The sequence below is a fragment of the Periophthalmus magnuspinnatus genome, chromosome 9 (genome assembly GCF_009829125.3).
Source record: "Periophthalmus magnuspinnatus isolate fPerMag1 chromosome 9, fPerMag1.2.pri, whole genome shotgun sequence".
Classification (NCBI taxonomy): domain Eukaryota; kingdom Metazoa; phylum Chordata; class Actinopteri; order Gobiiformes; family Gobiidae; genus Periophthalmus; species Periophthalmus magnuspinnatus.
Window position 1 is genome coordinate 23,675,023 of NC_047134.1, and position 209,822 is coordinate 23,884,844.

Sequence of the window (209,822 nt, forward strand, 5' to 3'; positions counted from 1 at the left end):
GTTCCAAATGAGATACAGGCCTTGAGAGAGCATTGGCAGGGTATGTTAAAGCCACAGTACGTAACTTTTTAGCCTAAGAATAGACTAAAATAAAAGCATGTTTGTTCTGTTTTTTCATTGCACTGAAAATAAAAACATGCATCCTTATTGTGAGCAGACTCTCCACAAACCTGACTCTTACTTGGTCTGGAGGAGGGCCTCTTCCTGCTTGTTTCCATGGGAATATTGTTCCTTTGGCTAAAATATTCCACAGTATAGCATGAAATTCTCATTCTCCATGCAGATGTTTCATGTGTGGGTTTAACTTTTTGTTTCCATGGAATCATACAGGTGACTTGCCACCTCCAGAAAGTTACATACTGAACCTTTAATATGGTCTTTCCCTTTTACTTTTTATGATCAAACAGCCAGTGGTGGATGAAGTACTCAGTTTTGTTACTTAAGTAAAAGTACATATACAAAGGTAAAAAGTTACTTGAGTAAAAGTAAAAGTATCACATGAAAAAATGTACTTAAGTAAAAGTATTTAAGTACACAATAACCCCTCAAATCATATGAAAAGTACTTTTTTACTTTTCAGGCTTGTTCAAAAATGTAATGAAGTAAAAGTAAAAAGTATCCACTGTAAAATGTACTAAAGTAAAGTACAGATACCTACAAATTCTACTTAAGTACAGTACTTTACTACTTGTACTTCATTATCTTCAACTACTGCAAACAGCCAGTGTATTTTTCCCTATGAAATCACAATTAAAGTTTATTTAAAACCACAAAGCAGTCCCTAGTGGTCTGACAATCTTTGAGAGAACTGCCACTCCTTTGCAGGCCAAAACGGTCTATTTAGTTTTCAGCTTCTGTTTCAAATATGAACCTTGTGTGAGATTGGTTTTAAATGATGTGAGGATGAGGTTGTGTCCACTTAAGGAGCCAGGGCTGTTCTTGTTTCACAAAGTCACAGATCAAAGTTCAGTTTCTTATTTACATTAGCTGTTGGCTTTGGACAGAGGAGATCTTTGCTCAGTCTTATATACACACAAACTATATACACAAACTGAATTCATGACTAAACTCTATTGTTTTAAGAACCTGCTGGAAAAGGTCTAGAGTTTCTGTTGTGTCCACAAACTGTTTGGATCCAAATGTGACAAGTAAACGGTACTTTGCACATGAGAAAGTGTCTCAGTGTTTTTCTTATATCTTAAACCTGCCCTATTGTGCTTGTGTCTGCTCTATAGTTATAATCTATGACACCTGTGGATCATTATGTTATAATTTGCACATTTTAAGTTGCAATATTCATCTAAAACAACTTAATAAAAGAAACAAGTCTGCTGATGTTAGAAGACTGTGGTGCTGACGTTGCCGTAAATGTCATCACAACAAAAGCACCACATGCTGTCGGCCCCTTGTATGGATAGCTGCACATCACACTAGTGAGCAGCACATTTTTTTCATTCTTACCAAAATGACTATGCGACGCTGCTAAATCCTACGAGTATCACTGATTAAGAAAATAAAAATGGAGAACGTCACAGTGGGCGTGTGAAAAAACAGGTGTTGATCAGCAAAATGGGGTCTTGAAAATATTAGGTTAAAGATTACTCAAACACGAATCACTCCAAATACAACTCCAGAGGGCGCCCTTGAGAAAGAGAGCCCAAGAGCGCATTGGGTTCCCCTGTACAAAGAAAACAAGAAAGCAAGAAATTCGTCAAAAACTAAAACTATGTACTTCACCAGATCTCAGTTACGGCTCTTATGACCCCATCTCTACTTTTAACAGAGACCTCATCGAATAAGTCCCTCATTATAAAAATCTTGGTGTTTAACTGGATAGCATCTTTTAAAATACACATTGACAACCTCACAAAAACATAAAACATAATATAGGTTTTGTTTACAGGAATAAAGTGTTTTTCCATATAAAAATAGCAAAACATTAGTTCAGTCTACAGTCCTCATATCTCTTATAATCAAAACAAAACAGATTATTCTGTAATTTTTTGTATTTTAGGTGAGTCAGACTCAGAACATGAAACATTAACTTGCATAAATGTTTAGTATCCATCTAGTCATTCCAAAGTAAATATTTTAAGTAAAATTAACTTGCAGAGATTAGAATAGATTAGATAAATGTGTGTAGAATACATTTAATTCAATGCATTTTATCTCTAAGTACAAATACACTGAATTTTACTTCTTTTGTATTGGAATACCTGGAATACCTACTCTCAATTTAAGTTTGACCCCAATTTAGTCCTGATGTAGACTTGGTTCTAATCCTGGTTTAGTCCTGATCTAGTCCATATTATTATTATTATTATTATTATTATTATTATTATTATTATTATTATTATTATTATTATTATTATTATTATTATTATTATTATTATTATTATTATTATTATTATTATTATTATTATTATTATTATTACTATTATTATTATTATTATTACTATTATTATTATTATTATTATTAACAATAATAATCATCATCATAATTCCAGCTCCAGGGTTACTCGTCTGCCTGGGAGAGCTGCACATTTAATCAAAGTTGCCAAAAGCAATTTTTGCTGAGCTTTTAGGAAGAAAAATACATTAACTGACATGAGCAGCTGCATCAGATAACAGAAGATTAGCGTGATGAGAAAGCCAGCCTGCGGTGCTAAGGCTCGTCTGCGTTGGAAAACACAGTGGCCGGAGGTGCAGTACAAAAATGGAGGCTGGGGTCAGAGGAGCAGCGTAGCATGGCAGCCCCACAACAACAACAACATCATTTAAATCTGTGGAGCAGAAAGCCAACGCATGTGTGACCAGCTGCTGTGCGACCTTGGGCTCAAAGAATGCAATGTTCCCTGATGTTAAATGGGGTCAGTGGGCGTTGCCGGGGAAACAAAATAGGCTGTATATTTAGGGATGTCGAGATTCATTTAATAATGGTTGAATTTGATGATTTATGCCAGTGTTTTGCTGTGTTTCAGATGACATCACAACATCCTGTAAGCCAATGTTATGAGGTGAGGGGCAGCTAAGATGAAATATGGCATGTTCTAGAGCCCAGTCACTAGGAGCTCAGTGGTTAAGTTGGTAGAATGCTCCTCATTGGTTGAGCAGACAGATCCACTGACAGTCAGGTTGGTGTTTCGATTCCAGCTCCCACAGATGAATGCTGTTATTGTGTCCTTGTGCAAGACACTTAATCCACCTCACCCCCAGCATCTGTGTTCACTGGTGTATGCATGTGATATGTGTATATATGTGTGTATGCCTTGATATAAAGCACTTTGAGTGGCTTGAAGGTGGAAAACACCATTCACTATTGTTTTTACCAGTAGAAATGATCAGGTCCAACTTTTATAGATTTTCCTAAAATGTTTCATAAGAAAATAGAATATAATCAATAGGGAAAAGTAGCTCTTGCCACCTTGGAGCACTGCAAATTGCCCACAAAGCATTGCAACATCCATTTTTTACAAACTTTATTTAAACACTAAAGTTCTTTTTCATAAAATAAGTCACCATGTAATTCAGTTTGCTGTTTTAGCAAACACTACTGCAGATAACACTATTATCAGATCGATTAAATTAAAATCAGGGCAAACGTAGCAAAAAAGTCCATTACTGTACACCACAGAATCCTTGTGTATTATGCATAAGGTTGCTGGTTCAATGCCCTGGACCACAACAATATAAGTAAATTGGCACACTTCATTATGGAAACAGGGTGAAGAGCAAATAGTGGTCTGGGCAGCTGTCAGGAAGGGAGAATGGCATTCTCGGTAGTCAAATACAGAGCCCACTCTGAGTTCATGGTGGGTGCAAGTCCTTGGGAGAGACGTGTGCATGGTGGCGAGGGCCATCATCGCCGCTTGCAGCTTTAATTCAAGTTAACGTTTCATCTAGGGCTTGTCTGTGGCCTATGTACTTGTAATTTACTATTTTAATTTGAAATGTTTTATGTATTGAACTGTCCATACATAAGAAGAGCAGCGTGCACAGGTGAGTCTGAACAAAGCCCAGGAGAGACGCTGCCACCTACTGGTGAAAAAAGAAAATCTAATGAACTTACCCATGGGAGCTTTAATATATTTATGTCCCATTATGAACACATAATGGGACATAAATAAATTAATTGATTTTTTTACTTCATTCATTGATTTTTTACTTAATTCAGCTGGTCATATACTTGTGAAATTATAATTGTCAAACTTCATCAGGTGTAATGAAGAAATAGGAACAGGTATAATTTGTTTCATTCACACATGTTTAACACACAAACCCTGCATATTTAGGCTCAGTTCTTCTCTCAAACTGGAAACACTCTGTTCCACCTTGTAATGTCTTGTGGTAATACAGGAAGTGCTCCACTATGTTTTTAAACTCCACACACCTTCACTAGAATCATTTGGATGATTTCAGCCCTGGAATTGTCTATCTCTACTGAACTAAAGGTAAAATCCAGCTGGTAACTTGGGAACTTCATGACATCACAAGGTGGAACAAAGCATTTTGAGCTTTGGAGATATAGACAGACTAATAATAAAGGACTACGCAAACATGTGTGAATGAAACAAAACACAACTCCAGGTCTGTTTTTGAGGAGGTAACAGCATTATAACATGACTTAAAGCTCACAAGAGTTTATTTTGTGTAATACGGGACCTTTAAACAAGCTTAATAGCCAAAAGAACAAGGCCTAAGAATAAACAGGGCCACCAGGTATAAAATAGGGCTAAGAACTTCATCTGGGAGGCCTACCTGGTTTAAAACAGGTCTAGAACAGGATTAAACTGGACCAGGACCACAGAAAACCCTGTGTGCCCCAGAAACAGCCCATGCACCAAAGGTTGAGAATCACTGAGCCACAAGAAGTCATAGCAAAGTAAGCCCCCCTGTATCCGCATACAGGTGGCATTTTGTGGTCAATAATTATAATCTGAAGAGCAGCAGGTGGCAAACCCTCCACCAAAAAGGTTATACAGTGCAGCTTTAAAGATCCAGAGTTTTGGGTTTGGGATATTACAAGATTTGCAATGACTAAAGCGTTTTCTTGAGATCAGTTTAGTCAAAAGAGGACAGACATTATTATTTACTCTGCCAATTGTTGCCGACAAATGAAGTTGCGAGCATAAATATGACAAACATAAACATAAATGAAAAATAATTCATTATGTCAGTTTAAATTTTACATTACACTACAACATTAATAAAAGTTAATAAATTAATTAAATTTAATTAATAAAAGTCTAATTGTGCACTGTGAACAAAATATTCTGTAACAACTAGGCAGCAATACCAAACCTTATAACTATAACCCTAAATATTTTAGGTCTATAAAGGTGCACTATGTGACTTTTCTCACAATGGGTTTGCCGTTTACTTGTCCCTATGGAGATGCCATTGCTTTTGCTTGAAATGTTCCACAGTGGAGCAATCAGTCAGGCCAAGGTCAGGCCACTTCTTAATGTATTTTTTCTCAATAAAAACACCACTAAATGAATAAATGCTGTATACTGTGAACATTCCAAGCAAAGCAATGTCAACCCCCAAGCAGGAATGTTACACAGTGCTTCTTTAAAGTGTCCATTGTCTATAAGGCCTATGCACGCTCCTTAAATACAGACTTATGCCCAACTTGTATTGCAGATATGGAACATAAACTGACATACTTTTGTAAAACAGAGTTTAAACAAGACCTATGCTTCAAAAGTAGTAAAATACTCTACTTAAGTATACATTTTAGGCATCTGTACTTTACTTAAGTATATTTTAAAGTGGATACTGTTAACTTTTAATTCACTACATTTGAAAGCAGGTATCTGTACTTTCTACTCCAGTTAATTTTTTAACTGGACAGAAAAATAACAGTATTTTTTATTGTCTGAGACCTGCTGAAAAGACTGAGGGTTTATTTTCAACAAGTTCATAAAAATATAGAAATAAAAAGAGCTAGAAAATAAACGATTCAGTTGTTTCTGTCAAACAATATTCAGCACAAACCCGTATCAAAGTGAAATACTTTTAACTCTTTAAATATATTTTTAAACAGGTACTTTAAGACTTTTACTTAAGTAGATTTTTTCATATGATACTTATACATTTACTTGAGTATTTTTGTTCCATTATATGTACCAAGATTCTGTACTTGTTCCTCCACTGCTATGCTTACAGTCTAAGTTCTATGTTTATTGAGCTGTTTTAACTCCAAACTGCACAACATTCACTCGCCAATTTCACTGGGTTTAGTTTTAAGTTAATTTAAAAGTATAAAAAAACGTTTCCTGCCTGGAAGCATCGCTATCCAGACAGCAGACTTTTGCCGCAGCTGTGTCCTCGGGCAAAGGAAGACACGGCGCGCCTGTTTTATGCACCCGCTCATCCGAAAAAACTTCACGGCTTTACGCACACTGCCCAATATTATAACTCCGCCCAGCTGAGCTCACCGTGTAGTTTGTGCATACGTCCAAATTGCCTGTGTGTGTCACGTGATCGGAGAGAAGGGAGGAGAGGAAGAAAAGGAGAAAAAACGAAAGAAGACGGGTCAAAATAAGATAAGACAGAAGACTTCGCTAAGGGTGAGGCGATGCATTTGGATCATTTGAATACGTAGCATAGAGTTAGCTTGTAAATCGTGCTAACCTAACCTTGTGTCACTGGGAAGAAGATAACAGCTGTTAGCTTGTAGCTTTTGTCAACTTAAAATGCTGATGGAGGCACATTTGACCCAAGCAGCCAGATGCGTAAAACGTTTGGCACAACTTTGACGCACAAGACGCACGTTACCTGATTTGTTTTGGTTCGTTGGCTATTTAAATATGAAATGACACTCCTGGAAACTACGTGTGTCAAAAGCTCGTGATCAAAACATTTAAGAGGAAATTACGCACACGTGAACAATAGTAATTAACAGATGTTCCGATGTGACTGACATTTAGGGTTTTATTTTTCAGCAAAATCCAGGTGAAAGTCGAGGTAAAAGACTGAAAGCGAAGGCATGAAGGTGTCACGATTCATTACAGGTGAGAACACACGCCCTCAGTTCACGATGTAGTCAATATTTACTCAATAGAAAAGTACTGCTGACATTACTCATGCAAACTGCACTGGTGTTGGCACTGTACAGTATATTATAATTATCAACACACACAAAAATACGATTTTAATGTTATTATGGTCATGTACAAGTTACATGTTAAAACTATTAAAGGTCTTATATTATACAAACTTTAAGCCAAGCCAAGCCAAACATACCTGGAGTTGTGTTTTGTTTCATTCACACATGTTTGAGTAACCCTTAGTCTATTTGCATCTCCAAAGCTCAAAATGCTCCGTTCCACCTTGTGATGTCATGCATTGGTAGTTTTCAAGTTAATGGTTACCTTTTACCTTTAGTTCAGTAGATTCCAAGGCTGAAATCATCCAAATGATTCTAGTGAAGGTGCATGGAGTTTAAAAACACAGAGGAGCATTTCCTGTATTACCACATGACATCACATAGTGGAACAGCGTGTTTTCCCATTTGAGAGAAGAACTTAGCCTAAATATGCAGGGTTTTTGTGTTAAACATGTGTGAATGAAACAAAACACAACTCCAGGTATGTTTGTGATGAGGAATCAACATTATAAAATGGATCATAAAACAGTGTAATATGGGCCCTTTAATGTCAGGTTTTGTATGATTTTCCTTCTAAATTATTGCTTAAATGTGTATCTAGTTTAAAGCCACAGACTAGAAATAGAATAGAAAAGAAATGTGTGTTTTTTTTCACTTTGGTTGTTTATCGCATAGAAAAATGCATGTCCTCACTGTGTGTGAGCTTGCTTCTCCACAAACTTGACTTACTTGGAGAAGAGCCTCTTCCTGCTTGTTTCCTTGGAAATGTTGTTTTTTGGCTATAATCTTTCACAGTATGGCATAAAACTCATCTATCTCCATAGAGAATGTTTTATATTTATAGTATTTTTTTTTTTTTTACTTTTGTGTCACCTCCAGAAAGTTCCATACTGTACCTTTTCAATTATAATTTTAGTATCAATTAGTATCTGGCTATTGATACTTCTGACACTCCTGCCGCTTAAGGTGTATTGGTATTACAAAACCCAGGTTTGGAACTTGGCTGTTTACAAAGTCCTAATCTGGATCCTCATTTCTAGTCCCACACGTGACTCTGCAGTATGTAATCCTATATAACTGTTCCTCTGTGCTCAGTGACCTCATATATTTACTTCGAGGTCAAAACATTGCTGTTCTTGCACAATATGTTACTTATAAACCTTATCAAGCGGAAACTATCTAATTGGTTTAGGCCTATTTAATTTACAAACAAAGAAATGGCCTTAATTCTTTTTAATAAGATTGAGGCAAATTAGGTTTGTAATGTTCACATAACCCAATGACCTTGTTTCTTTGAATGCCACTTCTTAGGAAGAAATGTCGACCTGTGTGTGGAAAAGTTAAAGTAAAATTATTTTAGATCTGACATAAGCATAGTTAACATTCCTAAAAGCTAAAAATACAACGATGTGCCAAAGTGTAGCTGCTGTTTAAAGATAGCTGTTAGATTGTGTATTTCTTGTTTCCACAGATAAATAAAGCCATTGTGGAAAGAGGAAGAGGAGTCACTATGAAGCTGAATGAGCGCAGTGTGGCTCACTACGCCACGTGTGACTCTCCTCCAGACAAAACCGGATTCTTGTTTAAAAAAGGTGAGCGTAACACGGCCTATCACCGCCGCTGGTTTGTGCTCAAGGGGAACATGCTGTTTTACTTTGAGGAGCGGGACAGTAAAGAGCCCATCGGGGTCATTGTGCTGGAGGGCTGCACCGTGGAGCTCTGTGAGTCTGCGGAGGAATTTGCCTTCGCCATAAAATTCGACTGTGCCAAAGCTCGAATCTACAAGATGGCAGCGGAGAACCAGGTTGCCATGGAGTCGTGGGTGAAGGCGCTGTCCAGGGCCAGCTTTGACTACATGCGGCTGGTGGTGAAGGAGCTGGAGAGGCAGCTGGAAGAGGTCCAGGAGGCCCAGGGGGGCATGGCCTGTAAACCCAAGTCCATCAGAAAGAACCAGGCTCTGCGCTCCAGGTCAGGTGCCTCCTCATCATCCTCCTCTTCCTCTTCTCTCTCCTCCGCCTCCAGTGCTACGGCCTCTGCCCCAAAGGGTGCCCAGGACGAGCCCCCGTGCAGGGAGAACGGAGTGGCCTGGACCAGAGGTTCTGTCGCTGTGTCTAACGGGTCCATAGAGGGGACATCGTCCTGCGCGTCCTGGGACGGCAGTGAGGACTCTGGGATTCACATGAGCGCAGGGGCAGACGGGGTGAGAGCGCCCCCTGTGCCCCCTCGGAGGAGAGGCGCTTCACTGGAGAGCCCCTTCTCCCCCGGGACGGGCTGCTTCTCAAAGCTCCATGACTGGTACGGCAAAGAGGTGCAGGAGCTGAGGGCAGAGTGGTTAGAGAGCCAGTAACAGCACTGTGTCACTTTATGTGTGCTATTATCATTACTATCATTCCAACACAGACATTCTGCCCCTCTGAACATCAGTGAAGGGAAAGATCTGAATGTGAGACCTCTATTGTGCCAATTATTATTTTTGATTCTGTTTTTCTATGTTACAAAGAATCAGTGAACCTGTGTCTTTACCAAGTTATAATCAGACATTCTAAGGAGCAAAAGTCAAGAGCTAATATTCAGTCACTGTCACATTCCCAAGTTTTTATTTGTATTTTTAGTTGGTAATATTTCCAACACGATACAATCAGACCAATCGTGAACTCTTCAAGTGGTTTTGTATTTGTGCTGTGGAAATCCAACACAATTCAACCAGACTTCATTACTGGACCAACACTGACCACTGCAAATCTATAGTCATAGATCTCTGTGGTATCTTCGTTTGAGCTTTTGTGTTCTATTTGCATTTTTGTACTTTTATACTATTCCAACGTTACTTTAAAAGCGCACTAAGCAACTTTTCTAGCGGAGGGCCCACTATCTGCCTGTCTCCATGGAGATGTTATTACTTTGCCTGGAATGATCTGCAGTATGGCATTAAACATATCTAATCTAAACTGATCTCTCCTGGTCAGGCCAAGTTACAGGTCAGTATGTCCCAAATCAAAACACTCGTAATGAAACGGATGCACTATGGATACGTTTAATGCCATATTGCAGAATATTCCTTCATCTCCATGGAGACAATAAAAAGACAAGACAAGAAAAGTTCCATATCTGCATCTGTAACATTACGATTATGGAGGAAAAATGACCAAGTTATAACATGTTTTGACAGAACACCAATGAGAGAATGGGAGAAAAACTCAAAAGACTGCAGTTATTTAGGTAATAAAATATAGCAGTAACAGTTTTATTGAAACATATTTGGAAATACATGGGATTCTTGAATTAGTTTAACAGTTCATATTTCATTTAAAGATCAACTGATATATTGAGCCGATATTTGGCCTTTTTAAGTGCATGTATTCCAACAGTGTTTTTTGACAGATTTGTGTTTTCATTGAATTATTAACAGAAATAGAGTTTTTCCTTTTACTATGAATAAGAAACACTCATTTGTCAGTCATCCGTGCCAACAGAGATTTAATTGTGTACATGTGATTCACATTTTTATGTTTTTTCTATCTTGAGTCTTGTTTATCCAAGCTTAGGGCTATCGCCTTAAATCTCTAGCACAAGCCGATATTTTGTTTTGGCTGATTTGCAGCCTAAAAGCACACATAAAGATTTAATACACAGAGATAGCTGCGCAAAAAAAAGGAGTTTGGAGGAGTTTTCAGAAAATTTAAATTACATCATTTGGGAAAAATTATGAAAATCGGCCCAAAATATCGGCCCCAAAAATATCAGTAGAACTTGCTCTGAATTCCAATCAACCGTTATCAGCTATGAAAAACCCAAAATGGTCCATCTCTAATTTCAATCCTCTCACAAATATTAATGCTTCTGGAGTTGTAGTTTCACTCTGAGCAGAATCCTACTTTTTGAACTTTTTTTTTAAGTGCCCGAATGTATGCAGCCCTAGTTGAAAGTGTCCACCTTCCCCCTTTATATAGAGGATTCTGCCAGCTCTGAGTGGAACCAGTCTGGGTCGTGAACATAAGACCCCAATGCCTCCCCAGACACTTTGCAGCAGAGGTTGTGTAATTGCTAATGCCCGAGAATGCCCCAAAGACCCTGGGTGACTGTGGTGAAAGCACTGTGTCTCACCCTGAGGCAGTTGTGGAGGTATTTTTAGCCCCCGTTGGCCATTAGCTGTTAGCCAGACATTCTCCATTCTCACTGAAGAGCCCCCACTGCCCTGGAACTTGTAGCATTTGACACCCATTTTGTACCTCTTTTATAAAGTCATTTTGTTACATTACTTCCTGTTCATGGGAGACATTTTGAGTGCTTTTCCCCATTCAGAAACTGTAATATTTTGTTTAAATTGTTAATTGCCATGGCAACAGTTCTAATTTTTCATCATTTCTGTTCATAGCTGACATTTTGAGTACTTTTCCCCATTGAAAAGAAGATAATTGGTTTTGAATTATTAATTTCTATGGCAACAGTACTTTTTCCAAGTCATTTGTATTAACAAGTCAAAACAAAATATTATATTTTGAGAATGGCACCGTAGAACAGGATTCTGAAACTCATGAATATGTGATATTTTGAGATAATTAGTTTTGAATTGTTAATTTCAATGGCAACAGTGCTAATATCATTTTTTATCACAGTGAAACCTATTGTGGGGATATGTGATATTAACTAAATTATAATTTTTTTAATTTTTGTTATTCCTCCTGATAACAATTAGGTGATTCGTATTTGACGAATCACCTAGTACCTTTTTGTACCTTGATGAGTATTTTTAGCCCATTAGCCGTTAGCCAGATGATGCTTTGTCACAAAACACTTCAGTTCTCCATTCTCACTTAGGAGTCCCCTCCCCTGGAATTTGTAGCATTTAACACCCATTTTGCACCTTTTTTTCCCCAAGTCATACTCATGGGTAACAGCTTCCTGTTTTTAGGTGACATTTTGACAACTTTTTCTCATTCAAATTATATAACACATAATAAAATAACCCATAGATTGTTTAATGTTAAATAATAAGCTAAATTTTGAGTACTTTCCCCATTCAAAGGCTATAATATTTGGTTTTAAATCTTTAATTGCTATGGCAACAGGTTCTAATTTTCTTCATTCTGAAACCCATGAATAGCTTGATATTCATGTGTTTCAGCTTCCTGTTTACAGGTGAGATTTTGAGTACTTCTTCCCATTCAAAAGATCTAATATTTTGATTAAAATTGTTAATTGCTATAGCAACGGTTCTAATTGTTCTTCATTCAGAAACCCATGGATAGTTTAATATTCATGGCTTTCAGCTTCCCGTTTATAGGCAACATTTTGAGTATTTTTTCTCCCATTCAAATTATACAATATTTTGATTCAAACTGTTAATTGCAATGGCAACGGTTCTAATGATTCTTCATTCTGAAACCCATGGATAGATTGATGTTCATGGGTTTCAGCGCCAAATTTTGAGTACTTTTCCCCCATTCAAATAAGAAAATATTTGGCTTTAAAACTTAAATGGCTATGGCAACAGTGCAAATTTAAATTTAAATCACACTGAAATCCGTGAAAAGGGATGTGTGATATTGCCAAAAACTAGTATTGCTTTTATAAACTTCTGATAACTATTACATGGTATATATTGTTGCAGTCTGTCCAAAATGTACTTAAAAACCCCAGTCTTATGTTGACCTCTAGGTTTAATGATGGGTTCCAGATCATTTAAAAATGAACAGTTTTTGATACAAACAATTTTTCATATGTTCAAAACTACAGTTGTATTATGTCTTTGCAAATGATACTTTGCCCATGTTTAGCTTGTTACATCCATAGACTGTCTCACTATTTGGCCTTTTGGGTTACTGTTTTTATCACATTTTTGCGTTTGTCTTAATATGTTTTGACCAGATTCACATGAAGCCGATATCTTACTGTGCCTTATAATTTCCCTATGCACTTTTACTGTCTATTTTCCTCTTATGTATGATGTGTTTTTCTCCATCGTTCTACTGTTTGACAATGGCTCAGTGTCTTCAATCACATTGTTGCTCAGCACTACAATTACTGTCAATCATTTTACTTTTTGAAAAGAGAATGTAAACAACTTGGTACTGAATTCTACAAAGGTACACTATGTAACTTTTTGTTTTCTATAAGTTTATTCAATAATAGTTCAGCTAATAGGTAGCATTTGTCCATTGATCAGAACATTGACGGTTCGAATCCCACTCTCTACATAAACATCATTGTTAGAGCGGTCAGATCCACTATTCCAAAGAAGGTGGAGCAATTCCGGTTCCCACAGATGAATACTGCCGTTGTGTTCTTGGGAAGACACTTAAGCCACCTCATCCCCAGTGTCCCTGTACACTGGTGTATGAATGCGTGTGTGGTTCCTTGATGTAAAGAGCTTTTACCATCCAAGGAGATGTTGTTGTTTTGCCAATATGTGATTAAACTTGGCAATCACCATGGAGACAAAGTGACTCCACCAAACCAATTTATTTTGACAATAAAATCCCTGTAATTAAATACATGGGAGTTGTTTTAAGTTTATACCATTCTGTGATAAGATTTTTATGAGACAAGTAGGTGACAGATCCTCTACAAGAAAAGTTATACAGTGTACCTTTAATTTAACCACAATTGCAGCAAAGTTTGCTTTTTGACAATTAAGCTTTCAACAACAAACGTGAGCCAAGAGAAAATAAGGCATTCCTATTTAAGTGTTTCTAAGGTACTGTATTCTTAAGCAATCATGTGTACTAATGTTTAAAATTCTCAATAAACATCTACAATTCTCGTTTGTAATTATCCAGTGATGTGACATTCGTGAACGAGTCGGCTCTTTTGAACAATTCCTTTATATACGTTTTAATACGTTTTTTAATTATTATTATTGTAATGCAATATTTTATTTGGTGCCGAGGTCTCTCAGCTGGCCTGGGAACACCTTCGGATCCCACTGGGTGAGTTGTCTGGGATGTGGGAAGTCCAGGAGTCTCTGCTTGGACTGCTGCCCCCTTGATAAGTCTCTGATAAACGGAAAAAAAAATTAATGGATGGACGATTTATTTAACTTCTACATCATTTCAATGGATAAACTGTTTATCCATTGAAATTATGTTTATCATAAACACAGACACACTCTCAGTTTGAACAATTTTAAACAGATCTGAGCCTTGGTCTTTTCTCTCTGTGATTAGTTGTTAAATGAGTTCTCATATTGGCTGCTGTCATATAAATATTTTGAAAGGCTCTTTGCCATGAATGGATCCAAAAGAGCTCAAAGTCCCATCACAATAGTACTTTCCAAAAGTTAAATCTGTCAACTGGACAAAAAGTTATAGGATTGTCTAGTTGATGGATTTTTTTGGCTTTTATTATGGATCAGACCTGGACGACTGAGGGATTACTCAGACATTCCATCACAATAGTTATCAAAGTCACTGATTTACACGAGTGTGCTTTGGAAAAATGCCTGATTGGATTTAACAGATCCACAAAGCTGTCTAATGCAATAATTTGACATTTTGGGTGTGTCCTGAACCTTCTTCGGAACCAAAAACATACAAAAATGACAGCTAATGAAACTGTCCTAGTGCCAGACGCAGTGACGCAGACATCATTTGCACTTTCTAGCTCAAATTGGTGCAATTAAAAAAAAAACTATCCGGGGATTTTGGATGATCCTTTTAGCAGCAAAAATGTGCGGCAACTCAAAAAGGTTGATAACAGTTAGCATTCGCTTAGCACCAAGTCTAAAATGATCTTAGTGCTTCCTGCCTCGTACAAAGAATGTTATGAGCCCAATGGACCAGCAGGTGGCGCCGTGCAACCATTTTAGCGCGCTCCACGGGGTCTGACGTCATGAACGGATCCTGGCAACAGCTGCACCTGGCTGAACAGGTTCGATACGAAACAGGAAAATCATTAGTGATACTTTGCAGCTGATATCAACATTCCGTGGGGATGTGAGACTAACTTTAGCTCTGCCTGAAGCTGTTACTCATATTAGACTTTTATCTGAGCTTTGTTTTAGAACAGGTGAGCTAATTTGTGCTATTAAACAAGTCCCTCTCAAATAACATTAAAGTCAGACGCTAGCTAGCATTAGCCAACAGTTTTTCAGCTAGTTACACTCACGTTTTTGTTGGAAATTAAACTAAAGAGGATCATGAACGCTCGGATTGATCACAGAAACGTGAAAATGTGCTGCTTAAATCAATTTTGTATTTTTTTCTTGAGTTTTCAGGTTATTTTAAAACTTTTTCGGCTGTGTGTGTGTGCGCGTGCATGCGCGCATTGTATCACCATGGTAACTGGTAACAGCGTGATGTCGCTGCTAAGTATCGATATTTAAGTACGGGATTTATTTTAGAAGTTACAATAAATATGTGACAAGATATGCCAACTGTTAAGGGAAGGGATAAAAGTGTCGGCGTATTTCCTTTCCAACTGAAAAAATGACTTGGAGGCTACTTTTATTTGCGCATTTTAAATTATTATAATATGGTTTTAATAGTTTTCTGTCTCGCAATTGTTTTTAATTAAGGTTTAAATTACTCCTATGTGCATTTTCATAGATAAAGGCACAATTATTATTACTGGCCTACCGTTCGACTAAAGTTTATTTCTATCTAACATTAGTCTTGTAAAATTCACACGCACAAAAAATCACAAATTCACCCTTTAAAACTATCTACTTCCTGTGTTTCAAAATAACGGCTAATTCTCTATACCATTTTTTTTACTAACTGACTTGTTCTACGTTTTTGCGAGACTCCATTAAAACCTCAAATATAGCTCATTCCGTAATAATGCTTTTATCTTGAAACGACACACGCTTGTGGATGCGCGCTTTACGCACGGAGCTGTCCGGAGAGCGCGCGTAAACTTTTTTTAAGAGCGGAAATGAGGAGTCGCCACTTTTTCCGCGTCAAGTTCGTGGAAGACTTTTTTGTTTTTTTCATTTCCTTGTTTTTTTTTCACAGAGGGGCAAGAGGCGTGCGTTCACCATGAGAGAGAAAGCAGAGAGCTGTCCTCGCCTGCAGCTGGATCCTCTCCGCTCCTGTCCAGTTTTTGGTTGTTCCTATTTTTCGTCGTTTTGACTCAAAGTGGATGCGAAAACGCAACATTTCCGTTATGCGAAGTCCAACTTGTTGGTTAGTCGAGCTGCGGTGGGTGCCCGACCGAGATAACGGAGAACGTGAGTATGTTATGATGTGTGCAGTAGCTCGGCGTTTCATTGTGAAAGTTTAGAACCGCGTACTAACCACTCGTCTAATAATAAGAGATCCTCTATGCGCAGCGAGAGGAAAACTTGTCGTCGAAAACTTTTCTTTTCTTCGCCCTTTATCTGCTCAACAAAAGTGGCTGTGTGAAATTTAAAGGGCCCGGTCTCTCATTACAGCGAGCCAACAGTAAATGCATGCGTTTTTAAGCAGGGGGAGAGAGTTTTCAAACAAATTTCCAACATCTCGTGCAGGAAGTTTGGATAGTGCACTTCGGGAGGGCATTTTGGATAGTAGTTTGTTTGTATAATCCCTCCAGGTATGATCCATAGCAAATTGGACAAAGGTTTTAGAGTTTCCATCCAGTTTTACGTTTGCTATAATTCAACTACATGTGCTGCCTTACCTTTTTAAAATGCTGGTTTCCTCATAGGGTCATACTGTGCATCCTGTCTATATGCGTTTTGGTTAGAGACCTGATTAGAACAAGATAACTGGCTTTTTCTTGCATCGACCTATTTGTAAAAAAAGTTTGGAACAGAGCAGTCAGTCTCTCTCTCTCTCTCTCTCTCTCTCTCTCTCTCTCTCTCTCTCTCTCTCTCTCTCTCTCTCTCTCTCTCTCTCTCTCTCTCTCTCTCTCTCTCTCTCTCACATACATACACACACACACATACACACACAGCCAACCAACCAACCAACCAACCAACCATCAAAGCATAATAATGCCACCAGTTCAGGTATTTAGACTTGATATCAGTGATGCAAATTAATGAGTAATGAAGTAGAAGTAGTACTGTACTTAAGTAGAATTCTTAGATATCTGTAATTTACTTAAGTACATTTTACCATTTGGATACTTTTTACTTCACTACATTTCAGAGCAGATATCTGTACTTTCTATTCCACTACATTTTTGAACTAGACCAAAAAGTAAAAAGTACTTTTCCTGTAGTTTGAGGGGTTATTTTTACCATGTTCGTGGTAGCATCCTGACTAAAGGTTTCAAGTTGAAGCTTCGGCTTTGAGCAAACAAAAATAAATAAACAAAATTCCTACGAAAAATTAAGAAGTTCGTACGGCATATGGTATTTTTAATCAATATCACTAGGTTGTAACAGTTTTAACAAATGAACAACACATGTGTAAAATACATTTACTTTTTACTCTTAAAGTAGATTTTTAAATTGGTATTTAAATACATTTACTTAGATTTTTTCATGTGATACTTTTACCTGAGTATCCTTTTACGTCTGTATCTGTACTTTTTACTTAAGTAACAAAACTAAGTACTTCGTCCACCACTGCTTGATATTAAACGTATTTGAATAACTGTCTGCATCTGTAGGAAATCGGCCTAGGCAAATGGGTTGTCTTGTTAAGTTGTATTGGAGATGCCCTTTAAGCTTTGGACACTAATCACAGTAATTAGTACTTTTTTTACTATCTTAACAGTTTGATAACATTGTCAAAACCTTGCATTTCTTACTTTCTTTATCTTTATTTATACAGGGGAACCCTGGGCACTAAGTTTTGTTTGTTTTTCTGCTTGTATCGCATTTTTAACAAACAAGTATACAAGTCAAAAACATTAAAAACAGGAGCAGGTGTGAGTATAAAAGATTGTTGCCGGATTATTAAATTGAGATTGTGTCAGTAAAGTATCGAGTTTTGCTTTTACTTGAAGTGTATTACATTTTTGTGAAGCAAAACAGCTAAAAGCCCTCTTTCCCATGTCATTTCTGGTGCGACTAGTACTTAGCCTCATAATCATGTGATCTGGTATTAAATGTTCCTGTATTAATGATTAAAAAGCAGATGATGTATTCTGGCAGTTTTTGAAGTAGTCCCATATACATACATTTCATTCAGTGTTGGTCTCTTCTAACAGTGATGGCCAACCTACTTTTCCATAGAGTGGACAGTGATGAGTTTCAAATCCATCACCTTTAATAAAACGAATGGCAGACTGAAACAATGGAGCCAACAGTTTCGAAGCAGAGGCTGAAATTGGCATGTACACCACATAAATTTCATTTATTTTTCATTACATTCTTTAATTTATTTCAAGCTGATTAATGAACACTAGAAGTCAGACCTATATATAACTCCCATGCATTATTATTATACTGTCATGATAACACATTTTGAACTAGGATATATCGCTATAGAGAAATATCACAATAAACGATAATATTGAAACCACTTTTTGCTACTCATAAAATAAAGCAGAATAATCCTACAAACAGTAGAACAGTTTAAAGTTCTGTTTTGTTTCCTGATCAGATCGGATGCTAGTTAGAGTGTTAGTTTAATTGAAATTTACAGTTGGAATTATGTAAGTATATAGTCCTCTGCTATCTGCAAACTGGCCAGGCGCTACCTATCAGACCTCTACTAATATGCTTTGAAATGCTACTCATTCTTGTATTAGTTTAGATGTTTTAAAGTGAAAGGTGAATCCATTCCAGAGTTTCAAAATATAATTTGCAAATCTAGCACAACAGTACTAGTTTGCACAATGAGTACTTTAAAGATCCTATTTTATGCAAAGTTGACTCTTGTGATCTTTAAGTCATGTTATAATGTTGTTACCTCATCATAAACATACCTGGAGTTGTGTTTTGTTTCACACATTTTGAGTTTGAGTAAACCATATTAGTCTGTCTACGTCTCCAAAGCTCAAAATGCTCTGTTCCACCTTGTGATGTCATGATGCGGTAGTTTTCAAGTTAACAGCTACCTTTGACATTTAGTTCAGTAGAGATTGGCTATTCCAGGGCTGAAATTATCCAATTGATTCTAGTGAAGGTGTATGGAGTTTAAAAAACATAGTGGAGCACTTCCTGTATTACCACATGACATCACAAGGGGGAACACAGTGTTTTCAGTTTGAGAGAAGAAGTCAGCCTAAATATGCAGGGTTTGTGTGTTAAATGTGTGAATGAAACAAAACACAACTCCAGGTCTGTTTGTGATGAGGGAACTGCATTATAACATAGATAAGAAAATAATGTAAAATGGGCCCTTTAAACAGATAATATGAATAGTTTGAGAAAAATACTACCGTAGTTATGTAATGCGAAAATGTTCATATGTGAAGTATTGCGTGCTTCGAGTTCTGTCTGCTCACCTCTCACGACTGCTGCTTGGAGAATAGAAACTAGTGTATGCAGCAGTTGGCTGGCTGTTGTCTTCCTGTTCAAATCTAGGGCCATTTTGCTGTGTTTTGTGAAAGGGCAGTGAAGAATGCGTATTTAGGTGAGTTAAGCTTCCAATATAAATGAACAAGGTCCTATTTAGCAGCACATATCTCTAACTCCTCCAGTTACACAGCAGATGTTTACCTCGACTAAACTACATCCCAAACTGTGAATTTTAAATATTTTTGGGACCAAAAATTGACAAAATGTGTATATCTGAAGGTATAAACATTTACATAGAAGGATGTGGTTGAGCTAGGCCTAATGATTACTCAAATTCAGTTCAAGTTTGTTTATGTAGTACATTTAAAATACCTCAGCTGACCAAAGTGCTTCCCCATAGGCTGTATATATAAATGAACATAGCTAACCTGCTAGCCAGCGTGTTCCAAATAGGAAGTGAGGCGCAATAGTGAAATAAAAATACCAGGATCATATAGACCAAGTTACTGCAAACATTTTAAGACCAAATGATAAGCCTGACAGCAGCAGTTACAAAGAGAGGGGCAACAGTTTTTCAACAGAAAGCGAATTGGAGCCAGAGTCGATGGAGCTGAAAGTGCATCCATGTATGCAGTGGAGTAGAAAGTACAGATACCTGCTCTCAAATGTAGTGAAGTAAAAGTCAAGTAAAGTACAGATACCTAAAAATTCTAAGTACCCACCCACAGTAAATTGTACTTAAGTTTAGTACTTTACTACCTGTACATCGTTACCTTCCACCACTGCACTTTAGTACTTAGTTTGCATCTATAATGAGTCATACAAGTTAGTAGTTCAACCTTTTACACCTTAAATCTTATCATAAAGCCAAAGAAATAAACCAAAATTTCCCAGTTGTGCAAAAGAGAACATGCACATGATAAATATTGACTCCACAGAAATATTGTTCCAGCTTCATATACTGAACAATATAATAGTGATCCTTATGACAGGCCTACATTTTACTTCCAAAATAAAATAAAATGCATAACTAATTTGAAATTTTGGGTCCTTCGTGTCAGCATTGTAGTGTGGGAAAGTAGCCTGTTCTTGTGTAGGTTCAATACACGCTCGTACCAGGACTGGCAGCCTGCACACCCTGTTTAACTGTGATTCACTTTGAGGGCTGATAAGACCAAAGCGCTTCTCAGAATAGGGTTAAATCCAGGGGACCGCAATATTAGAAAAAAAAACAAAACAAAAAAGTGGCTACTGTCATTACGCAACTTCAGAAATTACACAGCCAGTACTTCAGTGACAACAGAACGTGTACTGGGTCTACACATGAATGACTCTAGTTTTGAATGAAACTGAACAAGATTTAAAAACATGGGGAGAATTGCTATGTGTTTTGTATATATAACTTTTATGGTCTTGGAATTGCCAGCATATGTTCATCTCCATGGGGATTGATGAGTTGAATGCCATACTGTGGAACATTCCGGGCAGAGAAGCAAGCAGGTGGCGGAACCTTCACTAGATAATTGTTTTAAAGGGCTCATTATGCTGTATAATGTTATAATGTTGTTTTCCTCATCACAAACACACCTGGAGTTGTGTTTTATTTCATGCAAGATGCAAGATTAATTTGTAGAACTGTAGGAACTCCATAAATACAAAATTCTCCATAAGATTTCCTTGCATTGTAATGATCTGGTATTTTGTGTTTAGTTCAGAGTTTTGTTGTTCTTCTAACGGTTTGTGTTGTTGTTAATGTAACTGCTTTTGTATGTGACACATGGTTGCTATGGCAACAAGTTGATGATTTTGGAGGCTCTAGTGAGTTGAGACTACTGTTGTTTTGCTCTTGTTCTGGCGTGGGTTATGGCCTACAGTAGCTTTGTGTTCAGAAAATAAACAACTAGAATAACTTTGGAGCGTTTCCTCCAGAACACTACAGTATAAAACGTGCAAACCGATAGTTTACAGGTCCTATATTACACAAAATGGGCTCTTTCTGAGCTTTTAGCCATGTTATAATGTTGTTCCATCCTCAAAAACATACCTGGAGTTGTGTTTTGTTTCATTCACACATTTGAGTAACCCTTTATTATTACTCTGTCTACATCTCCAAAGTTCAAAATGCTCTAATGTGATGTCATGAAGTGTTAGTTTTCAAGATAACCACTCCTTTTACCTTTAATTCAATAGAGATTGGCAATTCCAAGGCTGAAATCTTCCAACTGATTCTAGTGAAGGTGTATGGGTTTAAAAACACAGTGGAGCACTTCCTGTATTACCACATGACATCACAAGGTGGAACATAGAGTTTTCTGTGAGAGAGAAAAACCCTAAATATGCAGGGTTTGTGTGTTTAAACATGTGTGAATGAAACAAAACACAGCTCCAGGTGTTTTTGTGATGAGGAAACAGCATTAACCTCTGTAAAGATGTTTTGAAGGCTTTGTGAGTCTTGTTTATTTGTAGTTTAGTTTAGCACTTCGTATTTCATTCTTCTGTCAAATGTTAATGCAAGATTGTGCATTTAAAGTTCTAGATCTAAAGTGTCACTCTAATAATCACAACCACAATACTACAGACCAAGGCATTCGACAGTTTCCAAAGTGCTGCATCATCTTTGCTCTCAGACGATGTTCCTTTAGTTTGACACAGTGGAGACATGGTGGACTTTGTGGCAGCTGCGGCTCAGTTCGAGTCTTTGCTTCTGTGTCTTTGAGATGTTATCAGAGTTTTTGCTTTGCTCTGAGCTTCTCAGAAAAACACTGAGGAGACCAGGAGGAGGTGGGGGAGAGAAGGTAGAGGTAGGGGGAAAGAGGAGGAGGAGGGGAGGACGTGGAGGGAAGGAGGCCGAGACGCTGTGCAGAGGACAAGGAGGTTTGGCTCTGGGCTGCCTTGGGGGGAGCAGAGGAGGACAAAGAGGGGATGAGGAGTGGAGTGGAGGATGTGGAGTGGAGGATGTGGAGTGGAGGATGTGGAGTGGAGGATGTGGAGTGGAGGATGAGGAGTGGAGTGGAGGGGAGGATGAGGAGTGGAGGATGAGAAATGGAGTGGAGTGGAGGATGAGGAGGTTTGGCCTGAGCTGTCTAGAAGGAGGAGGAGGAGAAAGAGGAGAAACAGAGGAGAAGGAACATGAAGGAGCTGGTTTGTTTGTTTGTTAAAGACAAAACACATGGTTTAATCTGTGGGGAAAAAAAAACATTCAAAATTCTATTCTAACACATAAAGCTGCACTATGTAACTTTTCTAGTGGAGTAGACCTATCTATCTCCTTAAATAAGACAAACACTTGTAGCCAAGTTACAGGTCTGTTTCATGGAGAGGTGACCCCACTTGCAATAAGAATACATGTTGAGATTTTTTTTTTAGCAAAATAAACCTGTAAATATCTCCTGATTATTCACCATGATGAGTTTATAAACTTGCTTTTTTCATAGAGGCCAGAGTGGAGTTTTAACAATAACATAATATGCTAACCTAGATTTAGACAACACAAAATGATCTCAGAGCCGTTCTTAAAATATACATGTGCTCAGGCAAATTTAACTTTAAAAAATAGGACCAGTGCCTGCAAAAGAATGATCAAAACATGGAATTTGCAAATGAGGAAGCCAGAGACAATTATGCAAAAATGACAACAAAAGCTTAATTTTAAAATGCCGTAACGAGCCAGAGCCGTTCTTGTGCTCCTGCAGTTCAGCGTCGTCAGTTCCTCTGCTTTGTCCCTCATTAGCTCCAAACCCTCTCCGTGTGTGGAAAGAATGAATCCGGATCCAAGTCTTCCAGGAAGTCAGCTGGCTGCAGATGATTCACAAATGATCCCTCATCCCTCCCCCTCCTCCCACATGCTCGGCTCTCCTGTGTGAATGTGTGTCTGTGTGTATGTATCTGTGTGTGTGTTTATTTGAATAGGGACAGATACAACAAACATGGATTAACAAGTAATCTGGTACAAGTTTCATAGTGGTTATATCCTAGGGTAATTTGCAACACCGGTCCACAATAGGGCTTTGAACAGTTCAGAGTTCACTAAAAACCAAAGAGGTTATTATTTGAAGAAAAAGTAATAAATGTAGTGAAATTTGTCAAGAGAATTGGAAATAATATAAAAATATCATATACTTACAGCTCATATTTCATTCAGATCGCGCCTTCTAAGACCACATTCTCTCCATTCTGTGTTCCCAGACTCTCACTATATATTAACATTTGATACACACACACAGTTTTGATGTGTTTAATGCACATATTATTTAACACATTGCGTGGACTAAAATCTCTACTCACACACTCACATTATGGGGTGCTGCCTTATGGGGACAGAAATCAGGTCCCTCTGGTGTAAATACTATCATCATTTTTAGCAAACTCCTCACTGGCCTTAATCAGCTGCTCTCTCGTGGTTGGCTGGAAGGCTGCTATAAATACAGAGAGCAGCCTTCTCATTGGCTATTGGAGCTGAAGCTGTGATTTGATTGGATGAGAATCAGGAAGCCAGTCTTGCAGTGAGGTCAGTCAGGAGGAATGAGTTGTTTTTTGGAATAAAAAAATTTTGAAAATGGATTTGAGGAAGTGAAGAATTTTATCTGGCGATTTCTGATCCAACTTTTTCTGTTCCGATACAGAGAGAGTATCAACCAATACCAGAACAGGCTGAAAACAGCATTTATTTCTTTTAAACAAAAATAAAATAAAACAAAACAGATCCAAACGTGTTATGAATCTGTAGCCACAGAACAGCTTTGTATAAGTAAAAATTCAAACATTATGAAATTAACAGGGCTGACCAGTATTACATCATAAGGTTATGGCTGAAGTTAGGCAAGAATTAACTGTGGTTAAATCAGCCCTTTTGTGTTTGTGTCTCCTCTATAGTTATAATCTCCGACGCCCGTGGATCGTTATATTATAATATGCACATTTTAAATCACAATATTCATTTAAATCTATTAAATAAAAGAAATAATTTTGCTGATTCTGTGTTAGAAAACTGCGGTGCCCAATGGGAGCTGATGCCACTGTAAACGTCATCACAACAAAGCGCTGCATACTGTTGGCCATTCCTATGGATAGTTGCACCTCACCCTAGTGAGCAACCCATTTTTTTTCATGCTAAAATGACTACACTATGCTGCCAAATCCTATGGGTATCACAGATTAAGAAAATAAAACAAATACAGCTTGAGAGAGTCAATGAGAAGGGAACAACTATAACATGGTTAAAAGCTCTGAAAAGTCCATTTTGCATAACTAAGATCTTCTTTAAGGTTCAAATAAGTCTCAAGGAAATTAATGCAAGTCAATGTAATGTCTCCAAAAAGAATGTAAACTCAACATGTATGTGTGTGTGTGTGTGTGTATGTGTGTGTGTGTATAGGCTCTGTAATGTCACCATGAATCAACGCGAGCATCAAAAGTGAGTCATTCCCAAAGCACTTGTGGATTTATTAGAAAGCTGTGAGTTGTATGGACTGGAACATTTGAGTCATGACTGAAAATGCAGTGGTCTGATTCGATCTGGCTGTTTGTGAATGAGGGAGTCGTATTCAGAGCGGAGGAGGACCTGTGAATGAAGCACAAGTCTGGGCTTTTTTAGCACTTTCAGAGACCTGGAATGCTCCAGTGTGTAGAATTTTAATGTGCTGTGGTCAATGTGGTTGATGTAGGCTAGGCTAATGCTTACTGAGGCTTTACAGGGGATGTGTACAGATGCGAACTGTAGGCTCTGCCTGAAGCTCTGTAACACAAGATGGCCTGTAATTTGAGCTTTGTTTTAACACAATCTGACCGTACGGAAATGACTTAGCTGGAACTACAACAGGTGAGCTGATTTGTGCTGTTGAACAAGTCCCTCTCAAATAACATTACAGTCACGCGCTTACTAGGATTAGCCAGCAGTTTTTCAGTTAGTCGCTCTCACCTTTTGTGGAAAATGAATCGTTCATGGTCTTAAGCAGGACCATGAATGCTCAGATTGGTCACAAGCTTCTGGAAATGTGCTGTTTGAAAAAATACAAACACATGGACACGTGAACAACATGGATTCAGACAATCCTAAAACTTTTTTGGCAGTATTTACTTATGGATGCGTGGGTTGTGTCACCATGGTAACTGCTGAACATTCAGTCATAAACATACAGGCGGAACACCCAAAGCATGACGTCGCTGCAAAGTATCAATTAATTTATGTTTTCTCAATTCTCATTCTCGTGTGAACTCGGAAGCTAAGCGGAGTTGGGCCTGGTTAGTGCTTGGATGGGAGACGTCTGTGAATGTCAGGGTCCACAGTGAGGTCTATTTTGTTTATGTTTTATGTGTTTTAGAGATTGAAAGATGAGAATTAGCCACCAATATCAGCAAAACTACAACAGATGGCGCTATGGAGGCTCTGCTGTGTATGAATTGTCCCTAATAAACTTGCCTGGTTTTGCCTTTTATGATCAATACTTTTACTCAACTCAAGAAAATGTAATTCTTCCAACTAGACAAAGGTTTAGGAGTGAACACGTTGTGCCACTCATCCAAATGACTTCAGTTGATATTCACTTCTAAAAACTTTTATTCAGTTGGCAAAATAGGCTCTGTGCACAACAGTGCCCGACAACCTCACTGTTGGCATCAGCTCATGGCTTTTTAACAATATTGCAGATTTAGAATAATTTTTGTGGTTTAAATTAGTTTTCATTGATCATTGTATGCAAATAGGTCAGGTAGTTAGTTAGTTTTATATAAGTTCAGGTTCCATCCAGTTTCCTTCAGACAAATATATTTATAAACTTGAGTCCAGAGTCAGCTTTAAGACTGTTGTTTATTGCACATTTATCCCCAGTGACATCGTGAGCTGTTCTACTCTGAGCTCGTCTTCCCTCTTTATTTATAAAGGCTTTGGTCAGATCGGGGTTCTCTGGCTTGTTAAGATCTGTTGGATTTTAACTAATAATTTTGTCCAAATACTGACCCAAAGCCTCTTGTTTGGAAATGCCACTATTATGTTTACACTTTCTGGAAAAAAAAAGTGTACTCTTAGCCTCTCCACAAACCTGACTTGTATTTGGCCTGGAGGAGGGTCTCTTCTGTTTCTTTCTGTGGAAATGTTGTTTCTTTGGAACATTCTCCATAGAGACAGATACGCTTTATGCCACACTATGTCACACAGCCAAAGTCTGGATTTAACTTTCTAGTTTCATGGCAATATGCAGGTGACGAATGACCTCCGGAAAGTTACAGTGTTGCTTTAATCGTCATCTTCTCCTGTAAAAGTCCTGTGTGTATCCAAACCAAACATAAATCTAGTTGTTTTCCACTTTTGAGTTCCCTGTTTTCAGTCTCAGCTTCCCTTTCTGTGAGCCTGGCCTGCTCCCCTCCCCTCTCCTCCCTCTCTTCTCCTCTCTCTTCTCCCCTTTCCTCCTCTCCTCTCTCCTCCCCTCTCTCCTCCCCTCTCCTCTCTCTTTTCCCCTCGCCTCCCCCTCCTCCTCTCTCCTCCCCTCTCTTCTCTCTTTTCCCCTTGCCTCCCCCTCCTCTCCTCTCCTCTCCTCTCCTCTTCTCTTTCCCCTCTCCTCTCTTTCCCTTCTCTTCCCTCCTCTCCTCTCCTTCCCTCCCCTCCCGTCCTATCCTCCTCTCCCTTCTCCTCTCCTCCTCTCCTCTCATTACACCTCCTAATCCCTGTATTTTAGCGTCTCCTCTCCCCTCTCCTCTCTCCTCCTTGCTCCTCTTCGCTCCTCTTCTCCTCCTCCCCTCTCCTCCTCTCTTGCTCTCCCCTCATTACGTCTCCAAATTCCTGTATTTTAGCGTCCCCTCTCCTCTCTCCTCCTTGCTCCTCTTCTCCTCCTCCCCTCTCCTCCTCTCCCCTCATTACGTCTCCAAATTCCTGTATTTTTGCGTCCCTCCTCTCATCTCCTCTCCTTCTCTCTCCTCCTCTCTTCTCCTAGCCTCCCCTGTTCCTCTCATTACGTCTCCAGAGCTTTGTATTTTACCGCCCCCCCTCCTCTCTCCCCTCCCCTCTCCTCCCTTCTTCTCCTCTTCTCCTCTCTTCCTTTCCTCTCATTACACCTCCAGAGCCCTGTACTTTAGCGTTTCCTCGACATGTTCAGATCTGTGTGGCCGTAATAACAGACACAGGAGTGAGTCGTGTTTGAGGAAGTCAAACCAAGGTCTTCACACGTTGGGTGATTTAAACTTTTAGAATAAACAGTTTTAAGATGTGGCTCAATGTGGATAAAATATAACAAATATCTCAAAAATAAGACTAAAAATTTGCCAAGTCATCAAAAGACACTCAAAGCACTTTACAACAAGGAACCAGTCGCCCATTCACACATTTATGCACCAGTGTACACAGACACCAATGATTTTTATGTCGAGAGCGAGATTCAAGTCGCCAACCTTGAATATCTGGATTGTGTTTCCAATAGGACTGAAGGATTTGAGAAAAATAGCTAAAGAAGATGTAAAGAATCACAGGGTGAGCCGCTTTTATGTAGAATAAGACCCCATGGAGACACACGGACATTTCAGAACATGTTTGTACACATCTAAACTACAAGATTAGCCGTTTTTATGTTGAATAAAACAGGAGATTTTGTTGTTTGTGTAGGAAATTGTGGTACTCAAACAGATTTGCGGTTTGCTTACTGTGTTCAGCGATTTGATTGTGATGATTCTTGCAGCTCTAGTCTCTAATACGTGTGAAATAGCGTCAGAAAAAGTTAATTTAGAAATAACAGGAACAGGAGGGGTGATTGTGCTTTTGGGGTCAGTATTTCTCACATGTACTTTTTCTTTGCACTACTGCGTCATTTTGGTTATTTTTTGGCTTTATGAAAAGATCTAAGCTGTAAAAGGTTAAATTAATAACTTCTGTGACCCGTTACAGATGCAAACTAATGACTCATTGTGCTGTTTATTTATTGCAGTTCATGATTTTTAACAATATTGTAGATTTAGAATAGTTTTGTGGTTTAAATCTGCTCTTGGGTTTTTGTGTCAGTGGAATAAATTAGTTTCAATATTATTGTTAATCGTCTATATTTACGTTAGCGATATATTAAACTTCACATCACAGTGTTATCTTCTAGCGAGGCCATAAGGAGATGCTTCTACACATTTGTATTTTAATAGAGATGTTAGAGATTAGAGATTTTAAGTTAGAGATGTGAACACATAAGAAATATTACCTGAAGAAATATTAACCTTTTCAAAAGCTAGATATGTTTTCAGTTCAAACATTTCAATCAATTCAGTCTGTACCATAGACTGTATAAATAAGTGGACTCCGTGAGGGTGATGTCCCCCATAGCGTTTGTCTCCAGTCAAGGGAGTGAGGTTGTTGAAAGTTACGCCCCTTCGCCCATGCACCTCTGGTTTAGCGGGAGTTACAGAGAGAAGGGGCCAATGTAAAGTGAATTGGAGCCGATAGAGCTGGAAACGTAGCCCATGCTCACTTTCTATTTAGAACACAGCAGTCAGCAGGTTCAGCTTTGATCTATACAGTCTATGGTCTATACTCTTAGTGCTTTTTTAATGTGGCTGTCACTTCACAAGTTTGGTCTTCTGAAGATGGTCACAGACTAAAAAAGTGGTGATGACGTGTGAGAAAGTGAATGATGGAAATACTTACCCCACCTCACCCCCAGTACACTGTTGAATGTGTGTGTGAATGGGTGAGTGGTTTCTTGATGTAAAACGCTTTGAAGGTGGAAAGTCACTATATAAAAATGTGACAATTTACCAATCACATTTTAGCATATTTATGATTTTTATTGTTTAAAAAAGCCATACACTTTCAAAAGCCAATATTACTCTATTTTCTGATCTATGTTCTAATGTTGTTTCCTCATCACAAACAGACCTGGAGTTGTGTTTTGTTTCATTCACACATGTTTAACACACAAACCCTGCATATTTAAGCTGAGTACTTCTCTCAAACACTCTGTTCCATGTTGTGATGTCATGTGGTTATACAGGAAGTATCTGTATTGTTTTTAAACTCCATACATCCTCATTAGAATAACTGGGATAATTTCAGTTCTGTAATTGCCAATCTCTACTGAACTAAAGGTTAAATGAGATGTTAACTACCACTACATGACATTACAAGGTAGAACAGAGCATTTTGAGCTTTGGAGATGTAGACAGACTAATAAAATAAAAAAGTTTACTCAAACATGTGAATGAAACAAAACACAAGTGCAGGTATGTTTTTGATGAGACAACAACCTTATAACATGACTTAAAGCTCACAAGACTCAAGTTTGCATAATGTAGGACCTTTATTCAAACCAAAAGATCAAACTCAGAATATCACTAAAATGTCACTATTTTAACGTATTATAAACAGATTTCTGTCAACATGGCCGCCCGCTCGATGTGACTTTTACATACTAAGCCCTGGCTGTTCCCATACAACAGGAAATGAGCCAAAAGGGACAGTGCTGTATTTCTGTGTGTTTTAAGAATAGCAGCATTGTGCAGTGGTGAAGCACGCATTGTTGTGGGAATGCAGGGCCGAGATAGGAACTACTGTGACCCAAACAAACCCCCAAACAGAGGAACAGCCCGGGTCACATGAACAGAACACAGACTGCCAAACATCATCATTAAATGGGCCTTTTGCAGCAATAAGCCCTTTTATTCAGTGTTCATGAGAAAACAAGAGAAAGCAAAATGCAGGGAGAACAAAATGGCTTCAGTTTGTTTACAGTTTAAAGCCGTCCCAATGCATTTGATACATTTTGAAATATCTTTGTGTTGTCTTTTAGCTGTAGAGATGGAAGATATTTAGATTGTTTTAAAATAATATTGCAGTGGCTGTTTGCAAAGTTAGAATATCACAAAGTCTTTGTGATATTCTAACTTTGCATATCCCCAAAACAGCCACTGCAATATTATTAAAAAAAAAATCTAAATATCTTCCATCTCTACAGCTTAAACACAACACAAAGATATTTCAAAATGTATCAAATGCATTGGGACGGCTTACAAATAGCTGATAACTAAGTCATTTGAAGTGAAATGTTTCAGATAAAAGACTAAGTTGGTACGTCTCTTGACGTAAACATCATTGGTAGAGCGATTAGATCTGCGGACCCACAGGTTGGCGGTGCGATTCCACCTCTCACAGATGAATACTGTCATCGTGCCCTTGGGCAAGACACTTAACCCACATTGCCCCCAGTGTCTGTTTACACTGTCATATGAATGGTTTCTTGATGTAAAGCACTTTAAGTGTCTTGACGGTGGAAAAGCGCTATATATAAAAGTGTGAAGTGTAAAAGTTTTTTGCCATTTTGCCAGATATAAAACCAGGCTCAGATCCCTGTTATTATATTTTTATTGTTTTATCACCCATTAAAATACTCATATTTGCACACCACAACCCTAACACTTTTACAGCTTATTTAGCACAGTTCCTTCGGCTGAGCTGTGCTGTGGGCGCAAACTTCTCTGTTCTACTCTCGGGGGTCAGCTGATGCTCTCCAAAGCCAATCAGAGTGAGGCTAAGGTTCTCACGTTTCACCACTGCTTCCTCTTCACAATACGTCTTGAATTATGTAAGAAGTACGCATCTCGCTTTCAGCTGCTCTCATTATCATAGACCCGGGTCCGTGCTTCGCTCTCAGCTCGAGTCTTCCTCGTGTAATCCCCTGCTTGCATGCTGCCCATCAATCAGTCTGTAGCTTCAAGGCTCTGGTCTCTGTTCTGTAACTGCCCCAAGTTCAACTCTGTGTGAAGCCATCAAAGACACTCATGATACAGGACGAGGGGAGATGATGAGGACATGTGGCACTAGCACACAAAGCTATCTCATTAATATGTTATGTGTTGACGCACCTTTTGGGTCACACGGTGAATTTTAAATCACTCTTGTTGAAAATCGTACTGCTCCTCACTGGACTATGATGTAACGCTCTATTGTGAGGCAGAGGGCTGGGTTTCCTGTCGATGGCGAGACCCTTTAACCCCGTTACCATGGCGACGCGTGGTACCTGGGCTGCCCTCCACCACAAAATGGGCCCCCTCTGTAATCTACTTCTTTCTTGGCATTTTTCATTTTATGTCTGACTTGTCATCATCGCTCTGGTCTCTCTCCCGTCGTGCTGTTAACGTTTACATGAGCCATTCTATAGGTGGCACTATATATGTCTAAATAATTTTAAAATTGTGTTTGAAGCTATGCAAAATTAGAATATGAAGTATAATATGAAATATTCTTGTTGTTCTGCCGTGTCTGTGTCATGGGCATAGACATAGCTAACCTGCTAGCCATCGTGTTCCAAATAGAAAGTGAGCGTCGGCGCACTTCCGGTTCCATTGACTGTCACCCCTGGTATTTTTTGCTATTGTGCCCATAACTTAAGATATGATTCTTAATAAAAGACAAATCAGCTGCCTTCTTTCCCCGAGGTTGTTCCCACTAACATTAGCAACAGGTTTGATTGACAGCATTGCTAAGCCCCATCCCCGTGCCAAACCAGCGGTGTGAGTGGGAATAGGTGTTCAACAGATTGGGTCTTTGCTGTGATACTCGCGATCACAATTACAAATATGGAACTTAGCTCCAAATTCGCCCCTATAAGTGCTAGCACACTCACAGAGTCCACTTGATACTGATATACTTTTTGTTAAATTTTGCAATACATATTTTGTGCAATACTTGACGAAGACCTCTACCGTCACATAATGGCACAAAATATAACCTTCTTATTGACGATTTAACCTAGTGCTGGTCACTGTTCAGTTTTCCTGATGGAATGCCCGCCATCTGCTTGTCTCCATGGAGATATGGAATATTCCACAGTATGGCACTTATCTTGATAAATGGATTCTTACTGTTGCCTTTGCACAGACTTGAGACATTATCATAATTATGTCACACGGTGGAACATCCCAGGCAAAGACATTACATTTATGAGACAATAGGCTCTGGGCACAACAGCATAGTCGCTAGATCACTGTGTCTCAAAGCTAATGCTAACTTGTGTAAAATAACTAAATAACCAAGTGTAAAATATAAGATCAATACCCTATTAAACATTGAATTAATCAAAGACTACCTGATTGAAGAGTTCTACATTTAAAAGCAGTTTGTGCGTTATTTAGATATTTATTATACAATAGCATTAACATTGAGACAAACATGTCTCTTTCTAACAAGTATTCTCTGGTGAAGTATTCATTTTATGTCTAGTGTTTAACGTATTGTTAGTCACATCCACCCGCAGGTCCCTGTCCACTGCCTCATATTTAAATATTTTTTCATTTTAGCGTGACTCAGTATCACTACTTCCTGTTGAATTGTGAACAATATACAAATTGCTTACAAGATGTTCTGTTTCCCATATAACAGTGCAATTTCTTGTAATCACAGAAAACTCAGACATAACATTACATTTTGGCAAAGGTCACATTTCTCACTTCTTCACAATAGCTTCTTTAATACAGGGTGAGTGACACCCACATTGTTTTAAATCCTCCCAATTTGTTAGACTCTGCATTTGATTCTGCTTTGAATTTTGCTGTACGCTGCCTTTGACCCGACTGTGCAATTAAGATCTACAGAACAATTCCTGAGCCTCTGCGCCTGTTCTTCATACAACAGAACAGAAACCGACAGTATCTCTATATGAGTTTTTTTTGAACAGGGAGGCTGCTGAGAGCTGTTCTACACAGAGCCAATCAGGTGGACCCTCAACCAAAAAAGTTGCATAATGCACCTTTAAGCCTGTTACATCTTTGTTTACAGTTTTGTCTAATATCACAATAATGCCTCTGTATCTTTCCCTGACCACTCTCTCCCTCCTGTGCTTTACAAATGGGTCTGCTTCATTCAGTGATTCAGACTCTGAAAATTCAAATCTGAGTCTGTTTTTCATCCCGACTTCTGCCACATGTTGCTCCGTTTTCTGTAATTGGTTTATTTTTCCAGTATTTCTTTTTTCCCATAAGGCCTTTGGAGCGTTTGAAGTCTTTACCGGAGCCTTGATACTTTGCAGATTAACTGAGACTCGAGCCTTAGGTTGGATCCGTGTGATTTTTTGCTGATGCAGACAGGGCTATAAACAGGTCACCAGCATATGAGGCAAAACCAATTTTTTCAGTGTTAGTTTTTTTGGTTAGTTTGGTCTCTTGGCAACAAGCTTCCATGTGGAAACAACAAAATGGTCCACTCTGCTTTGAAAGATGTGTTAATATTTAATTTAATAAACTTGCCTCCATAGAGTGGGATATGGGACATTATAACTTCAAAGACTGTTTAGTCCCTATGGGGGGATATATATGTGTATGTGTGTGTGTGTGTGTGGGTGTGTGTGTGTGTGTGTATATATATATATAATCGCTCCAATTCACTTTACATTACAAAACTGTGGCCCCTCTCTCTGTAACTGCTGCTGTCAGGCTTGTCATTTTGGTCTTAAAATGTTTGTAGTGACCTGCTCTACATGATCTTAGGGTTTTTATTTGTGTCTGTAAATCAAGATATAGACATTAATAACTCAATGGCCTTCTTTCCCCAAGGTCGCTTCCACTAGCATTAGCAACCGTTTTGATAGACAGCATTGTTAAGTGCCCGCTCCCTGCTAAACCAGCAGCAATAGTCTCGCTCCGGATTGGCTCTTTGGTTGCTATGATACTCGCAGTCGGCATTCCACATATGAAGCTCTGCCCCAAATTGGCCCCTATAACTGCTATGAGCTTCATTTGACTGGATCGCTACGAGTGAAGACACACTCACTTAGTCCACTTCTTTATACAGTCTGTGGTGGTGAGCTCGGTTTACACAGTAGCCTTGAATCACAGTTACAAGTGAGAATCCAAACCCACAGATAGTATGAATCTAATATTGAAACTACACACTCATTCAAACAGCTGATACTGATGAAATTACTAACTAAATAGAACAAAGTTGGAGCTTTTGAGAATGTTGTTTTTTTCTTTCTAATATTGTCCTGGGGTTTATGCGTGCTCCACAGTGGGCATAGCACACACAGGACTTAAGTCTGGCTGGTGCACTGCACCTGTATGTCAGATGCCCTCCACCTATTTGCCCTCCCTGTGTCTCCATGGGGGTCTTATTTTTATTCCTTTTAATTCTTTATAAATCTGTTTTATTCTTCTTTGCCTGTGTATCGTTTTAGTTGTATATATGTTTTTTGTAAACTTTTTATGTGAAGCACATTTGGGCAGCTGAAGTTGTTTTAAATGTGCTATAGAAATAACATTGAGTTGAATTAAAAAGAGAAATAGTAAACTAGTACTTCTCTGAATGCTTATGGATCTTGTTCAGATTCGATCAGATGCTTGGTCAGATCAGAGATACTAAAGAGTTTTGAGAGCTTACAACACATTTTAGTCCACAAATGCTGGTATTTAAGTGGCTGGACCCAATTTCTTTCTATGTAGTTGAGCTTTTTTGTTTTGGCCTAGTCCATATATATTATCAAAGCAACTCTTGAGAAAAAAATTCATTGCGATGAATAATTAGGATGGTCTGACCACATAAGGTCAATGAGGAATAACTACACCCCACTGCAAACGGTTTAGAATGAACTAGTTCTGTTTTCCATATTTTTATAGTAGATTTAAGTTAATGTATGGCCCTGGATCTCAGCTTTGTGTAATGTTTGACCTGCAGAATTTTCCCTTAAATTTGGCTATCATCAGATCTGACACACGCTGTTCCATGTGGTGTTGTGTGAGCGCTGATACCGCCTCAGAGATATAAATAGGGCCTCCTTCCACTGCACTGATAACTGCTTGAAAACCCTGTGTATGTCCAGGCCTTTTGTTGTGACGCTCTGGACTAGTGCTGTCCATTAGGGCTGTCATGATTGCACAAATTAAAGTTCGATATAAGTAAATATAGATGATAAACGATAATATTGAAATTCATTTATGCCACTGACACAAGAACCCAAGAGCAGATTTAAACACAAAATCTGCTCTAAAGCTACAATATTGTTAATTTTAGTACACTTTGCACTTAGTTTGCATCTATAAAGAGTCATAGAAATGATTTAGTCAACCTTTTGTGGCTTAAATCTTAAAGCTAAAAACGTATCCAAAAATTTCCAGTACACACAATTAATAATGACCCCCAAAAATTAGCAGGATTCGCTAATGTTCTCGTGAATGCAGCTCTATGCTCAAATATAAAAGGGCAGTGCACATTCATAAAGATTTCTGTAGATGAATTCTGAGATGTTAAAAATTCAAAAAACCCTAAAAATCAAAGGAAATGTTAGAATACATAGATACAGTAAAAAGAATTTTTCATGTTGACCGGTTTGAATATTAAAAAAAAAATGCTTTCTCAAGTTTATTTTAAATTTACATGTAATATTTTTTAGTTTTTGTTATGAAATATCTTTTCGTATTTGCTGTAGAGTCCAGATAATGATCGCATTTAACCAAATACAACTACGATTATTTAATAAATAAACTTTCAAAATCAGCATGACCAAGATACTGCGTTCATGTGAATCTGGATAAAATCTAAACTGATCTGGCTTCAAGAAAATCAAGAAGTTTTTTCATTTTTTTTAGCATGTTGCCCACCCCAAAGTAGGGCACTTGGGTCAAAAGCAAGATATAACCCAAACCCAGTGCCCCCTCCCTCTCCAGGCCCATGTGCTGTGGTCAAGATCACAACTGATTCAAGTCATGAGGTTTTTCTAGCCGACAAGATCTCACGTGTCCCTCACACATCCTGTTTCCTCTCTTACTTGATTACAATTACTAGACTTCACCCAGGAAAAGATATGAGACAAGGTAGGGTTCTGCAGGCTTACACAGCTCTAGTGATTGCAAAATGTGCTCATGCAAAACATTTAAGTTATATGCATTCTTCTTGGTCGAGTTTCTTAGAGGAGTTTGGCTTTTGTGCAAAAAAAAAAACGCTGACTAGACACCTGGCACACTAGAGCATTGAACAAAAGCATAAGCCCCCCAGTGTGTGCTTGAGGAGCAGCGCGCAAAGCCAAGACGACATGCGAGCAGTTCAGTTATGAGTAACAAGAACAAAACAGCTTTCTGATTCCTTTTTTTAAGCAGCATTTTGAGGTATTTTGCCATTCAAAGGTAGCTTTTGTTTTTAATTGCTATGGAAACTGCCCTATTTTCCTTCATAATTCTGAAACCCATGGATGATTCCAGTAGCACTAACCAGTTTCTCCAGTTTCTACATATGAACTTACTGAAGTACAAACTCAACCTTGAATAAAAACAGAACCTGTATCTTGTTGTGCATTTTAAGTTTATTTAAATTATCATTCATTTTGCCAAGACCATAGCTATATAAAATACTATAATCCTCTGTCAGTAAATACAGGCAGTGTAGAGCAGAGTTCTAACTTTGGAGGAAGAAATTTGGCTTTTTTTTAAGTTAAATGGCACTCATAAGTGTAAGTGAAATCAATCAAGTTATTTTGCTTTTGAAAATGAAGAAATATAGCTTGATCAGTATGAGGTAAAACATATGCCAGCCCTAGTATAAGCAGCCATAAGTACATTTCTATAATTCATTTTGCTAACCTCTAGTTAAACTCTTTCAATTGCGTCTCCCTTAAAAAGAAGTAACACTTGCTATCAGAGTTAGCATAAAACTTAACTTTACCACTGTTGCATTTTATCCTTTTTGTCTGCGGGTGACCCTGTTTAGACCCTGAGTTGAAGCAAAAATAACGTCAACACCATTTCCACAATCACATCTGGAGATCTTTCGTCCCAGCCACAGCAGACTTGAAAAGCGAGAGGAGCCTGGGAACTGTGTGGACCAAGCCTCTGGAGAGATAGAGAGAGGAAGTGTGTCTTTATAGTGTGCTCTGTGTGTGTGCTGAGTCATGGCTGGGGCCTGACTGATAGAAACACAGTCTAGGGGGGCCGGGTGGGGGGGGCGGTGGGCTCACGGTGCACACTGAGCATGCTCCAAATCTACAGGAAGGGAACGGGTTGTTCTGACATCCTGAAACTTTTAGTGACGCAATATTTCGAGGTGCCAAGTTTTTCACGCCTTCCATTGAGGTTCACATCTTTGGGCCTTAATGACTGTTAATTATATCTGTGCATTCGTAACATATTTTAATGAAGGTTTTTTGAAGTAAAAGCAGTGAAGTAAAGTTTGCCTGACCACAACAAGGAACCCGCAAGTACTTGTGGTTTACTCTGATCTGCCTGCCCCCATACCATCTGCACTGAGCCTCTGTGCAGAATGGTCCTCTCTCACTCAAGACGCTGGTATGTGAAAAACTGAAAAAAAAAAATACTCCCCTGTACTTTGAATTGGCATATTGTTACTAACAGGAAGTAGTCTCCGTGACTTCTATAGATAATGCTTGTGGCGCATTCGTCCCCACTCTAGGCAAGGGACGATATTGAAATTTGGCCAAAATAATGAACAATTATTGTGATATCATCGCTAATTGCAAAGTTGCTCACGGTTTAAAAATGTTCTGGATATGAGTAATTATAATTTTAATGTTATGAATAGGCTCCATGTTTAACTGTACTGTTATAATTCTGTACTTTGTTATAAGTGACAACAACAAGACAACAGCGTTCATGTCTGTATACATTATAATGTGAAATGTATTTTTTATTAATCAATTTTATTTATTTTTTTTACTATTCACCATGAACCAGATATTCTGTGTTCTTAATATATTGAATTGCATTTAACAGTGATCTAGATGACACGTCAGAACATGGGTACTTTATATTCCCAAAAAATGCTCTCTGTGCTCTATGGGAGATTTCATTCTGGGCCCGAGCTGCAGTACCTGGAGCGGCCACTAGTTGATAACACTTTGGGACAGTGTGTGTATATATATATATATATATATATATATATATATATATATATATATGTATATATATATATAATACTATAAAAAACATCGTCAGAGTGTATCAGCCATAAAAAACACATATCGCTCGATCTCTAGTTACTGTATATACATACAAATAGGCAAAGCAAGTTTATTTGTAGAACACAATTTGTACACAGTGTAGTTCAAAATGGTTTATATATTGGCAATTTTCAATATGTTATTTATTCAACCATCTACAGTGCAAATCTTATGAAAGTGCAGAAAACAGTTCCCCACTTTAAATAGATATTGACCCTCAGTTATAAATATTATAAATTATCAGTATAATCACGATTCTATTACTTTACAGCTAAGTCTTTACTAGATTTATACTATTTTAAAATGTGATCGACCAAACTAGTTCATTTTAAACAGTTTGCGATGGAAAGTTATTCCTCACTTACCTTATGTATTCTGAGCTGAAGTATAGACGATAATACTGAAACTAATTTGCCACTGACACAATAACCCAAGAGCAGATTTACACCACAAAAACTATTCTAAATCTATAATATTGTTAAAAATCTTGAGCTACAATGAATAAACAGCAGAATGAAAGTTAAGTTATTTGCATCTCTAATGAGTCATAGAAGTAATGAATTCAACCAAAACATACACACAATACATACTGACCCTCAAAAATATAGTTCCAGCTTCATATACTGAATGAGAAGTTGATATAGTGATTATAGTGACAGGCCTAACTATGATGAGTTTATTAGCGCTTTTCTCAACTCTTAAATACAAGAGTTTTACAGCGTGGTAAAACTAACAACAACTAGCATGCCAACACACATTTCCAAATTATTTTGCCCTCCAGACCTGCTCAATATGTCAAGACAATTTTTTTCTCAAATACATGAGAAAAATCTTGTACAGGACCTTTAATGTTTGGCTTTGATATTTCCCATCATGCACTTGTTTATATTATGATTGGTCCTTTATATTGCTGTGGATGGGTTGGTGGTGTATTGAAAAGCAGAAGGCCGCAGTCGCGTCACATGGCGACACAGGGAGGCTGCAGTTATTGAGAAACTGTCTCAGAGCACTTCCTCAAACTGCAGCTCATTCAGTCTCTGCTTCATTCATTTCTAGAGGGACCTCTTCTATAGTTCACTCCTGTGTGCTGTCTGTGTGAGAGCCTTAATCCCACATGATTTCTGCAGGACTGTGTAATCTGGTTTAATCTGGTTTAACTGTTTAACCTAAGAACATGCATCTCTATTGTCATGGCTCAGTTGCACTTAAGCCTTGCTTTCTGTTGTTTCTTGTTGTTGCAGTGCTCCTCAGCAGTTGTGGTTACTGCAATGAATGGTAACACTGTTCATCCAGGCCACCGCAGCAGCACCGCAGGAGGAGGCTGGAGGGAGTTCTGTGAGCTCCATGCCATTGCTACGGCGCGCCAGCTCGCGGGACACTACCGCAGCTTTGCCCAGGAGCGCCATGATGCGTTGTCCCCGGAGAACTTCTCCAAACAATTCACCGACCTGTTCCAGCAGTATTTCTGCTGTGAGGTGGAGAAGGATGCTCAGACCAACCCCAGCTCCTGCCCCCATGCCCTCAATGTCCCCCCATCTGAGGTCCAGGACTACCGCCAGGCTGCCCCCAACAGGCCTGGAGCTACTCTCTTTACTGTTGTGTCCCAAAAAGCAGAGCTGGTGGCGGTAAGCCCTGAGCAGGAAGTGCCCCTTCGATGTTCAGCAGGGAACCCTGTCGTGTTCACACGTGTTGTTTGTAGCCGTAGTAACGAAGACCTTCCAGGCTCGGAGCGGCCTCAGGTATCGCCGCGGCTCTCGTCCGACTTGACCCCGGCTCATGCTGATATCACACATTTCTCCGTCAGTCAGATCCGAAAGACTGTTTCTCGTCTGCTCCAGAAGAGCCCTCCAGCTGCACAGCGCCACCATGTGGACAGGGCCGAACCAGTGTCGTCCTCTTCTTCTGCAGGCTCTGACACGTTGCTGCTGCCCTCCTCCTCTCGCCCCACGCCAGGGGTGACCTCTCACTTCCTGGATCGTTTCCGGTGGCTCCGCCCTGGCAGCATGCGGCGCAGGGGGGCAGAGCTGGGCAGCTGTTGTAAAGAGGACCTGCTCCGCTACCTGCAGGTGGACGACACCATCTCAGACTCTCAGCCTCAATGGCAACGCTGCCGCCTGCTGGTCAGGAGGGTCAGGGACACGCAAAGAGGCAGAGGCGTAGGGGAGAGGTACCAGCTTGAGCTCTATGATCCTCCAAAGGTAAGGGCTGGCACAAGAGTGTGTTTGAACCTGTGGAGTGTTTCTAGTCACTGCTGATCCTGTGGATCATTGAGTTTAGGGCAATTAAATATTAAAAAATGTTTTGTTTTGTTGTTGCTGTGTCATAAACACATGTATCTCATAACAGTACACATTGGCACAAAGTCATTTCCTGTTTCCAGCGGTTTCAGTCTCCGGGGGTTCCCCTCTGCACTGGCACCAGTCTGTGCCTGTTTGTGCCACTTTGATTTGCGTTAACTTCTAAAGGAGTGTGGCACATTTTGAATGGTGCATGCCACTGATGTGTTTGACCGTTAACCTTGTTTTAGGAGAGAAGAGATAACAGATCTCCGATTAACTTAAGTTTGTGCTGTGGTTTTGTCTCGTTAATCATATTTTGCCTCTCCGTGGTTTAAAAAGATGTGGCTGCATTACATTTTGCTTCTCTCTAAAGTGAATATACCTCCTACAGTTTCCTGTTTTGTTACCTCTATGGTTGAGACTGTGGCCCTGTGCTCAAACGCACCCTTAAGGATGTTTAGTACTGTTTTAACACAGAGCTGTGTTTGAGCCTGTGCTTCTTCTCACTAAACCTCTGGGTTTGGTCCAGATGTGAGCAGCTGTGGTCACATGACCTTCAGTCTCCACAGCCCAAACCTGTCATCAGGCCGAGCTCAAAGCCATGGTTACGGTCGTCATAGACTCTGTGTGGGAGCATAACATGTGAGCTCATTTATAAATGAAGCATTTTACTTTGAAATTCACTTCATCCCCCACTTCACTTCATAGATCAAGTTGCATTGAAGTTGATTAGGTAGTAATACATTATGTGTGTAAGTCTGAAAGTTTATCACACATAAATATAAAACAGTATGTATTATACAGTAGTAATGTTATACTGCTATCTTTGTGTTAATGTAGAGTAGACCATGTCTATTCCTAATTAGTTTCAATTGGTGGGATTGTCAAGTGGATTAACCAGAGTTGGGGCTGACAAAAATCCAGCGTCTTTGTAGCACACATACAGTGTTGTGGAATTGGCCACATACTGACAGAATGAAACAATTCAGATTTGTGTGTTTACATTTTCATGGTGCTTTTTAAATGGAGCAGAGTGTGTGCTGCAGGTATCTCAGGATAAAGAGCTTGTATTTGTGTGAAGTCTGATAGCTTTACTTAGAAGTGCCATTTTCCCCAGTATTCTGTGTGCATGTGTGTCTGTGTAAGTGGAATTTTGGCTAAACTCAGGGCCCGTGAGAATGACCTTAAAAGGAAGGAGGGCTGTGGACAAGCATTCACGCATTTAACACAAGAAATAACTCCTGTGTTCACACCCTAAAAATGCCATTCACACAACCTCTCACATGTACTGTGTGTTCTTCGTACCACTCTGTACTCACCATTGAGAGGAAGCCACAAAAGGGTGATACTGGTGTGAAAGGCTGAACTATTTTAAAAGGTCTACCAGTACCACCTAAAGATATAGATGGATATCTTTATTGCAGACTCGTGACCCAGAGTCAAAAATAAACATAGACTATAGACCAGTTTTGCTAAAATATCTCTTATGCATAATATTAAGACACTGTTTTGATCTGCTTTATACATAGCAGATGGAGTTTGTCATAACTGCTTGTACAGTTGTATTTTCTGGCTGCAAACTAGAACTGAACGATTTGGAAAAAATATAGAATTGCATTTTTTCTAGCAAGCATCGCAATTGTGGTTAGATTTGTTGTAATCATAGGCACCGATCCCATGGGGAGGCCAGAGCACCCACACAAATCTCTGAGCACCCTCCATAGACTCTATAAAGAAATGGATTAAGTGAGTGTGACGTCACCCATAGCATTCAGCTCCAGTCAAATGAATTCATCGAGGCTAGCGGTTATAGGGGCCAATTTGGAGCCGAGTTCCATATTTAAAATTCCAACTGCGAGTATCATGTCAACCAAAGAGCCAATCCAGAGTGAGGCTGTTGAAGGTAATGTCCCTTCCTGCAACACTGGTTTAGCAGGGAGCAGGTGCCTAGCAACGCTGTCAGTTAAACCTGTTGCTAACGCTAGTGGGAGCATCCTCAGGGAAAGCGCCTGAGTTGTCTGTTATTAATGGTCATATCTTGATGTATGGAGACAATAGCGAAACAAAAACACCAGGATCATGTGGAGCGGATTAATACGAACATTTTAAGACCGAAATGACAAGCTTTTGACCTATCTTCTTCGGTTAGCAGGTTAGCTATGTCCACGTATATATGTACAGTCTATGACACCCACGTGAATTTCCCCTGACCTTATATTGGCTTGATTTTTGCAAGTGCACGCTTACAATATAACATAATGCCTCTCGCTCCTCTCTCTCTCCTTTTTCATTACTACACAATAGACCTCTCCCCAGTTTTACGAAGGTTTTATGAGAAGTGAGTGATTATAATAGTGAACTCTGGAACACTTTTTCCTGCTCTGGTCTTTTCAGTCTCTGTTGTTTGGGTGGAGTTTCTCTGTTGCCAAAACGGTGATGCTTTCAACACATTTCCAGATGACTTATTTAAAGGTGGCCGTTACTCTGAACATAAAAATTACAAAAATGCACTGTGACCACAGGACCTTCAGGCATGGGCTCTGCAAGATCTGGTCCCCGTGTCCCAGCTGTGTCTGTATGGAGTCTATAGGAAGCATCTCTTTAGCTCCCTTTGTGGTCCCTCTGTGTCTTTATAGAGTCTATAGGAAGCTTCTCTATGGCTCTGGCTCCCTCTGTGTCTTTATGGGGTCTATAGGAAGTGTCTCTATGGCTCTGGCTCCCTCTGTGTCCCTCTCTATGAACTCTATAAGTAGCGTCTGGCTCTGGCTCTCTCTGTGTTAATCTGTGCCATTATGGAGTCTATAGGAAACATCTCTCTGGCTCCCTCTGTGTCTTTGTGGTGTCTATAGGAAGTCACTATAGACATGAAGTGGTAGTCACTTCTTCGTTAATGGTCATTTTCAAAGTATTATGTGGTATTTTATTATATGCTCTAAGGAGAACCTAGTCTTTCAGACTCGCACCTTTAACCTCTGCCCAGTCTGTACACCCGACCCCTAAGACACTCACTGAGGGATGAATGACACCGAGATAGTACCAATAATTATATTATATTATAGAAATATTTCTGACACTAGCCAAAGGCAGCACCAGACATTTTTGGTTGGAGGAGCTATGGGGGGGGGCTAAGTTCTTCAGTGGGGGGATGCACACAACATGTTGATTAGAGCCTTTAAGTTTAAATGTAGCTGGCCCCTGTAGTAATTTCTAAAACCTAATGCGTGCCCCAACAAATGATCTTTTTATAAAATGAAACACATTAAAATGACACGATCTGGTTGATTTCAATATTGCAATTGTGATGTTTAAGGCACATAATAATACGGTCCCTCAGTGTATCCAAGAGATGTTCCAATCCAGTGCAAGTAGGTACAGTCTGAGAGGAACAGGGATCTTTCAGAAAGCTAATGTGAGAACCAGCCTAAAAAGTCCAGGTGTCTCCATTAGAGGTGTTTATTTATGGGACAGCCTGGACCAAGGCAAGTCAAAGTCAGGTCAAATTTATTTATAAAGCACATTTAAAAACAACCACCGCTGCCCAAAGTGCTTTACAATATAAAGTGCAATCTGATAAAACAAAACATGCAGAAATGCTCAGCTTGTGGTAAAAGGCAGTGCAAACAAATGAGTTTTCAACAAATATTTAAAAATATTTAAAGATTGAGCTGTTCTAATACCCAGAAGAAGACTGTTCCTGTCTGGGAGCAGCTACATCAAAAGCTCAGTCCCCTTGAGTTTTTAGCTGGGACATTGGAACATCCAAAATCATCTGGTCTGCTGATCTTATGCTACTGGAACAAACATTAAAAGACTCCAAACCAATTTACACATAAAAAAAAAAAAATCCATATATTATAGGTAAATGTGCAGAACTATTTATAAATAGTTACATACAAATACAGATTAAAATAAATACAAATTAAAAATAATTATGAACTATATAAAATGTCTGTGTATGTATATTTGTGTGTATTTGCATATACCTAGATGTAAACCTATATGTATGCATATTACATATGTATATAAAGAGGTCTACTTTCCTACATTCATGCGAAATGAGTGTTGGTTTTGTCTGCAAATAGATTTTCTACCATCTTGTGTTCTGTATGTTGAGAGGGTTAGGCAAAATAAGTGTTAAACAGCCTAAACCCCTTTGGTCTGTGGAATAACTGTATATCAAGTGTATTTTTGTGTTATTCATGAATAATTTTAATATGATTAATGATTATGCTAACTGACAGAAGTTTTTGTTTTTTGTTTTTGTAGTGTCATTTAGAACACTATGTGGTTGCCATTTCAACATTTTTAGTCAAGATTGAATGTCCCATAAAAATGGGACAGAAATCTTTGGTGGAGCTCTGGGGATGCATTGGCCCAATGGGCTAGTGCCCCCTCAAGGCAGCACAGGTATCAGGGGTGGCATAACTGAAGCATTGCTCACATCAGAGTTACAGGGTGACTCTTGAGTATTTCATTGGAAGCAGCCTCATGACAGAAGTGGAGGAGACATGTGGAAGTCCTTAGGCTGCGGTCCAGGACACTTCCTCTGTTCTCAGAAACCTGTGACCTGAATTGTTTAGCCTTGATGTCACCTGAGATAAGCGCGCCATTGGGGGAGTGACTGTTTCCTGCCCTCAGAATGCAGAGAATACAGATGTTTACAGACCAAAGTGAAGATTAATTTCCTCTTCACTTATTAAGTATCTAAATATGAAGTGGTAAAGATCATACAGTATCTGACCAGTGTGTTTGGAAGCTTCTTCTTTTGGATGAATTTTAAAATTGTAAATTGTATTAAATCAGCCCTATTGTGCATGTGTGTGCTCTATAGTTATAATCTAGACACCCATGGATCATTATGTTATAATTTGCACATATTGAAATATTAATCTAAAATGACTTAATAAAAGAAACAAGTATGCTGATTTCCATGTTAGAAAACTGTGGTGCCCAAATGCTTCATGCTGTCTTTCTTATTCTGTAAAGCACTTTCAATTACTTTGTTTACCATCTGTGCTGTACAGAAAAAACTTGCCTTGCTTTGCCTAAAACATTAAAACACAAACTCTGACTTTACTATGAATCACAACACTCATAATTTCCATATAGATTATCAGATTAAAAATATCTAGATTTTTTAAATTTGATGTTTTCTGTAAATACATATCTGCTGTACTAGTGCTGCAGTGACTGGCCTCTCTGTTTTGATTCAACCAGCTGCCTGTTCCTCTCCGTTCAAACCACTGAGCCTCATAATCTGTAGTTTCACTTTAGATTATGCTGGCTCTGTTTCTCAACATTAAAGTGAGATATCTTTATGCTTTCAAGGTTTGGACTCTTGAGTGAATGAATGAAACTTGAAGTGTAAAATCTTTCCTTCGAGTGACTCATGTAATAATTTGAATGCTCGGGCAAGTTTGTGTTGCCTGCAGGGCCTGTGTTTCAAGCCAACAGGTACAAGACAAGGCTCAGAGCTTTTTAAATATTAGCCTTTTATATAGCTATTAGCAACTGGCAAGCAATGCGTAATGATATCTAGAGCCAAAAGATCTCATTAAAATGACACGTTTGGCACTTAGTGGTTAGCAAAGATTGATATTTATATGACTACGTTCTTGTATTAGCAGTTCATATTAAAGTTTTAACACCCTTTAAAGGTCCCATATTACACAAAATCTATTCTTGTGAGATTTAAGACATGTTATAATGCTGTTAGCTCCTCAAAAACACACCTGGAGTTGTGTTTTGGTTCATTCACACATGTTTGAGTAATCCTGCATTATTAGTCTGTCTGCATCTCCATATCTCAAAACTCTCTGTTCCACCTTGTGATGCCATGAAGTGGTAGCTTTCAGGTTAACAGCTACATTTGACCTTTATTTCAGTAGAAATGGGCAAGTGCAGGGTTGAAATTATCCAAATAATTCTAGGGAATGTGTATGGAGTTTAAAAACACAGTGAAGAACTTCCTGTATCACCACGTGACATCACAAGGTGGAACAGAGTGTTATCTGTTTATGATGAGGTTTGTGGTGATGGTGTAATATGGGCCTTTTAAATGCACTGAACTTAAAACTGAATCAATAATAAATAAATAAATCAACAATCCATATTTTATCCCTTTTTTGTAAACATTTATCTTAAAGCTGTACTATGTTGCTTTTCTGGTGTCAGCTCATCCACCACAGAGATTTTATTGCTTTTGCTTGGAATGTTCACAATGTGACATTGAAAAATATCTATATGCATGGAGGAAAGCAAGAAACCAGGCCAAGTGACAGGTCAGATCTATGGAGAGATGACCCCAATCACAGTGAGAATGCATATTTTTCAAGGTGTTTTTTGAGCAATAACAAACATCTCCATGGAGACAAGCACCAAAAAAGTTAGTGTACTTCTTGATATATCTTACTCTGAAATACTTTTAGAAGATATTATTTCACCTTTTGTCTTTTGAAGGTTTGAGCCTCCAGTTTGTGTTCTACAATAAAAATGCATCTCCATGGAGACAAGCACCAGAAAAGTTACACAGTGCAACTTTAATTTATCATCATCATAATAACATTGAAATACTTTAAGAAAACATTGATTGATGTTTTTCCTTTGACTGTTTGAGCCTCCAGTTTGTTTTCTACAATAAAAAAAACAACAACATCTCCACGGAGACAAGCACCAGAAAAGTTAATTAGTGCACCTTTAATATATCTAACATTCAAACTTTTTAAGAAGATATTGTTTAACCTTTGTCCTTTGACGGTTTGAGGATCCAGTTTGCGTTCTACTTTCGGATATTTGCAGATGAGAACGCAGAGGACACCGTGCACTTCTGCAGCTTTGAACGCTTTTTTTCTTTTGAAGATGCCTTTGCTTTGAATGTGACAAAAATCTAGAGGAACATCTCGAAGGAAGTGAAGTGGTTAGAGTCATGTGGTCAAGATGTTTGTCAGATCTCTCAGTGCTCTGCGTCTCATAAGCACAAAACTACAGCTGTCTCTCATCTCACTGCTCTCAAGGTTTACATGCGTTAACTTTTCTTCTTATGTTTGGAGATCTCTGTAAACAGCCTGTGGCAAAAGTTACTACCACTGATAATGCACTGGATTTATGTAGTACCTTTCCTTTCCATTATTTACTCCCTATGGTTTTACGGTAGCCACATCTGCCCTGGGTTACTCCTGGTGTACTCTGCAAATGTGGCACAAGACGTAGAGACACTTTAAAATCATGGCACTTCTACACTGACCTCTGACCTCTGCGCTCCACTACAATGACCACTGTACCCTGCCACACTGAATTCTGACCTCTACACTCTGCCACACTAACCTCTGACCTCTGACCCCTGCCACACTGACCTCGGGGCAGTGCGACTGCGGGTCCGGGTGAGGCATGGGTCTGAGGAAAGATTCCACAAAGTCTATTTTCCCCGGACACTGCAACAGTCTGAAGCGGTTTAAGGTCATTAGATTCACTCACGCCCACAACACATTCATACTAGGCTGCCCCACTGTGGCATGAGGTATTCTCAGCAGTCTCCCATCCAGGTACTAACCAGGTTCAACCCTGTTTAGGTTCTGAGCTCAGGTCTCTACCAGACAGATTACATAGTGAAACTTTAAGAGCTGAATAGATAATAACTATAACTATGAGTTATGTTTATCACTCACTAAAGCATTCCATCTTATTTTAAAGGTCCTATATTACACAAAATTAACTCTTGTGTGCTTTAGACCATGTTATGTTATTATTTCTCAAAAACATAACTGAAGTTGTTTTTTGTTTCATTCACACATGTTTGATCCATTATTATTAGTCTAAATCTCCAAAGCTCAAAATGCTTTGTTCCACCTTGTGATGTCATGAAATGGTCGTTTTCAAATTAACAGCTCCTTTTACCTTTACTTCAGTAGAGATTGGCAATTTCAGGTCTGAAATCATCCAAATAATTCTAGTGAAGGTGTATGGAGTTTGAAAACACAGTGGAGCACTTCCTATATTTCCAAAGGACATCGCAAGGTGGAGCAGAGTGTTTCCAGTTTGAGAGAAGAACTCAGCCTAAATATGCATGATTTGTGTGAATGAAAAAAACACAACTCCAGGTATGTTTGCGATGAGAAAACAACATTACAATATAGATCCGAAAATAAATCTGCTTTATCTGTTTTAAACCTACTCATTCAAATGCAGTTCTATATTGTTCATAGAGCTGTGTGTGCTTCACCTTGCAGCGGTGCCAGTAAACATGACATCGCTAAGCTGCATTCGGAAAGCCCCCAACCGAACATCCTTCTGTGATATCAGCTTCAGCGCTTTGTTGTTCTAAAACCACGATGTCCATATTATTGACAATTAGACTTTAATGTACTTTGTTAAATTAAAGCTGCCCTCTATAACTTTTCTGGTGTTTCCTTCTTGTCTGTATGTAGAGGCCTTGAATGTTTAGCAAACTCATCTTGCATGTTGTCTTGAGAAGAGCAACTTTGCCTGGCCGTGAAACCTGCTTCCCCTCATGAAGATAAGTCTAATGTATAGACTCTATACAGACGTGTACTGAGGGAGTGTGACATTATCCAAAAGAAGCTCTGCAAGACTAGCAGTTATAGCAGCTAATCTGCAGCCAGAGACCATATTTGGAAATCTGAGCACAAAACTAAGACCCAATTAGAAGCATGGCTGTTGAAGGTACATGGTCCTTCCTGCTCAGCAACTCTGTCAATCAAACCTGTTGCTAATGCAAGCGGGAAGCACCGGATTTGTCTGTTATTAATGTTGTATCTGGATTTACGGACAAAATAGTGAAATAAAAATACCAGGATCAGTAGAGCAGGTTAATATGAACATTTTAAAACCAAAATAACAAGCCTGACAGCAGCAATTACAGGGAGGGGGTGATGTTTTTTCAATAGAAAGTGAATTGGAACCAGAGCTCGAAGGCATCACTTTGCACCCATGCTCACTTCCTATTTGGAATGCAACAGCCAGCACATTAGCTATGTCCATTTATATCTACAGTATACGGTCTAATACCATACTGTGGAACTTTCCAGTCAAAGAAATAACATTCCCATGGAGACCAACAGCCTTACCAGAAAAGTTCTGTTGTGCACTTTTAAAGGGTCCATATTACACTATTTTCTGATCTCTGTTCTAATGTTGTTTCCTCTTCACAAACAGACCTGCAGGTGTGTTTTGTTTCATTCACACAAGTTTAACACAAAAGCCCTGCATATTTATTTAGTTCTTCTCTCAAACTGAAAACACTCCGCTGTGTTCCATACACCTTCACTAGAGTCATTTGGAGGATTTCATCCCAGGAAAAGATAAAATGTAGCTGTTGACTTGAAAACTACCACTTCATGACATCGCAAAGTGGAACAGAGCATTTTGAGCTTTGGAGACAGACTAATAATAAAGTTTTACTCAAAGGTATGAATGAAATAAAGGACAAGTCCAGGTATGTTTTTGAGGAGGTAACACCATTATAAAATGGTGTAAAGTTTACAAGAGTCCATTTTGTGTAATTCAAATGATGATCATGGTTAAAATTGCATTGCTTTCTGGACCTCATATCGCACAAAAGGGAGCGACCAAACATCATTCATCTATTTACTTACACTCCTAAAATAAAATTGGGCCTTTTTAGATTTGTATATTCTAGGGATGGGACAATATTAAAATTTAGACTCAAAATTATTGTGCCCAAAATAATCATGATTAACGATATTATCACAATAATTATTAAACCAAGACAGTATAATGTCCTCATATGTGGACACCAGAACTTTGTGGAGAAAAAATATTTATTGTGACCTAGACAACCCAAAATGTGTTGTCCACATATGTGGATGCCAGGTCCTAAGAGGTAATAAGTATTGAGATTAATTCATGATTGTTGTAAAACCATGCCACACTGCTAGGAAGCTGTGCAATCCACTGTGCAAAATGTTATTCAGCTAGCGCTAATCTAGTGATATCAAAGTTGACACAAACACGGATTCATACAAATTCAAACTAACACAAACTACATTCAGTAGTTTATTTCACTTGGTACATTACTTACGATGGATATTTTTGGTTCAAATTTGTCAAACAATGTAGACTGGTGCAATTGTGATTTAATTATTAAAAAATGCCACAAACAATTAATTGTGGACCTTTTTATTGTGATTAACTATATTATTGTATATCGTCCCATCCCTAGGATTTTAAACCCACTTTTCCCAACACAAACCAACCTTGTTTGTCATTTACAAATGCTGTCATCTCTTCCATTTTACAAATGTCTGTTATTTCCCACCATGTTGTGATAACCATTTCTTTGTCACTTTTCTTGCTAGCAATCAGCAAAGCACTAACAAGGCATTTATCCTTCTTCATTCAATCCTGTGGTACACATCCAAAGACGTTTTTATTCCAAAGGGAAATGTACATTTGACTATTTCCTGCAACGTTCTGTAAATGTCAGTTCAGTATTGCTTAATCAGTGGGCAGTTCCACAGAATATGGAAGTGATAGGAGGATTTTTGTCATGGTCTTCTGACATGGGGTAATAAGGTATCTAATCACTTTTCGAGCCAAACTCCCTCCTTGACTCATAGTTTTAGTCATCACTGATTACTACTTATATTTTTACTCTGTTGAAGTTAGCAAAAATATTACGTTGACAAACTATGACTAACTGTAGTAGTAGACCAGAGACTACAGGCCACTCATAATGAAACCTGCTATTAAGAACTTAAACCACACATCATTCGAAAGTATTGCAATATTAAAAGTCCTATATTACACAAAATGTATTCTTATGACCTTTAAGCCACGTTATAATGTTGTTACCTCATCAGAAACATAGCTGGAGTTGTGTTTTGTTTCATTCACACATGTTTGAGTAACCCTGCATTATTAGACTGTCTACATCTCCAAAGCTCAAAATGCTCTGTTCCACCTCGTGATGTCATGAGGTGGTAGTTGCCAAGTTAACAGATACCTTTACCTTTTGTTCAGTAGAGATTGGCAATTCCAGGGCTGGTGAAACAGAGTGTTTTCTGTTTGAGAGAAGAACTCTGCTTAAATATGCAGGGTTTCTGTTTTAAACATGTGTGAATGAAATAAAACAAAACTCCAGGTCTGTTCGTGAAACAACATTATAACAGATCAGAAAATAGAGTAATATGGGCCCTTTATTCGGTAAAACACCAGACTGGACATCTCAACCAGAAGCTTAAACACATTAAACATCTGACTATTTTCAGCCCCTCTCCACTTCCTGTGAACAAAAGCCCTGAGTTGGTCTGATGCCGTTGCCGTGGTGATGATTTGTCAATGAGGTCGTAGTTACAAAGGATCCTCACCGTTTGATCCTGGGTCATAGACATGCTTCCTGTGTACACTGTGGTGTGAAAGATCTCCCTCTGTACTGGTTTAAGACCACAAGATTAATCAGATTAAAACTATAATTTAAATGATTGGAATTAGTATATTTCAAAGATGAGATTATTTTCATGTCCTGGAACAGTAAAGGTCCTGTATTGCACAAAATGGATTCTTATGAGCTATAAGCCAGTTTGTAATGATCCCTCCTCAAAAACAACTGAAGTTGTTTTGTTTCTTTCACACAGGGGTCACCGTTTTTCAATGTGAAGTGAATTGGAGTCGATGGAGCTGGACGCGTGCCCTTGATCACTTCCTTTTACGTCAAATTAGCATCTAGTTTTGATTCTCATTTTAGTATTGAGTAGTACCCGGATCATTTCCGTTTTGTTTTGAAAATCCAACACCAATACAGAAACTTTGGTCTAATCGAAGTTTGAAAATAAATGTTGAGGGGATTTAGTAGGTCAATAAACTGAATAATTATAACACATGCCAAAATACATTTCATGGAAGATTTTAATGAATAGCATATTTTAAACAACTTCAGCTGACCAAAATACTTTACAAAAAATGTAGCTTGTCACGTGTTAAATGTCAGGTTTGTAATCGTTCTCTATCTAGAAGTCTTGGCACATTTCTTTTCTCTGGTTAAAATATTTTTTTTTTTTTTTTTAAATACAATAGAAATAGTGTATTAAAAAACATGTAAAGAAAAAAAAAGGAACTTAACTAAATTAAGTTTTTCTTTTTCTGTTTTATTACTTAACTATTGTCTGTACTTCAGTAATCCCCCTTTGCAGCTCACAGTACAAACCCCATTTTCTGTCAGTGGGCATCACACACCCTGACCCTTACCCCACCCCCATAACTGACATGATCACTGGCCTCTTTATGATCTCCAGCAGAGAGCCAGCGGTCTCCAGTACACTCTAAAGGGACAGACATCTACTCACAAGGAGAGGTAGGGCTGTGTGATTATTCAAATGTTTATCGATTTGAGATCATAGACTGACCATATATAAATGGACATAGCTAACCTACTAGCTGCCACGTTCCAAATGGGAAACGAGCATGGGCGCACTTCTGGCTCTATTGGCTCCAATTCACTTTACATTGAAAAACTGTCACCCCTCTCTCTGCTGCTGTCAGGCTTGCCAGTTTGGTCTTAAAATGTTTGTATTAACCTGCTCTACATGATCTATTTTGCTATTTTGTCAGTGAATCAAGATATGAACATTAATAACAGACAAATCAAGCGCCTTCTTTCCCGAGATCGCTCATGCTAGCTTTAGTAACGGGTTTGATTGACAGCGTTGATACGAGCCCGTTAAACCAGAGGTGCAGGCGGGAAGAGACATTACCTTCAACAACCTCACTCCAGATTGGCTCTGTGGTTGCAATGATACTCGGAATTCCAACTATGGAACTTTGCTTCAAATTGGCCCCTATAACCTCTAGCCTCAATAAGCTTCATTTGACTGGGGTCGAACGCTATGAGTGACATCACAATCACAGTCCACTTCTTTATACAGTCTACAGTTGAGATACAATTATATTATACAATTTTATTTATTTACTGCTCTGTAAAATCATGGTTTCTGAACTCTGAGTTCAGACTTTAGGAAGAAATGCACTATTTTTGGTGTTACATGGCTATACTTTTTGGTCTGTCCTGTTAACGTTCATGAAATTAATCTCCAATGCTCTGTTCTACCTTGTAATGTCATGAAGTGTTAGTTTTCAAGTTAACAGCAATGTTTACCTTTAGTTGAGTCGAGATTGGCAATTCCTGGTCTGAAGGTGTATGGAGTTTAAAAACACAGTGAAGCACTTCCTGTATTACCACATAACATCATAAGGTGGAACAGAGTGTTTTTGAGAGAAGAACGAAGCCTAAATATGCAGGGTTTGTGAAACAAAACACAACTCCAGATATGTTTGTGATGAGGAAACAACATAACATAGATCAGAAATTAGCATAATATGGGACCTTTAACAAAATCTATGGGAAACACTGTCTTGATCGATGAAATAAAATGAAAAAAGCATTTGAATGTTTGACCTTTTCGTTCAGCCTCATTTGACGACAGTAACGATGACTGTGTGGGGGATGCCCCTTCTGTCTCTTGTCTCTCTGATCACCTTTGCTCTGCTGTGTTTGTGCTCAAGTGTGAATACATAGAAATGAATAAGGATTTCTGTGAACGCTCGTCTTGTTCATATTTGGTTTGTATCTTTAATTCTCAGAAGCGTGCAAAGAGGCCAGCGCTGACATATTTACTACAGCAGTGACACGTTTCCTAGAATACTCTACATCGATGGTGGGGCTCAAAACACTGCTCTGTGAAGGCCACGAGCTCCACATCCTCCCAGATCAAACTGATAAGACTCACTGATAACGGCCCGAAACTCTCACTGTGGCTCAATTTAAGGACTTGTGAATCAAAGCAGAAGCGCAGTTTTTTTTGTAATGTTTTTGTTTTAGAATTTAGATGTGAAGATTTTACAGTTTAAGGTGAAGAAAAGAACATAAAAATGAAAATCAAGGGGTGTGTCATTAAAAGAATTAAGATGGAGATAGGAAAAAGGAAGGCAGGTTTATCGGTATAGTACAATTTGTACACAAAGTAAGTCAAAGTGCTTTACAGAATAAGAAAGACCTTAAAATCATTTAGTCCAGGTTTTGTCTTGGCTTAGTCTAGGTTTTGTCCCGGCTTAGTCCGGGTTTAGCCCTGTTTTTGTCCTGTTTTAGTCCTGGTTTAGCCCTGGTTTTGTCCTGGTTTTGTCCTGGTTTAGCCTTGGTTTAGCCCTGGTTTAGCCCTGGTTTTGTCCTGGTTCTGTCCTGGTTCGCTTATTTGCTTTGTTTCCTTGTTATTTTGGATAAAGTTGGAGGATTCCCACTCTAACTAGTGTATACTGTTATGTCCTTGGGCAAGAGACTTCACCCTCCTTGCATAGTGTCAGTGTGGTGTGTTAGTGTTGGTGGTGATCAAAGGGGCCGATGGCACAGATTGCCAGCCTCACCTTCCTCAATCTATACCTAACTAAATCTATCTCAGAATATTGACTTTACAATGCAGGGCTTTGAGAGAAAAACAAATGTAAAAAAAATTCATTTTATTTGATTTATTTCATGTTCTGGCACTCGGATTTACATCAGATAGTTCTTCTAAAACTCATTTTGCTCTGTTTAGACGATGAGTTTGATCTTAGTTATGATGATTCTAGATCTGATAAAAACTATACTATTGCTTTAAGAACTTTATTTCAATCTATATCTTGCAAACCTCTTAACAGTGACCACCTACTGAAGCTCCGGAAGTGAATTTTCCATACATTTTTCCCATAGAGTTCAAATATTAAAGGTTCAAAGGCAGCTACGTGCTAACCAGCTTTATGCTAACCAGCTTAATGTTAACTAATATCTGTAACGCGGTTGTTTAAGTCCAGAAAGGCCATTTAAAATGCAAGATTTGCAGTTTATAAAGTTCCAGAAACAGACTTTAAATAAAACTGTCGGTCTTGTGGTCATTAGTTACCATGTAGCTGATTACCCTCGAGCAAACTTTCAAAGTTTTAATACATTTAAAACATTTTTTTTTTCGGAAAGTCTATGGGAACAATTTATGGAAAATTTCATTCCGGAACCGCAGGGTGGGCGGTCACTGTTGAGCTCCATTGTTTCTTACATTATTTTTTCTCCAAACTTAGAGGACATGAATTGGCTTGAACCCGTGAGTCTATTTGTGTAGACACAGCTCCAGGAGAGTGACAGAGAACAGGTGGAGCAGACTGAAGACAAAACCAGCTGTCTCTGACTTCAGCTATGGATTCAAAACATCGTAGCCCCCTCCCCTCACCATGACTGCATTATACTGCAAAATGTACTTTTCAGAGCTTTTGTCCATGTTATAGTTGTTTCTTCTCATTGACCCTCTGAAGTTGTATTTGGAGTGATTTGTGCAAGTTTGTGTAATCTTTAATCACTTATTTTCAATACTCTATTTTGCAGATCAATCCCTGTTTTCACCTCCACTTGTACAAGTCCACTGTGATATACACATTTCATTCTTCAATTTTATTTTCTTGAGCTGTGATACTCGTAGGATTTGGCAGCGTCGCATAGTCATTTTGGTACAAATGAAAAAAATAAATTCTGCTGCTTTTTAGTGTGATGTGCAGCTATCCATATGAGGGGCTGAGAGCGTTGATGGCGTTTGCGGCGACATCAGCTCCTATTGGGCACTGCAGTTTTCTAATGCAGATGTCAGCGGACTTGTTTGTTTTATCAAGTCGTTTTAGCTGAATATTGCAATTTAAAATGTACAAAGTTTAACATAATGATCCACGGGTGTCAGAGATTATAACTATAGAGCAGACACAAATGCAATAGGGCCAATTTAAAAATGTGAAAAAAACATTTACTAGTTCATTTTACAGTTTGCAGTGGTCCAAAGTTATTCCTCACTTACCTTATTCAGACCACCCAAATTATTCATGGCGATGAGTTTATAAGTGCATTTCACAACGATCAGAGGCCAGAGCAGTGTTTTGCTGTCATGGTAATGCTAACATTAACAACTAACATGTTAACCTCAAACTTCCTGATTCTCAGACAGTAAAAAGCTTTATAATTACATGCAGATGGTACATAGTGGACTTATTTTGACCTTGAGAGCTGCTTTTACAATTGACCTGTACTGGGGCAAAACTATTGAGTATTGACAAGACTATGTAAATGGATATGGATACAGATGTAATTTCCACAAGATGAGACGAGATACGAGATTAGGTCAATGAGAACGAGATTAGATGACATTTTTTACATAATTTTGAATAAGTAAATAGTGAGATTTAGTTCCCAAAGTTGGCTTGAGAATGTGTATTTACTTAACATTTTGTTATCATTTTAGCTGTATTTTTGGAACTAAGGCTTCTCAAAAGATGCAGCTCACCTGCAGTTAACCCTTTTTTGTCCAAACCAAATGGGGAAATGAGATCTTGTCCCATCCCTATAAAGGGCTGCAGGACGGCCATGACTGATTTGATTAATCGATAACTGTGAATATTTAGATTAAAATGTGATCGTAATCTGAATTCAGTTTGTATTGTGTAAATCTCAATATAAGGGTGCTTTTCTTAATCTGGTTGTTTATGTCGTGTTAACTTCACTTTTTCTTTAAGGAAGTTTGGTTTCATAACCCTGGTTACACACAAGCGCTATGGTGATCTATTATGTGAACATAGACTGTATAAAGAAGTGGACTAAGTGAGTGTGACGTCACCCATAGCTTTCGGCTCCAGTTAAATGAAGCTCACTGAGGCTAGAGCAGTTATAGGGCAAATTTGGAGCCAAGTTCCATATTAGGAATTCTGACCGTGAGTATCATAGCAACCAAAGAGCCAAACTGGGGCGAGGCTGTTGAATGTAATGCCCCTTCCGTCCCGCACCGCTGGTTTAGCAGAGAGCGGGTACTTAGCAACGCTGTCACTCAAATCTATTGCTAATGTTAGTGATTATTAATGTTCATATCTTGAATCACGGACACAATAGCGAAATAAAAACTCCAGGATCATGTAGAGTGGGTGAATATAAACATTTTAAGACCAAAGTGACGAGCCTGACAGCAGCGGTTACAGAGAGGGGGGCAACAGTTTTCTTATTTAAGTGAATTGGAATCAATGGAGTTGGAAGCCCACCCATGCTCACTTCCTATTGAAACGTCGCAGCTAGCAGGTTAGTTATGTCCATTTTTATATACAGTCTATGGTTTCTCCTGACAATCATATGACACTTGAGGGAGAAGGGGGAGCTGATCAAATCAAAATCACAATTGGAATCATCAAAATAAGCAAACTGCAAATATAACTATCACAATTTCCTCCAGTCGTCTGATAAAACCTGCTTCATATTCAACAGGTCTACAGCCTCATCTTCTGTCAGTGAAAACATGTGGTCTGGAGCGGAGTTCAGACTTTTTACTTACAAATTCCACTGACTAAAATCAACTATTCTCATTCATGACCTCAATATCAATTATTTTTATTTGAGATGCACCAGTACGGGTACTGGTATTTCCTGGATGAGTATCGAATCAAAAAATATTCATTCTGTTGATAACCTGGTTCTACATAGATTTATGTAATAAGACTTTTGACTGGTCAGAGTTGGTCCAGAAAGTCTCATAATGTTTTAACTATTATTTATTCAAAGTTGTTCAGTAGTTACTTGAGAAAGAAAGCTACAAAACATAATCCTTCATTAGGTATTTTTGTTTTAAGGAAAAGTTTATTTTGAGTTGCTGCACTGGTATTGGTTGATATCAGGTTGTTTCCTTGTCACAAACAGACCTGGAGTTGTGTTTTGTTTCATTCACACTGAGGCTGAGTTCTTCTCCAAACAGAAAACACTCCACTCCATACATGTCATTGTCGTAATGCTGGGTAATTGGGACCAAAAAGTGCAGTACTCGAGGAAGTTTTACAGTGTTTATTTACAATATGTGAAATACAATTCAAAAGTGGGGGTAGATCTGACAGGGAGCAGGAAGCTGGGTGCGGGCGGTGCAATGGGGCAGACGAGGCAGACAGAGCTGGGACGGGGAGGAGAGCGTGAGCAGGGGTCCGGGAACGGGGAGTGCTGAGACGGAGATGGGTGAACTGAGCCAAGACAGGGAGCAGGGTGCGGAGCGGGGTCCAGAGACGTGAGATGCAGGGAACAATGCGAGACAAGACAACACCAGGACAGGAAGGAAGCCGGGAGGAACCAGGGAACGGGATCTGAAGAGCAGCATAAAATCCAATGAGCAGCGTAACAGCAAGCAAATACAAAAATCACTTAGAATAAGCTAGGTAGTCACGTTGACACGCGGACGATCTGGCACCGAGTGTCTGGTCCTGGCTCCTCTTATCCACGGCAGGTGGCGTTGATTGCGCTGATGAGCTGCAGGTGCACGCGGGAGGAGCCAGGGCTCAGCCTGGCTCCAGCTCCGGCAGGTGGGGGGAAGGAGAGAGCAGGGTAGGAAGCAAGACCAGGACTGGAAAAGTACGGATCGTGACAGTCATGTGGTAATACAGGAAGTGCTCCACTGTGTTTTTAAACTCCATACACCTTCACTAGAATTCCTGTTAAAATGAAAACTACTGCTTCATGACATCACAAAGTGGAACAGACCAGAACTGAAGAAGCGGCTTGGATGAGCAGTGAAACGTCTTCATTCCTAGATTATTTTTTTTTGTCCGTTTGACAGATTTTACTTTTGGCTTTTACTAAGGTGGAACAGAGCATTTTGAGTTTTGGAGATGTAGACAGATTAATAATCCAGGGTTAGGGTTAGGGTTTTTAATGAGGTAACAACATTATAACACGGCTTCAAGCTCACAAGAGTTTTGTGTAATATTGGACCTTTTAAGCCATAGTATCAAAACCAATATCACCACTTTTTAAATATGTTTTTAAATGCAATCGAATAGAAAATTATGATTTATCAAAATGCAGAACCTTTAGCCCAGCCCTTGTTCTCAGTAACAGTGCAGCCTTTCTGAGTATTTGACCTAATAAACAAACTAGTTCTCCATGAAGTAGGATAGTTCCTCTCTTTCTCAAAAACACTCACACCCGCGCTCCCCAGACAGAAGCTGAGGGTGGGTGGGTGGGGGGTGGGGGGGCAGAGGCGGGGGGTCCTCGGGGGGGTACTGTGGAATGTCGAGTGTCACCCTGTTGCCACGGGTGACGGCCTTGAGAAAAGGACCCTGGGAAGAGCCGGGACCCCCTCACTTCCTGTGTGTCGTCGCGTGGGCGGGGCCTCCTCACACATCTGCCTCTGCACATGTGGAAAAATTAGGACCGTTGCCATAGTGATTAATAGTTTAAAACTAATCTTATGTCTTTTGAAGGGGGGGGGGGTCTGACACACAGGGAGGGCATCTGAGACACAAGGACATTTCAGAACATGTTTGTACAGATCTAAACTACAGGGTTAGCAGTTTTTATGCAGAATAAGGCAGATTTTGTGGTTCATGGAGGAAACGTTTTTTCAGAAATTGCAGACTTTGAGATTTGCTAATTGCGCTGATTCGATTGTGATTCATTTTGTAGCCGTAGTTAAAATACTGTATTTATGGCACGTCTGTGAAGGCTACTCTACCAGGCAAAGTCACAGGTCAGATCTGTGGAGGTCATGATTTTTAACAATATTGTAGATTTAGAATAGTTTTTGTGGTTTAAATCTGCTCTTGGGATTTTGTGTCAGTGGCATAAATTTGTTTCAATATTATCGTTTATCTATATTTACTTCAGCGATATATCAAACTTCAAAATGTGTAATCATGACAGGTCTATATAGAGTACTTTTACAGAGTTGCATTGAAATTGTAAAGATGTAACTTTGGATTAAAATCAGCTCTATGTTTGTTTCATCATTTGGCAATTCCAGGACTGAATACAGAACAATCTTTACTGAACTTAAAGGAAAAGGTGGAACAGAGCATTTTGAACTGAGATGTAGACAGACTAATAATGAAGGATTACTCAAACATGTGTGATTGAAACAAAACACAACTCCAGGTATGTTTTTGACTAGCTAACAGCATTAAAACATGGCTTAAAGCTCACAGGAGTCCATTTTGTGTAATATAGGACCTTTAAGACAAACTATGGTGTTTTTGCTTTAGAAAACCACACTCTTAGCTCCAGAAGAAGTGGCCTCTCCATTGTGTGGTGTGTAATGTGAACAGGTCTGTGCTGGACAAAGTGGTTTTGCAGATCTGTGGATGCTCATGTGATTACTCAACCAGCCGTCACATCTGTGGAGGTTTTCTCCAGAGACTCAGCTCCTCTAAGACTTTACTCAGAATCTCATTCATGATTGTTCATTACTCACTTTGAACAGTCATTTCATCAGTGTGCAGCCCGTTCTGTGGTCTCATTGATCTGAGGATCAGATGATGTTCATTAATGCTATTTGACTGGCTGCAGCTTCCTTACTAGGAAGACTGTCATGATGATTACTATATCATGAAGACAGATGGAACAATAGTTTTTGGGGGTTGATATTTCTCATGAGCAGTGGTGAAGTGCTCGATTCTGTTACTTAGGTAAAAGTACAGATAGAGAGGTAAAAGGTTCCTCACGTAAAAGTATCACATGACAAAACCTACTTAAGTAAATGTATTGAAGTACCTGTTTAAAATGTACTTTAAGAATGAAAAGTAAAAGTATTTCACAAAAATGTTGTTCATTTGTTAAAGTTTAAATATATATTCAAAATTAAACATTTTGGTCACAGTAACAATACAAATCAATTTCTTAACTTTTCTTATGAATTTTGTGTATTTATTTTTGTTTGCTCAAAATCGAAGCCTGAACTTGAAACATTTTTAGCCACAATTTAGCCCTAGTTTAGCCCTGGTACAGTTCATAGGAAGTGAGCAGGGTGCGCTTCTGGCTCCATCGACTCAAATTAACTTTACTTTGAAAAACTTTTTGTTCGTTACCACGAACATGGTAAAAATAACCCCTCAAATCATACGAAAAGTACTTTACTTTTCAGTACTGTTCAAAAATGTGGAGTAGAAAGTATAGATACCTGCTCTCAAATGTAGTGAAGTAAAAGTATCGCACATAAAGCACATATACCTAAAAATTCTACTACAGTACTTTGCTACTCGTACTTTGTTACATTCAACCACTGATCATGAGTACTTTTTTTTACTGCTAGTGGGATATTTTTGATTGTTTTTTGCAATATGATAAGATTTGAGCTGGAGAAGGTTGAATACAACAGTTCTATGACTCATTATGGATACAAATGTGTTACTTAAGTGTTGCATTCTGCTATGTTGTTATTTCAGCTTTTTTTTTTTTTTTTTTTTAAACATTGCACATTTAGAATAATTTAGAATCATCTTTGTATAACTGCTGCTGTCAGGCTCATCATTTTGGTGTGTAATGTTTGTATTATCCAGCTCTACATGATCCTGGTATTTTTATTTTACCATTGTGTCCCTAAATCAAGATATGAACATCAATAACAGACAACATCAGGCACTTCTTTCCCTGAGGTCATTCCGGCTAGTGTTACCAACATGTTTGATTGATCGCATTGCCAAGCGCCCGCTCCCTGCTAAACCAGTAGTGTGGGCGAGAAGGGACGTTACCTTCAAAAGCCACACTCTGGATTGGTTCTTTGGTTGCTATGATACTCACAGTGAGAATTCCCTATAAGCAGCTTTGCTCCAAAGTCGCCGCTATACCTGCTAGCCTCGATGAGCTTCATTTAGCTGGTCACTGTGGGTCACATCACAGTCACTTAGTCCACTTCTTTATACATGGTCTATGGTCCAAAGCTCAATACTGTACATCCATGGGGAAAAATTAGGACTGTTGCCATAGCAATAAGCAATTTAAATAGTGAATTACTTCTACTTCCGATTTCCTTTTATAAAATGTTCAGCTCTATCCAGTTTTGAACCAAATTTGCAATGGTGTTTTTACAATTCACAAAATTATATGTATTTTCAGATTTTGTGAAACTCTTTTAATGTGGATTTTGAAATGTCGTGGTAAAGCTGTGCTTCTTTCTTAGTCCCTCCTGTGACTCAAGCCGGCCTGAATGAGTCACTTCCTCTTTGTGAGCTCTTGTCTGTTGTTTTTATTGATAATTTTGGACTTGCGGTTTAAGAGTTGCGTCCTCTCTTCGCTCCCCATTCTTGTGTGTGTTTTGGGATTAGCATAGCATTCCTCTGGCTCACTCTCTGTCAGATGGACTTAAACTCAACCACATTACAAAAGATACAAATATGTTCTGGCATGTTTTTAAGAATGTGAGATTTCTGCTGATGAAAACTAAATGTAACTAAATAGAAATCAGGACCTCAGCTAATTCAGGTTTCATTTCATATATTTTTATTCATACAGGAAGAGCCCCATGGGAGTACGCTTTTAAAATACAGAACAATACAACCAGAAACAAACCAATTAACTGCATAGGTCCATTTAAAACAAGGGCTCTACTCTATTTTCTGATCTGTGTTATAATGTTTCCTCATCACAAACAGACCTGGAGTTCTGTTATGTTTCATTCACACATGTTTAACACACAAAGCCTTCTTCTCTCACAGAAACAACAGAAAATGCTCTGTTCTATCTTGTGATGTCATGAGGTAATACAGGAAGTGCTCCACTGTGTTTTTAAACTGCATACACCTTCACTAGAATCATTTGGACGATTTCAGCCCTGGAATTGTCAGTCTCTACTAACACATGAAATGTTGCATATAATTGTAAACTGAAACCCACGAAGAGTTCAGAGGTTCTCAAACTGCGGGACTATCCAGACTCTACAGACTGTTCTGCTCAGTAACATCACAGTCAAATTTAAATTCTAATTTGAGTTTCCACTAATATCAATTCTCCAGTTATTCACAACAAAGGGACAAAATATCCTATCTCTTAATAGAAGTATGGCTAGAGATCTGGCTGTACGTGTAGTTTACACCTCTACAACTTCTTCTGAAATGCATGGGATTTTTGTGTTAGTTTAGCAGGTCATATGCAATGTTGGGAAGTAACTGAATCCAGAACACGTATTCTGGGTACATGTAAATTAATTTTGAGTTACTTCTTCATTCTTTGGTAACCAGATTACAGCTGCTTTTCAAAAATCTAAGAAATACATAATGGTATTATTTTTTTGTAATTTATGCATCAAATTTCACAGAATCAGTGAGAAAAATATAAAACCCAGCTCTTGTGGTGAGGCATGTGAGAGTTTAACTTCTGTAATTAGTGATATGAAATGCTTTTTAAAAGCATTGAAACAAACATAAAGCTGTTTTTAATCTTATGTTGCATTTTTACTCTATAATTTAAACGTACTCTATAATTTAAATGTAAAAATATTTAGAATGCAGTACTCTGGCCCATGTGTAACTAAATACATTTTCAAAGTATTCTTCCCATCACTGTTGATATGTCACACTTCTTTCAAATGTTCTGAAGTCTAAACCAAATCCTATTTGCTCAACATATCTCGCAATACTTTTACTGTCACAAAAGTTTAAATAGATATTTGAATTGAGAATCCTCATTCTAATGTTTACTTCATTTAGACTCAAGTTCTCCTCTTTTGGTTAGTCCTTGTTTAGAACTTGTAGAAATTCTGTTGTCCTATTTTAGACCTGGTTTAGCCCCAATTTAGCCCCACTTTAGCCCTGGTATAGTTCATAGGAAGTGAGCATGGACACACTTCCTGCTCCATCGACTCTGGCTCCAATTCACTTTACTTTGAAAAACTTTGATAAGCTCCTCTCTCTGTAACTGCTGCTGTCAGACTCGTCATTTAGTCTTACAATGTTTGTATTAACTCGCTCTACATGATCCTGGGTTTTTTATTTCGCTATTGTGTCTGTAACTCAAGATATGAACATAATAACAGACAAAGCAGGCACCTTCTTTCCCAGAGGTCTATGGTTAGATCTGGTTGTATTCAAAAGGCTAAATATTTGAATACGCTGTGCGCAAAGTGTGAGAACAGTTTAAATCTCTGCAAACATGTCCCACAAACACATTATCAAGTGGTTCCAAGTAGTACACTGTAGAACTGCTATGTTTTCTGTGAAGTTACATATTGAGAAATGCGATTGGTATGAGTCACACATGAAATGGGAATAAATGATCTGATAAAGAGGGTGACTCAAAGCATTCTACGAAAATGTATCACCTTTAATCTGTGAACTGTAAATTTTGAGATTTATGTAGAAATGACACAGCAAAAACAAACTCACTCACCCATCAGTCCCCCAACACACAACATCAGATTATTACTGTCCTAAACATGTGAAAAATAGAATTAATTCAAAATTGTTATTTGTCTTTATTTCTACAGTCAGAACCCAATGAGAGTGCCAGACTATCCTTTACATGGACGCCTTATTAAAATAAAGAACAATACAAACAAAAAACAAACAAAACACATAACTGCATAGGTCCATTTAAAACATCTCTCTCTCCCCCTCTCCCTCTGCTCCTCTCTCCTTCTCTCCCTCTGCTCCTCTCTCCTCTCTATTGTCCAGTTTTTAGACATAGACAATCATGAGATCTTGTATTAAAAGTTCCAATATCAAAGTTCAAGGAACAGGTGAGACATTGACTATATCGTCGTAGTCCCTTATAAATACATTTTATACAATGTTGTTCTTCTGACAGAGCGATGACCAGCCTACTTTTTCGTGAACAGTGATGGGTTTTAAGTTCATCACCCTGACTTTCCTAATGCATTCAGAGCATCCTAATTATTCACCACAATGAGTTTATAAGCACTTTTGTCAACTTTTAGAGACCAGAGTGCCATGATAATGCCAAGAACTAGCATGCTAACAGTGCACCAATGTTACTGGTTAGCGTCTTATTGTGACCCTGAGAGTTGGTTTTATAAATGTACTGAGTCAACTTTACTTTTAATACATGGAAACATCAGGTTTACAGTTAACTTTCTATTCTAGTTATGACTAAAACTAGAACAAATTTTTGCCTAGAAACTAAATAAAAAATGTAAATGCAAACCGTTAATGCCAACAAAACTAGCATGCAAACAGTTAAGTTGTAGTGTTTTCAGTTTGAGAGAAGAACTCATGCAGGGATTGTGTGTTAAACATGTGAGAATGAAACAAAACACAACTTTAGGTCTGTTTGTGATGAGGAAGCAACATAGCATAGATCAGAAAATGGTGTAATATGAGCTCTTTAAAATGAAATACTTGATAAAAAAAAACAACCCATATTGCTTTAATGAATATGTTTTATTTCTTTCTGTTGCAGGCTTCCAGTCCTAAACTCACCACAAACTGCTCAGACATTCAGGAAGTGCGTCGCTGCAGCCAGCTGGAGATGCCGGACAATTTGAACACATTCGTAATAAAGGTTTTTAGAGCACATTTTTGTTTAAATTTGAAGAGGAGCCATGTTTGGGACCATAAGTTGTAATTAACCGTGTGTGTGCATATGTGTGCAGGTTAGCAGAGGAAGTCTGATCTTTGAGACAGACAACGAGCAGCAGGTGAGCTCTTGGACCACAGAGCTAAGGGAGTGCGTCAGTAACAGCAGGTAACCTCATCTTCAAAATTTTAATCCACACTATTCCCTACAGGGGGCACTATTGAGGGGTCACGCCATTTTTAGTGGTGTTCGAATGTCCAGTTGGTGAGAAAATAGTGCACTCAAAATTTCCCACAATGCATCTTGAAAAGTAAAGGGCATCAGTGGTCAATATAGACCACGATGCATTGCAAGAATTGGCCAAAAAAAAAGCGCTGCAACAGGTCTTTAACTGGACACAACACGACTGAATGAAACAGATACATTAAATGTGACACTGTGGACCATTCCTGGGAATTTCAAAGTCCCAACACCCAAAGCATACTGACATATGTCTGAAAGTTTGGACACACCCTCTGATTCAGTGTTTTTTTTCTTAATTTTTTGTAAACTATTTAACTTTTCTCTCTCCATATATCTTGCTTCATATACTTGATGTCTTCTGTATGTATATAAAATGTAGTAAAAAAACAACTTTTGACTTATAGTGTATTTGCATGTATTCAGTTACATGTGTTTTATTGCTAAAAAAAAAAATAAAAATACCTTGAAAAAACATGCATTCTTACAGGTTAGATCTGTGGAGAAGTGACCCTACTCACTATAACTAGCTGCTGGTGTGTTCCCATGAAGATAGATATGTTTCATGCCATACTGTGGAACTTTTCAGGCAAAGCATTATCATCTCTATGGAGACCAAACTGTAGTTTGGACCTTCAAAAATGTTCTGAAATTTATGTTACTCTTGGATTAGTGTAGCAGCATTTTGGTGTTCTCTCAAATGTTAAGAACAAAATTAAAATGCACTATTAAAATCAAAAACAAAAAACTCAAATCTAAGTGTCATCCTTGTAAAAATCCCCATTATTAGAGTGTAAAACGGTAGCTTTGGTTGTTGGCTCTTACACTCTGCTTGTGCGTTTTTGTGGTCTGAACTGGACCTGCTTCCTGTGTGCGCTCCATGTCAGGCGGCTGCTTCCTCTGCACTCACTGAAACTTAAACAGAACAACGCAGAGACCAGCCATTTTACACTTTAAAAACTCATCATGTCCAGTGCCGTTTAAAGGCATATCTTTGTCACTTTTTAAAGCTACACTATGTAACTTTTCTCCTCATCTCTATGGAAGTATTTTTGCTTTGCCTGGACTGTTTAAACCTAGATCTTGCATTTATTCAAATCTACGTTTACTTTGAATAACATAATAACATAATAACATGCATTATTTCTGTAACTTGGAGATAGAGAAATTTAATGCCATACTTTGGAACATTCTAGACAAAGAAATTGAACGTCCATTGGTGAAAATAAAGTGATGGCTAAGAGTGGGTGCACCTATCCACAGATCCCACCAGTCACCATCTCCATGGAGATAGACACATATAATGCTATACTGTGGAACATTCTAGCCACCAGTAAAGTTCTAGTTTTTTTTTCTTTTTGTGATCAAGAAAATACAGAATAACAGAGTTTGGCTCAATGTGTTTTGTTGCTAAAAATGACCTTGAAAAAAATGCATTCTTACTGAAAACGGGGTCATCCCTCCACAGATCTAACTGTAACTAGCCTCTACCTTGTATGTTTAATGCAGTACTGTGCAACTTTCCAGGCAAAGCATTATCATCTCTATGGAGACCAGCAGATAGAATATAGCCTAAGCCAACACTGTAGTTCAAACATGACAATAAATACATGTATTTGCCAATACAAGGTCCAATTATAATGAACTCACTCACTCATATTCACTTAAATATACTTTTTAGTTTGAGTCACCATCATTGAGAAAAGCAGAAATGAGTTGTGCTGTTCCTAAACCTGTGCAGAACTGAAACTTGCTTTGGTGGATTTAAACAGAAAACACTCCTATTGCGACATAGAGTTTCTCTCATTTCAGTAATATCAGTCTCTTAGGAGTCATTTGAGTTAACGTATCCAGTGTTCATGTTATATTTGGTGTGTGTTTTTCAGGCCGGGCAGCGTGGATCTAGAGCCCATCTCTTCTTCTGCCGACAACTCCGAGTTTGGAAGCCACGGTGAGGGATATAAGTGGGGACAGCGGCTCAGTTGGTAGTTGATTGTTGTGTCCTTGCGCAAGACACTTAACGCACCATGCCCCGAGTATCTGTTTATACTGATGTATGTAAAGAGCTTTAAGTGGCTTAAAGGTGGAAAAGCACTATACATAAATAATGATTGATGAATTGAATGATCGTTTTTGACCATTTGCCAAGTCACTTATACAGCTGGTGGCCCAGAGACAGAGTTGAAAAAAGTTACATAATGGGCCTTTAAATAGACAAACAGACAAACCAAAAAATTCCACTTAAAGGGATGATATCAAGTTGATGTTTTTGAGTGACTGGGTTTGTTTTGTGATAATACAAGGTTAGTATAACAGATACAAACAAACGTATTTAAAAGTGAGTCGAAGTAAAACAAAACATCTTAAATCATGTAGTCTTTACTAATTTTACCTTTAGTTCAGTCGAGATTGGCATTTCCAGGGCAGAAATTATCCCAATTATTCTAGTGAAGGTGTGTGGAGTAAAAACTCAGTGGAGCACTTCCTGTATTACCACATGACATCACAAGGTGGAATAGAGAAAAGAACTCAGCCTAAATATGCAGTGTTTGTGTTAACCTTCTAAGACCCGAGCTCTTGCATGAGATGCTTTATTAATTTCTTTTTGTTATTTGGGCTGATTGGGACCTGATGAAAAACAAAGAATTATCTTCATACATTATGTAGTTTCTGAGAAAAGTGATGTAAAACGAATGTCCTCATATGTGGACACATGAATCATTTTGATAATGATTTGCAAAAACTAAGTGCCTGAATACATCATGCTGAATGTAAAAACTAAATGAGAAACAACAATTGTGCCTCCTGGAACAATGTGGCTCATGTGAAGTGCTGTTGACAGGAGCAGGAAGAAATATGCATTCACAAAAAAAAAAAAAACCCTCGAGTTCTTCATTGAGATCTGGGCACATTTAATATAAGGTGGTTTTCTGACCTCACTGATTTGTTTTTCTGACCTCGCTGATCTGGCTGGGACATAAGGTGACAAAAGCTCATTCAGGTATTCAGAGGCCATTAAAACATTTCGAAACACAGAATCAGAATCTTAAAATCAATCCTTAATGGGGGCAAATGGAGAGATGGCAGCACAGAGGTCATGTGATCTCGTTTTTTTGTTTTTTTTTTGTCCTTGTCAGGGAGTGTGTGGTGGCATTTTGATCCTGCTGTAGGCGTTTACAGAGAACTGGTCCAGCCCAAAGTACAGCGAGTCTCATCCAGATGATATAAACAACTGAATAACTCCAACAAAGTGACACATGTGGAAAAATATCTTGCGAGAATTCCCATGTGTTTACATTTGGCTCGTATAAAGTTGACAGAGCAGAAGAAAAATGATCCAAACAAAGCTGTGAACTGAAGTTACTAAACCTCAAAATTAATTTAAAATTCTCTCAAAATCTCGTCTCATTCCGGTGTTTTGTTTTATCCCACTCCTATTATCCCACTGTCTGTGAGAAGTCCAATTCAATTCTCCATAACGCACAGGTTGTCCAGCTCTATATCACTGCTCTGTGGCACCACAATAGCAACGGGTAAACAAACGCTCAACTGCTCTGAGTAGAATGTAGGGACGAACTTCATTTAAAACACTGAAATAACTGATAGGAACATCTCCAACTTGTGTGTTGAATTTATACACTGTATATATAAATGTATATAGCTAATCTGCTAGCCACTGTGTTCCAAATAGAAAGTGATCATGGGCGTGCTTCCAGTTCCATGGATTCTGGCTCCAGTTCACATTATATTGAAAAACTGCCACCCCTAGCTCTGTAACTGCTGCTGTCAGACTCGCCACTTTGGTCTTAAAATGTTCTTGCTCTGCATAATCCTGGTATTTTTATTTCACCATTGTAAAAGATATGAACATTAATAACAAATCAGGCACCTTCTTTTCCCGAGGTCGCTCCTGTTAGCCTTAGCAACAGGTTTGATTGACGTGTTGCTAAGCGCCGCTCCCTGCTAAACCAGTGTTTCAGTTTAACAGCCTCACTCCTGATTGGAATAATAAAAAAATAAAGAGTATCAACCAAAGATCCAAATTGGCCCTTATAACCACTAGCCTCCATGAGCTTCATTTGACTGGAGCTGAACACTACGGGTGATGTCACACTCACTTAGTCCACTCCTTTATATAGTCTGTGTGTTAAAACTGCAGAACACACAGCTCCAAATTGTTTAAGAGCCTGTTCACTGTTTCTAAATGTTATCTTATATTTCTGTTTTTTAAATGAAGTTAGTCCCTACATTCTACTCATAGTAGTTGAGCATTTGTTTACCCATTGCTCTGATGTCCTTGTTGTTTACTGCTTACATATTCAACCTCATGATTACTTGTTGCGGTGTTCCAGCCCCCATCACCTTCAGTGTACCAGAGCCTTCAGTGCCTCAGAGAGCAGAGCACTTCCTGTTTTCATTCCCCTGGTTCCATGGGCCCATCTCCAGGGTTAAAGCCGCTCACCTGGTCCAGAGCTCCGGCCCCGAGGGACACGGCGTCTTCCTCGTCCGTCAGAGCGAGACGAGGAGAGGAGACTACGTGCTCACATTCAACTACCAGGGAAAAGCTAAGGTAATCAGAGACTTTTGTATTTTGCATTGGTTAATGGTGCTGTACCTGAATTTTACTGTCTTTAAAATGTGAAAAACTGAACTCAAAGTTAATTTTAAACAGTTTGCAGTTGTTCAAAGTTATTCCTCACTTATGCATTCAGAGCATCGTAATTATTCACCATGATTAGTTTATAAGCACTTTTCACAACTGTAAGAGACCAGAGCGGCATTTTGCTGACAGTAAAGCTAACAACAACCGGCATGCTAACCATATACTGTATATATAAATGCACAGCCGTGTTCCAAATAGCAAGTGAGCATGTGCGCACTTCCGACTCCATCAGCTCCAATTCACGTCCCCCCTCTCTCTGTAACTGCTGCTGTCAGGCTTGTCATTTTGGTCTTACAATTATTAACTCGCTCTACACGATCCCCGTATTTTAATTTCACTATTGTGACCGTAAAGATATGAAGATTACTAACCGACAAATCAGGCGCCTTTCCCCGAGGTAACTCCTGCTAGCGTTAGCAACAGGTTTGATTGTCAGTGTCGACCGCTCCCTGCTAAACAAGCAGTGCAGGCAGAAAGGGGCATTACCTTCAACAGCCTCGCTCCAGTTTGGCTCTTTGGTCGCCATGATACTCGCGGACGGAATTCCAAATATGGAACTTGGCTCCAGATTTGCCCCTATAACTGCGAGTCTCTGAGCTGAATACTATGGGTGACATTACACTCCCTTAGTCCACTTCTTTTTACAGTCTATGGGCTCTATTCCCATAGACACTTGCTCCAATACATGGGGGAAAAATCAGGTACAGAGCCTTTAACCGGTGTCACCGTACTTGTTTCATGTCACCTGTTTGTTCATTACACTATTGTACTAAACAGTGTAATAATGTACTGTTGTCTGTTGTGTTGTGCAGCACCTGCGGCTGTCGCTGACGGAGTGGGGACAGTGCCGTGTACAACACCTGCGCTTCCCCTCCGTCATGGACATGCTCAGTCACTTCCGTTTGTTCCCGATCCCCCTGGAGTGTGGTGCCGCGGGGGCTGTGCTGCTCTCCAGTTATGTGGTGGCCGGCTCCAGTCCTCCTGCACAAGGTCAGTGTGAGAGCTGCAACTTTATCACAATCAAATCGAATTCAAAATTTTAATGGATATTTTGGGATATTTTGTTGTTTGTGGAGGTAAATGTTCTGTCTTATTCTGCATAAAAAACTGCTAACCCTGTAGTTTAGATCTGTACAAACATGTTCTGAAATGTCAGATAAGGCATCTGACACATTCCCACATCGCTAGCCCATGTCAGTCTGGAGCTCATGACGGCTGAACTTACACCAGGGTCGTTCTGATGGTTCTGATTGTTGGTTCTGTTGTGTCTCAGGTCAGCTGCCAGCGACCATCTTGGCTCCTTTTTCGCTGCACCGCTGGAGCTCAGAGCCCAGTCTGGCATCAGGGAGCAGTTGCACTGTGAGACCTGTCCCACAGCCAGAGCCCCCCCCAAGAGAAGCGCCCTCCCGCGCCCACGCCCCACTCCCTGCCCCTCCCCCTGCCGTGCCTCTGCGCCGCAGTGAGTCCATGGGCCCGCGGCCGCTGTTTCCGCCATCCGCCCTGCCCCACAGACACTCAGACTACGAGCTGGAACCGCTCCGAGGACGAAAGCGCGCCATAGACAACCAGTACATGTTACTATGACCTCTGACCTCAGTGTGACCCTAACATGATAAATACAACATACAACGCAGTGAGCCTCATGAACTGTCTGCTCGTGCAGCACGCACACAGCACCAGTGTCCACAGTGAATGTAAACGTTCTGACCACAGCTCCCCGGTCAGCCCTGTGCGGACGCGGGGGTCTGGCCCTGTCATAATGGGGAGGGGGGGGGGCCTCCTGCGGTCAGTGGGCGGAGCCTGAGCTCTTCTGCCCCCTGCAGGTGTTGTACCAAAGCCTCGACGTGAGAGTGAAGGACACTGGACAGACTCACGGTGCACTTTACACTGTGTACTTTCTATATATTTGTACAACACTCTTAGTTAAGACGAGAGTTTGAAACAGCACAGTCCTGACAGGCCGATCCGGCGCCACAGTGGACTCATCCCAACACAAGATGATGTCTCCTATGTTTATGAAGTTAGTTTTATATCTGTTTTTGAGACGGGACAAATTGTAAACGTTCACTTGTTGCATAGATCTTAGATGAAGCTGCAATAGTGAGTGGAGCGGACTCTGCCTCACTGTCTCCAGGAGCATCCTGCTAACTCTTTAAACTCCAGAACCAGCCACATCATTTCTTTGAGTCAAATCATATCTATTTATTATTTACAAGACAAAAAGGTAACATTGAGTAAATACACATTTTTCAACAATAGAGTGAATCCTTGTTTGCCCAAATCAAGAGTCTGCAAAAGTTCCGTTGTGCCTTAATAATAATGAAATGAGACCATAGACTGTATTAGTGGACATAGTTAACCTGCTATTGTGATCCAAACAGGTAGTGATCATGGGCGCACTCCAGCTCCATCGGCTCAGATTCACTTTCTGTTGAAAAACTGTGGCCCCTCTCTCTGTAACTGCTGCCGTCAGGCTCGCCATTTTGGTCATATTAATCCGCTCTACGTGATCCTGGTATTTTATTTCACTATTGTGTCTGTAAGTCAAGACATGAACATTAATAATAGACAAATCAAGTGCCTTCTTTCACCGAGGTCGCTCCCGTTAGCGTTAGTAACAGGTTTGATTGACAACGTTGCTAAGCGGTCGCTCCCTGCTAAACCAGCGGTGTGGAAGAAGGGGAATTACCTTCAACAGCCTCGCTCTAGATTGGCTCATTGGTTGCTATGATACTCGTGGCTCCAAATTGGCCCCTATGACGGCTAGTCTCAATGAGCTTCATTTGACTAAAGCCGAACGCCACTCTCACTTAGTCCACGTATTTATACAGTCTATGAATAATACATATGCTATTTTCTTACAACTCAAACATTCTAGCTCGAAACCTGTTTGAAAATCAGACAGAAACATTGTGTGGTTGGTGATGGAGGCGATATGCTTTAACCACTAACAAAGCTCTTTAGGATACAGGAGACCCCAAGTGCCAGTGTGTTACAGTGAAGGTATTTACAGTACAAACTTGTATTTATTAGTATTACAATGACCAGACCTCACCAGCTCTCCTCTGTCTGAGCGGACTTCAGGACATCAGCAAACAACGCGTAAATATCTGGGTGTGGCACACGGTTTCATACACATCTATATTTGATCCACTGATAAAAATCCAGAAATGCCTTTAACAGAAAATGGAACCATCCCTTTAACATGATTCTAACTCCAGCTCCTCTTTTATACTCACAGCATTAACACAAACCAGAACATGTCTTTGGTACATATGAGATAAACCTGGAGAGACTCTATTTTTATGAATGAAACTTTACCCGCTCATCATTGGAGATAGTGCCTTAAAATCTCGCAAACATTTTCAGGCCAGTATTTTTTTTATTGCTCAGGCGAGATCATTTCAGAATAAAAACTTAATTAACCCAAAGAAATTATGTAAACAGCTAGAGTTAGACCGATATTTGCACTTCTTTGTCTATCAGATATCGGCCTAAACTCTCCAGCAGAGGGCGATATTTAGGTTTTTTGCCGTTTTGACGCCTAAAAACACACATAAAGCTTTATTTGAACACAAGAGTTTAGCTGCAAAAACTTAACAATAGCTCCATTATAGGATTGTGGTGGAACAGCTGCGTGAGTCTAGTAAATTTGAGTAAAATAATAAAAATCAGCTCTATATATATATATATATATATATATATATATCTCGACCCAAAAATATTGTCAGAGCTCATCCTTTGTTTAAGCTGGATTCTTAATAATCGGTATCGGCCACGGGAAAACCCACATCGGTCCATTTCTTTAGTGTTTACCCAGCAGCACAGTGGTTCTACTCCCCCTTGTGACCAATCAAAGTCACTGCATTTATTTAAACACAGACGTCTACAGCAAATCCCCTTGCATTCACAATATACAAACACGAGGTCGGTAACCAGACATTGTATTCAAGTAAGAATACTTTAAAGCTGCACTATGTAACTTTTCTGGTGGAGGGTACGCCACCTGTTTGTCACCATGGAGATGCATATTATTTCTTTGTCAGTACATTATTGCATTAAATGTGTGTAAATCTCCATGGAGAGAAGCAGGCGGCATGGATACTACTAAGTTACGGAGTCTGTCCTGTTGAGATGCGAGCCCGCTCGTAGAACGCATGTTTTTCAAGGTATTTTTTTACTCAAGTGTAATAGTTTGCTACCCACCTCTACACGTAGAACTGGTTAAAATATAGGCTAATCATAAAATATGTCTCGGGTTACATTACATTTTTTTACAATCTCCATGGGAAAAATGTGCTTTGTCTAATCTTTGCTTTAACACTAACTTTAGCCGTGATCAAAGACTGTATATTTAAATGGACATAGCTAACCTGCTAGCCGCCGTGTTTCAAATAGGAAGTGATCATGGACGCGCTTCCGGCTCCATTGAATCTGGCTCCAATTCATTTTATAATGAAAAGCTGTGGCCCCTCTCTCTGTAACTGCTGCTGTCAGGCTCGCCATTTTGGTCTTAAATGTTTGTATTAACCTGCTCCACATGATCCTGGGGTTTTTATTTCACTATTATGTTCGGAAATCAAAATATGAACATTAATAACAGACAAATCAGGCGCCTTCTTTCCCCAAGGTCTCTCCCAATAGCGTTAGCAACAGGTTTGATTGACAGCGGTGCGGTAAGGAAGGGGCATTACCTTCAACAGCTTCACTCCGGATTGGCTCTTTGGTTGCTATGATAGGCACAATCGGAATTCCAAATATGGGACTCTGCTCCAAATTGTCCCTATAACTGCTCTAGCCTCGATGAGCTTCATTTGACTGGAGCCAAACGCTGTGGGTGAAGTTACACTCAGTCCACTTCTTTATACAGTCTATGGCCATGATCAAACCTCCTCTGCTTTTTAGTGTAGACTTCAGTAGTTTCTTCAGTTCTTGAATAGGTCCCTCTGACTTCTCGTTATAGCACAAAGAGTCAGCTCCGTCTACCAATGTAACAATGGTTGAGTCGTTTTATGTTTTGTTTATTTTTGAATTGCAAACCAAACCGCTGGGGTTTTAAGGGGATCAGAACTCAGACGTTTTGGCAAAAGTACGGTTGGCCTTCCTGTCATTTTGTGCCCCAGTTTCAAGCTTTTTTTTTGTATTATTTATGTGGGAAAGCAACGGTAACAATTAGTCTTTGATACAAAACATTTTTTTATGGAAATAACTGTCTTTGCCCTGTAGCTGCTGTTGCTTTTCCCCTTTCTCCAAACTCAGGGTGTGAATGTGGTGCAGAACTTGTGTAGTGCAATATGTGAGGGACGCCCAGTGCTTCACACCTTTATGAACGCCTTTGAATGAAGTGGAAGAATTCTGTGTGTGATAAAGCTGTATTATGTAACTTTCCCAATGGGGAGTTTGCCGCCTGCTTGTCACTATGGAAATGTGATTGCTTTGCAGGAAATATTCCACAGTATGCAGTAAAAGAAAAATTGAAATCTGTCAATTGGATAAAAAGGCAAAATGAGTGACAGTGAAAGACAGATTTTATTTTTTCTTTTACTGTGGCTCACACCTGGACGAGTGAGGGACACCGACGCTCCACAGATTGGCAGTTCCTGGGTTTCAGGCTTAAAGATTACATCCTGGTTTGAAGGATTTGGCATGGAAGTGGTCCTCCGTTGTCATAGCAATTACGCAATTCAAATCGAAATATTAGAACTTTTGAATGGGGAAAGATCCTCACGAAATTATATTCTTTTTTTTAAGACAATACAGGCAATGTATTTGGCTCGTGGGCATCTTATTTATCTACTGTATTTTCTTAAATCCAATTCTGGGATCAGATATCGGCTAAAAAAAACAAAAAACATGTTAGTAATCACATAAACTATTCTGTGTGCAGGCTTGCCTCTCCAGAGATCTGACCTACAAACCCCAAACAGACACATTTATTACCATTCTGTGAACATTTCAAGCAAAGCAATAACATCTCCATGGAGTCGAGCGAAGTGAGGACCCTTCACCAGAAAAGTTACACAGTACAGCTTTAAAGCTAAAATGCCTTGTCAATTCACCACACAAAACTCTGCCTGTCTCCAGCTTTACTTCTCCTCGTTTGTTCATAAGTCTCGTTTATAAATGTAACTTGTTCACAATACTGTCCACTCTTTTAACCCTGCACTGTAAAAAAAAACAAAAAAAACTCCCATAATTCCTCTGAACTGCCAAGGAACACCAGAAGCGCTTTACACACCTCTTTGTGCTTGCATCCCTTTCAGTTACAAGCATTTTAAATTATACTAAATATATATTAACTGTATATTTTACTTTTTGTAAAATAAACCTAACCAAAACAAAGCCGTGTCGTGTGTCCTTGTTTTAAATGTACTTGACTGAAAGGTTTTAAGGCGACTCCCGCTCAGTCTCACTCTCATTAGTACAACATTTCGATTCCCCTTCGGAGCCTTTCCTCAGGTATGTGACCACGGGACGTCTGATCTCCAACGCACCTGTCGGTTTACACAGAAACTGTAAAGAAAGTGTAAGAATATGACGTTCTATCTGCGATCATCACCGATACCATGGGAACATCAGTGTTTAGGAACAAAAAAAACAAACAGGAAGTCCACAAATGTTGAAACTTACCATTTTTAGTGAGGGATGGGTTCACACGTTTCTATATTTGTCTTGTAGTTTAACTGATCACAATCACGCTGTGGGTTTGAACATCGTAACTACTTCTGAATGCTAAACTTCTTAAGACGCTGAAGCCTTCTGTAATCTGACAAAGATCTACCGTAGAGTTCTGACCTCTGACACCAGCGATACACGACTTTCAGGTATCTGCAAAACATTCAAACATATTTACATCCTGTTCATTCATTAATATACTGTCTCAACATGAACCAAACCTAAACACATCTAGTTCATATTTTCCCCCTTTCATTTTTCCTACAGAAGAACCACAAAACAAAATGCCCAAAAAGATAAAACCTAATTTGTAGTGATATTAATTAAAAATAATTCAAATTTTGTTGAACAGAAAGATTTAACACTTAAATTAACAACACTTGTGTGAAATACTTTTACTTTTTTCTCTTAAAGCACTTAAATACTTTTTTCCTTAAGTAAAAGTACAGATACAGAGGTAAAAAGTTACTCAAGTAAAAGTATCGCATGAAAAAAATCTACTTAACAAAATTACTTAAGTACTTTACCCCCCCCCCCCCCCCCCCCCACTCCCCCCACCCCCACTGATAGAGGCACTGATCTATACCTGGTACCAGATATTGGCTTCCAAATATCGATTCAGCCGATATCCAGATTGGACATATAAACTGATGTAATAAGATTATATACAGGTCATAATTGGGCCAGAAAGTCTCACAAAGTTTGAACTTTTATTTGTACAAATTTACAGCTACATAACACGTATGGACTAGTTTTGTCTTATTTTATTCTTGCTTAAATTAAATAAATGCTGTTTTTCTCTGCTCTGGCATCGCTGATACCGGGGGTCTGTTAGGAGTGGGTCGATATACAATAATATCATTTGAGAGACATTTTAATCGTGATAATCCTCATTGCATCACCAGAATGTGCAGAACAAACCGGTTTCTCCCTGATTTTTCTGGATCATATCAGTTTTCATTTATAACAAAGTACAATACTACATATCCTCAGTCTTTAACAGTTTGAGACTAGACTGAAAACCCACCTCTTCTCTCTGGCATTTAATACTAGCTACACAGGATCTTGTTTTATTGTTCTGTTCCTAGTGTTAGCTGTATATTTGTTTTTTGTTGACTTTTATGTGAAGCACTTCGGTCAGATTAAGTCATTTTAAATGTACTATATATATTCAATTTAATTGAAGTTTATTTGTGTTGCAGTTTAAATATAGAACTGTCAGATGTAATCATTAATCACAATTATTTTGACCATGACAATCATGACACTAAATTTCACTATCGTCCCAGACCCCATATCGTCAGATCCTTAAAGCTACAGTATCTTAATATTTCCCCCTTCATATTTTAAACAGAAGACGGTGTTTATGAACGAAAAAAACAGGAAGTCCACAAATATTGAAACTTACCATCTTTAGTGAGGGATGTGTGCACACTTTTTTTCTATATTAATCTTGTAGTTTAGCTGATCATGATCACGCTGTGGGTTTGAAGATCGTAACTACTGTTTAATGCTACATATTTATACAGAAGAACCACAAAAAGCAGCAAGTTCAGTTTTTAAAACTTTTTTTATTTTTTTTATTTTTTTTGCTGATTTTTTAAATTATATTATCTACAAAGTAAAAGTATTAACTTAAAAGTGACGTTAGGGTCAGGTGAGAGTGGATCTGATCACCACAGCCTTTAGATTTCATAAATAAGGTTTTTTCCTCCTCTCGGGCTGCTGTTCTTTCACTGGAGACTCATGTGTCTGGAAACGCAGAGTAGCAGCATCAACAGTAATCTTAATACTGTGCGGAGGTGGAAGCTTTTTCAACAAGGTGCAGACAAAATGCAAGTTCCATTAGAGTTCTGTTCTTCACTCACTGATTAGTTTCGCGTTCACATCTTACTTGGCAAAGCGGACTCGAGCTGGGACCCCTGATTGTGTGTGTGGGATGCGGTTCATAATGATGGCAGTCTTGTCCGTTAAAAATGTTTTAGTTTGTTAAAACACCTCATCAACCTGTTAACATTCTCTTATTGCCTAGTCTGGGGAGGGGGTCGGGGGGGAAGCAGATGTGAGGCATGTCTGATGATGAGGAAAAGGAGGGGGCCTCTCGATGAAGGCTCTGGGCAGGACGTCCCACTCAGAGCAGGTCCCGTGGAGCCCTGACACCGGCCTACAGCTGCTGCTGATGGTGTTGCACTGCACAAAGGGACCACAGCGTTAGTCACATAAACTTCACACTCAAGTAAATGAATTCTGTCCAGGGCTGAGGACTGGACGATGACAGTAGCAGCATCAAACCAAGAAGCTAACTGGGAGCTAACTGCATGTAGCAAAATGTGATGTTTGTGAACTAGTTCAACGATTCCTTAATGTGAACTGTTGGAACTGGATACATTTTTAAAAAAAGAACCAAATCTATTTCTTTCTAATTTTCTTCAGTTAGTTTTAAGTTATTTTTATTGTAGTGCAACATTTTATTTAGATTCTGGAAACTCGCTCCACTCTCAGTTTGAACCATTTTAACCAGATCTGAGCCTTTCTCTCTTTGTGATTAGTTTGTAGATAAAATGAGTTCTTTCATTAGCTTCTGTCATATAAATAAATAGTAAAAGAGCCAGTTTTGAATGGCTCTTTGAAAAGAACCGATGTAAGATTCGAATCCCATAAAAAAGAGCCAAAAGTCCCATCACTAAAAAGACCAAAAATCAGCGTTGTTTAATCATGTACATTACCAGTCAAAAGTTTAGACACACCCTCTCATTCAATGTCTTTTTTTTTTTACTACTTTCTACATTTTATATACACACGGGAGACATCAAATATATGAAGTAAGATATATGGAATTATGTAGAAAGCAGTAAAAATAAAGAAAATAAAGACACTGAATGAGAGGGTGTGTCAAAACTTTTGACTGGTAGAGTACATGATAAAAGACACCGATTCTGGTAAAAAAAAAATCTTAGCATCTTAGTTAGCCTCTGGTATTGTAAATCTGGCATCGTTCAGTCCCCAGAAAACTAAACTTTGAACGACAGGGTGGGTCCAAACATTTGACTGGTCGTGTACGTTTTTGTGCCAATTTCAGGACCCGAAAAAGTTAAATATATAAATAGATATACACAGTTTTCAAGCCGATTCTTTTTTGTTACAGCACTTAATATTAATAATCATTTAACATAAATCAAAATTGTTCTAGTTTACAACAACCTGGAGAATACCCCATCTTCCCTTGTCCCACACAGATGCCCTTTATAGACCCCAGCCCTGTCCCCCTCACCTGGATGTGTCAGGTACGAGAAGTGTGTAGTGGAGGACACAGGAATGGGGTTGAGGGCAGTCTGGGCCATGGGGGGTTGTGGACCTCCGGGGGGGCCTTGAGTTGCCATCAGCATCATGGGGGGGTGGGTGGGCGCGGGATGGTGAGAGGGCACGATCCCAGACTGCATGTGGGCCTGAGGGAGACGAGGGACAAGAGATGAGTGAACTCAGAGGTGCAATGATCAGGAAGTGTTACCAACCAGTCACAATCTAGGTCAGCTTCTTAAAATGAGGAAACTAGTGCCACAAGGGCCAGGACAGAACGTCTCTTGTATTTTATGACAACAGACCAAGATGAAACAGAAATATGAACGGATACACTACACTACATGACGTCACAAGGTGGAACAGAGCATTTTGAGCTTTGGAGATGTAGACAGACTAATAATAAAGAGTTACTCAAACAAGAGAATGAAAAAACAACTCCCGGTCTGTTTTTGAGGAGGTAACAACATTATAACATGGATTAAAACCTCACAAGAGTCAGTTTTGTGTAATATAGGACCTTTAAAAAACTTACAAGTGAGATTCTAGTTTTACTTTTGATTGTATTAAAAGTTCCGTATCAAAGTTCAACAAACAAGAGCTCATGATTGTCGATGTCTAAAAATTGGCTGCACTTGAACTGAAATAGGAAAATTGGTTATTTTCCTTCCCAAAAAATGTAATACATTTCAAGGACATGCAAAACAGGATAGATTGGTGCCACTAATGCACTTTAATCTGGTGGTAAACATTTATAGTCAAACCTGCTCCTGTTTTTAATGTTTTAAATGGCCCTCTGCAGTTAGTTGGTTTGTTTTAACAGTCTGGTATCATCATCAGGCTCTCAGAACAGGTACCGATACTATATAGATGGTTTTGAACTTTCAGAAGTATAACAAAACAGTAAAATGAAAGAAAATATAAGTATTCAAAGCTGACAAATTGCATTACTACATTGTATTAAACTGAGAGTAACCCAGATGCTAAAGGAGAGTGGACAGACTGTATGGGGCAGGTACAGCAGTGCATGTCATGTTCATCAAAAAATATTTATTGCACAGGGGTGTATAAAAATGTATTGAAAATAGATTCATCTTCAGACTCAGTATCATTTGAAACTTTAGTGTCATGGCAACACGACTGGCCCACTGACGTTAATCTGCACTTTTGGTTAAGCACATATATAAAAAATGATATGAAGAAGACATACAAGTAAAACACTGCAGTGATTCTCTGGAGGTTTTAAAATAGCTCTGTAGTCCCTCTAGAACGCATTTGCTCAAAATTGGCAGCCATGTGCACAATTAAAGTGAACTGATACTTTGCAGCTGACGTCATCAACTTTCCCTGGGGGTTTGATGCTAACTATATGCACTGGTGTGTCTGAAGCTCTGTTATTCAAAGTAGACTTTAATCTGAGCTTTATTTTACCGCAATCTGACCATAAAGAACTGACTTAGCTGGAACTACAACAGGTGAGCTGATTTGTGCCGTTAAACACAACATTACGGTCACAAGCTAGGTAGCATTAGCCAACAGTTTTTCAGTTCGTCACTCCCACCTTTTTGTTGAAAATCAAACTTCTAGACAGGACCATGAACCCTTGTATTGACCAAAGGCTCCTAAAAATGTTAGGTTTAAATCCATGTTGTATTTCTTCTTGAGTTTTCAGACAATCTTAAAACTTTTTTTATCTGTGTTTGGTAATATGTGCATTGAGTCCCCATGGCAACGGCTGAATTGTTCCGCCACAGATATACATGTAGAACACCCCCAGCGTGACGGCACTGCAAAGTATCCATAGTCACAACAACACAACACCACACTGACCTGCTGGACGTGGGCCATGTGGCTGGGGTTGTAGCCGTGCTGCACCTGTGTGGGGTGGAGGTACACGGTCTGCTGGGCGGAGGGGAACGAGGCCTGGGGGGACTGAGGGTTTGGGCCGGGGGTCATGGAGGGGGGGGGTGGGGGCCAGAGCCGAGTACATCTGCTGCTGAGGCTGGTTGGCCAGGTGCAGGGCTGCGGCTGCTGGAGAGAAGAAACCACAGCAGGTTAATGACAGGATAGACCACACATTTGACTAAAACACACTTAAGATCATGAGACTTAAAATTTAGAAACAATTTTATACTTTTTTTTCTAATTTACCCATTTTTTTTTTATTTTAAAATTTTAGTTGCTGGTTGGAAATCGTGACATCATGCTAGGCATCGCCATAGAAAATGACTGTATAAAGAAGTGAATGTGACGTCACCCATAGTGTTTGGCTCCAGTCAAATGAAGCTCATTGACGTAGCAGTTATGGGGCAATTTGGAGCCAAGTTCCATATTTGGAATTCCGACTGGCTGAAGGTTAATGCCCCTTCCCACTTAGCAATGCTGTCAATCAAACCTGTTGCTGACGTTAGCGGGAGCGACCTCGGGGAAAGAAGGTGCCTGATTTGTCTGTTATTAATGTTGATATCTTGAGTTACGGACACAATAGCGAAATATAAATACCAGGATCATGTAGAGTGAGTTAATACAAATATATTTTAAGACCAAACCAACGAGACTGACAGCAGCAGTTACAGAGGAAGGGGCCCCAGTTTTTCAATATAAACTGAATTGGAGCCAGAGTCAATGGAGCCATGATCACTTCCTATCTGGAGCATGCCGGCTAGCACATTAGCCATGTCCATTTATTTATACAGTCTATGGGAATTCCATAACTGTTACCTAGCAACAGTGCTGCAGAGTCGGCCAAATCATCTCCAATATACACAGAAAGTACTATTTGACAAATAAAAATATGAGGAAAACACCTTAATTTTGTTGAATTCCTGTTACAAAAGTCAGAAAAATGTATTTCTCGTGTAAATTGTGTCAAATGTTTGGACATTTTCAACATGTTTTTCAACTTTTCGTTGCAAATTGCTTCTTTATTTATATAAAACTATAATTTATATTTACACTAATGTAAGTAGAAATGTAGGCGTTAGTAAAGTAAATGTGCTGCTGGATGAGAACTTTAGTCAGAGTTGATAGTGGTTTGGCTCATGGTGGTTACATGTTTTTAATTTTTTTTTTTCCTGCATAACATTTATTGCTTAGATGTTTTAATGCTTTTAATGTAAACACTATTTTATGTTTGATTTTAATGAAGGGCCAGCAGTCGAAGCAGGGACCCCCAGATAAAACTAAATAGAGACATTAGACAGGGTTTATATGTAACTTACTCTATAAAATGTACTTTACACATTTGGATAATATAATATAGAAAGACAGACACAAGCACATTAAGCTGCAACTGATGTCATCAACATTCTTTGGGGGTGTGATGCTAACTGTAGGCACTGCGCTGTCTGAACCTCTGTTACTCGAGTTAGACTGTTATCTTTGTTTTAACACAATCTGACCATAAAGAGCTGACCTACCTGGAACTACAACAGGAGAGCTGATTCGTGCTGTTAAACAAGTCCCTCTCAAATAGCATTACAGTCACCAGCTAGCTAGCATTAGCAAACAGTTTTTCAGTTTGCCACGCTCACTTTTTAGTTAAAAATTTAAACGCTTAAACGGGACCGTGAACACTCGTACTGATCACAGGCTCCTGACAATGTGCTGTTTAAATCCATTTTGTATCTAAAAGGTTTTTGAGTGTTTGCTAATGTGTGCATTGCGTCACCATGGTAAAAAAAAACCTCAGATGTCACTGCATAGTATCAATTGTGTCATGCGGTGTCAGTCTGGACCAAATTTGCCAAGGGTGTATTCAGCATGGACCAGAAATGAATGTGTGTAATCGTCATGACGGGGCAAAGCTATGGAAAAATTCTCACCCACACAATCAAAAGTACTACCTAATACAATTTGTACACACCTCTATATTTACCCACCTACATTTTCAGTCTGTCCACCCAAATGAACTGGGCAAAGCACAAAAACTCCCTGCTCTGAGTATAGATGTTGTGCAGATGACGTCATAACCTTTGGAACTTTATTTAGAGAGCGGCAAAGGCATATGGTAAATAGTAAACGGTCATATTTTTATATAGTGCTTTTCCACCTTCTCGGCGCTTAAAATCAAGGAACTACTCACCCATTCACACACACATTCAAACACCAGTGTACACGGACACGGGGCATTTTTTTTGAATAAAATCATGTCACAGCATAACCTCCATCCAAGACACTAACCACTCCTTAAAAGATCATGAGGTACAGATCTTAGCCAAAGAAAATAAATGGTTTGAGAAAGGACTTAAAGAAGCATTTTTTTTTTAGCAAAGTCAGTCCTTTGTTGAACAGAAATGGGGGCCTTAGACTTCATCTACTGCTCATCTATGACTCCATTCTCAGACCCAAAGCAAGACAAAAACAAAAACCAATAGCTAGCCAGGATGCTAATATGTGTGAGGGCACCCATTAGGGGCCTGAATGATTATGCTAAGTATGACTCAGGCACAGTTTGCGCTTAGACCTAACCTACAAAGACCTAGCCAACAAAGATCCAGCCTACAAACATAAACTGTAAACAAACAGGTGTGTTAGTTTCAGTGTAGTTAGCTCCTCCCTTCAGATAGATATATGGCAGTGTCCACCAGTAATCTGACCAGAACTGAAAAAACGGCTTGGACGAGCAGCCAAACGTCTTCACTCCTACAACTTTTTGTCCAGTTGGCAGATTAGAATTTTTCTTTTACTATGTCACCGCATAACCTCTATATGACTACGCTCATGTTAACTCTGCTCCCTCTCCAGGACTGGCAGACTGACCTGCTGCTGCCTGTGGGTGTTGTGGGTGCTGCACTGGGCTGGCGGCTGGGTGGTTTGGGGGTCCGGTGTGCTGAGGTGGTCCTCCCTGTTGGCCCTGTCCTGTGGGCGTGGCCGAGGGCTGGGGGTGCTGCGGGTGGGGGTGCAGGGTGGCGCTGTGGTGCGTGTACTGCTGCGGCATGGGGCCTGGGGACACTAGTGGAAGATGGTACAAGGTAAGATTCATCTAAAAAAAAAAATGACTTGAAAAATCCTGAAATGTTGACAAACTGTATATACCTGTTGTTTAAGTAAGATGTGAAATGTGCTTAAAGTGGGTAGTATAGGATCTGTTACCCGTAGGGTTGTCAAAACAAATCGATATTAAAACTAGTATTGAAAATAGATGCATTTTTGACTAGGTGTCAATACTAAAAAAGTCCCACACAGGACACAAATGAACCTTTCCTGAACAGCTTTAGAATGATCTTGAGCTGTATCCGAACAAGACCATAAGACTAGAATACGCCCATGGACCACTATGGAACCTACCTGGACGACTGAGGGATTACACAGATATGAGGCCACATGGGAATATTAAAAAACTACTACCATTTAATGTTGAAAATCACATTCTATTGTCTAAAGAAAGAGTGTTTTTTATTATCATTGTGGTATCGGAATCAGTAATGCGTATTGAGTCTATTCCTTAATAATAAAACGGAGTTTGAAATTTTAGTATGGTGATAACACTAGTTAAATATTGTAAAAAACTTGTATGTAAATGCAGAGGTGTTTTTTGCAGTCGTTAGGAGGAGACGTTTCTGACCTGGGGTCTCATTTATAAAGTAGAAACTAGGCGGGGTCCACACGTGGCGTACAGAGCGTACCACGTTAAGGTTATGATCTATGAAAACACAAGTTCAGAAGTTTCAGTCCTGTTCACAAACTAAACCCTATGTCCTGCACCAAAGACCTGTGCCGTAAACATTTGAATACTTTTGTAAATCCATGTGTAGTTTATGTTTTGTCCATAAACAACTTCCACAGGAGAGTTTAAGAAATGAGACCCCAGGACAGACTCAATAATCTTGTACAATGCATTATTCATGCAGTATTTTATTCATGCATTCAACACCTTAGCGAAGGTATTTTATTTAAAAACACCAGCAGAGACCACTAGATCAGCTCCCTGTTAGAATACTGTTTGTACTGAGTTATAAACAAAGGCAGTGCGCCTTGAAAATGCGGCACAGCTCCAGGACTGTTTTAGGATACATTAAAACATGATTTAAACTCAAAAGTATATCTGACATAGTCTAGGCCCTGTAGTCCGTGTGGCAGAGGCAGAGGAGACCTACCATACATGGTGTGTGTCTGCTCTGGATACTGGGAGCTGGAGGGCTGCCCGTGGGTGGGCGGGGCCATCATCCTGGCACTGCCCTGCATCACCGGACTGAACACGTGCTGCGCCTGGAGCAAAGAGACAAAACAATCACCTTTTATAACAAAGTAAGTAATGTTTAATGAGTCTAGTATTTCCCCATCTGTATGAGCAGGTAGCACCAGAAAACCAACAGTTAAACCACAATCCAGAGAGTAAATATGAACCTGAACACGCCTTCCAGCTCTTTGTTAAGATGACCCATGTAAACTTTTAGACATGTAATCAGAGACATCTGATTTGGCTACAGCAGTGATTCCCTTGAACTTAGTCTCACACACACTGAAAGCACCCACTAATTTGCGTAGTGACTCTTTAGTAAATATAATATATATACATTGGTTTTATATTGTCAATTGTTTAATATATTTCCAAAATCATCCTTCCATGTACCGTAAATAATGTAGAAGAAAAGTGTAAAATTACTATAAAGAACATCTTACATTCAAATACCAAACTCTGAACTCATTCAAAGTAATGGTCCCCCCCCCCCCCGTACGCCCTTGTGTCCGTACCCCTCATTGGGAAACACTGGGCTAAACTATAATTCAAGCTACTTTATAACCAAAGTAATTTTCATCCCAGTGACCCTTCCCCTCAGCATGTTTCACACCTGAGTTGGAGGTCATTACCTGGGACTGGTAGTGGGGCATCTGCTGCACCAGGGGCTGGCTGGTGAACTGTTGAGGGGAGCAGGTGAAGTATTGGGCCGAGTAGGCAGGGCTAGTGGCCATGATGGGGGGTCCGGCCGCTGTGGCTGAGTGCATCATGGTGGGAGTACCCGGAGCGTGGTGCTGCTCTGACCTCTGCTGGGGCATGTTGGGAACTGCAGTCCAAAAAAGACACATCAGAGATATGTTTGTTAATATTGAGGAAAAACAAGTATAAAGTAGTAAAGATGAAAATATAGAGCTAAACACAAAATGACATACTGGTACTATACTATAATACTATCCTATATATACTATTAGAACTTTTTAAACTACTCCTTAATTAGCAGATGAAGAGAAACTTAATGAAACAATTGCATTAAAAATGATTCAGGCTGAGTAACTATTTAAGCGATTAGTGTTAGGGTAGAAGTAGTTAAGTCTTTGTTGAGATTTTAACAATGACTATTAACAGTGTAATTATTATAAAGTGTTGCCAATAACCAGTGGTGGAACTTAATAAAGTAAAGCAATGTACCTGTATCTGTACTTTAATTAAGTACATTTTGCAGTGGATACTTTTTACTTCATTACATTTGAGAGCAGGTATCTAACTTTTCAGTCCTGTTCAAAAATGTAGTGGAGTAGAAAGTACAAAGTATTTTTATTACAGTTTGAGACCTGCTGAAAACGCTGAGGGTTTATTTTTAACACGTTTAACACGATAATTTGAGAAAACAAAAATATACAAATAAAAACAGATAAAAAAGATCAGTTCAGTTGAGCTGAGCTGAGCTCTCGATTTACCGGTCAATCTACGTTCCTACCCTCACCTATGGTCATGAGCTCTGGGTAATGACCGAAAGGACAAGGTCGCAGATACAAGCGGCTGAAATGGGTTTCCTCCGTAGGGTGGCTGGGCGCACCCTTAGGGATAGGGTGAGGAGCTCAGTCACACAGGAGGAGCTCGGAGTAGAGCTACTGCTCCTACACGTCGAGAGGAACCAGTTGAGGTGGCTCGGGCATCTGCTCAGGATGCCTCCTGGACACCTCCCTAGGGAGGTGTTCTGGGCATGTCCCACCGGGAGAAGGCCCCGGGGAAGACCCAGGGTACGCTGGAGGGACTATGTCTCTCGGCTAGCCTGGGAACGCCTTGGGGTCTCACCAGAGGAGCTGGTGGATGTGTCCGGGGTGAGGGAAGTCTGGGAGTCCCTGCTTAGACTGCTGCCCCCGCGACCCGGCCCCAGATAAGCGGAAGAAAATGGATGGATGGACTACATTTGAAGCTTTATAAAACCTCAAAATCTGTGCAATATTTAAACTTTAAATACTCTTTAAATAGGTACTTTAATACTTTTACTTGAGTCAACTTTTTCATGTGATACTGTTACTTGAGTATTCTTTTTGCTTCTGCATCTGTACTTTTACTTTAAAAAATTGACTACTTCTCCCACCACTGCCAGTAACACTTGTTGCCTGTTTGGTCTGTGCCATATTTAAACTTTAAATACTCTTTAAATAGGTACTTTAATACTTTTACTTAAGTCAACTTTTTCATGTGATACTTTTACTTGAGTATTTTTGCTTCTGCATCTGTACTTTTACTTAAAAAAATTGACTACTTGTTGCCTGTTTGGTCTTAGATTTGATCCTACACATATTACTCTCTACAGAATAATCTCATGGTTAGATAATAAGCAAATGTAAACTCTAGTCAAAAACGATCCCATATAGAAGGCAACATTTTAAATATTAAAACAGTGAACTGATTAAACAAATTAGAATGTTTATGTATTTTGTCTCTCTGATGAAGGCCGATTGTGACATAAATGATAGCACAGCATTGTTTCATCTCACAATAACTTCCCTATCCATTCTAAACAGGTTTTAGTCCAATACATTTTCTCATATAAACACATGCTTGTTAAGTCAATGTTGGTTACACTCAGTTACAGAAGCCCCACACAGACTGGCATTAGCAGCGTGACCTCGGCGGCAGCAGCTGCAGACGACAGCAGAAGTGATTCTCACCTTTACCTGGTCTGTAGGGTTTGGACTGGCTGACTGTCATGTGAGAGATCGGAAGCTGGTACATAGGAGACTGCGCCAACAAAAATAAAACATTACAACATATTAGTACAGTTTGCGTTGCATTTTTTCAACAGCAAAATCAAATCCCAATACAAAGGCAGAAGGACTTAACCTGCGTGTGAATTTTAAACCAAAAGAAAGGGTTTAAAGCATCCCTTACCTGGGACCACATGCATGTTAACATTATACAGAACTACTGAACAAAAAGACGTATTTTAGTTTGGAAATTCAAGACCATTCCATGCATTTTAATACGACTAAGGAAAAAAAAAATAAACTACCTGGAAAAACCGAGATACAAAATGACAAGACAAGGTTTTCAGTGATGGGTTCAAATAGATTGCAATAAGAAGTTGGCAAACCAACATCTGATGGCATTATTTTAACAAGCAAGCAAAACATCCGAGAACAGTTTGGGGTAAAAAATAAAGAATAGAAATCTAGGGGAAAAAAAAAACTCACAAACCTTCCATATAATGCTTTTCTAATGGAGCCAGAGAGAGAGGAGAGGGGGAGGGAAAAGGGAGAGACACCACTCTTTAGTATTTGACTTGTATTCAAATGATGTTGGATCACCAAGGGTTTCTTAGTGCAATTAAGTCAGTTCTATACTACTACAATATACACACACACAATTACTTCAGATTATGTTAAGTATTCATGATAAACAGCTACATGTGTGTTATGGTAAAACATGACAGATGAATTCATGATGCATTATGGGTAGTTAAGGGTAAGTTAATAGTGTTATGCTATGCTAGCAGTTACATCAAATACATCCTCTTGAGATCTGATTCTTCACAGTTAAAGGGCCCATGTTACGCTGTTTTCTGATGTTATAATGTTATTTCCTCTTCACAAACAGACATGGAGTTGTGTTTTGTTTCATTCACACATATTTAACACACAATCCCTGCATATTTAGGTGTAGAGTTCTTCTCTCAAACTGAAACAAAAACTACCCCTTTATGACATCACAAGATGGAACAGGGCATTTTGAGCTTTGGAGATATAGACAAATTAATAATAACAGGTTACTCAAACATGTGTGAGTGAAACAAAACACAACTCAAAGTATGTTTTTGAGGACGTAACAACATTATAAGATGACTTAAAGTTCACAAGAATCAATTTAGCATAGTATGGGACCTTTAAGTTTAGCAAAAAGTTGACCTACAGTAGCTTATCTTATCAGTAGCGTATTTATGTGCAGTAAAGCAATATTTTGTAGATTAAGTAGACATATAATATGTTTACTATGTTTTTGATAAGCATTCTACACTGAGTACACCAAGCCAATTTGCATTACATGATAGGGCTACACAATACATCAAAATATAACCATCATTACATTACAGAGTTCTATGATTAAAGGTGCAATATGCAACTTTTCTGGTGGAGGATCTGCCCCCTGCTTGTCTCCATAGAGATGTTGCATGTCCTACATACAGTATGGCATCGTCTTTAAATGTGCGCACTGTATGGGTCCTCTTTATTTGAAGTAGTTACTGCAGCCTTGTGCTCCACCCAGAGCCCTGAGGTCAGAGGTCAGCTCCTGCTGCTGTGCCCAAAGCCAGACTCAAGACAAGACTTTTCTGTGGCAGCACCCAGACTATGGAACAGCACCCTCTGCCTGTCAGATCCTCTCAATCTTGAACACCGTTTAAGACTAGACTGAAAACCCACCTCTTCGCATTAGGTACTTAATACTAGACAGGATATCATGGTGTTTCATTGTTCTTTTCCTATGCATTATGTTATCTGTATATATTTGTTTTTGTTCACTTTTATGTGAAGCACTTTGGTAAGCTGAAGTTGTTTAAATGTTATAGAAATAAATTTGAATTGAATAAAAAATATCAATTGCCATGGAGACAAGGAGGTGATGCCACCAGGCCAAGTTAAAGGTCAAATCTGTGGAGAGGTGAACCCACTCGGTAAGAATGCTTGATTTTCCAGGTAATTTTGAGCATTTAAATCACTTGTAAGCAGTATCATCTCCATGGAAACAAGCAGGTGATGAACCCTTTTCCAAAAAAGTTATAGTGTACCTTCAATAATAATAATAATAATAATAATAATAATAATAATAATAATAATAATAATTCAGCCAATATTGGTGTTTGGATATGTGCTATGCTCTCACCTGAACTCCAGGACTGACAGGGGTGAGCGGGTACATTTGGGGGAAGCAGACCGTCTGGCCATAAACGGTGGGGGGCTGTGGCACCACGATGGAGGGGCTAGGCTGCCCCTGAGGCCGAGGTGGGGTTGGGGTGTTGGCCGGTTTAGGCTGAGGAAAACAATATGGGTCATAGTTTAGTTCACTAAAGACGACAGAGCAAATATAAAACTGTACTGATAAAACTGTACCTGTGCATTGAACCTGGGCTTGAACTCATTGGCATTTGGGTTCAGGGTTGATTTTCTCACTTGACTAGAGACAGAATGAAGAAAAAGCTTGAAAGATTCTAGTTATTCACCAAGTTAACATTTATAAGCACTGGGGCTACTGATGAAAGATCAAAAAATGCTCTTATATTGACCAAATTTGTTATCATGACAGACATAGTATTCAGGAAGCAGACTTTTTTTTATAGGCTATGAGGAAAAGCTGAGTCTTGAGCTGTTAAATATCCTGTCTCCATGGAGTCTTCAAGTGGTAAAACTATGCTAAACCTGTACTTTAAAATACCCATTCACACTTTGAGAAATTACTATTTAGAAATCCTGAAATGAAGCTAACTGGATTCCCCATGTTCTTGACTAAAATAAAAGTCAAAATTTGAGCACTCACTCCTGCACAGCCTCCTTTTTCTCCTCTTTATCCTCGTGCTTGGCTCCGCTGTATGCAGACGTAGGTGTGGTCTGAACGCTCATGTCCAGTCCCGCCCTCTTCAAGTCTGGAGCAGAGGGAGAGGGCGACAGGGCGGCCGGACTTCCTGGTTTGCTGCTATTGGAGGTGCTGGACGGAGCCGCGCTACTTCCGGGAGTTCCGGGAGTGATGACCACCACCCCGTCCTCTGAGGCCTCTCTCCCCGCTGCGGAAGCTTTGTCTAGGGGTAGGTCTTTGGGCTTGTCTACTGAATCTCTGGGGCCCTTGGTCATCATCTGTTCAAATGAAGGGTCTGGGTTTGAACTAGGCTGCAACTGTAAAGATGAAAAAAAAAAAAAAACATTACGTAATATAATAAAAAGGAGCCAAGTGGGGGTAATGCGTTTTTCAAATGAAGTAGAACTTACCCTAAAATCTACACTAAATTTCTTTAAATTGTCTATCTGCTTTCTGTGATCTGGTGCCATAGAGGGAGGTCCTGAAATGGGGGAAAAAAAAAAACATTTAAAAAAACCTCTGCAGCTCAGTGAGTGAATTCTGGAGGTTCTGAGCTTTCACATAGGGAAGCACCGATCCAGTTTTTTTTTTCAGTTCTGAAACCTGCCGATCACCGATATCACCCGATACTAGAGCAGAGAGTGAAAACAGCATTTATTTCCTTAAAACTAAAATAAAATGAGACAAAACTGTTGCAAATGAGTGGTTATATAGCAGTTATTTATCTCTAAAGTAATGACAGAACAACTTTGTATAAATAAAAATTCATTTTGAGACTTTTTGGGTCAACTATGGCAGGTAAATAGTTTGATTACATCAATTTATATTCGATCTAGCTCATTTTTCTGTATCAGTGCTGATATCAGATACAGTATTGGATCAGTGCATCACCACTTAAACCAGTAAGCGGCAGGCTACAAACACTCCTCTTTAAAAGGTACAGACAATAAATAAAATAAAGCTACAGACAAGAAAATGTACCTTTACAGACTGGTCTAGAGATACTAGGGGAGCTTTCCAAGGGCTTGATGTTCTCCTTGTTGGCAGTGGGCGACGTTTGTCTCGTCTCCTGAACTCGACAATCTTTTCCTTTTACAGACAGAGTACAGAGTTTGAATTAGATTGGATTACAAATGCAGCAGGTTAGATGTGTAGATACTTACAAGTTAACATTATTACTAATGATTTATGATTAGTGTAAGTAACCAGGAGGGAATAGTCTGAATTTTAACCCAGGTAATATTATGCCTATCCCAGTAGTGTTGCTCCCATACTGATAATTGGCCTTATTATACAGATACCAATCTGATAGTCTGAAGAAGTACATTAAGGCTACTCAATTTTGTTACAGGACAAGGCCAAAAACATAAAAGGGTCCTTCTATAAAAGATTTTGGTCTTGGTTTCAAGTGTCTGCAGAGCCTCCACAGCGTTAGCATTAGCCACAGCTGTTAACAGCAGCAGACCTAGCATCTATGGGTCCTCATTCTGGAAAATACATTGGTGATTTGGTCCTAATACTCGCCGTTACAGATACCCCATAAATGTGCGGTATTGAAGCTTTTGCCAATGCCAGCATCGGCATCAGAACAACCCTAGTATATAGACCCTTTGCTCTGTTTCCCCAAATCACTGCACAGCAAAGTAGAGCAAGGAGCAACAGATCATATCATATACAAGATTTTAAGTTTTTTAAGTCCCTTGTTTTGGTTAAGCATTATAAAACAAATGCCTCTACAGTATTATGTCATATAGTTTTTGTTTTTTTTAAATGGAAATTTCATACTGCCCCATCCCTAGTTTCAATAAAGTCTAAAACCTGCCAACTGTGAATATAAAAGTTATGGGAAGTAAATCCCCTACTCACCATCGGAGGAGGGGATCATGTTGGGGGCAGGGCTAGCAGCAGTGGGCGAGGAAGCGGATGGCGTTCCTGTGGTTTCTATGGGAACAGTTCCTGTCTGAGGGGATGGAAGAGTCGAAGAACCAGGAGACGCACCACTCATGTTGTTTTGTCGAGGTGAGCGGGGCCTGTGAGCTGAAGGAGAACACACAGAGGTGGTTATAAGATACGACTCTGATCAAGCTACATTTTGAAATTATTCTTAAATTGTTTCCTTATATATTGTTGTTAAGATGGAATAGAAAAAAGCCTAATATGGTCTATGTTATAATGTTTTTTTTTCTCCTTACAGACATTCCTGGAGTTGTGTTTTGTTTCATTTACAAACCTTGCATAATTATGGTGAGTTCATCTCTCAAACAGAAAACACTCTGTTTCACTTTGTGATGTCATGTGGTAGTACAGGAAGTGCTCCACTGTGTTTTTAAACTCCATACACCTTCACTAGAATCATTTGGATTATTTCAGATCTGAAACTGCCGATCTCTACTGAAGAAAAAGGCAGTTGTTATCCTGAATACTACCAATACATGACATCATAAGGTGGAACAGAGACTTGAGCTTTGAAGATGCAGATCAATAATAAAGGGTCACTCAAACATGTGTGAATGAAACAAACCACAACTCCAGGTATGTCTTTGAGGAGGTAACGACATTCTAACATGACTAAAAGCTCACAAGAGTTAATTTTGCATAATATAGGACCTTTAATGCCAACTTATTTCTGATGTTGTAATGGGCCCATTTCTGGATTAGCTGCCGAGTCGATCTTCAATATATCTGAATCTATTCAATTTTATTTATATGACAACAACTTCAGCTGACTAAAGTGCTTCACATAAAAGTCAACAAAAAACAAATACACAGATAACACAAGCCAAAGGAAAAGAACAATAAAACATAAAGATATATATGTCTAGCTAGTATTAAATGCCAGGGAGAAGAGATGGGTTTTCAGTCTAGTCTTAAACTGCATTAAAGACTGAGAGGACCTGACAGGAGGAGGTTTCATTTCATCACACTGTAGGACATTCCAAGTCATGTGTTTTTACTTTACAAGAGCAATTATGGGCAATTAAACAGTTTGAAAATTTGATTAATGAACAAACATGTAAACAATACCAGACATGATTCTTATCTCATTTACACAGACAAATGACAATAAAAAAAAAACACAGATGTGCATACTCTTGCTGTGTCATTGGGCAAGACACTTCACTCACCTTACCCATGTATAAATGTGATGTGTGAGTGTTTGGTTGTGATCAGAGAGGCTGATGGCACAGACTGACTGCCTCACTTCTGTTAGACTACTCTGAGGCAGCTGTGGCTCTAGTAGTACTAGTATTTACTGCGTAAAATGTTCAGCAACAGGATTAAAAACAGACTGTATAAAGAAGTGGACTAAGTTAGTCTGACATCACTCATACTGTTCGGCTCCAGTCAAATGAAGCAATTCAGAGGGATGGACAACAATTTTTCAATGCGAAGTGAATTGGAGTCCATGAGCCAGAAGTGTGCACATGATCACTTCCCATTTGGAACGCGGCGGCTAGCTGGTTAGCCATGTCCATTTATGTATACAGTCTAGGGTTAAAAAAACAACAACAACTACTTACCTCCACTAACGACTGAAGACCAGGTTCCTCCCGAGCTGCTTCGTGTTGGTGGAGCAGCAGGGACCTCTACAGGGGCATTGTGGGAAATTAACTCCAACCCAGGGGGCACTCCAGGGGTCCGGCAGGGAGGTCCTCTGTGAGTGCGAGGAGTTCTCTGGGACTTAGGAGACATTCGAGGTGGACCTACAAAATCCAGAGACAGACATGAGAACGACTGCTTCCATTAAACCAAGGATTAGAACAGAGGTGGGCAATATTTACAAAACGTTTTATCTCTTTTTTTTCTAATTTCAAGATCAAAATGTATGAGTATAAGTCATCACTGAGGTTCAAGACAGTAGAAAAATATGTCATGTTCAAACAAGAACTGTATTTCATTTTGTTTTCAATTTGACTATTTATTCACTTTTATTATAGACGATATACATGATTTTGTGATTTTGCATCCCTCCAAAAACAGGCATATATGTTATTTTGACTATATACTGCCCACCTTCATTAAAAAAAAACAAAATACACACCACACAAACACTTTATATACAGAACAAATACAGATGCAAACATGTGCTTAGGAAAGACCTGAGACAGAGCTCCAATGCCACAGCAAACGACACAGCACACATTTAGTAGAAAGATCGTAGGGGTTAATGTGATGGGAATTCAAATTGTACTGTTTGTGTCTATTTTCTGGCTTAGGTCATGCTAAACAGGAAGCACAAAAGCAAACCAAGCCCTCCCACATGCCAAGGTAAAGGTGCCCATTTCATAAAGTTCAGACACTCTCCAAATGAGTTTTCATTTGGGCTAAACTTATTTCAAATATGGCAACCTCACCTTTCAATTCCACACTAGATCTGGGCAAATTTTCAATCACAGTTGTTTTTTTCCTTTCTGCCATAGGATAAATGAGTTGCATTCAGAATTTTAAATCAGGATCTGCAAAGGTTTGATGAGTCAACTTAGGTGTATTCTTGCCAGTTGTCAAAATTTAGTGTGAGTTGAGTTGTCCAAACTAGAGATAAGCCCATATATATTGGCCTAGTTTTTAGTGCATCAGCTATTGACCTTAAATCTCCAGCACCGATATACAGGGTGTCCATAGTCTCTTTATAATTTAAAAATGTTATTACAACTGCCATTGATAAGATATCTTAATTATATTTGTTCTATTGTACTCAGCAGTCAAACAAGTTTTTAATCACAGTGCATTGTTGAATAAAGCGGCATCCTTTTGAATGATATGGCTCCTCCGCAAGATAAGGCAGTGTGTATCATGGGTTCTTTGTGGCTATGTTATAGATATCGAGCACTGAACAAAGATACATTACTGAACTAAAGCAAAAGATAACAAATGCGATTGCAACCATTGATGAGGCTATGCTATAGCGAACATGGCAAGACATCTAGTCCTGTCTTGATGTGTTTGTGCCACTAATGGTGCCCATATAGAGGTATATTAAATTAGGTTATTAAAAAAAGGTTTTAAATTGTACAGAGACTTTATGGACACAATCTATTTTTGGCCAACCTGCTGCCTAAAGAGTACACATAAAGCTTTATTTGAACACTAGAACAAAAATATAACTGCATAAAACATGAACACACAGCTCCCTTATAGTTTTTAGTAAATTTAAATGACATAATTTGGGGAAAATAATCTAAATCGACCCCACATATCGGCCCAAAAAATAGCATCAGAGCTTATCGGTTGATATAGATTCTAACAATTGGAACCGGCATCGGCCATAAAAAAAACAAAAAAAACAACAACATATCAGCCAATCTCTAGTCCAGACCATTTTGAAACCTTGATACTATAGTTGACTTTTTTATAAGACCAATTTAACTTTAAATAAATTGGTCAGTGAGTTAAAAGCAATTCTCTTACAACAAAAATGCCATCTTGAAAAAGAGGTTATGCAGTGACATCATTTTATTTGAAAAATGCCCCTCACACTTCCGACTGAGTGGCACTAAGGCAGAACTAAGGGCAGAACAATAGGCAAAATGTGTTTCTTTCCCTTTCTCAATTTTTTGCATGGAGCTAGGCCTGTCACAATGATCATTACTTACTTTTCGTTCAGTATATGACACCTGGAACAATATATATTTTTAGCTCAGTGTTTACCATGAGTACTTTTCTTTGCAAAAGTGGGGAGATTTGGGGTATTTTTTATTGTAATATAATAAGATTTGAGCTGTGGAGGGATGAATAGGTCCTGTTTACAGCTAATTATTGTTACATTCTGCTGTTTATTTGCTGCTGCCCATGTCTGTTAATGATTTCTACTTGGATTATCTTGCATTACTTCAGTCTTAATTAGTGGCCTAAAGTTGTTTCAATATTATTGTTAATCGCAGTATTTCTCTGTAGCAATATATCGTGCTTCAAAATCTGTTATGGTGGCAGGTCTACATGGAGCTGTTATTTTCAACACAAAGACTCAGAAATGTGTTATCTAAGGAGAGAAAGGTTCAGTTCATTTGTGTCCGATTTAGTCTGCATCAGTGATGAGTGTAGCCTACAGTGTCCCTATGGTTTAGCTAGCCGTTAACTAGTTTGACTAGTTATGGCTTGCTTTACTTGATTTTCTTGTTTTAAGTGTGAGCTTTAGACTTTTATATTTGTTATCAGATTATAACAGCTCTTTCACATTTTAGATTTAATGTTTTGAGCTTTTACAGGAGAAAATATCATTACTCACCATCATAGACTGTAAAAAGAAGTGGACTAAGTGAGAGTGACCTAACCCATAGCATTCGGCTCCAGTTAAATGAAGCTCATCAAGGTTAGTGTGGCGCTTAGCAACGCTGTCAATCAAACCAGTTGGTAATGCTAGCAGGTACAACCTTGGGAAAAGAAGGTAGCTGATTTGTCTCTTATTAATGTTCCCAATTTAAGTTAGACACAATAGAAAAAATAAAAACACCAGGACCATGTAGAGCGGGTTAATATTAAGATTTTACGACCAAAATGAGCCTGACAGCAGCAGTTATAGAGAGGGACCACAATTTTCTAATGTAAAGTGGAGTACAGCAGCTAGCTATGTCCATTTATATATAGTCTATGCTCACCAATGACTCTCAAATATCTTTGCCACTCACTAATAAAGTTCCAAAGGCTGTGTCGTCATCTGCATAACCTCTATAGGAAGCATATAGACTCATTATGTAAAGAATTGTTAACTAGTTACTAGAACTGCTAAACTTGATATTAAAATTCTGAATTCAAATATTTTAACTGATCTAGATATTGCTGATTTGCAGTGCACAAAACCAACTGTGATCTGGTTAAACAATCACATGTCCTCCTTTAACTTTGCCCAGGTCTACTCCACACAGCGGTGGTACCTTCTGAAGACATGCGTTTGGGCAAAGTAGAGGCTGGCGACGTGGGCCCATGATGAGAAAAAGAGGATGATGCGGAAGAGGGGTAGGAAGAGTGGGATGAGTGAGAGGGAGGTCTAGAAGGTCTAGAGGGAGGTCTGGAGGGCGGCCGGGTGGGTGTGGTTGCCCGAGGGGGGAGAGAGGAGGGGCCGGGCGGGTAACGAGAGGGAGACGGACAGGGTGAGGAAGACCAGTGGGATGAACCTACAAAGAACATACGGACCAAAACAGGAGATGACAACCAAACAGAAGAAGACAACGCTAGTAACACCCAATCTATTTAAAGTTCACCAATTCTGAGTAGATGTTTTCAGCTTAATTATAAACGTTTGGGACATTTTAATTTTAAATAGCTCCTAGTGTAAGACAAATCATGAAGAAAGCTGGTTTTAGTCCCAGGATGTGGCAACTAGCACTGAAATCAGTGATTTACAGACATGCCCTGCTGATCGATCCCAAACGGCACTCAAAAAAACTACACCATGAGCTAGATATATAGCAGTTCTGAAGGGGAAAAAAATCATTAAAAAATTGTTTTAGTTCCAGGATGTGGTAATGAAGGCTGTAATGGACTAAAGAAATTGTTGGTTGACTAAAGACATGCCCTGCTCATCGATTTGTTGAAGCTGTTCCAAACTGTTCTTTAAAAAAAAACAAAAAAAAAACCTAACTGCACAACTGCTACTTAAATAGCTCCTGGTGAAGGGAAAAATATTTTTTAAAAGCTGGTTTTAATCCCAGGATGTGGCAACTAGCACTGAAATTGGTCAACTTCAGACATGCCCTGCTGATCGGTTTGTTGTAGCTGTCCCAAACTGTACTCAAAAAACTACACAACTGCTACTTAAATAGCTCCTAGTGAAGGGGAAATCATTAAAAAGCTGATTTTAGTCCCAGGATGTGGCAATGAGGGCTGGAGTTGATTAAAAAATTTGTCAACTACAGACATGTCCTGCTGATTGGTTTGTTGTAGCTGTCCCATACTGCACTCAAAAAAACACATAACTGCTACTTAAATAGCTCCTAGTGAAGCGCAAATCATAAAAAAGATGGTTTTAGTCCCAGGATGTGGCAATGAGGGCAAATTCTTGGTCGACTATAGATGCTAATCATCGATTAGTTGCCATGAATCTGACCCAAATTGCACTCAAAAAGACTACACAACTGCAACTATTTACACAGAAAATTTGTAGTACTAGACCTGTCATAACTAATTTTGAAGCATGATATATCGCTACAGAGAGATAGTGCAATAAATGATAATATTGAAACTACTTTATGCCACTGACACAATAACAGTAATGCAAAATAATCCCAGTAAACCAATCTTAAATAGACAGTATCAGTAAAAGGTCTGTGTAATCCCTCAGTCGTCCAGGTATGATCCATAGTAAAAGAAAAATTCTAATCTGTCAACTGGACAAAAGGTTTTAGAGTGAAGACGTTTCGCTGCTCATCCAACCTGCTTCTTCAGTTCTGGTCAGATTACTACTGGACACTGCCTTATATCTATCCTCCCTTCAGATAGATATAAGAAAGACTGAAACTAACACACCTATTGTTTCAGACAGATATGAAAGGTAGTGTCGATATATCTATATATATCTATATATATATATCTATATATATATATATATCTATATATCTATATATATATCTATATATATATCTATATATATATATATATATATATATATATATATATATATATATATATATATATATATATATATATATATATATACACATACATATATATATACACGATATTATCATGTCATATATCGCCCAACTCTAAGACACATACTATAGAGAATGCATATAGTGCTGTGAAAAAGTAGGAGCAGATAAGTAATTAACATGTCTCATGCCATTTCTAAATCTTTGGGTCTCCAGCAAACCACTGTGAGAGCCATTATCCACAAATGGAAAAAGCAAGGTGCAGTGGTGAACCTTCCCAGGCTGGTCTACAAAAATTACCCCAAGAGCACAGCAACAACTGATCCAAGAGATCACAACCTAGAAGAACATCTAAGCAACAGCAGGCCTCACTTGCCTCAGTAAAGGTCAGTGTTCATGACTCAACCATAAGAAAGAGGCAAAAATGGCATGCATGGCAGAGTTCCAAGGCGAAAGCTACTGCTGACAAAAAAAGAACATAAAGGCTCGTCTCACTTTTGCCAAAAAACATCTTGATGATCCCCAAAGCTTTTGGGAAAATATTCTGTGGACTGATGAAACAAAAGTTGAACTTTTTGTGCATCCAGTTACATTTGCCGTAAAATGAACACAGCATTTGATAAAAAGTGGCTAAGAGTGACAAAGGTGACAAAAAAGTAAGAAATGGGTAAGGGGCAAATACTTTTTCACAGCACTATAGAGTAATCTGAGTGGGTGTTGGATGACCTGAGAAATCAGGAGCAAAATTGTTTTGCCTCATCATTATATCATTATATCTATATATCTATATATATCTATATATATCTATATATCTATATCTATATATAGATATAGATATAGATAGATAGAGAGACACACACACACACGCGCAAATGCCCAGACTACTGAGAAAGTACAAATAATTAACATAATCTTAATTGGTGATCTTTAAATAGAGATTAGGGAAAAGGGGAACTTAAATTAATGGTCAAGTATTTAGGTGGTGCTTTTCATTATACAGAGGAAATGACATAATACAAATAGGTAGAACATTATACATTATTTGCCACTAGCTAACCAACTGAATTTTTAAAAGCATTTTTGTATTTTTTTTTTTTTACCTCCATTGACCACCCTCTGGTCAGAGCTGGCACTGGGGCTGTAGTCGTGTGGTCCGGAGCGAGGGGTCGGGGGTCCTCCTGAGTTCTGACTAAGACGAGGTGAGTTCTGTCGGCCCGGCCCCCAGGACATGGCCTCTCTGTTCCTCTGGCCTGGAGGAATGTACTTACTCTCTCTGCACACAAACAACAGCAGATGCTCGGGTTCATTAAATACAAGACAAACGAGGAAAAACTGAATAATTAGCTTTGACTTTTGCTTTTTGCCAACTGCTTCTGCTGAGACAAAATGAGGATGTTTCTGCCATTTTGAAGCTGGTATTGTTTTGTGAACAGCTGTTGTCTGCACAGCGATTTCACAAGAGACTGAATTTAAGGTTTGAATTAGTTTTAATAAAAAAGCAAGTATGTGTGTGGTTTCATCAGCTCACTGCACAAAGTTTGAAAGGCAGGGTTGAGTGAGCTTTTGGGTCAGTTGAACCCAAATTATAGGATGCACTCCTCCCTCGGCAGGAGTTCACAGAGTTGCAAATGAATCATGAAAAATGCATCTAAAAATCTGACAAAAGACCGACATGTTCCTCTGTGCTGTATGTTATGAATGAAGTAGTAGTGTACATCGGCATATGGGATCTGCAATAAGTAAAGATCTGGGTTCGAGCTGGAGTTAAAAATCGTCAGTGTAATGCTTAGGCGTTTTTATTGGAGAGATTTACAGCCTTCTGTCAGTCTTCTGTCAGTAGAAGGCTGTGGTTTGGAACAGAGTTCAGACTTTGGAGGAAGAAATTTGCCTGCTGTTTATTTTAAATAGCACTGACTAAACATCTATTGTTCTTGTTCACAAAATGATTTTGAAACCAGTTATTATTGCATTTTAATATAATGAAATAAAAATTAATAAGCATGATTAATCTTTTTGTCATATCTAAAAGCCCTTGGCCCTGTACATTTGACACGCTTTACGCAGAATTTAGCAGTACCACCTGTTGGACATTTGCCTGGCAAATCACTCCCTTTGTATCAGTCTGGTCCACATGCCCTCTGTGGCCTCTCCGGCCAGAACCAAATATTATTTTTTTGAGTGATACATGTGAAACAAAGGAGCTCAATCTTCACCCAGCATTTACTTATTATTTAGGGCTCTACAAATATTAATTTTCAAGGCACTCAAAGCACTTTGCATCAAGGAGTCACTCACCCATTCGCACACACATTCCTACCCTAGTGTACAGACACTGGGGACTAGGTGGGTTAAGTGTCTTGCCCAAGGACACAATGGCAGGATTCATCTGTGGGAGCTGACCTGCGGGTTAGTGGATCTGACAGCTCAACCTACGTTTATGTCAAGAGCGGGATTCGAACCACCAACCTCGAGACCAGTGGATCTCAGATGAACAGCGTTTATTTCTGCAGAAATCCACCCTGTTTTTTCCCTTCTTTTCTCCTCGTAAGCATATATGTTTTGATACCTGACTCCGAAGGCATGCATGTGTGTGTTCTGGATATAAAACAGCAAGTGCGTCATTCACCTGCTTAATGCGTGTCCGTCTCTCTCCCCTCGGACCACAGCTGTGTATTTGTCCTCCTCTGTGCGCTCGTCATTCTCCAGAGCCACACGAGCCTTATACGTGGCACTGGCCTCAATCTCCTCTGCCAGCTGCGCGGCCCGAGCCTCCCGTTTCAAATACTCCTCGGAGTTGTCCCGCTCGAGAGGAACCCTGCATCAGACGTTAGTGAAAAACTTAGGACAAAGTTATGACATGCTGCATGAATAATGAGACATACGTGTAAGTTGAGAGGCTGCTGTCGTATGTGGACAGAACACCATACTTTTCTTCATTGAACTTAAACATGTCGTTGGGATCCCAGCCGTTTGACTGAAGGGAAAAGATAAGAGTTTCTTGAATTAGTATTATATCCAGCAATCAAAAGCTTATGTGTCTGCGTATGTGTGTGTATACTTGTCAATATGCATGCATACAGGTATACATGTCTTCATGGATCGGTGTGTGTGAGAATATTGACGTGTACGGATTTGTGTGTCTGCTTGTGTGTATGTGTGCGTGTGTTTGTATAAAGAGGTCTTCTTTCCTACATTCATGAGAGATGAGTGTTGTTTTTGTCTGTAAATAGATTTTCTGCTATCTTGTGTTCTTTATGTTGAGAGGGTTAGGCAAAATAAGTGTTAAACTTTAGCCTAAACCCCTTCAGTCTGTAGAATAAATGAGGTGCTATATGTTATTTTTGTGTTATTTATTGTAACATGATTAATGATTATGCTAACTGATGAAAGAAAGAAAGAAAGCTAACTAACTAACTGGCTTGCTGTGGCTCAGAGAACAGACTTTAAAGCAGCTCTGCTTGTGTACAGGTCTCTCCCTGGCCTAGCACCAAATCACATCTCACACTCTGAGGACTTCAGGGACTGGCCTCCTGCTGGTGCCCAGAGTCAGGACTAAACATGGGGAATCAGTATTTCAGTTTTATGCAGCTAAAACCTGGAACAGTCTTCCTGAAGATGTGAAACAGGCCTCTACTTTGACACTGTTTAAATCCAGACTCAAAACAGTTCCGTTTAGCTGTGCATATGACTGAAAGTTTTATTCTGCACTTTTCTCCTTTAATGTTAATTTTTTAATGAATATTTGTGATTATTTATGTTTTGATTTGTTGTATTGTGATTTTAATGTATTTCTTATTCTGAATTACTTTTTGTCTGAATTGTGCTATACAAATAAACTTGCTTTGCCTTGCCTAACTCTTGTTCATAACATTGCTCCTATAAGTGAATGATTTTGCAACATATCTTTTGGCAACAATTATGATTTTTCACCTCTCGTAAAGTTGCAAAGTTAAACTGTTTCTGGCCTTTGAAAATAAGGACACCAAGTCCACAAAAGAGTGCTATTAATCAAGTTTGAAGCATTCTTTAAAAAGTACAAAGGTGAGAGCAGATCCTCACATGTGTCTGTTTACATCCACACAGCGAGGATCAGGCTGAAGCTGATGCAGATTCGTGATAGACTCTACTTTATCGCCAGGCTTCTGTGTATTAAAAGCATTTATCTGAACTACTGCACCACATTTTACTAATAACAATCAGTTGTATCTAAAACAGAAGTGCATTGCTCTGATATTTGGAACACTTTAGAATCTCAAAGTGAGTTGTTTGGCTGTAGACAGGAAACAGCCAACAGAGGTGCACTAGCTTTGTTAGCTTGTTGTGTATGGTCTCGTCACTGCCATATACTGCTGCAGTCTTTGCACTCTGAGATTTTAAATTTTATTTGATTCTCCTGATGTCTGTAGTCTGCACTATTTGTTGTTGTTTAGAAATCATTTAAATAAAAAAAAAATTAAGAGCCCCTCTGGGGACTGGTGTTGCAAATAAGAGTAAGCTATAAACACTGTGACACCTGCATCAGATTACTGAATTGTTAATCTATGTTTGTTGTATCTGTCCCTATTCCAATAAACAATACAATAAAGTAAGAATTAACTGCTAAACTAATACAAGGATCACACATATTTCAGATTATATTTCTAGAGGTCAAAACTACAAAGCAGTTTCAAAGATAATAAGACAGGATATTTGGTTGTTGGCAAAGTACTTAAATAATGACTCTTTGGGATTTGCTAATTGCGACTGTTTACATCCTCCTACATATATCTGCGTGAGATCATATGTGAGAGAATCCATGTCTTACCACGTCGGTGTCCAAAGACTCCAGGCTGTCAGAGTGGTGAGTCTCGCCTCCGTCCCAAGGCTCCAAGTCTTTCTCTTTGTGTTCACCATTGATTCTTCCACTTACAGCTGAATCTGTGAAGTTGTCTGAAAAGCATGAGGGGAAAAAGCACCTTTCACTGTTACAGACAAACAAACAAAGAAAAGCAGTCAGAGGTTTGTCCTTCTGAGCAAAGACAAAGAGCCAACATGCCTCAAAGCTTCTGCCAGAGCAGCATTCAACAGAGAGCTGCATGGAAGTGGTACAACAGGCATATAAACAGAGAGAGGTGTGGGTCAGATTCAACTATATGTGTTCTGTGAAGGAAGGAGCTTTTCTTTATTATAAATCTAAAATAACTGCATTTTCAAAGGTCCTATATTACAGAAAAATAAACTCTTGTGAGCTTTAAGCCATGTTGTAATGTTGTTACCTCCTAAAAAACATACATGGAGTTGTGTTTTGTTTCATTCACACATGTTTGAGTAACACTTTATTATTAGTCTGTCTACATCTCCAAAGCTCCTTTGAAAATACCACTATTTTACACTACCACTACATGACATCATTTTGTGATGTCATGTAGTGGTAGTGTTAAAGTTAACAGCTCCTTTCACCTTTTGTTCAGTAGAGATGAACAATTCCAGGACTGAAATCATCCAAATGATTCTAGTGAAGGTGTGTGGAGTTTAAAAACACAGTGGAGCACTTCCTGTATTACTGCATGACATCACAAGGTAGAACAGAGTGTTTTTGTTTGAGAGAAGAACTCAGCATAAATATGCAGGGCTTGTGTGTTAAACATGTGAATGAAACAAATACAACTCCAGGTATGTTTTTGATAAGGAAACAACATTATAACTTAGATAAGAAAATAGCGTAATATGGACCCTTTAATAAAAAAATGTTTTTGGAGTTTTACTTGAAATACCACCTGGAATATGAATATGAAATAGCGGAAATTAACAACCAGGGCTGCGGGAGTGATGTTATTAAAACTGATAATTATGATTTATGCAAAGAGTTTCTCAAGCATAATCATGGTTAATAAAAATGTAAACCGAATAGAGTGGAACAGCTGCCAACATGCATTCTGTCAGAACATCCTACCCTGGTTTAAACAAGGTGAACATGTTGCTTTCAATGGAGGAATTCAACTGCCAAGTAGGGATGGGTCAATAAACGAGAATATCCTTTATCGTGGTAAAAAGAGTTGCCAATATTCGTCTGTGGGACATTTTGTATAATCAGGAGAATGGCCAACAGAGATAATGCCCATTATATCACTAGAATGTGTAGAACCAAGCTACTTCTCCAACTCTATAACAGCTGCTTAAATATGGAACTAGGCCTGTCACGATAACACATTTGAAGTTCAATATATTGCTGAAGTGAATATAGACAATAAACGATAATCTTGAATCTAATTTATGCCACTGACACAAAAACCCAAGAGCAGATTTAAATGACAAAAACTATTCTAAATCAACAATATTGTTAAAAATCATGAGCTGCAATAAATAAACAGCAGAACAAAACACTTAAGTCGTTAATAACTTCTATCAAAGATACAAACTAATTAAAAATTTTACAACTTAAAGCTTATCAAAAAGCCAAAAAATAAGCAAAAATGACCCAGTAGTGCGAAGTAAATGTACACACAATAAATACTGACCCCAAAGAAATACTATTCCAGCCTTCATATATAACTCGATATAGTGGTTATTGGGACAGGCCTACATGGAACCTGTTCATAATATTAAAATCATAATTATTAATTTCATTAACATTTTTAAACTGCCAGAAAAGTTAATTATCAAGCCATGCCTAGTGTCAAGTCTACTTACCCAAAAACAAGTATAAAACTTGTTTATAATTATAAAAATGTTCCAGCAGACGGTATCGCAAACCCAATGTAAACCCATTGCAACCCAAATGTACCCAGATACTATTAAGAGTATAAAAGGAGCTTTTAATCCACTGAAAGCAACTGCTGCTAAAATAGTGAAGCAATTTGGAAGACATCAACCTTGTCTCTGGAGTAGCAACAGTAGTTTAGTCAAGTGAGATTTTCAGAAATTGGTCAAAAATGCAGTAGCTCATTACCTGTGTCAGATGGAACTGAACAACAGGAGAGAAGAGACAGGTTACAGGGAAACAAGAAGGTAAAGACACAAATGACCAAATTTTAAAATGAAAATACTGTATACAGATTATAATAATCATCACTGTTTTACTGTTTTGATAAACTGAGTAATGTAACAAAGCCATACTGTCTCTTCAAACTATAGACACAACTTTCATTTTCAAAATAAATAAATCTATGTCTCAAATGCATTATCAAAACAAGATTGTTTTAGGTTTTAGGTGAAGAGAGCTCATTCAGTCCTTATTGAATGTCCTTGCTGAGCCAAGCCAACCTTTGGTCTAATCAATGACTGGCCTATTGGAGCAGACACACAAGATTTAACTTCCTCTGCAACATACACAAACACTACACTACACTACAGAGAAAGATATACATATACTTTGTATGTTTTATGCCTGCATGCAATTAAAAAATAAAAGTGTAAATTGCTGGGTTCTGTACCTTTGCGGGCGAAATTCAAGTCCACATCTTTGAAGGACACAACTACGACGTCTGAGGCTTTGAAAATGATGCTCTCCACAATGTCCTCTTTTCTGGGACCTGTGTTTGGCTCTGTGCTCTTTCTGTGGGCAGCATCTAGGACCAGGTCACACTAAAAAGGAAACAGATTTTTGTCAGTTTATAGATTACACATTAAATATTTATTTTTAAAAAGGTCGTGTATTACACAAAATTGACTAATAAGAGCTTTTAGTCATGTTATAATGTTGTTACCTCATCGAAAATATACCTGGAGTTGTGTTTTGTTTCATTCACACATGTTTGAGTAATCCTGAATTACTGTACTGTCTATATCTCCAAAACTCAAAATGTTCCATTCCACCTTGTGATGTCATGTCATGAAGTGGTAGTTTTCAAGTTAACAGCCACCTTTTACCTTTAGTTCAGTATTTAGTTCAAATGATTCTAGTGAAGGAGTATGGAGTTTAAAAACACAGTGGAGCACTTTCTGTATTACCATATAACATCACAAGGTGGAACAGAGTGCTTTCTGTTTGAAAGAACACGGCCTAAATATGCAGGGCTTGTGTATATTTTTTATGAGGAAACATTATAGCATTGATCAGAAAACAGCGTAATATGGGCCCTTTAAGCAATAATCATCCATTGAAGCCTGATATTCCTTTCCATTCAATTCATATGGTAAAAAGCTGGAAAAGTAAGTTTAGATGATCTCATATTATATTTAGTGCCTCTAATGGGGACAAGAATGCAGTTAACTGCTTTTGTCAATTTTTGAATAAAAAAGACTGACCTATTTCTACGTGTTTACAATATACTTACACCCATTACACTAGACGTTTCAAACCACCAATGGCTTAAGAACACTGAAAAGCATAGTTCTGTTATTTAAATACTCTTACTCCAAATATGTCATCATCATGTGTCTTCTGTTATTTAATTCTTGTCTTAAATCCAAGCTCAAAGTCAGCGGTTTCAAAGTCTCACACTTCATTAATGCAAAGATACTGTCAACAGTAAAATTGAGTGAAATAGTTCTGCCTAAAAGGGAAGATGAACGATCACATCCCTTTCCTCCATAAAAGGTAATACATCTCTTACTGCTGACTAGATCATCTCCACAACATAGCCCCATTGACTTTTACATGGCGAATAAAACGGCCGATTCCACTTTTGTCCTCAATCAGGCCTGTCACGATAACAAAATTTGAAGTTCAATATATCGCTCAAGTGAATATAGACAATAAACAATAATGAAACAAATTTATGCAACTGACATAAAAACCTGAGAGCAGATTTAACCAACAAAAACTATTCTAAATCTACAATATTGTTAAAAACATGAGCTGCAATAAATAAACAGCAGAATGAAACACTTAAGTATTGAGTTTGCATCTGTAATGAGTCAATTAAGTTATTAATTCAACCTTTCACAGCTTAAATCTTATCATAAAGCCAAAAAATAACCCAAAATTTCCCAGTAGTCCAAATAAAATGTACACATGATAAATACTGACCACCAAAAAAATATTGTTCCAAAAATATTGTTGTAAGTCAATATAGTCATTATAGTGACAGGCCTATCCCCAAGAAATATGGCGCCATCCACGATACATACCTCCGGCCCATAGGTTTTAAAAACTCCTTCATAAACCGTTCCATTTTTGACTTTCAGCTCACACTTGGTCCCCTGTAAAGAACAATACGGCTATAATTAATCACTGTGTGCACTCTGCATACACTCCAGTCAATGTCAGTTTACACGTTAAGAAACCCATGTACTGTGAAATGGGCAGAAGATTGATCGAGCTTCATCTGTTTGTGCCACCAGCTGTCTCTACAAATCGCACTGGCTTTGTTTATTGCCGAGTGGACGTTTTGAAGACGACAGGCTGTGCAACATACGGCAGTGGCTAATTTCTTACGGTGAGTTTGAATTACATCCAGTGTGTAAGATCATCATAAGAAAGTCAGTCATAAGAAAAATGCATAGACTGAAGCATTCAAACGTACCACTACTGAGGTCAGGACATGGACCATCCTCATATTGGCATACACACCATTGAAACAAACCTGAGGAAGAAGAAAAATAAACAAATCAATATATGCAGATCTTTAATATAGTACATTGTAATAATAACAACATTTAAACTGAAGCCATGTGTAATATGTATTAAAATGGCTCATGAGAAGACAATTAGTTAATAATAATTACTTTTAGTTTAATAGATTTTCACTTGGTGAAGATACTTTATACAATAGAATGTGAAGGATGGTCACCAAAAACCCTCAGGGGGGCTTAAAATGTGGTAACTCCCATATAAAATGTATAAGGTTCTAATAAAACTCATAAATAAAACTCAACCAAATTCATATGTGTAGCTTATGAGAGATAAAACACATCAGTACAAAGTTACAAGTTACACATCAAGTTTAACAGGAAACGCTACATGGAAAAGTGCAGTTATTCTGGAGCAGAGATTTTAAAGCATTTTTAATTCACACTGTGAAAGTTCTATAAAAGAGGGAGAGCAGGCGGTTCCATAGTTTAGATTTAGATATAGAACATTATCCTCATTAAGACCATATACTTACAGATGAAGGACCTTTGCCACTGTGTCGCCCCCTGTAAAAAGATAATAAATGACTAGAGAGACAGTAAGAATGAATATTCACCAGTTACACATATATTGTATAAAAAATGCAATTGTCAGTGTAACTAAACACCTCTATACATGTTCTAAACTGCCACTGCATGCTACATTCATTCACGCATTACTCATTTTACCAACCCTACTTTGAATTTATACTGATACTTACACTACATACACAATGTGGACCCATGTCTTTGTGTGTTTTATAAATCCACATCTACAATAAAGTGTTAAATCCGTTATATTGACTGAAAACTTCATTATGCTCTGGTACAAAATATACGCCATCAGCGGACTGTCCTATTGACCACAGTAGAAGAGGGGCCTCAGCCTAACTCAGGACAAAATCACTATGCGCATGGACCTCCTTACGCGTGCACACCAAGTTCACTCATTTAAGGAGCAGAGTAGCCCACATGTACAGATGTGTCAAGTTTCAAGGGCACGATTTCACATGAGTCGCATCGTCAAGGTTGAAAGACTGACGTTCTAATCTCTCTTTCCCCTCTCGCCCGGCTCCACACCCACCTCGGTGCGCCCACGTTTCATATGCATTTAATCTGTACAAGCCCGTCGCAGCATTTGAGTGTTGGGATGCATATTCACGTGGGGACTGTCATAAAACCTGACATTAGGAGCAGTAAATACAATAGCACAGAATGAGAAGCATGGGCTGTCAAATTACGCGTCGGATTGACTTCAAACTGGCCATAGCAAACATTAACAGCACAAGTAGAAATGTGCCACGATAAAAGCATTTGCGAAGAAACAGCGGCCCCGTGTACTGCATAGTTTAGAGCACTTTCGGGTTTTTTATTGTAGCACATAGAAGGCCTTAGGTGCACTGTACAGCGCTACGGACGCTAGGCCCAGATGCAGCTCACAAACGCGTAACAACGCTAGTGATTTTGGACCACAATCAGGGATGTCATCTCATGCAACCACCATCACTGTAAGCAGTGATCCCAGTGTCACTAGAGTTCATTATAAACGTGCGTCCTTGTGTGTTATTAACTCAAATATTTTACGGATGCACAGACCTTCCAAGACTCTGCCTTCCCCCGCCGCTTCCTCCGGCTCCGGAGGTGGTACCAGCACCGCTGCCACCGCCGGGCTTACTGCGATTTCCACCGGCCTTCATTGACATGATGATCCCATAAAAGAAACCGTATTAAACAATCTGTGCCGCAAAAAGATGTACAGCTATGTGACAGCTTGCTGATGTTAGCAATCTCGAAATCTGACTTGCTAGTAGGCTAAAGTCAACGTGCCTCGGAGGAAGATGATATGCTATGCTAATAAGATAGCGGGCTAACAGTTGCTAGCTCAATGAGCAATCTGTACAATGCCTATTAAAACAGAAAAATATATATATTTAAAAAGACAACACGCGCCAATATGTTGTCCGAACGAAACATTGGGTTAGTACCCCTTTGTCGATTTGCCGTGTAAAGCTAACAAAAATGTATATAATATATAATTGGGTTTGTAGCTATCTCAGGTTCTTTCCGTTGCTAACAGCGAAAAGACCAAAACAGTCTGAAAGGGACAAAAAACAGCGGAGGGATATATGACACACGTAAGGTACATAACGTCTAATTAAACATTATAGAGTGGCACTTTGGCATAATACTGGCATGGTAAAAAAAATATTTGTGAAGATACTGTTTATAAGACTCGAATGAAAGAAGCGAAGAGCTTTATTTAACAGGTTTACACTCAGATCGTGGTACTATTTTCAGGAAGTCGCTCTATCCTCCCCTGCTGTATTGTGGCATCCACGTGAGCCGGTGAACAGGCGCACACAGAAGCGCTGTCAATGCTCCTATGCTTTTTAATTATTATCTGTCAATTTTCTAATTCATTTACTTTAGGTAAAAAACAATACAAACGTGCATAGTCAAGCCAAGGCCTTCAAATTAGACATGTGTACAATCGTGAAAACCTAGGCGTGGGCCTAAAACAACTTTGATTACAGAATTTTACATTTAAAAACGATACCCTTAAATGTATTTATTTAAACTTGTTTACAATTTTATTTTGATTAAAAATGAGCCATCGCCAGTGACAACTTGAAAGAACTGTCACATCGGAGATATAAGATGAATGAATAAATATTGTGAATGAGTTTGTGTTATGTGCTGCATAAATCCATGGCCGCATCAAGGTCCTTAGACGGGTCCAAATCATATGCTCGCTTTAATTATTTACAAGTTAATGTTTTATTAAAAATTAAAATACGACAGGGTCCTTACTTAACGTTGGTCGATGTATGTCTGTCTTTGTGTGTTATTCAACTTACGCTGCGATTTACAAAAATATAACAACTGCCTGGTATAATTTCAGGCAGGCGTTTGGTGAGGTCTACTATAGCGTAATGTCGAGCCTGTAGTCCCTTGGCAAAGTGGGATTAGCCATGTAGCACAGAGACGTGAAGTGAGCGCCCACCTTTAACAAAAGCTTCATTAGCTTCGTTTGTCATCTATTCAATTTATAGCGAAATGGAACTTTATTTTTGAGGAATTGTAGTTTTTGTTTTATTGGGGAGGCGTCGAAGGGAAAGTTGCTAGTGCGTTAGCCCGATGGCGTTAGCCCCGTCGCTTTGACATAAAAGGCTGCCCTGCGTTTCTGTTTATGGGAACACAGTGTGCCCCTTGTAGCGGACCTGCGTCTCTTTTTGTGTAATTATCCAACCTTGCCTTGCCCGTGAGAGTGCCACTGAATCATAGTTGGATCGTTAGTCTTGGTCATATCATGGAGTGACATCGACAGCCCTGCTAATGATAGAGGTAAAGGGAATTTGGGAATCTCGCGTCTTCACAACTGCTAAAAATACTCTCTGACTCCTTGAACCAGTGTGCCCGTCCACACTTTTGTCTTTTCTTGTGTGTGGGACAGGATCCTCAAACTACATGGTCCTCACACTCAATTATAGATCACCAGAAGAGCGAAAAGGACCCCAAGGCGCAGAGTCAGGTTGGACTTTTGTGAACTGCACCGTGTGGGAGTCATTTCAACTAAAATGTTTGGGCTAATAATGTCAAAACTTTGTTAAGTTCAGTCATAAAGCCTTGTTTTCAGTGGCAACTCTCCAAGAAACAAACTGGGTCATCTGTCAAAGCTGGAGACGATGTCGGAAGATAACACCGCAGACAAGTTTATCAAGGTACATTTGGATTTTTCATGTTCATCACACACCGGATCTTATCTCTCGCCTATGCCGGTCATCTAATACCATAACATTGTTTTTGGTTATTGTTGACACATTTCTATTCACTTTTTAATTTTGAGCTTGCATATCTACATGTAGTGGCGGACAGTGGTCTCGGGACCTAAGCCAGCTGCCCATATTTACAGATATAACTATTCGTGGGCCTATAAATGCCAAAGCGACCACCTCTCATCCCGTGCGCTCACCTGCGGAGGTGCGCTCAACACTGTTTAATGCATGTAGAACCCACGCAGTGCTGAATATTTAGTGCTTTTGTTGACGACACTGACTAACTTACTGCTTAAAGCATAAAATAGCCATCACAACGCACCAGCTGATTGATACGGTCACGTGAGCTGAGTCAGAACGCGCGTGTACATCACCTAATGCTACTGGACACAACTATAATGGACGCAATTTTAACTTTGTTTTCTCATTAAGCTAGAATCCAAGTTACTTGCTTGCCATGAACGTATGATAACAGCAGCACGTCACTCACGCTGCTGCCTTCACCGGAGGAGTACTTTCACTTGTGCATGTCCTCATCCCATGAGTAATCCATCAGAGTTCATTCTATTATTTTAATAGATCCATGATTCATTCATTCTGTGCTCTGTGTGGTTCATGTGTCAGTAAACCCTTTGCTTGTAGCCTGGATATTTTAGATGCTCTTCTGGATGTTTCAGGACAACTACATGTCATATTATTATACACATACATTGATTCAACTAAAACATACAGTCAGTAGTAGTGAAAAGTTGTCTTGTTGTTCATTCTAACTGACTTTAGATTTTCATTTTATTTTTTTCATTTGGTTTGAAAAGGGACTAGGTACTATTATAGCCTATGTAACAATCCTAAACAAAATCAACATGTTTCTTTTTCAGGAGACTTCAATTCTCGATGAGTATAACATAAACTGGACACAGAAGTTGGGAGCTGGGATCAGTGGACCTGTACGGTGGGTTTAAATATTTAATTCTTCTACCGCTCGAGAGTTGTATTCATTGTAAAAGTGTTAATATCAACGCCTGTTATGTTTTAATCTTATGCATTTGTGAAAAATAGTATTTGTATGCAACTATAACGCTATTGTCTCTACCTAAAACTTAACTGAACCCCACAAGTATTGGATCTTTATGGATCTAACAGCAAAGCTACTGCCCAAACCATAGACTTCCTGTATCTTTGTTATGGCTCTATACATTAGGCTGGCTGTTTCACATTGTATTCACACTGAACTAAGTGCTGGAAAGCTTTGCAATGAACCTTTCTATTGAACAGAAGTGGTGTGCCTTATCCAAATTGCGATTGTGGACTGCAAATTCTGAATGAATTCTGAGTGAATGAATGAGTGGATTCAAATTGTTCCAGATGTGAAAAATTCCCAAGTTTTACACAGACAAACGTAAGGAGAAGGAGGAGGCCAACTTTGAACCTATGGATAAACCAAGAGTAAACATTGCACTGAATGAAGAAGACGACACCGGTTCAAGCCTCTGTTATAGTATTAAAGGGCCTATATTATGTTATTTTCTGATCTATATTCTAATGTTGTTTCCTCATCACAAACATACCTGGAGTTTTGTTTTCGGACTATTGAGCGCACCTGAATATAATAATAATAATAATAATACATTTTATTTGTTAGGTGCCTTTCAAGGCTCTCAAGGTCGCTGTACATCAAGACAATAAAACAGTGTAAAATTTTTAAAAATACATTAAAAAACAAATATTGATTAAAGCAAATATAGATTAAAAGACAGTGCAGTTATGGTCAGAGTAGTCAGGGTGAGAAGGCCTTTCTAAACGGATGAGTTTTGAGTTTAGATTTGAAGTGTGAGAGTGAGTGTGTGTTGCGGAGGTCATGGGGGAGAGAGTTCCAGAGCTGGGGAGCAGAGCAGCTGAAGGCTCTGCTCCCCATAGTGACGAGACAGGCAGGAGGGACAGTGAGGTGCAGGGAAGAGGAGGAGCGGAGGGAGCGGGCGGGTGTGGAAATGTGAATGAGGTCAGACAGGTATGGAGGGGCCAGGTTGTGGAGAGCTTTGTATGTGAGGAGTATGATTTTGTAATGTATACGGTGCATGATGGGGAGCCAGTGGAGCTGTTGCAGGACAGGTGTGATGTGGTGATGGGAGGATGTGTATGTGATAATGCGGGCCCGCTGAGTTTTGGACCAGTTGGAGTTTATGGAGTGATTTTTGTGGGAGTCCAAACAGAAGAGAGTTGCAGTAGTCTATACGGGAAGTGACCAGGCTATGGATGAGGATGGCGGTGGTGTGTGGGGTGAGTGAGGGACGGAGGCGGTGGATGTTTCTGAGGTGGAAGTATGGGATATGGGAGGTGAAGGAAAGTGTGCTGTCGAGGATGACACCCAGACTCTTTACCTGAGGGGATGGGGAGATAGAGGAGCCGTCAATGGATATGGAAAAAGGATTTATTTTGCTTAGGGTGGATTTGGTGCTGACGAGTAGGAGTTCTGTTTTATTGCCGTTAAGTTTGAGGAAGTTTGAGGTGAACCAGGTTTGTATTTCTGTGAGGCAGTCTATCAGGGAGGAGGGTGGAAGTGTGGAGTTGGGTTTACTGGAAATGTAGAGCTGGGTGTCCAGAACAGTGAAAGTGAATGTGATGTTTTCTAAAGATGGAACCAAGGGGGAGAAGATAGATTAAAAAGAGCAGGGGACCGAGGACAGAACCCTGAGGAACACCTGACGTGACAGGGAAGGGGTGTGAGGTGAATGACTTGAGCTGAATAAACTGAGAGCGATCTGAGAGGTAGGAGTGGAACCAGGAGAGGGGAGTACCAGAGATACCAATGGAGGAAAGTCTGTTGAGGAGGATGGAGTGTGAAATAGTGTCAAATGCTGCACTGAGGTCTAGCAGGAGGAGGATGGAGAGTGAACCAGAGTCAGCAGAGAGGAGGAGGTCGTTAGTGATTTTCAGAAGGGCAGTTTCAGTGCTATGGAGGGGACGGAAGCCAGATTGAAATTGTTCGTAGATGTTATTGGAGGAAAGATGGGTGTGGAGGGTGGGCAGCAACAGTTTTCTCAAGGAGTTTGGAAATGAAGGGTAGGTTTGAAATGGGGCGAAAGTTATTGAGGTCAGAGGGATCAGAACCGGGTTTTTTGAGTATCGGAGTGACGGCAGCAATTTTGAGGGTGGAGGGAAGAGTACCAGAGGTGAGAGAGGAGTGAATGTTATCAGTTATGAGGGGGGACAGTGCAGGGATGGAGGTTTTGATGAGGACAGTAGGGAGAGGCTCTAGTTGACAGGTGGAGGATTTGGAGTTCTGAATGAAAGTGGCGATTTGGGTGACAGAGGGCAGGGTGAAAGAAGAAAGCAGGTGCGTTGGGGAAACGGAAGATGAAACAGGTGGGTTTGAAACAGAGGGGTTAAGTTGCTGGTGGATCAGTTGAATTTTGGTGGTGAAGAAAGCAGCCAGGTTATTCAGTTCAGTTCAGTTTATTTGTAGTCATTGTCACAAAAGAACAACGAAATTGTGTTTGGAGCATCCCATAAAGTGCAATCCATAAATAATAAATACCCTTAAACCCCAGTGTAAACATTGACCCAGTGTGGCTTCAGTACAACATGAGACAGTCTTATAGCAGCATGATGGTGTCAGTAAGGTGCACAAAAACAGGGACATACAGACAGGGACTTGAGAATAATGACAAAATGCAACAATGCAACCAGTTCAGTGTTATTGAGAGCTGGATGTGGTTTTTGTCCGTGAGAGGGGTGCAGAGAGGGGCCGAGAGGGGAGAGGGGCAGAGTTCAGGAGCCTCACAGCCTGTGGATACAGACTGTTGGCCAGTCTGGATGTTCTGGCCCGTATGGACCTGTACCTTCTCCCTGAGGGCAGCAGGTGAAAAAGATGGTGTGCAGGGTGATGTTGATCCCGCAGGATGTTGTGCACTCTTCTCAGACAGCGAGTGGAGTTTGCAGAATTCTGAGGAATAGAGGTGTGGTGGAAGTGAGTTATGGGGTTTTGTGATCTGTGAGAGGAGTGAGAATAGTGTTTTTGAGTTACCTTCATGTTAACTGATTAAATTAGAGTAGTAAGTGGATCTTGCTGTGGATATGGACTGTTTGTAATGGAGGATGTGTGAGGTGAACATGTCTTTGTGTATGATGAGTCCGTTTTTCCTGTACAGTCTCTCCAGTCTGCGGCCTTGTGTTTTGAGTTGTCTGAGGGCGGGGGTGTACCAGGGTACAGAGTGAGTGAATGAGACGGACTGAGTTTTGAGTGGGGCTATGGTGTTGAGTATGTGGTGGAGGTGTGTATTGTAGTGTGTAAGAAACTCATCTGTTGTAGAAAGGGGAGGTTATTGATGAGTGATGAGAAATGGTCCGGGTTAATGTCCTTGATATTACGGAACTGTATAGTGCAAGGTAGGTTGGATTTTTTGAAACACAGGTTGATATTGAATGAAATTAGCAGGTGGTCAGAGAAGGGGATGTAGTGGGTTTGAAGGTCCAATGGGGCTATTCCAGTACAGCATATTAAGTCCAGGGAGTGTTTTTTGTTATGTGTGGGAAAATTGACGTATTGTTTAAAACCAGAACTATCCAGACAGGATATAGGCCGCACTAGCTAAATTTGAAAATAAAAAACATTTTGTACATATATAAGCCACAGGTTTTCATGTTGTAACATGAGATATTTACACAGAGAGACAGTACATGGAGGTTTTTTGAGTTTTACTTGAAGACATATTTTTTTTCAAACTGTGCCTGAAAATCAGTAGTACGGCACCAACATGCCATCAAGATGGGATGAATGTACCTGCAGGTTTAGAAAATAAAATCACCAACACGGGCCATCTGCTTTTATTTCCTGTGAAAGCTTCTGTTGTCTTTTTACATTGGCTATGTTCTTCCCGCTGCCGCCTCCAACATCACACCACTGATTCACAGTGGCTCTATTTCCTTCTTTGATGCCAGATCGATTGCATTTAACTTAAAAGCTGCATCATGTGCATTTTTTCGTGTGTTTTCCATGATGAGGGTGTATGCATGATGGGCAACACTCACTTTTGCAGTCACTGTTAGAACATGTGTAAATGAGACAAAACACAACTCCAGGTATGTTTTAGAGGAGGTAACAGCATTATAAAAGCTCACAAGAGTCAATTTTGCGTGATATAGGAATTTTTTAAATTTCTTTGCTTTTGTAGCTTTTGGTAAACAGTTGTTTTTTGGCTCCTCTAGGCCTTTTACCAGCCATGTCTTGGATCCAGATCTAAACCTATATCCTCACTGTCTCTTATACTTAAAGTTGCTCTATTAAGGATTCATTAACTTAGAGATTGTACGTTTCTTACTTAAACTGCTAATTTTTATTTAGACCACTACGAGATTCTTGCTAGCTGGTAAATGCTAATCTCAGAACTTTCTAGCCAGTTCCAAATATTCTATGCATATTTTCTATTCTAAAAACACAAGAAAACATTGTGTCATTTTATAATGACTACTACATTGTAATCAGCCTTAATAAAGCACAAACACTGACTTAATTAATAATGAACAAATACAATTATTCAAGCTTAGTAACTACTTAATCAAGGGGTTAGGTTTAGGCAAGTTTATTTGAATTACTCTGTGTACGAATTGTGCTATACAAAGTGCTCCACGGAATGAGAAAGACATTCAAATCACAATAACAAAAAAAAACAAAAACAACAAAAATATAAATAATCATCATAAAATTAACGTTAAGAGTCATATGCACAGCTAAACTGAACCGTTTTGAACCTAGATTTAAACATTGTCAAAGTAGAGGCCTGTCTCACATCTTCAGGAAGACTGTTCCAGGTTTTAACTGCATGAAACCCTGACTCCCCCATGTGTAATCCTGGTTTTACTCTGGGCACCAGCAGGAGGCCGGCCCCTGAGGTCCTATGGCACTAACATGTGGGAGATGTAGGTAGGTTGTAGGTTTAGAAGTTAGAGTTACGTTATTAGTTTAGTTACTAAGCCTGAATCTCTCTTTTTAAACTATTTGTTCATTATGAATTAAGATTTGGTCTTGTTTTATTAAGGCTATTGGCTGTGAGGTGGAAACAACATTATAACAGATCAGAAAACAGAGCAACATTCTTTAAAGGGCCTATAATACACTCAGTACCTCTTTAACTTGTGCTGTTTCAGTTTTTTTCATTCAGTGTTTTGTTCTCAGTTTTTAAAGTCATTTATTTTCATTCAGGTAATTCTTACTCAACCTCTCCCACCCCTTATTTCTACATGACTCGCAAGCTGTTTGCCTAACATTGATGCTGTCTCTCACCCCTCTCTTACCTCTCTCACCTCTCTCTTGCCCCTCGCTTGCCCCCTGCCCCCCCTCACTCGCTCCTTGCTCATCGCTCGGCACTCTTTCCTCTAACTCTTCTCTCACACCTCGCTCACCCTTCTCTCTCCCCTCGCTCTCCCTTCGCTCACCCCTCACTCGCCCCTCTCTCACCCCTCTCTCCGCTCACTTGCCCCTCTCTGTCCTCTCGCTCACCCCTCGCTCACCCCTCTTTAGCCCCTCGATCACCCCTCGATCACCCCTCTTTAACCTCTCACTCACCTCTCATTCACCCGCCGCTCCATGACTCAGCTCTCTCTTCAGCTCTGACTGTGATTCATTATGTTGCTATGAATTTCCAGTAACTGAACTTTGGTCACAGCTGAGTGTTTCAGTAATGCGCTGTATTATATGAGAGCAGAGTCTTGGAAATGAGTTGCCACAGACCTGTAATAGCAGTCTGGTGTTAGGCGCAATATATTTTAACAGGTGGGGTTCATTAAGGATGCTTTATTAGCCTGTCCAAGGCTGCATTGAGCTACAGCATTTTATCTGGATATAATAAATTGTAACGATTAAATAGGCATCCCCATCCACTCTGCAAATGACTGCGTCCCTTACTATTCAATACATAATACAAGACTCATGATATCACAATAATGTCACAATATCAAACCCCAAAGATTCTCAGGGGGTCCCAGGGGTCCTTAGAAAACAGGGTCAAACTCAATTGTGTAGTTTTTGTTTTTTGTTGTTTTTATGAAGGAATTGCATCTTACTTGTTTCTATCAAGTATTTTATAATCATTATTATCTATAACATCTGCATTAACCAGAAATTATATATCGTTTTATGTTATAAGACAGTAGCTTGTCAGGGTCCTCACCATGGTCACAGGTAAAATGGCGGCCACTGGGATAAAAAGATTGGGAACCACCGCATTAATTGATATACCACCTTGTCAGTGACTGATCTTGTTTGATCTCAGAAGCTAAGCTAAGCAGGACCAGGTGATATAGTGCCATACGGCCTTCACCCACCCCTTTTATTCATCAATTTTGTGTGAGTGCTGGTGGTGGGAGAGGCTGATGGCGCAGATGGACATCCTCGCATGTAGCTATAGTATAAGTAGCTTACCACCATAGAGTATAGAATGAATGAATAATACATAAAGCCATTTTCCAGACTCTCAAAATCACTTTACAATTTCATAAGACTAACGCAGTATTATTGCCCAACATCTCACATACATACCAGTAGATACATTTTTTTAATGGTATTTCTTTGTTAAACTTCAATATAATATTTTATGAAAGAAGCTAATTCAATCTAGACTAATGATTGCTCACATCTCCAGTGACACAGGGCTGATCCTGGTTTGTTTCTTTCAGAGTCTGTGTGAAAAAGTCAACCCAGGAACGGCTGGCCCTCAAGATCCTCATCGATCGCCCCAAGGCAAGGAATGAGGTGAGGGAGAGCCCTGTCCGCAGCTGATTAATGCCTGTTGTCTTTGGCCTTGTGCGTGTGCTCTGTTCTGTCTCCCTGATTGTGTTACTTATAAATGCTTCCTTTGTCAGCACTTTGCACTCTTCACCCTTAATATCAGCCAGTGCTCGGTCTACGTGTGAATAGGCCCACTGATTACAGAGACTAAAAAGCAGGGAATAGTTACATTATAATGGAAAAACATTCTACCAAATAATTCAATTTGTTACCTGCTTCTCTCAATATTTATAGGAGATTTATCTGATTTATATTGCGTTAAAGCCAATAGCACCTTAAGGATTTTTTGATATGGTACCATAGACTATATATAAATGGACATGACTAACCTGCTAGCCCCCGCATTACAAATACAAAGTGAGCATGGGCACGCTTTTGGCTCCATCGACTCCAATTACCGTTCTATTGAAAAACTGCCATCCTTCTCTTTGTAACTGCTGCTGTCAGGCTCGTCATTTTGGTCTTAAAATGTTCGTATTAACCTGCTCTACATGATCCTGTTTGTTTTTTTTTTATATTGTGTTCATAACTCAAGATAGGAACCTTAATAACGGACAAATCAAGTGGCTTCTTTCCCAGAGGTGGCGCCCGCTAGTGTCACACTCACTTAGTCCACTTCTTTATACAGTCGATAGTTCTAACTGACCTCAAGAGCTGTGTATAGAATATATCTGTACTGGGGCAAGACACATTTTGCTCAAGTACATGAGGAAAAGAAAAATTGGGAACAGGGCCTTTAATTTAATGACACCATCAGTATCTGAAGGGGTGATAATGACAAGTGATTATACAAAGCTTAGTTGTTTTTGTAGCTGATTCTGATAATTTATGTTTTGTTTTTTTAATACACTAAACTTTATTTCATAGGTGCGCCTCCATATGATGTGTGCCCAACACCCAAATATCGTTCAGATTCTGGAGGTGTATGCCAACAGTGTCCAGTTCCCACACGAGTCCAGCCCCAGGTAAAGTAGTGCCATATATCCCACATAGGGCTCGTATCATTTAATTGTCTGATTTTATAAGTCACTCATTTACCCTTTTGTTGTTGCGGTCACAGGGCTCGACTCCTCATCGTCATGGAGATGATGGAGGGAGGGGAGCTGTTCCACAGAATCAGCCAACACCGACATTTTACTGAGAAGATGGCCAGCCAGGTCACAAAGCAGGTGGGGGCTTTATAAAATTGGAGTATGGAAGTTTAATACTACCAATGGGTTGCATAAAAAATATCCAGTCTCATGATCCACAGTTGTTGTTATGTTTTTATAGAAATTAACTTAACTTGATCTTCTCCAAAGATACTGTGTGTACAAACACATTTCAAGTCCAGTGTTGGGAAGTAACAGAACTGGTAGAAGTAGAGATATGCACATCTGATAAAAAGTTCGGATTGCGTGCTGGGTCCAAAGACAAAACTGGAGAAAAAAAACCCCACATTTGCACTGAAATTCTTTGGAGCTCCAAAGTTTTTATTTTTTCACACCTGTTTTCTACAAGCCCAGTTAATCACCTGACCAATCATGTTACAGGAAAGCTAATGTGTACCAAATATGTCCAGTTGGAAATAAGTTAGAAGATTATATTTCTTATAGAATTCCATTGAAAATTATAAACGGGTGTTGTTAAAGTGGTGTATTAGTTTCTCACCAAATATATTTACATTATGTACAGTTTATATACAAATATGAAAAAAGGGAAGCAACTGAATGCATGTACCGAAATTACTTTAGATGCTAATTTTGAGTAACTGTATTCTGTTACTTCTTCATTTGGACATATTTAGAATAGTATAATAGTAAATATGTGAGTGTGTGTCATGTGATTTTACTGCAAGTTCTTAGTGAGAAAAAATGAAGTGCCCTCTTGCAATGTGTGCATGTGAGATTTTCCTTCTCTACTTAGACCATAGACTGTACACTGTATATATAGTTGAAACTGGAAGTTTACATACTTTTTTCATGAAATTAGACTCCTGTTTTAGGCCAATTAGGATTACCAAATTTTTGCTAAATGCCAGAATTATTATAGAAGTATTTTTAAAGGTTATTTTTCATTATTTTCATTACAAAGACAGAAGTTTGAGTACATTTCATTTTGGTCATATTTGGTACCAACCTGGTGTAACTGAACCAAGTTTGGAGTCTGCCTTGCTCGCACATGCCTTTTTCAGGTCTGCCCATACATTTTCAATAGGACTGAGATCATGAGTTTGTGATGGCCACTCCAAAACTTTGACTTTGTTATTCTTAAGCCACTTCGTAACCAATTTAGCAGAATGCATCAAGTCTTTGTCCATTTGGAAGACCTATTTTTTCCCCCCTTGAGGGCGCTCCTGCTAGCGTTAGCAACACTCCCTGCTAAACCAGCGGTGCGGGCAGGAAGAGGCATTACCCTCAACAGCCTCGCTCCGGATTGACTTTTCAGTTGCTATGATACTCGCGGTCAGAACTCAGCTCCAAATTTGCCCCTTTAACTGTTGGCCTCGACGAGCTTCATTTCACTGGAGCCGAATGCTATGAGTGACGTCACACTCATTTAGACCACATCTGTATACAGTCTGTGAATTAGATATAAGTTAAGTTGACAAAGGTCAACAAACGTAAAGCAGTTTGTAATAGCATGTAGTATCAGTCTCACCAGAACATGATGCAATTTGGTGTAAAGGTTTTCCAAGTATTCAGAATGCAGTACTCTTGACTGTAACTTCAAGTTTCTGTGTCATCTCCTCATGTTCACAGATCAGTCAGGCCTTGGAACATTGTCACTCCTTGCACATCGCACATCGAGACCTGAAGCCGGAGAACCTGCTGTTTAAAGACAACTCTCTGGTGAGCTGTCTGTCACTCAGTCTTCCTCTTCCAGAAATACTGCCTGAACTCTGGGGGGAATGTGAGGGTGATCACAATGAAAAGTGGAATTTAGTTTTATATAAATTTATTTAAATTTATTGTTTTTGTGTTTTGTACAAAACAAAATTCTAAGCGTGATCAGTCAATAAGAGATGGGATTAATCTTGGGTATTTTTTTCTGCCAACACCCTGACTTAACCCTAACCCTAACAGAATCTTATACCAAATGAGGGGCAAATTGATTTGTAGTGAAAAATGTTATATTTGACCCACCCACACTTGACCCACCTTGCGCCCAGTGTCTGTGTACACTGGTGTATGAATGTGTGTGTGAATGGGTGAGTGGTTCCTTGATGTAAAGTGCTTTGAGTGTCTTGAAGGTGGAAAAGTACTACATAAAACTGTTTCTATTTACCATTAAAAAGCTGCTTTATGTGCTTTAAATCCATATTAGCCCTTCTGTCGCTTGTTCCCAGGATGCTCCAGTGAAGTTGTGTGATTTCGGTTTTGCCAAAATTGACCAAGGAGACTTGATGACGCCCCAGTTCACTCCTTACTATGTAGCACCTCAGGTACTCATGCTCCAGTCAGCTCTTATGAACACACCAGACTACATTTTTAGGGTATTTGTTTTTTTTATAGGTACTTGAGGCACAAAGAAGACACCAGAAGGAAAAATCTGGAATAATACCTACCTCACCCACTCCCTATACATACAACAAGGTAGGACATATGTTAACTACTGTATATCTCAGAAAGACAAGTAACTGTTGTACTTAGGGATGTACCAGTACAGCTTTTTCAATTCTTCAATTCTGATATCAATTCTAATACTATGGCTTTGAGTATCAGCCAATACTCGATATCAACCGATGCCAGTAAAGGGCTAAACATAGACTTTTAGACTATTTTCCTAAAAACCTAAATATTGTATGAGAAAATGTGTTATCTAGCTTTTATTAATCTCTCAAGTAACGACAAACAACTTTTTATTAAAAGCTCAAACATTACCTTTTTGGTTTATTGCAGAGTTGTTTGAGTTGTAGGATCTGGCAACCGTTCAGCTTACTGATTGATAATTTGCTTTGAGAATTAATGCACAAAATGTAAGCGTAAACAACTAGGTAATATTCCTAATGAGGCCCCCTGCTTGTCTCAATACAGATGTTATTGCTCTTGCTGGAGTGTTCTGTAGTAGATAAGTTTATTACAGTGAAATATTTTAAGCAAAGCAATATTAATTGGCAGACCCTCAGTACCTCTTATGTAGCTTATGTAAAATTTGGGTGGTAGTGGTTTAGTGGGTCTATCTTAAATCTAACTACCTGGATTTTGTTCCTGTGTGCTTGAGCAGGACACTTCATTTATCTTGCTTACATATACTAGATTTGACCATATGCATCTCGTTTGCTTTCAGAGCTGTGACTTGTGGTCCCTGGGCGTGATCATCTACGTCATGCTGTGTGGCTATCCTCCGTTCTACTCGAAGCACCACAGTCGAACCATCCCCAAAGACATGAGGAAGAAGATTATGACCGGTAGCTTTGACTTTCCCGAAGATGAATGGAGCCAGATCTCAGAGATGGCCAAGGACATTGTGCGAAAGTAAGTCTTCTCTACTGCTTTTCAGGGAATTATATTTGAAATTGAAATTGGTTATTATCAGCTCTGTGCACAATGGTAGTGGCTAGTCCTACTCAGAGAGACTGTCGACGCAAACATTTCTAGCATAATGTAATGTGTATGAGGTTTTTGCAAAGTGGCACTAAAATCAATAAATGCTGACAGATCAGGCAGTGGACATGAAGGTGCGGGTGGGTTAGGGGTCAGAGGTCAGAGGTTATGTGCAGGTGGATGTCACTGACAACATGTTTAACACCACAGAAATGTGAGGAAAACGTATGTGTTTACAAAGGTATGTCTTTCTGTGTTGGGGCTAAAGCTAATGCTAATTTCAAAGCTTGATAAATATTTAAATAACACCACTGACTGAAATAATCAGCTTGTGTTAAGATTGGAACTAGCTGGCTACCGTTGTGCACAGAGACAAAAAAACAGGAGTGATTACTATTGGCTACTATCTAGGAGGAGGGGTATGAGATGACAGTGTGGAGAGGAGCAGTTGTTTCCATGGCAATGTAAGCAAATAAAGACCACTTTTACCTGTCAATTTCATATTTTTCAAATATTGAAACAAATCTGAATCACATTTTTTTGGATCATATTTGTAATTATAAGTATTTGAAATTATTATCTATTTACCCTGAAAGAGTAGGCTTTGCTCTAGGTCTCATGGGGCACAATGAGGGCCCACATCATTCAGAACAGAACAACACTTTAGTATTTGAGTAGTAGATTAATAATTGTCAGTTAAGATGAGTTTACTTGCACAGCCCTTATGATCAATGTAAAAAAAAAATTCTATTTAATTAATTCTGTTTTTCTGCAGACTGCTGAAGGTAAAGCCAGAGGAGAGACTCACCATAGAGGGAGTCCTGGCCCACCCCTGGCTCAATTGCACTGAGGCTCTGGACAATGTGCTGCCGTCTGCACAGATGATGATGGATAAGGTGTGAGCTCAAACGATCGTTGGGACTGAACAAGTTTGGAGGCATTTAAGTTACTCTTGACGTGAAGTATTGTGTTTGGTATTAAATCAGAGCTATTTTGCATAATGGACTTTTTCAGAGCGTTCAACCATGTGAATATTCCAATTATAACAGTTTTCAATTATAACAATGATCCAGAGCAGAGTTTTGCGACAGCTAACAACAACTAGCATGCTAACAGCGCACCTTCTCCCTGGTTCACGGACTTTAAAATAACTTTATAATTAGATGCGGACAGCAGACACGGCTTTTTGACCCGAAGAGCTTCATTTACAACATATCTGTACTGGGGCAAAACAGATTTAATTTATTACACATAAAAACTGTGTATAGTCATGGCCTGTACATACAGTATAAATGGACATAGCTAACCTGCTAGCTGCCGCGTTCCAAATAAATAAAAAGAGAAAAAGTGAGCATGGGCACGCTTCTGGTTCCATTTCACTTTCTGTTGAAAAAACGTCATCCCTCTCTCTGCTCTGCTCTCTACTGCTGTCAGGCTCGTCATCTAAATCAAGATATGAACATTAATAACAGACAAATCAGGTGCCGCCTTTCCCCGAGGTCGCTCCCGCTAGCCTTAGCAACAAGTTTGATTGACAGCATTGTGCAGGGCCCGCTCCCATTAAACCAGCGATGTGGGTGGAAAGTGGGTGTGGGTGTTACCTTCAATAGCCTCACTCCAGATTGGCTCTTTGGTTGCTATGATATTCACAGTCAGAATTCCAAATATAGAATTGTGCTCTAAATTTTCCCCTGTAAGTGCCAGCCTGGATGAGCTTCATTTGACTGGAGCTGAATGCTATGGGTGATGTCACACTCACTTAGTCCACTTCTTTATACAGTCTATGGTATAGCCCCTTTTAAATAGATTTTTACATTAATAGCTCTGTTCATATAATGTGTATGTAAAATGTGTATCATGCTCCAGTCTTCATTGTTGTTCAATATCTAGAGGCTTGTATTGATCTGTCTGCTGGTGTCTCATGTTGTCTTTTGCCTTTCTGTTCGCAGGCTGTAGTAGCAGGGATCCAACAGGCCCATGCAGAGCAGCTGGCCAACATGAGGATACAGGATCTTAACATCAGCCTCAAACCCCTCAACTCTGTCAACAACCCTATTCTCAGGAAACGAAAACTACTTGGGTACAGTGAGAATTTCCACAGCCAAGTTGTTTTTTTAAAAGTCCATTTTACTTTGTTTTCTATGTTATAATGTTGTTTCCTCGTCACAAACAGACCTGGAGTTGTGTTTTGTTTCATTCTCTCATGTTTAACACACAAACCCTGCATATTTAGGCTGAGTTCTTCTCTCAAACTGAAAACACTGTTCCACCTTGTGATGTCATGTGGTAATGCAGGAAGTGCTCCACTGTGTTTTTAAACTCCATCCAATCTACCCAAGTACAGATATATAAAAGTTCAAGTGGATACATTTCACTTTTACTTCACTACATCTTTCCAGACAAATATACAAGTAAAAAACAGCTAGAATAAAAAGATTGATTCAGTTGTTTCTATTGAGCAAAATTCAGGACAAGTCTGTATCAAAATCACTGTATTTGAAGCTTCATAAGACCTCAAAATCTGAGCGAGTCAGTTTTACTTTTTACTCTTTAAGTACATTTTTTAACTGGTACTTTAATACTTTTACTTAAGTAGGTTTTTTCATATAATACTTTTACTTGAGTTTTTTTTTTTTTTTTGCTCCCGTATCTGTACTTTTACTTAAAAGATTCTTGTGAATCTGACCTAAATGTGTTCTTTTTGTTTGCTTGTACAGGCCAAAGCCCACCGATGGTTTCTTCATTCATGACCCAGAAAATGGAGACGAAGACGCAAATATAGCACTAGAAAAACTACGAGATGTCATTGCACAGTGTATACTACCCCAAGCTGGTCAGTGTTCAGAAAGGAGACAACAAAAGCTCTATACAAACCATAGACTGTATATATAAATAGACATAGCTAACCTGCTAGCCTCCACGTTCCAATTAGGAAGTGCTTATGGGTGTACTTCCGGCTCCATCGAAATTCACTTTATACTGAAAAACTGTCACCCCCCTCTATAGCTGCTGCTGTCAGACTCATAATTTTGGTCTTAAAGTGTTCGTATGAACCCGCTCTACATGATCCTGGGGTTTTTATTTTATTATTTTATCCATAAATCAAAATATGAACATAAATAACAGACAAATCAGGCGCATTCTTTCCCCGAGGTCGCTCCCACTAGCGTCAGCAACAGGTTTGATTGACAGTGTTGCCAAGTGCCTGCGGGTGCGGGTGGGAAGGGGCATTACCTTCAACAGCCTTGCTCTGGATTGGCTCTTTGGTTGCTGTAATATTTGTGCTTGGAATTCCAAATATGGAACTCGGCTCCAAATTCACCCCTATAACCCAGTCACTTTTAGGACTGTGTTGCTGTTGAACTAAAATGTTGATATTTTTGCTGCAGGAGAAAATGAAGATGAGAAACTGAATGAGGTGATGTACGAGGCCTGGAGGTTCAACAGAGACTGTAAACTGCTGAGAGATGGACTGCAGGGCCTCAGCTGGGACGGTCAGTACCTACCTACACTTATGATTACATTCTATAGACAAATCTTATTTAATGCAGAAAAGGCCAGATAAAATGAATATATTTAAAATGCATATTTTTGTTGTAATACAAGAAGTTAATGTGTCTAGTCACTAATAGAAATGATCAGGTTAAAGATTTGTCAGTTTACCTTTTGGATATTTCATGGCAAAGTACAATGTAATCAACAGCAGCAAAGAGAGGGATGACAATTTTTCAATGTAAAGTGAATGGGAGTCGATGTAGCTGGAAGCGTGCCCATGATCACTTCCTATTTGTATCAGCTAGCGTGTTAGCTAGGTCTATTTATATATACAGTCTATGGACAAAACTTGGGGTTGAAGTTGCATATTAACACTTTGGGAAGTTTGGGACGCAACGTTGATGAAAATGAAATTGTGGAGCTCTGTGTTTGTAACCTTCTGTGTTTTGTGTGTCACAGGTCATGCTTTCTCCGATAAGGTGGACCGGTTGAAGTTGGCTGAAATCATAAAACAGGCCATTGAAGAAAAGACAAATCTCCAAGAATCGCATTAGCAAGTGCTGTCTGTCCTATTTTTTATATTGTTAATTATGATCCTTTTTAACCATATCTGTAAAGATGCTTTTTTATGTCCAATTATGAGCTGATTTCATGTTTTATGAATTCACAAGCACGACTTACTGTACAGCTGTGAATACATTTCAAAAGAGGACTTATTGCTACTAACATTTTTATGGACATGTGCAGAGAACATGGTAAAAATATGTTCAGTTTTGCAAAAAAGTAAAAAAAAAAACTAAACAAAACAATGAAATTACCAGTCCAAGACAAGACGTGATATTTTCTGGGAGAGATTTTTATTAGCAACTAGTCCAATGTAATCCAGTGTTTTTACCCCAATAATTTAAGTTAGATGTATTGTATTTTGAATCATCATACAAACTTTATTTATTTTATAAGAGAGTTCGTTGTTTTATATATTAACTGTAGCCTGGCAGTAGTAGGTTCTAAAGTAAAGACGCTGTCTACACTGTGACCCTGTGTTCTTCCATAAACTACTGCAGGATTTCAGATCATTACATTCTACTGTTACTACTAATCAGAGTCAAATCAATAACACTAATATAAGTGTTTTCATAATTTTGGATATTAATCATGAAAATATATTGACCAGGAGAACCAGCGCCCATTGAAGGTCTCGTCCTAGAATCTGAAAACCACAAAATTTGAATTCTGTTTTCACTTTCCGAAATTCTTAGCTGCTCAAAAATGGACACAAAATTTTATGCTAAAGTTGAACAGAAAGGACAATTTAAAAGGGAATTCCTAAAACCTTTTTATCATATCTGAAAATGCATTTACATTTTATCTGTTCCACATTCTGCATTCATAATACACCATTTTGTGCCGTTTAAAACATCTGTACCAGTTTTATTTTTGTTCACTTTCCAAACAGATAATTTCCTAATTTTGTAAATAGATTTTAATGGTATTTTCCTTTTAAATTGTCTCCCTCTTGTCAGCTGCTCATTTTTGTGTCTACAGCATGAGCTTTTCAATGCAGTTTTTTCTGGTGTGAACCTTCAGAATCTGTTAAACTGTGAATTCAACAGAAATCAAACAAAATGCAGAAGAGTTTGACGCTAACTGAGCCTTTTTCAAAAAATCTTTAAACAGAAGATGGATCGGTGAGCTCCTCTATGGAATGTGCAATACGACATTAGCTCCACATAAGGTTGGGCAATATGGCATTTAAATAAATCGAAACCGCTGATCTGATCCTTTTGGAAAATGCTATTTAGGTGATGCGGTTTATTTCTGTTAAAAGTAAATCTATGGTGAAACATGGGCACTTTTCACTGCCCACTGCTCCTTCATCCTATTTGAGCGAGTGACAAGTGGATTTTGCCAATCACAGGAGTATGATATTTCTACAGTCATCTCTACAAGGATGGACAATATATAAGTGCCAATTATAACTGTATATATATATATAAATAGACATGGCTAACCTGCTAGCCGCTAACTGCTGCTGTCAGGCTCGTCATTTTGGTCTTAAAATGTTTGTTTTAACCTGCTCTACATGATTCTGCTATTTTACTTATTTTATTGCATCCGTAAATCAAGATATGAACATTAATAAGAGACAAATCAACTGCCTTCTTTTACTGAGGTTGCTCCTGCTAGCGTTAGCAACAGATATGATTGCCAGCGTTATTATGCGCCCACCCCTTGCCAAACCAGTGGGAAGGGCGGGAAGGGGCGTTATCTTCATCAGCTTTGCTCCTGATTGGCTCTTTGGTTGCTATGATACTTGCGGTCGGATTCCTAATATGGATCAGTCAGGTCTCATGTCCTCCATTGCGTCTCAAACCCTGTCAAACGTGATCGCCCCAATCAGATTTGCTTATTTCAGTGACACACGTGAAACAACGGAGTCACCTATGATCACCTATGATGATCACCTATGATTTACAAATAAAATCACATTTCTCTCACCTCAGATTAATAGTTTAGTGCTTCACCCATTGATTCTGCAGAAATCCGCCTTGTTTTTCAGCCTCCTGTGATATTTTTTTTCAATATGGACAGACCATGCTTGTCCCTGATTGGCTAATCCACCTGTCAATCACGCTCATTTGAAAACAGAGCTTCACCAGTGACCAGACTGTGGTTGAGATCCCAGGCAAAAGGAAGGAATCCAATCCTACCTTTTTCCTAATATTAAAGTCATTGTAATCACACGTTTATTAGCAAAAGAATATTTCCACCGAGGAAAAAACTATGAGTCCCCCGATCTGATTTTTATCATATCGCCCACAGCTTATGTCCACATCACGTTTGGTTCATCTTGCATGTAGTTAATAGTAGTAGTGATAGTACGATGTAGCATTGCGTCAGTATTCCAGTCCAGCACAGATATTCAAGCTTTTTACCTTCTTCCTCTCCTCCGTCTGCTGCATTTTAAAGAAGGGAGAGATGTAAAAACAAAACTCTCAGCCTAAAAAACATGTTAACATGTTTACCTGATGTTAAAACCCATTTGATGAAGGTCGTCATATCGTTCATAATATTCAAGAGTATAATGCTTTAAAATGGGGGTGGAGGACAGGTCAGGATAACAGAGAGAATTTGGCTTTTTTGTGAAATTTAAGACTACTGCAGATATTATTACCTTTTTTTGTTAATATCGCCGTAATCCAGATTAAAGGTCCCATATGACACTATTCTCTGATCTATGTTATAATGTTGTTTCCTCATCACAAACAGACCTGGAGCTGAGTTTTGTTCCATTCACACATGTTTAACACACAAACCCTGCATATTTAGGCTGTAGCTGTTAACTTGAAGACTACCGCTTCATGACATCACAAGGTGGAACAGCGCATTTTGAGCTTTGATTAGATTAATAATACAGGGTTACTTAAACATGTGAATGAAACAAAACACAACTCCAGGCATGTTTTTAATGAGGTAACAGCAGTATAACATGGCTTAAAGATCTTAAGATCCAGTTTTGTGTTATATAGGACCTAACATCACAAATGAACTAGGGGTAAAAAAAAATGTGTGGCATTTTTAAATTACACATCTATGATTGAATTTAGATTAAAAAGGTCTAAATCGAATTTTGTTCCAAGTGAGGAACAGGGTTAGGCTTTTCTCTTACTGATGTTGAACTATGACAGTGAAATGAGTTCTGATTGGGTGAAATCATTTGTCCCTGGCAATTCTTTACTTATGGTGTGTATGTATGGGGGGGGGGGGGGTCTGTTGTCCCCATAGACTGTATATATAAATGGATATAGCTAACCTGCTAGCCGTTGCGTTCCAAATAGAAAGTACTCAAGGGCACGCTTCCTGCTCCATCGACTCTGGCTCCAATTAATTTTCTATTGAAAAATTGTCACCCCTCTCTCTGTATCTGCTGCTCTCAGGCTCGTCATTTTGGTTTTAAAATGTGTATTAATCCATTCTACATAATTCTGGTAATTTTAATTAACTATTGTGTCCGTAAGTCAAGGTATGGACATTAATAACAGACAAATAAGGTGCCTTCTTTCCCCGAGATCATTCCCTCCAGCCTTGCTCTAGATTGGTTCTTTGGTTGCTATGATACTGGCGTATGGAATTCCAAACATGGAACTCTGCTCAAAATTCGCCCCTATAACTGTTAGTGTTCAGCTCCAGTCAAATGAAGCTTAAGGCTTAGGGTGAGTCACACTCACTTAGTCCACTTTATTATACAGTCTATGGTTGTCCCAGACCCCAGGGTCTTAGGGGCCCAGAATTGGACCCTCTTCCTATTAATTTATATTAGAGGGGGCTTTAAAGGTTTGTTAACCCAATCTCTAAAAATCAGGTTCAAAATTTATAGATATTTGTTTGGATATTTAATTGATAATTGTGCCTCTAGAATTGGCCCCTGCCCTCCATCTGAAAATATAACATCAAATTCTATCATGAATGAAACCTATGGAATATTAACGCAAATCTGGGAGATTTTTTTTACATTTTGTGACACTCGAGCGTTTCTGGTGAACCACAGCATGACGAAAAGCCTTATGAATACACACATAGCATGTTTTATGCTCAAACGTGCCTTGTTTTTCAATCTACACAATGCTAATCAATGCTTGTAGAGCAGCTCACTCTACAGTTGTACAAAATGATTTTAAAGGTCCTATATTATGCAAAATTGACTCTTGTGAGCTTTAAGCCATGTTATGTTGTTACTTCCTCAAAAACATACCTGGAGTTGTGTTTTATTTGATTCACACATGTTTGAGTGACCCTTTATTATTATTGTCTGTCTACATCTCCAAAACTCAAAATGCTCATGAAGCTACCTTTTACCTTTTGTTCAGTAGAGTGACAGTAGTGCAGTATGTGTGTATGAATGTGTGTGTGAATGGATGAGTGGTTCCTTGATGTAAAGTGCTTTGAGTGACTTGAAGGTGGAAAAGCGCTATTTAAAAATGTGATTTTTTTTTTAACCATCTAAATTTGGATCCAAATGATTCTAGTGAAGGTGTATGGAGTTTAAAAACACAGTGGAGCACTTCCTGTCTTAACACATGACATCACAAGGTGGAACAGAGTGTTTTCAGTTTGAGGGAAGAACTCAGTCTAAATATGCAGGGTTTGTGTGTTAAACATGTGTGAATGAAACGAAACACAACTCCAGGTCTGTTTGTGATGTGGAAACAACATTAAAACATAGATCAGAGTATAGCGTAATGTGGGCCCTTTAAACTGTTTTTTTCCCTCTCATATCTGAAACAGTGTGGTCATTTCTTTGCTACGGTAATTTATTTTTGATTCTTAAGTATTTTTGTAAACTTCAAATCTCAGTATGCAGACATGATTTAGCAAGAGTGCGTGCTAAATGTGTTCCTATAGTTTTTGTATGTATGCCTTACTGTACGCCTGGTTTATGCTCTTAATTAATGTATCTCTATAGAATTGTTGTTTTGTATTTATTATGGGTAAAACCAAGATGCTTCCTTCCAAATCAAATGCATTTCTATTTACAGGCGACGATTTCTCAGTCACGCAATCCAAAGCTTTAGTCCAGCCCGTGTTATGATCCAACCTACCTCCCTCTCGCAGTAGCTGCACCCAGAGGCCGTCGTTATTCTGAAAATTTGAGCTTTTTTATTGATACAACCAATGAGTTTAGTTAGTAGCCAGAAATTATACACAAATACGAATACTATTACTTTAGAACTGTATTACTAAAGTAGAGGTTTTGACTCAAATACTACCTATTTAAGGAGTTAGCGAATACACTACTCAAGTATGGAGTAACTGTTTGGAAGGGCATCTGATTGATTTATAGTTAATCCAACCAATCAGTGCGTTACATAATGCACAAGATTTTTGTAATCCCATAAAAGGCCTTTTAACAGCTTTTAATATTGTAAAGATTAAGGTTTTCAAAAGTGCCGATACCAAGATGCTAACAAATGCGAAAACTAATATAGAAAAAAATCACATTAACAAAAAGTTTTTGAAAGATTTACACTGTCAAAAGTCTGGGCACACACACTCATTCAGTGTTTTTTTTCTATATTTTAACTACTTTCTATGTTTTATATACAAAGAAGACATCAGATATATGACGTAAGATCAATGCTGGAAGAAGTATTCAATTTTGTTACATAAGTGAAAGTACAGATATTGATGCAAAAAAAAATACTCAAGTAAAAAATGTACAGTATCTAAAAGTATTTCGAGCAGATTTTGAGATCATATAAAGCTTCAAATGTTGTGATTTTGATAAAGATTTGTGCTGAATTTTGTTCAACATAAACAAATTAATCGATAATTTTTTCCAGCAATTAAAAATTTGTATATTTTTGTTTGGTCAAATTATGAATGTGTTAAAAATAAACCCTCAGCCTTTTCAGCAGGTTTTAAACTCTAGCTTTTTTCTTTATACATTTTATATACAGTACACACAGAAGACATCAAATATATGAAGCAAGATATATGGAATTGTGTAGTAAAGTAGTAAAAATAGTAGAAATAACTTTGAGTGAGAGGTTGTGTCCAAACTTTAGACTGATAATGTAGGTCAGAACATAGACTGCGCATGTTTAAAAAGCCTTTATTATCTCTATGGTATCAAAAATCAGTTTCATATCTGACCTTTTTCTCAGTATTAAAATAGTTAGAAAAATGAATGTACCCATAAGATAAAGCTTTTGTCACTTAAACATACTCGGAGTACTGCTACTTCAAAATATTACTCAAAACAAAAGTATAATGCGATGCCACTATAACAGAAGGGCAATTAGTTCAAAACGGTACTTGAGAAACACATTTAAACACATAATAAATATAACTTTACTACTGCCCTCTTATATAACTTTTTAAAAAACGTTTCGCTGGCCTTGCACTTTGCTTCCGTTGCTTCCTTCCTCATTTTGCTGTTTGTAAACGCGAAGTCAGGATAAATTTGACACTATTTTTGGTACAGTTTATGTCAGAGTTCATGAAATCATCCCAACAGCCCCCACTCTGGCTGGAGCTGAAGTAGCATGTACTCGGATCATAAAAGACGATGTTTTTATCCACTTGTCTTTTCTGGAATGTCATCAACATGCTGACTTTAATAAAGAAAACATGATCAGTTGTTCTCCTGGTCGTTTATTTGCAAACATTTAGTAACATAGGTTTGGGCTGGGATCTATGCACATTCAGAGAAATATTGTTAATTAAATCTATTGAGAAGAACGCTCCCAAATTTCTTGCAGTTTCATTCAAGTCAAGAAGTAGTTTGATACTCTTGGGAAAATAAGTCCTCTGTATTTGAACCAGAAGTTGGCGACAGTATCCCAGTTGGTAGAATGTTTGTCCACTGATTCGAAGGTTGGTGGTTCGAATCTCGGTGTCTGTGTACACTGGTGTATGAATGTGTGTGTGAATGGGTGAGTAGTTGGACCATTTACCATGTATAAAACCAAATTTCAAAGCAATAAATTTCTATTTTATTTGTGCAGTTTACATCAAAACAATAAAATTTGTAGGAGTATCCAGGAGTCAAGTCCCAGGTCAAAGACAGACAAGTCCAAGTCAAGTCCAGATTAAATGACCCTTGATCCAAGTCAAGTCCCAAGTGTTATGGCATTTTTATCAAGTCGAGTTTCAGTTCAAAATAGTGGCTCAAGTCTGACTCGAGTCACCACCCCTGGTACAATGTACGAAGGAGTAGATTGATGTAGAGATTGTAGTAGTTTAAAGTTATGGGAAATTTACAGAATGCTTTTCAATCAACATTCATAACCTGTGTATGTTAGAAAAAAAAAGATTACATTTGTACAAAGAACCTCCACACTGTTTTACATAAGGCACTTTATTCATATTATATTGTCTCAGAGCAGCAGTAAAAAGACAAACACACTCATAATCCCAGAATGAAAATCAAAGGCTTCTCATCGTGATATTAAGACATTTTAAAAGTTCGCTGTTGGCAGTACAAATGGTAATGATGCTTTGCAGAGGTAAAACTGGTTGCATGCCTTTGGGAAGGAGAGGGAATGTTTACAAAGCCAAACGGTCCAATATTACACAAAACTGACTCTTGTGAGCTTCAAGCCATGTTATAATGTTGTTACCTATTCAAAAACAAACCTGGAGTTGTGTTTTGTTTCATTCAAACATGTTTGTGGAATCCTGGTTTATCAGTCTGTCTACATCTCCTAAGCTCAAAATGCTCTGTTCCACTTTGTGACGTCATGAAGTGGTAAGTTAAAAGCTCCTTTTACATTTAGTTAAGTAGAGACTGGAAATCCCACATTTGAAATTATCCAATTGATTCTAGTCAAGATGTATGGAGTTTAAAAACACAGTGGAGCACTTCATGTATTACCACATAACATCACAAGGTGGAACAGAGTGTTTTCAGAGTGTTTGAGAGAAGAACACAGCCTAAATATACAGGGTTTGTGCGTTAAACATGTGTGAATGAAACAAAACACAACTCGTTATGTCTGATGAGGAAATGGCATAAATTTAAAAAAAACAGTGTAATATGGGCCCTTTAAATGCACATTTTGCCCATTAAGCTCTTTAGCACTCAATAAAAACAAAACAAAAAATACAGTTTTTAAATTCCCTTGGCCAGATTATATTCACGACTGTGGAGCCTTGTGTGTGTATATACACATATATAAAAAGATTTGTACAGTATTTTAAGCAACAGTGATCAGAGCTGCGTTAAATGTTTGCTTAAAAGTGCACCATGTAACTTTTTTAATGGGGCATTAGCTCCCTGGTCCTCTCCATGGAGATGTTACTGCTTTGCCTAAAATGTCCCACAGTATAGCATAAAAGGTCCTATATTATGCAAAATTGACTTTTGTGAGCATTAAGTTATGGAGCTGGAGTTGTGTTTTGTTTCATTCACACATGTTTGAGTAACCCTTTATTATTAATCTGTCTACATCTCCAAAGCTCAAAATGCTCTGTTCCACCTTGTGATGTCATGAAGCAGTAGTTTAAAAGCAGCCTACTTTTTTGGTAGAAATTGGCAAATGTAGGGCTGAAATCATCCAAATGATTCTAGTGAAGGTGTGTGGAGTTTAAAAACACAGTGGAGCACTTTCTGTATTCAGTTTGAGAGAAGAAACAAAACACAACTCCAAGTCTGTTTGCGATGAGGAAACAACATTATAACATAAATCAGAAAATAGTGTAACATGGCCCCTTTAATCTCACACATTCTGAACTGTGAGCACCTCTTCACAGATCTGACCTGCAATTTGCCCTGGTGCTAGTCTCCATGGAGATACATTTAATGAGATACTGTAGAACATTATCAGCCAAAGCAATAAGTTCTCCATGGCGACTATGAGAAAAGTTCCATAGTGCGCATTTAAAAGCGGAAGAAGCGAAAGAGAACAGAGACAACGGTTGTGAGTGTGAATCAGACACTTGGACACTCACAGTACAATGTTATAATCTGTTCTGGTATTTTAATGCTCCAGTTTAGATGGGCTGAACATAAACTGGGTCTGGAATGTGCTTTTCCTGTATGTACATAATTGACTTAACCTCAACCTCAAGTTACTGCAAAGGTTTTACAGATGAAGGTGGAGCCCTGTCATGATAATTGCGACATCTCATTGGTACTTTTTCCAGTGAACTCATCCATTTTCTTTTGCTTATCTGGGGCTGGGTCACAGGGGCAGCAGACTAAGCAGGGACTCCCACACTCCAGACACTTCCTCCAGCTCCTACATTGGGAGCCGCATGGTGTTCCCAGGTCAGCCAAGAGACACGGTCCCTTCGGCGCGTCCTGGGTCTGCCCCTCCCAATTTTTCTGTACTACGATGAGATTTGAGATGTAGAAGGCTGAATTATTAACGTCTATGATACAAGCTAAATATGTAAGTGTTGCATTCTGTTTTTGTTTTTTTTTGGAAAGTTTGTATATTTAGAATACTTTTTGGGGGATAATTCTGCTTTAAGGTTTGGTTTCAATATTATGATTTATAATCTATATTTACTACATCAATATATCGCACTTTTGTTTTGTGTTTTATCGTGACAGGCCTAGAGGCAGCAGCCAGTTCATTTGTTATTTAATAAAAATAAAACTCTTATCCCGCTTCCTCTTCCCGTTCTCGCTTCCCATCACCCAAAGCGCGATGGAAGACCAGGATGTTGCACCGGCTCAAACCCTTAGTCCGAGTCCTCGTCATCCAGATACTCCTCAGCGTTACTATGTGTCCGAGTGACATCTGAAAATACAAAGATAAGGCTTAAGTTAAAGGGAACTGTACTTGGCCTGTTCTTTTTATGATTGTGATAGGCTGTAGGTTTAAGTACTGTCAATCATTCATTAGTGGAGTCTCTGTAGGCCGCACTAGCAATAGCTGAACGTTATCTAGTTAGTATTCAGATAAGAGATTTGGTTCCATTAAATCCAATCACTTGAGCTGGTGTCTGCTCTATAGTTATAGTCTATGACACCCATGGATCATTATATTATAATTTGCACATTTTAAATCGTAATATTCATCAAAAACGACTTAAAAGAAATAAGTTTGAGTCCAGTGGGAGCTGACTTCGCTGTAAACGTCATCACAACAAAGTGCTGCATGCTGTCAGATCCTCCTATGGACAGCTGCACATCACACTAGCGAGCAGCTGTTAGTTTTTTTTTCCATTTGTACCAAAATTAATACGCGATGCCGTCAAATCCAACAAGTATCACTGATTAAGAAAATAAAATTGATAATTGATAATGAATAAATCAACATTGTTTTCAGTAAAGGTAATACTGGATCTGAACATTTACGTCATCTCTGGCCATGGTCATGTTAAAATTCTATATATATATCCTATCTTTAAGAATCATTGTTGGAAATAAGCATAGACTGTATATATAAATTGATATAGCTAGTGTGCTATCCATCGTGTTCCAAATAGGAAGTGATCATGGATGTGCTTCTGGCTCCATCGAATCTGGCTCTAATTCACTTTACATTGAACTACTGTCGCCTCTATCTTTGCAACTGTTGCTGTCAGGCTATAGTCTTCACTTTGGTCTTAAAATGTCCTTATTAACCTTCTCTAGATGATCCTGTCATTTTTATTTTGCCATTTTGTCTGTGATATAAGATATGAACATTTAATAACAGACAAATCAGGCGCCTTTTTTCCCCAAGGTTGCTCCTGCTAGTGTTAGCAATAGGTTTGATGGATGTGGGCGAAAAAGGCTTTTACCTTCAACAGCGTCCTTCTGGATTGGCTCTTTGGTTGCTATGATAATCGTGGTTGGAATTCCACATATAGAACTCAGCTCCAAATTGGCCCCTATAACTACTATCCTCGATGAGTTTCATTTGACTGGAGCTGAACACTATGGATGATGTCACACACCCTTGGTCGACTTTTTTATACATTCTTTGGAAATAACAGTAGTGGTTATATTTGGTTGTTTGTACTTACTGCCTCCCTGCTTCCTCTTCAGAAGTGACGCACACTGAGCATTGGTGGCCATCTCCAAAGCCAACTTGTTCTCATTGTTCTTGATGTCTGTCCTTGCATCTGGAACAATGCATTACATTATTAATAACGCATTTAGTACAAGTACAAAGTTTAGGTTCACTTTTCTGTCCCCATATGGAAATGTATTCTCTGCATTTGACCCAACTTTGAAGAGCAGTGGGGGCCAATTTCCAGATGATTATTCTAGTAGGAAATGCAATCACAAGGAGTAAATCCACCCAGACACAGGCAGAAAATACAAACTCTAGAAAGACCTCATTCTTGCTTTAAAGAGATTTAAATGAAAAACACTTTATACTCACTCTTATTCAACAACATCTCCACCAGGTCAGCGTATCCCTTCCATGCCGCCGCGTGCAGAGCAGTGTCTCCCAGTTTATTCTACAACACAAAGACATGGTTTAAAGGGCCCATGTTACACTATTTTCTGATCTGTTGTAATGTTGTTTCCTCATCACAAACATACCTGGAGTTGTGTTTTGTTTCATTCACACATGTTTAACACACAAATCCTGCATTAAAGGAGCTGTTAACTTGAAAAATATCGCTTCAAGACATCACAAGGTGGAACAGAGCATTTTGAGCTTTGGAGATGTAGACAGACCAATAATAAAAGGGTTACTCAAACACAACAAAACAACCCTAAGTATGTTTTGATGAGGAATCAACATTATAACATAGACTAAACCTCAACAAGATGTTTTGTGAAATACAGGACCTGTAAAGTCAGCATCTCTCAAAGTATCCCAGGGAACAACACTTGGATAAAACTTTTACAATTTATAATGGCGATTTAATGCCATGATATTTGCCTATGACAAAATGTTCAGCAGTTACCATGGTGACACAATGCATGCATTAGCAAGCACTGACAAAAACGTTTTAAGATTGTATGAAAACTCCTGAAAAAGTGGCATTTTAAATCAATTTTGTGTTTTTTTTCTTGAGCTTGTGATCAATACGAGTGTTCATAGTCCTGTTTAAGAGTTTGACTTTCAACAAAAAGGTCAGAGTGACTAACTGAAAAACTGTTGGCTAATGCTAGCTTCTAAATTCTTTAGGGTCAGATTAAAGTCTAACTTGAGTAACAGAGCTTCAGACAGAGCAGTGCCTACAGATAGCATCACACCTCCCACAGAGCTCTCTATGTTAATTCAGGTGTGAGGTGTACAGGTAGGGCAGGTCAGGTTGTAAATAAAATATACTTAAATGTGCGGTCAGCTCTGGAACACTGAAACTCAAGACTTAAAAGGCATTAACTGACCTGTTGGTTCAGTTCCACATTCGGCTGGTTTAGTAACACCTCCACCACATCTTAAACAGAAAAACAGAAGTGTCAATAGTAAAAATGACACATTTTCATAACACAATGACCTAGGAACTAAAGGAGGAGAGTCTAAATGCCACATGACTCAACTTCCTATTCCTTCTCGGGCTGGACAATTTTGGAAAAAAAGTTATATATATATATATATATATATATATATATATATATATATAAAATCCATATTGTCCAGCCCGAGAAGGAATAGGAAGTCGAGTCATGTTATATATTTATTTATTTATTTATTTATTTTAACAAATATTACAATTCCCTTTGTAATTATGCACAAGTTTTAAAATAAGGATTCAGTTCCAAGTGCACATTAAACTCATCCAAGAGCAGTGATATTTGAAAAAAGACTGCTAAACGACGAATAATCAGATAGGGTCTGATACTATTCGATACTAAAAATAAAATCGATATAGAAATAGATACTCATTTGAGCAGGTATCGATACTAAAACAAAAAATCCCATTGGCAGGACAGAAATGAACCTTTCCTGAATTTAGAATGATCTTGAGCTGTATCAGAACAAGTATAAGACACATAGACTAATACGCCCCTGGACCACTATGGAACCTGAACCAGGACTCAACCGGGACTGAAAAAGATTTGGGCTGAATTTTGTTCAACAGAAACAATTAAATCGATTTTTTTTTTTTTTATCTGTTTTTATTTGTATATTTTTGTGTGCTCAAATCATAAACATGTTAAAAATAATCCCTCAACTTTTCAGCAGGTTTTAAACAGTAATGAAAAATACTTTGTACTTTCTACTCCACTACATTTTTGAACAGGACTGAAAAGTAAGATACCTGCTCTCAGATGAAGTGAAGTAAAAGTAAAAAGTATCCACTGTAAAATGTACTTAAGTATAAATTGTATGTATCTGTACTTTACTACTTTTATATTGTTACATTGCACCACTGATTAGTATTATTTTTACCTTTGTGTCCTCCATGGCATCCCCAGTAGAGGGCAGTGTTTCCAGCTTTGTCTAGACCATTGATTCCCACTTTGTTCTCTAGGCATTCCCGTAGCCAGCTCAGATTTCCTGTTTGCACACACAAATATATTTACTGAGGGAATACAAGATTTGGGGTCGTAGTTTTCAAATTCCACTTTTGGGTTTGTAAATCACATGACCTAAAAGTAGCGAGCTGTGTGTCTGGATCCCTCTGTGAATGAATGCACTATATGGTCTCCTAAAGAGTGCAGGGCTGTGGAGTGAATGAGGGGTAAGGGGTGAGGGGATAGAGGATGGGGGGACACTCGGACACAGCCTAACTGAAAAACTGTTGCTAGCTAGCTTGTGACTGTTAATATACGTGTAAAAATATTTTTAAAAGTTGTACCTCTCTTGGCAGCCTCATGCATTGGGTTGTCGATGGATTCTGCATTCTCAGCCACTGCAATGACACATAGACAGTAGGTCAGGTTCACATTTTGCTGCTATACAAAAAAAAAAAAAAAAGATTTCAGTTCTTTTCATTTGTGCTGACAGAGAAGAACTTTGGGCAAGATTTAGTTTCAAGTTGATAGATATATATATGATAGAAATATGAACCACAACACTGGATATTTTGTCAAGAATGTTCCCCAGTACGGCCTTAAACATATTATTTACCTTACTGAAAATACATTGTTCAAGCAACCTTTCTTTCTATACTGGATTATGTAGATATAACACAGATGCAGATTTCAGCCTCTACTTTAAAACCTTTAGATTCACTCTTTCACTCAGCCCTTCGCTTCATATCAGGTGATGAATTTAAAACCCATCACTGTTCACTCCATCACATCTGTCAGAAGCAGTGTTGGGAGTAACGGCGTTAAACTATAACGGCATTACTAACTGCATTACTTTTTCAGTAAGGGAGTAATGTAACTAATTACTTTTCCCAGCGTCGTAACGCAGTTACCGTTACTGACAATAAAATGTGGCACGTTACTTTTAATTGAGTTCACTCTGCTCTTCATCAGAGTCTCAGAGATAAAAGGCTTGTTTGAGATGAGGTGGGCGCAGATACGACGCCGTCGATCGGTGCGCGGTGCATGCCAGTTAGTTTTGTGTCCAAGATGCCACCGACTTGCTCTAACGTAACTTGTGCGCCGGTAATGGGAAGTTTTTGAGCGCAGCAGCTCTCCACCGACTGTGGCCGCCTGCATGGACTACAAACGCGTAATGCATGATGGGAAATGATGTCCTGTCCACAGTGGATTGGGTCTGAGTTGTGTTTTCATCAGAAACGTGACTGTGTTCGCTCCAAAGAGGAACAGGCTCAAATCAGAGGTGATTAATATTTGAATACTGGGCAGAGAATTACAGTGTGTGGCCAGAGAAGGTTAAAGGTTTTGTATTATTTTACATGGTTTACATTTGAATGCCTTAGTTTTGCAAAACATGGTAATGAATCTTTTCAGTATTTTACTGAAAGCACTTTATTGTTACTGTTTATTTTAATGAAGAAAATAGTTGAAGTTCAGTTGACTGAAATTGTGTGACATGTTGATTTATTTGCACTTCAAATGAAATGTTTTATATATTTTTTAATTTTTGATAAATTCTATAATTTACTTGGAAACAAATGCAAAATAATTGCAATCTGTTAAAGTAAAATAAATGTTAAAGGTTCACATCTGTTGTGTTTTTATTGTTTTAACATAATAAGTAAAGTGGAGTAAAGTAACGCGGAGTAGTTACTTTGCCTAGTAACTAGTTACTTCTTCCAAAAAGTAACAGTTACTAACTCAGTTACTTTTTGGGAGAGGTAACTTGTAACTATAACTAATTACATTTTTGAAGTAAGATGACCCAACACTGGTCAGAAGACACTGTATAAAATGTATTTATAAAGGACTACGACAATAGACTGACTCAATGTCTCTCAATGTTTCTCTTGTTCGTGTAATACAAGATCTCATGATTGTCTACATCTAAAAACTGACCACACTAGAACTGTATTCCATTTTAGGGAAGCAAAATAACCCAAAGCTTTTTTCCCCATTCTAGTTCAAGGACATGTAAAACTGGATAGATTGGTGCCACGAATGCACTTTAATGATCTGGTAATTAAATGGCCCATATGACGCTATTTTCTGATCTATGTTATAATGCCGTTTCCTCATCACAAACATACCTGGGGTTTTGCTTTGTTTCATTCACACATGTTTAACACAAAAACCCTGCATATTTAGGTTGACTTCTCTCAAACAGAAAACACTGTTCCACCTTGTGATGTCATCATGTGCAAATACAGTAAGCGCTCCACTGTGTTTTAACCTTCATACTAGAATCATTTGGACGATTTCAGTCCTGTAATTGCCAATTTACTGAACAAAATGTAAAAGGTAGCTGTTAACTTGAAAACTACCGCTTCATGACATCACAAGGTGGAGCAGAGCATTTTGAGCTTTGGAGATGGAGACAGACGAATAATAAAGGTTTACTCAAACATGTGTGAATGAAACAAAACACAACTCCAGATGTGTTTTTGAGGAGGTAACAATATGAGTTAAAGCTCACAAGAGTCAGTTTTGTGCAATGTAGGACCTTTAAACAAATGTTAAAAGCCATACTGTGGAACATTCCTGGCAAAACAAGAACATCTTCATGGATACAAGCAGATGGTGGCTATATACGAAATCCTTCAAGTAAAACTCAGGACGAATAAATCTGTTTAGAGTCTCACTAGAGGATCTTAAAACTCTAATGTAACAGTGAAGGGCTGATGTTTACATTAGGGATATTATGGAGTGGGCTCTGGCACTTTTAGTATTGAACTTCAAAACTCTGCGATGTTTGACGCTCTAAATGCAATTTTGTTGTTTTTCTATTTAAGTCAAGTAAAATTCATTTATAAGGCACATTTAAAAAACATCTCCCCAAAGTGATATAAAGTGCAATGACATAAAACAAATGATGTAAAAATGTGTCTTGAAAACTCATCTGTTTGCACTGTGTTTTTACAAAGATTTTAAAAATATTTAGCGGTTGGGCTGTTCTAATACACAGAGGAAGACCGTTCCAGAGTCTGGGACCAACTACAGCAAAAGCCCGGTCCGCTCGAGTCTTTACCCGGGACCTTTGAACATCCAAAATCATCTGGTCTGCTGATCTCAAAGTTCTACTGGGAACATGGACAGACAGAGCAGTGAGCTAGAGAGGAGCCAACCCATGGACACATTTAAAAACCATCTGGAGAAATGTGCTCATATTGGACCAACTGTAAGCGGTGGATGGAGCCCTGGTTAAACCCACAGTTCAGGAAGTAAACATTAGTCAAATCTGCAGGTGATGAAGGCACCTTACTCACTCCAGGTAAGTAAGGTGAAGTCGTATCTGCCTCACACTAAGTAAATGCAGTTGGTAAAAAGCCAGATCTGACCACCTGGCTGATCAGTTGGTCAAATTTAAATTAATCTTGACTTGCCGTAGTTGCTTGGTATGAAGCCAGTTCTCCCTCTGCATGTTCCTTTCCACCAGTTGCTGTCGCTCTGGAGAGACCAAAAGGCAGACATCTTTAGAACTGAACCAATTCTATACAGTAGAATAAACTAGACCTGTCACGATAACAAATTTTGAAGCATGATAACGCATAGACTTTATAAAGAAGTGGACTAAGTGAGTGTAATGTCACCCATAGCGTTCGGCTCCAGTCAAATGAAGCTCATTGAGGCTAGCAGTTATTTAGGGAGAATTTGGAGCAGAATTCCAATTGCAAGTATCATAGCAACCAAAGAGCCAATCCGGAGCCAGGCTGTTGTGTGTCTTGTCCACACCGCTGGTTTAGCAGGGAGCAGGCTCTTAGCAATGCTGTCAATCAAACATGTCGCTAACGCTAGCAACCTTGAGGAAAGAAGGTACCTGATTTGTCTTTTATTAATGTTCATATCGTGATTTACAGACATAACGGTGAAATAAAAATACCACAATCACGTAGCACGGGTTAATACAAACATTTTAAGACTAAAATGACGGAAGCGCGCCCATGATCACTTCCTATTTGGAACGCAATGGTTAGCAGGTTAGCTATGTCCATTTATATATACAGTCTATGAGCGCTACAATATCGCGACAAACAATAACACTGAAACTACCTTATGAAACCAATTACGATTGAAATAATGCAAGATAATCCCTGTAAACCAATTTTAGACTGTTTTAGTTTCATTTTAAGATATGAGCTGCAACCCATATATAGCAGAATGTACCAATAATTAGCCATAAAAGCCCCTCCACAGCTCAAATCTTATCATATTACAACAAAAATACATTATTACAACAAGAATACCCCAAGAAAGTGCACACACAATATATACTTACTGTGTCAGAAATGTACAAGATGTCTCCCTCTTCGAAATACAGTTCAGCAGACTTTAAAATAAAAAGAAAAAAATGTTAATATAATGATTCTTGTATAAAATAACTTTACAAAAAATATGGAGAAATATGCCAAAATGCAGATCCTAACATCAGAGGAAGAGACATAGTTTCAAAAGTGAATCACAAATCATGTTTTAAGATTTCGAGTGTGTTTTTCATTATATTTGGTTGTAGAAATGTGTAAAATGGCTTTAGAACTAGAAAATGATCACATGAACTTAGTAGTAAATCGAAAATTGTGTGAATTTTAACTTGTCAATTAACAATTCTTGTTAATTCTTTTAAATTATCTATTACAATAACATACACTACCAGTCAAAGGTTTGGACACATCTGTCATTCAATGTTTTTATTTTCTATTTTTACTACTTTCCACATTTTATATACACACAGAAGACATCAAATATAATGTAAGATGTATGAAATTATGTAGTAAATAAAAAAGGGACATTTATTTAGTAAAGTTATTTAAAGGGCCCATATTACACCATCCTCTGATCCATGTTATAATGTTTCCTCATCACAAACATAACTGAGGTTGTGTTTTGTTTCATTCACACGTTTAACACAGAAACACTGCATATTTAGGTGGAGTTCTTCTCTCAAACAGAAAAACAGAAAACACTCTGTTTCACCTTGTGATGTCATGTGGTAATACATGAAGTACTCCGCTGTGTTTTTGAACTCCATACACCTTCATTAGAATCATTCGAGTGATCCCAGTCCTGGAATTGCCAATTTACTGAACAAAATGTAACATGAAAATTCCCGTTTCATGACATCAAAAGGTGGAACAGAACATTTTGAGCTTGTAGGTGGAGGTGTAGACAGACTAATAATAAAGGATTACTTAGATGTGTGAATGAAACAAAATACAACTCCAGGTATGTTTTTGGGGAGGTAAGAACATTGTAACATGGCTTAAAGCTCACAAGAGTCCATTTTGCGCAATATAGGACCTTGAACTTCTTTTCTTTACTTCATAATTCCATATATCTTACTTTATATATCTGATGTCTTCTGTATGTATATAAAATGTAGAAAGTAGTGAAAATAAAAAAAATAAAAATTAAATAAAATTGTAATAGTGTCTTTCTAAAAAGCTTATAATAGCAAGGAGAGGCCAGTTTAATAATGTAATGAACATACCGATCTGGGGTCAAATGTGTATAAGGCTCTGTACGCTTTCACTTGGCCTGGAAACAAAACAACAAAAGAGTGAGAAACTGTAAAAATGACAAATGAAACTCTGAAATGTAAAAACCAACTGAGACAGTGAGGATCCATGTGGCACTTGCGGTTTTATTGAAATCGTCTTTTCTGCTAAACGATACTCAAACAGACACTTCCCTCTCCATCCTCCTATTTACGAACACACTGATCAAATACAACCAGGACACTTCAGCCAATGTCCATATAAACTGATGTAATAGCAGTAGCAGTAGTACTAGTAGTAACAGCTGCGGTAGTAGTTGTAGTAGTAGCAGTAATAGTAGTAGTTGTAGTAGTAGTAGTAACAGTTGTAGAAGTAGTAGTAGTAGCAGCAGTAGTTGTAGTAGCACTAGTAGTAACAGTAGCAGTAGTAGTTGTAGTAGCAGCACTAGTAGTAGTAGTTGTAACAGTAATAGGAGTAGTAGTTGTAGTAGCATTAGTAGTAGTAACTATTTACTATTATTACTTGGTCCAGAAAGTCTCATAATGTTTGAACTTTTATTTACACAAAGCTGTGTTGATGTTACTTGAGAGATAATTAACAGCTACTTAACGCACTTGGCTCAGTTTTGTCTTATTTTACTTTAGTTTAAAGGAAATAAATGTTGTTTTCAGTCTCTGTTCTGGTATCGGTTGATATCGGGGATCGTAGAGGCTTAAATCCATAGTATCGAAATCAGTATCGGAACTGAAAAAGCTGGATGCTGGTGCAGTCTTACTCCTAGTGGTCCGCCTCCACCTCTGTCATGCTCTGAGTGAGTGACAGGTGGACTTAACCAATCACAGTGAAGTATGAGCTTTCCGAAGCAACAAAACGCTTCAGTTACTTCATATATAGATACTAATGTACAGGGATCATGATAAAACATTTTAATTTTAAGTATGCATGATTTTTTTTATTCATGTATCAAGTCTTCAGGTCAAAATAAATCCACTGTGTACTGTCTGCATCCAGTTATAAAGTGTTTTCTTGTCTGAGAATCAGGAAGTCTGCAGTTCACATGCTAATGTTAGGATTACTGTGACAGGAAAAAACGATTGCCAGAAGATTTATATTTATAAACTCATCATAGTGAATAATTAGGATGTTCAGAGTCAGGAATAATGTCGGACGACTGCAAACTGCTTAAAATTTACTAATTCTTTTGTCATATTTTTAAGATGGTAAAATCAGGTACAGCGCCTCTAATATTGTCCATCCGCCCCCGTGTGCAGACTTCCGAGGTTAAACCGAGAGAAAAACTAGCATTCAAACTATTCATTTTCATGGAACCAAAATGACTTGCTACGGAAAGGTCCCACCCGTGTGCACAGCTCTACAAACACTCAAACACCGCAGTTATAAAAACATCATACTGACATGAATATTTCTGTCACAGGCCTCTATACTGAAACGCTCGAGTGGTTTGACAACACCAAAACCAACATGACACCAAGATGTAGGTCAGAGCAAAGCCAGATGCGAACTGAAGAAAGTTTATGATCACAAAATAAACTATAGCGTTGGCTCCAATCAAACGAAGCTCACTGAGCCCAGTAGTTACAGGGGCAAATTTGGAGCGCCATATTTGGAATTCCGACAGGTATCATAGCAACCAAAGAGCCAATCTCACCCGCACCACTGGTTTAGCAGCACTGTCAATCAAACTTGTTGCTAATGCAAGTGGGAGAGACCTTGAGGAAAGAAGGCTCCTGATTTGTCTGTTATTAATGTTCATATTTTGATTTACAGACACAATAGTGAAACAAAAAAAAACATAATCATGTAAAGCAGGTTAATACGAACATTTTAATAACAAAATGACTGTCAGCAGCAGTTACTTTGAATAGTAAGTGAATTGGAGATGATGGAGCCGGAAGCACGCCCATGCTCACTTCCTATTTGAGGAATAGGTATTATCTTACTGTGTAATTATCAGACACTTCTACACCAGACCTCATTGGGCTCTATGGGAGAACTGCTACTGGACTAGACTAATGCAACTGACATCAGGTTAAATCAGCCTTATTGTGCTTGTGTCTCTCTATAGTTATAATTTCTGATACCGTAACATATCATTATGTTATAATTTGCACATTTTAAATCACAATTTTGATCTAAAACGATTTAATAAAAGTCTAAATAAGTCCGCTGACTTTCCCATTAGAAAACTGCGGGGCCCATTGGGAGCTGACGTCGCCATAGATGTCATCACAACAAAGCGCCACATGCTGTCAGCTCTTCTTATGGACAGCTGCACATCACACAAGTGAGCAGCCCATTTATTTTTCATTTGTACCAACCACCTGACTACGTAACACTGCCGAATCCTGAGTATCACCAATAAGATTACTCAAACATGAATAACTCTCAAATACAACTTCAATAGGGTCAATGAGAAGAAAACAACTATAACATGGTTAAAAGCTCTGAAAAGTCCATTTTGCAGAATGTCTGATTTAAAGAGACAGTGATCTATGAATTCTTATATTAGAAACTAGACCCTAGAACTCACTGTATTACAAAAAAATCTGCATTTGAACAAAACTAATTTTCACTTTGCTCATCTGTGTTAAATATGATTGGCCAATACATAGACACATCAACAGTTCCATTGCAGTATTCAAATATGGAGACTACTTTTACAAATCTCAACACAACAGTAGAAATATTACCGTAAACTGGTTGCCAATGACTAATAGAATCATCACTATTACTAACAGCTCTATGACTGTTGTGTTGCTCAGATCCTTTCACTCCTTCTCTCCAGCCATCAGCAGTGGTAGAACAAGTACTCCATTGTGTAAGTAAAAGTACAGATACCTGCGCAAAAAATACTCAAGTAAAAGTATCACATGAAAAAAAAGCTACTTCAGTAAAATCATTAAATTTTAAAAATGAACTTAAAGAGTTAAAAGTAAAAGTATTTTACACAGATTTTGACATCTTATAAAGCATGATTCTGAAAAAAAAGTTGTGCTGGATTTTGTTCGACAGAAACAAATGAATAGATTTTGTTTCTTTGTTTATGATAAAAAATAAACCCTCAGCTTTTTCAGCAGGTCTCAGACAATAATAAAAATTACTTTTCAGTCCAGTTCAAAAATGTAGTGAAGCACAAAGTACAGATACCCGCTGTCAAAAGTAGTGAAGTAAAAGTTAAAAGTATACACTATTAAATCTATTTAAGTACAGATGCCTGACATTTTTACTACTTTTACTTTGTTACGTTTCATACTGGTCTTTAGTATTAGCTTGCAGCAGTGAAGCGGGCCTTGTGTTGGTTAGCACACACAGCCTCAGTGTATTCGATTGAGAGGTCCCACGGCTGCACATAAATCCAGCTCTGTTAACCACAACATGTCTTCTGAGCAGGCCCCATCACGTCTGTGCACACAAATGTACAAGCCACGGATCCCTGCATTCTTTGCCTTTACCCAGTCAAATATATATGTGTTCTAGATACTCTATATGCTGGCTGGCTTTTGGCTGTTTTGAGTCACAAAAATGTAATGTTTTATATGTACTTGTATACTTATTCGTTTTGTTTGTTGTTGTTGTTGTTTTGTTTTGTATTTTGAACAAGGCACTCAGTCTAAGTGAGAGCACTTAGAAAAACAGTCTAAGTGCTCTCAACTGGGTCCACCTGTATGAATAAAGATAAAGATAAAGATAAGAAAGATGAAACAACGGTACACCAAAACTAAGTAGGGTTGTCAAAAGCATCAAAAATGTGATCCTAGCCGATACTAAAACTAATATCAAAACTAGATACTCATTTGAATTTTAACAGTAAAAAATTTGGGCTTTCCTGAACAGTGTTGCCACTAGTATAAGATTGCATGGGGATATAAAGGAAGTAAAACTATTTTGGGTTTCATTTGATTACTAAAAAACAGAATGCAAGCCGCCGCGTTCCAAATAGGAAGTGGTCATTGAAAAAGTGTGGCCTCTCTCTGTACCTGCTGCTGTGAGCCTTGTCCATTTGGTCTTAAAATGTTTGTATTAACTCGCTCTACATGATCCTGGTATTTTTTATTTCACTATTGTGTCCATAACTCAAAATATGAACATTGCTTACAGACAAATCAGGCACCTTCTTTCCCCGAGGTCGCTCCCGCTCCTCAGAAATCTGTCAGAAATTAGTTAAACTCTGCCTGTGAATGTTTGTGAATGAGACTGAAATGCAGCACAAAAGGTGAATGGGCTATTCATGGGTTTTAACTTCCTGTTGGGCAACACTTTGGACTTTTCTCAGCAACTAACAATTTAACATTAAATATTTCATTTTTTTAACTATGGCAAGTTGGCAATGATCCTAGTTTTTTATTGGCGATAGACCGATATCGATTTTTTCATGGCCGATCTTGATACCGACTGTTTAGAAAAAAAGAGTAAACAAAGGCCAATGAGATCTGACAATATTTTTGGGACGATACATAGAGCCAATTTTGATTAATTTCCACAAATTCTGAAATTTTTATTTACTACAAACTCCACAGCCCTTTTTTTTACCATAAGCCTATAACAGAGCTGTAGTCACGTCTTTGTAGTCCATTTCTTTGCACTGAAGTTTTCAAATAAAGCTTTATGTGTGTTTTTAGGCTGTAAATCAGCCAAAACTAAGTATCGGCCTGTGCTGGAAATTTAAGGCACTCTAAACAGTACAAATATCGGCCAGATATATCGGTCAAGCGAAGGACAGCACTCATCTGTGGGAGCTTGAATCACACCGCCAACCATTCTGACCACTCTGTCAATGATGTTTTTATGTCGAGAATGGGATTCAATCCACCAACCTTTGGATCAGTGGACAAACGCTCAACCAACTGAACTACTGTCACCTTGTTTCTAAGATCTTTTTAATCTTTGCATTACCTCCTTTTTGACACTTACTTCTCATAAATAAACTCCATATGCCAATTTTGTTCTTTCAAAACAACTGTGATATTATCTTGATCCCATCTTACATATATTGGCCACCTCCACAGAATCTTTGTCAGCAGAACATTGGCATGTGCATAAATGCAGAGGTTGTGATGTCTTCCAGCTGGACTGATCATGTAAACTTCAAAAACAGCCATAGGGCCTTCAGAAGACATGTCTGGTCCTGGTCTGTCCCATTCCTAAAGATAATACCATGAACTGAGACTTAACGGTCCATATTACACGATTTTCTGACCTGTTATAATGTTGTTTTCACATCACAAACATACCTGGAGTTATGTTTTGTTTCATTCACACATGTGATGTCATGTGGTAATACCACAGACTGTATAAAGAAGTAGGCTAAGTGAGTGTTATGTCATAGCACTTTGAAATAAGAGTGTGGAAAAAATATCCAAAACAATTGCTATATCGTATCGTTTCATTTAATGATACAGTATGTAGTTTTTTGTATATTTTACCAAATTATTCTGTCACAGCGCTACAATTGTGTGGCTTCTTTGGAAGAAAGAAACTCATTTATGTAAAACATGTGATATATTCATTGTTTTGACTATTAAAATAGGTATATTTCATATTAAACCAAAAAACAAAGTTAAATCAACTCTTTAAACTTTTGTTAAACCAAAGACTACAAGTCTTTGGTTTAACAAAGACATTTAATATCACAGTGCTGATATAGTTGATATGTTATGATCCTTTAGAGCAGTTAACCTGCACTTGTCCATGTTTACATGTAAATGTGGAGCTCGTATAATATGTGTATGAATAATACTGGCTGTACTGTAACAGTATGATGTATTTTTCTAGTTAGTAAAATGCACTAAACAAAATGCACTTTAACTTGAAAATTACTGCTTCATGACATCACAAGATGGAACAGAGCATTTGAGATTTTTGGAGATGTAGATTGACAGATAAACCAGGGTTACTCAAACATGTGTGAATGAAACAAAACAACTCCAGGTATGTTTTTGGGCAGGTAACAACATTATAATGTGACTTAAAACTCAACTCAAATATTCACTATATTTGTGTAATATAGGACCTTTAACTGGTATAGTTAGGGTAGCAGCTCACTCATTTAACATCCATGCAATCAAAATGGAGCTACAAGAAGAAATAACTGTACCCAAAGAGAGAGCTGTGACAATAATCTAATGAATCTATTGAAAAAAATACAAAATGGAAAATAAAAACATCTGAGAGTCAACATGTGTGGTGCTGGGAGGCATGACACTTACTCTAAACCCATTTTATCTCAAATAATCACTAAGTGTGATTAGGCCTGTCACTAGAGATGGGATGATATACGATAATATTGCTAATCACAATCAAAAAGGTCTGTAATTAATTGTTCGTGGCATTTTTAATAATCGTGATCATTGCAAACGATTATAATCACCCCAGACCCCCTGCCTCATGTTTCCGGTTTCAATACAATGTTTAGATGTTAGTTCTGGTGTTTGCACACAAGGGCGCCCTCTATCATAGCAATGAAACTTCTTAGCTTCTGTGCATATTCGGAATTGGGCATGAGTGGGCAGGCAGTGGATCTGCATCCAGATGACGCCACACATATATATGTGGATAAATCAGATGTGTGGAATTATTATGGCTTTGAAAGAAAAGATCAACAAGGTGATGAGCCACCAATCTGCAGAGGCTGCTGAAAAAATGTTGAGGCTCCAAGGGCAATTTATTTAAAAATAAACTACAGCACATGGGATTGGGAAATGGGATTATCTTGCATTATTGTTTTTTTGTCAATGACAAAAAGTAGTTTCAATATTATTTATCATTTATTATTATGCAGGGTGTCCATAAAGTCTCTTTACAATTTTCAAGTTTAATTAGAAAGGCAATTGATAAGATATATTAATTAGATTTGTTCTGTTGTACTCAGTGCTTATAAAGTTTTTAATCACACTGCATTTTTGTATTTTTTTTCATCCATTTGAATGAACCCCTAAGAAATGTCTACTCCTCATGAGAAGGCACAATGTGTATCATGGGCTCCATGGGGCTATGTTAAAGATATTGTGTATGGAACAAAGATACAGGACATTACTGAACTCAAGCAAAAGACAACAAATGCGATTGCAACCATTGCTGAGGCTACAGCAAACACTGCAAGAAATCCAGTACCGTCTTGATGTGCTTCATGCAACTCATGGTGCCCATGTAGAGGTGAGGTAAAACTTTGGAAAACACTCAATAGAATAGACACTTCAATAGAACAATCTGATAAAGATATCTTATCAATTGCTTTTGTAATATTTTTTTAATTGAAAACAGACTTTATGGACACCCTGTACATCTCTGTAGCAATATATCATGCTTCAAAATGTGTTATCATGACAGCCGTAATTGTGATTTCAATAATGATTAATATGATCATAATCATTATTTTTTTCCATAATTGAGTGGAAGGAAATGAATCTGAGGACTCACTGGTGAGGCACATTTGCAAACAAGGAAGCAACAACAATACATCGGATAGATTGTATGAAGAAGTGGACTAAGTGCATGTGACATCACCCATAGCATTCAGTTTCAGCCAAACGAAACTCATTGTGGCTAGCAGTTATAGAGGTGAATTTGGAGCAAAGTATTTATTTTTTGAATTCCAAGCACGAGCATCAAAGCAACCAAAGAGCCAATCCAGAGGAAGGTTGTTGAAGGTAATGCCCCTTCCAGCCTGCACTGCAGGTTTAGCACGAAGCAGGCACTTAGCAATGTGGTCAATCAAACCTGTTGTAAAGGCTAGCAGGAGCGACCTCGAGGAAAAAAGGCTCATGATTTGTCTGTCAGGGAAACATTTGCCTGAAACCAATTCACTGAACTGCTGTTTACTTCAATACTGAGGTAACCATGATTATTAATCTGATTACCATCTCCACTCTCACCGGAAAACACTGCTGATTCTGGTATTACACATTTACATTATGAGTATTTGCATGGCTTTAAATAGGCAATATATTACTAGAAGAAAACAACAAATTTCTGTGTATGAGCCTGCTTTTTGGTGTAATTATTAAGTTTAGTATCCTAGATAGAGCAATATGACCGATATTTGCTCTTTTTAGTGCATCAGCTATCTGCCTTAAAGCCAGCACAGGCCGATATTTTGTTTTGGCCAGTCTGCTGCCTAAAGAATATGCAAAAAATATATTTAAACATTTAATTTTAAAGAGGTTACTGAAGAAAATGTGACTACACCTCTCTCTTAAAGGTTTGAGGTAAAAAAGCTGTTGCAGAGTTTTAATTAAATTTAAATTGCACAATTTGGGGAAAATAATCTAAATCGGCCCAAAAATATTGTGAGAGCATATCGGCCGTTGCTTGCTCTGTATAGACAGGCTGTATATATAATGAACATTGCTAACCCACTAGCCGCCTTATTCCAAATAGGAAGTGAACATGGGCACGCTTCCAGCTCCATCGACTCTGGCTCCAATTCACTTGCTATTGAAAAACCGTTGCCACACTTTCTATAACTGCTGCCGTCAGGCTTGTCATTTTAGTCTTAAAAATGTTCGTATTAACCTGCTCTACACGATCCTGGTGTTATCATTTCGCTATTGTGTCTGTAACTCAAGATATGAACATCAGTAACAAACAAATAAGGCACCTTCTTTCCTGCTATCATTAGCAACAGGTTTGATTGACAGTGATGTCTGTTCCCTGCTAAACCAGCAGTGTGAGCGGGCAGGGTTTTAACAGCGCCACTCCTGATTGGGTCTTTGGTTGCTATGTTACTCATGGTTGGAATTCCAAAATGATACTCTGCTCTATATTCGCCGCTATAACTGCTAGTCTCAATAAGCTTCATTTGACGGGAGCTGAACACTATGGGTGAAGTCACACTCCCTTAGTCCACATCTTTATACAGTCTATGCTCTGGGTTCTAAACAATCGTATTGGCATTGGCCATAAAAAAATACCCTACCAATCAATCTCTAATCCTAGTTTATTCCTATGGGTTGGAACTGTAGGCTCCTAAAACGTCACACGTAAGCCTACTTGCCTATACTTAAGACAGACTCACACTAATGGTATGCAAGAACAATGGCTGAGTTGTAACAGAAGAGATTATATTATTATTTGTCAGGAAGTGGATGAAGTATTAAGATTAATATTAGATACAGATGAGATTTGCTTCTTTCTAATGTTGAAACCTACCATGGTCCGTATGTTGTGTCTGCATGTCTATTTGCATGTCCATATTAAAAGTACTAGACAGGTAGGCCACAGGTAGAGCTATGGAGAGGGAAGAGACATAGAACTAGCAGCTGTCAACAAACTAAAACACTAAAACACAAATGATCGCGAATGAATTGACCGAAAACGGGAAAATGTCTATTTATTGATAATTGCTAATGCTAATTGCTCACTTTGGTTATTAAAAAGTAGGAAGTTGTAAAGGCCTGCTGCTGAGAACTAGATCCAAAAGTCGATACAACATAAACTTCCAGATAAGATTTTACAGAATACTTCCCATTTGATTACCTGATGAATTACGTAAAGATAAGAGTTTTACGAACTTTTACGTCCGTTACTATTACAGCGCCAGCACCAACAAGGTGTGCTGTTCACGCGTAACTTTGGAATTTCCACTTTTTTTTTTTGCGTAAACTGCATTTTGTCTTACCTGGTTTGGCCGGTTTGGGAGGGGGCTTCGACATTTGTGAGTTCAGGAAAGAAAAAAACAACACGGATCCTGGAGTTATTCTATAAAAGAGCGAGGCTGGACTGTGAAGTTTTGACTCCGATGAGGAAGTTCGCACCACACCAACAGAACATGCGGAAAGGTAAAACTGCGCATGCGCCCAAACTGACCGTCATCAGCGCTATCGTTTTTTATTCATATCCAAAATAATTTATTATTTATCATTAAAGGAACAATAATTGATAAAAGTTAAGCAGTTACTTAAAAAAAAAAAAGTAATAATAAAAATTGTAGGCTTGTATATTGGTTATTTTGTTTAATACATTTCCAGGACTTGCAAAACTGGATAGATTGGTGCCACTAATGCACTTTAATAATCTGGTGATAAACATTTCTAATTAAATTAATAAATGGGCCTATGCCTATGTTTTGTTTGTTTTTGTTTGTATTATTCTGTATTTGTACTAGGCGCTCGTGAAAAAGAATTTGTTACACTCATTGGGCTCTCACAGTATACATAAAGAAAAATTAAATGAAAATGAAATATATTGTGTAATAATAAATAAATAAACAAAAGAAAATCCAATTAACTGTCTAAAAGTAAGCTACCGTAAATAATAACCGACAACTGCTATTTCTATTAATGTCAAAAAGTACTGATGTGACGTTTTTCTGTCCAATTTGTATTCGTTTTTATAGTGATTAACGTTGAAAAGACACAACACTCAAAAAGCAGAGTAGGCAACATGAGTGAGAGCTTTACGGGCATCATAATAACAGGTTTTAAAATTATTATTATTATTATTATTGTAGCGAAACGTTTCATTAGTTTGTTGTTCTTTTGTCATATAAATACAGAGTAAAAGAGCCAGTCTTTTAAACGACGGTTTGAAAGGAACAGATCCAAAAGATTCGAATCCCACAAAGGAGTCGAAAGTCACATCACTATCAAATAAGAAAAGAGGGCTACATGTTTTTTTTTTTTGTTGTTTTTTTTTTTGTTTGTTTTTTTGTTTGTTCTGGGGTTGTTGTTTTTTTATGTTGTATTACGGATGCCTATGTGGACCATTTTCTCTTTAACTCTATATTATGTTTTTATTTATTTTATTTTTTTTTATATTCAAATAAAAGCGATACATGGATCAATTAAACAGTCCCTATTTTTTTTTTTAACTTGTACTAAATATTTTGAGCCTAAATGTAGTCTATACCTGCTCATACCAACATTTTAGCATGGCAAATAATAAATAGCCTAATTTTGTATTTTTTACATATATACATGCATACATATTTTATGTATATTATATATACACACACATATTTGAACACGGAGGGGCGGGGCTTGTGACGTAAGGAGCAAATAGCAAATCAGAAAGGATCAATAACGGAACAGCGTGAGGAGAAACGTTTGTAGTAGTAACTCCGCGAATGTGCATATGTTTGTTATTAGTTTCTGACACTATACTTAGGTCCAGAAATCAATCTAAACACACAAAAAACGGAGATGAAGACTGTTATTGTGGGCATTGGAGGGTGAGTAGAGGGAAAAAAAAAGTAGTTTTAATCTTGACTAGAGGTGTTTGACCCTTTTGAGATAACATACTCTGTGCTACTGCGCCAACCCACCGTCTATTACATAACATAAGAAACCTGCCTTAAAATGAAATGTTTAATACTAACCAGTGGTGGAATGTAACGAAGTACAAGTAGTAAAGCACTGTACTTAAGGAGAATTTTTAGATGTCTCTGCATTACTTAAGTGTATGTTACAGTAGATACTTTTACTTCACTACATTTGAAAGCAGGTATTTGTACTTTCTACTCCACTGCATTTTTTAACTGGACTGAAAAGTAAAAAATACTTTTCATATGATTTGAGGGGTTATTTTTTACCAAGTTTGTGGTAACATCTTGACTAAGGTTTTCGAGTTCAAGCTTCGTCTATGAGCAAACAAAAATAAATACACAAAATTCATAAGAAAAATTAAGAAATGGATTTGTATTGCAACTGCTAACCAAAATTTGTATAATTTTTAATTAACATCACTACAAATGGACAACACTTGTGTGAAATACATTTACTTTTTACTCGTAAAGTACATTTTTAAATGTGTACTTAAATACTTTACTTAAGCAGATTTTTTCATGTGATACTTTTACTTGAGTAACTTTTTACCTCTGTATCTGTACAAAATTGAGTACTTCATCCACCACTGATAGTAACAGGATTTCAGATTAAGGGTGCCTTGACACTTGCATTCTTAACAAAAGTGGGACTAAACTGAGACTAAAGCTTTAATCTTGACTAGACCAGGACAGAACTAAACCAGGACTAGAGCCAGTGGTGGAAAGTAATAAAGTACAAGTAGTAAAGAGCTGTACTGAAGTAGAAATAGCTATCTGTACTTCACTTTTTACTTTTACTACATTTGAGAGCATGTGCTTTAATACTTTTATTTAAGTAGATTTTTTCATGTGATACTTTTACATTTACCTCAGCATTTATTTGCTCTGGTATTTATACTTTTACTAAAGTAACAAAATTAAGTCCCTAGATCTAACCAGATTAGACTGAATGCTTCCATAGTATAGGGTGGCCTCAGGACAAGACAATTTAATCATCCTTCTACCCCTGCTGTTTCAGACTGATAAGAAGTTTGTGAGCATTTTGTGAAGTTTTTGTATTCTCTGGTTCAAATCGAAACAATTTTGCGTGTTGTTTATTTTGGTTGTTTATTATCGTCTTGTTTAGAAAATTGCTATTTTGTTTTTGTTTATTTCTTCAGAATAACCAATGGAGGGAAGTCTACACTAGCGACGAGGCTGCACCAGCAAATCCCCAACAGCTGTCTCATCGCTCAAGACGCGTATTTTAAAGTGAACTTGCTAAATTAAATTCACTTTTATGATTTATTATATTGCAATTCTCACCAATGAAGGTCTGTGTGTTTTTCAATTTCCAGGAGGATTCTGTGGTGCCAGTCGATTCAAAGGGATTCAAGCAATATGATGGTAAAATTTATTGTCAGGAAATGTATACACAAAAATGAAAATCTCTTGTTTTTTTGTCTGAGATCTAGTGGTGCCACCTGGTTGTCTCCATAGAAACAGATACATTTCAAGACATGTTTTTTATTAGTGAATGCAATACAATCAGGGTTATTTCAATGTTGTTTAGTGCTGGAGGCTCTTTACATGGACCAGATGACTGCTCACATAGAGTCGTGGAGGAGAGACCCAGAGAGTTTTATGAAGCAGAAAGGCGTACAAACCATGAATGAATCTCCTCTAGGCAGAGAGGTGTTTGTTCTGATTGTGGAAGGCTTTCTTATATACAACTACAGGTACTTATAGCAATTTATAATAATGCACTGGATTTATATAGCATTATTCATTCACTTAATACTTAGTCCAGTGAGGTTCTCGTCTGGTTTAGTTTGTTTTCATACCTGACAGTTTGGACTGCTCACTTGCGCTCTTCCTCATCGTGGTCACATGATGGTGCTGTGAAGTGTCTGGTCAGCTGATTTAAACAGGTATTGGCACTATCTTCTTACCGGTGCAAAACAACAGCGCCATCTGCAGTCCAACTTCTTCGGGACATTATTCCAGGTGTGTGAGAGTAAAAAAGTCCCCTTGTCCCAGTTTGAAGTCAGTATTTTGATTTCTTCCTTAATCCAGCGACGATGTTTGGTGTCCTTTGTCCCTGTGATGTTTGATCCGTCCCAGGCCATAATGTGGTTCTCAGAAAAGGCCAATTTTAGTTTCTCCTTTTCTGCATTGTGTTTTGTTGCTTGTGTGCATGCCTTCGCAGTTAAAACTGTCAGGTATGAAAACAAACTAAAATTTGGTCTGGAAAGAGAATAGCTCCATACTTGATGGTGGTAAACTACTTCTATCGATCTGGGGCAGACTGACAGAAGTGAGGCTGCCAATCTGCACCATCTGCTTGTCTGACCACCACCAATCACTCTTCATTTACAAACAACACTTCCCATTAGAGCCATGTGGAATTGGTGGTCTTCAGATTCTGTAATGTGATGATGTCATGCTCTCAGACAGGGCAGGAGCATAGACTGTATATATAAATGGACATAGCTAACACGCTAGCCAAACAAATAGGAACTGGGCATGGGCGCGCGCCCGACTACATCGACTGTGGTTCCAATTATATTTTGATTTATGGACAAAGTAGCAAAATAAAAACAGCAGGATCATGTAGAGCGGGTTAATATGAATATTTTAAGACCAAAATGGCAAGCCTGACAGCTGCAGTTACAGAGAGAGAGAGGCCACAGTTTTTCAGTGTAAAGTGAATTGGAGTCAATGGAGCCAGAAGCGTGGCCATGATCACTTCCTATTTGAAATGCGGCAGCTAGCAGGTTAGCTATGTACATTTACATATATAGTTTATGGATCCTGCCCAATCTTGCCTGTTTTTACACTTCCCTTTAGTTATCGTTTTTAACTCACATTTACAGGCCTCTGAACAGTTTATATGACAAAAAGTACTTCTTGGAGGTACCGTACGATATTTGCAAGACAAGACGAAGGTAAGATTGCATTAACTGTACTTGTATTAAAGTGCTTGGGACGTGCTTTTTAATCAGTTTCATTCCAGTAATCGTGTTTACGTCCCGCCGGACCCTCCTGGATATTTTGACAGACATGTTTGGCCAATGTACCTCAAAAACCGCAAAGAAATGGAAGCAATGCTGTCGGACATAGGTGAGCTTTGAAATCATATTACAAAAAAATGACTCTTGTGAGCTTTAAGGCATATTATAATGTTGTTACCTCCCAAAAACATACATGGGGATGTGTTTTGGTTCATTCACACATGTTTGAGTAAGCCATTATTAGTGTGTCTGAATACTTTGAAAACATAGTTACAGAATACTGTATATTCAAACAAATTCAGTAAGTATTCTGTTACATGGTCAATCAGAGTACTGTATTCTGAATACTTGGAATACCTTTACATTGAGCTGAATTAAAATTATAGAGTAAAGATGCAACATAGGATTTCTATGTAATCCCTCAGTCGTCCAAGTATGATTCATAGTAAAATAAAACTCTATACTCTATTGTACTCAGTGGTTTCCAAAGTTTTTGACCTCATTTAACACCTCTATATTGGCACCATTAGTCACATGAAGCATATCAAGATGGTCCTGGATTTCTTGCCATGTTTGTTGGAGCAAAGCCTCATCAATGGTTGCAATCACATCTGGTATCTTTTGCTTTAGTTCAGTAATGTCCCGTATCTTTGTTCCATACATGATATCTTTAACATAGCCCTTTAGAAAGATGTTCCTCAGATGTTCTTTGGCAACTTCTTTTACCGTCTCTGTCTCCATACACTTCTTGTGTCTTGCATGAATCAACAGCTGTGATGGTGGGTCTCTTCCAGATTTTGTTCTGTAGTTTTGTTGAGTGTGTGCATCCCATTTTGTCTCAATAAGCCATGATACATGATGTGCCTTCTCTTAAAGAGGAGCCATTTTTTAGTGGTTCATTCAAAAGGATGGTTCTTTAAAAACTTGTATAATAACCGAATACAGCAGAACAGATCTAAAAAGCAACTGTACCAGGTTACTCAAAATTAGTTTTCTGCAAATGCACCAAAAGAAAAATTAAATTATGTCAACTGAACAAAAGTTATAGAGTTTTAAAGCTCATCTCATCACCTCATCATCTGGTTGATGAGTAAAGCAACGCAAGTTTATTTGTATAGCACAATTGGTACACAAAGTAATTCAAAGAGCTTTACAGAAGAAGGACATCACAATCACAATACAACAAATCAAAACATAAATAATCATCATAACATTAACATTAAAAGAGAAGAGTGCGGAATAAAAACCTTTTAGTCATTTCCGCAGCTAAACAGTCATAGCCTGGATTTAAACATTGTCAAAGTAGAGGCCTGTCTCACATCTTCAGTAAGACTATTTAAGGTTTTAGCTGCATAAAACTGAAACACTAATTCCCCATGTTTAGTCCTGGTTAAGTCCTGGTTTAGTCCTGACTCTGGGCACAGAGCAACAAGACTTACAGAAAACGTTTGACCTCTGTCATTGCCAACAAAGGGTATATAACAAAGTATTGAGATTAATTTTTGTTATTGACCAAATACTTATTTTCCACTATAATTTGCAAATAAATTCCTAAAATAATCAGACAATGTGATTTTCTGGATTTTTTTCTCATTTTGTCTCTCATAGTTGAAGTGTACCTATGATGAAAATTACTGGCGTCTCTCATCTTTTTAACTGGGAGAACTTGCACAATTGGTAGTTGACTAAATACTTTTTTCCCTGCTGTATGTAAACTTCTGGTTTCAACTGTATGTGCTCGTATTTACTGGTTCTAGTCAGGATCCGAGCAACAGCAGTCTGGATATACTGCAGCTGTCTTAACACTCGTTAGAATGTTTCTGTTGCTATAGATCCTACTGGGACGACTGAGGGACAACACAGATATTTTGCACATGTAGTCTCAGTTCATGTATTCAGATACTTCCCAACACTGTAAACACGTGTATCCATTTTTCAGTGTTTGTAGACGGACTGCAGGAGAAGGAGCAGCTGTTAGCTTTTGTGTACAAAGATGTCATGGAAATCATAGAGGTGCTCAGAGGTAAGACAACACCATAACCATGAACAACAAATTTTTTTTATATATATATATATATATATATATATATATATATATATATATATATTAAATAAATAAATGTTTTTTATGTTTTTTTGTTTCAGAAAAATAATGAAATCTGGATCACTGTAATTTTCAGACATGCTTAATTGTATAAAGGACCAATTTGTACAAACATGAAGAACGCCACAGGGATAATCCCAGAAAAAGATATATTAGAAATGAATTGTGCTGCAGTTGTGGTGAAGAAAGCATTTAAAGGTTTTATATATATATTTATTTATATATATATATATATATATATATATATATATATATATATATATATATATATATATATATATATATATATATATATATATATATATATATATATATATATATATATATATATATACATATACATATATACACACACACACACACACACCCACACACACATACATACATATAATGACGGACGGACGAAGTTTAAATCTGTCAAATGGACAAATCGTGAAGTGAAGGAGTGAAGACGTTTTCTGCTCGTCCAAGCTGCTTCAGTTCTGGTCAGATCACTAGTGGACACTGCCTTATGTCTATCTGAAGGGAGGAGCTAACTTCACTGAAACTGTAAACAGCTATTGTCTCCAGTTTCAGCTGAAACTACCCTGCTATTGTTCTCTTTGTTTGTTTTGGGTCAGAGGATGAAATTACAGGTGGGGGAAAGATTCAGTGTTATATGGGCTTTTTAATATTATGTATGTGCTGTGAAACAAGGATGGTCGTGTAATTGTTATTTGTCTCCCCCTGGTGGTTACTTCATGAATAACTGGCTCTATGGAAAATGCTGCAGTCTTTTATTTGTTTCTTTTGTGTCTAAATGAGATAGTAACGAATTAAACATTGATAAAACTAATTTTTGTATTACATGGTAATAAAGCAGTAAAGAACGTCTTTACAAAGCGTATTCTGGTCTACAACAGCATTTAACAATTGGTGAATATGGGCGGCAGTTTGCAAGTCGCCTCAAAGCTATAAGTTTCTATGTCCTGTTAAAATGGAGCTCAAATAGACCAAAACCATTAGTCCGCATACTGCGGGCTTTTTGTAATAATGGAATGTAGACTTGGGACTATAGTACCCTGTAATATGCTTCATAATTATTCATAATGTAAAATCTAAATATGACAGAGGATCTGCCCTTGCATCTTTCAATAGATTGTACCACTCTAAGGTCAGCACATGAGTTGACTAACAGGTTTATGAAGCAGTTGTTATTAAAAGCACTGTTTCTTAATTACCTGGTTAATACTTCAGAGGTTATGCAGTGACTCATTTGTTTTGCATGAGGTCTCCGCAAGTGTGACTGTCCCATATTCAGATGGTACAGCAGCAACAGTTAACTGGGTTTCTACTACTGTTTATTTGAATTTTTAATGTCAGGTATAAACTAAATGTTTAGCAGATAACATTTTTTTCTAAAACGAGTATTTAATTTTGGTTAATCGCCAACACCGTTACCGAGTACCGATACTGACGCTAGACATTATTCTTACAGGTGTTCTGTTATAGTGGTAAATCTTATTAATTTCATAGAATTTTTATAGATTAGTCTACTTTTTCATCTGGTCTCAGTTTTGGTTCTGTTGGACCTCAGTGCAGCTTTTGACACCATCGACCACAATATTCTACAACAGAGGTTAGAATGTGACATAGGTGTCAGAGGGGCAGCCCTCAGATGGTTTAAATCCTACTTATCTAATAGGTACCAGCTTGTTAATGTAAATCAGAGCTCCTCACCATGTGTGCCACAGGGTTCTGTACTTGGTCCAATCCTGTTCACACTTTATATGTTGCTGTTAGGTAATATAATCACAAAATATGACATTAACTTCCACTGCTATGCTGATAACACACAGCTGTACTTATCAATGAAACCAGATCAGACTGATCGAGTAGACAGACTTAGTGCCTGTGTGAAGGACATAAAAACCTGGATGACACTTAATTATCTGCTTCTTAACCCTTAACCCTCATTTAAATACAAAACAACATTCAGGAAAACATTGCTTAAAGTCCTTCAACAAAATTAGCTCTTGGAATGCACTGAAATCAGAAACTTTAGCAGAGATGCAAATTTATCAAGAGATTCCCCTTCTCTCGAGCAAACTGAGCATAGGAGTGACTTGGGACTTTGGAGTGCCATCTGACTTTTTCCTGGTAGGCCTCAGCTACCAGTTGTTAAGCAAAAAAAATGGCAGCCACAACTTCTTGAGCTTTACCAATGAGTTTAGATTGCAACACAATGGGTCAAACATTGTGGGGCTGTTGCAATGTGCTCAAAGACTGTTAAATAGGAATCAACTTCACATTCTCTAAATGTTGAAACAAGTGAGATGTTTGTACTCATGTCAAAAGGTGCAGTAGACTGGAAGGTGGAAGGCAGGCCAGTGGCAACAAGAGAACTAGGGCTGGACATCATGTGGGCCCGAGACTCGAGCTCTAGCTGTTTGAACTTAATGGCCGTCTCAATCTTGAGCTTTTCGGATTTGAAGTTCAAGCTGAGCTCAAATGTGTACCATGTGTTGCACAATAAAATAATGGCATTTCACAACTTCTCAAAATGCTTCTCCCATAACCCTTAAAGGTGCACTATGTAACATTTCTTGTGTCCTGCTTGTCTCCATGGAGGTGTTATTGCTTTGCCTGAACATTAAACTTAACTATTTTGCATGATTTAAAATTACAGATATTTGTATCCATCTAAAATAAATGGTCACATTTTCATATAGTGCTTTTCCACCTTCAAGTCACTCAAAGTGCTTTTTATCAAGGAACCACTCACCCCTTCACACACACATTCATACACCAGTGTACACAGATACTGGGGGGTGGGGGGGGGGGTTAAGTGTCTTGCCCAAGGACACAACAACAGCATTCATCTGTGAAAGCTGGAATCACACCTCTAACCTTCAGATCAATGTACAAACACAACTGAGCTACTGTCTCCCGGTACCTCACCTCATTCTTACTGCAAGTGAGGTCGCCTCTCCATGGAACTGACCTGCAAGTAGACTCATTAAATAACTTTAATGTCATACTGTGCAATATTCTAGGAGGTACAAGGATAACATCTCTATGGAAACAAGTAGGTACCAAACCCTCCATTCCAGAGAAATTACACAGTACAACTTTAAAGAAACAAGCTTGTGTATATATTGCGTGCTAAAAGTTTGGTCAATTTGAATACAATTTTTGAATAAACACTTTTAGCCTTAGTTAGCCTCTACTTCCTTGTTGCTTTAGAACAGAAACCACAGTGCGACTTGTCTGACAGAGTGGCTCTACGACTTTCTCAACATCCTTGCATAATTTCCACAAGACCTTTTTCCGTTTGCACAGTTAAATAATCAAAATTGGTCCAAAACTCCCTGATGTCAGCAGAAAAAGCGCTCACTAGCTGTGGACTGGCCTGACCGGCTGTGCAGCCCTTGGATATTCCTAACTTCCTTTTCTTAAACCATATCCTCTTCTGACAGAGCGTATAAATACCTCTGTGTGTGTGAGAGCATTTAAAGTCACCTGTACAGCTCACGAAACATGTTGAACTACTTGTCTGCTTTTACCTGGCTGCTTTTTGTCAGTCATGTTCCAGCTTTGCCAACAAGATTCAACAAACACACAAACGAGAGACCAGTGATTGGTGAGTAAACAGAGATTTCTGTCAAACAAGCAATAATAAACTCACCTAGAAAAATGTCTGTGTAATCCCTCAGTGGTCCAGGTGCGATCCATGTGTCTTCACTCTTTTGTCTTGCAGGTATTCTGACCCAGATAGTGACGGATGAGGTAATGAAACCCTATGGAAATACATACATTCCAGCGGGATACGTGAAGTACATTGAGTCTGGAGGTAGCAGAGTTATGGCAATAAGGTGGGTCACTACCATAGACTGTATATATACATGGACATAGGAAGTGAATATGGGCACGCTTCCAGTTCCACTGACTCTGGCTCCAATTAACTTTACATTGAAAAACGGTGGCCCCTCTCTCAACAACTGCTGCTGTCAGGCTTGTCATTTTGGTCTTAAAATATTCATATTAACTCTACATGATCCTGGTATTTTTATTTCATTATTGTGTCTGCAAATCAAGATATGAACATTAATATGAGACAAATCAGGTGCCTTCTTTCCCCGAGATTGCTCTCACTAATGTTAGCAACAGGTTTGATTGAGCACCTGCTCCCTACTAAGCCCTGTGTGGGCGGGAAGGGGCGTTACCTTCAATAGCCTCAGTCCAGATTGGCTCTTTGGTTGCTATGATACTCACGGTCGGAATTCCTAATATGGAACTCAGCTCCAGATTTGACCCCTATAACTGCTCTAGCCTCGATGAGCTTCATTTGACTGGAGCCGAACGCTGTCGGTGACGTCCCACTCACTTAGTCCACTTATTTATACAATCTATAGATTCACCCACAAAGTTGGAATAGAAACAACATGTTTCTCTCTTTAAAATGTAATTGGAGTTTGTAGTCATTTAAAGAGGCAAAGCATATAAAGTTTACTTGAAAACAGTAGCATGCTCGCTAGCTCACTGTGTCTCAAAGCGAACAGTCACTTTTATTAAAATTGCAGAACATAAAATAAGCAGCCTATTCAAATTCTAATTAATTAAAATAAAGACAAGAATACTTCAGTTTGTAGTGTTGTTTTAATATTTATTATGTCTCAAAATTACCATCAGCATTGAGACACAAACACAGAAGTGTCTCTGGTGAAGTATTCATTTTATTTGTGTCGTGTTTAACATGTTGTCAGTGGCATCATTTTGTTTCTGTGTCCACTGCCTCATCTTTAAATATTTATTTATTTTAAAGTGACTCTGCAAAAACCTCATAGAGATAAAACTGATAGCATAGAGCCAACTGTTTGTTTTGTTGTGTAAAAGTGAACTATGTAACTTTTCTGGTAGGGTTCCTCTTGCCTGCCTGTCCCAATAGAGATATTATTGCGTTGCCTTGAATGTTCCACTGTATGGCATTATAGATGTTTGCATTTATTTAATTACACCCATTTTTATTGTTCAAAACACCCTTGAAAACATTTTTACCGCGAATGGGGTTGTCTCGCTGTAAGATGGTCTGGTGACGCTACCCACTTTTTAATGCCATACTTTGGAACATTCCATCTCCATGGAGGCAAGCAGGTGATGGAGCGTCTACCAGAAAAGTGACATAATGCATCTTTAATCTATTACTACAATACATTACCGTACTCAATGTGTCATATATTATTATTCGCAATATGTTTTTCCTGCACAGAGTGGATGATCATGAAAAGTATTATGAGGACGTTTTTCAGAAGATAAATGGGTAAGTTATGCAAAATTCACTCCATTCTAAGGAACAAAAGTAATATTACAAACTCAAAATGATGTCATGTGTTCAGCCTGCTCCTGATTGGTGGAGCTGCAGACTTGGAGACATCAGACTTTGCCAGAGTGGCCAAGATCTTTTTCAATCTTGCCCTAAAGGTTAGACTTTCTAACTTTCTAAAGATAATTAGCTGTTTATAAAGTGATTGGGTATTTTTAATTTTTTTTTTAAATTGCAAGAACATCAGACTTTCGACAGAGGAGTTTGCATGTTCTCTGCGTCTTAATGTGCGTTAGGCTAATCCCTAGGTAGTTCTGAACAAGCCCAGCTCTGGATGGGTCAAATGCAAAGAGCTCATTTAAGCTATACTTAATTGTCCTCTGTATTTGACCCATTCCTCAGTGCCACTGGGACAATGTGTCGGGAGTTCTCCAGATCTTTTTTGGTTATTTTTTCTATCCAATTCTGGGATGTATTTACCTCCTCTGATGGGTTAGTTCTACTCAGTAAATGGGTTCAGTGCTATTTAAAAGACATTTATTTATGTATATATTTCTGTATAAAAAATATTTAAAACATGTCAAGTCATTAACAGCAGCACATTATTATGTCAACCGTAAAAATAAACATCATTATGATAAACATATGCTGTACTTATGCAAACACTTGTGACTGAGCAGAGCAGGTTGAGTTCTCAGTCCAGAGCTCAGGTGTGGACACAGTGGTCTGCTGGAGATTCCACTGTGGGAACAAACAGAAGTGAAATATACAATACTTCTTCCTCCATAACAGATAAATGTGAACTGAACCATAACAGATAAACTGAGCCTAAGAAATATTAGCCCAAAATCACACATGATGATTTAGCTTTACATTTCAACTTCAAGCACATATGAGATTTTCATGTTTTTCTAATTCTTCTTGGTTTGGTGGGTCAAACCTGTGCTAAATATTTCACATAGTTTTCCATGAGTGAAGTTCCAGTTTGTGGAAGAAAAATGTTAAGGAGAAAAATACAAAAATACAGGAAGTAAAGCTGAATATGTAATGATTAATTAACCAAAAGGTGATGAAATTTATTTTTATCAGTCTAATCATAACTATTGCGTAAATTAGACGAGTTTTTGCCCGTATTGACAGTTGTGGAATTACCTCATCTGGCAAATCCAGACTGATTTCTCTTGGTGTTTTTTATACAGATTGATATCAGTCTGGTCCCCACGTCCTCTGCTGCATCTCGACCCCAGTCAAACATGATCGTCCAATCAGATTTGTTGGTGGATCTCATTGGTCACCTATGATTTACAAATAAAATCAAAGTTAAACTTGATTTTTAAACTTTATCTTGATGGACTAATAATAATCATACATTGCCAAGCTGGATCTCATTAGGTTTTTCAAATTGTTTTGTCTGAGATGTGGAAATTATCACTCTTGTAACTGCTCGAGCTAAGGGAAGCGGCTAACTCTAGTAACTTTATGCACCAACGGTTTCTTTATGCGTGTTTTATTCATAATCAGGATCAACAGTGAGATAAACCAGTACTTCTGTCTGCTTCATTCAGTCGTGTTGTGTCCTGTTAAAGACCTGTTCCCGTACTAGTGTTTTTCCAACTCTCAATGCATTGCGGTCTGTATTGACCGTTATAGTATAGATGCCCACTACTTTTTAGGGTACATTGTGGGACATTTTGAGTGTACTACTTTTTCACCAACTGGCCATTCTAACAGCACTAAAAATGGCATGACTCCTAAATAGTGCCCCCTGTAGGGAATAGTGGGGACATTCAGGCACAGCCAAAGAAATCCGACATATTTTTCAGCCCCTTGTGATATATTTTTTCCTTTTTACTTATAGACTTGATATTAGCTATGTTCAAGTGAAATTTTGTCTAAACTGTCAAATACATTTTAACCTTATTTGGTGTTATAGGCCAATGATGCTGGAGACTACTTTCCCATCTGGGGCACGTGTATGGGGATGCAGCAGCTGTCTGTTCTTGTAGCTGGAGAGAATCTGCTCACAAACACCCCAGCAGAAAATGAAGCCAGGCCTCTGAACCTAACAGCAGGTAAAATCCCACTTGTATTTTTATGTTTGAAGTTTATCTGTAGAGGAAATGCGTACACCAAGTAATTCAAAGTGCTTTGTGGAATAAGAACTTTTCAGACTTTGAAATCACAATACAAACAAATCAAAACATACACAATCATGATAGAATTTACTTTAAAAGAGAAGAGTGCAGAATAAAAACCTTTCAGTCATATGCACAGCTAAACAGAACCATTTGGAGCTTGGATTTAAACATTGTCAATGCAGAGGCCTGGCTCACATCTTTGTCCTGAAGATCTCTGAAGCACGTTTTATCCATGTTGTAGCTGCATAAAACTGATTCCCCATGTTTACCAGCAAGAGGCCAGGTAGGACTAGACTACACCAGGACTGAACCAAGACTACATCAGGACTACATCAGTACTAAGCCAGGATTAAACCAGGACTAAAGCATGACTACATCAGGACTCCATCAGGACTAAACCAGGACTGAACAAGGACTGAACTAGGACTGAACTAGGACTGAACCAGGACTGAACCAGGACTGAACCAGGACTGAACTAGGACTGAACCAGGATTGAACCAAGGCTACATCAGGTCCTCAGAGTGTGAGATGGTTCATATGGCACTAACACATCAGAGCTGAGCACTACCACCCAAAAGTTTGGTCACACCCTCTCATTTTTCTTTATGTTTGCTACTTTCTACATTTTATATACATACAGAAGACATTAAATATATGACGTAAGATATATAAAAGTATGTAGTAAACGAAAAAAGTGAAATAACTGAGGGTATATCCAAACCTTTGGCTGGTAGTGTATATTGGTTCTATATGCAGACAGAGCTGCTTTAAAGTTTATTCTCCAAATGTATGTACTCAATCTGACCACTTGGTGTCAGTAGAGACCAACTTCTTGGAAAACATCCCGTTTGTCTACATATTGTGTGGCATCAGCTTCACTGCAAAGAACATTTAACTCTAGGTCTGTTTTTAAGCTGAGCAAACCTTGAAATATCCATATTTCATTCCCTGAACAACAAGTAATACTACCACTACTACTACTGCTACTGTAACTGCTATTATGTTTACGTATTGAATATTTGAGTTGCTATTTGTGATTTCTGCTTCAAAATCAAGATTAATTAAAAATACTAGTACTGCTACGAATACTACTGCTACTACTACTACTACTACCTCCTATTGTTACTGCTGCTAGTGCTAGGTTTACTTATTGAATATTGCAGTTGTTATAATTTAAAAACTGTTTCTTGACTTTGCAGAAGCTTATCAGAGCAGAATGTTCTGGGACTTCCCATCAGCCCTTATGGAAGCCCTCACTCAAGAGCCTCTGACAGCTAATTTCCACCACTACGGCCTCACATTGGAGGTATTTTTCCTTCCTCAGTTCCTCATGTATAATTCTGGGGTTCCTGTTGTAGTAAACTCAATGTTGTGTCTTAAACAACATCATATTTGCACTTTCAGACTTTTCAGGAGAATAAATACTTGAACAACTTCTTCACCATTTTATCCACAAACATCGCAGACAATGGAGCAGTCTTTGTGTCCACTATAGAAGGTTTGTTACAATCTAAAAATGCCATATGGAGGACAAAGGGTTAATGTGGTCACTTATGTCCAAAATGACAATCTACAAATCGCTTTTCCTTTGGGACTGGCTCCACAAACTAGTGTAGTAGAGAGGCACCGATCCAGCTTTTTCAGTTCCAATACCGATTCCGATGCCATAGCTTTAGGAATCAGTTAAAAAATGCCCCTCAACATTCTAAGTGACGCAGAGCTATGGGCAGAACAACAGACAAATGTGTTTCTTTGCTTTTTTTTCTCATTTTTGTCCATGGAGCTGTTGTTTTCACCTCACAATAATTATTTCTTCAGCGAACAGACTCAGAAACATGTTCTTTAAGGAGACAAAGGTTCAGTTTGTCTGCATCTGCAATCATAGACGGTGTAAAGATGTAGACTAAGTGAGTGTGATGTGAACCCATAACGTTTGGCTCCACTCAAATGAAACGCATCGAGGTTAGCAGTTATAGGGGTGAATTTGGGCATGAGTTCCATATTTGGAATTCCAACCGCGAGTATCATAGCAACCAAAGAGCCAATCCGGAGCGAGGCTGACTCTGGCTCCAGTTCACTTTGCATTGAAAAATTGTCACCCTGCTCTCAGTAACAGATGCAGTGAGCCTCATCATTTTGGTCTTAAAATGTTAGTATTATCCTGCTTGACATGATGCTGGTATATTTATTTTGCTATTGTATCTGTAAATCAACATATGCACATTAATAACAAACAAATCAGACACCGTCCTTCCATAAGGTCACTTTTGTTTTCTTTTGTTTCAGCTAAAAAATATCCCTTTTATGGAGTACAGTGGCACCCTGAAGTGAACCGCTTTTCATGGGACAGAACAAAGACCTTCCCTCACTCGTATCACGCCGTGCAGCTGTCTACTCTACTGGCTCAGTTCTTTGTTAATGAAGGTAAACAACACTTTTCAATAGTACCTGTATGTATAAGCCTATTTAAATGGTATTGAATAAGGTTTTAACATGGAAAATCATGCAGACATAGAAGATCACACTCCCACATGTTAAAAGCCAGACTCTTCTTTCCAGACCAATGTTTAGTTTGTTTTCATCCCTGACAATATAGACTGTTCACTAGCGCCTCAATGTGGTCACGTGATGTAGCTATGATGTGTCCGGTTAGCTGATTTACACAAGTTTTGTTGCTGTCTTCCTGCCATAGACTGTATAAAGAAGTGGACTAAGTGAGTGTGACGTCACCCATAGCGTTTGGCTCCAGTCAAATGAAGCTCATGGAGGCTAGCAGTCCCTGTAAATTTGGAGCGAGTATCATAGCAACCAAAGCGCAAATCCAAAATGATGCTATTAATGTACATGTCTTGATTCACAGACACAATAGCAAAATGAAAATACCAGCATCATCTAGAGCGGCTTAATACAGACATTTTAAGACCAAAATAATGAGCCTGACAGCAACAGTTACAGAGAGAGGGGCAACAGTTTTTCAATGTAAAGTGAATTGGAGCCAGAGTCAGTGGAGCCAGAAGCGGCTAGTGCGTTAGCTATGTCCATTTATATGTACAGTCTATGCTTTCTACCAGTGGAGGCAGGACAACAGCGCCATCTGCAGTCCAATTTCTTCAGGACAGTATCCCAGGTGTGTGAGAATAAAAAGGCACCCTCATCCCGGTTTAAAGTCCCATGGGCATGTTTTTGTATTTCTAAATCCAGCAACCACGAGAAGTCCAAACGGTCAGGGATGAAAGCAAACTAATCCTTAGTCTGGAAAAATAATATTTTTAAATAAATGAACAGAGGACCAGATGTCACATGATGTTCTCAAAACATTTCATTTATTTTTTAAATCACTTTCTTAAAGCCACAGTATGTAACTTTTCAGCCAAAAAATGACTAAAATAAAAGCATGTTTTTTTCATTTCGATTTTGTTTATTGGACTGAGAAACATAAAAACTCCTTACTGTGAATGGGCTTGCGATAATACGATAATACTGAAACTCATTTATGCCACTGACTGACACAACAACCTAAGAACAGATCTAAAACAACAAAAACTATTCTAAATCTACAATATTGTTAAAAATCTGCAGTAAAGCTGCAGTAGAGCTGCAGTAAATAAACAGCAGAATTAAACACTTTAATTGTTAGTTTGCATCTGTGATGACAAGTTATTAATTCAACCTTTTACAACTTAAATCTTATTGAAAAAACAAAAAATAACCAAAAATGTCTCAGTAGTGCAAAGAAAAAGTACACATGATAAATACTGACGGAAAAAAATATGGTTCCAGCTTCATATACTGAATGAGAAGTCAATATAGTGATTATAGTGACAGGCTTTTGTGGTTGACTCAGGTGCTGTATATAGCCTTAGATGAACCACAACAACATTATACATACATAAATACAAACAAAAGAGAATAGGCTTGAATAATATTAGCACAGGCGGTGCTCATTTATGTCATTTGGGTCCAGTGCTGAAATGTTCTGGTGTGTGAGTGTGTTTGTAAGTGTGAATATGAAATCCAACTTATTTTTGAATGCTTTGTGGCAGAATCAATATTGCAGACCTATTTTAAAGGTCCTATATTACACAAAATTGACTCTTGTGAGCTTTAAGCCATGTTGTAATGTTGTTACCTCCTCAAAAACATACCTGGAGTTGTGTTTTGTTTCATTCACACATGTAATTCTAGGGCTGAAATCATTCAAATGATCCTAGTGAAGGTGTATGGAGTTTAAAAACACAGTGGAGCACTTCCTTTATTACCACATAATGACATCACAAAGTGGAACAGAGTGTTTTCTGTTTGAGAGAAGAACTCAGCCTAAATATGTAGGGTTTGTGTGTTAAACATGTGTGAATGAAACAAAACATAACTCCAGTTATATTTTTGATGCGGAAACAACATTATAGAGATCAGAAAACAGTGTAATACAGGCCCTTACTTTTAAAGTACTCTCTCCTCATCTCTGTTTGTTTTGTTTTGTTTAGGAAGGAGGAGTTTACACCACTTTGAGGATCCTCGCGAAGAAGACAAAGTTCTCATTTATAACCACACTCCACTTTACACTGGTAACTTCACAGCATATGAGCAGGTCTATTTCTTCTGACACACAGGGGAAGGTGTGAATGAGACTATGTGAGTGTGTTCTGATTGGCCGACAGCATGACTCACTGTTTATGAAAATGCTTTCCTGTGATAGAACTGCTATTTTTACACCAGTTCAGAGCTATTTGGCAGTTAACGTATTTCATTTCATTTGATTGTAGTGTTAAAGGGTGTTTAAAAAAAAAAGTTTGGATTTGTTTTTTATATCTACAAACTATGACATAATGAGAATAAAGGCCTGTTATGACTATGATCTTACTTAACGTGATCCTGTTTTTTAAATTTCACTATTGTGTCCGTACATCAAGATATGAACTTTAATAATAGACAAATCAAGCGGCTTCTTTCCCTGAGGTTGTTCGCACTAGCTTTAGCAACAGATTTGATTGACAGCGTTGCTAAACACCCACCCCCTGCCAAACCAGTGCCCTTCCAGGGTTATCTTCAACAGCCTCGCTCCAGATTGGCTCTTTGATTGCTATGATACTAATAGTTGAAATTCTAAATATGGAACTCTTGGCCTACTTTTCACCATTCAAAAAGATATAATATTTTATTTTAAATTATTATTATTTAAATAATTTAAATAATATATCATTATTTAAATAATTTAATAATATAATTATTTAATAATATAATATATCATTAATCGATATGGCAAATGTTTTTCACCATTCTGAAACCACTGGTGGAACGTAATGAAGTAAATGTAGTAAAATGCTGTACTTAATATACATTTTTGGTATCTGTATTTTACTTAAGTACTTTTTACTTTCATTTCATTACATTTGAAAGCAGGTATCTGTACTTTCTACTTTCTATTTTATTTTTTTTGTTTTTTTATTGTTTGAGACCTGCTGAAAAGTTTGAGGGTTTATTTTTAACACTTAACACAACTCTTAACACAGTTAACATATAATTTGAGCAAACAAAAATATGCAAATAAAATGATTATTGTTGTTGTTATTATTATTTATTTATTTATTTATTTTTGCATATCTTGTCCATGTGTACTTATAAGCAGTATTTTACGCATAAACAGAGGACTCGGATGCTGTTCTGTGATTGGTCTATCCGTGCGCCTGTCCTCTGTTTGGGGGCGGGACTTGCGCACGCAGCCGCTCGTCTAGTTCCCCTCTCACTCTGTTGCTGATACTGGGTCAGTCGTGCACACTCTCTTATAATTACACACTTAAACATACCGCGAGGAGGAGGATACACAGCCGGATAGTCACCCTTCATCTATTCAGTTTCACGGGATTACGCAGCGCCCACGGATATGTGACGTCCCCTCGTTCCTTTAGCGTGTTATTGTGCGTTTATTCCGTTTTTGCGACGCTGTGCTTGTTCCACATTATCATTGTCTCGGTTACCTTCACCCAACACTGCGGGCTGACGTCTACGTGTGCTTCTTGGACCACTCTTCCGGGGGGCATCCATCCGGACAGGGACAGGGGTCTGCGGCGTGGAGAGCGGCGGCTGTGAGGACTCCCTCTGGCGCATTGATGCACCCGTTCCAGTGGTGTAACGGTGAGATTTATCGCGATGCTAGGCCACAAACAGCTATTTTTACACCACTATTTTGAAGTGTTTAAACAGGTTTGCCCAAATAAATAAGGTTATGTTTTATTTTAGTTTTTTTTAATTGGGTAATAACATAAGAGAAGATTTATTCACAAAAAAGGAAATTTCAGTGTTGCAACAGCAGATTAGGAATATGCAGTCAAAAAATAAGTTAAATAACATTACATGCATTACCAGTTAAAAAAGTTTGGACACGCCCTCATGTTCAATGATTTTTTTTAGTTTTACTACTTTGTACTTTTTAAATATTTACAGAAGACATCAAATATATGAAGTAAAATATTTGACGTAAAACTCTAAATTTTTAAAATATATAATAATAATAATAATGATGATGATGATGATGATGATGATGATGATGATATGCAAATCCTCAAAGTGGCCGTCCAAAAATATTTAGTAGTAGTAGTAGTAATTATTTCACTTTTTTTTACTACACAATTCCATATATCGTACTTCATATAGTTGATGTCTTCTGTATGTATATAAAATGTAGTAAAAATTAAAAAATGATAACACTGAATGAGATGGTGTGTCCAAACTTTTGACTGGTAGCATATTTAATACAACAAAATACCTATTAAGTCTAACAGCTATTAAATTGCTAAATTACTAAATTACTATTGGCCTATGCACAATAACTGATGTTGTTTATGTGCAGTACAACATATAGAGAATTAAGTAGATTGCAGGTAAAGTGACTTGAGTGATTTCGACCGGTGATGATGTTGTAATGATGTAGGCCTATGTTTCTTAAGTCACTCTACTTTGGTACTTCTTTTCAGACTAACCTACATTGTAAGGTATTCTAATTAACCTACCATAAACCCATTGACCTATAGGCTACTTGAAAACATTAGTTCTCATTAGGGATGCACCAATCCAGCTTTTTCTGTTTTGATGTTCGATGTCAATACTTTGGCTGTAAGTATCTGCCATTCTCAATATCAACCAATACCAGGGCAGAGACTGAAAACTTAATATATTTCCTTTAATTAACCCTTTATTCGTGAAAAAAGTAAATGCAGAAAAACTTTGAAAAATATTACCAGGTGTTTTGGGCCAACATAATCAAATATTGGCAATCGACTCAACCGATATCGACTCAACCTGTATCCAACACATCTGCTCCAAAATCTGATACCAGTATTGTATCGGTGCATCCGTAGTTCTTATAGTTGCATCCCAGTTGCTGTAGTCTAGTGACGGTGTAATGATGGTGTATGGTGATGATGATATCGATATCAACTAAACCGATGTCCGATCCATCAAAATGTTCAATATCGACGCTGAAATCTGATACCAGTATTGTATGGGTGCTTTTCTATTTCTTATAGTGGACATGAATGGGGTATCATAATGTGTGTTTTTGTATTTACAAGATTTTCATTGTGTAGTTATTCTAAAGGCCCATCTCGTGTCGACTAATATTAATCTACATTGAAGGCTTCATTGTGGCTTTGTAAAGAAATGATAGGCCATTCAAATAGGCTGACAGTGTCCTTTCAGTTATATGATGCTGCTTGTTATGGTGAAAACAACATGATCTATTTTATTTCTTTATGCTTATAACACTGGCTCCTCTTTCCAGTTCACCATTTGTCAAAAGCCATGCAGCTCCTTTGTCTTGTATAGAAACTCCCTCATTCTCAAACCCTTCTGTTCTTGAGAGGAAATGAGTAGACTATGGGATGTAGAGCTGATATTAGGGTATTGTTTCTTTTCCTTTTTTTTTTTTTTTTTTTTTGCTCAATATTGAAAAATATATTTTTTCTTTCTAGTTAGTGCAAAAGCAATGAAGCTAAAAGTGTCTGTCTGGTCACATAATCGTCATAAAGGGTAAATTTGTTGATTGGGGAACTTATACAACTGTAATGTATGGGTCACTGGGTCCTGCTATAGATTTTAAATTAGGATATTGATATCCTGTAAACAAATCACAGCTATTGGCCATGACAGCAAGACAAATATCATATATTCTAAATGTTCTGTCTTCAGGTTTAAACTTAGAATGAGCGATTCTTTGTGTGAGAAGAGTTTGTTTACCTGCCTTTGTTCACCTGCATGTTTCACTTCCTGTGGCTTTCTTCACAAGTGTCACATGAAGGTGTAGTACAATTGTGTAGTGATGGTAAAGTGACAATGTAGGGATGCTGTAGCGATGGTGGAGTGTAGTGATGTAGTGATGCTGTAGTGATGATGTAGTGATGCTGTAGTGATGAAGGTGTAGTGACGGTGTAGTAATGATGCTGTAGTGATGGTGCAGTGATGGTATTTTTCGTCTACGCGAATTATGTGAATCAAACATGAGGATTTGACTATTGTTTGGTCGTTTGGTTATGTGTATATATTTTTTACAATAATCCTGACTATAAAACTTTGATATTGGACCCTCCCTTCTCTCCTGTTGTCACAAGGCGTATGATGTATTAGTGGTCTTCTTTTCCTGTGACTTTTAGAGCGCCTCTGTGTGGTCAGATGGTGCTACGTCCAACAACGAACAATTAGACTCTTTGTGTGGCTCGGATGCCCTGCTCTCCACAGAGGAAATTGTACGGGACTTCACTCTGAATCAAAGAGTGGCATTCTGCTCCCAAACATGACGCCGGTACTAGGCGGATACAGCTTGGCATCAGGAATCAACGATATCAAAAAAATGACTCAATATTTGTTTAGATTTTTACTGTAGTGATAATAAGAACATATTTTGCAGTCCATTACAAATGTGTTCAAACAAATGTCTTGGTAAAGGCTCATGTTTTGAACAAAAAGTGAACTGTAAAATTAAAGCACAAAGTAACTTCTAGTTGTTTCCATTGAGATGTTATTACATTGCTTGGAAGGTTCCAAAGTATGCATTATACCGCACATTTATTCATTTACAGACGCTTTTGTTGCTTTAAAAAATACCTTGAAATGCATGTTTTCTTAATGTGAGCTTGCTCGCTTCTCCACAAGCCTAACATGTGGCTTGGCCTAGTGGGGTCAGACTATTGTCTCTATGGAAATGGACTAATTTAGTGTTACTGTGGAACATTTAAGGTAAAGAACACAAACTTCTTCAATACTTTACAAAGATGTGAGTTCTTGTTTTCAAATGGATTTGAGTGACAGGTGGATTAGCCAATCAGAGACAAGCATGGTCCATCTGTATAAAAAAAAAGGAAAAAAAATCAACAACAAAACATGGTGGATTTCTACAGAATCACTGAGCGAAGCCTAAACTCTGTTAATCTGAGGTGAGATAAATTTGATTTTATTTGTGACCAATGAGCTCCTTATTTTCACATTGTCACTGAAATAAATTGATCTGATGATCACATTTGACCGGGCTTGAGACGAGACAGATCAGTCTGGATTTGTGATTTGTGAACATCACCACCGAGACAAGCAGGAAAGTTATACAGCACACATTTATATAAAAAGTGCCAGTTTTTGTTCCCTTTATTTTTAAAGGAAAATGTACTGCAGATTTTAATATGTTTTTTACTTGATAATCTGATTTTGCATTTATTCTAAATAACTCTACTTGTGCTGTTGTTTTGCATGTTCCCATTCACCTTGGCGTTTATATATGACACATGTAGTGCTTTTACGTGACATTGGCTGCTCTGAACTTAACCTAGTTTGTGCTTAAAAACAGTGCCGCCACTCTTAAGGCTGGAGCGTTTCTCCCATGTGAAGTCCTGAATATTTCATGGGATGCTCTGTTTCTGCGCCAGAACTAGCAGCTTCTTTGTGTGAATATACTGTGAATGTAGGCCAAACCCCCACCAGACGACTCACTGGCAAAATCACAGCTCAGTGTGGTCACGATACTGAAATCCAAGGAAAATAGTGAATACTAGATAACGATTCCCGATACTGATAATGGTTCCTGGTACCGATTTTTGAGAGAGCTGTAGTTGTTTAGGATGCAGTGATCCAGCTTTTTCAGTTCCAATACCAATATTGATACTTTGGCTTTAAAGGGCCCATATTACACTATTTTCTGCTTTATTGTATAATATTGTTTCCTCATCACAAAGTCCTGTGTTTTTTCATTCACACGTTTAACACACAAACCCTGCATATTTAGGCTGAGTTTTTCTCTCAAACAGAAAAGACTCTTTTCCACCTTGTGATGTCATATGGTAATACAGGAAGTGCTCCATGGTGTTTTTAAACTCCATACACCTTCACTAGAATCATTTAGATAATTTTTGCTCCTGGAATTGTCAATCTACTGAACAAAAGATAAAAGGAGCTGTTAACTTGAAGATTACTGTTTCATGACATCACAAGGTGGAACAGAGCATTTTGATCTTTGGAGACTAATAATAAAGTGTTACTTAAAATGTATGAATGAAATAAAACACGGCTTCAGGTATGTTTTTGAGGAGGTAACAACATTGTAACATGACTTAAACCTCACAAGAGTCCATTTTGTGTAATATAGGACCTTTAAGTATCATCCAATACCTATATTAACCAATGCCAACGGTTTTGAGAGCTTTTGCCACTCCCCCTTTTGTGTCATGCAATCGCACTGCAGTCTTTAACTGACCAAAAATTTCCTAGATTTTGAAATTTTCCTAGATTTTGATTTTAGAATTATCAAAAAATAGTAGAATCATGTGTAAATTCAACTCTATTATAAGAGTTGAAATGTACAAATTATAAGTAGTTTCTTTGATAGTTCCACACTGTCTGGTTCTGATAAATAAAGATAATTCTAAAAGCTAAGGAAAGATCCAATTTCATCCTATTTTTTTTTCTATACTATTCAAATAAGTATCTTGGTTTACTATCACTACCTTTGACATCCAGACGAGCATATTGTGTTGTACAGCTCTCTTTGTCCCTAAAATAACATTTAAAAAAAAACTACTTCCACTCCTGCCTTTTTTGCATCTGCTACTCCGGGTGCCATGGCAACGCCTCCTGTGACTGCGCCAATATAGGTCAGTGGCCATGTAGGGCTCCACCCATCGCAGAATACCCCATAATACTGTCTGCTTGCAAGTAAGCTACGGCTAGTTATTATCAGAGGAGGGGGAGACGTTGGCTGGTTCTCGTCGCCATTGTTGTTTAGAGATATGATTAATTAGAATATTCACTATAATGTTTGTGCTCAAGTATATTAAAATGACTGAAAAAACTGATGTTATCTTCCAAGCAGCGGGATAAAGACGTATTTATGCATAAAATTGACTCTTGTGAGTATGTAAGCCATGTTATAATTTTGTTACATCATCAATAACCTACCTGGAGTTATGTTTTCTGAGTGTTTCAGTTTGAGAGAAATAGCCTAAATATGTAGGGTTTAAGTGTTTAACATATGTGAATGAACCAAAACACCACTCCGGGTCTGTTTGTGATGAGCAAACAACATTGTAACGTATCAGAGAACAGTATAATAAGGGTCCTATAACAAAAGTACAGTCAAATGATATAAAAAATATTGCAATAAAAAATAAATAAATCTGTAGTTGTTTACAATTTCGCCTACATTTTATTGTTCCAGTTATGCAGTTGTGGCTAGACAGAGTGAGAGAGGAGGCAAACGTGAGCATCCATCTGCACAGGCCTTAAACATTGTGAAGGGAAACGACCCAGATCTGTGGCTGGAGTTGAGGGGGCTTCAGGTGTTTTGTGCAACAATGACACAAACAAGCACAAAAGCCATTCTCATCAGACAGTGATAAATACAGGCTGTTGTTGGAGGGCAGGGGGCTAGTATTTAACGCTATGGGCCATTCACTGTTTTTGAAAGAAATAATCACATACAAAAACCTTCAAATAGCTGAACCGTATACAGTTTGTAACCATAATTGTGTCTTTTGTTTTTAACATTTAGCATTATGAGGATATAGCATTATGAGAGGTAATAATGGTCTAATGGCATAACTCCACCACCAGGAAAAATTTACCGGTACATCATTTGTGCAGTAATTACAGCGATATTAAAGATATTAACCCTAATCCAGGACAAAATATTGTTCAGTTCTCACAGAGGACTCACCTACCAAAGCCTGTCAGAAAAATCTATCCATGGTTTCAGAATGATGAAAAATTAGGTCTGTTGCCACAAGGAGAACAATTTAACAATAACCCCATACCTAAGAAACCCATGCCCAGATAAAGATAAAACGTATTGATACTGAAATAGGCTTTACTTTACTTTACTTTACTTTACTTATCTATACCGGTACTATATGGTAAGAGCCAAAAAACAAATGTACTTTTATTATAGGTGTGATATGGAGATCAGTTTGAGCCTTATCTTCTAAATCCAGTTTGAAATGTCCATCCATCTTTTTCTGTTTATCTGAGGCCAGGTCGCGGCGGCAGCACTCTAAGCAGACTTCTCTCACCCCAGACACATCCGGGTTGAATCCAAGATGTTCCCAGGCCAGCTGAGAGACATAGCCCTCCAGCAGAGGTGTCCAGAAGCCATCCGGAATACATAGATACTTGAGACACCTCAGCTGCTCCTCTATACATGGAGGAGCAGTGACTTTACTCCAAGCTCCTCCCGCATGACTGAGCTCCTCACCCTATGTCTAAGGGAGCGCCCAGCCACCCTGCGGAGGAAACTCGTTTAATCAGCTTGTATCTTGTATCTTGTGCTTTCAGTCATTATCCAAAGCTCATGACCATAGGTGAGGGTAGGACCAGAGATCTAAAACAGGACTAAACCAGGACTAAAACAGCACCATAAATGAGTGTATGGTAGATTGACCGGTAAATGGAGAGCTTTGCCCCTGGAATCAGCTCCTTCTTCACCACAGCAGTCTTACACAGCAACCGCATCATTGCAGACACCGCACTGATTAAGCTGTCAGTCACACGCTCCATCCTCCCCTCGCCCGTGAGCAAGACCCCAAGATACTTCAACTCCTCCACTTGAGGCAAGGAGTGAAATGTGTTTATTATATTTAATCTTTGCTGCTATTGGATGAATGTTGTTGTTTTATTATCATGTGGCAAATATTCCACTTAATCCCAGACAAACTTCTCTTAACGGACATCCAAGTCCATTCTATTGTTCTACTGTGTCAGCACTATACCCAGTTTACAACGATTGACTCATTTGAACGCAGTGATGTGATGCGAACAAAACTTAGGGCCAACAGTTGTACGCCATGAAATCTATACTTCACCCGCACATGCTCTGCCAGCCCTCACATGCTTCTATTGATCCTATTGCATTTAACATAAACACTCAGAACAGTGTGGACCATAGATTGAATAAAAAAGTGGACTAAGTGAGTGTGATGTAACCCATAGCCTTTGGCTCCAGTCAAATGAAGCTCATCGAGGCGAGCAGTTATAGGGGCCAATTTGGAGCGGAGTTCTGACCATGAGTATCATAGCAACCAAAGAGCCAATCCGGAGCCAGGCTGTTGAATGCCCCTTCCTGCTCCTGATTGTTGTTGTCTTTATTTCCGGACATAATGGCGAAATAAAAGCACCAGGATCATGTATTGTGGGTTAATACGAACATTTTAAGACCAAAATTATGAGGCAGCAGTTACAGAGAGGGGTGACAAGATGATGGAGCTGGAAGCACAGCCATGGTCACTTCCTATTTGGAACATGGCAGCTTGCAGGTTAGCTATGTCCATTTACATATACAGTCTGTGGTGTGGACAGAGATGTGCTGACGTCAATAAGGCCTCTCCTGATCGGCTTGTGGTTGGTTCTCGATGAGTGAAGTTGTGATGTGAGTACTTGTAGGCCCGTCACAATAATAAATTTCAAAGCACGATATATCACTACAGAGAACATAATAAATAAACAATAATATTGAAACTGATACAGTAACAATAAAGCAGAATAATCCCAGAGAACCGTTTTTAAATAAAGAGTCTGCAGACAAAGAGCTGCAACAAATCAATACTAGAATGAAGTGATAACGAGCTATAGAAGGTACTTTTCAAACCTTCAGATCATAGACCGTATATATAAATGGACATAGCTAACCTGCTAGTGGCCACATTCTAAATAGGAAGTGAGCATGGGCGCACGTTTGGCTCCATCAAGTCTGGCTCGTCAGGCTCGTCATTTTGGACTTAAAATGTTCATGTTAACTCGCCCTATATGATGCTGGTATTTTTATTTCGCTATTGTGCCCATAACTGAGGATATGAACATTAATAACAGACAAATCAGGCACCTGCTTCCCCCGAGGTCTCTCCCGGTAGTGTTAGCAACAGATTTGATTGACAGCATTGCTAAGCTCCTGCTCCCTGCTAAACCAATGGTGTGGGCGAGTAGGGGCGTTACCATCAACAGACTAGCTCCGGATTGGCTCTCTGGTTGCTATGATACACACGGTCGGAATTCCAAATATGTAATTCAGCTCCAAAGTCGCCTCTGTAACTGCTGTCCTCGATGAGCTTCATTTGACTGGAGCCAAATTCTATGGGTGACATCACACTCCTTTAGCCCACTTCTTTATACAGTCTGTGGTTCAGATGAGTGTTATATCAGAACTCTTGAGTGGACCGAGGAGGTAGGCCGTATTGATCCCGTGAGATGAGAAAAATGTCACACACAAATGTTAACGTATTCATTTGGCTTCAGGAGTTACTTAAAGCAGAGTGATCAGTGAGAATGTGTGGCTGGAGAGAGCAAGAGAATGAAACAAAGAAAATGACATATTCTGCTTGTGTCTGCAATATAATCTATGACCCCCATGGATATTTTTTTTTAAATGTTGTGGACATTTTAAGGGGAGATACAGGCTCCATGTTTGGAATTCCGACTAGTATCGAGTATCATTGCAACCAAAGCACCAATCTGGAGCGAAGCTGTGGAAGGTAATGCCCCTTTCCGCTCGCACTACTGATTTAGGAGGGCACGGCAACTTAGCAATGCTGTAAATTAAACCTGTTGCTAATGCTAGCATGGGCAACCTTGGGAAAAAGAAGTTCATATCTTGATTTACAGACACAAAAGCAAAAAATAAAAATGCCAGGATCACATAGAGCGGGTTAATATGAACATTTTAAGACAAAAATGACGATTCCCTCTTGAGAGAGGGAGCCTGAAACACAGCCCATGATCACCTCTTATTTGTAATGCTGTGGCTCGCAGGTTAGTTATGTCCATTTACATATATACAGTCTATGGTTTTTAAACATAAAATGTCTTATTTTCATATGTAAACTTTACATGATGATAAACTTGTAATAAATTTCATTTTTTTTTTACATTTCTGTGAGTAAACTACAGCACAAGTTTCAAATTGATATTTATAAGTTTAAGATGTTTTCCTATTCACTTGCAGTGAATAGGAAACATCACTTCCCCTGTGGTCACGTCAGATTACGTAATAGCCAGCAACAGATTATTATTATTTTTTCATTTGTGCCAAAACGACAATGTGACACGGCTGAATCCTATAAACAAAGATTAAATTTTTATGGGGTAGAGCCAGCATGCAATTTACACACAGCTTTCACTTTCATTTTCAAGGTGGAACAAGTAGTACATTTAAGGTTACATATAAATAAATCAACGATTCAATTCCAGACAAGGACTGGACAATACAAACTGTAAGTATTTATGTTTTAAAAAGAGCCACACCAGTGTTTCCACATCTGGAACTGAAGCGTATTGCACTCAAACCTATATTTTTGAGTTTCATTTTCTGATTTATTCAGACTCCAAATAAAACTGTACATTAAAGGGCCCAAATTACACTATTTTCTTCTCTCACTTTGTGATGTCATGAGGTAATACAGAAAGTGCTCCACTGTGTTTTTAAACTCCATACACCTTCCCTAGAATCATTTGGATCCATCCATTTTCTTCTGCTTATCCGGTGCCGGGTTGCAGGGACAGCAGTCTTAAGCAGGGACTCCCAGACTTCCCTCACCCCACACGTCCTCCAGCTCCTCCAGTTGGATCCCAAGGCGATCCCACGCCAGCTGAGAGACATAGTCTCTCCAGCGTGTTCTGGGTCTTCTCCGGGGCCTCCTCCCGGAACACCTCCCTAAGGAGGCGTCCTTAGGTGAGGGTAGGAACGTAGATTGACCAGTAAATCGAATCAATCATCTGGATCATTTCTAAATCATTTGGATCATTTTAGGAATTGCCAATCTCCACTGAACAAAAGGTGAAATGTACCTGTTAACTTGAAAACTACCGCTTCATGACATCACAGGTGGAACAGAGCATTTTGAGCTTTGGAGATGTAGACAGACTAATAATAAAGGGTTATTCAAACATGTGTGAATGAAACAAAACACAACTCCAGGTTTGTGTGTGATGAGGTAACAACATGGCTTAAAGCTCACAAGAGTTAATTTTTGTATAATATAGGATCCTCAAGAGCATCCCCTAATTTAAGAAAAGGGCCCTGTGCCCATTTTTTTCATGTATTTGAGGAAAATTAATTTTGTGTTGTCCCCAGTACAGATGTATTGTCTAAGCACTTGAGGTCAAAATAAGTCCTGTGTGCTCTCTTCATCTGATTAGAAAGCATTTTACTGTCCGATATTCACATTCTAAACCGGGGTCAGCAACCCGTGGCTCCGGAGCTGCATCTGGCTCTTTCATCCTTATATTGTGGCTCTGCGTGGCTTGGGAAAATAAATTATAAGTATTTAATTGAAATGCATTTTATTTGTGTTAGTTCTTTTTTTTAAAATTGTAGTTCTATATTGGAAGATTATTGTGATCTTGAAATATTAAAATAAAATTATATTGTTTTTCATTGCTCAAAATAAGCGTCATTCACAGAACCAATTTGCAGACACTGTGCTCAGAGGTTCATGAGCAGAAGTCCCATTAACCACGTAAAATAAATAGTTATGCAGATATTTTGCAAATACTATAGTTGTTTACACAGTGTAAAGGTAAAAAAACCAAAACAATATATACAGTGTTATCTTCATTTTAGATGTGAAAAAGTATTTACGGCACCAACACTGTTTTCTTTTCCGTGGAAACCGGGTCTAAATGGCTCTTTGGGTGTTAAAGATTGCCGATTCCTGGTCTAAACCAAGGTTCCTATTCATTTTGTGCAGAAGATGGATTTTGGAGGAGCAGGTAGAACTCAATAGACACAATAGCCTGACTGATTTCTCTGATTACTATGTCTTTGATCTAATCAGTGCTGTATTGCTGTAGTCCCTGATCAAAGTGAGTAACGTAAGCTCCTCGGCTCATCTTATTCTGTCGGTGTTTTGGAGGAGATGGAGGTGTGAAGGGTTATAGCAGGTGGTGAGTCCATCGGCCCGATTATCTGGGTTAATGTGACCTCAAACTCTGCTTCCTTTTTTCAAGATCTGAACACCTCATTTGAAATAAACCGTGCAAGTTTTTGCTTTTCAAATAAATGTTGAAGACATAAGCTGTGTGTGGTTTGCAGCAGAGTTCAGAATATAAAGGAACAAACAAATAAGTTTCTGTTATTTATGTTCAAGGAGTTGGTAGTAAAAGACAACAGTTTGACAAAAAGACAAAATAAAAATAGAATAAAACATTTGGACGGATATTTCTCATTTCACCCAGAACCAGGATCGAGTGTGAGAGGTCCGAGCGCGTTTGAGCCTATTAATTTATGTTCAAGGAATTTATATAGAAAGACAAAAATTGATGAATCCCAAAAATTAGGATTCATCAAAATAATCATCAAAATAATATTGGCCAGTCTAAGAATGGAGTGTGATGAGTCAAGGGTTAGGCCTGTTTACCTGGGTTAACCTGACCTCAAACTCTGCTTCCCTTTTAGGACATGTAGCTCTCTCATTTGAAGCTGAGTCATCAGTGTTTTTTAAATCAAGATGTTTGTTTTGTTTATTTTTTCAGTGTATATATTTAATCAAATATGATTTTATTGATGAGTTATCACAAGTAATGTTAAAATTGTTAAGTATCCGTAGAGAACGACATCGAAGAAAAATCTAAATGCAAGAGGCTTAACACTGACCCCTGTGGTACCCCATAATTGTATATCGTACTATCAGAATGAAATGGCCTTAACTATGGCCCTTGGGGAATGTCATAATTCTGCAGCCTTTCAAACTTAATGTCGGCTGCTTTGTTTTCTTATCATCTCCTGACCTACATTCACATGTCAATACATCAATGAGGAGATGTCTGCCCAGGGTCAAACACTAGAAAAATAAATACAGTGGGCAGTGCCTAAGTGGCTGGTTCTCACACTTCGCGGCAAGAAGGTTCCGGGGTCAATCCTCAGGTAGCCTGGGCATTTGCATGTTCTCCCTGTGCCTGTGTGGGTTTTCTCTTGGCACTCCGGTTTTCCCCATCAACCCAAAATATGGGTACAATCTAAGGTACAATCAAAGGTAGTCCTGACCAAGCCTAGCAACAAGATCAAAGAGACGGGTCCCCTGCTCCTGATGAGATGCCCTAGCAACAGTGAAAGATGGGTCAAATGCAGAGGACACATTTTCCCTAAAAACCTTTTAGAAAATGAAGTTTTTGACCTGTGATATCCAATATTTGTATATTCTTTGTAATATACTACAAAATTCTAATAATACTAATGAAGAATTAATGTTTTGTCTACTTGATTATATTAACTCTATAAAATAAATGTTACGTTCTAAAGGTGCACTATGTAACTTTCCTGATGGAGGGCCTGTCACTTGCTTGTCTCCAAGGGGGTCTTATTGCTTTGTGAAGAATGTTCCTCAGTATGGCATTAAACTTACATTATCATGCTTGGAATTCAATTACTTAACCTTAAACTATATACTCTTACTGTGAGCAGCGGAGTCACCTCTTCACATATCTAACCTGTAACTTGCCTGCTTTTGTCCATTGAGATTCCAAAAAAAATCCAGGAAAAGCAATAATATCTCCATGGAGACAAGCAGGTAACTAGACCAAAAAAAGTTACATTGTACATCTTTAAATAGTACTCTCACCTAATTGTTAAATGTGCTATATTACACAAAACTAACTCTTGTGAGCTTTAAGCCATGTTATAATGTTGTTACCTCCTCAAAAACATACCTGGAGTTTTGTCTTTTGTTTCATTCCTTGAGTTCTGTACAGATTGGGAATTCCAGGGCTGAAATTATTAAAATGATACTAATGAAGATGTATGAAGTTTAAAAACACAGTGCAGCACTTCCTGTATTACAACATGTCATCATAAGCTGAAACAAAGTCTTTTCAGTTTGCGAGAAGAACTCCCTATGTGGAGGGTTTGTGTGTTAAACATGTGTGAATGAAATAAAACACAACTCCAGGTTTGTCTGTGATGAGGAAACAACATTACAACATGGATTAAAAAAAACAAACAGTGTACTATGCGCCCTTTAAATTTTGACTACTTCCCACACCTCTGTCTAAAGCTTGCTGTCCAAACTCCACATTTGCTCCTAACTTGTCTCCCTCCCCCATTATGTTCCTGCTCCTGACCTTGACTGCAGACTGCACCGCTACAGTGATAATCTATTTCATGGTTAAACAAACACACACACACAAACACACACACAGGCTAAGAGAAGCAGACAATAGGCCAGACCTGTAATGGAAAGGCCATGTGTTTGGGCTGGAGCAGTTTTCCAGTGACTTTCTTATACAACTCCTGTTTGTAATGCAAATATGAGTTCTTGTATAGTAAATTATTGTAAAGCACTTCATATGGGTTCTGTAAAAACATGAGTTGAAACAGTGTATAGAAGCCCATTTGGTTGTATTTCGCTTGGGGGATAAGTTACTCGTTCCAGCTAATGGGCTTTAATGGGAAGGCCTGGTTTGCTCTACAATTTGGCCAATTTCAAAAGTTGCCTTGAACATACACAAAATTATAATATCAAGTTAACTGTCTATTGACAAACTATCAAAAATATACAAAAAATATACAAAATGATCTGACAAAAGAAGAAAATAAACTTGTAGTAAAAGTGTAAACAAGTAAAAGTTGACATTTCTGCACTTTTGTGATTAATTTAGCAGTCCATTCATAAACTTAAGCTTTCTATAACTTTTTCTTTCAGGTCTTTCAACAGAAATTTGGGGGCTCAGGGCAAGAAGCCTCACATGGGCTCCCCTCGAATATTAACAACGTTTACGGTGACGTCAGCTCCCATTGGGCACCGCAGCTTTCTAATGTGGAAGTCCGTGTTTAAATGCATATATCGTTTCGACCCTAGTTTTCGGGGATTTTAAATAGAGATGCGCTGATGTCAATACTTTGGCTTTAAGTATCTGCTGATGCCCAATATAAACCAATCCAAATGAGTCTTGTATCTGTTGTTTATCATTTAAAGTATCTACAGAACAGTTTTGAAAAATATTACGAGGTGTTTTGTCCCAACACTGTCCACTAAATCGTCTTATTACACCAGTTTATAGACCAAAATGAGATATGGACTGAACTGATATCTTGGAACTGATATCTGATCTATCAAAATCCATATCAGCAATTTTAAATAGTCACATGGTATTATCACATTTTTATATAGCACTCAAAGCCTTGAAGGTGAACAAAAACAGTATTCATTTGTGGGAGCTGGAATCGCACCACCAACCTGTTTATGTTGAGATCAGGATTCAAACGACCAACCTTTGGATCAGTGGACAAACTACATAATTTCATCCTCATCGCTGCTCCTTATTCAAGACTCAGTTCATAATTTCAGCCATTCTTGTAAATCCCTAAAGGAAATTTCAAAAATATCACTAAGGCGGTTGCGTAATAGAAAAAGGAGGAAGCGCTGCAGTAGGTCACAGTGAACCAAAATAGTGAGCGGTCAGGCTCTCCTCAGGAACAGGATTCAAAAACACATGAAATACACCCCAAAGGAAAACAAGCTAACATTAGCCCATCTACTTAATACAGTGGTCAGTGTTATTCTGAGTCTCAAACGTGCTACAGGAAAATACAACACTAAAACTAGACTTTACTGGTTGTTTTTAGTTTTAAGAATATGCAATGAGGTCATACTCCCATAGGGGGCAGGACACAGCTTTCCCTATTGTTTACATTATATTTATATTGGAAAAGGCCACAAGGAAAATTCATAAATGTTGCGATTGTGTCTTTATATATATATATATATATATATATAATATATATATATATATATATATATATATATATATATATATATATATATATATATATATATATATACACACAAATTATAGTCTATATATAGACTGTATAATTTGCAAATTATAACATTGGCCTTTGTTCAGACTCACCTGTGTTCACTGGTCCTTGGGCAAGACACTTAACCCACTTCGCTCCCAGTGTCTGTGTACTCTAGAGTGTCTTGAAGGTGGAAAAGCGCTGTATAAAAATGTGACCCTTTACCATATCTATAATCAACACATTATATCAGATAAGTGCTAAAACAGATTCTGTTATTTTGGAAGGTTACACAAGTTTCATACAAGTTCCTCTTTTTGTGTTTTCTATTAAATCTTAAATCATATAGCTGTTTCCTCATTTTTCTCATGTAAGTCTGAATGATTTGGGATAAATATCTAATTGTATTTTTTCTCATCAGAATGTGTTTTAATAAGAGGATTTTGTTCAAAGTTCAGATTTTAAATATCCAGGACAAGTGATAAAAAGACACAAATAGAAATATGAACTGGTAAACTAATACAAGACTCACATTTCAGAACATGTTTGTGCAGATCTTAACTACAGGGTGCAGTTTTTATGTAGAATAAGACCCCATGGAGACACAGGGAGGGCATCTGACACACAGGGACATTTCAGAACATGTTTGTGCAGATCTTAACTACAGGGTGCAGTTTTTATGTAGAATAAGACCCCATGGAGACACAGGGAGGGCATCTGACACACAGGGACATTTCAGAACATTGCTTGTGCAGAGCTAAATTACATGGTTAGCAGTTTTTTTGCAGAATAAGATATTTTCAATAAGATAAGGAGATTTTGTTGTTTGTGGTGGCACTGTGTGTTACTTCAAAAATTGCAGTTTTTGCGATGTGCTAATTTTGCCCATTCAAATTGCGATTTCAATTCCCTATTCTCAAGTCACTAGATAATTTTTTCAAACTGCTAAACCTGTGGTTCAGATCTGTACAAACATGTTCTGAAATGTGATTCTTGTATTACTCAGTTCATACGTCAAAGCCTGATCTTGCCACATCTCAGAAGCTAAGCAGAGCCAGGCCTGGTTAATACTTGGATGAGAAGCAAAAGACAAAGTTTAAATCTGTCAACTGGACAAATCGTTTCACTCCTACAACGATTTGTCCAGTTGACAGATTTAAACTTTGTCTTTTGCTATGGGTCAGGCCTGGACGACTGAGGCATTACAGATACTTGGATGAGAGACCACTGGGACTTCCAGGTGTCACAGGGGGCGGTGCCAGTGTCAAAATTGTTGTTGTGTCCTTAGGCAAGACACTTCACCCACACTACCTAGTATGAAAGTGGTGTGTGCGTGAGTGATTGTTGATGGTGAGAGATGCCAATGGTGCAGATTGGCAGCCTCACTTCTGTCAGTCTGCCCCAGGGCAGCTGTGGCTACTGGACCTGTCACGATAATCAGTATATTGACTGATTGTTCAGTACATGAAAGCTGGAACACTATTATTTTATGGTCAGTATTTATCATGTGTGCTTTTTCTTCCCACTACTGGGACATTTTGGGTTATTTTTGGCTGTATGATTAGATTTAGATTGAATTAATTACTTCAATGACTCATTACAAGATGCAAACGGTAACAACTGAAGTGTTTCATTTTTCTGTTTATTTATTGCAGCTTATGATTTTTAACCATATTGTAGATTTAAAATTGTTTTGTTGTGGTTTAAAAGTACTGTTTTAAACCACAACAGTGGCATAAATGAGTTTCAGTATTATCACCTATATTTTTACCTACTTTACAGCGATATATCGAACTTTAAAATGTGTTATCGTGACAGGTCTAGTGACTACAATAGTATCTTACCACCATCAAGTGTGGACTGAATGAGAAATGCTCTGAAAAGCGTCTTAGTGTTCAAAACAGCTCTATATAAATCCATTGCATTATTCTTTGCATTATTATTTCATTTTTCAGTTTTTTGTCAATTCTTCTGGACATGTTTAAAATGTGAACTTTCAACTGAATCCTGTTATTAATACATAATTGCAAATTGAATCAGAATGCTTGTCACACTGTGTTTTTTTTTTTTTTTTTTCAAATCGTTCATCCCCAGGTTTTTCGAGTTTTTCTTTGCCGAGAAGGAGCGTCTAAAGACAAGGGATAATCTGGGACAGTTATCATTTGCTTGCTTTCTGTTGATTAATTTGCTTGTCTGTTTCAGTTTCATTGTTGATTTTCTAACTGTCTCTCGGTTAAATCAATTATCAAGTTCAGCCCTTAGAGGCAACTGCTGTCGTGATTTTGGGCTTTACAAAAATAAATTGAATTGAACTAAACTACATAACAACCTCCCTCTACCATATTATCCACACAATGAGCTGTGTAAGTACAGAACATCTGATCCACTATTGTCTTGTCACTGACCTCGGGACAAAGCAGCGCCCTCTCGCCTCATTACCAGCTAAACCTGTTGCCTGGATACGGCGTCAGTGTGTTTACGTCTTTAAGTCCAGTTAATAGAATTAATTCACCTTTTCAAAGAATTCCAGACGCTCTTTTGTTTGCCTTTTCTTCATGTTATGTTAATGCTCACTGGATCTCATTGTGCCCATTCTTTACTGGACCTATATTATGTTGGTTATCAGGCGGCAGAGTGTTTACAGTGTCTTGCCTAAGGACACAACAACAACAGCACATGTCCGAGCTGAATGTCAATAGACAGTAGCTTAGTGAGTGTTTGTCCTCTGATCTCAAAGTTGGTGGTTCGAGTCGACATACACATCATTGGTATATTGGTTGACCCACAGATTGTAGGTGCGATTCCAACTCCTACAGATGAATGCTGTTGTTGTGTCCTTGGACAAGACACTTAACCAACCTCGCACCCAGTGTCTGCGTACGCTGGTGTATGAATGTGTGAGTCGTTCCAGTATATATAAGCTTTCGTTTCACTTTGTGTTATGTTAAAGGTGCACTAAGTAACTTTTCTAGTGGACACTTTGGCATGTGCTTGTCTCCATAGATGCTCAGATCTGTGTAGAATTAACCTCGCAACAACAGCTAGCATGCTAACTACACACTTCAGCACTTAAACAGGACCATGATCACTGGTATTTATTGCAGGCTCCTGATAATGTGCTGTTTGAATCCATTTTGTATATTTTTTTTGAGTCTTAAAACGGTTTTGTGTGTGTTTGCTAATATGTGCATTGCATCTCTATGGTAACTGCTGAACATTTCGCAAATAGAAATAAATGTAGAACATGACATCACAAGGTGGAACAGAGCATTTTGAGCTTTGGAGATAAAAGGTTACTCAAACATGTGTGAATTAAACAAAACACAACTCTAGGTTTATTTTTGAGGAAGCAGGAACATTCTAACATGGCTTAAAGCTCACAAGTGTCCATTTTGTGTAATATAGGACCTTTATCTTTTCTTATTGTTTGTATCATAGCCTTATATCCCTCTTCAATCATGATCTGCTCATGTCTGTGTGTGTCTGTCTGTGTGTGTGTGCAGGGTGCTTCTGTGGTCTGGGCCTGGTTTACTCCAACAAGTCATGCACCATGCCGCCCATCACCTTCCAGGACCTACCTCTTAACATTTACATGGTCATCTTCGGGACAGGCATCTTCGTCTTCATCCTGAGCCTCATCTTCTGCTGCTACTTCATAAGGTACGAAAAACAGTTACAAGTTTTACATGATGTTATATTAAGATTTATAAAGACATTTGGTCATTGAAGCTCTAAATGCAAATGAATACAGCTAAGTTACAGTATTTTTATCGTATAAACAGGAACCTGGTTATTAGCTAATGAGTTCATATGTGGACAGTGCGTTTTCTTACTGTAACTGAAAGCAGGTCTGATTTGAAACGCTGGTGGAGGGGAGAGGTGTTTAGTTCAAACTGCAACTTTATTTTTAACATTCATTTATACCATTGATTGTGTATATAAATGGACATAGCAAAAGTGCTAGCTGCCGTGATCCAAACAGGAAGTGAGCATGGGGACGCTTCTGGCTCCATCGATTCCAATTGGCTCCAATTCACTTTCACTCTTTCACTCAGCCCTTTGTTTCATAACAGGTGATGAATTATAAACCCATCACTTTACACTCTATAAAAAGTAGGTTGGCCATCGCTGTCTGTCAGAAGAAAACAGCACTGTAGAAAATGTATTTGTTTCAGACGACGACCTTGGACTGACTCAATATCTCACTTTTTTGTTGAACTTTGGACTAAATTTCAAGGACATGCAAAACTGGATAGATTGATGAATACTAATAATAAAGTGTTGCTCAAACATGTGTGAATGAAACAAAACACAACTCCAGGTATTTGTAATATTTAACATTTATAATCACATCTGCTAATGTTTTTAATGTTTTAAATGGACCTATGCAATTATTTTGTTTGTTTTTGTTTGTATCGTTCTGTATTTGAACAGGGTGCTTTTGAAAAAGAGTTTGCTACTTTCATTGGGCTCTCCCTGTATGAATAAAGATATAATGAAAAAATGAAATTGAGCCAAGTAGTAGCTTAGCACTTTACCAACCTCAAAATCCCAGCAGTCGGGATGTGGATGCATGAACTCGTAAACTCCAAAAACAGGAACAACACGACCCCCCATCACCCCCCACCCCCCCATGAGCTAAAAGAGACACAGGGGACCATGGGGATTGAATATGAACTAACAGGAAGCAGACTAATGCGACTGTAAAAACCCGAGCAGAATGACAGAACTCGGCCCCAGTGTGAGGGCAGAGCACCTGCAGACTCTGCGTCATCCTCTGTGTAGATGACTGGAGCTCTCCCAGTGCCATATTGCAAACACCCTGTTATACGGTGAACCGGAAATGAGTTTAATTTGCAAGTCTAGATCTCAGTGATTATCTAAATGTCAAATGGCGTAAATGGCTTTGACAGATAGAGCTGATGCATTCTCTTATTAGAGGCGTGTACCTGTGTTTGACTGTAGTAAAAACATGAAAAACAGAGTTACTTTGCACATAGTTTGTATAAAGAAGTGGAATAAGTGAGTGTGATGTCACCCATAGCATTTTGGAGCAGAGTTCCACATTTGGAATTCCGACCGCGAGTATCATAGCAACCAAAGAGCCAATCCGGAGCGGGGCTACTGAAGGTAATGCCCCTTCCCGCCTACACTGCTGGTCTAGCAGGAAGCGGGCACTTAGTAACGCTGTCAATCAAACCTGTTGGTAACTCCAGCGGAAGCAACGTCAGGGAAAGAAGGTCTCTGATTTGCCTGTTATTAATGTTCATATCTACATTTATGGAAAATATTGCAAAATAAAAAAACGCAGGATCATGTAGAGTGAGTTAATACGAATATTTTAAGATCAAAATGACAAGTCTAACAGCAGCAGTGACAGAGAGAGGGGCGACAGCTTTTCAATAGAAAGTGAATTGGAGCCGGAATCGATGGTGCAACAGCGCGCCCATGATCACTTCCTATTTGGAACGCATCAGCCTGCAGGTTAGCTATGTCCATTTATATGTACAGTTTATGGGTATGCAGTTGTCCAAAGTTATTCCTCACTGACCTTATACATTCTAGACATCCTAATTATCCACCATGATGAGTTTATAAGCGCTTTTTACAACTTTCAGCCACCAGCGCGGTGTTTTGCAGTCACCATAAAGCTAACAACAACTAACATGCTAACTCTGCACTTCCTGGCGTTTGGAAAATAGAAAACTTTTTAATTAGATGCAGACCATAGACTGTATAAAAAAGTGGACTAAGTGAGTATGATTGATTAATATTCAGTTCTAGTCAAATGAAACTCATTGAGGCCAGCAGTTAAAGGGGCGAATTTGGAGCCGAGCTAACGACAACTAACATGCTAACTGCGCACTTCCTGATGATTGGAAAATAAAAGGCTTTATAATTAGATGCAGACTTATTTTGACCTCAATACAATATATCTGTACTGCTTTGCTCAAATCCATGGGGAAAAAAATCAGGCACAGGTTCTTTCAGCCCATCATGACAAATATCGATATGAAAAATTTGAATGTCAAAAACGCCCCCTGTGAGTATAATCAAATATAATGAAGCCCCATCAGTCCTGCAGGTCAGCCTCTGTTTACAGTGATTTTCTATAAAATCCACCTCCGTCATTGAGCCTGCTGTGTCTGTAAAAACACTTGGCTCTGATTCACAAGCAGTGAGTCACTTCCTCTGGCCCCCGTGAAGGAGCTGGAGGTAAACTGTAGGAGAGCCATTGTCATTTCATATAGAGTTCATCTGATTCACCTCTTTGTTTTAAAATAGTCGCAAATTAATGTATTTTTTAGAACTGTGGATTTCAATCTTTTTTGTGATGTACCCACTAAACTGTCTCACACTCTGAGTAACCCTTTGGTACTAAGTTTACTATAGCAAGATGTGGCTTGTGGCGTCAGATCTCAGAAGCAGAAGTAGGGCCAGGTCTGGTTAGTGTCTGTTGGATGGGATACTGCTGGAAACACCAGGTGCCACAGTGGTGCAATATAGGCAAAAATTGTTGTTGTGTCCTTGGGCAAGACACTTCACCCACAATGCCTAGTATGAATGTGGTGAGTGTGTGAGTGTCAGAGGGGTCGACGGCGCAGATTGGCAGCCTTGCTTCTGTCAGTCTGCCCCAGTGCAGTGACGTGAGCATCTGGAAAAGCACTGTATAAAATAAATGCATTATTATGAATTCTTAAATATATATTGTCAGTTATAGCTGTTATATTTCCTTAATTAGTGTTCAAAATCCCCAAAACATTGTTATTGATTTCAAATTTACAGAACCATTCCAAGTGTCCCCTGGTTAATTTTAATTTCAATATTTTAGATTAAAGTTTTGCACAGAGAATAGACTATAAAACTGAAGATCCACACTTTTATAGTGGAGGGTCTGCCACCTGCTTGTTTCCAAAAAGATGTTATTGCTTTGTCGGGAATGCTCCACAATATGGCTTTAAACGTATTTTTCTTTGTGGAGAAAAGCAGGTGGCACCACCATACCATAGTTACAGGTCAGATCTGTAGAAAGGCGAGCCCACTCACTGTAAGAATGCATATTTTTCAAGATACTTTTCTTAGCAATAAAAACATCTGTGAATGAATATATGCAAAAGTATTTACATTTAATGCTATATTGTGCAGCATTCCAGTCAAAGCAATGACATCTCTATGGAGACAAGCAGGTGATAGGACCCCAACAAGCTACATAAACTTTGTTTGAAATGGAAATTTCACTTGTTGGAAGATAATACCCACCTTTTATATTACACAAAGTGGACTATTGAGAGTTTTAAGTCATGCTATAATGTTGTTGCCTCGTCAAAAACATACCTGGAGTTCTGTTTTGTTTCATTCACACACGTTTGAGTCGTCTTTTATTCTTACTCTGCTACATCTCCAAATCTCAAAATGCTCCGTTCCACCTTGTGATGGCATGAAATGGTAGGCTTCAAGTTAACATCTACTTTTGACCTTTAGTTCAGTAGAGATTGATAATTCTAGGGCTGAAATAATTTTAATGATTCTAGTGAAGGTGTGTGGAGTTTAAAAACACAGTGATGCACTTCCTGTATTATCACATGACATCACAAGGTGGAACAGAGTCTTTTCTGTTTGAGAGCCTAAATATGCAGGGTAAATATGCCACATAGATCAGAGAGTAGTGTAATATGGCCCCTTTAAGACTGGTGTCTTTGTGCTCCTGTAGTACTAGCTTTGAGCCCTGTTCAGTCCAGACTGTTCCTGTTCTTAGCTTGGCACAAGTTGGGAGTGTTCTCTGGAGCAGCTGTAAAAATATACAGAAGGAAACCAATGTAAATATTAAATGTCTCTAATTACTCTGGTCCAGTTCAGAGGACACACAAAATCACGTGTGAAGTATAGAATATGTCCTGTGTGGTCCAAGGAACAAACATGACCTGAGTATTTAACAGTGCTCAAATTTGTTACTTAAAATGTAGTAGAAAGTAGTGGAGTAGAAAGTACAGAGGAGAGCCGCCACGTTCGAAATAGTAAGTGAGCATAGGCACACTTTCAGCTCCATCGACTCCAAGCCACTTTCTATTGAAAAGCTGTCACTGTTCTCTCTGTAACTGCTTCTGTCGGGCTCTACATGATCCTGGTATTTTAATTTCGCTATTGTGTCCATAAATCAAGATATGAACATTAATAACAGACAAATCAGGTGCCTTCTTTCCCCGAGGCTAGCAAAATGTTTGACTGACAGCATTGCTAAGCGCGTGCTCCCGTCTAAACCGGCGGTGCTTGTGGGAAGAGGCGTTACCTTCAACAGGCTCGCCCCGGATTGACTCTTTGGTTGCTATGATACTCTGTCAGAATTCCAAATATGGAACTCGGCTCCAAATTCCACCCTATAACTGCAGCCTCGATGGGTGATGTCACGCACGTCCTTATACCATCTACAGTCTGTCAAATGGAGGTTGTGGGTGTGATTCCAAGGCTGATCCAACAGGAAACACAGTACGCCAGATGGCTCCTCTGAATCATATGAAGTAATGAATCTTCATCATAGTCAGTCAATGCGCTCACACTTGTCCCAGTTTGGTCCTGTCTGGATTGAGTTTCGTCCTGATGTAGACCTGGTTTGGTCCTGTTCTAGTCCTGATGTAGACCTGGTTTGGTCCTGTTTTTGTCCTACTTTAGACCTGGTTTGGTCCTGTTCTAGTCCTGATGGACATTTGATTTGGTCTTGTTCTAGTATTGATGTAGATCTGGTTTAGTCCTGTTATAGTCCTGATGTAGACCTGATTTGGTCCTATTGTAGTCCTGATGTAGACCTGATTTGGTCCTGTTCTAGTATTGATGTAGATCTGGTTTGGTCCTGTTCTAGTATTGATGTAAATCTGGTTTGGTCCTGTTCTAGTATTGATGCAGATCTGGTTTGGTCCTGTTCTAGTCTTGATGTAGATCTGGTTCGGTCCTGTTCGTAGCAGGTCGTAGCATGCTCCCATCCCCCTCTGTGTTTATATGGAAACTAAACATATCCTTTCATTGTTCTTTAGTTTGAGTTCAACAATTAGCGTCAACAAAAAACAAATGAACAAACCAACTGACAGCTTTAGCTCAGTTGGCTCATTTCACTGTTCTCACGCTGTAAAATATAGGCCTATATAAAATACAGATAGGATAGGCTTATATTAAAGGAAAACCTGCACTAAGTAGAGATAACAGGCTAAGTTTATAACTATAAATGTTCTGACCATAGACCGTGCAGGTAAATGGACATAGCTGACCTGCTAGCTGCCACGTTCCAAATAGGAAGTGCTCATGGGCACTCTTGACAATTTAAGATTCAAAGTACATTTTAAAGGCGTAATGTGTAACTTTTCTACTGCCACTTGCTCATTTCCATAGAAGTGTTGTTGCTTTGTCAGGAATAGCAAAAGAAAATGGATAAAGGTTTTGGAGTGAGGGATTACACAAACACCTTGGTGAGGAATGTTTCATATGATGGCATTAAACTTATTTATCTCCAAGGAAGGACAAGGAAGTGAAGGGACACCACCAGGCCAAGTTACAGGTCAGATCTGGGGAGAAATGGCATAAATGTCATTAAGGGTATTTTTAGAGAGTAAAAATACCTGTAATAACCACTCCATATACACACGCAGATGACCGACTTCCCACCTAAAAAGTTCCATAGTGAACCTTTAAACAGGACCACTGAATATTGAAAAAAGAGTGAGATATGAACTGAAACATGAACATGTCAGAGTGTGTTTGTAGTGATTAAATGATGGAGTCTATTTCATTATTTGGAGATGACAGCCCAGCCCTCAAGAATTTTTACTCACAACAAATTAGATTCCTATTGTAATTAGACTGTGGTTAAAGCTGTAGCCTCAGTAGAAACAAGAATGTCATTTCAAATCAGTCCCACATCTCGCTCCATGATACGATCTGAGTTTTTAGTTATGAGAAAACAAACATCCCAAAATAACTATGGCTTTAAGATAAAGATCAGCGCTCCATTGTTGCATTTGAGGGAACTGGGGGGAGTGGGGATGGGGTGGGGCTGGGTGGAGGGCTGCGTGGGGGTGAGTCCATCACTCCAACAGCAACAGCCAGCGGATTTATTAAACGCTTCTGTATGAGTGTGTGCTTCCATACAAACTGCTGTATAGTGTATGTTTTAAGCGTGTTTTAAGGGCCCATATTACGCTGTTTTCTGATCTGTTATAATGTTGTTTCCTCATCACAAACACTCCTGGAGTTATGTGTTAGTCTGTCTACATCTCCAAAGCTCAAAACACTCTGTTCCACCTTGTGATGTCATGTAGTAATACAGGAAGTGCTCCACTATGTTTTTAAACTCCATACACCTTCACAAGAATAATCTGGATGATTCAGATCTGGAATTGCTAATCTCTACTGAACTAAAGGTAAAAGTTAGTTCTTGTCTTGAAAACTACCACTTCATGACATCGCAAGGTGGAACCGACCATCTTGAGCTTTGGAGATGTAGACAGACTAATAATAGGGTCACTCAAACATGTGTGAATGAAACAAAACACAACTCCAGGTATGTTTTTGCGGAGGGAACAACAGATGGCTAAAAGGTCACAAGAGTCAATTTTGCATAATGTAGGACCTTTAAAGGCACTGATGAGTTCATAATCACTTTTCACAGCTCTCAGACCAAAGCAGAGTTGCTGTCACAGTAATTCTAACAGCATGCTAAACACGCACTTCCTGATTATCGGGCAGACAGTAAACTGAGACCATATTTTGTCCACAAGAGCTGCTTATACAATATCTGTAATCTGTACTGGCCCAAGACTGTACATATAAATGGATATAGCTAACCTGCATTGAAAAACTGTGGCCTGTTTCTCTGTAACTGCTGCTGTCAGACTCGTCTTTTTGGTGTTAAAATGTTCATATTAATCCACTCTACATGATCCTAGTTTTTTATCGTAAATCAAGATATGAATGTTAATAACAGACAAATCAGGTGCCTTCTTTCCCTGAAGTTGCTTACACTAACGTTAGCAACAGGTTTGATTAATAGTGTTGCTAAGCACCCCCTCCCTGCTAAAACCTCAGTGTGGGCGGCAAGGTGCGTAACCTTCAACATCCTCGCTCCGGATTGGCCCTGCTCCAAATTGGCCCTGCTCCAAATTCAATTCATTTTTTTTCAATTCATTTATTTTTGTAATGCCCAAAATCACAACAACAGTTGTCTCGAAGGGCGTTCATGTTTTGGTTGATGGGGGAAACCGGAGTACCCGGAGGAAACCCTTCCAGGCACGGGGAGAAACATGAAATTGGCCATTATAACTTTAAACCTCAATGAGCTTCATATACACAGTCTATGGTCCCGACCCTGTAAGGACACTAGATTCATGTGTCTCTCAGGCTTGAAAGAGGAGATGTTAAAACTTCATAAAGATAAAGACGACAGAAATAAAAAATCAAATTGAAATGACTCTTTTTGTTTGTTTGTTTTTATAGCAAACTGCGGCACCAAGCCCAGAGCGAGCGCTTTGGCTACAGAGAGGTATGTCTGCATCTGTCAGCTTTTACTACTTCTTTACAATACATTAAAATATGAATCTATTATTTTTTCATTAGGTGGTTTTGAAAGGTGATCCTAAGAAGCTGAACCTTCATGGGGTAAGGATGTGTCTATAGAGGTTATGCAGCGAGTGAAGCCTACAGCGTCCCAATTGTTTAGCTAGCAGAACTTTTAGCTTTTACAGGAGAAAACGTCATTACTCTCCATTGACACTTATGTACCTTTGCCACTCACTAAATAAATTTCCAAAGGCTCTGATGCCATGTGCCTAACCCCTAGACTGTATATATAAATAGACACAACTAACTAAAGGAAAAGCACAAATGTTGAACCTGATAATTCAGTGACTAAGCTCAAGAAGTCACTGTATTACATAGAAAATCTGTATTTGACCAATATTCATTTTAGCTGCACCCATTTGTTTTAAATATTACTAGCCTATAGAATATTGTGGTGTCATCTGAAACACAGCAATTCACTGTTAGTAAAGAAAATACACATATGTTGGACCTTATGTTTTTTTTATAATTGAGTCAACAAATTTGTCATATCAATCCTGTGGCGTAATGTCCTCTTTTTAATTGAAAAAGGCCACCACTTTTTGAAACTATAGTGGAGAAAATAATTTCATCTTAATGTGTTTGTGCCGAGAACGTGATCCAGTGTTCCAGTCATTTCTGAAATATGAGCCATAAACCGGGACAAAACTAAACTTGCTCACACTAAACTGATATGGGTCTCATTCTGAATCATCATCGTTATCATCATCATCAAGAACAAGCCCAGAAATCAAACTTTTGTTCCATCCATCTTGTGTCCACAGATAGACACAGCTCTGACCTTCTGCAAGTTTTTCACCAACAAAAAGTCTGTATTTATGCTAAAATAGGCGTCGTCATGTTTGTTTTGGTTGGACGCTTCACTTTTGGCTCCCACTCAAACCACATTGTTGCTCTGTGTCCAGTCCCTAAATCCACTGGTGCCCGGGTCCTGTGGCAACAGCAAAGGCCGGGCCAGATACTTGTGAATTTGTGCAAATTGTGAGAGTTCATCTTAAACCTTATTATTCTGACCTGCCCTACACCTCCAACTATGGGCCGTTTAGAAGGTTATGATGTCACTTGAACCCTATTTTATTGTGTGAGTCACAATACCTCCTGCTGACCCCTCTGCGCTCTGTCCCTCACAGCAGACGTGTGCCGTGTGTCTGGAGGACTTCAAAGTCAAAGACGAGCTGGGGGTGTTGCCATGCCAACACGCTTTTCACAGGAAGTGAGTATTTTGTTAAGACCTCTGTGTGCCAATGATGTTTGGGTTTCACTAAGTTTGGCTTTGATGGGACATAAGTCTAAGAGGACACAGACTGCACTTTTAAAATATATACACAAGACACAAGTGTTTTACAATGTTTACTATGAAAAAAAGAACAATATAATCTTTAGCATGTATGTTTGGGCCATTTCTTACCCTAGTTCATCACGGCATGTGTAGAATAGAGAGACAGATGCAGACTCCCCTGATGAAGAATGTTTAAAGGCTGTTTTTGATACAGTTTTGATCTCTGTCTTGTGTTTTTGTGTGTGTGCGCAGGTGTCTGGTGAAGTGGCTGGAGGTACGCTGTGTATGTCCCATGTGCAACAAGCCGATCGCTGGCCCCCCAGAGCAGCACCACAGCATAGGCACCCTGCTGGACGAACTGGTGTAGTGCAGGTGTCTACAGCCACCGGCTCCAGACTGCTTCAGGATCAGGGCCAGTGACAACAGGAGACTGTGTTTGGTCGTACGGAAAACCAGCAAAACCAGACCATGCAAATAGTACGATGATGGGGTAACCTAGTTACCACCTGGAGGAAGACTCTAAAAGATGCAGTTGCTTAGCAACCTAACGACACCTTGTGGTGTCTGAGATTATGTGGAGCCACCCACACATCACTCCAGCACTCCACCCCACTCTCCCTCTTCATCCCCCCTTCACTCCCCCTCTTCACTCAGTTCTTCAAAGGCGCGTCTCTGGTGAGGGCTCCCAGCACAGAGTATGTTTATGGGCATTCATGATGATAATGAACATGCTGCTGCTGAGACGATATTATAACACTATTGGAGACCTCACCCTTTGTTTACTTATCAGCAGATAATGTTTATAGCTGTGTCAAAAACAATGCGCCTAAAACCAGAGAAACCAGAAGTGAAAAGTACATGTCGTAACTTTAGTAAAACTGAAGAAGCCAGTTGAATCAGCAGCGAGGCGTCTTCACTCTAAAAATTCTGTCCAATGGCAGAATATCATTTTTCTTTTACTTTACCTGTAATGAACCTTAGACCTGCTCTGTCATGTTCTTGCTCTTAACTGTGTGTGTGGAAATAGTCCCACATGGTTCACAGCTGTCCCACATGTCTGCACCCCACCCCTCTGTCCCCAAACTGTGATCATGTGACCCACTTTTGTATTCAAACGCATTAGACACGGCCCTTTACCTCCTCCTGTGTGTCCCCCGTCTGTCGTTTCAACTCTTTTTCTATACTCTAAACAGGAACACAGCCAGACACTCTACTTAACCCTTTGCTCTTACATTTCTACACGTTTCTGCAGTTTTGTTTCATTTTGTGAAAGATTCAGGTACAAATGTTCAGTGTTTTTTGTGTTTAAATATTTTCAGAAAGACAACTACATTGTTCTTGCACAAACAGATGTTCCACAGTCTCTGTTCCAGAGGTTTTTTTTAGGGTTGCACGATATGACAAAAAATGAGATTTTCAATAAGTATTACACATTTTTTTTTTTTTTTTAGCTTTCTACCATGTTTTAATGTTGTTCTCATGAAAAACATGCCCGAAGAGGTTGTAGATGTCATCCGTGCATGTTTGAGTAATCTAGTAAATACCCCCTCTTAGAAGTAAAATATCCCGTCTTCAACTGAGACTAAACCAAAACCAACCCAAGTGAGGAAAACCGTGAATACAACCTGCCTTTCGGTGCATTTTATTTTCAAAAAACTTTCAACATTTCTTCAAATAGAAGAACTTTATGTTTATTTTCTTGCTATATCAATATTTTTGCGATATATTGTGCAACCCTAGTTTTTTTTAAATGATTATTATTTCTGTGACTCTGCAAACCACTGCCTAAATTGAGCACAAAGTCACAAAGCACACACTCTCACCTGTGCTGTGTCCAGGTGAACTGCGGATTCTACGTCTATTTGAAAACCAGAGCAGACGCCTCTTTTGCTCTCACATTCCACCTTTTGTAAAATTCAGGTAATTTGTGTAAATATGTTCAAACAAGAATAAAGTTGTCTGTTTTGCTCAGTCTCCTTTTGTAGTGTTGTATTTGGCGCCACCTTCTGGTTCAAAAGATCATAAAATTCTACTATAAAACAGTAGTGTAGTGATAGTAGTGATAGTATCCATATTCTTTTCTATAATACCTGGGGTTGTGTTTTGTTTCACTGACACATGTTTAACGCACAAATCCTACACATTTAGGCTGAGTTCTTCTCTCAAACAGAAAACACTCTGTTCCACCTTGTGATGTCATTTGGTAAAACAGGAAGTGCTC

The 209,822-nt window shown here is 38.5% G+C and overlaps 8 protein-coding genes across 12 annotated transcripts; 6 read left to right on the forward strand and 2 right to left on the reverse strand.

Annotated features, from left to right (window-relative positions):
- Window positions 1-6,494: 6,494 nt before the first annotated feature.
- On the forward strand, window positions 6,495-13,883 carry pheta1 (PH domain containing endocytic trafficking adaptor 1). The gene is made up of 3 exons (XM_033972982.2): window positions 6,495-6,575; window positions 6,951-7,019; window positions 8,586-13,883. The coding sequence occupies exon 3, from the start codon at window positions 8,625-8,627 to the stop codon at window positions 9,459-9,461; it is 837 nt and encodes a 278-aa protein (XP_033828873.1). The 5' UTR covers window positions 6,495-6,575; window positions 6,951-7,019; window positions 8,586-8,624; the 3' UTR covers window positions 9,462-13,883.
- Window positions 13,884-15,968: 2,085 nt separating this feature from the next.
- On the forward strand, window positions 15,969-76,418 carry sh2b3 (SH2B adaptor protein 3). 2 transcript variants are annotated; one of them, XR_008648809.1, is made up of 9 exons: window positions 15,969-16,283; window positions 39,592-40,548; window positions 65,816-65,917; window positions 66,009-66,100; window positions 68,059-68,123; window positions 70,525-70,742; window positions 71,648-71,825; window positions 72,109-73,180; window positions 73,217-73,230. XR_008648809.1 is itself a non-coding variant. In XM_033972980.2 (8 exons), the coding sequence occupies exons 2-8, from the start codon at window positions 39,619-39,621 to the stop codon at window positions 72,417-72,419; spliced, it is 1,896 nt and encodes a 631-aa protein (XP_033828871.1). In that variant the 5' UTR covers window positions 15,969-16,283; window positions 39,592-39,618; the 3' UTR covers window positions 72,420-76,418. The 2 variants fall into 2 exon arrangements, 1 of the variants encoding a protein (XP_033828871.1); XM_033972980.2 differs by having other exon boundaries at window positions 72,109-76,418.
- A 3,118-nt stretch (window positions 76,419-79,536) lies between these two features.
- atxn2 (ataxin 2) lies at window positions 79,537-112,799 on the reverse strand. The gene is given in 25 exon segments (XM_055224282.1): window positions 79,537-79,700; window positions 80,782-80,956; window positions 82,638-82,772; window positions 82,774-82,838; window positions 85,569-85,760; window positions 86,906-87,017; window positions 87,621-87,814; window positions 89,676-89,739; window positions 91,876-92,022; window positions 92,103-92,166; window positions 92,527-92,879; window positions 92,973-93,043; window positions 93,544-93,651; window positions 94,429-94,599; window positions 96,084-96,266; window positions 99,435-99,674; window positions 102,251-102,423; window positions 103,777-103,965; window positions 104,033-104,124; window positions 105,955-106,079; window positions 108,563-108,713; window positions 110,202-110,273; window positions 110,597-110,656; window positions 111,179-111,209; window positions 112,278-112,799. Coding segments are annotated over 25 exon segments (3,300 nt in total). The 5' UTR covers window positions 112,385-112,799; the 3' UTR covers window positions 79,537-79,674.
- A 786-nt stretch (window positions 112,800-113,585) lies between these two features.
- On the forward strand, window positions 113,586-137,396 carry mapkapk5 (MAPK activated protein kinase 5). Of its 3 annotated transcripts, XM_055224277.1 has the most exons (16): window positions 113,586-114,026; window positions 114,136-114,213; window positions 114,319-114,403; window positions 115,336-115,409; window positions 122,129-122,204; window positions 123,108-123,205; window positions 123,301-123,409; window positions 124,982-125,071; window positions 125,569-125,664; window positions 125,735-125,815; window positions 126,510-126,697; window positions 127,542-127,662; window positions 128,716-128,846; window positions 129,484-129,599; window positions 130,156-130,260; window positions 130,721-137,396. In XM_055224277.1, exons 3-16 carry the CDS (start codon window positions 114,368-114,370, stop codon window positions 130,813-130,815), a joined length of 1,416 nt encoding a protein of 471 aa, XP_055080252.1. In that variant the 5' UTR covers window positions 113,586-114,026; window positions 114,136-114,213; window positions 114,319-114,367; the 3' UTR covers window positions 130,816-137,396. The 3 variants fall into 3 exon arrangements, with proteins under 3 accessions (XP_055080252.1, XP_055080250.1, XP_055080251.1); XM_055224275.1 differs by having other exon boundaries at window positions 113,676-114,213; window positions 114,294-114,403; XM_055224276.1 differs by having other exon boundaries at window positions 113,676-114,213; window positions 114,299-114,403.
- A 714-nt stretch (window positions 137,397-138,110) lies between these two features.
- Window positions 138,111-159,448, reverse strand: ostf1 (osteoclast stimulating factor 1). The gene is made up of 10 exons (XM_033972296.2): window positions 159,288-159,448; window positions 149,644-149,690; window positions 148,435-148,485; window positions 147,542-147,605; window positions 144,464-144,517; window positions 144,055-144,162; window positions 143,049-143,098; window positions 142,087-142,165; window positions 141,725-141,823; window positions 138,111-140,511 (listed from the first exon to the last, which is right to left on the reverse strand). Exons 1-10 carry the CDS (start codon window positions 159,319-159,321, stop codon window positions 140,453-140,455), a joined length of 645 nt encoding a protein of 214 aa, XP_033828187.1. The 5' UTR covers window positions 159,322-159,448; the 3' UTR covers window positions 138,111-140,452.
- A 1,275-nt stretch (window positions 159,449-160,723) lies between these two features.
- nmrk1 (nicotinamide riboside kinase 1) lies at window positions 160,724-166,111 on the forward strand. The gene is made up of 8 exons (XM_055224280.1): window positions 160,724-160,838; window positions 162,092-162,182; window positions 162,269-162,317; window positions 162,484-162,649; window positions 163,787-163,858; window positions 163,927-164,033; window positions 165,864-165,947; window positions 166,070-166,111. The coding sequence occupies exons 1-8, from the start codon at window positions 160,810-160,812 to the stop codon at window positions 166,075-166,077; spliced, it is 606 nt and encodes a 201-aa protein (XP_055080255.1). The 5' UTR covers window positions 160,724-160,809; the 3' UTR covers window positions 166,078-166,111.
- A 3,257-nt stretch (window positions 166,112-169,368) lies between these two features.
- On the forward strand, window positions 169,369-178,290 carry LOC117376476 (gamma-glutamyl hydrolase). The gene is made up of 9 exons (XM_033972972.2): window positions 169,369-169,650; window positions 169,768-169,882; window positions 171,277-171,327; window positions 171,404-171,488; window positions 173,264-173,402; window positions 174,668-174,774; window positions 174,873-174,966; window positions 175,755-175,892; window positions 177,953-178,290. Exons 1-9 carry the CDS (start codon window positions 169,548-169,550, stop codon window positions 178,069-178,071), a joined length of 951 nt encoding a protein of 316 aa, XP_033828863.1. The 5' UTR covers window positions 169,369-169,547; the 3' UTR covers window positions 178,072-178,290.
- Window positions 178,291-179,215: 925 nt separating this feature from the next.
- On the forward strand, window positions 179,216-209,575 carry rnf122 (ring finger protein 122). Of its 2 annotated transcripts, none has more exons than XM_033972759.2 (6): window positions 179,216-179,600; window positions 198,225-198,381; window positions 206,200-206,245; window positions 206,320-206,361; window positions 207,453-207,535; window positions 207,854-209,575. In XM_033972759.2, exons 1-6 carry the CDS (start codon window positions 179,576-179,578, stop codon window positions 207,966-207,968), a joined length of 468 nt encoding a protein of 155 aa, XP_033828650.1. In that variant the 5' UTR covers window positions 179,216-179,575; the 3' UTR covers window positions 207,969-209,575. The 2 variants fall into 2 exon arrangements, with proteins under 2 accessions (XP_033828650.1, XP_033828651.1); XM_033972760.2 differs by having other exon boundaries at window positions 207,456-207,535; window positions 207,854-209,573.
- The last annotated feature ends 247 nt before the right edge of the window (window positions 209,576-209,822 follow it).

Coding starts and splice junctions, on each gene's coding strand:
- sh2b3 (XM_033972980.2), top strand. CDS start 39,619: ATGAATGGTAACACTGTTCATCCAGGCCACCGCAGCAGCACCGCAGGA. Junction 66,101..68,058: donor GAGTGCGTCAGTAACAGCAG/GTAACCTCATCT, acceptor TGTGTTTTTCAG/GCCGGGCAGCGTGGATCTAG. Junction 71,826..72,108: donor CTCCAGTCCTCCTGCACAAG/GTCAGTGTGAGA, acceptor GTTGTGTCTCAG/GTCAGCTGCCAGCGACCATC.
- rnf122 (XM_033972759.2), top strand. CDS start 179,576: ATGCACCCGTTCCAGTGGTGTAACG. Junction 206,362..207,452: donor AGAAGCTGAACCTTCATGGG/GTAAGGATGTGT, acceptor TGTCCCTCACAG/CAGACGTGTGCCGTGTGTCT. Junction 207,536..207,853: donor CAACACGCTTTTCACAGGAA/GTGAGTATTTTG, acceptor GTGTGTGCGCAG/GTGTCTGGTGAAGTGGCTGG.
- mapkapk5 (XM_055224277.1), top strand. CDS start 114,368: ATGTCGGAAGATAACACCGCAGACAAGTTTATCAAG. Junction 123,410..124,981: donor CCAGCCAGGTCACAAAGCAG/GTGGGGGCTTTA, acceptor TCATGTTCACAG/ATCAGTCAGGCCTTGGAACA. Junction 125,665..125,734: donor CTTACTATGTAGCACCTCAG/GTACTCATGCTC, acceptor TTTTTTTTATAG/GTACTTGAGGCACAAAGAAG.
- ostf1 (XM_033972296.2), bottom strand. CDS start 159,321: ATGTCGAAGCCCCCTCCCAAACCGGCCAAACCAG. Junction 149,691..159,287: donor TCCCAAACCGGCCAAACCAG/GTAAGACAAAAT, acceptor TTTTGTTTCCAG/GCCAAGTGAAAGCGTACAGA. Junction 148,486..149,643: donor ACACATTTGACCCCAGATCG/GTATGTTCATTA, acceptor TTTATTTTAAAG/TCTGCTGAACTGTATTTCGA.
- pheta1 (XM_033972982.2), top strand. CDS start 8,625: ATGAAGCTGAATGAGCGCAGTGTGGCTCACTACGCCACGTGTGACTCT.
- nmrk1 (XM_055224280.1), top strand. CDS start 160,810: ATGAAGACTGTTATTGTGGGCATTGGAGG. Junction 162,183..162,268: donor CTCAAGACGCGTATTTTAAA/GTGAACTTGCTA, acceptor TTCAATTTCCAG/GAGGATTCTGTGGTGCCAGT. Junction 164,034..165,863: donor AGCAATGCTGTCGGACATAG/GTGAGCTTTGAA, acceptor TCCATTTTTCAG/TGTTTGTAGACGGACTGCAG.
- LOC117376476 (XM_033972972.2), top strand. CDS start 169,548: ATGTTGAACTACTTGTCTGCTTTTACCTGGCTGCTTTTTGTCAGTCAT. Junction 169,883..171,276: donor AGCAGAGTTATGGCAATAAG/GTGGGTCACTAC, acceptor TTTCCTGCACAG/AGTGGATGATCATGAAAAGT. Junction 174,775..174,872: donor ACTACGGCCTCACATTGGAG/GTATTTTTCCTT, acceptor TTGCACTTTCAG/ACTTTTCAGGAGAATAAATA.